The sequence below is a fragment of the Tauraco erythrolophus genome, chromosome 6, assembly GCF_009769465.1.
Source record: "Tauraco erythrolophus isolate bTauEry1 chromosome 6, bTauEry1.pri, whole genome shotgun sequence".
NCBI lineage: Eukaryota > Metazoa > Chordata > Aves > Musophagiformes > Musophagidae > Tauraco > Tauraco erythrolophus.
In genome coordinates this window covers 61,079,027-61,367,384 of record NC_141470.1, presented here as the reverse complement: position 1 = coordinate 61,367,384, position 288,358 = coordinate 61,079,027, and the positions used below count along the sequence as shown (strand labels likewise).

Here is a 288,358-nt window from a genome sequence, read left to right as displayed (position 1 = left end):
CATGAACTATCATGAGAGCAGCCCATTGCTTCTGAAGGAAGGGCAGCACGGCTGGGAGCTGCCACCCTCCCCAAAGACAAACAGGGCTCCCCACGTCCCAAGGCTGGGCCAAGCCCCTAAAACGTGGCTCAGCCCTGAAACACGGGCATCTTCCTAAAGCTCGGGAGAGGCTGAAGCAGCCCCTTTTCCCAGCAGCGTTTTCAGGGTAAATCCCTACCAGCCTTTGTGAGGCAAAGCCATGGGAGAAGCTTCAAGGGTAGCCACAAAATGGGAGGCATCGCCAACTGCTGTGAAAACTGCTCACCCTCCCAAGGGGGTGATTTTCCTTGGCAATCTGACTCCAAATCCAGCAAAACAGGATCAGTACAACACCTGGTATGTTCATTGCAATAACTCTGAGGGCTTTGGCACAGCAGGTCAGGCTGACTTCAAGACAGCTGTTCTGCTGCACCAGCACAAGCCAGACTCTTGCCAGGATTTGGTGGAAAACCAGCCCATGAGAAAATTGAGCTTTCAAGCTACTCTCCCACCTAAAAATAGTTAAAGTGAAAAGAAACATGACTATTTTTGCCTTACAGGTCAGAACAGACCAGCCTCACCCTGTGCACCCACCCCAAGATGGCACCAGCCACACCAGGACCTTGGGGCTGTGTTGGGTCAGGGCATTGTCCCACTTAGCCTTGGAGAGGTGGTCCCAAACGAAGTACTTCAGGCCTTTTGCAGGCCTCCTCCTTGGTGCCATTCCACAACTTCTGTTTAAAGTTTCTGTTGCTTTGTGATTTGTGGGGCTGGACGGCTGCCACCGCATGACTGCACCACAGAGTCATCCAGTGGGAGAATTTGCTGAGGAGAAGCTCCTCTGGCTCAGATGCTGACCAGAGCCTTCCAGGGCCGGCATCCATCCATCCGCTCACTCCCCATAAGGACATCCCCCACACTTTCTGGGGTGACTCTGGGCATCACCAGCCACTAGGGGAGGGCAGGTTTGTGGGTTGAAGCACACAGATCCTAATGTCTCCTGGCCAGCGGCACCTGGTCAGGATGCAGGGCAGATTGCTGCTTTCCAGTAGGACAAGGAGGCAGGGACCCACATGCAAAGGGCAGCAAAAGTCTTCCCTCTGTCTTGATCCACCTCAACCAGGAAGGCTCACACTCCTCCCAGTTTGCCAACATCCCTCCATGCAAGAGTTCCAGGGACTCCTATGCCACCAACACAGCAGGATTAGGCACATGGTGACCATAGCTGCTTCTTGGGTTCAGTTTCTCCTTCTGTGCTCCTTTCAACCATGGCTCAGCTGTGACGGCCCTGCAGGAGAGGTCCTCTCACCAGAGGTGTATCCAGCTCTTACAGGACATGCCCAGAGCAGCACCAACACCATCCAAGATGGAGCAGGAAAGGAAGGAAAAGGAGGTCAGTGCACAGGAGGTTACTGTGCTCCTTCCTCCAGGCTTGGGTCAGTGGATAACAGCCCAGCTGTCCCTGCTGAGAGAAGAGCTGCGGAGGCAAACAGCACTCTTTCCCCAATATTTCTGCTTGTGTTGCTCTGACAACATTCAACATTTCTGTAATTTCTCCTGAGTACATGTGCACACTCACCTGGTTCACAAGGCTAAACAAGCTTTGCTCAGCCAACACATGGATGCAGGAATGTATTATAAATAAGACATCTATAGCATGTCTTGTTGACCTAATCCATCTTTTTATCTCAAAGGGGAGTAAATATTGAGCAGGACACTGAAGTGCACAATCCTGCTAGGGAGCAGGGTGCTTTGGTGAGGATATACTGTTGGGCTCTCCAGCACATCTTACGTGCTCCTCAGACACAGGCCCATTAGACAGATCCTTCTCTTTCCCACTTTTCCCAGTTTTACTCCTCTCCTTTTCTCACACGTCCACCCAGGTCCTCCTAGTCATCAGCCAACAAACACCCACCAGGCAATGGCTCACTTCAAGCATCTCCTTGCCTCCAACAGTTCTTTTGCTGCATTGGAAACTGAACGCCAGTCCTTTGGCTGGTCCAGGACAGCTCTTCCTTTTTGGGAACGGCATCGCATCCCATTGCCAAGATTGCTAAGGACCCAAGGAAAAGCAGCAGTGTTTGACCCTCTAACCCTTCACTCACTATTGCTCCTTGACAGACACTGTGCCCCTCTGGGGACAGCCACATGCATTGCAGGTCTACTGCAGGCACCCAATGGTCCAGACTGCTGGACCAGCCCATCCACTCCCACTGACTGAGGAGGGGAGGCAGAGCCCCTTCTCCTCCCCTGGGAAGTCCATCCATGGGAAGAACAGCATCCCCCTCCTCTCTTCTAGCCCATTGCTCCCCAACTCCTTCACCCACCCCAGCTCAAAGCTGCTCCACATGCTCCTCTGCTGCTTGGAGCAGATTGCACTGGGAAATTAGTACATTTTCCAACACATGCTAATAACAAACAATATATTATCCCCAATCTGCTCAGCCATTCTCCTAGTGCTGAATAGGACAGCATTTACCTTCAAGTGTCCTGAGACACAGCATCCCAAGGGCAGATTTATAAGAGGTCCTGAACAGACAGAGAAGGAATTCAGCAGACTTATGCTATTTGGGACACTAAATCTAAATTTGGAATCAAGCAGTCGCCTTCCTGTTAGCCCTGAGCCATCCGCTTTCCCAGAAGTAGCTGCCTGTGTTTCCAAGACATTTGGCAACTTTTCTCTCGCTCACATCGTGACAACTTCCATTGGCTTCCGTAAAGGTCTTCAAACAAAAGGAAAACACTATAGTAGTGTCCCCACTTGAAAACAGGTTACAGAGGGCACAATCATCTTTCACCAATCTCACTGATCGAAAGTGGGTTTAGTTACAAGTATTTTTGACTAAAAAAATGCACATTCAATGGAAAAGTTTCAAACAATTTTTTCATTACTAATGACAAATTCCACACGTGTTCAACTAGTGCCAAGTCAGGTCTTCCAAACCATTGCTAGAGCCTTATTTAATCTGATCATTAGTTACAAAATTAGTTCTTTGGGAATACCATCTCCTTGGAGAATCAGGCAAGTTGAGAAAGTTTCCCTCTAGGGAATCACTGGTTTAATATTCAGATTCAATTCTCTTCTAAATTCCGGATCTGACTTTCTGGTACACTTTGAATACACTGGTGAAGACATTTAGTAGAATATACTTTATTGTCAAGCTGAAATTTATATTTCGTCTGGGAACTTGAAGGCTGAGCTGCTAGAGGTAAAAACATATTTTCCTTCCCACCTTGCTCTGAGCCTGTTCCCCCCTGTCCAGGGCATATCACGCATGGCACTGTTACACGTAAGGCTAAATTTGCAATGCACAGGTGCTTTGTAGCACCGCTCCCCACGTGAGCACAGCTGCTCAGATGCAAAGGTCTGCGTTCCAGAGCCCTGTACTACAAGTGCCCTCACGTACAGCCTGTTTCCCAGCTAGGATGAAGCAACTCAGTGATGGCCATCCAGCTCAAAGGGCGGAAACCCACGTCAGAGGAGTGCCTGATGCAACCAGCACCAGGAGTAGGAACACAACAAAATACCTTTTTACACCTAAAAGCAGGCTGAACATTGGAGTGAGGTGTACAACACTGGTAGCTACTGGAGGAGGGGAAACCTCACCCACCGGTGCCAGGGAGCTTGCTGGTGCCCCTGCAAGAGGGAGGATTCTGGTCCCTAGGGCTCTTAATCAGGCATTTAAAATAATCAATCTTATTACACTAAGCATATTACTGTTAAGCCTTCAGCTGTTAATGTTCTGGCTGTTGGAAGGGCCAGACTCAGCCACAAATCCACCTAAAAGTGACACATCCGAAGCAGCAAGACGATACCTCTGAGAGAAATAATTACTTTGGCAAGGGAGACTCAGAGCCAGCATGGCAAACATAGCTCCTGCGTGCATCACCAACACCCCGGGAGCACTGACTAGTTACTGAGGAGAACCTTTAGGAGATGTCCCCTGAGACCAGCTACCTGCAGACATGCCTTCCTCCAGCCTCGTGCTGCAAAATGCTCCCCTAGGGCCCACCTGCTCTTCGGGTTTCAGCTCTGAATAACTTAGGTTTTCCCATACCAGAGAGCAGCCCACACTCAACTTGCCATCATTAAGGTATACAGAGCTCCCCAACCCTCAAACATTGCACAGGCTCCACTTCTCCATCCTCCAAAACACACACAAGCCTCATTAGCCCCCAGCCCAGCTCTTATACCCTCCAGGGAGGCAGAAGCCTATCTTCATCTTCCAGGAGAGCAGAAGGCTCCCTGTAGGCACTGCTTGGCTCCCCAGTACAAAACAAACTTCCCTCCAGCCCAAATCCCAGGACTGCCACATCTCTGCTGAACATACCAGCAAAGAGAAATGCCCCAAGGCAGCACCTTCTCTCTGAGATTTCCAAACCAGACTCCCTGTCTTCCAGGTGCCTTCTATAGCCAGCATTAAATAGCTAACAGCAACCACCTGAAGGCGAATCTGCAGGAGCTATAGGTTGTTAAGGGTTTTTTTTCCAGCTAAATGAAAGCTTTAAACACCCACCTGGCAAGGGGTTTAGCAATCCAGGTGGTTTCTGTGGGTATCTGGGCATTGGTGATGTACAAGGGGTCGGAGGAGTGCAAGCTGCCCTGGGTGTGGCTCTGCATCCACTCAGCATCCTGTGGGACCAGGCAGAAACCGTGTTGAGTTGCCCTCACACCACCTATTTGCTCTGCGTCAAGGGGTTTTTTCAAGAGGTTTTAATATTGATCAGGTCCTTACAAGGTATTTGTTTAAAAGGGACGTTAACTTGAATACCCTATTTTGATGTTATCAGCTGTGATTCCAGCACTTAAAGATAACACCAGGCTCAAATTATCTAATGTAAAAATCATAAATGATCTCAACAATAACACATTTGGGAGTGTCTTTTAATTTCTTCATTTTCCTAAGCCCTTCTAAGGCAAAAATTTAGAAGTTAGAAGTTGAGAGCTGGAACAGAATTTAAAATAAAATAAAAACTAAGGTTTGACTCTAATACCAGGAACAAGGACCTGGGGCTCTAAAAGGATCCTCGAGTAATTGAAACCAGAACAATATTACACGAACGAGCTGTGCTAAAATTATTCATCTCACTCTTTTCACACACGAGGTGGAAATCTATATTTGCAAAGCATCACGTGTGATTTGAGCACCTGACGGGAACTGAACAAGAAAAATTGAACCCTGAAGGTTTGGTTTATTGAACATAAATAATTGACAACAGAGCGTCTGCTGGTTCATTCGGTTTGTAACAGACTCTGTCATCGTTGTCACTTCCTTGATCTCCTTCTCTGTTCATACCTCTCGGTTTCACAAGGAACAGGGAAGACAGCGTGCATGGGGGGGTTCTTGGAAGCTGTTAGTCATCAGTGAGCTCAGATCTGTAACTGAAAGCCGTGGAAACACCGCTGACTTCAAGTAAGGGCTCAACATAAGGCACGGCTGGCTCCTTGAGCTGCTGGTGAGTAAGGAACGGGCAGGTAAAATGGGATTGGTGACACAGAAAAAAAAAAAAAAAGATCCAATTTCACACCCCTGCACGGGGGATGCCTCCATCCAACTGGTCCTAACAAACAAGCTGGGAAGCCCTCATTTGCTACCAAGGCTATCCTGCACTCGCTAGCAGAAACCAGGGGGATTTCCCCAATGACAAAAGATTCCCAGAAAAGTTCTTCCAATGCACGCGTGCTTTTCTCCCACCTCAGGGAAAGGATGCCTCCTGGACCGAGTCATGCAGAGGCACGCAAGGGTTCACATGGCCCCTGAGCCTGCTGCCCTCCCCCAAAAGAGGATCCCTCCAGCCCTGCGGCAGCAGAGGAGGTTGTGCATGGACTGCCCGCCATAGGATCTCTCCTGACGAGCCTTTCCCAGGCCATTTGGGTCAGCAACATTAACAAAAACAGTTGAAGACCCAATAAGTATGAGCCACACATCCTGTGACAGCTTTTGCACATGGGGACTTAACGTTAGGAAACACCATCTCCCACTCTTCCCCATGTACCAGTAGCCTCCAACCCAGTGCCATCCAGTTCAGCACAGTGCACATTCTGCCCTGCAACTTCCACTCATTCTTTAATGGAGTTTCTCAGCTTCAAAAACAGAGCCCAACCATGCAGTAATCTCACCGACAGCTTGTTTTGTACAGCCTCAGTCCTGCTGGGGAAAGCCAGTGCTAGAGTAGGAAGCCTGATGTTCGATGGCCACAGGGCTTGCAGCTCGGGTTTGAGATACCCCCTCTCATTTCTGAGATGCTCTCTGAAACCTTATCCATGGTTTGTTAACATGGCCTGCTCTGCGCAGCCTGCAGAGCATAGAGCTATTTTATTGGAAAGTCCTTGGCTATTCAAGACAAACTAGGAAATCAAAAGGGATGAAATATAACAACTCCAATAAATGTAGCGCTCCACCGTGATATCCCATTTGGAAAGGCTGAACTAAATCCAGCAGTAAGAAAAATCTTGATTTCACTCCTGATTTAGCATTTTCAAGACTAACATGGGATTACACTACACAAATATACTGTTACCAAATTAGCTGACCTCAGGCCCTCCCCAGCTCGATAAGCAGTTGAATCGCTACAGCCACATTTTGCTCTTCACTGAAGCAGGGTTTTGGATGACTTCACGCAAGGCCAGGTGGCTGCTGCACTTTGCAGCAGGAAAGCATAATTTCACCCTCCTGTTTCTGCCAAACATTTTTGGGGCCAAAACTGCTCTTTTCTCCCCTTCTGTGCTCAGGCACGGAGATCTACACAAGGACATTTCACCACCATTCGTGAAGACCATCTCCAGACGGGAGACTGGTTCTAACAGGTCACAGGAGATGAGATCTTTGCGTTCCAGTTTCCTTCTCCACCTTCTTTACATTGTTTCTCTTCAAAGAATCATAGGATCATAGAAAGGTTTGGGTTGGAAGGGACCTTAAAGATCATCTAGTTCCAACCCCACTGCCACCGGCACAGACACCTTCCACTACAGCAGGTTACCCAAAGCCTCATCCAACCTGGCCTTCAACACTTCCAGAGATGGGGCATCCACAACTCCTCTGGGCAACCTGTTCCAGTGTTTCACCACCCTCATTGTAAAAAATTTCTTCCTTAGATCTAATCTAAATCTACCCTCTTTCTGTTTAAAGCCATTGCCCCTTGTCTTATCACTACACGCCCTTGTCAAAAGTCCCTCTCCAGCTCTCTCGTAGGCCCCCTTTAGGTACTGGGAGGCTGCTATAAGGTCACCCCGGAGCCTTCTCTTCTCCAGGCTGAACAACCCCAACTCTCTCAGCCTGTCTTCATAGCAGAGGTGTTCCAGCCCTCGGATTATTTTTGTGGCCCTCCTCTGGTCCCGCTCCAGCAGCTCCATGTCCTTCATGTGTTGGGACTCCAGAGCTGATCACAGTACTGCAGGTGGGGTCTCAGGAGAGCAGAGTAGAGGGGCAGAATCCCCTCCCTCGACCTGCTGGCCACACTTCTTTTGATGCAGCCCAGGATACAGTTGGCTTTCTGGGCTGCAAGCTCACCTTGCCGGCTTAGGTTGAGCTTCTTATCCACCAGCACTCCCAAGTCCTTCTCCTCAGGGCTGCTCTCAATCCATTCTCCACTCAGCCTGTATTTGTGCTTGGAATTGCCCCAACCCATGTGCAGGAACTTACATTCACCATTCCTTTCTCCAGAAAGTCCCCCCAACAACAAGTCCAAATTAGTACTCGCATGTCCACAGAAGGGAGACAAAGCCAGTGAAGGGTCTGGAGCTCAAGTCTTATGAGGAGCAGCTGAGGGAACTGGGGTTGTTTAGCCTGAAGAAAAAGGAGGCTCAGGGGAGACCTTATCGCTCTCTACAGCTCCCTGAAAGGAAGTTGTAGCAAGGTCAGTGACAGTCTCTTCTCCCAGATAGCTAGTGACAGGACAATAGGAAATGGCCTGAAGTTGTGCCAGGGGAGGTTTAGATTAGATATTAGGAAAAAATTCTTTACAGAGTGGTAGAGTCACCATGCCTAGAAGTGTTCAAAAAATGTGTAGATGTAGCACTTCTGGACATGGTTTAACGGTTCAATGTCCAAGTGGAGGCCTGTGACGAGTGGTGTTCCTCAGGGGTCAGTACTGGGACCAGTGCTATTAAACATCTTTGTTGGAGACATGGACAGTGGGATCGAGTGCACCCTCAGCAAGTTTGCAGATAACACCAAGTTGCATGGTTGTGGACACGCTGAAGGGAAGGGATGCCATCCTGAGGGACCTTGACAGGCTGGAGAGGTGGGCCTGTGAGAACCTCATGAAGTTCAACAAGGCCAAGTGCAAGGTCCTCCACCTGGGTCGGGGCAATCCCAAGCACAAGTACAGCCTGGGTGGAGAATGGATTGAGAGCAGCCCTGAGGAAAAGGACTTGGGAGTGCTGGTGGATGAGAAGCTCATCATGAGCCGGCAATGTGCGCTGGCAGCCCAGAAAGCCAACCGTATCCTGGGCTGGATCAAAAGAAGTGTGGCCAGCAGGTCGAGGGAAGTGATTCTGCCCCTCTACTCTGCTCTCCTGAGACCCCACCTGGAATACTGCATTCAGCTCTGGAGCCCCCAACATAAGAAGGACATGGAACTGCTGGAGCGAGTCCAGAGGAGGGCCATGAAGATGATCCGAGGGCTGGAGCACCTCTTCTACGAAGACAGGCAGAGAGAGTTGGAGCTGTTCAGCCTGGAGAAGAGAAGGCTCTGGGAAGACCTAGCAGCCTTCCAGTACCTAAAGGCCTACAGAAAAGCTGGAGAGGGACTTTTTACAAGGGTGTGTAGTGATAGAACAAGGGGCAATGGATTTAAACTGAAAGAGGGGAGATTTAGATTAGATATAAGGAAGAAATTTTTTACATTGAGGGTGGTGAGGCACTGGAACAGATTGCCCAGAGAAGTTGTGGCTGCCCCATTCCTGGAAGTGTTCAAGGCCAGGTTGGATGAGGCTTTGAGCAACCTGGTGTAGTGGAGGATTTCTCTGCCCATGGCAGGGGTTTGGAACTAGATGATCTTTAAGGTCCCTTCCAACCCAAACCATTCTATGATTCTATGGTTTAGTGGGCATGGTGGTATTGGGTTGATGGTAGGACTTGATGATCTTAGAGGTCCTTTCCAATCTTAATGATTTTATGATTCTATGAAAGAGTCTTGCACCAGCCTGCAAATGCCGCTGCTCTTTTTCATGAAATAATAATTCTCATGTGAGTGACTAGAATACGGACTCCCTAAATTGTGATTTGTTTTACTTTAGACCAAATGTGAGACAAAGTTATTAAGACTTTAAAAAGTGGCCAGAGAGTTACCAGAAGTGCCATTTGCTTCTGGAGCTAAGTGTGACCTGTGCAGGGCAGGGCCGTGGCCCCTGTTGTTCCTGGGGGTGGCTGTCCTGCCCCTGAGCACGGGGTGGGGGGATGGAGTGAAAGCTCTGATAAGTCTTTTTTGATGCCATTGCTCTCTTTGATGCCAGGAAGAGCTGCATTTGTAAAAGATAACAGCTCAGGGTGATATTTGCAGCTGACAGATCCGTGCTGAGCTGACAGGGAGGCGGCAGCTTGCACTGGGTGATTTTTGTATTTCCAGAAGATAAAGAGGCAGTGCTGGACACAGGGACATGGTCCCGTCAGCTGCAGAGGGACCAGGGCGGTTCTTGTCTCAGCAGATCTAATTTCGCACCTGCAACTATCTTCTTAGAGACATTACACTGTATTTGGTCTTACACACACACACGCACGTGTGTTCCCATCAGTGGGGTCGCTGATGTCCCTCCTAGGCTGAACACTTTAATTTAGTTACCCAACAGCTAAAAGACACAAAGTGACCCTTGGGGGAAGTGGCAATGCCGATCTCCAGTCTGGGGAGGGGCCTCTATGAACATACCCATGTGCCCCAAAACCAGCAGCTCACAGAGTCCAAAGCCCAAAGAGACTTTTGGGGTCAGAGACAGGAGTACATGACAAAGCCCATATCCCCAGTCACCAAGAAACTGGCAACAGCAACCAGATCAGATCCAACATTGGTACTGAGCAGCTCGGCAGGCCTGTGTACAGCATGTCAAAATCTCAACATCCAAAGTACTAAATCTGGGGGAAGTTTAAATCCAGAAACAAAACACTTATACTAGAATTGGACAGTACTTACAGAGTGTGTGTGCCTGGGTGGGAGTTTATGTGCCCACATCCCATACACACACATCTGTATGCACACATTAACATCTTTCATTTTTAACAAAAGTTAAAATCTAAGTTAGATCACAAGAAAAAAGAATCGCTCCTATTGTTCCAATTTTTCATAGGCAAAATCACAGCTCAGGCTGGCACCGTGATTTGCTTTTGCTCAGCTCTTTTCCCACGAACAGCATTTTGGGGCATCGACTACTCAGTTTAGTGAAGCTGCGGGAGAGCCAGCCCATGCCAGGGGCAAATTCCAGGCCTGGCCTAAATGGGTGTAATTCACATTCAAATCAATTGAAGTTATGACAGCCAGCTCCAGGACTGGCCCTGCTCCTGCAGCTTTTCTCCTGAGTTTGTTCCCAGCCTGTCACTGTACTGAGCACACACACACACACGGCTTTGGCACACCAGTGAGCCGAGGACAGCCCCGGCCACGCCGCTCCATCACAAAGCTTTACGTCAGGCAGACTTGAAATCAGCCACCAATTTACTGACTCCCAGCCTGATGAGGCCTGTGAGAATCAGGAGCATTTGGGAATACATATTTATGTTCCCAGAAACGAAAGCATGGGGAGTTATTAATAGACAAATCTAAAAGCATCCCCGAGACTGCGTGAGGTCTCATCATCCGGCAACGCTTTGCTATACCCACTGCTGGGAGCGCAATCACGTACGTCGGTGCCATGCACCCACCGTTGCCATCAGCAGCACGAGCTCAGCCCCACTTTGGGTCAGCTCAGGCTCCACAAAAGGGGCAGCAACATTTTAACCCCCTCCCCAGGGGCTTGCAGAGGGAATGGGTGCCAGAGCGGGGGCACAGCTGGACAGGGCTGGACTTTCCTCTTACCAGCTCAGCTGTTTCCACCTTGTCTTGGCTCCCTTTTCCTCTCTTCCCAGACAGACTGAGGGAAAGCCTGGATGCCACCCTCTGGTTTAATGGCAAAGGTACACTCAGAAGCAGGAGGGCACCAGTGAAGGATGCTCCTGTCCTGGGGGCAATGATGAAGCAGGATCCAGAACTTGCTATTCTTACCTTGGAATAGGACCTGGCTGGACCAGTCTCAACTTCATGCCTAGACCTTGCCAGCATACAAACCGGGAGGCTGGAAGTACTTCTTACCACCCATATCCAGCAGGGCTGGCGGATCAGGCAGGACTCAGCTGCACAGGCCAGGTTTTCAACACACTGTGCGTCACTGTTCACCACAAGGAACAGAAATGCAATGCCCTCATCCGCTTGTTTTTATGTCCGCTCCTCTGTTCCTCCTCTCCAAAAGTTTCCCTTGAAACTGCAGACACAAAAGATTTTGCTTTCCAGCTCCCAGATAGCTGTTATGCAAACAGACGAGGCACTACAAGACGATACTGCCCTTTTGCAATAACCTCTCTCACGTCTCTGCCGTTGCTCTGTAAAGTGGAGGTGTTGGCAGAGAGCAGGCTGGGGCACCCGCTGCTAGAAGACAAAAGGCTGGAGAGGAAGATGATGTAGCCAGCTGATTTCTGGTTTGAGTGCTCAGTCCCTGGGTACGGCAAGGTGCTGAACATCTAGGGGAAAAATAATATGTAAAGCCAAATACATGAAAAAAATGAACAATTTTACCTAATTTCGTTTTTCTAGAAACCCATGAGTTTTCTAGGCAAAACATTTCTGAACATGTTAAATACAGATATCTCACATCGGCTCTGTTCTCATCCCTTAGTGCAGTCATCTGGCACCCCATTATAAAGCTCTATTTCTAGAAGGTCATTCTACTATAAGGCTGCTTAAAATTACCTACAGATTTATAATCAATCACATATTTATATAAGGTGAGGGATATATATATATTTAATACACGTTTAATAAGACACTCAGAATATGAACTGGCTATGTTTTGGGATTCAGTCCATTTTTATGGTGTTTCTACCCATTTATTTTATGGACTCTGGGGAGTGGAGGCTGAAATCAAGAGCTCATAAGAGATTATAAAAGAAAAGAATGGTCATATTTTTCATGGCAGTTTGAATAGCCAGGTCGAAGAAAAAAAAAGAGCAATGCTTCTTATTCACATCTTAGTCAACAGTTTTCAGCCAAAATTGGAAGTAAAAAGACACAGACACAAAGCCCCTAGACTGAGCACTACTTGCTCAGCCTGAGCTCAGCATTATTTTTTCTTAGTGTTGAACTCAGACATGGAGACCTGTATTTTTTTTCTTGTGGACTTTTCACTGAAGCACCTCAGAGAAAAGTCCATGAGAGCTTTTCTCCAGCTCCACCAGTGTGAGAGCATCTGCTTTAGCTGCATCCCAAGGAGCAGAGGGCTGTCACTGTCCTCACTTCATGAACTGGGGCATGCCAAGGAGAGGCTGTGAACAGCCATTAACTGCAGGGACCCAAGCAGAAAGCCCCAAGACCTGAATTGTCAGGGTACATGGCACCATCAAACTGTCTATATGTTTGAAGCATTGCTCCTACTAACATCTGCCAAAGCTGTGGGCACCTGGCGCTTCTGTAAGTCAGATTTTCAGGTCTTCAGCAGGCATCCAGAGAGCAAAGAAAAACACTTTTATGGGTCACCCGTGGTCAAACACCACAAAGGTCCAGACACAGATTTGCACAAACCAGTTCCCCATGCCCAGGATGGACTGAGCAGCCAGAGAGCCAAAAGCTCAAGCTCCTTGTGTGTGGTTGATTGCACATCTCACATGTACCACTTCTGGCCCCCGGTTTTACAGCAAACGTCTTGAAAGGAGAGGAAACAGCTGGTGAATAATCCATTGTGCACCCTCTGCGTTGTGCTGCCGCCTCTCCAGGCAGGGTTATCTGTACCATCACGAGCCATTCCCCCAACACTGCCAGAAACAAAGGCTCCCTTTTTGTGCCTGTTTATCCAAAGGACATAGAGAGGGATGCAGGAGGAGGTTGGGAAATAGCAGTGGTCAGAGATCCCACCCAACAAGGTCCCTCCTCAAGGACCAGAGATACCTCCAAGCAAGGAGGGCTTAGGACTCGTAGCCACATTCAGGTTTATCTGCTGGCTCTGTTCCCCTCACCACCAAGCCTTCTCCCAGCTTACTAAGAATAACGACTCATCCTCTCATATCAGAAAGACTACTTCTCAACTTGGTAATGAAATGGAAGCTGTGAAAAATTAAAGAATTAAGCAAATTAACAAGCACCATTGGGGAAGAAGGCTTCAGGAACATTTTGGAGGGTGAAGAGCAGGGCTGGACACTGAAGGACTTAGCACGACAAGGACACACTGCAAGCAGGAGCTGGGGCCGTGCTGAAAAGTTGAGCAGAAGCATGGTGCCCCTTTGAAATGTCGTACCACCTGGATATGTACTGGCACCCTTAATCTGGAGTTTGATGGCACAAAGCAGCCCTGGCAGATGTAGCAACAGTGGCAGTAGCTCCAGGGAATCCTTTCTGGGGAAACACTCCAAGCGGTGACAAGCCATTCCCCAAGACAGGGCTGCCAGCTGGGATAAGCATGCCACTTGTCTTGTGCTGAGGACCTCAGCCATCGCCTCGCTTCCAGCTCATCCTGGACCGGTGGAAAGTTATTATACTTGCTGCACCTCCCAGCCCATAACTCGCACATCTAGTAGTCACCACAACACACTCTACTGTATTTTTTTGCCATCACTTGCGGTGTTTTAGATGTTGCCACAGTCCAGCTCAGGGAATATTTCTCCAACATAGTTTTAAATGTAATTGAAAAAAGGACGCTGATCAGCTGGCCATCTCAATGAGCCTGCAGCACAGAGCCTGAAGGAGGTTTTGCAAGTGTTTTTTACAGGATTGCAGTAAAAAGCTCTTTCCTCTGACATCCAAGACGTTTCCTGCAGGAGCGAACTGGCTGCAGCCACGATGCCTCATGGAGGGTCGCAGGCTCCATCTTCACACATGGCTGCTCCGGGCAGCAGGTAAGGGGAGGTGGCACACAGCCTTGCAGCGCTGGCCCCAGCCTGAGCCTGTGCCCCAGGAAAGGCGGAGGGAACAGCCCAGTTCCAGGACCCCACCGCGGGCCAATGCCACTCTTTGTGAGCTGCACAGATGCAGCGAGAGGGAGAATATTGGTCAAATCCTGACAGACCTTATGCTAATTCACCAAAGAGCATTTTAGACCATACACAGACACTTAATCGAGTGGGAGAGACAGCAGCAAACACAACATTTAATTATGGGAAAGAAAAACGAAGTCTTTTACCCTGCATTTGGCGTTCTCCCAACACGCAGTTAATTGTTAGGAGAGTATATTAGAAGGCAATGAAGGAGAAGATTGAAAACCCTGATTACGCCAAGGTCCTGAAAATGCTGAATTTATTGAATTTCACATAAGAAAACACAGGCTGTGCCACGCTGAGGGCTGTGCCAGTAGCCAGCTAAGAGCTCAGGGGGTCTGTATGTGCATGTTAGAGGGGGACAAAGCACTGCAGTCCCTTTGTGAGTCCCCACCAACTGCTGGCCAAGCCCCGCTGCATCCCTAAAATAGGGCAGGTCAACGTACTGGGGTAGATGCCCCTGAAGGACAGGCAGACCTCAGTGTAGGCGATGCACAAGGCGGGCACGTTCTTCGGGAGCTCAATTTTCCTTTGGAAAAGGATCTAAGCAGGTAAAGCTGGAAAGGACATTTCAGCTGTGACCTCTGTGTAATAATAGTGTAATAATACATTCAGCTACAGTTGGCAGGAATCTGCAGCAACAGCAAGCCTGAACCATGTCGGGAAGTGCTGGCACAGATGCCACGAGAGCATGAGAAGCATGGGGCTGGAGGAGGGGGCACTACAAGAACAGATAAAGCACAGAAAGCTTCCCCAAAAAACCCCTCACTGCCTTCAACAGTTTGACACTTGCACGCACCCTTGGGCTGCGATGTAGCTTTAGCGTCCTTCAGCATGTTTCCCCATGAACTTTCCCAGTTCTCCCTCAAACCTCATAAATTTTTAGCCCCTTTTTATTCATGTCTGGTCACAGGTGAGGGGCAAAACTGCGGCTGGAGCTGACCTATGGATTTAGTCGTTATAGCACCATCCTTGGCCTAACACATCTCCCTGGGAAACTCTCCCAGGAACAAGGAAAGTCCCAATTCCTTCATGTCCTTAACAACCCCATCTGCGTTTGCTGAAGTCGGTGGAATTGACTCGGGATTTTAGTGGAGCAAGCTACTTTTTTCCACTTTTTTTAAAAAGAAAACCGCACATGAAAATCTTATGCTGATAAATGAAAACCAGCTCATGTTATACCTGCAGTAGCCCTAGACGTACTGCAGGGGGTAACCTTTGGCTGCTGATACACTCGCTGCTACAGCAAGGCCAGTTGGAACAGGCACAACTAGTCCAGAAAGGAAAGTCCGGAGGCAAGAGCCCTGGGGATTTGTACCATGGCCCCAGTTTAATTACAGCAAGCTTCTAGTTTTCTTAGTTTAAATAGCTTAGTAAAATGAGCGTTAAAAATAAATAATTCTTCTTAATGGAAAAAGAGAAAGAAGGCATTTAGGATAATGTAAATTATTGTTTTGCTTCTCTCAAATTGTAGGATTTTTATGCCTGACTAATGTCACTGGAGATACCCAAACTGAACACCCAAATCTGCCTTTCTGTCACAGGGCCAGTCTGTCGCTACAGAGGGGAAAGTCCAGCAGAAAATGTTATTTTCTAGCTCCCAACAAAATACAGTAAACCAGAGGGAACCTAAAAGGCTCATATAACAGAGCACCACTCTCTTCACACCGGAGGTCAAGGAGGTGCCCCAGTTCAGAGAGCACTTGGCTCATGCTGAGCTTTGAGGCAAACTCCAGCAGCTTCAATGTGAGTTAAGCTAATTCCCAATTTAAGCCAGGTCCCAAGACACCGCTCTGGGTGGCCATTGGAGGCTACGCACCCCCCAGGACACCCAAGGATGCTGCATGCAGCTCCCGGCACAGGGAGCTAAGGCAGAACAGTGCGACACCAAGCATCTGTTCACTGATGGAGATCTCAGGGTGAAACTCTGCTGAGCTGAGAAAAAAGAAAAAAAATACACAAAACAAACAACAGACAACTGACAGCAGATCTGTCCCCAGCAGCCAAACACACTTTGGTTTTGGCTTCGGTTTATCTGGAGCCTGACCCAGCTAGCACCCAGCAGCAGCACTACCCAGGCTGTGTTTACAAGGCTGGTGGCAGGCAGGAGCTCGGTCGCCCACCTCGGGCTCCCGGGCCAGCGGCCACATGCTCTGCCAAGAGGTGAGACCCAGGAGCTCCAGCTCAGCCCTGAAATTCTCAGCTCTGCCTGCCTCATGCTTGCAGCCTCCACCTCTCACCATACGGCATTTATGTAAGTAATTAAGTTGAACTCTTTTTTTTTTTTAATGAGTCAAGAATAAATCTCTTAACTAAAACATCTAATATGCTGTTAAAAAAATGATTTAAACACTTCCCACTGTTTTTATAATACTTGGCCCTCTCTGTGGGATATTTTTTCCATGAAGCAATTTTCCCCTTTAAGCCCCACCAACATCTTCCGAGGAGCTTTTGGAGGAAGGGGCTGGCTGATCACTTGCGAGAGTGTTGATGCCTGGGGCCATTTCCAGCGCTGCTCGGTAATGCTTGAGGAGACCTGGCAATAATTCACCCCCAAGCTGTGCATGCCTTCAGTCACATCAGATTTTCAAGAAACGTGTCAGCATGGAACAGCGTGCCAGGTGCCCGGTGCCCTGCCTGGGTTAGCAGGAGGAACGCGTGAGCCCACACCTACGGGCAGGTCACACAAGTGGAAATGAAGGTTAGAAAAGTTCCAAAGCCAGACAGCAGTTACGCACGGGTGAGCAGATTCCTCCTTTGCAAGGACTGATTTGAATGGTTTGCCTTTAGTCTGCAGCAACAACCACGCCTCAGATCCCTGTTGTCCTACCAAAGCAAGTGTCCTCTGAGAAACCTGGGGAGACCTCTGGATGTACAGGATAAGAAAGGTCTCAAGACAGCATGGACTCACCAGCAGAAAAGCAGTGAGAGAGACCCAGGTCTCACTGCAAAAGAGGAAATACAAAGAAAAAAAATAAAGAAAAATTAAAATATTTTAAAAAATAATAATAAAAAAATCTCAGAACAAAGTCACCTCATCTACAATACTTTTTAAATGGAAGTCAAACTGAAAATTAAAAGATCCGCCTGTGCAAGAAGCACATTTTCCTGTCTCCTGTACAACAAGCAGAGGGTGGTTTCAAATCATCAGCAGCTGAGCTGCTGCATAACACAACTCGCTGATGAATGAGCTACTTTAAAAGCAACAGAGCTTTGTCCTCTCGGTGGCTCAGCTTCTCCAGTGTCTCTAAAATGTTTGTTTGTAAGTGGGAAATGACTAACCTCTCCCTACACCACCATCCTTACACTCCTGCTAAAAAGACCCAGCACTGAGACACACTTAGTCTTTGAGAGCACAAACCAAGCATCAGGGAGCCAGTCCAATCTTCCCCAGATGACAAAAAGCTGGAAGCAGCAGCACCAAGAAGAATTCCCTTTCCTTTACATCTCCACAGGCTTGTCAACTCTGAAATCTAATGATGGTGCTAAAACAGCAGCAGCCATCCTTGGCTTGCTTCCAGGAACCACTGCAGTGGACTATCAGCTGCAGTGCACTTGTGCCACAATCCTATACTCCTTCCATAAAGTTCCAGCCCTTGGGAAGGAGCATCCAGCTTATCCCACGTTTGCCATGGCATAGCCACTGCAGCATGCCAGAGACTGGAAGCTCACCTCTGCCGTAGGATAAACTACAATGCACACAGCACAACCTTCGTACTCATCAAGAACAGTCTGAACACCGGGAACAACAGACCAGCACCCTCAGGGAGCCCATGGATGCTAGCAGCAACTTAACAAAAGCTGCTTCTATTCCATATAAGCAAGCAAAGACCTTGAACTCTTATCAGGCACTTATCACCACTCACAGACAAAGGTGCTTGAACCCTCACCAAAATGTTTTTCTTTCTACTCTACTTTAAAAAAAAAAAAAAAGAAAAAAATTAAACCCACAGAATTGCAAGAGCAACCTGTCTCCATGGAGTACTTGTGCCACAGAAACAGCCACAAGATTTCCTGGATAAACTGATATGAAATCTTATGTTTCCTATGGTCTAACCAAATCACAGGTGTAAGGGATCTCAAATGCTGACACCATTTTAAAAACCCCAACCCAGTCCAGCCCAGCCCAAGGACATTACCTCTCCTAAGCACAGGCTTTACTCCAAACCCTCCTCCCTTCACACACTACACTGATATAGTAGCCCAGACCCACTCTCCTCAGTAGTTTAAGTTGAAACACCTGGCTGCAAACTGGGACACAGGCACTTCTCATTCTATCATTTCTGGTTTGGGGACAGAAGAGTGGGACTAAAGGCTGGCAGCAACAAAGCAGAGAAGTGAATAGAGGATTTGAGTATTTTGTCTGTCTCCTGCAATGCTTCTTAGCATGAGCTGTAAAACTCTGGAAAGTTTTGTTATTCATACACATTTCCAGTCCCTGGAGCTGTATGTAACTCACCATGCACAGACCTTCCTGCTTGTGTTACCTGCCTTCCTTCTGGATTTCGTAAAAACTCCCATTTCATGGAAGTGAAATTCCCACCCGTGTTGTTGGGCGCTTCAGGAGATGCTGCCATACCCAGCTTCGAGTGAGCTGCCAAACAGCAGCACTCCCAAGAGCCCACCAAACAACCCCTGTCTCCGATGGACCATGCTGGCGTGCGCGGGCTACACTCAGGCTGTGTGGCCAGCATGGGCACTGATCCTGCCCAGCCCCCACGGCATGCCATGCTCCGCAGCCCCAGCAGCACCGGGCTCTGTGAAAACATCCGAAGGAGCCCAAGACCTTGCCCAAGTGCACTCTGCACCTTTCTGCAATAAAAAACTCACATGTGCTCCAAACACACTGTTTGTGTCAACGGCGGCTGCTGCTCCAGCCCCACCGCAGACAGCCCCGCTGCTGAGATGGAAGGCGATGGTGAGGCCGGTGAGCCCATCCTGGTCCTGGTGTTCGAGCAGGGCTGCAGGAGAGGTCCAGGGAGCAGAGCCAAGGTGGAGCAGCCTACCGGGGGGCCCCCACGCTCGCCCCGTGCGGCTCAGGCGGCAGCAGGGAGCAAGCCGACCTTTCTGCCATGCGTAGCAGCTGGGCTCGAGTGTTTGTCAGCCTCACTATTTATATCAGCCTCGCTCTTTATGCCTGGCTTGTTTTTGTCACACATCTCACCTCCCCGTTACCTTACCTCGTCATTTTAGCCCTTTCTTATTCCTCTTTTCTGGGTGGAGGCATCACGAAATGCCAGCAACACCTTGGAAACATCAGCCCTCCCATTTCCCTAAATTGCATGTGCAGGAGCAGAGAGAAATCCTGGCAAGGGGAGCTGCACACTAATCCCCTAGCCACTTACTAAGCCATGAGAAGGCATACTAATGGAGGAATCTGCTCAGGCAGTTGCAATAATTTCAGTGGCAAAAGCAACGCTTCCAAATGGAGAATCACATGAAATGATGCTAGTGCCAAGTCCTGCAGGTAAAAGGCATCGCCACTCTGATTTTCGGCGCCTTTACATGCACAAAACAACCTTACTGCCTCCACATAGAGGATAGCTACTGATTTAGAAAAAGAAAAAGCAAACTGAAAAACCCTGCTGTGAACTTGCTATGGTCTAACCTCCTGATTATAATTGGATTTGAAAATTTCATTAGAAAATAATTACAGAGAAACCGGAAATATTACGGAGGCCTCATCACCAGACCCGAGAGGTTTTCAGGCAGCACTAGAAGGCTTCTAACTATTTTTTTTACAAAACAAAAGGGAAAGAAAGACTCTTTCTAAACACCACTTTGCAGCAAAAAGGCTTTTGACTGATAATCCAATCCTTTTCAGGAAAGAAACAGGTTTCCTATTGGGATGTAGGTGACAGATGAACATCTGCCTACTGCAGCAGCAGTTGCTGTTAGAGTTAACCGCTGTAACGCAGCCGCTTCCCACCGAAGGAAGCTCATGACAGAGCTGCCCTCTTTCCTCATCCCTGTTTGTTATTTCAACAGACCCAGCGGCAGCCAAGAGCGGAGAGAATGAACAAATGGGAATAAAATAAGTCCTCAAAGACATGCAAAGCATTAGCCAACTTTTTTTTTATCTTTCTGCTTGGCCTTCTATCTATCGTGGTTTCCGATTCAAATGGCAGAGGGATTTATATAGCAAAACCAGATCAAATACAACCCTTGGGTAAGCGTTATGCTATATGTACCTGCTTCTAAAGAAAAGTGAGGTGGCTGCTTTGCTTCTTCTTAGATAGAAGGAGTTCACCCTGCAATGAGCTACGAGGTCAGAACAGTTCCACTCTGAACAGTGGGGTCCGAACAGCCACACAGGCCACCAAAATTAAATACACACTAATCACAGGTGAACCCAAATCATTTAAGCCCAATGAGTGATAGGTAATTTCTGAGTCACAGAGCCCTGCTCACATCCCAGCTATAAATGCCTCAGGGGGAAAAAAACATGGTTAGGGTAATGCTCCTGTGGCAACAGGAGCACCTCCATGGGGATGTTGCTGCAACGCGATTTGTCTCTGCCTCGCTCCAAAGAGCTTCCCTCCCCCCAAAACTCATCTAGAGACGGGCATCTACACAGCCCTGACAAGTACAGCCTGCTCCAGAAACCCGGAGCCTGTGAACATGCAGCTCACAGTATATACCTGCGCATCCCTTGGCTTTTTGCAGAGCCATCTCAGTGTCCCCAGCAGCGTCCCTTGGAACTAGGGTGCTGCTGCACCAGCAGTCCTGGGACCCTAAAGCTCAGAGAACTGCAGGTTTCATTCAAGTCAGTTATAGTGCATTATAAATAGAGGATCCTGCTTGTTTTGGAATCCGCAAATAGCGAGCGGCAGGTTCTGCTTCTGCAAATAGCCCAGGGAGCTGCTAAGGCCAGGCTCATGTCAGCTGGCCCAAGAAGTGCTGGGATTAAAGTGACCCCGCCGGCACAGAGGTGCCCCCCATGCCAGCCACAAACCAGGGTGGACAAGCCTGGGCACCGATCATCAGCGGAGTCAGGCTCTGCTTTAGCAAAGCCTTTATCCTACTTATCTGCAGGAAAATTGAGCTTTCATCCTACACCTTCCTCGAGTCTTTTAAACCAGCAAACTTTAATAATCACAGAGAGACTTTCATAGACAAATAGATGCTCTTGTGATGATTTTAGGCATGTTCATGACACACAATGCAAAAAGCAGACGCCTCATTGGTTTATTACTTATTCTTAGGGAACCAGAGGGCAAAAAATTCACACTGAATTTAATCAGACACCTGCTCAGAACAATCCTCAATGGGGAAGGCATCTCATTCTCTAATTGTAAAACACCGCATCATTTTTGTAACCTTTGAATATTATTGATTTTTTTTTTTCCAGGTGTGGAGAGAGAAATGCCAAGCATGATGTCAGCAGGCAGTGGTACATGGCACAATTGCTCTTTCCAAAAGCGGAGCACTGAATGCCAACCCAAGCACTACTGGATATTGCATGGTATTGCATGATAATGGAGACAAGCTACGCTGTGCACATTTGGGGGCAAGGGAGGCAAAGGTTTCACCCCTCGAGCCCTTGGGGTTTGCTCTGCCAAGGCCAGGTTGCTGTATCATTATGATAAGAGTAATCCTGTTAGGCAAACACATCAAACAAAGAGTCATTCCCGATTGCAGACCTTGTCTAGGCAAATCTAACCCCGGGTTAAAAATGTGCTGAGTGCACAGTCCTGTGGCACAGCAGGCTATGGGCTGAGTGAGGGATACGTGGGGTCTTCTGTGCCCCAGGATCCCTGTGCAGGCGCTCTCTGAGGCTCAGGCTAATGCCTGGTAGCATCTAAAAATTGCAACAGAGTTCCCTCTCTTTCCCCTTCGCTTCTTGTGTAGAAGAGGACAGATGACTCTTATATCAGGCTGTTTTGCTTCTATATTTATGCCCTGCCTTAGGCTCACAATGTTCAGCTCAGATGCAATCCAGTCTGGTCGTATTAATACATCTGGGATAATATTTTTAACAACCAACATCAAGCTGAAGGCCACAGTCTTCCACAGGCACCAGGAGCTCTCTGCCCCTTCTCATCTGCCTGCTTACGTAACAGAAAGGCTCCCCAAAAGGTTCCTCTTCATCTTTTAAGGGACAAGGACACTTTTCAGCTTCCCCCGTAACATATTGGATCAAATTTAATCTCTGCTGCAGCTCTGGGAGTTTCCCTAGGTTTCCAAAAGCATGAATGCAGCTCATTTATTACAGATGCCAAAATCAAGGCTTAGTGAGGGGTGGCATGCAAACCTAGCCAAAATAAAGAGAACACTGATGACAGCCTGTGACCAGCCCCCAGGGCTTGCGAGATACTTCCAGCTGAAGGACCGTATCACCTTGCTGCCCACCTTGTTTCTGGCAGACCACTTTTCTCCGTCATGGAACCAGAATAAAAAATAAGTTTCAAAGCCTTAAAAATTGGGTTATCCTGCCAGTGGACACTGACAACCTCAACAGATTCATGACACCATTAAGCCATTTATTCAGCCTCCCAACAGCCGGCACTGACATTTGGCAGTGGTCAACCCCCACATTATGTACTTCCTCAAGAGCCAGTGGAGACATTTTCTTTCTAAAGCAAAGTGTTTCAGAGCTTCACTCCGGCTCCCAAGCATCATTTGGGACACAGAGTTTTGGAAGGGTGTCACATTCGCTCAGCAGCAGCCAGGAAACAAGAGTAACAAGAGAAGGCTTGTACGCTTTACTGTTTCCAAAGCAGATTTCCTTTCATGCTGTGGATCAGGATGGAGCTGACCCTCTAAGGCAGCAGAGAAAGCAAAGCAGCCAGGGTTACAGGCAGCTCAGGCTCGATGTAAAATGATGACTCATATGAAGTCAGGCAAGCAGAAAGTGACTGTAATACAAAAGAAGACTGAGGAGAAAGAAGAGGTGGGTGCTGAGCGAGACAGTGTGGGGTGATGCTGTCTGATGGTTTCAGCAAGGGAGCCACGAGCAACGCCCCAACCCACATCATTGCTGACATTCTGCAGCACCTTCACTGGTCTTGTTTCTCAAACCAAAATATTTTCCCACTTCCCCGGAGAACTTCGGAGGCTTTTTTCCAAAGTGATTTGAGTTTCTGAAATGAAAGGACAGAGTGATTTGTAACAGCCGCTTGCCAATATGGTCCCCTGAAAACTGGAGATAGGCAAAACAGGCACACAAAAGGCACATACATGACAGATGTTGCAGACTCAGAGGTGGGTACAGTATGCGGGTGCTTTCCTCTCCGTATCTGATGTGCAACATGCATCCATGGTGAGTTGCCCTCACCACCACACACGGAGGAGATGTGTCCTCCTCCTTTCTGGAGAGGGAAAGGACAGTCCCCAGGCAGCCTTCCTTGGCTGCTCTCCCATCCCTGGTCCCACAAGCAGCCAAGGGCTCTGCTGCCTGCTTTCCAACTGGGTGCTCTGGAGATGATAGAAATAGGGATAAGCTCCTCAGGTGGGAAGCCAGCAGCCGTGCAGGAAATGAAACAGAAAGGTTTCTGGAGAAAATGTTTATCTAAGGCTTCCACGAGGTGTCAGCAACAGCTATTATTCATCACAGCTAAACAGAAGTGCCTGAGGCTGCCATCCACCTCTTTGCCTGGCATGTCTTCACAAAGGGAGGACATGTCCCATCTAGCGACTGCCAGCAGCTCTGCTTTCTTGTCTCCCTGCAGGCCAGTACCAGATGACCAATCTACGTCCCCTGCCTAAGGACAGTAGAGCAGAGGGATCCCCGCACAGGGCCAGGACCCCAAGGACCAAACTGATACACCTGCATATTATGCCTGACCTAAAAAGGTCAATGGCTAAAACAGGATGGTCGAAGTGGCATTACTGCACCCCTTCTGCAGACGGGATGCTGGGGGCACGATGAGGTTAAACTGGAGGTCAATGACATACCCACAGCAAAAGGGGGACGTATAGTGTATATATTCCAGCCCAGCGCCTCCGCTGTAAACCCCTGACTCCCCTCACTCGTTCTCTCTGAACATGTTTAATTTTAGCTAAATGGGACATTAGGCGTTTCGATCCAACCTGTTTACAAAGACCCCAGAGCTGGAGGCTTGAACCAAAGCAGCAGCTCTGCTGCTCCAGCCCACCATGGGTCTGGGGCTGTTGTCCAAACTTTGCTGACCTTTGGTCCTGAGCTTGCTTTCAAGAAAGGAGACCAGTAAATTTTCAGAGTCAAACCCGCTCACAAAATCCCTGCAAAGACAGGAGTAAAACCCGTAACTTTCAGCCCTGTTTGAAAAATGAGGGATGCTCTATTTGCCCATCTTTTATCTCATGCTCACAAACCAGCGCTAAACATTAACTATGTTCAACGTGCTCACTGATACTGCCTATTTTCACATTGCTTTTAATTACATCCACAATCATGTCCACTAGCTCAACATGATCCTGCCCTCAAGTCAGTGAAAACCTCAGGAAACAGATGACATCTGCTACAAGAAATGGCAGAGCTTTTTCCCTTTGTCCCATTATGTGGCTGAGTTTCAGTAACATTAAGCTGGTTTTAGTTGGTCACTGCCTGGAGAAACCAAAGGATCGATGTCCTGGAGGAGGGTGAAGAAAAAGATAGCTCAGAGAGGACACATCACGTTACTTGGATATGGTCGCATCAATGGAGTAATCTCCATCATGTGCCAAGGAACCTGTGATAAGCCCTCTCATAGCCGGATCAGTAATAAGATCAGTTACTTAATTCAACGCAATTAAAGCCAGGCTGGGCTGCAAACAAACAAGTCATGTCTGTGGGTCTGCGCATAAAACATATATCATCGCAAAAATAAAACCCTTCTGGGATGTTGTGTTTTGTCACTAGTGCTGGGCACACTACAAACAATTCCGGGGGCAAGTGCAATACTTTTTCTCCAGTACAGCCCACAAACAGGCTGCCCTTCCTACAGTGACTGTATGTGACAAGCACATTTTCAACCAGGGGTCAGCCTGGGGGTTACCCACGGGCTCCAAGGCCACGAAGACTCGGCATGCACCGCTCTATTTTATAGTTGCTGCTGGGGTCCAAAGCACCCAACACCCAGGTTGTAGCTGGTTTCCCACCATCCATAGGGGAGCCTGACCCGAGTCAAGCAGCCCTGCTTTCACGCCAAAAACATTAATTCCTACGCAAAAGCCAATTTGGCTTTTTGACTATGCTAATCCCCTGCCTTCAGGCTCCACCATCACTTAGCTTACCCAGGCATGTGCAGAAGATGAGTAGAAAGTTTTGGGCAACCTGGCTTATCACCATGCTGGACATCTGAATCGATGGCAACATCCTGGTGATGACAGGGAAAGGATTTAGGACTCGTGATGGGGCAGGGCCATTTCCTAGAGCCAGCAGAGATGCAGTGGGTACTGCTGCCATCAGCAGTGGCCATCAAGGCAAGGGCAGGTGAGGCTGCACCAGACACAAAGGCAGGGCTATAGAATTCATTGGTTTTAAACCATTTCTTTTGATCCTGCGCTTTGGTACAAATTACCCCGTGCCTGCAGTAATAGGATGCGACTGACAGGAGAGCGCCCTGGCGATAGCAGGGAGTGGTGGAAGTGGCTGCCTGTAATGAGTTTTCATCTGGAATCAGACATGAGCGATGAAAGAGGATTTTCCATGCCGCAGCTGACATCCAAGACCGGAGCTGTGGTGGATCTGCGGGGATCCTCAGATGACAAACCGCACTGACAAATGCTGGACGTAATTCTCTCCGGCCAAGCAGCTCAGCACACATTACCTGATTTCTCTTCCCTCAGATGTGGTCAGCGAGAGTCTCTGAGCGTGACAGTGGCACGCAGCGTCCTGCCTGGCATGCGCAGCGTCCTGCCCGGCTCGCCCACCTGCCTGCATTGCCTCGCATGGACCCCTGGGTTTTGGCATGAGCATCACGTGGCAGGAAAGAAGTTACAAAGGAAAGCAAGCACAGTTTAGGCATTGTTTCCCCAGCTGAATGGCAGTTCAGAAGAGGCATGACAAAGGCAGCGGTTGTTCCTCTCCAGCTTCATTCTCATTGGGGTCAAGGGGAGGGTGGGCAGCGTGCCACGGGCTGCCTCCCTGCTGCCCTGAGCAGTTTCGCAGAGAGACTTCAGGGAAGCGGGGCATTTCAGCAGACACCTGGCGATCCCCCCAAGTGTGCAGGCACACACGACGTGCTGGGACAGTGGAAAGCATCACCCGTTCCAGCAGTGTTCAGCAGAAGCTGTGCTCCCGCACTGGTGCTGGGACAGCTGGGGAACCCCAAGGACAGAGAAACCAGAGCTGTCAGCCATGAACACGACAGTGACCAGCATCGCCCACCTGCGGAGCATCTGATCACACCTTCCTGACCGAGAGGGTGATGGCTGCAAGCAGGGGAGACGCTTGGGGTCAAACACACAGCGCAAAAGAGGAAAATCCTCTGAACGTGCTTTTCGGGGGGATAGAGAAGATCCCTGGACTTGCTGTCAGTAAGAAGGCCTATGAGAGAGCAGATCTCAGTAACAACAGCACTTGCTTCACCAGCGCGCGGCTGTTACCACACACATTTTAGGGCCAAGGGACTGGTGGTGCTCAAGGGAGGGAGTCCGTGGTGCAGGGCTGCTGGGCTCACCCCACGCCACGACCATCGCCTCGCTCTTCCATAGCCAAAGCCTGACGGGTGCCTGTCAGTGGGAAGGGCTGCAGGCAAATGTCACTGCCTGGGAGACAAGCGAGGGCCACGAGTTTCGCAGTGAGCACGTGTGCGCGCACACGTGCGAGCCCACAGCCAGCACGGGCTGAAGGGCTGTGTCAGCCTCTGGCCAGAGCCACCCACGGGGGGTGGGCAGGGGGTGAGCTGAGAACTGGCGTGGGCCAGGCTGGGCCCTGCCAGGGTGGAGAGGGGATGTGACAACGCCTGCTCAGCACCCTGTGTGCCTGGGGCACTGCATGTCTGCAGCCCCCTGTGCCCAGAAGCCTGGGTGTCCCAAAGCCCCTGTGCACAAGTCTCCCTGCACTCAGACCCCAAACGCCCGGGACCCCATGTGTCCAGGCCCTTGTGTGGCCCCGAACCCCAATAAACTCAGGACCCCATGCTCCTGAGACCTTATGCTCTCTGCACCCCATATCCCCTGGACCCCATATCCCCATGCCCCCACATGCCCCTGACCCCGTGTGCTCTGGAACCCATACCCCATGCCCCCTGGACACCATGACCCTGGGATCCTACACCCCCTGGATCCCATGCCCCCTGGACCCCATGCCCCTGGGACCGCATATCCCCTAGATCCCATGCCCCTAGGGCCCCACATCCGCTGGATCCCAGGACCCCATGCCCCCATGCCCCCACACCCCCTGGATCCCAGGACCCCATGCCCCCAGGACCCCACTCCCTCTGGATCCCAGGACCCCGTGCCCCTGTACCGTCGGGACCCCCCCCGCCGCGGCAGTCCCCGCCCCGCCCCCGCCGGGACTCCGAGCCGCAGCTAAGTTTCTTGGAACTTCGCCTCCCGTGACGCACACAATGGTGCAGGGCCCCGTCCTCTCGGCGCAGCCAATGGGCGCCCGGGGGAGCCGGGGCAGCCGCCAATCGGCGGCGGCTGGACAGTTCCCCGGTCCTGACCGACCTTCACCGCCCGGGGCCGAGGGGTGGGGATAAAAGGGCCCCGCGGCGGCGCGCCGCGCTCCCGGCTCCCGCCTCCCGACTGCGGCTGCGGGCAGCGGCACCGCGGGGCCGGCGGAGAGGTGAGCGCCGGGCGCTCGGCGGGAAGGAGCCGGGCGGCCGTGCACTGCGGGGGGACGGAGGGATGGAGGGAAGTCCCGTGCGCCGGGAGCGGCGGGTTGCCGTGCAGCGAGGGGGGAGGGGTTCCCATGCACGGGGATATGGGCGTCCTGTACGCCGAGAGGAGGCCGTGCCCGTGTACCGGGTTCCCTTGCGCCGGGGATATGGGCGTCCCGTGCACCGAGGGGAGGCGGTTCCCGTGCGCCGGGGAGAGGGAGCTCCCGTGCGCCGGGCTCCCTCGCACCGGCGGTATGTGCGTCCCGCGCACCGGGGAAAGGCAGATGGCGGTGAACCGGGGGATGGGTGTCCCCGCACCGGGGGGTGTTGTCCGGTGCGGCGGGGCCGCCGCCGCTCGCCGGCCCCCCTGCGGCAGCGGGAGAGGCGGGGAGGCGAGCGCAGCCGGGGAGCCCCAGCTGCACGGTACTGACCGCCCTTCTGCTCCCGCAGGTCCGGGCCCGATGCGGCCTCTGCGCGCCGGGGTGAGAGGCAGCCCCCGGCGGAGCCCGGCTGCCCGCCATGCCCTGGAGCGTCCGGTGGGTCGGCGGCCGCGGTGCCCAGTCCCAGAAGCAGTGCAAGAAATCCTCCTTTGCCTTCTACCAGGCGGTGAGGGACCTGCTGCCTGTCTGGTTCCTGGAGGACATGCGGACCATGGAGGTCTTCCACTGGGAGGATGGGGGCAAGGTGAGCGTGTACTCGCCCTCGGAGGCCCTGCTCTACGCGCTGGTGCACGACCACCAGCCCTACGCCCGGCACCTGCTGACTAAGTTCCCCCAGAGCGCCCTGGCTGTGCCCAGCCAAAGCTTCAGCTGCTGCCAGTCCTCAGCCCCACACCTGGCCATGGCTGTCCGCTACAACCGGGTCCGTGTCCTCTTCCGAATCCTCAAGGCCATCCAAGCCTACCCGCCGAGTGACAGAGCTGGTCACCTGGACCGCCAGGGCTGTAGCCGTGTGGAGGGCGGCAAGACGGCCCTGCACGTGGCCTGTGAACTGGTGCGACCCGAGTGCTTGCTCCTGCTGCTTGGGCATGGCGCGTCGCCCTGCTTGCAGGACTGTGCTGGGAATACCCCCCTCGACACCTTGCTGCAGCAGATTTCCCACATGCCAGCAGCGAACATGCGTGCCAAGCTCCTCTGCCTCGACTGCCTCTTCCTCTTCGTGCCTCAGGACCTCCAGTTCACAATGAAACAGCAGCTGTTGGACAACCCGCAGCGGTGGCAGGACCTCCTGGGGGAGAACAGGTTCCAGTGCCTGCTGGGCTTGGCTCCCCCATCACTGTTTGTCGGAGCCATGCGTGTCTTGATCAGGACCATTTCACCTGAGCATTTCCCAGAGGCTCTGGACGATCTGCCTCTGCCTCATTTTCTAAAGCCTTTGGACTTGAAACTGGAGAGCTAGAGGGATGGTAAGAGAGCCTCCCGCTCACCTGACAGAAATAGACTGTTGTGCTAAAAATGTATTGGTATATCAAGCTGCTAACACAGTGGCCAAGTATCTGTTTTAATTAGAACTGTATTTTTTACAGGAATTGTATCTGGCACTTTACAATATATTTTATTTAAAGATCCTGTGGTGAGGTGAGGTCTGCACTGCATTTTATAAAAACATTCTATGGCATGTACAAATGAGGTTATGTGGGAGAATATATTTGTAAATACATCTAAATAAAAGCAGTGGCAGATGTGATCCAAATACAAACTGAGCGACTGAAAACCCTGAAGTGGCATGTGCCTTGGAAAAGCGTGCGTGGGGTGAGGGAGTATCTTTTCGCTAGGATTTCCCTGTTACATAAGCCTCGTGGTCCTGGAACAGGATGACTCCTTTTTTACAGCTCTCCTAATACATCTTGGCAGGGATGCGGGTTTTTTTTAAAGGCACAGATGAAAACTTCCTCATCTTGTACACAAGACCAAAGAGAAACCAGATACCATTAAAACTTCCCTAAACAAGGCTGGCAGGGATGTGCAGCTGAACAAAATGCATTTGAAAATATGCATGAATAATAGCTGGTTTCCTCGCAAAGTTCTCCCTGTTGCTCTTGGTGAGCCAAGGTGGTTCTTGTCAGGTAGAGGAAGGCAGGAGCACAAGTAGACACATTGCTCTGGCCCAAAACGTTCCTGCCCTGGGAGGAATGGACCCTCCAGCACCTCTGTGTGATTGCAGTGAGGTGAGTAGGATAGCACAGAGCAGGAGGGCCAGCCTGCTTGTGCCTGCCCTCTGCTATGCCCAGAGGGACTTATGTAGGTATGGCAATGGCCCAGGACCCTAAAGCAGCTTTTTTTTGGTGAGATTCTGCCCCCTCTACTGCCAGTCCTCAGGAGGATGTGATGGCTTTGGTCCAGCTGAGAGCTGTGCCAGTCTCGGTGACCACTCTGGGTACCAGAGGAGTAGCTTCAATACATAGCCTTCCCCCAGCTATCCCTTCTGAGATGCTCCAAGGTACACAAAACGTCTTCACAGCTGCTCCAGATGAAAAAGTCCTTTAGGGGTAACGTCCCGCCTCCAACACTTGTGTTTAGACACATCAGAGTTCTGCGTAAAGGGCACAGCTTCAGTTCTTTGCTTTGCAACCTTTACTCTACAGCAGTCTGGGCAGTCATGCTGCTCACTTCCCTGTAAAACTGGCACTGCCCCTGCCTGCTCTGCAGGGAGTGAGCTGTGCGAGCTCTGCCAGCTCCACCAGCATTGCAATGACAGAAATCTCCTAGGCCACAGCGCTGTAGCTTTGCCTCTCTTGTTGGAAGTTGTCAGTGAAACTGCAGGGTTTTGTTTCAGTGTTTAAATCTGTAGCCGGGGAGTTGTTTGCCACTTGGAACTCTTTCTGCAGTGTTGTTCCCTTTGGGGTCATCAAGGAGCCGATGTGCTCAGAGAGGAGAGGCCATGTTCAAGGCACAAATTTCTTTATTTGTGAATTAATTTTGGTTAGGAAAAATAAAACCACCACAGAATGAGGCAGTATAAGCTGTTCACGCTTCAGCAGAACATAGTGGTATTTCATCTAAAATAATCTCCATACTGCATGCACAATAAAAGATAAGCCATACTTCTGAAATTTGAGATGCAACAGAAAGAAGATTGCTATTCTTAGACTGATGGCACTGAAAATGTTTCCTAGAAGAGCAAATGTTCCTTTTTTTCCCCAAGAAACGAAGCTGATACACGCTCAAATTAATTACCATGGGAAATTTAGGTCCCTTGCTAGAAAGCATGGAACAACTATAATTGTTCTCTTCAGCTACCTTGTCAATAATAAAAAACTACAGAAATCCAAAGAACTAATCCCTCACTTAGCTGCTCAATTAAAAAAAATACAAACATCTATGTTGCTAAATTCTTTATTTGTGTACATGTTCCCCAGTGCTTCCATAATAATGGTGTGGAAGCATCTTTCAAAACAGATGAGAAGTAAAACAGTCAGGTCTAGCTTGTGTATGGAAAAGTGTCTTGAGGTGGGGGAAGAGACAGAGCTGGGGGTGGGAGGAAAGGTTTATCAGCTTTGTTGACAAAGACATAATGAGGTTCAGCAGTGGGGAGTTGGTCAGTTGAACTGAACGCTGGAAGATGCTCCAGCTCCCAAGCTGTGAGGGTAATTACACATTGGAACAGCATTACAGGCTGGGCAGGACATCCTACACCTTAAAATGAGCCCATTAACTAAACAAGAATTCAAGGCCAAAGCTGCCCTGGAGATTCCCGACAGCCCTCCCACCAGCTCTTGGGTAATTCACTTTAACATCCAGAAAGGCTCCCCTCGATACGTTGTGCTGTGTCCAAAGTCAGCTAACTGCTGCACCCCTCCTGTTATTCTAGGACAGAAGTCAAGCTTATTGCCGAGCCCATGCTGGGATTGCTCTGCTGAAGGTCACCAACAGACCTGGCTACATGTAGCTCATCGATGTGTCTGGGATGCTTAATCCAGAGAGGCTGAGAGGAACTGTGGGCAAACTACACCGGTGACTACACAGATCACTCACCCAACCGGGTCCAGGCTTGTTTTTCAAACAGAGTCGCAGCTTGGAAAAAAGCTGAGGTTTCTTGGCTTTGGAAACAGAAGTCCTTTGTTTATAGACCAAGCAATAGTGGCATCAGCTTTCCTCAGACTGACTTGCCAGCATGTCTCTGTTCTCTGCCACCCCTGGAGCACAGTGGAGTGCAGGCTCCGCAGCCTGTTCCCTTCTCCGTCTCTTGGCAAAGGCTGCCAGCAAAAACGCCAATAAGTGCCAGTTGCAACACCATTGACAAGCTTAATAAAGCCAACATGGATGGTGATTGTGTCTGCAGAAGAGGACTGCCAGTGCTGGAGTCCAAGAGCTGGCCACAAGGTGTGGGAAAGAGGATTAACCAAGCCCTAACACCATGAGAGCACAGGGGTAAGGAAGCATTCTTAAAAGCTTCTGCCTTACCTGCACAGGTTAATCTAGTCACACCTGGCAAATCACTCATCTGTACGAAATGCTTTCAAAAGGCAGTATACAGAGCCAGCATTCCTGAAAAGCTTAGTTACAGTCAGTTCCTCTAAAAGGCCACTTTCTATCACAAAACAGTGATGAAGTATAATAAATATTTCCCATGTGTTGCTCAAGCACTTTCAAAACAAAATATTCATACACTACCCATCTTTTAGTACAAAGTGGTTTTATTTGCTGTGAGAGGTAAAAAAGGCCTGAAACATTTTCATTCAGAAAGCAAGGGGAGAGAATAAGTAAGTACTGGGCTAGTTCTGGTTTTGACTCTTTGCATTTGCCTCCTCTCTGCAGCTCCCTTAAATATTGCAGGAGTAACAAAGTTTAGCCTGTCTAGAGTCTGCTGAAGGAGCCGAAGTCTATCATAATTTTGAGTAACTCATTTAAAAGATGGATTTGGGATCTTTTAACAGTTGCCTTTTACTCAAAATATTGAGTAGTTAAAGAATTTAAATTGACATGAACACAAAACCAGGTGGTTCAAATAGTCTTAAAACTCCTTTACTATGACATTTGACTCATTCTTGCTCTCTGATGCACTGTCCTGCCATAAAAGCTGCATCTTTGTTCTTGCCATGGTCACGGCCTGCCAGAGGTGGGCACCTTAAATTTAGCAGAAGATGCAGGTATTAAGTACACCTGAAAATTACTCCCTTTGTGAAGATGTATAGATATGGAATATCAAGCCTCACATCAGCTTAACACTCTGCACCGCACAAAGAGTATCTGCTGCAAATAGGTAAATGTTTCATGCAGGAGAGAAAGACAGCTGCTAATGAGAAGGCTCCTCAGTGTGGACAAGTCTTGCAAACTAAACCAAAGTAAGGCAGGCATTAAGTAAAGGAGAAAAAGAAGGCTGAGAGAGTTGGGGTTGTTCAGCCTGGAGAAGAGAAGGCTCCGAGGAGACCTTCTAGCAGCCTTCCAGTACCTAAAGGGGACCTACAGGAAAGCTGGAGAGGGACTTCTGACAGGGCTGTGTAGTGATAGGACAAGGGGCGGTGGCTTTAAGCTGAAAGAGGGGAGATTTCAACTAGACGTAAGGAAGAAGTTCTTCACTGTGAGGGTGGTGAGGCACTGGAACAGGTTGCCCAGAGAAGTTGTGGATGCCCCATCCCTGGAAGTGTTCAAGGACAGGTTGGATAAGACTTTGAGCGACCAGATCTTGTGGAAGGTGTCCCTGCCCACGGCAAGGGGATTTGAACTAGATGATCTTTAAGATCCCTTCCCACCCAAACCATTCTACGATTCTATGAAGCAGGAAACCACCAAGAGCAAGACCTGCAGGGAGAGGAGGCTTTGGCTATAGGTAGGGCTGCAATTACAGGCCATTTTGAAAACAAAAATAGCAAGGACAGAGATCCAGCACAGAGGTATGGAAAGACAGAGACTAGAAATACACCAAGGTGCCAGGTTTGTTTCCTAATCTCTATTTGTCCTATGTCTGGTGTTCAAGTCGTATGGGTTTTTGACTTGCAATACAACAAATCTACTGACATCAGCAAATCATTGTGCACTGCATCACCCCATCTTCAGATCAACGCTCCCAACTAGGCAAACAAAAGCACCCATGCCATGTGCTTAATATTTAAACAGCACCGTAAATCCTTGCAAACCAACTTTCGTAACACCTATGTTAATAACAGTACTTCCATCACTGGTTGGTGTCAGTAGCTGTCTGAGGTTAATCACCACTGATTCCCAGCTTGGCTTTGGTGGTCTCTCCTCCACCTACATGCGAAAAAGAAACTCTGCCTATTACTTGCTCAGACCACATCAAACTGTCCTCTGTAGTCATGCACAAAAATTGCATCTATGGTGTTGCAAGGCTGCTGCCTGCACGGACTGACTTCTGCTTTTTTCACCAAGAAGGTACACATGCACGTGTAGCACAAGAACGGAAGGAGCAGAGCTCTCTTGCAAAATGTATCTCAATCAGTCATAGCAGAAAACAGAAATACAGTTTGCAAAAACATCAGAGATCCCTCGCTGCTGCTAAAAGAAATGGAACCAAGTTCAGCTGGGATAAAAAGGTTCCCCCTACTTGCCCTGATGACCTCTGAAAGGACTGATATCTCTTTGCCCAGTGGTTCAGTTGATAAATGGAAAGACCGCGTAAATCAACAAAACAAATCTTCAGAAGCCTCAAATGATGGGAAACTTATCATATTTAGGAATTATTGCTAAATTCAGAGGAGTCCAGTCATCTAGTTTAAATTGCTGACACAGGCCAGCAATTCCCATGTTGGACCTATCACATCTGATGGATTCGCAGCATCTGCTTGAAGTCCAACCTTATTTTATAGACCTTTAAACAGTGGAGCATCCAAGACTCTCTGAGGAACTTGTCCTCCTTCTGCAGGTAAAATTAATCACTTCCTAAGGCAAACGCAAGAACTGACCAGAATGGATCTGAGTCAGCAAGGAGGGAGGCAGAGACCCACTTCAGAGAGGCAGGAAAGGCAGAAGGGAGCTTTGATCTGTTCCATGCTTGGGCTTTGGCTCTGCAAGCAAGGGTTCAGCAAGGGTCTGAGCCAGTAAGTCAGGGCCCTGGGCGAGCTCCAGTCACACCAGCCATTGTAAGGTTATGTTCCTGGTACTACAAGTCCAATGGGAAACACAGTGCAAATCAGCCCCTCTCCTTCAGGAAAGCCTATAAGGTCCAAAAAGTTCAATTCCCAAACTGGGACCTGACACAACCCATTCTGAGCCACAGTGAGACACCTGCATGCCTGGGATGCGAGGGGAGACCACGGGCCACTCTTCCCTTCCCTGCACTCCCCACCTAAGGCAAACATGAGGGCAGGAAGCTCCATGGATCTCAACAGGGAGATGAGCAAGGCAGCAGGGCCAGCCAAGCTCTTGCCTTTGGCTCCTCTGTGGAAAGCAAGGGAAGGAGGCCAAGTGAAGAGAGAGAGGCTTCCAGGATGAAAGCACTTGGCTGCACGCCTCAGCCAGGACAGGGAGCAGCTTCCAGCTCCGAGGAGGACAGCATCCTCCCTGCCACTTGGATCCCTGGTTCCTGCACCGTTCACCACCGATGCCACGACTCCTCTCCCAGTCTCGGGGCTCTGTGGGCAAATTGCCTGTCCTCCCAGCTCCTGCTCACACGCCAGTGATCAGGCAGTGTCCACAGACCCTGACTCTGTTTGGAAGTCTGGGCAGCCCCATTTTCTCCCCTGCCCAGTATCATCCCTCCACTCCTTTGTTCCAGCCCCAGCAGTAATTACTGTTTTGATGTAAGGGTGTTTTTTTGGCATCACACTCTTAATATTCAGGCTTTATTTTATTAATCATTAGGGTTCTTCTTTTTAATGGTGCAAGTAAATTGTAGTAAACACATTATACTACATCACATTCATATTTTTAATGCGGTGTTATTTCCCCGACAATGTTTGAGGCAGCATTTTAGAGCAAAGCCTAAAAGGATAAGTAATTTCTAACTCACAGTAAGAGAGAGAATGAAGTCCCTGGAGGAGCTGAGTTTTGAACATCCTTTCCTCCAAAACCATCTGCTAGTGCTCTCTCACTCTGTCCCACTCCTCCAATAAGGAAAGCTACTGATGGTTTAGCGACTCAAAGCGACAAGACAGAAGGATGCAGACTCTCACGCTGATTTCAGTCCTGTGTTAACGACGTGCACAGACAGGGCTATGGCCAGGGCAGGCTGGACAGAAGTCTTGAACTCGTAATGGAGGTGACCTGAGTGACTGCTTGTCCACTGCTTCTGCAAGGAGAGGGGCACATTGCATCTTTCATTTGTAACACATTGGCAGGCTTGCCCAGCAAGAGGAATGCTGGGACCTTAGGAAAACTACTGAGAGTGCCGTAGGGCCATGGCCATCTGACAAGGAGCCACTGCAGGGCTCTCAGCGCTAGCAAGGGAAACACTCACATGCCAGCAGGGAGAAGGCGGCACTCCCTCAGGCTGGCCTCCTCCGTCAGATGCCCAAGGTTTCACTCAGCTTTGCTGCCACCTCATCTTGCCTGCCAGCAGCAGCACCAGGGCTGTGGTTAGGCAGAGAACACCCTGGCAGAAAAACACATTCTGAGACAGCCCTGAGGTAGGAGGTGCCGGGAGGACAGACCAGGTGAGTCACCCACTGAGTCACTCCTTGGGTAGACTATTTTGAAGGATAAAACCAGATCATTTCCTTCAAAGTGAAATGCCAGCTGCACAGCTAAGGTAGTGCACGTATCACCCAGGTTGCCTTCACTACGGAGAACACTGGCTGTGGTGTTGGAGCTTTGTACAGCATGCTGGACAGAGATGACCAGTTCACATCCAGCAACATTGTCCCAACCTTCATGATAGGTCAGCAAGCTGTCATCCCATAAGCCAGGGCCATGGTATCAAGCTCTAAGTGAAAGACTCAAGGTGTATCTCCTCATAACCCTTTACTCCAGCCAGTCTGATCTCTCAGGAGACTATGGCTTCTCCTCAAGGTCATCACCCCAGACTAGGTGTGAAGTGGGAGACACTCCACTCTCCATTCCTTCTCTCAGGAAGAAAGACCTCTACCCCAGCACAGCCTGCCCTGAGACTCTTCTCTGCCACCAGCATCTTCCAGCACTGCTGACACCCCTGCTCTTAGGGTGCAGGGAGAGCACTACCAGCATGGTGATGGGCAAAGAGCATGGCCAGCATCCAAGCTATCCTTCACTTTTGAAGAGACTTGGTAAGTTTCGTCTCCCAGTGAGATCAGACCCTTGGGGAAGCACAGAATAGGAGGCACTTGAGCGCTGCGGAGGACAGCATGGCCAGGCAGACAGTGAGTCCCAGCATGACAACACTTGTATCATGAATGCTGGGAGAATGTGAGGTCCTAATTCTTTGGCACCACATGGTATCAGCTATACTCACATACGTGCTTAGATGCGCATAGCAATGATATGCCTGTGATACTGATGCATAGCCCACACGATGAACAACCACCTCCTCCCCATACCAGTTTAGAGAGACATAGAGCAGTTACAATCCCAGATTGTGAGCTGGAACTTTTTCTCAAGTGATATCCCCAAACATTCTTACCAACAGAGGTCTCTGGATCAATATTGCCCTGCAGTGGCCACAGCAGTGGCCCCTTAACTCTTCCAGGTCTCACAGGTACTCACTCAACACAAGCCAGCTAGCAGCTTGTGCTGCAATATTGTCCTGCAATAGTCCACACTGTACCTCCAAACCGCATTTTTGCTTGTACAAGCCAGGGAGTTACCAGGTAAATGTTTCTCTCTACTGTGCAGCTAAGCCTGCTGAGGACAAAAAGAGAACCACAATCCTCTACACTGTTCAAAGAGCAGGACTCTGCTGTGTTCCCATCCTCCTTCCACTTTTGCTCAATGATGGGAGGAGAAAAAAAAAGGGGAAGCAGATTGCCTTGCTGCCCCTGCTAGTGAGGAAGCAACTTTCCAAGCTAGAATCAGGCAGAAGAGGGGAGGAGTAACACAGAGCTTGATTCTCCCCACCTCCAACTCAAAAGGAAAAGCTCTGCTTAGCAAACGCTGTGCTCTTCAGAGGGTGCTAAGCAGCACTGAGCACTCACTTTGGGAGACAACAAGTCCCAGCTGGTAGCCTGGATCTGCATCTATTCACCTTTTCAGCATTTGAAGTTCGTGCGCGGAGAACTGGCACTGTACTGTACCAAACCGAGGATACCGAGCTGGGAGGGTATTCGGAAGTCTTTTGTTTCAGAATCAAAAGAAGCCTTTCCTGCCTCCTGCTTGGGATTTGATGCTTTAGAAACTGGTTGCTCAGATACCAAACAAATCTTGTGCAGAGTCCCTGTTAAAACAAAAGGATAGAAATTTATGCAACCAAATCCCTGCTTTGGACTGTGACCTTACCAGGCCCTGTTCATTAATTAGGCTGCACTGAAGCTTCACTCAGATCCAGATGTGACACTGATGCAGCTGACTCTGCAGGAGACACCCTTCCTGATGGGATACATACCAAACATGCTGGTTTAATGTAATGTTGACCACAAGTGGCCTTGATGACCTAGGCATTAAATAGAGTGTTGCAGAAAAATATGTGTCCCACCTCTCTCTATTAGCTGGCGTCTGCGAAGAAAAAAGCCAGTCTGGCTATCTGAGCCGATGGCTTTCAGCTCAGCTGGCTAAAGGGCTGCAAGCACTGTGATAGCAAGCCTTGAGCTCAGAGCCTATGGAGAACCTGTGCTCTTTGTGGTATCAAGACACGAAACTCTTGCACAACGATCATGGCATTTTTGCCCGCCTTCCTAGTTCCTCAGCCTTTGCAATGGGAAAATCTAATTCCTTATTGGTTTGTTGCTCACTTTTCTATTACTGCAGGGTGTACTTGCCCTGACTATCAAGCTACTCTCAAGCCCACACCCCCATTGTAAAGTCCAAGCTTGACACCCTGCTGAAGTTCTGGTTAGGGAGGGTCACCCCACCCCCCTCACCACTCAGGTTTACTCCTTTCTAAGCAGCATTTAGAAACTGCTCCTGAGCACAGTTAAGTCTGTCAGCAGCAAACCTTCAACTCCTGTTTCTTCTTTGCCTGCCCTCCTTCTTCATCTGCCTACAGGTAAAGACAAGTTTAGTGCTGCTACCACAAGGAAACATGGAGAGATGCATGAGAGGGCTTGCTTTGGTGAAAAATTACACAGTAAAAAAAAAAAAGGGTTACACCACACAGCTCAGACACGTTGCAGACAAAGGCTGATACTAAATGTCAGTATCCACTTGTGGAGAGATTGCCTCTGGGGAGAAAGATTATTGAAACCAGCATCTACAGCTTGACAAAACCAGTTTTACCAGGTAAGTCTAACTATTTTCCTTTTATAAATCTGCCATATCATGATGATGTCAAATCATCAGTGGTCAAATGATTCCCTCTCATCTTATGCTCATGACATACTGATTCTGAAAATAAAACCAAGCAAACAAAACCCCACTTACGTTACAGCAGTTACAGGTGATGGTGCATTACTAACTCCCTGGTTGCTTTCGTGCCTCCTCTACAATAAAAAGCACTGTTTTCACAACAGCCGTCAATAAGCCCTGAATGTTCTCATGTATAAACCAAAAAAGCTAGACGACTGATTTGCAGAAATTCTGTGTCCACAGCACCAAATGGAAGAAGTACATGCTCTGTACCTTCAAAAGCCCTGACTTTCTGCTAATGCCATTCAGATCTACCAAACAGAAGAATGCTTAAAGAAGTGAAAGTTAGGCGACACCACTTATGTAAGAGAATCAAGCAAAGCAACAAACCATTAAATGGCTCTAGTAGATGTTCTCATCCCTTTATATCATTACAAGCATTGTTCCCTTTGTCCAGTCTTAAACGCTTCGTAGAATGGGACTGTCACCATTTCCTGACAACAGTACAACCTAATAAGCCTTATTGTGAGGAAACGCTTCCTACCATTAAGCCTGATTCTCCTTTCCTTCTTCCATAGGTCAGAATTATTCTCTTCAGCATTCCCTGAAGCCTTCATCTTACCTCTAGTCACCCTAGCAACCATGGATTAAGGCAGGTATTCTTCAAAGGTTCTTTGACTTTTATTCCTGCCCCCCTCCCCACGTCACTGTCTCTGCTCAGTTCATTATTAGTATTGGTTTTCTCAGAACTTATTTTCTGAAATTTGTGTGCTTCTAGCTGTTTGTAGTAACCTGGATGTGAACACATCAGTATCAGAGGGAAACAAAACTACTTTAGCACTACGCAATGCAAAAGAACTTCACCCTGAACCAGGACCAAAACTGCAAACAGTATACAAAACCTACTACACAAGTGCCCCTGTGACTTGACTATCTTTTGAAAAGACATGCTCCTGTTTCCCAAGGGCTTCCAAAGATACACCTTATTTAGCCAGACTACAGCAGAGACACTGGGATAAAGAGAGGGGGAAAAAAAAAAAGGTGCCTTCCATAAGTGTCATCCATGTAAAAATTTTATGGGTCACTGCCAAGGAAGACAGACACTCAGTACGTGTCTATCACTTAGAATCATAGAATCGTCTGGTTAAAAGAGACCTTCAAGATCATCGAGTCCAACCATTCACCCTGCACAGTTAGGGTGCCTAAACCATGTTGCTCAACACCAAATCCACACGGTTTTTTAAACACCTCCAGGGATGGGGACTCCACCATCTCCCTGGGCAGCCTGTTCCAATACTTCACAACCCTCTCTGTAAAGAAATTCTTCCTGATATCTAACCTAAATTTCCTCTGGTGTAACTTGAGGCCATTCTGTCTTGTCCTGTCATTCATAACGTGGGAGAAGAGACCGACACCCATTTCCCTACGGCTTCCTTTCAGGTAATTGTAGACAGCGATAAGGTCCCCCCTGAGCCTCCTCTTCTCCAGACTGAACAGTCCCAGCTCCCTCAGCCGCTCCTCACAGGACAAGTTCTCTAAACCCTTCACTAGTTTTGTTGCCCTTCTCTGAACCCGCTCCAGCACCTCAATGTCCTTCTTGAAGTGAGGGGCCCAAAACTGGACACAGTACTCAAGGTGTGACCTCACCAGTGCTGAGTATAGGGAGACAATCACTTCCCTGCTCCTGCTGGCCACGCTGTTTTTGATACATGCCAGGATTCCGTTGGCTTTCTTGGCTGCTTGGGCACACTGCTGGCTCATGTTCAATCGGCTGTCGACCAGCACCCCCAGGTCCTTCTCTGCTGTGCAGCTTTCCAGCCACACTTCCCCAAGCCTGTAACGCTGCAGGGGGTTGTTGTGGCCCAAGTGCAGGACCCGGCACTTGGTCTTGTTGAATTTCATACAGTTGGCCTTGGCCCATTGATCCAGTCTGTCCAGGTCCCTCTGTAGAGCCTCCCGACCCTCAGGCAGATCATACAAAGTAGATGCATTTATTTTGCAAAATCACTTGCCTGGGATGGCTTCCAAAAACATCCCTTCCTTGGCTGAACAGCAGAAGAGTTGCCTCTAGAGATGTCATATGGTGAAGCCTTAGAGCTTACTAATAATATTTCTGAAGCCATGTCTAGATCCATTATAGTGAAAGCTTTGCCATGGATTTACATAGGACTAAATATGAAAGACAAGTGTTCCAATATTCCCTACTTGCCAGGCTGTGTTTTCACAAAATATTTTTTCAAAATAATAAAAAGATATTTTTTTTTCCTAGTCACCACGGAATGGTTATAACTGTTACCAGTATTTCTTGAGCTTAACATGACTTCTGAATTCAGATATTGTAAATCTGCTGTTGGGAAAACAGCTAAATATAAGCCAAGAGATCAACGGTACCAATGTTGATAACCAAAAATAAACTTTTGTTAATAACCAAAAATAAATTTTCAATAGTTGTTAGATTATTTGTTTTTTGGGGGAAAGCAAGAATATGTACACATCTCCACTGCAGCAGTGTTTCTGGAGCAGTGACTCTCAAATGATGGTCCATCAGGCACTGACGAGTGAACCATGTTGGTTTACAGAAGTGTACAACTTCTGCAGTGCTTTTTATTAAAACCTTGATGGAAGAAGCACAGGAAGATCCACAAGGAAGTGTTAGTGGTGACTCAGGTCAATCCACTCAAGAGGTAAATCACTATTTTAAATTTACTACTCTGTACAAGTTGGTACTTGTAAAACTAACAGATCATAATAACAGATGAGAATCTCAAATGCAGAAAGCAAGTAAGATGACATGCAAATCATCTGGGTACACAGAGAAAGGTCTAATTGTTGGGTCCATTAGATACTGGATTTCAAAAATACCCAGCTCAAGCTGAAAGCCACTGTGACCCATTAAGGTCCTCAATTGCAGATAGTAGATAGAACAAGAGCTGTGCTCCTCCCTACAACGGTTTTTAAATGAAAAACTGCATGAAATTTGGGAAAATTCAGCACAAAGAGAGTATGAAGGAAGTTTCATTTGTAACAATTGATTGAGGATGTGATTTATGTGTGTGTTATAGAATCAAAGAATCATAGAATGGTTTGGGTTGGAAGGGACCTCAAAGATCATCTAGTTCCAACCCCCCTGACATGGGCGGGGACACCCTCCACTACACCAGGTTGCTCAAAGCCTCATCCAACCCGGCCTTGAACACTTCCAGGGATGGGGCATCCACAACTTCTCTGGGCAACCTGTTCCAGTGCCTCACCACCCTCAGAGTGAAAAATTTCTTCCTTATATCTAATCGAAATCTCCCCTCTTTCAGTTTAAAGCCATTGCCCCTTGTCTTATCACTATATGCACTATACACATGTTATGCTGACATGTTCCACACTGGCTGACTTCAGGAACTGTAGGACGGAACCCTAGACCTAAAGCAAGAATCCTTAGAGACAGACCTAAGAAACCACATGTCTGCCAAGATCTGCAAAAGACTCATATTATCCACTACGGAAGCTGGCAGAACTCATAAGGCAGAGAATCATACGTAGGCTATGAGCCTATCTGTGCTGACCAGACCAAATGTGCTATGGAAGACACTGAAGTCTAGCTCTTAGCAGTACAGTTCTGCAGAGACGATATTCTTCTTTAGGTCTCTGAACCTGGCAGAAAGACAGATGCCAACCTGCTCCTGTCATGGTTTGATGTGGAGGGGGGGGTGGTTCTGGTGGCAGGAGAGGGGTTTTGGTCCCTGTGACCTCCCCGGTCTTGGAACTGGGTTAGGCTTAGTTCTGGCCACCAGATCAGACTGCCATCCCCCTCGGGGTTGAGCCAATAGGGCGCCTCTGCGAATTGCCCTATTTAAGTCAGGACAAGGGAACCGGAAAAGGTGCTTCGCCCAGGATCGAGCAGAGAAGGGAGGAGGGCACTGCCCCCGCTCCCTGGCTCCCGGCCGGGCGGCTGCCTGCGTCGGGCCGGAGCCGCCCACGGAGAATGGCGGCGGCGGAGCCGGCTGGGGAACTCGGGGGCACCCCACTCCCGGGGTGCCCACTGGGCTGAGTTCACCTGGAGAGGACTGAGATCTGAGGGAAACAGCCGCATCGACAGCAGGTCAGTGAGGATGGAGCGGGAGGAGGTGTGCCGGAGCCGAGTTTCCCCTGCGGCTGATGGTGAGATAGCAGGCTGCCCCCGTGCAACCAGGACGGCCTTGGTGGAGCAGAGACCCACTCGCAGCCCGTGGGGAGAAGATGCCTGAGCCTGAGGATGGTCATGTTGGGGTGCACGACAAGGCGGAGAGGCATCTGGAGTCTGCGTGATGACCCACGCCGGAGCGAGTGGCTACAGCTCCCTAAGTACCCGAGACTGTGGTAAAGCCCACACCGGAGCAATCTGTGGGGAAGGATTGTTTCCAGTGGGCTGGACTCACGTTGGAGAAGTTTGTGGATTTTTCCTCGTGGGTAGGGGATCCATTGGAGCAGGGGAAAAGGGTGTAAGGACTCCTTCTCCTTTAAGAAAGAAGCAGCAGTAACAGCACGGAATGAACTGACCTGCACTCCCCCAGTCCCTGCCCCCTGTGCTGCTGGGGGGAGGAGGTAGAGCCGGGAGGAAAAGGAAGGGGGGGGGGGAAGGTGTCGGTTTTAAGATCTGGTTTTGTTTCTTTCTGTCCTCTCAAGTAATCGGTTTTTGTTTCCCTTTGTCCTTCTAAGTAATCATTAATAAACTGTTTTGCTTTGAGAAAAGCTCTGCCTGTTTTGCCCAGGACCATGGTTGGTGGGTGCTCCCTCTGTTCTTGTCTCAACCCTCAGTCCCTTTGGTTTTTTTTTTTCTTCTCCTCTCTACTTTACTGGAGAAGGAGAGACTGTGTGAGTTTTAGTTGCTGGATCAGCCTAAAACCACGACAGCTCCTAAAACTGGCTTTGAGAAATCACTGCACGTATGATTGCGAAACTTAGGGATTGAATGAAGCACGGCCTTTTAAGTGAAAGCTGAGCTCACCTTGCTCAGTAGGCTTTGAAAACTCATCTGGCAAGATATGACGTTTCTCGCCCATCAAAAAAAAAAACCAACAACCAACCATCTGTCACCTTCCATCTTGAAAGTCTTCTATTAAAATCAGGTTTAAGAAGCTACATGCTGCAAAGGACTACGGACAAGATTAAAGGTAATACAAAAACCTTCTGGCTTTAATTTTGGTTTTAATAAAATACCAAGACTTAAGTAGAAGGAGCTGCTTCGCTAACTCCCTGGACCTCAACTCCTGTCCTAGAGCAATCAGAAGTGGCAAGATGGGGAGGAAGGAAAGAAGGTGACATACAAACCACTCAGAATTGCCTCTACCCAGTCCTGTGTTTTCCTTTCAGGAATGCTCTATATGGGCACCATGTGATCACATAGTTGTGCCTTGAAGAACAGGAGAAAGATCTCTTCACTAAGCAAAGAAGAGAATGAAAAGAAGTCAGCAGGCCTTAAAAGCAACAGTATTCAGCTCTCCAACGTATCCATTCCTACTACAGATAAACATCAGATTTTTTTGTTGTTGTTTTAAACACACACCCCATGCTGACAGTATTTTAGGTAACCAGCTAATTAGACCTGAAGCCCAACAGAGCTCCTACGCTATGGCATCAATGTTAATATTTAATGAGATCAGCATTATTATTACAGTAATTACAAAATGAATTATCAGTGCTAAAACTGTTATTTTAAAGTGTTACACTAATCATTTGCCATGTTCTTCTTAACTTAAAAGGACCGACTTTCACCACAGCACCATGAAATGAAGTGCAGATCCACCACTTCATGTTTTGTTATTCCCAGTTTGGAGTGCTGGGTGCGGCTCACAGAGGGAACAGACCATCTGTTGAGGCAGAGAATGGATTTAGCAAGACAAGCATGGGAGCTGAGCAAGTAAAATCTCAGTCATTCTAGCAATCACTCTACTTACTTTGCACTTCCCATGATCAGCTGGCTGGTCTGGCCCTCGTAACAACTAGGGATTGTGGGGTTTCTTGCTGGCAGTTGCATTTTTTCCCCCTGCAGCTCAAGCAAATTCATTCTTTTTTGTACATCTCCCTGCTGCGTAGCCAGACGTGTGCCAGGCAGTCTGCTGGGGGCTTCCCTGGAACTTTCCTCCCAGTCTTTTTTTCTGGGAGAGGTCCAATTAACTTGATCTTTCACCCAACCCAGGGGAGCTTTGCTAAATTCAAGCCTGTGGTTACACAAAATACAGCAGTGTAACAACTTCAGCAAGGAGTCATCTATTGAGTACTCTTGTTTCATGCATTAACAGATGTGACATCTATGCCCCTTCTCCATTTTACATACAAGAAGCCTATCCTCACTCTCAGCAACGGAGAGCTCCCAACAAAGGCTCACTCCACTGATTACACCACAGGTGCACTGAATACAGATAAAGCACACCGTCAACTTGTGCGAACTCAAGATGGTAAGCACAGGACATCACTACAATTCTGTACGCATCTTTAGGTATGTTTTCTCTGGATATGAGAATCAAAACACAAGCGTTGTAAACCGAGGTCTCCTTCCTTTATCTGCCATAAGCGAATCTCAGCTGAGGTTATGAGAAAGGTATATTGAAAAGGCAAAATAAGCCACTGGTTTCTTCTGTGTTGGACAGAAATGGTGAATAATGTTTGAACAATTAATTCCTAATTACAGCTTCACCCAGTGCTATTCAGTTGTGCACTACTTGGTGCCTCTACCAGAGAATCACAGGCTATAAAAATCAATATATTTTAGTCATTTCTGAGGGCCAAGATAAAAAGGGCATTTTTCAGTTTGGAGGATTTAGTATTTTTTGGTATTTTATTATCATTGTATTACCTTTTAGAGAACAGAAATCAAAGCTTTTATTTTTTTTTGTGTGTGTGTGTGTGTATATACACACACATACATATATATATAAAAGTCCACATTCCATAAGAACATGAAGTTTCTCAAACAGATCTTTACTTTTTCTATAGCCCTTTTTTTCCCTACTAGCATCAAGGAGGATTTTAACTTTATGGCTAATATAACAACTTTGATAGACCTATTCAAATAGATTTTGAGTCAGGTAAACTCAAAAGACCAAAGGAATCATAATGGTACTTTCACCTAGCTTCCAGTGCGATACCAGCCACAGTATTATGATTCTATTATCTACAACATTTCCTCCTGTGAACTCAAAACTCACTTCCTATCTTGATTTCAAGTGATGAGAAATCCACAGCTATTTATATGATAAACCTAGATGTTGCCATTCAGCAGTCTAAGATCCTTTCAATGATCCAGATATTTTAATCTTTATCAGTGGAGCTCTGGCTGTAATAATTCACAAAAGATAATGACTACAACTCAGCTTTCACCTTCCAGTAATTAAAATCTAGTCCTCTATATTAGAAGTTCTCTTCTGTTCTGCTGATGTGAGAGTGGTTATTTTTAACTACAGTAACTCATTATCAAACAATCAGGGTGATCTACTTTGGCAGGGAATACATCAACTTTCTTTGCTGGCTACTTGCCACCATACTACTATTTCCAATATGCAACTTTCACTTTCAGGAAGGCAGTTAAGAGGAACACAGCCTCTCACATCTTACAGCTAGAAAACCTTAATCCAGATCTTAACTCTCTACTCCTGATAGTAGGCAGGGATGTGATGTGGACAGGGCTGGCTAATGTAAAAACTGAAGACCAGAGATTTTTCTCCAAAGTAATGAGGAGCTCTCCATATCTTCATATATGATTTATGCTTTTCTTATTGCTAACGAGGCAAAGCCATAGGCATACAGGCACCTGAATTTGAAGCCTTGACACTCAGAACAGCATTTAGTCAGAACTTTTTACAAGGACATGTAGTGATAGGACAAGGAGCAATGGCCTTAAACTGAAAGAGGGCAGATTTAGATTAGATATAAGGAAGAAATTTTTCACTCTGAGGGTGGTGAGGCACTGGAACAGGTTGCCCAGAGAACTAGTGACTGCCCCATCCCTGGAGGTGTTCAAGGTCAGGCTGGATGAGGCTTTGGGCAACCTAGTGTAGTGGAAGGTGTCCCTGCCCATGGTAGGGGGGTTTGAACTACATGATCTTTGAGGTCCCTTCCAACCCAAACCATTCTATGATTCCATGATTCTAAGTTGTTTCAAGGTTGTTCCTTGAAATCTGTCCAGAACTCTAGCAGAAAAAACTAGCAACAGCTCATTAACAGGAGTTTTATGAGAGAAGCAAAAAGATAAGCCAGAATGCCACGCTAGTCTGAAATAACCCACAAGGGCTTTCAAGATACTTGACAGGACTCATCTATTGAGAAATAATGTAGAGGAGTTATGGAGTTCAGACCTTCTGATGTCGATGTGTGTGTGGTGGGAAGAAGGGGGGGTTCTTGTCCACTGCATCAAAGACACTCTTTGTACACGTATGAAGAGTTTGGAATAAACATGACTCTTTGTACCTGTATAAATAAAGCTATGTTTAGAGAATGACACAAGTCCATAATTCAGTGTTCCTCATTACAATTTTTTTAGTCATAACAGTGCTTCCTAACAACAGTTCTACTATCTTACTTTAGCAATTAGTGTATATTCTTTGACACTCGTTAGTGAAAGACTTTCTTTGTACCATTTAACATGATCTTATTTATTTTCATTGCTGCAAGACAAAGAAAAAAAGGAGTTACTTAGATATCTAAGATGGCTGTTAGACCAACTCATCATAGTCACCCAAACTTCCTTAAGCTCTGACATAAGGATTACTCCTGCATAACAGCAACAGGCTGGTGCTGTAAGGAGACTATTTCCCTGCAGAAGCCAGCAGAAGCAGCTGAACCAGTCTGTCAAGATAAAAAGCTATGATCATTAGCAAGGACATTGCCATCTGAATCTGAACAGGATTCCTGTGGTTGGAAGTGGGTTTAAGCATCAGAAATGTCATTAATCACTGCTGTGCTTTCTTGCATGAAGTCATCCAGGTCGCCACTTTGTCAGAAAACAGTTCTCTCTTCTAGGAAGCGAAGCCAAGGTGCTCACTTGAAGCCCCAGCTGCAGTTAGTCGAAGGCCAGAAACACAGCAAGTCTTCAGATGAGATGTTTTAAAATGCAAGGAAGGGTGCAGTTACAGCACACGGTACGATCACCTATTTTCTGCTTGAACATTTTCTAGCTGCAACTGCACATGCATATTCTTCACTGAAAGCTGAAATATTTGACATGCAAGTGCAATTTTTGTTTAGCATGTAAGGAAAGAAACTTGTTTACTTCTATTACAGGAAGACTATCTTAATATGGAACTAATAAGCTTAATATTAAAATATGAGAAGTGTTTGTCTTTGCTTGGAAGATGACCATTTTGCCGGTTTGACACACCTGTCACAATCGAAAAAAAACCACAAACACATAAACTTTACCATATCCAGATCCTTACACTATCATTACCATATTATCTGGGGTAATAGCAGGGGAGTGATTTCATAAGCATGTCTGTCTTCCACATCAAGACAATCTCCAGATAGAGAGAACTCCCTTGTGAATCATAAAACAGATGAGTCTTAGAACAGTATTTATTTCTTAAAAATCTAGTTTATTGCACTTGTCTCAAAGCACAAACAAACCCCAAAACCTAAATACAGAAATAAAAGTAAAAAAACCCATCCTAATTTCATTAAAACTACCCTAAAAAGTAGTCGGAGAAGAGCTCTTGACACCAATTTAATATTAACGACCATAGCAAGGTACAGTATTATACAGTAAACAAACAACTAGCAAGCTTCAGCCATTACTAAGATGACTTGGAAAAATGTAATACAAAAGTGTCACTATTAAATAATGCCATTGTACTTGAGCATCTGGTGCTTGGCAGGGCGCAGAGAAATACTCATGTCCCTTCTCCAAAGTGATTGACTCAGGAGCTGCCACAAGATACTTTTAAGCTGAATTTCAGCTTCTTTGGGGTCCTCAAGATACCAAGCTATGCTCGCATAAAACAGACTAGGTTACTCCACAAGCTGCTTCCATTATGATCCACTGCCAGACAGGCTGAAAAAACCCTCTTGGGTAATCTCCATATACGGATGAGATAGCAATGAAGCAAACATATCATCTGTAAAAGGGAAACAAATCTGTCCTCCCTCTAAGACTGAAAGATCAGACCGAGAACTGACAGCCAATATCGCAAGTGCTACTAAAAAAAAGTGACATAACTTGGGTCTCTCTCCACCGATTCACATTCTCACCTTGCACCATGTTTGTTCCGAGTTTAGTGCAGTACACGCACGAATTAGTCTGAAAGAGAACAGAGGTTAGAAAGAAAACACATCCTTTTCCATATGTATGAAGTTCTCAAAACAGAAACATTCCCACTTTTCAACTCTGGGCCTTTTCTGAAGCTGGCTCTTTTACAGTATTGGTTAACAGCTGCTTAAAACACTCCGATGATTTATAAGCTTAGAATGAACACAAAATAACTCCTCCTACCTAACCTCCTCTACTGAACTCAAGTTCTCTCATCTATAGGCTCTATTGCTTAAAAAAATGAGGTATCTTTCAAAGAAGATTTAGAGTTTAAAGAAAAATAAACTGCAATTATTAACTTAGATTACTTCTCGGTTCATCACGTACCTCTGCTGCAACATCTGTTAAGACACTTCAAAATTTAGCTAACATAGCTAAAAATCAGAATATTGTTAAGTATTTTCTCACAATATCACAATTTTAATGGGATATATAGGTAATTCTATCAATTACCATTTTTCCTTTTAATATATCTAAGTTTGGTACTCAAAACAATTTGAGTCCCAATGTTAAAGCACTGGCTGGAGGCACAAATAAAGCACAACAGGAATTATGAAAACTGCCTTGTATATTCCTGCTTTGTACTACAAACCCAACATGCAACTTCTTCCTATTCCAAAGTGGGACTTCCCCCCTACAATCTGTCAGCTTCCTGATGGCTGTGTGAAATGGGCAAAATTCCCCCCGATATTAGGTGCAATCCAAACTTCTCCCTTGTGAATGAAGCCAAATTATGAACCTAATTTCTAGAAATGGAAGGTTAGTATAGCCTTGCAGATATTTATATGCAAATGGATCAAACTAAGTTCATTTCAACACCAACGCTGCATAATCATGATGTTCTGAGATCTTCCTAAGAAATACTTTGCCATATTTTCTTCCATGCTGCAAGGGAAAATAATTCTAAATGTATGTACAATAGTCAGAGAGCATCCCCATCAGTTTGGAGTTCCAAGTACAAGAAGAAATTGAGAAATGTTTAATGCTTCTGCTGTAGAGAAATATTTAATGCAATAGAATTCCTTCTCAAAATAAGAACACATGTATTAGTGTGCATGCTGTTGTGAAAGTCACTTTCGTTGCTAGTAAGATTAACTTAAGAGTTATACTTCCAAAGGAGCTTCTACAGTAGTACGGTATAACAATTGCAGTATGCCACACCTAAAGAGTCTCCCAAGAGCTAACGAGACAAACATCAGAACTCACAGCTTGGGGGCTATTTAACAGGTCAGTTTTTCAATACAAAAGTGCTAATATCACAGGTCCAATATGAGTGGCTTTCAGATCCAACGTTCTGTACATACATTACAGAAATTCTGCGTGTCCTTCTGTTTTTTTCACTGCTTCACAAGCTTGAAAGGCTTCATATCACTTCCCATTCATCTTCAAAATCATCAGGGTGAAGCAGAACTGAAGCATCATTTTTCTGCAAACTATGGGAATGGCTAAAGGTCTTAGTGAGGCGCTGGAGAAGGGATCCTGAAGCACTGATGGCCCACAGTTCATCCAGAGGGGTCACTGCAAAGCATAAATTATCCATCTTTTAATTAAGGTAGCAGGTTCCAATTATAAACATTAAATAAATAAGATTTGGATCTATTTTCCTAATTATACCCAGAGACAGTTTTTACCAATATGATGAAAGCACCCTTGGTGAAACACTCACAGCCAACACAGCATTCCCAGCATGCAGCTCTCCCTGCGTATGGTCAGTTCGAGCACCACCGGGCAGAAGTCAAAGCAGGCATCGCAGCATTTCGGGCTGCCACGCAGAACCAACTTGCCTGTTAAACGCAAGACGTTTCCAGGAATCTTCTTCCAGTAGTCTCCTGCTGGATTCTTGTCAGTAATGCCGTATCGACGAGCTACATCCCCGTTTGGACAGCGTGCCCAAACGGTCCTTGTACTTATAGCCAGCTGACAAGCCTGCAAACCTGAAGATAATTGGACATGAAGAGGGAATAATCACAGGCTTTCTTATATATTAAATACACTTGCAGAAAAGTTCATTAAGAGAAGATGGCAAGACTATAACAGTTTTTTATATATTCTTGTATTAATACTAGAGAAGAACTCTCCATTGTAAAGGGCACAAAGAAATGCGTAGTTTTCCAGGAGGCTTTCCAAGAAAGGATTGGCAAGATGCCAATTTGGGACTACTTATTTCCTTACGCTGACTTCAGGGAAGTTGACCAGAGCAGATGATATTTGAATCTGAGCTTTTGGCCCTCTGTAAGCAAAACATGAGAAAGCAGGCACCTTGCAGCACATGAAGCACTGATGAACAAGAAAGATTTTTAATTGAAGACTCTGTACTCACCACATCTATTGACCATAAGGATAGCACATTGTGGATACATTTTGTTATGTGGCCACAGCCACAAGCAACAACCAACTGGAGGATCTTTGTAAACATACTTTTGGAGCCTCTGCTGCATTTTATTACCACATGGGGAATAATCCAACAGTTACAACTTTAGTTTGTCTAAAAATGGTTAACATTATAGCCATTGCGGACTTTTTTCTTCCACTTCACAAGAAAGCAAGTACTCCACAAGCAAGTGCCATGCATTTAAACAGTGAAAAGACCTTTAAAAAGCAGACAGCATCAATACAGTTATTTAGAAAGAAACAACTAAAATTTAGTTTTATTTACAGGCAAGGCAAAAATGTAATTACCTATTACGGAATGCATCCAGCATGCAGGATTAACAGGAAGATGGGCAAAATAGCATTAGGTTTTTGTTAGCCACATCTAGATAAGAACCTCATGTTGAATCACATTTAAATACTAAACTTCCCACAGCATAGTAGTCTCCTATTGCTTAGGAATACTGCTTTAGTTCTAACTAAAGGGAACTGTACCATTTGTTAATTTCCTGGCAGCAGCCTGAAATAATACACAATGGAAATTCATCCAAAAAATCAGATTTCTCTTCAGTTAACTAATTAGTGTTGTAAAGTAAAAACCAAGTTCCTCTTTAAAAGATAATCCGAATCAAATACTTTAGTATGTTCCTATAAATAAGCACACTTGATTGCTGAGAAAAATATTTCATTTAAGCATTGCTATCCAATTCAAAAAGCAACAGGAAAAACAAACAAAACAACACTGAAAAAATGGCAGAAATAACAAGGAACTGACGCACTAATTTTTACCTGGTACATGTTCCCAGTCAGTGCCTACAGGCATTTCATCTGTAATTCCAACTCGTATGTGAACATTCCATTTGCTGTCAATTGCCCACAACATCTGATCATTTGGACTTGAATGAATGCTGACCAAGTTGATTCCTACTGGCTATAAAAATTAAGCACAGTATTTAATCTTTGTACTACTTAATCTTTGTACTATTGTATCACTTGTTCTTCACAGAAGGATGCAAGAGAATATTTACCATACACTAAAGATAGGAAGAAATTTAACTGACATTTTATTTGTAATTGTACAGAATTAGCAATTTTTCAAAAAGTCAATCCCTTCTTAAATAGAAAAGGAACATGAATGGATGTCGCCCAAAGATACTGAATAAAGACATTCATATTTAATGTTTGGCATCCGAGTCTAATAATATTAGCATTTGCTTAACCACTGCTATTCCAACCAAGCACAGTTCCAGTCACAAGTTGAAGAGGGAACTCTTCCGCAGAAACGAACACAGCGCAATATTTTCCTCTTGCCTTCCTGAAAGTTTTACTAACAACTAAATCTGCACTTAAATTCTAAACATACACAAGTAGCACATTTTTACAGTCTGAATGTCTCATCTTCGCAATGAAACAGCGACCTGCCTTCTTCCCTGTACTGCATTACACCGGAATACAACCGTGGAACTCATTGCAGACCACTGCAGTACTGGAGCAGCCACATCCGCGGGAGAGTATCCGCAACACTGTATGTTGGCAAACCCAACTGAAACACACTTCCCATTCTGCTCCCAGGCAAGTCCTCATTCTGTCTGCTTCTATGGAGATTTGCCTTAACTACTGTTCAAAGCCAGTGTTACTGACCACAACATTTTATGGACATCATAAAGATGGTGATTTTGTAGCAAAATGTATCAGCCTGCAGCTTTAGTGAACACTAATATCCTGCAAAACCTGTACTTTAAGTAAAACGCAGATAAGAACAAGAAAAAAAGTTTTTCTCCGCATCAGTCTAATAAGGTCACTGAAGAAGACAGTAAGATGCCCTGAAACACATCATCACCTCACAAAGCAGCACTGCATTTCTTGCTTTAGCCTCACAGGCACGAGCTGAATTTCAGTGTGATAAATACAAGAGCGAGCAGCTCTTGGCAGGTGTAAGCCGAGGAACACAGAAGCACAACCTGCGTGTGCGTACACGCACACAACCCAGTCCCAGCCGGGCCTTCTGCGTACACAGCAGTTACCTGCTTTGGTTCTGCTTTTAAAGTTCTTGTGCTAACATGTGTCTGACCCAGCTATAACCAAGTTTGGCTCGCATCACCAAACCAATCCTGCCTATTCAGGCTGCAAGGTCTTTGGCAGACTGTTTTCTCGTGTTTGTGCTCTCGTTAGGTACACTTGCCCTTTGCTGGAAGCTTGAGGCTGCAGAGGCTTGATGAAGGGTTCACTGCTGGTCACAGTAAATTCACAATGGCTGCAGTTTGAACATCTACAGCAAGACACTAGTTTTCTTGAAGAGTGTTGACTACATAGAATATATAACTGTCGAGCTACTTTCAAACTGGTATTCTGCCATATTACAAATAAACTAAACTATTGTATTGCAAAAAAAACCCCAACAAATAAGCACAAAACCAAAACCACCAAAACCAACCAAACAATAAAACCTAAACCACAGCAAAAACACAACACCCCAAAACTCCACACGACTCTTCCCTCTGGTCTCGCTGCCTCTTCACTGGAAGTTTTCCTCACTCCTGGCCCTGTTCCTGTTTCTCCACTCCATTTTTATTTGCTTCTTTCTATGGCAACTTTGGCTCTGAGTCTTCCTCCTTCACCCTGCTCACCTCCCCACACCACTGTCATGGGATGTGCCTCACTACTGTGCTGCTTCCAGTTTCATCACAACCCTCTCTTATTTCTGCTCTTGTAGTCCTGTGTTTTCAAGTAAGGGAGCTGTGCAATTAATAGCTTGTGCAGACTGAATTACTGCACATAACAGGAGATCTTTGCCTTTTTCCTTTCTTGCAGTTTTGTTTGTTTGTTTTTAAATCCACTTATCTTCTCCCCACAATGTTCTTCTACCACAGTCACCTCTTCCTCAGATTTAGGACTTCTGCCACTCTTCCCCCATCTCCTTCACACCATGAATCGCCAGTGTGTCTGTTTATGCTCCACCCATGCAATACACTTCATGTCCCAACTACATTCTTTCACAGACTGTGCCAAACAGCTTGGTGTGACCCTTGTCATTGAATGGGTGGGATTTGTGCACCTTGTTCTCTACTATTCCCTGTCAGGATCCTATTCCGGTCTTCCTCTGTCATTTGTCTAGAAAAGAATTCCCTTAGAAAGAACCAGAAGAGTATTTCCACCCAGAAAGACTTAGCAAGTGCTTCCACCTAGTACCTAAGCCTCTGCATTACTACAGATTTAAAGGTAGCAGAAGCTAAGAGAAGCAGATAAAACACCCCAAACGGGCAGCATGAAAGGAGTTCCGTGATGCTCAGCTAGACTGCTTCTGATACCACTGCAGGTTCAAGTGTAACCAGAGCAATTATCTCTACCCCATTCTACAGCACCAACATACCTAAGAAATAAATGGAAATTATCAATTTCAAAGGAACAGCTCTACAAGCTTGGCCAAAAATTCTTCTCATTCTTTGCTTTTTTTAAGTGAGCTCCTGTTTCCTCCCTAAGCTTCCCTACCTCTCTGGGTATTTCACTTTCAGCTCCTCTTCCTTTTTGAGGCTACTTAGCTCTTTCTGAAAAAATCCCATCAATAAAACAATCCTCCTACTCCCTCTTCTTATAAAAGACCCAGGCAATACACTGACAGCAGCATCCAATGTTCTTAACAGAACCCACCTCCTCCACTGCAGTGTTCTGCTGTGAAACAGACAGTAAAGGACGCAACTGACAGGACGGCTAGTGATATGGAGTATACAGCAAGTTTTGGCATAAAACAGCAACAAGACATTGGGAAACAAGTACAGGCAATTCTTAGAGCCTGTTGCAGAGGTTTTACCTCTGGTTTTGGTTGGCTCGTTGTTTTGTTGGTTTTTTTTTTTTTTACCCAGAAAGCAGCCATTCACAACAAAAAAAGTGTTCTCACGGCTACCACAGTAGGGTGGATAAAATTAATTCACAATTTTCTTGACATAATGTACCAGTTTTTGGAACAATCATACTGACAACATCTCAGATATTCCTCCTTCTCACTAAGTTTAGTGAAAGTGCTTATTGCCACAAGCATGCTTTATGTATTTTATAATCTATATAACAAGAAACAGATCTCTACAGCTGCAACTAAAGATTAAACAGAGTTCTCTCATAGCAGTAGAGAGGTATCTGCAAATTTATAAATCTGCTGATAACATTTCAGAGACTGATAACCATGAAAATTAATGAATTATTTCAGTGTAGCCCTTTCTCAGTTGGTTTAACTTCCAATAGCATTCTTGAGCTTTATATACCTTGACTGTGAAATTTGTCATATTTGTAATTTACTGAAGAGTTTGGAATTTTAAAGAGTCTCTCACCAGTCTCTCAGCCTTTGTCCTCAGACACTGACACACCAAACACTTCATAGGTTTATCCACAATTCTTATCATTGTGAGAGATTGACTTGTCATGGAGCATTAATGGATCCAGTGTTATCTGATAAAAAATGGTGGAACATTGTTTTTCTTTTACTTGTGGTGCCAAAAATTTCTGAACTCAAAAAAATCTCAGAAGACTGACTGTTTTAGCCAAGAACGGAACACAGATCCTCCTGCCCTCTGGGCTTGTACCTCTGCTACAAAAAACACCAGTTGCTCTCTGCTTTTTGATATTGAGGACTTCCCATTGCAACCATGGCCTGCGACACAAGCCAACTATGTGCTTTTCAACATTTAAAACTGCATACTAAGAGCTGTGAATATCTTCACTGTCTGCTACAAATAAAAACAATGAAAAATAGTTTGATAGCACCCACGTGTCTGATGAGAAAACAATGCTGATAAAATGAAGTAAGCTTGGAAGCACTTAACCAACAAACTGTTAAATGATATCACAAAATAATGTCTATGCTAAACATATTTAAGTTATTAAGTTGCCCATTAGCTTTATAATTCTATGCAAGTAATTTCCTTTCTTTCTGCAAACCATGGAAAAATAAGCTTCAGAGTAAGAGCTTCATTTAAACAACAGTATCAAACAAAATCCAAAGGAGAAACTAACGCTGTCCCTCTCCTGTTCCCTGGCCTTCCACTCAAAAGTTTTGTCTTACTGTAACTGCTTCAGTCACTGCTGAACCCAAACCACAGTGGTTCAACTTCCATGTCAAGGAGGAAAGGACAAACACACACGCACCCAAAAAAGGCATCGGAACATTTTCCACGTCCCTTTTCAGGAGCACAGAATCCATGTATCGGCAGACTTCCACTCTGTTCTGCTGCAGATACCCAGGATGAGGAAGACTAAGCATAACATTCTCAGTCTGTCCAAGCCCAATCCTTTTTGTAACAGCTTTGTGGCTACAAGCAGCACAAATGTTCTCCTTACCTTCAAAAGACAAATCAGAAACACCTTCAGCTGGTCCAGGCCAGGCTGTAAGAAGGTCAGATCAGAGATACTTCTCACACTGTTGAGCGTTACCTGTATATCAGGCTAATCTATTTTCACAGCTAACAGCCTTCCAGACCCTATTAACTAGTATAACAAAGAAAGAATGCAACTTAAGAGAGACCCTCCCCTAATATAAGCCTTACTTGTGTATTATTTTCTGAGATCCATTTGAATGAAGGCTGTAAAGCACTTTCAGCATTACAGATTATCAAGAAAGCACAAGCAACGTAAGAGCAGTATTGACCAGAATGTTTTGCATTCGGACTTCAGAGGAGAACAGCTTGCTAAATTAAGCTCCCCTTTTTTCTCCACAGAGAAGTTCAAGGCAATATACAAGAGCAGGAAAGATGAATCTATGTTTAGTCTTCCTGGAAGCCACATGTTCTGCAGTAATTCTGCCATTGAATTGTCAGAAAAAGATTATTACTTATTCACTGGCAAACTGGAGCACTATGTTCCTCAGAAGCCTTGGAACAACTCGACCCTTCCCCTCACTTTCTGGCTTTAGTGGATAAACAGACAAGGCCTTAGGTGGTTATCTTGTCTATGGCTAGCACAATCGGGAAGAAAAGGCAAAGCCAAGGAGTCAATGCCGTGACCTGTCCTTTGTCGACTCTAAATTTTTTATTCCAAGGGTTTTTCTTGCAGAAACACGGGCATCAAAATCTAGAAAAGGTCATACCAAACCCATGTGACTATTCAACGTGATGAAGTTCAACCGAACTGTAAAATACTTTCAAAATATTTAGTACAACTGTTCCTTCCAAGCAACTATGAAGAGTAATTAAAATTTAATGCAATAACTTTAAAGACCATACAAACTAAGGGCTACTCAGGTTTGCCCAAAGGTCTTCTGGTCACACTGTCTTACACCTAACATTATCAACTATAGTGTAGGAGATAAGCTGCCTGTCTGTAATCACAGCCAGGTACACTCTGTCTGTAATCACTACAGTTATTTTTAATAATATACTGCAAAATTGAACTATTAGGACAAGAACAACTAAGCTTTTACAGAAACATATGTTAAGTAGATGCTACGTGCAACAATTCCCCATGAAACAGAACATAATTTAGCTAGCACGAGGTAATAAAAACCTTGTAATAAGCAAAGCTCTGAGTAACCAAGGTGGTTTTTTGTTTTGTTTTGTTTTTTACAAACATACCTTTAACGAGCACCAGTAAAACACCTTCTCCTGCAGGCTACGCCAGTAAAGTGCACCTCTCTAGTTTTTGAAACTTAAATACCTTACCAAGGAAGGCAAAACATTTTTGTAAGGTAAATACACCCATGCATTTTTAATTTCAGCCTCAGCTCTGCTTTGCTATGACAATTTTAAATAGTTATTAAAATGTTGTTTTTTCTGCCATTTTGCTTTTTAATGTTTGTCCATGATGTTTAACACGTTTGTGATGAAAATGCCACACACCTTTGATAGTAACAGAAACTCCCATTTCCTTACTGCACTGCTTTATGAACAAATGCATATAACCTTTATTTGTTACAATTCATTTACATAAACAGAAGGGAGGGGGAATCCAAAATACCTATGAAAGAAAACCCCTTGAACTCAGGGAAGGGATAGAAAAGAAAAATAATTAAAAAAAATAAATGTTGACCAATTCTGAAAAGTTACAATCTGTCAGGATGCAAAATACATCCTGTAAGCCACAGGAACACTGGAAACGCACTCAGATTGTAACACTTACTACTCATCTAGTAGCATTCATCCAGTGCTAAAGCTTGGGATTAAGTACTGTCCCAGGTAAAGTGTGAACCCCAAATAGAAGGCTATGCGATGTGTTACATTACTGCATAAAAATAATAGTACTCCAGGGGTCAGGGATCAGAAATGAAGTCACTGCCTCCCAGACAGATGATCCATTTACTAGGCTATATATAGCAGACAGGGTCTTCCTACAGACCAGAATATTTGGCAGTTCTGTAGGAAGGGCCATCCAAGCAGAAGAGAAGCCCTCCAGTTTCCTGGGAAGGCAACTGACTGCTAGGCTGGTCTGCAAAGAGAGGTCCTCAGCATCTCGTCTGATTACAACACAATCATAAAATAGGGATAGTAACATACCATGGGAAAGGGCCTCCAAGCTCCTAATTCAAGGTCCAAGAGTCTGATAGGCCCACCAGTTATCCCAGGGTGCCTCCTCACTCTGTGCAGACTTGTTGGCTCACTGAAGCTCTCTGCACTGACCATACACTCTGAGTTCAGCACCCACCTTCGCTGTCCCAATTTATTTCACAAAAAGCTAAGCCCGTCAACCGGATCCAGCCCCCCACAGCTTTTAAAATTAAGCAAACTGAAATTCAGTCACACAAAAAACAACAATAAAACCTGCTCTAACCAGAATTCAAAAATCCAGATGTAGCTTTAATGAAAATGAAACAAAACAAAACAAAAAATCCTTAAACCTCTTAGTTTATACTAGCACAAATAATTTTTTATGACTGTCTCTCAAAATCACTTCTCAAGGACTCCTATTTATTAAATACTTCAGGCATTTCACTACCTGCAAGCACATGAACAGTTCCACTGAAACGAAGACATATGCTTGCTAAATCACGATGCATATCCTTTACACATTAATTTTTACGTCATTAAATTTTATTTTAAAATAGAATAATTCTGAAAAAGCTCTCAAATCTCAACAATGATAACTGTAGTTACTTTATTTACCCAACTGAATGTTAAGTATATTTCTTAATCTCTGAAAAATAATGAAATATATCATTCCGTGTTAGCTAACCAAAATACGCACACATTGGAAGAGCGCAGACGTGAAGATGCTTCTAGTACTGAACAAATGAAGGTATGAAAACAGAAGGTTCTCCTTCCCACGGTTTTTGTTTTCAGTGTAAGCTAGTCTTGTCAAAAAGCAAACATACCACCTTAAGATCATATTTCAAAAGGATACGGAAGGATCGTCTACTCAGTTTTCTGGGTGTTGCTCATTTTGTGCACTTTTTGTGATCTGAAACTCCTGGTGCTGATAATAATTGCTATCTAATGCGACAGGCCACACGCGCACTTTTCTGAACACGGCGATAGCAATGCCTTAAAACAAATATCAGAAGGCTAAAACTCCCAAGCAGAAAAATACAGTGAAATATAGTGACAGCAGTTTTCTTAACTAGCAACAAAAAGGAAGATAAGCACTGAACTGAGCAATGGAATCAACATGAGGCAACTTCAGTAAAAACGCAGGAATTACATTTTTCAGTATCTAAAGCGCCTTTTATGTAACTTGTGATTTCTTAAGAAAGGCTTGCCTGTGAAAAATAGTACACATTTAAATTTAAACATTATGGCATTCTGAATCGGCTAAACAAAATACACTGCAGCAGGAGCTTTGATCTCCTATGCTTATTTGCAATCCACCTCAATACAGCTACTCTGATTACTACCAAAGCTTTTCTCTACATCATCTTGAAAAGTGCAGTCCTCCAGGAAAATCCTCTCCCTAGTAATGTCTTCAGGAGGCCCCACACGAGTAAAGATACATGGAACAATAGACTCCCTAGTCTTGGTCTATAGATAATCAAAATGCTTAATGAGTGTATGACCTTCCCAACCTAAGCAGAACTGATCTAATAAAAGATACTTCCTCTGCGTCTTGTCTTAGTACTCCAAAGTAGAACTCACAGCAACTCAGAAAGATACCTGTGCAACAGCTGGGTAATGCAAGCTGGTCTGTGCTAGCGAAAACAATCAGACTTGAAAAGAACAGTCATGTGGATTACACACTAGAAAGAACAGTTTTCCATGGCAAGTACTTTCAAATGTGGCATGGATGATTCTGAAGTAAAAGTTATGAAGCATTTTCAAGAGAAAAATCCCCCTCCCCCCCCTCCAAATATCCAATCCTTGAAGATTATTTCAAACAAACCCTTCCTACATTTCAGCTTTGATTTTGGCACCTATGAAAAAATATCTAATGGCAAAATCTGATTTTGAAGAGTGCTTACCACTTCCTCCTATAAGTACCACTTAACACAAAACTGGCCTTAATAACAACAAAAGACTCAGTGAAAAATGCAAAGGCAAGGCAGACGGCAGAGGAAGAAAGATTTGCATGAAGAGTTCTGTAAGATAAGCAGATTTTATTCGAAGAGAGGAAAGGAAACAAAGATCATGACAACTATTTCTAACAAGTCACCACTTGGCACTTGGAGCTAACCTCCTTACACTGAAAGTGGATTAAGAGAAAGGAAGGTATTGAAAAGAAATTAAATCTAGCGTGTTTTGATTTTGCAGAATCACAGAGAAATTTGCTAAATTTCGAATTATACTTTTAACTACCATTTGCTTGGTACTTTTAACAATTTTTGAATGACAATGAAAGTGTGAACAGCCTTAAATTTTTGTGTTTTTAAGAAAAAAAAAAAAGCTCCTCCTAGATCAGTAAGAATTTCTCTTATTTATTATATCAAGCTTAAAACATAAAGAGACAATTACTAGGTTGTTTATGGGAAGAGTAGCAAATCAGAAGTTTCTCTAACCTGAAATGCACATACTGCAAGATATCGTTTTATAGAAACATGGAGTCATAGAATGGTTAGGGTTGGAAGGGACCTCAAAGATCATCTAGTTCCAATCCCCCTGCCACGGGCAGGGACACCCTCTGCTACACCAGGTTGCCCAAAGCCTCATCCAACCTGGCCTTGAACACTTCCAGGGATGGGGCAGCCACAACTTCCCTGGGCAACCTGTTCCAGTGCCTCACCACCCTCAGAGTGAAAAATTTCTTCCTTGAATCTAATCTAAATCTGCCCTCTTTCAATGTAAATCCATTCCCCCTTGTCTTATCACTACACGCCCTTGTAAAAAGTCCCTCTCCAGCTTTCCTGTAGGCCCCCTTTAAGTACTGGAAGACTGCAATAAGATCACCCCGGAGCCTTCTCTTCTCCAGGCTGAACAACCCCAACTCTCTCAGCCTGTCTTCATAGGAGAGGTGCTCCAGCCCTTGGATCATCTTTGTGGCCCTCCTCTGGACTCACTCAGATGCTAGGAAGTGATCAAAGGATCAACAAAAGCTTTATGCAGTAGCCAAATAGCAAACACCTCCTTTAACAAAGCCTTTACTCCAGCTTAGGACAAGCTATGTAGATATTTAAACAAACCTCTCAATTTAATAAAATGGCTTTTTCAAGCCTATTCTCTATGAAATTTGGTTATGAAAGAGCGAAGAGTAGCAATTAAGCAAATGGCAATTAGTAAAACGTTTAATCTATTTTTAGAATAAGACTGATTGTTTACAAGCAATAGATGGTATGTCACTCATTCCAAATTCTTGTCCTCATCTTTGTTTCCCTTAATCCTCTTAAATAAAGTTCTGCTTATCTGATAGATCCCTTAATGTAAACCTGAGAAGGTGGTTTTTAAGGCCAGTTTTTAAGTAGTGCTTGTAGGAAGTGAGCGTTTCTCAAGATCAAATATGGTCTCTGCATCTTCCTCAGAAGGTGCCAAAAATCAAAGCTGAAATGTTGAAAGAATTCTTTTCAAACAACTATTCAACTTCTGGGGACCTTTTAAAGCAGTTCGATAATTTTTAACTTTTGATCAACTTCTACTCCATAATCACCCAAGTAGTCTTACTGACTATATTAATTTCATATTTGATTTTTAATTATCATTTATTTAGGCCAGAATTCTGCAAAGCATTAAATCTTCACAAATACACATGCACACACATGTAGAAACATACTCTATAGTATCTACAGAAATAATACTTAAACCTCCTGTTCTTTATTTTTCAAATTAAATTTAATGTATATTGAGACATGCTACAGCAGATAATAGTTTTATCCTGTATATTAACAGTAGAATGAAAAATATTTCCTATTTCCTGGACTAAAATAATTTCATCAAAGAATTTTGATCAGCTTTGTCAATGTCCTTAAAGCAGCTTCCAAAAAGCTGCTTAACTACATGATTATTTTGACTTTTAAGCCTGCAGAACAGAATGGATGAAGCACAGAAAACATCTACACATAAAAACTACTACTGCTCAAGAATGAGTAGGTTATCAACCACTTCTGAAGAGTTAGATAAAATCAAGAAGAGGGAGGACAGAGAACATAAACCGTTATTTTTCATCTCAAGAGGTGCCGCACTTGGGTGTTTCAAAGGGAAGAGTAACAAATGAGAATTGTTTTAGTCTAGATTTTAAAAAAATGCAGCATCACAGAGCAAAGACTGAAGGACTGAAAGGGGGACAAGGGTCTTTGCTCCTGAGCTAGCAGGGCTCACTGACAGGGCTTTAAACTAGACTGAAGGGAGAGGAGGAGAATATCAGCTTTGCCCATGAGAAGCTGAGAGCACCTGAAGAGCAGCACCAAGGAATTCCAGCCACTCCACCCAGTGAGTCACCTTCAACAGGGCCCAGCTTAAATGCCTCTACACAAACAGGCAGCATGGGGAATAAACAAGAGGAGTTAGAGACATGCGCATGCCTGCAGGGCTGTGATCTTATTGGCATCATGGGGTCCTGGTGGGATGAAACCTGTGTCTGGAGTGTTGGAAAGGAAGGATACAGGCTGTTTAGGAAGGACAGGCAGGGGAGACAAGGAGGAGGTGTCACCCTCTATATCAATGACCAGCTGGAGTGCATGGAGCTCTGCCTGGGGATGGATGAGGAGCTGACCAAGAGCTTATGTAGCAGGATTAAAGGGAGGGCAGCCACAGGTGATGTTATAGTGAAGGTCTGATACAGGCCACCTGACCAGGAAGACCAAGTGGATGAGGCCCTTGATAGACAAATCATAGAATTACAGAATGGTTTGGGTTGGAAGGGACCTCAAAGATCATCTAGTTCCAAACCCCCCTCCATGGGCAGGGACACACTCCACTACACCAGGTTGCCCAAAGCCTCATCCAACTTGGCCTTGAACATTTCCAGGGTTGGGGCATCTACAACTTCTCTGGGCAATCTGTTCCAGTGCCTCACCACCCTCAGAGTGAAAATTTTTTTTCTTATATCCAAGAGGAGCAGCCTCACATTCACAAGCCTTGGTCCTCAAGGGGGGACTTCAACCACCCTGATATCTGTTGGAGGGACAACAGAGCAGGGAAGAAGCAATCCAGGAGGTTCCTGAAATGTGTTGATAACTTCTTTCTCCAAGTGGCAGAGGAGCCAATGAGGAGAGGTGCTTGTTCTCACCAACAAGTAGGAGCTGGTGGGGAATGCAAAGATCAAGGGCAGCCTTGGCTGTACTGACCACAAAATGGTGGAGTTCAAGATCCTGAGGGCAGCGAGGACAGCACATAGGAAGCTCACTACCCTGGCATTCAGGAGAACAGACTTTGGCCTCTTCAGGCATCTGCTTGGTAGAGGATGATGGGATAAAGCCCTGGAGAAAAGAGGGGCCTAAGAAAGCTGGTCAATATTCAAGGATCACCTTCTCCAAGCTCAAGACTGATGCATGTCAACAAAGAGAATGTCAGGCAGAAACACCAGGAGGCCTGCATGGATGAACAAGAAGCTCCTGGACAAACTCAAACACAAAAAAGAAGCCCACAGCGGGTGGAAGCAAGGACAAGTAGCCTGGGAGGAATACAGAGACATTGTCTGAGCAACCAGGGATCAGGTTAGGAAAGCTAAAGCCCTAACAGTTAAATCTGGCCAGAGACATCAAGGGCAACAAGAAAAACTTCTATAGATATGTCAGTGATAAAAGGAAGACTTAAGGAAAATGTGGGCCCTCTCCAGAAAGATACGGGAGACCTGGTTACTCGCAATATGGAGAAGGCTGAGGTACTCAATGACTTTTTTGCTTCAGTCTTCACTGGCAAGTGCTCCAGCTACACAGCCCAAGTTGCACAAGACAAAGGCAAGGACTGGGAAAATGAAGAACTGCCCACTATAGGAGAAGATCAGGTTTGAGACCATCTAAAGAACCTGAAGGTGCACAAGTCCATGGGACCTGATAAGACGCATCTGCGGGTCCACAGGGAACTGGTGGATGAAGTTGCTAAGCCACTATCCATCATATTTGAGAAGTCATGGCAGTCCAGTCAAGTTCCCACCGACTGGAAAAGGGGAAACATAGTCTCCAGTTTTAAAAAGGGAAAAAAAGAAAAACCAAGAGAACTACAGGCCAGTCAGTCTCACCTCTGTGCCTGGCAAGATCATGGAACAGATCATCCTGGAAATTGTGTGAAGGCAAGCATGTGATTGGTGACAGTCAACACGGCTTCACTAAGGGCAAATCCTGTCTGACAAATCTGGTGGCCTTCTATGATGAGGTTACAGCGTTGGTGGATAAAGGAAGAACAACTGACAAGGGAAGAGAAACTGACATTATCTACCTAAACTTGTCCAAAGCATTTAGCACTGTCCCGCATGACACTTTTGTCTCTAAATTAGAGAGACATGGATTTGATGGATGAACCGCTCGGTGGATAAGGAATTGGGATTGTCACACTCAAAGAGTTGTGGTCAACAGTTCAATGTCCACGTGGAGGCCAGTGACGAGTGGTGTTCCTCAGGGGTCAGTACTGGGGCCAGTGCTATTTAACATCTTTGTCAGTAACACGGACACTGGGATTGAGTGCACCCTCAGCAAGTTTGCTCCTAACACCAAGCTGTGTGGTGTGGATGACACGCTGGAGGGAAGGGATGCCATCCAGAGGGACCTCGACAGGCTGGAGAGGTGGGCCTGTGAGAACCTCAGAAAGTTCAACAAGGCCAACTGCAAGGTCTTGCACTTGGGTTGAGGCAGTCTGAAGCACAAATACAGGCTGGGCGGAGAATGGGTTGAGAGCAGCCCTGAGGAAAAGGACTTGGGAATGCTGGTTGGTGAGAAGCTCAACATGAGCTGGCAATGTGCACTGGCAGCCCAGAAAGCCAACTGTGTCCTGGGCTGCATCCAAAGAAGTGTGGCCAGTGGATCGAGGGAGGTGATTCTGCCCCTCTACTCTGCTCTTGTGAGACCCCACCTGGAATACTGTGTTCAGCTCTGGAGTCCCCAGCAGAAGAAGGACATGGACCTGTTGGAGCGGGTCCAGGGGAGGGCCACAAAGATGATCTGAGGGCTGGAGCACCTCTCCTATGAAGACAGGCTGAGAGAGTTGGGGTTGTTCAGCCTGAAGAAGAGAGGACTCGACTCCAGGGAGGCCTTCTAGCAGCCTTCCAGTACCTAAATGGGACATACAAGAAAGCTGAAGAGGGGCTTTTTACAAGGGCGTGTAGTGATAAGACAAGGGGTAATGGCTTTAAACTGAAAGAGGGGAGATTTTGATTAGATTCAAGGAAGAAATTTTTCACTGTGAGAGTGGTGAAGCACTGGAACAGGTTGCCCCGTGAAGTTGTAGATGCCCCAACCCTGGAAGTGTTCAAGGCCAGGTTGGATGAGGCTTTGAGCAACTTGGTATAGTGGAGGGTGTCCCTGCACATGGCAGGTGGGTTGGAAGTAGATGATTTTTGAGGTCCCTTCCAACCCAAACCATTCTATGACTTCATGATTCTATGAACTTAAGTTACATTCACTGATTTTTACATCAGTAAAATATAATCAAAGCTATTGTCTCTAAATACCTTTGTGACGTCATGCAAAAATGGATGCCATGCAATAGCAGCATTCCTTTAACAAGAAGTGACATCATAAAAGCAGAGTCTGTAGCTGGTCACGAGCTGCTCATGAGTCATAAGATCTGGGATATGACAAGCCTTATAGGATATGACAAGCCTTATTGGCTCTGACATTTACTATGGAATTAAATATCCATAGTTGGTTTTAAATTATGGTATTTGAGAATGCTTCTGTACTTACCGCAAGTGAAAGGCAATTTTGATTTCCTTCTTCAAACAGAAAATGACTAAATCATTCACAAATACTTCTTACATTATTTCTGTTGTTCTGAAGATAAAGTGATGCGGCATGAAGTGTGTCAATTCAATTAAGGGACAGATAACAACAAGGTGCTGCTAATAAGCAAATACTGTTCACAGAATACTCCACTTTTCAGCCATCATCTATTTATTATCCAAACACTAAGCTAGCATTTGGAAATCATTTTAAAGTTCACATATTTTCTTATTTTGCATTAAGCCTTTGTAAAAGAATGAATGACTGCTCCTTCAGTACTTTAATGACTTGTTTTAACATGCTGGAATTGTCTAAAAACGAACACATAACCCATGAATTTTCATCGTCTCTACAAGCAAGGTTTGGATTTTTGCCCTTTTATATTGAGTCATTAAATTTGCAATGTCAGGTGTTCAACAGTTTAATCTACTTCAATGGAGGAGTAGAGAATGCACTTGGTACAGACAGAACAGTATCGATGTAGAGAAATAGGTTTTTGGGCTATTTTCCTGGATATGTAAATCTTTGATAAGAAGATACTACATAAGTTTAATTCGCTGTCTCTTGGCAAACTCAGTTAAAGTGGAACACATCCTGGAATGCGATTTCCCCCTTTTTTAAGAATACTAGCCTTATGGAAGGCATCATCACTGATATCTTCAGTCTCCTCTTCCTGCTGCCCTACCTTGTTAGCAGCAAAAAAAAATTGTCTCTTACAGATTACATTGGAAAGACCCAGTCGCAGTACACCAAGAACAAGCAGTATAATCCAGTCCTTGTTGCAAGTGATACTGGTACTTATTTATCAGTCTGTTCTGCTACTCTGCAAAACAAGGTGCCATTTCTCCAGGTCTGACTGACCACATCCCCAGCACAGAACAACAAGTCTAACTAGTGCTGTGCTAACTGATGGGATGCAAATATGCAGTTTCGTCTCCCTGATTCCCTGCCCTTCTTTGCTGTTACACCTGGATATTCACAAGAGCTATTAACTGGCTGATGAGAGAAGCAGAACTAAAAGCGAATGATGTAAGAAACAAATAAACTATTGCAACTCCACTGCCAGAGATTTACTTTTATTTCTTAATACGTCCTTTCAAAAGCACCACGCATTTCAAAATCTTCAAGAGAAATTCCGTAACATTATAAAATGTAAATCAAATACACAAACACATCCAGTGCTACTATGCTTGATCAGCAAACACTTCAAGTGATTTGGTGCCAAAGAGCAAAGAATGAAATCAGTAGTCAGAGGTCAGCTCCATTACAGCAGTCCCAACCCACGAGACAGAAATTACACCCATTTCACAGTTTAACTTGCAAAGTACTAGAGCAGCAATGAAGGGAAGCACTAATGTTTAAAGAGAGATTAAAAAAGAAACCAGACACTAGAGAAACATATTTTGTCCATTCTCTATATTCAGAAAATATGCTCTCAGGGTACTTTAGGAGGCTTCTTTCCACTCTGATCCTCCCAGTGGGCAGGCAGAAAGGATATAAAGTTTGCCCGTTCCAGGAACAAGCAATACGAGCTGCAATTGTATTGCGCGCTTACTAGCCACTGAATGATAAGGAAGATCCCTAAATCCAGGCACAGCACCCTGGCAAGCATCTCAGACTCGTAAGGGTGAGGATAAAGGAAGAGGAAGGCAGGCACTGAAGCAGAGCCTACCCGCACCCTCTGCTTTGTGCTGTTTAGCAGCCCAGCCTCTTGGCCAGCATATAGCAGATATTCACTGTAAGGTTCAAGGCTGCGTTCTACTACGTGCCTACAAAGCTGCTGTGTTATGAGAAGAGTGAACTTTCATTAAGGATAGAAAAGAAAACTAAACCTTCCACTTTTGGGGAAAAAAAAAGTTATTTGTAACAATTAGATGAATTTGGGATGACTTATGGCAATACGGCAGAATATTTAGAGCACATTATACAGACTCTGAGGGTTTGGTTTTTTTTTTTTTTTTGAGAGAGAAATCCTGTAGAATTCAAACATGTGAGACCAAGTTTTAAGCTACACATTTAAAATCTGGCTCTTATTGTTTTCCAGGAGTGTTAAAATTATTCTTTTCAAGTGCATAGAGCTAAACTACTGGGTTACAAATAAATGTAATCAACATTCTACCTGTATAGGTGGCTCAATCATTATCCACGCAGGAAGCATCAAACTTGGGTTAAGGGGCTGAGTTCCTACACGGAAATAAACGCCACCACTGGTGTCACAGGCCCAAACATGCTGATTTCCACAGGTCAAGCTGATCAGCTTTACAGCACCTAACAACAAAGAGACTATTAGCAACCTGGCATTTTCCTTTCAAATCCAGCTAATAATGAGAACTCTCATTTAGACTTGCTTGTAATAAACTAGCTTTAAACACAGTCACATAAAAATGATTAAAATTTAATACAACTTATGAGAGAAAAAAAAATCACTGGATACAATGAATAAAACCAACGGATACAATGAATAAAACGAACAGGTAGTGAGTGTGAGGTATTTCTTTTAAATCTAAAAATAAAGGTTTTAGTCATAGGATACTGCAATTTCTAAAGCACACTAAAATATGCTATTAAAATAATCCAACTCAAGCAAGGAAACATTTTGTGACAAATGTTATCAGTGCCCAGACAAACTTTCACATGACCTAATGTGAACTTTTCTCTGCAGCTGGCTGCGCTTGTAGACTTCTAAAGGTGTTGATCTGTTAATACATTCAGCAATGAACATTCCTAATGCTACCGGCACTTTGAAAATATGAGAGCGTACAGATTATGTGTTTCAGGGCTAACATACCAGTGTCACTTCTGCAAACAGAGGGGCTGATTTTCAAATGGATTTAATAGTCAACAGCGTACATATTTGTTACATCTCAAAAGTGCAGCAGTGTTTTAACCTTGTGTAAGTCAGCATAATGAAAACAAAGCTGTCAAATAAGCATGTTTTGGATATTTTTTTCGGGGGGGGGGGCGGGGAGTTGCATATCCAATTGCATCCATCAATTGAGGTATTAGAAGTTTGCAAATGTAGTAGAGAAGCATATCGGGTATTTTAGACTAAAACGAACTGCTAGTTTACTGTCAACTACTACCCTCTCACATTCATTTTAAAATAGCCATGTGATATAAAATACATAATATTTGATTTATGTTTTTTTCCTCCCAGCGTTGGGACAGCACAATGCTAAGTAATGGAAACCATGTTCTACAGAAAGAGGGACCCAATCAGTACGGATATACTACAGAAGGAATGCTCTGGTCAGACTCCAAACTAAAGACTCTAAAAATAGGCCTTGCTGGTGGATTGAACATGCCAGCACTGCTTGGGATATCCCATTCTTGGTAACAGTTCTCCCTTCAGCGATGTGAAATCTGGCAACAAATCCTTGTGAAGTGCATCATACACAGCGTTCCTTAGAGTGGTGCAATTTTATCCCGCAGAGTGCAAGTTTAAAGCACTTATTTCTGCAGCAGGCAATATACCTGACGTTAAGGCTTGCTGGGGGGAAAGAACAGGGAATAATAGGACTACACAGCTTTATCTTTTAGTTACCTGTAATAGTAAACAGATCATCTCATTAAACGAGACTATATAACTTTCTGAATCATAGGAGTTAGAATTAGTTCATCTCACCTCAAAACTTCCTTTAATCATGCAGCTTTGTATTAAAAACAAATGACAAAACTATACACAAAACTTGTACAGCTCAGGATAAGAACACCTAGAAAAACTTTCTTTTGCAGGCAGGGGCTTGACACTCAGCTACAAAGTCAAAATCTTAGTTAAACATCATTATTGCTTCTAACAAAGTATGGCTCAAAGTAGTGGCTTTGTCATATGATGTCTCAGCTGTTGAAATGTTCTGATCCAAACAAGCATCAGAGCATTCAAACATGGAGTCACATATCACCCACTCAGCATAGCTGGTATTACTTACGTCTACAGTACAATTTGATATTAAAAAATGCAGCCCTTATGTAAACGTTTTGGGGGTTCTCCCTCCTCCTGCTTACTGTTTTTATCTTAGGAGTAGGTCACGCTAACCACATTCATCTGCTGTTTAGAGAAAGTAGCATGATTCAGAGGCATTGTTTATTGTTAAAATCTAAAGGTCATTCTACTGTGTTTAGAAACCCTGATACTGATAGCGGAACCCTAATCAAAATAGTTTACTAGATACTACTCCCAGAACATAGTGTAAAGGCAAGAGGAAGATACTACCAACATAATATGAATATTTCAACATTAATGCTGGTAACCCCATCACTTCCATACAGAATTCCAAATTGCATTTTACAGCAACTTGCTTTCCTCTTCCTCACACCACTCCCTCCCTCCCACCAAATTACAATCCTAATGTTTCAGGAGTAAACTTGAACATACACTTGAACAGTAACAATAGTTCTATTTCTTCAGCCCCATTAGAGCAAATAAAGGCTCTCAGATTATAACCATGGATATGCACTATCTTGCCAGCAGCGATCTATGACATGCATTTAATTGAAGGAAAAACATCTAAAACATTTTCGCACTTAAGTACTAACCCACTGTGACAGGTAAAGTGGAGTGTTTGAATTATTTCTTGACCCTGGATTTCTGCAATATCACCCCTGAGTACCATGAAGCTAACAGCTGTAAGGGCTGAACTTCTAAACTGTGAAAGTTCACAAGCCAGATATTACAGTCAGCTAGCACCAATTACACTGATTTCTTTTATGAAGGCTTTCAGATTTTCAGACAATAGCAAGAAGTTACTTATTATTTCAGTTAAACAGTTATTATCTAAACTGCTGGAAAGCAACAGTATCTCGAGACAAGTTCCAAACTCTACTAAGCAACATGAGAAGAGCGTGGACAAACCTATCCTGTAGGTCAGTGAAGGTAAAGGGCATCAAGCAGTGCTTAAACTATGGAATGATTAGTGATTTGGAATCAATTCATGAGGTGTTGAAAGCCTAGTGTATAACTGTCAAACAAATTCTTTTTAAAAGATGCATTTTAAAAAGTTTTCCACGAAGTACTACAAATTGTATACTAAAATTGTACGTGAGGCTTCAAGTCTGCCAGCTGTGTCTGCCTCTCCTTAACCCTGTAGTTAAAACTGTCTGTTCTCAGATCAGTCATGCACATTGCCATTAAAAATGGAAAAATTGCAAAACAGTTGAATTATTTTTTAAATGGTGCAAAAATGGTGCATAGTCTCAATTTCTTTTATCTTCTCTTGAAACAGGAATGCAGGTTAGCATGAAGATAAGAATGTTCTAACAGTCAGACTATCAAAGAAATAAATCTAATTAGAATATTACTGATGAAGCTGACAAGTGGCCTGATTACCCCTGAGCCAAACTGGGAGGGTATTTTAATGATCACGACATGGTCAACAACCTTGGTCTTAAGCCTAACCAAATAAAAAAGCAGTTAATCAGCAGCACGTTCTTAACTTTATGCTGAATCCTTAGATTAGGGCAAACCTGAACATAAGAGCGTTATCAGCTGCGTTACTTATGGATGATGCAACTCCTGGAGCTTAATTTTTCCTTGACAGGATCTTAATGAAGCTTCTACCAGTCTGTTAACATGTTTAACCACAAAATTCAGGGCCTTGTGTATGGAACTGCCCAGGACCACACGATTATGGTGGTCTTGTACTGTAGTGCAAGCACTAGACTAGTTAAAGTTACATCTGCACAGCACTGTGTCAGGCCGAGCTGTCGTCTCAGACTCACAAACTGTAAGAAGGTATAAAGGATCTTGCAAACAGTAAACATGCTGTCTCCAGCAAAAGGCCAAATGAAACATTCTTTGAAAGCCATAGTTGCTCCTGTACAGACCTCTACAGTGAGGTCCATCATTGTAAGGTACTATTTAAACCAGTACATGTAATATTCCATATCAGTAAACCAAAAGATACTTCTGAAGGAAAATATTGACCGCCTGCTAAGAGACAGTCTAGTCAATAAAAATGTCATACCTAGTTGGGAGAGATCCAGTTTTGTCCAATGCATGCCTGTTGGACAGCTGGATGAAAGTGTCCTGATAAATATCTGTCCAAGACTATCCAAGCCCCAAATGGCATCCTGGCAGGCAGAGTAGTGCACCATTTCAGCCTCCGGTGGCAGCTGCACCGTAGAAGGACGAAAGTGAGGATTCTGATCACTGACACAAAACAGATCCTTGTTGCTCTGGCACAACCACAGAAAGCTTCCTATGGAAAGGACGTTTCTGTTATTAAAATCATTCCTAATCCACTCTGATAAAGTTTACGCATCTGCTTCTTCTGAAAAAAACGATCACTACGTTTGAAGACAAAACTAAAACTTCTTGGCTATGTTCACAAGGTAAGGTTTTGAAGTACAAATACGCATCCCAAGCCTTTTTTTAGGCACCTAAATACTCTCGCTCTCAAATCAACTAAGTAGTAAGTGATCTCATTTGAAGAATCATCTCGTTTAGAGAAACTAATGGAGAGAAAACATACACAAAAGTGCCCTTCCCTTTATTCTTTTACTCTTCTATAGCCCTGACAATTGCCTTTGAAAAACAGCTTTTTTTTTCAGCTCTAAATCACACATTTTTGCCAATAAAGCTAGTGTACCTAGATAATGCCAACTATTGTAACTAGCAGTTTAATTCCTTAGCATGGTCCCACTTCTATCACTAAAATGTGCAATTTTACAGACATAACTGCACTGACAGGAAATGCACTTGGTTAGTACAGACATTCCAGCAAAGCATACTCCCAAATTTCATATTACAAATTCTGGTAATTCATGATGCAGCACTTTAGGAAGTTACTGCTCCTGAAGGACTACCCATTTCTGTTGGATGCCAGTCACACCAAAGATAGCAGAGTAAATTATACGCATTATTTTTTTAATCTCCAGTAGTTTTACAGACACACTTCCACCTTACTTCAAATACTTTAGGTCCCTACATGCAGAAAAGGTACCCAAAATCTGAAGTAATTCAGGATACTTAATCACTTACACCATCAATTACACTCTATTTAAAAATCAGGTATTATATGCCTGTGTTGTTGACTCACTAACCTTCTTTAGATGAAGCTGTGGAAGCCAACACAAAAATCCATTTTGTGGCAGAAGCAGTACCACGAGGCACAATATTATTCCAGTAAGTGCCTAGAAAGAAATAATGGAGTGGTATTAGTATCAAACTTAATTTTCTATTAAATTTGTTATTATTTAAAATGTTATAATTCTAAAGAAATTCTATTGCAATTCATTAATAAATATCATCGAGACAAGATTTTCTATGTAAATCTTTCAAGAAACTACTAGAGGGGAAGAAAACCTCCTACTGACACATATGTACACGTATGCACTGACACATGCAGAAAAGTGGGAATGCAGAAAAGAGGAAGGGAGAAGATGAATGGTTTTCAATACGAGACCAATTTGGTGCTAAGGTTAAACAGACTATGTTCTACGTCTATTCTTAGTGTTTACCTGATCAAAGAAGTGTACTAAATCAAAATTCTATTTTGAGAAACACAGCAAGAAAAATAAATAAAGCAATTCCTCTGCTATCACTGTAAAACCATAACATTACTGTTTTGCCTAGTCACACCAATCATGAACCAGACTCCGTTGTGCTACAGCAGGTACGATAGCTTAAGATTGCCTTCGTACCCCAGAGAAGAGACAAGCGTATGTACTAAAAGGAGTAACGTGCGCAGTTTACTTGTGGCCAATGAATTTTCCATGAAAAATATTTCCCTTTAAATGGGAAAGTATTTAAGACCAAACACTAAGGAATCGTTTCATTTAATTTTTAAACATGGCATTGTTTGTTAAAGCTGCCCTGACTCAGCACAATAATTTTTGTGGTGACAGAACTGTAGTTAGCTACTTCCTCCTACTTGTCTTTCTTAACTTAAAAATATGAGATGTATAAGCACACCAACCTATTAAATTCCCCTTTGCCACATGGAATTCATTTTTGCCTGAAGAGATCCAGACTCCACTGCCGTTAACTCCAAGGAGGCTGGGTTGACACTGAAGCTGCTGTGACCAAAATGCCATTCGAAGCTTATCGGCCACCTTCTCCACAGGTGCCTGAGCTGCTGTTGCCACTGTATGAGTTGCCTGGATTATTGTCTGGAACAGGCTGCACTGGTCAAACACTACATAATCAGTGATGCTTACCTGGAACAAAAAGCAGGTTCCTGATAATTAGTTAAGCTTTTGGGTGACCTGCAGAATGTTTCATCAGAAGCACCTTTTTGTGTGTGTGCTTTATGTACAGGAAATCTACCAAGAGTTTAGAAACCTTCAAAGTGCAGGAAGAGAAAAATAAAAATGGCACATTTTGAGTAAGTGTCTTGATAATAAACCAGAATCAATATTAAACATTAGCTTACAACTCCTTCCTACCCAACAATCCACTTTGAATTCTGCACTTCAAGAAAGCCCTTTGTTTTGGAACGACTCTTCTCTCCCCCTAAAAACATGCTGAACTCCGCAAGCTAAGAAGTGAATTTTCAGTTTCCCAAAGGAAGAGAGAAACTTACATAGTGTAGCGATTTAAATCGCATCACAAAACTTGTATGTAATACTCCTTTACACCAACCTCATGAGTATTTGAATTCATAAGGCAGGAGGAGGTCTAAATAAGCAATTGCCCAAGTTCTGTCATGGACAACTAGGTTGGCAACACTCTGGGATACTCCTAGAAAGGCAGGAAACACTTAAAAGCACAAAAAGAAAAGCAGTTTGCCAATAACCTCAAAGCCAAGCTATTCATAACGCCCATATGCAAGAAGAGAATATATATGCACATAAACTGAAATTCTTTTAACACAGACATGTCGACATTTTCTGTGTAACTGCTTTTGTACCCCCTTCTCCCCTGCATCTATCTCTGCAAAAAATAAGAAAAGCTGGGGAAAACAAAGAGTCGGGAATTCTAAATCAATACCAGGGAGTAGTTGCAGCACCTTTGTTTTTACCCACGTGATCTGTGACTGAAGCAAGTAGCCCCACATGGTTCAAAGAAAAATCAACTAAATGGAAAAACATGTAATAATAAGCAACCTTGCAAAAATGCTTTTATTTATTACATCTAGCTAAGGAAAAGGAAGGGTACTGGAAAACAAGAGAAGAGACTGCATTCAGCAGCCAAACTTGGACGCTGTGCCTAAACAGCATGTCCTATTGCAACTGTTAAGATGCCAAGCTACATGCACCACCGATACGAACCGGTAAAGCGTTTCTTATGTTCTTGAAAACTGCTGTGATGCTGCTCTGGATGACCATGGGATATTTTTTTTTCCCCTTTTTTATAGCAGACATGAAAAGGGATTTCAGCCATAGCCACACTGCTGTCTTAATATACTGAATGAAGAGTGCTATAATATATCGAACAATTAATCAAATTTTATCTTAGAATCTCGTGGGAAAACAATGCAAATAATAAACTGAAGATAAAAAGCTAAACTGAAAGCAAAATAAAAAAATGCCTACTTGCCACCAATGGTTATCATCTCCTTGTGGTTTCTTTGAAACTATACCAGTTCTGAACCACAGATTTCCATGGATATCCAAAGCCCATAATGTCTGTTGATCTCCAAGGGTTATGCACACTGGTTCCAAAGCTTGCATTTCACTGGAAATGCAAACAAGGAAAAAAAAAAAATTAAAAAACTTACTTCAAGTTTACGCTTATGGTATTTTAAGGAAGCTGTTACAATGCTAACAGCAGTTGAAAATGATCAAACTCAGTGTGGCCAAGCTCAAAACCACATTTGATTTTAAATTTTCACAGTTATTAGTTATTCAGTAATTCAAATTTTATTAGTTTGCATAAGCAGAAACATTCAACAACAAAAAAATGACTCCTTCAAAGATCACTCGAGATTTGAAACTTGGATACATAACAATAAAACTAAACAAAAAGCTAATTTGTTCACTAAATAAAGAAATAAAGACCTGTGTTCTTTTAAGTTTTCGATAAAGCAGCTTCATAAATGTATCTCCTCCAACTTCTTTGACCTATTGAGAACAATACTAGCAGTTCAGGGGCCATAAATAGAAAACTTCAACCTACCTATACGGTAAAGATAAATGTTGAGATTAGGACTACAAGTTCCCTGTATAAGTGAACAATTTTCAAGCTCAGAAAGTCAACAGGATCAGGTAATCATATCAGACATTTAAAAGATAGTCAACAATGCTATTTCTTTCAGAGAACCTTTCTCAATAATTTAAGAACAAATATGGATTGCTTTCTGCAATTTTAATACAAAGCCCAAAAACATTAAGCATACCTAAGGCATAGGTCAAGCAGACATTTTCATTAAATAAACTAAGTGAAGTACATGCAAATTTCAGATTTGAACAAGACACTGAGTATTTCCTCAGACTTTTCCAAGAGCCAGACACCAGGTTGAGAGCTAACACGAGTTAAAGCTTCACAACAGGGTATTCAGTAGAAGATAAAATCATATGATGACAAGAACTGGAATTTCTGCCTGTACTTGCTTCATGTTGATGTCACAAGAGAGACTATATTCTGGATTCTCAAAGCCAGCAGTAAACACTCAGTGCTTTTAACTTTATCACAAACTCATAAGATCAACTACAAAGCTAAATACCAATTACCCAGAATATTTATAAAAATCTGTGACTGGGAAGCGGAAAAGTATTATCCAGGTGTGTGGATAACCAAGAAAATGCTGAGATTTAATCTCAGAAAAAAATCACTCAAATATCTGGAGAGCTTATTAAAGCCATTATGCCAAAGATTAAAGAAATAGTATTTAATCAAAAGTGTCATACTGACAGACATTATAAAGATCTTTTTAAAATTGTTCTCACTTTCTTAAGCTCGTTTTAACCGCGTTACCACTTCCGTCTATGGCAATTTCTTTCATTACACAGCAGTCATTCAACAGACAGAAAAACAGCAGTTACTCTGAATATGGCTGAACAAAGACTCAAGGACATATGTGTGTATATACATACGCACATGCGAGCTCAGGTTACACTTTTTCAAATATCAAGGAGTTCCAGCACTGAAAACAATTATTTGTGTCATTCTGGTTAGGAATGGTTATGAATTGTCCCACCAGTGTCGTTACCTGACAATATCACTCTTCCATTGTTCTCCTTCAGGACAAAAGCTGTGTACCCCCTCCCGGTATAGCAGGGCCCGTTGCTCACTCAATGCCCACACAACATTATTTCTGGATGTAACCTGCGACAGTGGACAAGGGCAGTCAACCCTTACTGCTCGGGCACAAGGACGATCCACACTCAGGCCTAGAAATCAAAAAAGGAGGATTGCTTTATAAACTTCGGGGTTTTTTCTAACTAAAAAAAAAAGAGACAAAGCTACCCAACAAAAGAAAATAAGGAAGGGAATGTGCCTGACATGCTAACACTTTCCATTTGATCACTATTTCCTTGATTGACTATTTTTTCTATAAATTATTAATCATTTCCTCTAATATAGCTGAATTTATATTTTAAGAAATAAAACACTGTGTATCCTTCAACATCCTGCAGAGTGCACAAGTCCTGTCCTGTCATTTCTGTTCCTTTTCTCCCTCTAGTGTCAGTATCAGGAATCTCCACTTGTAAAACCTGTATTAAGACTTCGCAGAAGCATCAAAGAAAGAGCCCGAAGAACTTCTGCCCAAAGCATGCCAGGGAGACAGGCAACCCGATCTGAACTGCGGCAGCAGAGCACTTAAGAAGAGCATGCCACAGCGTGTAGTACTGAATGCAGGACAGAAGTAGTTTGCACACTTTTATACCTATAATCCAGAGGAACTTGTCTTCTTCATAATTACACTGAAGCTTGATTTACACAGCTGCACGTGAAACACTTCAAGAGACACACGTTTTGCTTAATCTTAACCATGCTGCCAAAGCAAGCAGGAACAGACTCATCTGTATGATATTCTAAAATAACAAGAAGAATGCTCATCTCCAAACCTCTGAGCGCACACTTTTGTTACAAAGTTAGACAGGACAGTGGAGGGAATTAAAAGATCTTGGAGAAACAACTAGCACTGGTCACCTCACATTAACAAGACAGATACATTGAGAATTTCTTTCTGGTATTGAAGAAATTTAGAAGCCTCAGAACGGCAGAATGTAAGCTGATGCAATCAAACCAATCTCTTACAGGGAAAAAAAATATTGATTCAAACCTCCACAGAGCCCTGTGTGATTGGCATCAGAAGTTCACTCTTTATCACCACTATCCATGTCTGTTGGCAATACACATGTGACCTTGGGCAGGCCACTTGATTTCTCTGTAACTACTACATTTAAAGAAAATAGTTTAAGAGTAGAGTACCTTTGAAACAATGCTGTGTATTTAAACAGTTTTCTTAATAATGAAGAATTTCTATATTGTGCTACAGCAATTCAATCTACAAAAGAAATTACAAGAGTACCAGAATTTAATGGAAGATAAACAAGAATTTTGATAGCCACTCAGCAAGACACACTGAAGCAAGACAACGCTTCAGTTTTTCCCTTACCCACTCCTCCTCATACTTCTGTAGTAATTCCTTCATCAGGTCATTTGTAACTTTTCCTTACCAACTCAGCTCTCTGTGCAAAGGCCACATGTCCAAGAGTCCTTGATACTCTTTTCCCTTAATTCTAAAACTTAGAGCTCCATCCTTCATCCTAGCTCCTTGTATTTAGCCTGAATACTGTTTGCATAACACCTTCCAAACGCATCCTCTTCTGTTCACCGAAGCAGATAAAACTACGGCCACGACTTCAGAGTTGCCACTGCACTATCCCTTTTTCTGGTTCTTGCCTCGTTCGCATCCAGTGAGAAGGCAGCTGTAAAGACTGCTGCTCCACAGCCCATTTCTTTCCTTGACTGGCTTTGCTTTCTGTATCACACAAAAAACATACCATTTGTCTATAATTTCAAAGCACTTTATCATCTTCTGTCTCAGAATACCTTCCTTTCATTTCCAAGTGGTAACTCTTACCTCCAACAGATCTGTGCTTTTCAAAACACACAGCTTCTACCTTCCCCTACTCTGCCCTCCATACCTGAAATTCTTCTGAACAGCCACACACCACCTCATCATCTTTCAAAGTCCTTAAAACTTTGTTAAAATCCTTAAAGCAAGAAAAGAAAACCCTCTTAAGGCTCAGTTGTTTCAGTGCACCATACCCTTTTCAAGGCAAGGATATTATTTCAGTATTTTCTGCAATCCTTTTCCATTTATCTGCATCCACCCCATATCCTTCTAATGTCATAAATTCTCTATACTGTATGTGCTCCATTTGGCACACAAAAAAATAAGCAGCCATGAACTGGCTTTTCCAGTCTCATAATTACACAGAATCTCACAACTGTTTCCAACCATTTCTCAAGATAGATGGGCTTCCCTATGTCAGGGCTGTGGATAAAAGTTTAAAATAAATTGCAATCATTCCAGAGATTGAACTCTAATAATCTAGCCCGCAAAAATTCAAAGAGCTTGCAATTAATTCAGGTACCTGTTTGCAGATACAGATCTCCGTTTGTTCTGATAATCCAGGCGGTGTCATCACTTAAAGCTACAAATACAGCCTGAGGTAAAGCCTCATACCAGTGGCGTTTTCCTTTTATAGTTACTTTTCCGCAAGCAAATGCTTTGTTAGTCTTCTGTTCAATCTTCCAGAGAAGAGCCCCTGTACAAGGAGTTAGAAGAGAACATAATATCACTTAGCAATTACTTTAACAGAGACAGCTGACTTGTCCTACCTACACCTGAACTAATCAAACAAGTTTCTGGAAGTACTGTATCAAAAGAAATTAAATTCCCTATGTGGAAATTACATATGAACTGAACTGTATCTGTAATCTCAGAAAGACACCAAGTTTCACCTAATTAAATAATAGCCATTACTAAAAAATAAGAAAGCAAAGAAAATGCCCAAGTCTGTGCAAGTTTTATATTTAGGAGGCTACAGTGAAGCAGAAGCCAACCAACCTGAGGGGGAAACTGCCACCTGCTGAACACCATCTTCAAACTTCTGCCACCGCAGCCCCGCTGCGGGAAGGGCGCTGCAGTACAGGCTGCCTCTGTAGTCCAGGCACCAAATATACTTTTCTGAGACAACCAGGCTCAGGATGCCGTAGCCAGGGCCAGAGTACCCCATCCAGCTCTCTGCAAACTAAAAACTGCAGAGTCAGGACAGTGTCAGGTGCCTTCACACTGCACAAGACAATGGCTATATAAGCATAATCAGTTCCCATATTTTGATCTAAAAAAGCTAAAAACTTAAGATTCTTAACTACTTTAATCAATGAATAAATTGGCCTTGTGTAAATAAATATCTGTCAGTGTTCTCTAAGATAAAATGTACTGTGAAATAAGACTGCTAGAACAAAAGTTTTGGCAAAAAAAAAAACCAAACAAACCCTCCACACTGTCATCTACCTCCAAAAAATGAAAAATCTCTTATTAATTAAAGAACACACACTTACAGGAAATGGCAGATGCAAAAAGGAATACATAAAAATGTACAATCTGTCTGTAGTCCAGAAAATTATTTATTGTTTATGAAGTGATGAGCAAAGGCAACAAAATAGCTGGAGTTCAGAGGCAGCTAAATATCCAGCTGCAATACTCCCTGTATGGTACAGGAGCCATGTATTGCAGAAATTTGGTTTACAGATTGCTATCATGTTCAATTTTGGTAGCTTGCATGGGCTGAAGCCGAGCACTGCACACATGACACGCAATGTAGGCATCTGTGGAGCTTTTCTAAACATTCCAGGGTCTAAGAATATCATGACCTGAAACTAAAAGTCTTCTACACTTTGGGCTGCAGATGTTACTAGATAGGACACCATCGACTTGTAAGTCAACCTTTATCAACAAATATTTGGCTGATCTCAATACAAGGCTGTTACAGATTCAAAAAGGAACAAAACTCCCAACCTAGAAGAACTTTATTTCCTTTTTAAGACTTTTGCTAAAACTCCCAGTGATTTTGGTAATTTTTCAGACTTTGTAATTAATTTTAGTACTTCTTTTCTATAGTTTATGTGAGAGTTACTATTTCTGGAGGTGTTTACCCACAAAATAACAATTAAGGAAAGAGGGATAACAGTAAATGGAAAAACATCAACATTTTATTTAGTACTAACTGCTCTCTAGGGCACAAAGAAAGACTAATGCTTATTCTAAGTATTTACAGGTAAAATGATCCTTAACCAGGGGCCAGCCATGTGAGATAATCAGTATTAATTGCTCATGAAGTCAGCTGAAGTTGGGAACAGCACTGTGCAGAGTTTGGGCTACTGGAGACTCAAACAAGGAGCAGTCTTTGAGCATGACTTGGTTTTACTGTTCATTCTTTAATGGATGCGTTAGTGACAGTATTTTTGTTGAGCCGGGAATGATACAGCCAGTGCAGCTTCTTCATATTGTAAGCACACATCAACCATTCTGAGGTCAGACACATCACATCTCGTAAGAGATACAACACATAGTGATGCTTGGCTCTATGCTTTACTTGATTCAAGCAAACAAGAAGAAAACTGCCTTCCTAAAGAAGTAAAGGACAGTAATTACATTAATGTTTCTTTTGAAATGCTGCAATTAAGTATTTTAACTAAACTGAAAACATATACCTGATCAGATTTTAACAGCACCATTTCATCTAGGCTTATCTTGGCCACATCCTGGGAATCAGGCCCAGCACCAACTTCAGGCATGCTAGTCTCTGAGGATGAATATGGTAAACCATGTCCATAAATATCCTCTTCATCACTCGAGGCAGATTTCTCAGTCTTACTTTCATGAGTGTCTGTTACCCACTCAGCAGTGCTAGTACTAGATTTAGCTTTGATTGCACTTTCAAAATTCCATCCAGAAATGGAAGCGTCATCTGAATAAACATCATTGGAAATGTCAAAGTGGAGCACAGAAGGATCTGACAGAGCACTGCGTATTAGAGAGAGCTGCTCTTGGTCTTCCCTACCAGCTTCATCGCTTTCCTTTAGCGTCAGTGATGTCTGAACACCAAGTACACTGTCACATTCCAGAAACATTTGGTCTGTAAGGTCTGGCTCTTCAAAAGATTTTTCAGTCTCCTGCAGCTTCATTTTATCTAAATTTTCATCTATTTTACACAACGCAGGAAAATCCTGCTCCTCGTCCTGGCTCGGCTTTCCAAGACAGCATTCATTGCTTGCAGCAACCACACTACCATTATCTTCACCATCAACACTGTTTGTCAAGTCTTCTGTGAGGATCAGAGGAGAGACAGATGTCAAAGTATCTGTAACGGTTGAAGTACCCATGCCACTGTCACTGTTTGGAAGTTTCTGTAAATCAACCATATCTCCACTTTCTTCATTAATTAGTGCGGTCGCAGACTCAGGAGACTGTAGAACACTGAAAGTTTCTGAACCATTATCTTCTTGCAAGATTGTATGGGACTCCACACTGAACATGCTTTCCTGATCCGGAGATCCAGTACTCAAATGATCAATGCTGCCACTCATTAGGCTGGAAGTCATGGAAAAGGAGTCTGCGTTCAATGACTGCGGACTATCACCAGAAAGCTGACGCTCATAAATTGGTGTACCTTCCAGAGAGCTGTGGTTTTTCTTGGTCCCACTTTCTGTTCTCAAAAAAAAGAGCGGAGAGGGAAATAGTATTAATAAAATCTATTATATTTTGATGCAAGGAAAGAAATTAAAATGTTTTTATCAGGGGAGGAAGGACAGAGTTAAATCTAAATTTTGACATACTGATTTTTTTTTCAACTTCAACACTAAATGATACATATAAAGCCAAAAAGTCTTAATAGCCAAACATTTAAAAGTTATAATACCAATACAGTAAACAATTAGAGTAATCAAGCACTCATGATCCCCAAACTAAAAAGCATGGCTAAGAAAGACACTGTTAAATATTCTAAATAGCATGAAGAGATATTACACAATTCCAACATAAAACTGGAAGAAGAGTCTGTTGTATGTTGTCATTAAACCCTACATTAGAACCTTAAGCATCTTTACATAAAGCAAAACAAAGCTGAAAGAATAAGACACATAGATCTAAAGACACTTAATTTATCACTTTCAAAACAGGCTTTCATCTTAAACAGAAATGGCTCACCACAGCCACTCAAATATCTCAAGAGCACGTCAATACAATATAAACAAAGCACGTCAAACACACACACTCTCTTGTGTGGAACATCAAAAGTGACATGTTCTAATAACAAGCAGTGGCAAAGAAAGTTCTGCTAGACTTACCTTGTTTCTTCTTTTTTTTCTTTTTCACTTTAATTGGCTTTACAATGAGTTCTTGATCAAAATCTTCAGAGCTGATTGTGCTGAACCGTTGTGAAGAAAGTTGACCTTCTCTCTGAGCTTCTGAAAGTTGGTCTGCACATACCATGAAGCTAGAGCCACTGTCCACAGAATTTACTGAACTGCTCCTGCTTCTTGACTCACTCACTACAGAGCAGCCCCTTCTTCTTGTTTCATTGCTCAAGTCTCCCACTCTATCAAAACTTTTCTCTGCTACTGTTGGAGTTTCCAGATCATCCTTCACTAAAGAACAAGAGTCATTTTTATCACCAGTAACTGAAGGGGACACAACCATTTTCTTATGTGTTTCCACTGAAGGGCTAGATGATACAGATGCAATTGCTGACACCGGGGTCAGCAATTTAGGACTTGTATCTGTTAAAGGATTCGGCAATTTTGAATTCACATCTGAAACCAAACAAAAGAAAAATACAAGTCTAAATACTAGTGTGACAAGTGAGTTGGAGCATAGTTCTAAACTATGACAAGTGAGTTGGAGCATAGAACTGAAAGAAAATAAGCTTTATGCAATGGAAAAAATATTCTAAGTTTGCAACATTTCAAATTATATATAGGCACACACACAATGCAAACTTTAAGTAAGTAAATCTACACGAAATCATTTTAGTAAAATCAATTCCCCAAAGCCTGTATCAACCTTCTATTACCAAAATTCTGAATTTATGTTTATGTATGAATAATGGTACAGGTCTTTAGCTTGGAAGATCCAAACGTATCTGAGTGCACTGAAGTGCCACTCATTCAAATATTACCTTGAAAAAAATAAAAGAAGATTTACCAGATAAATGACTGTGGTAATTAGAAGAAAATATACTTCAAGAAGGCTCCTTTCAAACTATATTTGGAAGTTAAGATTAAAATAATAAAAAAACCCCTACAAGCTTGTGAGTAAAGAGCTGCTTAAATTACTAAAGCTATTGCTAATATGCAGTGATAAGAAAGTTAAGTTCTCTAGCATCCAGTGAGACTTCATAGCGTATTTACTAGCATTCTGCTAATACAACGCTAGGATAGAGTATTTCAATTGTGTAAGTAGTTCTTCTGCGAGTGTAATACGCTGGATAATGGTGTTTACAACCTTAATGATTGAGAAATCAGCCAGCACTATCATTAAGGAGTTGTAGTAACATAGATGTTGAACTCAAATGGTAACCAATAAGAAAATAAACTCTTTTTACAAGGGCGTGTAGTGATAGGACAAGGGGCAATGGCTTTAAACTGAAAGAGGGCAGATTTCGATTAGATATAAGGAAGAAATTTTTCACTCTGAGGGTGGTGAGGCACTGGAACAGGTTGCCCAGAGAAGCTGGGGATGTCCCATCCCTGGAAGTGTTCAAGGCCAGGCTGGATGAGGCTTTGGGCAACCTGGTGTAGCGGAGGGTGTCCCTGCCCATGGCAGGAGGGTTGGAACTAGATGATCTTTGAGGTCCCTTCCAACCCTAACCATTCTATGATTCTATGAAATTATTTTCAAAATTTTAGTGAGTATTCTTTAGGTTTTTTGCCAGGTCTTTCTTTTTCATTGCTAGGAAGGCTGATATTTCCTCTGGAATGTGGATGGTGACAGGTGGCACAGAATCAACATATTCAGGTGTCTGCAACCCAGATAATTGAGATTGAACATCAAAGAGATGACCGTGATCAGGAATGCAGATTGCTTCAACACCACGGTTTAGAAGAAGGTCTCAAATGCACAGATTAGAGATGCCTGGCTAGGATAATGCTGATCCACTCTCAAAAAAAGGGAACCATAATTAATTTCTTAATGCTCCCATTCTCACTACAGCCAAAACAGAAGCTCACATGAGCAGACAAATAAGATCTCTAATATAATCTGTAAAAACAGATAACTCTACAGAACTTGGTAGGTTTTTGCAATAACCTGTAGGTTTTTGTGTGGTGTTTGGTTTATTTTGGGTTGTTTGGGTTTTTTTTTAATATTAAAAAAGTATGACAGGCACCATGTTCCATGAGGTACATACTAGAGTTCACTAATTTATACAAACCTATTGATGACAATCCTTCAGGTCTACTTGAAATTCTTATTATGTCTCTATCTCCCTTTAAGAGAAAAATCTCATTGTTGGTACAGGACACAGACACAATATCACCACATCCTTCCAAGCCACCAATCAAAGCCTATAAAGAGTGAACACAAAGAAATAATTGGCATCAGATTAACACACTGTTTGGACAAGATGGTGCTCTTAACAAAAGTGTTCGCTGGAATTCTATATAGTTACAGAATAAAGATTTTATCTTATCAAAACGAAACAGGAAAGCACCCTTTAATCATGATGTAGCTCATTTTTATACTAATTTTAATTCCATAGATCTATTCATTTTCTCTGTTCAAACTAGCAGCAGCAACATAGCTTAAGCAATATACAATTTGGTGGCAGAAAAGAGCCACAGTACAAATGTTTAATACCATTTAGATGACAAAATACCTAACAGTTCACTCTAGACCAAATAAAATGTAATACTTGGTTTTTTGCAGACACCAACAGTAGTAAAAGGGAAAGAATAAATAGTTCCAGGCACATTTTATAGGCCTATAACTTCTTTTTGCTTTAATTACTAGATTTTAGATTTATATATGTTTTGCTAAGTATCAGAATTGATTATGATGTTAACATCTGAACCAAAAACTTTAAATATATTTAATTTTTATATATAATATACTGAGCTAGTTTGTTAGTATATCATTGCAATGACAACTTGAAGAGGGAGAGAATGAGTTTAACTACGGATTTAAATCATAGAAGTGTAACGGATAACGTGCTGTGAGACAAAGAGAGTCTCACAGCATAGCATAAGCAAAAACAAGTAAGAAAGAAAATATGCACCCACAAGATTTATCTACCTGGTTCACAGTGTCTAGTAAGTAGATGCTGTATTCGTTCCAGGTCAGCACCCATCCTTCTCGGAAAAAACATGAGACAAGCCCAAGGTGCTTCTCTGGGGAGCTGTAACTTCCTCTGTCAGGTGGTTCCAAACGAGGATACAGTTCAAAAGTTTTTATTCCTCCAGCAAATGCATCTTTCAATATGAATGTGGCCTGAACAGTTCCGTAAACATCAGACTTCCAGAGACGAAGCCCAGGTCTGGCAGCAAATAGCGTCAGGTCACTCTGTTTACACAGGCCAGGTATAAAACAAGCTCCAAATTTGCCAGTACTAAAATGCAAAAGAAGAATTTATTTTAAAAGCTATACACTCAACTTAGAAACAATTTTTTAAACTAATGACACAAATTTAAAACTGCAAATTAACAAGAGTAAAAATTTTGTTCTTCGATTAAAGCATTCAGTCAAATGTCTAAAGTACAAATTTGGTTACAGTAAGACAAAAACAGCACTTCCAAATAACAAGTTTTAGATTACTTCCTTTTAGACTCAGCTTTAGATGTCAGATACTATGTCTATTAGGAAAAATTAAATGACTCCTCCTAATAAGCTTCACAGCTCCTTGTCCATCTCAGGAAGATCCTACTATGCAGTCATCTTTCTCCCAGAATTAATAAAAAACAAGCAAAACACTACAAACTAAAATAAGAAACTGACAACTTCGGCTTGCAAAGAAGCAAGGAACGACCTCGGCTATTAAAATCTTCATCTCTCATGCCTACAAACACCATTACTATCACCCAAGAAAACTCCTCACACATAAGATGGCCCTTGACATTCCTCTTACTATTCATGTCTATGAAAGATAGATTACAAACCTTCTTTAAAGAGTCAATTTCCTCTACTTCCAGATATAGTCAGTCAGGCTGTTCTAAGACTTGGTTCCCACCTCGTTCATACCCGAGAGAGATTACACAGCAGAAGATGCCAGAAGGTCACACAAGAAGTTCCTAGCCTTCAAGTCAACTTTAAGTGCTTGCTATTCATTTTGCCTTTTAATTCACTTCAGTGTATAAGAAAAAATGGGATGCTGACTTGCTTTTTGCATCAGATATTACATCATCCATTAGATGGACCTGATTACAATGCTTGCTCGCACCAAGTCACAGTAAAGCAAAGGGGACTGCAGAGGAAGTTTGGCAGTGATTTCACTTTAAACAACGAGAAAACATCTTAAATGTTTTTGCATAATAGTGCCCTGAAAATATGACTGTAACCACATACTTTCTAAGTAGGTAGAATTGTCGTTTCACATTTGAGCACACATAGCTACTGTAACTAACTTTTTATGAGCGGACTGCTGTGTTGTATTAATTTCACTGCTTAGATCACTCCTTCTGTAATCCACTCTGAAAAGCTAGAATTAGTAGATGTGCCTGCATCAAGATTTTATGAGGGTTACTTTTTTCTGGGCTGTGTTCCAACTTGCTTGACAGATTTCTCTTCTGTGTAAAAAAGTAGAGTCCGTTGTAAAGTAGAGACAAGCAGCACTTTCTGGTTGTAATCCAACTGGACAATCGAAGATGGCTCCTCCAATACAAGGCTGGAGTTGCAAATACCCTTTTAAAGATACATGCAATTAACACAAGTCAACCTTTCTAAAAATATAAGGTAATAACTAACACTTCAAAGAAATTAATAAGACCAAGAAAGAGAAAACAAATAAACAAAAGATTTTCAACTACTGTTGCATGAAATTCACTTAATGAACGTGGAATTCCTCTAAGCAGACAAGAGGGGCATTAGATTGTGTGTATCACAGTGGCACGCTACGAAATTCAGTTTCTCTTGAAACATCAGGCAAAGCATTTTATCTGAAATCAACGGATACTTGAGGACACATTTTCTTCATTATTCTCCACTGCCACGTCATACAATGCCAAGATAATTGTTACACTTGGAGATGTTAAACCTTTCTGTCCAATCAAATGAGGGACAGTCATAGGTAAATCAGGATGGCTGCTGTTTAAACTGTTCTCCCATACAGAAATTCAAGTTAGTACTTATTTTGTTGACGTCCCAGGTCTGTACTAACAAGACATTAGAAAAATACCATTTACTGGTAACACGCTAGTCACCCAGAAGAATCCAAGTTTCATTCTACACTCCAAACTGAGACACTGAACAATTCTGAAAAAAGTACTTCATTAACATAATGATTCAGCAACGTCACATCATTCAAAAGTATGCTTTCCAAACAAAAGAGAAAGTACTGGCTGAAAGCTGAAGGAAGATACGATAGTTATTTCAGACAGAAATGTGATAAAATGAGAAGGGTCACCACTTTATCTTTTACTTTACTTTTTTTTAAAAGCTAAGGCAGTTGTGAAGGATATCCAGTGGTCGTCTCGCTGGGTGCGTGCACACTCGGCCAAGTGTACGCGTACCAATAAAGCTGTCCAGCCGAACACATGACCCTAAGCAATTAACTAACTGCTAAATACTTAAACACACAAACATTCTTTCAGAAAATTGTAAACGGGAATTACGGTCTCTATAACAAACGCTCACCTGGTCTAGGTCTAGGGCAGAGTAGACAATCTTCCCTTTGTCATCTCCAGAGAATAATTTCATTCCATTGGGACTCCAAGCTAAAGCAGTAATGCTACTTTTGTGGATGCCAGCAACATCAAATCTCCGAAGCTGTGCAACAATACCGAAGCAATACCAGAATAAGGGGAAGAGAAAACAGAGACACAAAGTCTATTCAGTGACTCTGACTGATAAATTGGAGACCAAGTACAAAAGTGCAGGTCATTCTAATTTTTATTTAGCAGAAAAAAAAAAAAAAATAAAAAAAACCCACCACCAAATAGCTCAGCCAGTTATTACAAATGAGGATTTTCTCAAAAGCATTTTTGATTAAATGTATCTTTTGTAACGAAAAGTATGCTTTAAGATTATTGCTTTTATAAGCTTAACATATGAAGCCTACAACATATTCACAGATATTTCATCAGGCAAAATTCTCTGGTTTTCACTATTATAAAGAATCCCAGTAACACTCTACTAGCATTCACCATACTAAACCTCACAGAAGTTTAGCCAAATGCAAAGATTTACCTGTTTGTTTCTTCCAGGTAACGAAGACACAAGCTGAAAAACTGCAACTCGACCTGAGGCTGTACCAACAGCAACCAGATCATCAAAACAACTCAACAGCTTTACAAAAGTAATAGATTCACACTTCCCCTGTTGAAACAAACCATATATAAAACTCACAAAGTTAATGACAGGCAAACAGCAGCTCAATTCTGAACAACTCAGCTTCATCAGAAGAGACAAGAGTAAAACTTAGTATTTACCTCAAAATTGTATTTTTTCATCTGGTTCAAATGCCTGCAGTAGAGATAAAGCATTCCAATGCTGCTCCCCACAGCAATGTAGTCTCCATTGGTATCAAGGGCTGTGAGGTACACCACAATAGAGCGAAAGCCTTTTTGAACCTTGGTAGGAATGGCATTGACAAGATAATACAAGGGACAAAACTCCTTAAATATAACTGGTGAAGCCACAGATGCCATAGCAAGCATTGGCATCAGCAATTTTAAGGCTGAAATACACACATCTACTTGACCACATCAGGAAATCTGAAAGACAAAAGCAAAAGACATCATTAACTTCTTTGGAAAGAGTAAATGGTTAACAGAAAGACACCATCTAGCCACCATACCAGAAATTCTCAGGTTTTGTTTTGCATAAACAAAAAGTAAGTTAAACTTCTAGTGAATGTAAGCTATTCTTAGAAGAACCTTTTTAAGAATAAGCTTATTTCTTAGGTTCAGCCAGTATCTAAGGATGTATGGTAACCACTAAATACAGGATAACCACTTTTTCTTGCAGCTGTGAGCTTGCAAAGTTGAGTTAAAACGCAGTACTTCTTTTCATCTGGCTAGTGAAAGAATCATAAGGGCTCTGATGCTGAACAATCCATGCTGTGCATTTCTTCATCTATCTGCAAACCCTACCCTCAATCTTCCCAGCACTGGGAGCATGGGATATCCACTGCGTCAGAGAGTGCCACAAGCTCAAAGTGTCTAACTAGTATTTATGCTCAACTCCATAACGCCCTGCATCTCAAGAAAAACACAACTGAGAAACAATTCAGTTAGAGCTACATCTGCTATATGATCAAGTAGCAACTGAAAAATAAGAATAGTTGGGAAGAAAGGAGCAATGCAAAAATGAAAGAAATCCCAGTTTGAGAGACAGAGGAAAAAAATCCACATAGCAACTGAATTTAGAAAGATAAAGAGCAAACAGAAAAAAGTACCATATGCCCCTGTTTCCGTTTATGGTTAAGCAAATTATTTCATGCTGATGAGCAACACTGTAAATATAGTTAGGGGACAATTCTGGTATCTTTCTAAGAATATTGGAAATAAAGATTCTGTTTTCCTTCTTCAAGGAAAAAACATAGTCAGAGCTTGCCTTAACAATAACAGAAAAAGCTGATATGACCATGACGTACATAAATATGTTTTAAAAATTTAACTAAACCTAGTAATTTTTCTCATCATGGGGTGACAGCCTTGACAACATTTCCCAGCAGTAGCTATTCTCATGGATGACTTTGGAACACGGAAAAAGGAAAGAAACCTTCACTTCTTGAATTTTATTTTGCCACGAGCAAGTCCAATTAACAGAATGGTTTAGAATCTGTCGAAAATATTTGCAGTTTTCCAAGATAAGATTTCAGATTTCTGTAAAGACAAAAGTTTTCTATGGTTGTTTAAGCCCATAACATTGAAGATTTTCTTAAGCTTCAGCAGACTTATAACTTCCTTAGAGAAATGAAAAATGGAAATACACCCATCAAAGTTAGAAACACTTCTAAGTGCTCAAAATTATTCCGTAAAGTATTCCGACTGCAATTCGTGTGGTATGTCCTATTACGCCTAGTTTTTATTTCTCTAAGGATGGAAAATGGTATTTGTTTGGCAGCTTCTCACATTGCTTCCTGCGTATATCAACTAAATTAGGAAAAACATAGCTGCTCGAGTTCAATGTCTCCATTACTGTGAAAAGCTCTGATGTCTCAACTTTCAAACTATTTCAGTTGTTGCGCAGGAGGATTCAGCACACTGGCTTTGGACTCTGTAACACTTGCTGTCGACATACAATTCCACCAAATCCAAAGGGATTACTTGCATGACATTACCCATTCAAGCCCATGTCAGACAAGACCACAGGAATAAAGATTGGTTACTCAACTCATATTTTATCTGTGTTACAAAAACTGTCAGTAAATAAGCTAGCAGTAGTTATTAGATTTTCTTAATCGTGATAAATTTCACCGCTTGCTAGAGCTTAGGAATTAATTCCACTCTCCTCCATTGTTTACTACCCATCGTGACATCTATTTCATAAAACATCACAAGGATTAGCTGATTAATATGTCCAAACTATTTTTGAATCAAGAGTTCTTTTCAGAGTTGTTTACTAAGTTAACAGATAACCTTAGCGCATCACCACTCCTTTACAATATTTTCACACACCATACATTTCCTATCCTATATTTTAGGTCTCCTGCCCTTTCCTCACGCATTTACTACCTTCTATCTATGGTCAACTAAATAAAAAGAGAACTCACTGCTAAAGTCTCTTGTTTGCTCTTCTGAACACGCTGCTTTGCCAGTTTAGTAATATTAGCTCCGGTCTTTTTTCTTTCTTTCTTTCTTTTTTTCTAATAAAATAAAATCCAGCCTTTGTCCTGAGTTTCACATGTACAAATCTTCCTCTGTCTAATCTCAACTTCTACTACTCCCCAGCTACTGCCTCATGAATTTCACATATTGTTTTTTAAGTCCCCTTTGTCACTCCTACAATTCACATCTGTCACCATCCGAAGCTGTTCTTGTAGCTGGAACCATCACACTCCCCAGTTGCCAAATGACCTTGCAAGTCCTCAAAATTCATTCTCTCCCTTATTTTCCATCACTTATCCTTCCAGCTCAACTAAACTGTTAAAATCATAGTAATTCATTACAAACTATGGAATTGTGGAAATTCGTATTGTCTAGAAAAAGACTTAATCTTTACAGCAATTCTACCTGCAACCCGACACAATTTTAAGTTTACCCTTAACTTTAAAAGAGGAAAAAAAAAAGGGGAGAGTTTGATAGGGTTTCCACCCCCTCCCCCGTAGAAAACACTAGGAAGAATTATTTCTTGTCATATATTAAGTTAAATTAAAAAAAAAAAACTGCTGTCAGGTTAAAAACCTGACTTTAAAACAAGTCTTGGAAAGTTCAGTTTCCTTTTCAGGTATCACTCACTCTTAAATAAAACTTATACGCAATCTTATTTCAATCTTCTCTGACGGCAAAGTTGTAAAAAACTGAAAATATTTTCTTCTCTATAACCCAGTCACTCTAAACCATAAAAAAATGTTTTAGCAAACTATAATTTCTTGCCACCATACACAAATCAGCTTCATCTTGAGTCGTTTACAAACAAAACACTTGCACTGCTTGTGTGAAAACATGTAACTGAAATCTCAAATCATCACTTTACTAAAAATATTGCTAATTAAGTGATTTTATCTATACAAAAAACGTTTAAAGGATTAAGGAATCGCCATGTGGCCTATATATTAAAAAACTCTGAGCAAACACCACAATTCTCTGCTTTTGAGCCTAAAGTCTTCAACATCCCCCTCATCACAGTTGTGTATCACATGTAGTCTCTTTCTCTTTATTAACAGCTTTAGGATTACCGAAGTAGGAAAAATAGATAACAAAAGGCAAACTGGATATAATCTATTTTCTCAGACAGATTTTCGAACTGGACACATATGTTCACTCTGTGTCAGCCACAGTTACCCTGAAGTACATCACAGCTGTACAGGGCAAATCAGCTTGTGCTAAGCAGCTATCCTGCCGCAAAGTAGAAAAAAATACCTTATGTTGCACACCAAAACAATCACCAGACAAACAGAGTCCTTCCTTCTCACCTCAAAAGTCCAAAATAAGGTTTTAAATATCACATTCAAGGCCATGTTTTGAAAAGCAAACTTTTTAATCTCGTCTCAGAAACAGGAATAAGGCTCAAGGCTGCCTAACGGAGGCAACTAAAGCGAGAGATAATCCCACGGCCAAACAGATAGGCAGTGGCTAAAGGTTCAGTGCCAGAGTATGCCACAGACTGACTGCCGGAGGCTAAAGCTGTCATTCCATTTCTCTGACCCCAAGCTTCCTGCCAAGAGGGACAACAGCCCTATTTTTTTTTTTTAATTCTTTGGCATAAAAACTTAAATTCAAGCTCTGCAGAGTATGGACAAACTCATATATATGACCACAGCTAAACACAACAGTTTCTGTCTCAACTAGACCCTGCCAAGTACAAAGAAAGGCGGTTTTATTTTGTAATACTCTCCCACTTTTGGCCTAAGGAGCAGGCTAACAGGCTGCCACATCTCCAGAGTTTTTTCACGGCAGACAGCTGCCAAGCAGAGGGGAGAAGACAAACTCAGCCCACTGAAACAAGGAGCTCTGCTTTCATGCCTCCCGCTTGCAAGCAGAGGACCAGCTGGCACACAGGCTGCGATTACCTGGTTAACACACCTGTCGCTCTACACGAGTCGTGAAACGTTGCATCTTTGGCTCAAAAGAGTTTCTTTTGAAAGAAAAACATACAAACAAACAAACAGACAGAAAAAGGAGCACCGGGGCTCACTGTGCACGCAGGCATGCCAAGGTGGGCAGCGAAAACCAGGCTTTATCCACTCTGAAGGTCTTGGGACGCCAGTTTCCCACTGAAACCTTCCTTAAATGTATTTCTGTGTTCCGGAAGGCATTTCAAACCGTTCTTTCCTAATCCGCGGCTTTCTTGCACTTGAGGCGTCGCGGCTCCTGACAGGGGCGGACGAACGCAGCCGCGGGCTCCCGGACAGCCAGCTCGCCTCGCCGCCTCGCTTCCCGCCGGCTGTACCTCAGCTTATGCCGGACTCACCACCCTGACCCCGAAGCCCCGCCGGGCCGCGGCGGCGGCGAAGCCTCTCCAGCCGCCCTGCGGGTGCGCACCGGCCGCCTGCCCCCGCACCGAGCGCGCCGCCCTCCCTGCACGCCAGAGCCCACCCTCACGCCGGCGCTCCCCGCAGCCGAGCCTCCAGCGACGGGTGAGGGTCGGCCCGCTGCCCCTCGCCGCGCCGAGCTCGCCCCAGTCGCAACAGGCGGCCGCAGCAGGCCCCGCTTGCGGCGACCGGCGACGGGAGCGGGAGCCGGGGCAGACCCTCCGGCGGTTTCCGCTGATTTCCGCGGAGATGCGGCTCCGCTCACCTCCTCAGGAGCGCGGGGCGGCCATCGCCGCCGACTGCAGAGCGGAGGGAGAAGCGCAGCGTCGCCCGAGGCCCCGAAGCGGCGGCGGCCCCGGCTGCCTGCGCCGCTCGGCGGGGCCGGGCCTGGGCGGGGCCGGACGTGAGCGCACTTCCGCGAAGCGGCGGGGCGCCGCCATGGCGGGTGAGTGCGGGCGGCCGGCGAGGGGCAGCTCCGGTCGCCCCGCCGAGCGGGGCCACCGGCCGGGTGCGGGGCGACTGGCTGCCCCGGGGTGGGAGCAAGGGGCGGTGAGGGGCCAGAGGCCGCATCCTGGCGCTTCCTAAACGAATCGATAAGGGGTCCGTGTCTGCCGTGCCCCGCCAGCCCGCCCGCCCGCGGGTCACTCTCACGCGTGCGTGGGGGTGCGCGGGAGGAAGGTGCGCAGCACCTCGCTTGTGCCCCCGGGAGAAGCCAGTGACACCCGTGTCTTTGCTGCGTGCGTGGACTCCGCGCTTGTGACGCCTTTTTAGGCGTCTCCGTGAACAAAAGTTAAAGACGGCGGGCGGAGCGGCGGGCGGTGTTCCTGAGCTCCGGGCCGGGCTCGCAGCCCGGGACGGGACCCGCGAGACGGCCGGCGCTCCTCGGGCCGTGCCCGCGAGTGAGCAGCGATGTCAAGAGCGATGTGTGGCAGGTGCCTGCTGCCGCCTGGTCCTCGGGAGGCGCGGGCTGTGCCGTCGGTGATGGAGCACTCGCTGTCCGCAGTAGGACCCAGCTGTCTCCCGGACACTTGGGCCTCAGGCGTAGACATGAATTAATGCAGGCGTTCGTGGCAGGGGCGCTGCACGCCAACAGTCACAGAATCATAGAATGGTTTGGGTTGGAAGTGACCTTAAAGATCATCTAGTTCCAGCCCCCCTGCCATGGGCAGAGAAATCCTCCACAGTCGTACCCTCTGTTAGTGTTTGGCTGTCTGGGCAGGAGGCTGCTGGATTGGTCAGTGCCGCAAAGCCACCGCTGCCCAGGTCACGATAGCACATCTCAGGACACGCTTGAGGTTTTCTAATAACGTGATTTTCTTGTTACAAGGCTGATAGATGAGGAATTCCATTTCATGGCTGAAGAGAGTTAATGTAAATTCCGTTTTACTTTAATCAATATTGCCCAGAGAAGTTGCAGATGCCCCATCCCTGGAAGTGTTCAAGGCCAGGTTGGATGAGGCTTTGGGCAACTTGGTGTAGTGGAGGGTTTCCCTGGCCATGGCAGAGGGGTTGGAACTAGATGATCTTTGAGGTCCCTTCCAACCCTAACCATTCTATGATTCAGCGGTAAAGCAGGGAAATCATTCACACAAACAGCTGCCAGGCAGCACACTGATCTGTTTCTATGTGCTTTAAATGGCTTGAATTTCTTTACTTTCTCATACAGCAAAAAGTCCTGCTGATGGTACTCCAAGAAGACCTCTTTTATCTGTCAGTGCAAGAAAAATTAAAGATAATGCAGCAGACTGGCATAATTTAATGATGAAATGGGAGAGACTGAATGATAATGGATTTACTACAGCAAACAAAATAGTCAACATGAAGATCAGTGAGCAGTAAGTACGCTAATAACACATACAAGTAAAGACAGCATAAAGATTGCCTTAATTGAGAGATTAATCTGTTTTCTTCACTAGAAAGTTCTTTTTGGGGATGGGGGAAAGGACGCGTCAGAGGGGATAAACTAACTCTTAGATCAAATTCAGCAGTTGCACTATTTGGTTACATAAAGTATTTACATTCAAGTAATGACGTTTGCAAGAAATGCAAAATGTTTATTATTATGCATAGATAAGCATGGCAGATATTTTAAATATTTACATAATATACAAAGTTAGAATCTAATCCTATAGATCTCAGCCCATGTGAGTTACCTTACTCTCTTGCATATTTACTGAGGCCAGTATCACCAAATTTCACTAAAATAAAATTTCGGCAGATTTTAAGAAAGAATCAGTTATTTATGTAGACGAAAAAATTGTAACAGTAACGATTTTAAAAAATCTCACCCCAAACCTATAAAACAGTTAGATAGAGCTATTATCTTCTTGCTGTAAGGAAAAACCTGTAACTAACAGGGTTTTGAGAAGAAACTTCTCCAGAGTCCTGACAGCTGAACAGAGTGTATCTGACAGAGTTCTGATAGGTACAAGCTCAGGAATATTTTGCTGTAACAGTGTCAGATGTTGCTTTTGCTCTCTAGAAACTCCCTCTCCCCTGTCAAAGTTTTCAGCTTCTGTGGGAAAGTCATCAAGACAGGATGGATGTCTGCACATTAGCTCTGGGTTCACAGTTAAGTGTCTTAGCTTAAATCGTGCATGAAGGTGAGTTTGTGGTGAGGCAGCAGATTGTCAGCTGGAGCAGCTGAAGCCTGGGCATACCTTGTCCATTATGAGAGATTAACCTCCAACACAGGAGCAAGGTAAAGTGCGAAAAAGTGTTATCTTAACGCCTGCAACTGTTTTTTCAAGCATGTGCTCTAAGGTAGAGTAATTCTGTGTTCCTCTGAAAATTATGGTACCAGCCCCAATTGCTCACATGGCTAGCTATATCTCTCAATATTTTTGTGTAGGAATTCTTGTGAATAGTTTGTGAGAGAGATTTTGTAGGATCAAACCACATGGATTTTAAATCTGTACAGCTCAAGTAAACCTATATACAGTTGTTTACTCTGCCTTGTGTTTCTATTTTAGATTTCAAGACGACAAACTGGAGATAGCGTGTGATAACAATGCCACAGAATCTGAAAAGCCAACTCCAAAATACAATGAAGAACTGGACAATTGCTGTGGAGAATTACTTGAGACTTTAAAGCTTATGGTAGTGCTCATAGTCAATATAAATCAATTCCAAGCGTGTTCAAGTATGACATAAGGAAGTGTCCTCAAGTATTTGTTGTAAACAGAAAATTGGGATTTTTATTCGTCATTCTTTAGCTTCAAACCTAAATTACAATAAATCTAGTATGCACCATTTATATGTTTAATTGATAAATTTAAAAGTTAGTTTCACATCTGCCTTCTGCTTATAATTCTGCTCTTCCCTTTATAAAGTGATCTTTTGAAAATGCCTGGTACAAAAAATGCGTTCTAGAACGGCACCGGTTTTCTGTTTTCTTACCCTGAGTATTCCCTCTGTTTAGAACAAAACAAACAACAGAGCATAAAGCAGTGCTTTACCTGCCATCGTATCCTTGCAGCTATCTTTGATCAGACATAATGCAGTTATACTTTTAGTCTGCCTACCTGCATTTTCTGTGCAGAACTCTTGCTCTAGAGAGGAGAGTAAAATAATTATTATGTAAGCCATCTTTTTTCTGGATACATCACTGGGAGTTAATGTCCCCTGTCACTTTGACAGGAAGCAAAGAGTATTTTTTTTGCCTGATGCTGTAACTTAAAATTCATATTAAAAATAATTTTTACAGCCTTCTGCCAAAGTGGAGGCCCATTAAAAAGATACAGATCTATTTTTTTATACAGATAGGATACCAGTCCAGTGTTTAGAATAAGCAGGAAAGCAGCTAGTTCTTCCTCAAATTGTGTTCTATGGGAAAAAGTAACAGTAATTTGGGTTTTTTTCTTTTTTTTTTTTCGTTAAGGTCCTTTTGTATTCAGACTACTAAGTGTGTTGATGCAATTTTTTATTACTCCTGAGTAACAGGAACAGCCAGTGTTACACTGGATACTAGACATAGCTACTACAGATATATTTTATTTTTCATTCCTTAGGAGTTTGTACCAGCTTATAAGTTCATAGAAATATCTGTATTTTAGCTTCTTGACTTAAAGATACTGCCTGCAAGCTCCATTTTGTTGTAAATATTAGTCCCCATCAGTAATGCACCTAGTCAGGTGAACATGAAGTGGATGGAATGACCTGTTTTTCAAAGCAAGCTGTTAAATCAGCCTAGATATATTGTCAGTAGTAGTGTGAGCTGCTTTTCTTACCTGCTGCTGATCTTTTGAAATCAAATTTAAGTCATCTTGACATGATAATGCAAGAAGGCGTGTGTTTGTAGAACTTATGCCACACTTGTTCATAAACAGTCTGATGTTTTTCCCCAGTACTAAATTGCTATAGGAAAAACCCAGAGACACATGAAAAAATGAGAGAGGGCTTTAATATATTTCTACAGGGGGGAAATAGAAGAACTGCAAAATCAGAGTCAGTAAGTCGTAGCTGCAGTGTTCAAAATTTTAGGGTATGTCATATTAAATCTTTATATAAATTCCAGTTTTGTTTCCTGTCTGGAGTTAAAAAAAAAAGTGAGTTAGAAATGTGAGGACTAAATAATCTTCAGAAATAGTGTATTTTTAAAAAAAGTTTCAGATTATAGTGGCCTAACGTTCCTGAGATGTTCATTAACATTAGATGTTCATCATTTTCAGACAAAAATACAGCTGAAAATGGAAAAGCTTACTTCGACTACTAAAGCAATCTGTGACTTGGAAAGATTCCACTATGGAGCTGGGAATTGCACAGCACCCTTCTTTCATACATGGCCCACACCATACTTCTGTAAGTAAAATATTGATTATCTTAGCTAATTGCATTGTGTCATTGATGTCATCTAATTTAGGACTGAAAAATAAACCCTTTTATCTGGATGTCTTGCCTTAGGGAGAGTGAGTGTGTATCTGTCTCCTTTGTAATTGACTAATCAATAAACACATGAATGCACCGCTTGGCTTAGGGTTACTGCTGATGACTGCTTGTATGAATTGCTAAGCGTTGGCTGACGTGCAACAATTGCAGCACAAAACTAAGCTTGTCAGCAGCTTACAGTGGCCGAGCTGCAACAGCCACATCCTTTGTAGGGAGAGACGTGTTTGCAACTTGGTAGCGTTAAGCTGTAGGCTTAACTGACCTGGCTTGTTACTTGGCACTGAAATGAAATCCTTGCATGCAAAGGGCACGCTATACCTCAGTTAATTCTCAGGCAGCCAGAGAAAAATACCTCTGACCTCAGTGTCAGGCAAGACAAGTACAGAAAGGTTCAGTTGCTGTCTACTGTTAATATTGATCCTTTCAGCGTTCACTTGATGGCAAAAGCTGCTGCCTCCCCACTGGTGGTACCACAGTTTTAAAACTGAGTTCAAGAGAAGCCTGGTTGCATGCAAACCACCTGCCTTGTTTGTGAAGTGAAATTCATACCTTTGTGAAGCCCTGCTTCTTGCTTCACTGTCACAAGATAGCAGGAATCTTATATATTAATTTCTGCCAGCTTAAAAGGGTAAGAATGACAAGGACAACTGCTGTCAAACCGCTCGTCGTGACTGAATCATTTAATAGTGCTCTCTACTCCAGCAAAGACTAAATCCTCCTGAAGGTAGTGAGAGTTCAGGCTAAGTTAGAAACACAATCAGTCACAAATCAGTCTCTCTTTAAAAATAATTTGTGTGGTTATTTTTTAGAAAGTCACACAATTAAAGATTATTACACAGATACATTTTAACCCCTCAACCAGTATTACTAACATACATAGTAACAGTATTAGTTTTTTCATTACACGCTTCAGTTTTGGTCTGTTGTTTTGTTTTACCATTATTTTTCACTGCTGGTATCACTCGTTGGTGATCATGCATTACTGAAGTGCCTGACAGCATGTGAGGGCATCCTTTAGATTAGCTAAAATCAACAGTGACTCTAAAATGTGAAGCTTGTATTTCAGGATAGTGTTACCAAATTTTATTTGAAAGCATAGCTGTAACTGATAATTTTACAGTGGGACCTGAGAATCAATACCACTGCTTATTCTAGAATTAAAAGGAGACATGTCAAAATCATAAGTGTGTAAAATGTATCCAAAAGCTGAGGAAATTGTTTAGCATTTTATATTTGAATATACAAATATTATTAATGCTGTAAAAACCGAGATATCTAAATATAAGGAATAGCTTATGTAAGGTAGGGGGATTTTATTGATCAGCATATTACAAGTGTAATTTAACTTTTAGAGAATTGCTGAAATGGTCTGGTCAATGTGCTTTGTTTTTCAATTCACTTCAGATGAGGTTTCTCTGAAGCTCTCTGAAATGTACAAGAAGGAGATACAGCTCAAGCAAACAATTGTACAAGAAATTGCTCATTCTGCTGACCGCGATCTGATGATGGTCTATTTATCATCATGGTTATACCAGCCTTACATTGAGAACAGCAGCAAACTACTGCTTGAAGCCATGCTGCTGGAAACAGGACATAGGCAGTGCTAGAATTCCAAATGTTACATGACTTGCTCCTAATGATGCTTACATGAAACTGAAATGGCAAATGCAAGGCTTACCAAGTAGGTTAAATTTTTGTAAAACCTATTAAAAATATTTTTCTCTATTTGTATTTATTCTTTTGTCTCAGCTGATACTCCTTTTTCTGCATGGGACAATCTGGTTTTGGTTGCTTTATCTGTTTTAAGTGCAGTAGAGAGGCTACAGGTAGGAGGCTGTCCCCCCTATAATCAGAAAGAGGTAAGCACTACTTGGTGGTCTGGAGGGGATTCGGTGCACATAGACACCTACAGCAAAGAATCTAACTACATTCCAAGTCATGACAGTCTAAACCACCTGCATTGTCCCTTTCACCATAGATATTCAGCACTTCTTGATCTTTCGTGGAGGTTGGTTTTTTTTTTTTTTTGCATGACTTAACAGGGCTAGTGCTTTTGTACTTGCTTTATAAATGGGGAAAAGGAAAGGAAAGCACAGAAGTCAAGATCCCATAGGGGGTCTGAAATGATCCACGCAGTTTGGTATGTGGTTCTGAAATGCTGTCGCAGACACCAGTGTAAATTCTGGTTTGGTTTTGATTATAGTGTGGTTAGGTGCATCACCCTTGAAGAGTGATCCAAACCTGAGCTAGCACACTGGGAAGGTTTAGTACAACTCACCATTCCACAGTCGGTATATGGAAAGGTAAGGTCTCTGAATTCGTTGTGACGTTTTTCTTTTAAAGATGTTTCATGAAGGCATCTGTTGAATAAAAACAGGACCTGTTTCAGACATGTCGTTATCCTGTGTTGTTGGCTCCCTGTCATAGGGCTCAGTGAGTTTTTCCTTGGATTACTGTTTCTGATTACAAGTGGGTTTGCTTTAAAGGTGTGCCCCCTCTGTATTTTTGGTTACCTGTTTACATGACAAGAATAGGTGGCTCGAATTCTTGCTTTTCTTTTTCATGCTGCTTGCTTGGAAAAGAGAGTAGAGAATGTGTTCAGGAGAAAAATTTAATGCAAAAGCTAAATGCTGAAGTGGAATTCAATACCCTTATGTGCTTTCACTCCTAAAGACATCATCATCACAGTAGCATACCGTTATGTCAGGGTAGCCCGGAGCAGCTGCTGCACTCACACAGCCTTTAGTAACTGTTAGTGGCAAATTTCGGAAAAGTGTATTACAATGTGGAAACTATGCAGCTGTGTCATCCAAGTTTTAGCTAAATCTCTAATGTGTAGAGAATTTAGGCCACCTGCTTACTTCACTATGATTAATAATCTAAATTTCTCCCACTTGCTAATTGCTTGTGTGACCTGCTCCTATATAAACTGTTGATTTATGTCTATTTCACACAATTACGTAGTGTTTCTAAGTGCTATTGACTCCTTGTTGTGCCCTGACAGATTCACCCTTGATTCTTCTTGAAACAACTATTTGAACTAAAAGAGTGTGACACAAAACGCACACTGCTATGAAATGACCGTAACGGCTGTGGCTTAGAAAAATCTAATTAAAACAGTGAGACATTCTGGAAGAGATTTCTGATAGGAAAAGTAGGGACACTTGACTAGTTCCAAGCTGAAATCTCATAAGCTTGATAAGGAAAATACATGAGTTTCCTGTAATAACAGAACAGACAGACATAAATTGGCAAAGTTTTCTCAACATGTTGCTCTGTTCAAGAGTGAGGTTGTTTCTGAGAGCTTAATAGCGTTCTATTCTTACCCCAAATTTCTAGTGTCTAAAAAGGTCTGCTGTAGCTCAAGGAGAATTCAATCAGTTATGAATAGCTTTGTTGGGGTTTATTATTCTTCTGTAAAAGTGTTCCACCTAGTTTAACAGCCACTTTAATTTATCTGAGTAGGGTCACACCCTTGTCACTATGGAAACACCTTCATACTTGAAATCCAAGGAGAAAAGGTTGGTTCACTTATGGAATTGTTCTTTTAAGATGAGCGTAGGTGTATTGTGTTTCCCAGCATGTGCAAATCAATAGGGAAGGCAGAATTGAAGCTGGTTTTCGCTTTCTGCACAGGTGGAAATTGTGGTTTTTTGTTTCTTAGGGGAAATAAGCTCTTCAGGAAGGAGTCTTCATGTTCACAGACCGCTTTGCTCACTGACTGCTATCAGACACAGGAGGATTACAGCAAAATCACTGCAGAGGTGTTTTGCCATTATAGCTCTAAGCAGTTGATTGTTGTATTTGAAGCCCTCAGATGTAGTTATTAGACAGTGAGTACAAAAGAATGTAATAAAGAATTGCTTACTGCAATCAAAGACTTTGAAAGACTAGCAGAACCGTGCCTTGTATGGTGTCTATTCATAAGGGAGGCCTCTATCCTCTGACCATTACCACGTCCTAAAAAAAGAGGAGGGAAAAAATAAAACTAAAACTACACTGTTAACCTAACCACCAGACAGGAGCTCACTAACATATGATGACATCTTTCACATCCACACATAAAATGCAGTGTTTTGACTAATCAAATTAATCTTCTACTTAGGCAACCAAGGGAAAAAAAAAACAGCAAAAAATAAACAAACAAGACCAAAACCATGTTAAAGAGAGATCATAGAGCAGATTGATTTTTCATGGTCTTGTTACTGAGGAAAAGCTTACACTAAAATTGAATCTAAACAAGAGAGAGGACAATTTAGAGATGAAACAATGTTCATACTTAAGAACAGTTCTCTTGGATATTACAGGTCATTTTAGCTGATTCATCCAGTTATCCGAGTAGCCTCATGCATTTAGCAATGAGTTGACACATTTTCAAGGAACTTTTACCAGTTTTCAGTAATGTCTACAATAGCTCATGAAGAAAACAAAGATACTGGTCATTGAAGGTTGTTCTTTTTCACCTGGTAAGCTTCTTGAAAGAACAGACAGTGCCTCGGAAAAGAAGCTGCTAGGAAGTCTCCTAGCAAAAATATTATCATCCAAGCAAGATAGTGAAGTATGACAAAAATACAAGATAGCAGTAGGTGAGTAATGTGGTAAAGTTTTCTGTCTGCATAGAGAAACAGGGATTATAGTCAAGGATACCTTTTTATTATGATTAAATAGTACAAGGCAGCATGGAGTTACGAGGAAGGTCAAAGCTTAGAACTGATAAAGGGTGCATCATCTGAAAGAAAAAAGTACAAGTCTAACAAAAATAGACCATCATAGACCAAATTAAAAAAAGAATTTGGCATCTCATTAAAGAAAATCAGATCACTACTTACACACCTTCTCATTTCTGTCTAAGTAACAGCAATTTTTAAAGGTGTGGCTGAACATTAGACAAACATAAAATACATTTCCAACAGTTCAGTACAAATCAGATCTTGTTTGAGGCTATTTTTGTCTCTAACTCAGTGGGTGCTTATTTAAGTAAGGATCAGCTAGGCTGTCACATTGTTCCTGGAATGCACAAGTGTGGATTATACTTAAAACTGCCCATTTTTCCAGGCAGATTTACGTGCATTGAGCCTAGCTGCTAATGAATATTCAAGCTAGCTTTAAGAAAGTACAATAACCATTTTGTAATCTCAATGGCACAGAAAAAACACATTTTTAATACAGTTTTTATTTAACCCATATACAGCTTGCCAGTACACAGCACATCACTGCTGAACAGCAGTACAGCTTACTGCGTTTTCAGATGGCTAGAGAGAAAAGGAATTACGTAACAAAAGGGAATAGTGCAACAGTTTTAGGGTTGACAGATTTCCACTTTCCACCCACCCCCAACATATAAAGCAAATAGAATGATGTTAATTCTAGAATTTTTGGTTGCGGTGCTGCTAGATTTATATAAACTTAAGTTATAAAAAGTACAGGGCATAGAAACAGTTTACAAATAAGTTAAATCTGAATTATTTCAGTATTCACATTAGAAAAATATACATTTTATAGACTCAATCTTTTCCAGAAGAAAGCATATACCGTTTCTATTTTATGGCTCCAATTCACTTTGCGAGAGCAAAATATCTTCACTTTGGCCATCTGCTTCCATTGCCAGTAGTGCTTCCACGGTTTCCAGAGGTATCCCCTCAGGTGTGCGAATGTGCATTGTAGTACCATTGGAATCGGTTACAATAACGATGCCTTCTGCCTGAGACAAAACAGCAGCATCTGGATGAGACAGGATAAGCCCATCTGAAGTCTGAATAAAAATCTGTTCATGTCCCTGAGACAAAAAATCATGGCTCTCATCAGTAATCTCAAAGGCGACAGTTTCATCTACAGTAACTGTATTCTCCAGCTCATGTTGTTCCTCTGTCCCACAAGAAAATTCAGTCATGTTTTTGAAAGAGTTTTCGTGGTTCATGGGAGCAGACAGGGAGGCCTCTTGGACAGGGTTCTGATGCGACTCAGTCTGAGCACTGTGGTAGTTTATTGGCACAATGTTTGCTGAAAAAACTTCTTCAAGTTCCTGCATCTCATCAGTCATATCAGCATTATGAAGTTGTTCAGAATGTTCTTTAATTTCAAAGTTATGGTTTTCTTCTTGCAGTTCCTGATATTTTTGATTGTGACTATTTTCTTCACTCGTTGGTAAATTAGTGCTCTGACTGCCCACTGCGTTCTCCGACACGGACTTGCAAAGTTCAGGAGGTGACAGTCCACCTGCTGCATTCTCACTCACAAAGTGTGCTTGAACTAATTCAGGGGAGCCGTGTGCTTCAACAGGCAATACAACTTCAGTGTGTAGCAGAGATGCCTCACCTGCCATCTCTGGTCCCTGTATGTTCACCGGTTGGGAATACTCTATCCTCATTTTCACAGTCTGGGAGAAGGTAGTGGAATTTTCAGCATCGATTGTCACTCCTGAATCAGCAAGTGAATTATGTAGCTCTGCTGTTGGTAATGTACTTCCAGTTGTGCAGCACGTGATATGCCTGTCTTCTGAAAGCAGAATTTCTCCATTTAATGGATTAAAACCTGAAAAGGTGAAAGAAATATCATTTCGTTGGGCAATGTAATATTGCGTGTCCAAAATACTGCTTTTCAGCAATAATTTTGGAGGAAAAGCTAGACTACTTCCTTGCTTTCTTTCCTCAAATTAGCAAACCTGAAGCACCTTACAAGAGTTTCACAGCACTTGAGAAAGTGAGAAAGCTAGTATAAAAATACTTCAGGAATTTCTGGATAGTGAAATATTATTGAATGCTTCCATACCAAGGGACCTTAGCATTTTTTCGTTAATCCTGAAAGCAACCTGGGCTGAAAGTCAAACTCAAATTTTTTCCATCTGGTATACAGCTGGTAACATTAAAAGCCAAAAGAATATACCAGGCACCAAGTTGTCAGCTGCTAATCTCCATTACCATTAGTAAATTGACAGGAGCATTTAAACTTGATAAAGTTTCTGTTGATAATCAAGCTCATCCTGGACTCAGACATGTCATCAAGTTACTACGTATCTGATTAGCTGTGCTAACAGCCCCAGGAGCACTTTCATCATGTCACAGAAAAGGTGAAAAACACTAGAAATTTAGTGCGTTTTACCAGTTATTTGACCTGGACCAAGAGCCAGGCCACAAACCCAGTAGGTAGTTGAACAATAACTACTAAGCTGCAGTAGCACAAGCTGTCAGTTTTTATTATCGAAGATCAAAAGGAACAAGTAGGTTGTTGGGTGTTTTTTGTTATGAAAGATACCACTGCACAACAAAGGAGGCCTAACACTGCAGAAGGGACCATTTTCAACATTTTGTCCTGTAGACTAGCGAAAGCCCTACTAGCAGGTGCAAGTGAAACAAAATTTAAAAACTCACAGCCCAGGAGAAAATCATAATACAACCAGAAATAAGCATGGTCATGAGGAGAGCCTCTCAGAGAAAGAAAAATAAACTAAGAGGGAAAACAAAACCACAGCCATTGACAGAAAGATGTGCAAGGGGCAAAAGCAAAGCAGCTTACAGCAACACCAAAAAAAGGCATTTACAAAGCAAGAGGACGGTACTGATACACACATCTTACTAGAGGTGAGTAAGAGCTGGAATCTTTCACAACAGTGACCATAACGCCTCTGAATTACTGCAACACTTTCACATAAAAGACTAGTGGAATTTTGAGACATTCCAGGTGGTGATCCATCTCACTTTCTAATCCACTGTTACCCTGCCAATCTGAGAGCCAGGGGGAATAAAGACAAAGAAAGGATAAACAGAAAGGCAACCACCCAAAGACTGTGGTGCAAAATGGTGCCTCAACTCCAGTCTTCAGGTCCCGCATCTCCCCTGGGGTACAGGACAGCCTGCACCGGCTCTCCCCCCGCCCCAGCATCCACAAAGCCTGACAACTCTGCTGCTGCAGCCTGCTGGGGCAAAGAGGAAGGACACACACACTGCTTCCTCTTCCTCTGCGGATACAAAGGTCGTGCACCGTTTCTGCTGTGAGGGACAGGGCAGACAGGAAGCATTCCGGAAGCACACAGCAGAGGACAGTACTATTCTCATAGTACTGCAATAGTATCAATATTGGGATTATCATGCATTCAGAATTGAGCTACTGCTGTGATCTGCATCATCCATAACTTTTTCCCCACCATGAGGCCTTTCCAGTTAAACGGCTGCTTTTGAAGGACCTGGGAAGCAAGTTAAGAAGTGAAACCTTAAGACAAAAACCACAGTAGCTTGAAGAACAAAGATTTGTTCAGCTCCTCCACAAACAGAACAGAAATGGAAAATGTGAAGAGGTTACCATCTTTTTCAAACAGTGTACACAAATTCCCACTCTTTTCTTTCACTTCATCTTGACTGGCATAAGCATTATTCACATTCTCCATTACATCTTCTAACTTGGTCCTTTTGGCTGATGGCAACAGTTCCTCCCCTGAGCTCTGTCAATACAAGAGATAATTAACTGGCTGCCACCGTTAACAGCTGACAGTACTGGAAAAGATCACAAACTAACTGTGGGCACTTCACGGCAGTGAACTGATACTCCCCTTGAAAATGGGATTTTACACTAAAGTCTTCCTAAGAGGTAAGGATTTAAACACAGCCCTCACACTTTGCCAAAATGCCACCAATTACTTTTGGTATTTGGTTGAAAAAAAATCTGCCCTTGCTTCAACATTAAAGCATCTCTCTAAGCCTTTGTGATTAGCTGTATGGCATGAAACCTGCTATAAGCTTTCTCCAACTGCAATAAAGAGCTATGCATAGCCTGCCCAGCATTGTCTGGCTAATGAAGAAAGCCTGATCAGCTCTTAAATAACCACGGGCAGAAAATGAAAAAAGCACTAGTCTTACTTATCCACCACCAGAAACAACTCTGGATTAAATAAAAAAGTAGAACAGTTAAGGGAATGGACCACAGAGATGAGACTTTCAAGAAGAGGAAACATGGTTCCCTGCTACAGCTGCAAACAGACTAAATCTAGTCAACTGACTTGTTAGAAAGAAAGGAATGGTTTTCATGCACCTCCACCTACCACCAGTTAGCAGAGCAACCAGTTCTCCAATGTCTGAGCCTGCTGTAGGTTAGCCCACTCACTCCAACACAAGTTATTAGAATCTGAGTGAGGATCCTTCTCACTGTGGAGCCCCATATACTAGCACCTCAACAAAATTCTTTCTTCCCTGTATGAGATTACCTGTAAGCCTTTGAGATTCTGTTCTGAATGCTACCAAGTGTTTTCCCAAAGTACAACCTTAGTCTTCTAGCTCATACACTCTGCTATGATACCACAGTAGAAAGTACTTCAAGTATTCCCAAACTCCCAACACCATGAAAGTCTTACTTTAACATGAGTCAGATAATACTAGTATGATTTTGTAAGGAATAATTATCTGTTTTAACAAGTTTTAATTTGTCTTAGTTTCATTTTTAATTTTCACAAAGGCATTCCATACCTCAGCTAACCGTTTTTGTCCCAGTGTCTCCACAGGCACTTGCTCACTAACCATTTTAATTATACATTGTGAACAAGAGTCTACACCTTGCGTCTTTCGTTCTCCAGTGAGTATTTCTGTAATTCCTAGTGATTCAGCAACCTTTAAAACAGTTACAGGAAAAAAAGTTAGCCTCTCCAGTCTGAATACATAAATGTTGAAATTCTGATTGATTTTCTTAAAACTGAAATTGAACTACACAGGGTCTAGTCTAATCATCGTCACATCTCAATGAAGTATTTAGACTCCCATGTTTTCCTTCTAGTAGCCTCCATATTAATAGATTGTGACCTTCATTTGAAGGTGAATATTGACAGGCAAACTCAAAAGAATTAAGAGTACAATGGTTATATATAGAATCCAGAGACAGTTACTAAGAGCAGAATTTAATAAGGAATATTGTCTAGGCTCTCCATTATTTAAACATTTAAGTCTCCCTGTTTAAGAGCATCTTTTAGTAGTTAAGGACTGTCCTCTGCCTCCACTCCATTCCTGTGCTTCATCATTATGTAGGTGGGTTCTTCTCCAGGCCGGGTTGGGGTTTTTTGTTTGTTTGTTTTGGGGTTTTTTGGTGGACTTTTTTTGGGGGGTGGGGTAGTGGTGGGTTGAAAGAGCGTAATTCTATATTGAGAAGGCACGTTAACAATGAAGAGAAGCAAGAAAGAGGTTTCATTTTGGGACTGCCAATATCAACAGCATCCCTTTACTTGGTCCAACTTCATTTCTCCAACTTCATTTCTCCTCTTTTTTCTCAGAAAACCAAACCTACACTGTCTTTCTAGATACAGCTGCACAAACAATGAATCTGAAGTGTCACTGAAGTAACAGTTTGCAGGTTTATTAATGTATTCACTGCCTTTCATATTTGTTAGTACGACTGTGAACTGCAGAGATGCATTCAGTTTGTCCTCATTTTGCAGTGAAACCACTTATCCCTCTAAATCAAGGCCACTCATTTTAAACACAGACCCCTCCTTCCTAATCAAACATTAGATGTACTTTTATTAGCAGTTAATGCTATACGCACCTTGCAGTAACGTGCAGCTTCATACTACCCCAGATAAGCAAGACACATCAGCACTGCTAGAGTATTTATTTTTTTAAATATTTCTAGTTGTATCTACTGCCATAAACTAGAATTGTAGTTTTATTACGGATTTCTTTTTCTCTTTGGTTAGTTGTTGGACTTTTTACAATAATGTCTATTTTTGCTCATCAAAAAACATGTTTTCTTCAAATAACTTTAGCAGGATTTCAAAGCTTATCAGAGCAAAATAAAAACGCAAAGCATCTAAAATAAAACAAAACAAACAACAAGAACAAAAATCACAGTTCCAGACAGAGTGCTTTATTACCTTGGCATCTTTTATTTCAACAGGCTGCTGGCAGCTCCGCAAATCAGAATTACTGAGGTGATCATAAGCCATTTTCTTTACCATATTATGCAAATCTTCGAATTCCCTATACACATCTGGGAAGTAAGCTTTGGCTGGATACCCTTTTTCAACCTAGAAGAGGGAAAAAAAGGTTTGTTTCCCTCTCCCTGTATTTAAAAAAAGATGAAATTTGTCTGTTTTGTTCCACATTTTAAAAGAGAAACATTCAAGTCAAAAGATTATGGAATATTCAAAAATGCCACTGAACCAGGCAGCAAAAAGCAAGGCTTTCAATCAAGAGACCTACCGCAGTTCTGCCTGTGTGAGACCGAAGTGATGTGTAGAACATCTACATTCTGCACAATTCTAACTTAGAAAATTCAGATACTTCTCTAAAGGAATCTTTTCATGTACACTGATGAAACTCTCCCTAAAATAATTTAACATTTTTACATAAAAAAAACTCACCTTCATCAACAGAAATTCATATACTGTAACCAGCTTTGTAAGACGCGGAAGAGCCAGCTCCATCAAGTCTTCATTATCGCACTGTTGTATCAGCTGTCGAAAGCCAGAATAAACGTATCAGAGCAGAGTCGCCTACAGAGGCTACATGCATCCTACGTTCAGAAAATAAAGTATCACTACTTTTTTGGAAGGTATGCTATATGTCTAAGCAGCTTTGAGAATAGATGCAAAGCTAACACCAAAAGAGGAGACAGATTAGCAAACCTCAAAACAGTCACTACCCATATACAGACAAAACTCAGTCCCACAAATGTTGCCAACTCATAGAAAGAAGAGCAACATCAGTAGATTTAGCCATAAAGGATCTTCCACAACATACAGGAAACAAAAAATTCTGTCAGTCAGATGGATTTTAATCCCCATTCTATCCTCCTCCAAGAGCTTCTTTATGGTTTTTTTTTATTATTATATTTTATGTTACCCAACTTCAGTTGAGTTTCTTTCTTTTTACTGTGTTGAAGGAGATACACAATAGTAGCTAGTAACTTTCCTTCTCCAGAAAAAGGATAGCAAGAATATATCTACATGTCAAAAGTCCCTTTCCAGACTGAGTTCTCATTCTCTCTTTGTCCAGTGTTCTGCTAGCAGTATTTTTTCCTTAAAAGACAACTTAATGTTTTCTTCAGAAGATGTCTTAGGCTTTCATTTTGCGAGTACACAAGGATGTAAAAAATAAAAAACCAGATCAATATTTTTGAAAATGATTCCTTGAAAATAAGTGATAAAAAAAAAAAAAAAAAGGCGAGGGGAAGATACTTGTGAAGTAATTGCAGAAGAGAACCATACCTCTTTTAACCTAGCTTTTCTTCTGAATACATTGTGTTCTGCTGACACACTACTAAGTGACTTTGAAGGGGACTGACCAGGTCTGCTAAGCCTTCCAGAACACCTAGATCTTCCACCCATCCTTGGCCGACCACGTCGCTTTGGTCGTCGGGGTCTTCCAGGTCCTTTTGGTGTTAAGTGTCCCCGGTGTCCTGAACTGGTTTCATTTTGTTGTTCTGCCAACAAGTGTCTGCTTTCTACTGACTCACAAGTCTTGATGAAGAGAAAGAGAAAAGTATTTATTCACCATTTTAAGGAAGGCAATAATTATAATTAAGTTCCTCATCTATGCAAACAATAAAGAGCATATTAAATAAACGCAAAGCTGGATATAAGCATAATTGCAAAGAAAGTTGTGGAATAAATCCAACATATTAGTAAGACTACTACTGCTGCAAAACATATATGCCATTATTTGCAAAGTTAGCATTTTTGATCCACAAAACATCATACAAAATACAGAGATTAAGGAAATAAAATGAAAGAGCTGGTTTATGTCAGTTAAAACAACAAATCCAAATACAAGGCCCAGTTTCCACATTTCAAAGTCCTTAGTCTTCCATAGAACACAGCTAAAAAGTAGCTTCTGCTATAAGATCACCCAGCAAACTCAAAGTACATTTTCTATTTTTAAGTTATCATTGTGTTTTCAGTGCAAAATTTTTTTACTGATCAAAGCGGTGATTTCTTACTGAACATGTCTTGTCTTCCCTTCCAAGCCAGAATTTCTTAAAATGTCCCAGTATTTTTTAAGAAAGTTTACAAAAGTACAGAGGTATATCAGGCTTTTTTTCATAATCTGTGTATTTTCATCCCAACATTCAGTGGCTCCCTACTAGTCTAGTGATTAGGGAAGCTCTAAAACAGGCAAATTTATGTCAGTTCTATCCAGGGATTAAATTACTAAATTAGTTCTAAATATGACATAAGACTAGGTTGAGCGTGGGGATCTTGATTGCCTTCCTGTCCGAATCAATGTGGCAGCTTCAATAATGCTGCTGTTCTTTCTAGAAAGTATCTACCTGGCCAAAAGCTGGAACAAATCTATGTGAGTTAAAGTGCAGATTTGCAGAAATCCGTATTTGCTAGTTAAAAGTAGCAGGTGCAATAGCAATCTAGCAGTCACTAGTAGTATTACATATGAGATTGTCTGAAATTTTCTAAATTCCCATCATCCTGGGTAAAATAAGTGCTGCACAGGGAAGTAACAACTATGTAATAATACAAAGAGAAGACTTCAGTATTCTGCAGTTCTCTTTTTCCAAAGATGACAGAAGAGTGTAGAGGATGAGGGAGGTTTGTTTGCTGCATTGGTATCTAAAGCTGTAACTTTTGACATTTCTGAGGACAATTTCACATTTACAAATAAAAGTAATAAATGTGACACTGCTACATCAGAAAGAGCAGTTTTTCCTAGACAGCAGCTGTATTGACTCTTGCTGCAAGATGGTAGAGTCATTTTAATATTAAAAGAAAAATTTTACTTTGAAGTGACCAGCTTAAAACATCACAGGAAAAAAAAAAAACTGCAGGAAAAGTAGCTTCCAACCCAGAGGATCAAGTTTCACCAAAGTGTTTGGTTTGCAGGGGTTGCTAAGCCACACTTTCAAAACCTGCTCTAGGAAAAACTGTGGTCCACTGTTGGATTCCAAGTGTCATCACAGAAAAATCTCTATTTCAGTAACAGAAACTCACACAGCAGATGATGTCTTGCTATCTGTCATGGTAAGGCTGCAACTGAACAACACAGTATTCTTATCTGCATGCAGAGAAGAACGCTATTTACACAGACAAGGTTTTTTCAAGCTGAAAACTCTTAAGCCAGAAAACCAGTAACAAATGCATACTCAGTGAACATTTTGGTTTATGTGCCTATCCAAGAACACTATTTCTATACTGCAAGAGACAATAATTTCATTTTTAAAGCACTTCAATGGGGAATGTGTTTATTTAGTACATCGGTGGCTATTCCTGAGCAGCACAAGACAATGCAGCTACAAAACTGCTATTCTGCTTTCCACAAAACTGACAGCTTTTCCAAGAAACACACTTTACCTGTTCTCCAGCCTTCGCATCAACAGCTTCTCCCAGATTGGCAGCTAGTGCATTTTCATTATTTAAAGTGACAGCAATTGAATCCAAACGTGCTGGAGTCATCGTTTCCTCTCTTATTCCACCGGCATTGTCCACAATATACTTCCGTTAGGCTTATTTAAAGGTATTTTTTGAGGTGAAGACTCCAGCTGTCCATGGCCTGGGTTAAGTTTATAATGTCTTGCTAGTCCTCCTTTTCCTATATATGACTTTTCACAAGTCTGACATTTAAACATTTTGGGTTTCAGATTATAATTTGAAGAACTGAATAATGCATCCTTTCCCTTCACCTTTCCTTCTTCATCATCTTCTATACTCAGCTCAGAGTAGTCATCAGAATCAGACTGATGACCATCAGCCAAATCCTCCATTTTAATGAATTTATAATCTTTAGCTTGTATTTTGGGGGGCGTGAAATCCGTCCAGAACGAGTCTTCACTTTCAAGGATTTTTTTAACTTGTCATCTTTTTGGTTTTTTTCAAGGCATGGTATCAGAGTATTTCCTGAACTGGCTGCAATCATGGTAATATTTGGAGACCTCGTAGCTGATACTGTGGCACACGTAGCTTTCTGTCCATTTAGCATCTTGGGTATGGGAATCTTGTTCACAGACACTGATCCATGGGCTGGTAAAGGTCTCTGCATAAGCAATTGAATTTGAGACTCAGAAGAACTGTGCAGGAATAGCTGCTGCTGCTGCTCAGTTCCTGTAACAGGCTGTATCCTAATTATCTGGGGATTAATAATGCCAAGTCCTGGTACGCTAGAATTTCTACCAACTGACTGACTCAGCATTATAGTTTTGGACTGGATTGGTGCCAACGCTGGCACTGGCCTTTCAGTTTCCTTCATCTGTCCTGGCTGAACTTGGACACAAATGGCTTCCAACTGCTTTTGTGGAAAAAAAGGAAGAGTTGAGATTACATAAATACAGTATTTGTAAATGAAAACAATACTTATCAAGATGATTCACATATGCCCTTAAAGCAAAGCACAAAGAAACCAATGCAGGCATTAGTTTTCCATTTTAATACATCAAAGGCCAGATTCCCTTCCTTCAAGCTATAAGTTTTCCTGCACATTTACTGATGTGACTGCTGTTCAACCAAAGCATGTGGAGTCTGCTCTTAGGCCATGCCACAGCTTTGTTTCTTGCTAGCAGGCTGTTCTGAATAGCAGTCAAAGCCATCAGCTAGGCAGATTCATAACCTTCAGCAAACCAAACGCAGGAGAACTGCAGTCTGCAGAATGACACAGGGCAAACACCAGGTCCAGGACATGCTGTAGTAAGTGCTCAATTCAAGAAAACTTTGATGCTAACCAAGAGGAGGTATGCATCACTGTTCACCTTCCTCAGTCTCTCCTCATACAGATTTCTGCCTCAGCTGGAAGCAATCACTTGACAACCCCTGCAGCCCAAAACGTGGGCTGCAAGCCCAACCACTGTCACCTTCTGAAAGAGGGTGCACAGGGTTATCTACCTGTGCACCACCACTTAACCACTATGAAACAGCTCTCCTAAGCTGTTTCGGCTGCACGTGTAGTCAGACCGAAACACTGACCACAGCAGCCAGCACCTACATTCAAACGCAGATTTTTCTAAACCGCGTTGGAAGTTCTGCCTTTCAGCTGCGAGCCTCCAGCCTACACCCAAGGGCAGATGTGACGGAGGAGAAAGGCAAACAAATTTTTTTCAAGAATTAAAAAACCCCAAGACCTGCCCTCGGTGGTGGATTTCATCACCAAACGGGCGCCGCAGGCTCCTTCCTCCCCTCCCCAGCCCCCGCCTCGGTTACCTTCTGCGGGAGGAGCCGGGCGGCCGCATGGGTTTGCCCTGCTGCAGGGCGACCTGCTGGGCCACGCTCTGCAGCTGCTGGGCGGCGTTGTGCATGATGCTGGCGAGCGGCGGGGCGGCCCCGCAGGCCTGCGGCGGCGCCGGGACAGCGTCCCGGGGTGCCGGGCACCCCCCGCCGCGGCAGGGCGGCGGCCCCGGGCACGGCTCCAGCGGGGGCGGCTGCCGGCGGCGGCTTCTGCTGCTCCTGGGCCTTGCTCACTTGCTGGATGACCTGCTGGAGCTCCGCGGGGGCCAGCGGCGTGGCGGCGCGCCGAGGCGGCGGGGGCGGAGGCTCGGCCGGGCCCAGCCCCGGGCTCCCAGCGGCGCCCAGCAGCTGCTCCAGCAGCCGCCGCTGCTCCTCGGCGCCCAGCCCCCGCGCCCTCCACCAGGCTGCCGTTCCGCCTGCAGGTAGAGCACGGTGCCGGCCGCCGCGCCGGCTCCCAGGGCAGCCAGGCTCTGCGCCAACTCCCCCGTCACCGCCCAGCCAGCGCCGGGCCCCCCTCTGCGGGGGGCGGCGGGCTGGCGAGCCCCCACCACGCCCCCCCCGCCCTCAGCCTCCTCCGCCGCCGGCCGGGCGGCCCTGCCCCGCCGCCACGCGAGAGGAGCCCCGCAGCCGGCGGTCTCCCCCAGGGGGTTCGTCTTCGGCAGCAGGAGGGGGCGGCGGCGCCTCAGTGCCCCCTCCTCAGGGGCCGCCATCTTGGCAGGCGATAGCTGGCGGGTAGCCGCATCGGCCCCCCCCGGGAGATCTCGGCGGCGCGGGGCGAAGCGAGGGGCACCGGCGGCACGCGGGCAATGGCGCCACCGGCAGCCGCCCCGCCGCGCCCCTGGGCGGGCCGCCCGGTACCGACGGCGCCCCTCGCGGGGGCAAAAAAACCTTCGGAGGCGTGGCGCGGCATGGCCTTGCCCGGGTGGGGCTGGGGTGGGACCACGGGCGACACATAAACCGGCTGGGGGCGACGTTAACGCGAGTGCGGTTTCCCTCTCTCGAGAGGCAGCGTGCGCTCCGCAACCCGTCCCTCTCTCAGAGGGGGTTCGCACACCCGCGGGGAGTAAATCCAACGAGGGAGGCGGCAAGCGAACGTGTCGCCAACGCGTGAAGTGGAACCCTCACGGAAGGAAACGCTCCTAAAGGGGTGACCCGGGCACGCTGCAGTCCGGCCGGCGTAGCAGAAATGGGAACTCGCACTGTGCCGGAGTCGCCCGGGCTCCTACAGCCGCCGGAGCGCGATGGAGCACGGCCGGCGCTGCAGCCGCGCTGGGTGAGCCCGCCCCGCGACTGGGTCGTTGTGTAGAGAGAACGTGCGTGGCTCAGCAGAAACGGAATAGAAGGCAGCTAGTGGGACAGGGTCCAGAGAAGGCGGGGAAAAAAAAAAAAAAACCCAAACCTCAAAAATGAGATTTCTGCGTGGCCCGTACGGGGATCGAACCCGCGACCTTGGCGTTATTAGCACCACGCTCTAACCAACTGAGCTAACCGGCCCACTGACTACAGTCGCTTCCTCTGGGCCTTGATAACCACAGACAGGTCCTGCCCCCATCCCCGTCCAGGCGGGGGACCTCCACGCCCCTTCGGGAGTGCCGGACTCGGGTCCGCACCGGCGGGCACACCGGCTGATCAGTGATCAGCTCCACCGGAAAGCATCGCTCCCCGCCTATAGAGATGGAGCGCCTGGCAGGCAAAAATCACCAGGAGACACGTTCATGGGGTGACTTCACCTCCGGCTCGATAGGCTAATACTTCCCTAGGTTTTCTAGGATAATGATTCGTTTCATTTAATTAAACAAAATAAATATTTTCGGCATTTATTTTAAAGCAGTTACTCTTCTGGCTGTTTAACGCAGTTAGGATCCTAGTTTGCACGGACAAATGATTCACCTTTTCCTCGTATGGGGCTTTTTACTGCATATGCAGGGCTTAAGAAAAGCTGTGTTACCAGCTTTGAAGCCCACGTTAAAACACATTATGTCCCTTTACCAAAAGGCAAACACCGTGACAGGGAGGCGAGGACATTGTTTTGGAGACCGGGTCACTACAGCTCGGCGAGAACAGGGTTAATACGGAGCGGGGCCGTCGTCCCGATCCCCGTGTCTCCCGTCCACTTCTCCTGCGAGCCGGGAACTGGAGACAGGCACTGCACTCACCTAGCCCAGCCGGGAATAAAGCCCGCCTAACCCAAACCTGCAGCGGCACACGGGAACCGCTAGGGATCAGGAGATCACCGAGGATAAACTTCAGCTCGTCGGAGCGCTGCCGGGACCAAGCGCCCGCACCGGCCGCGTGCGTACCAGTGACCGCCGCAAGCCACGGCCACTGATGCCGCCGCTGGCTTCACGGAGCACTCACCGGCGCGCACCGAGGCCCGCGGGCGTTAACCCCTTACAGTGCAAAACAACAGGGCCGCGGAGCTCCGCACGAAGGAAGACGCACGCAGCGGCGAGGCGAACGCGCCAGGCCGCCACGCGCTCCGGGGTTCAAAGCGACACCGGCAGCGCCGCGCGGCGGCCCCACCGGCTAACGGCCGCGCACCGCCCCCGGCCCGGCCACGCGCCACCCCGCGCGCAGAGCATGCGCAGTACTCGCGAGCAGAGGCGGAGCGAGCAAGGCGGCTGCCCCCGCCTCGTGCCCACTGCGCGTGCGCCACCTCCCTCCCCGCCGGCCGGGCGGCTGCACTGCGCCTGCGTGGCGTGGCGCGCGGTCAAGGGGCGTGACGTATGGCCGCGGGAGCCTGCGCGGTTGCCAGGGTGACGGAAACACAACATGGCGGCTGAGGGCTCGGCCGGGAAGTGCGCAGCGGTCGGAACGGGGCCCGACCGCTCTCTCGCCCACCCCGAGACCCGCAGGCGAGCGCAGGATGAACAGTAAGGGGGTGCGGGGGAAGGCGGCGGGCCCTGCTCGATGTGGGTGGCCGCGGCCACAGGGCGCTTCCTCAGGGGAGGGGTGGGCCCGGGTGTCTCTGAGGAGGCGGGCGATCACCGGTGACCCTGGCCCGAGGGGACCGGGGTCCCGGGCCGCGCGAGGAGCACCCGGGCTGAGGTGGCCGTAGGTGGTTTTGTAGTTCCTGGAAACCGCCGTCCCTGCAGCCCGCTGCCACCTCCTGGATCTCCCTGCCCATGTAACCTCTGGTCTCTCTCTGCATGCCAGTCCTCCTCTTCAGCAGGGTGCTAACAAATCTTTCTGCCACCCGTGTGAAGCAGTAGCCTGTCTGTCTTCTGGTCTCCCTAAGTGCTTTCTCAAAAATTGCTAAGTTCTCTCATTCTTTGTTCTGCACGTCTTTTCTTCCATTGCTTAGCATCCTTCTTCAAATCATCCCATGTCACACCCTACATGTTTGGCAGGCTTCTGAATGCAACAATTATGTACTGTGGCTTTGTGACTGTGGCTTAAACTGAACTCCTTGTTGCTTTTTTGTTGTTTTTGTTATTTCTCTCTTCCCACATGCATTGATGTCATATTTAAATGTCATGGCTTTTTCTTCCTTAGCATTTTGGCATCTTCGTGACAAAATATCTGCTTTAGGGTTTCATAATATCCTGTTTTGACTATTGTAGTGCTGTCTTTTCTGTCATTTTGCATTGGATTCTTTAATTCCAAATCATGATTGATTTTCTTTGCTCTCTAGTTACAGTAATCCAGGTGTAGTCTTTGAATTCCATCACTTGCCCGTAATTTTAATTTACATTGTCCTTGATTTCCTGGGTCCTGTAGCCTCTTGCACATTAAACTGTTCTTCTACTGAATGGTTACCTCTCTGCCATTCTCACGGGCACTTTTTTGGTGTTAGACTAGTTCAGATTTCTACATCTTATTCTTACAAATAACTTCTGCCATATCTTTTGTATTTATTTTGTTGATTTGTGTGGAATTTAATTCCATTTCCCTAACCTTTATTTGCCTTTCCACTAACAATTCTAAGCCTGAACATCTGTGTGTGCTGAAACAGGGAAGGGAAGGAAGATATTAGATAATGTCTGGCTTGTTATAGGTGCCATGGAAGTATTGTTAACTGGTGATTAGGTCATCTTTTTTCTTTAATGTTATATGCCAGTGTAATTAAAACACTGTTTATTTAATTTTATACTAAAAGCTTTCAGTCTTAAAATGCTGATAAAAATCTTAACATTTCTGTCATTCTTCATCTTGTAGTATCACAAATTCGGGTAAACTAACTGGTAATTAGTTTTGTTTTGTAGCTGTAGTAAGTTTCATAGCTTAAAATTGGCACGCTTTGACCTGACTATTCCCTTTCAGTGTGTGTTTGAAGTCTGTTGGTTTGAGTTTTTCTTCTTGCCACCTGGGCACTTTCAAAGGATCAGTTATGTGATGCTGAAGTGGATTTTTAAGAATCTCCAGAAATCTTGGCTTGTGGGCGCAAATTCAAAATTTGTGTTAAATTATTAATACATTTGAAGTCTGAATTTTATTTCTTCTTATTCCATATAAACTGTTATGTTATTATTCTTACGATGTCTGAGTTCCTTTCAGCTTCTCATTAAATGATAACTTGTCACGTGATCGTCTTGTTTTCTCCCTAGAAGAAAAACTCTCTCCTCTTTAGTGATCTGTTTTGTTGAGAGTCTATACAATGATTTTACGCATCAAAAGACATTTCAAATAATGCAATTTTCATTCTTGATTCTGCACTTTATTCAATCAGTTGAAATTATTCAGGTTCTCTGCTGAGATTCTTTTCACTGGATGGCTCTCTCAAGTGCCAGGTTAAAGCCTCAGTTGTTTGTTATGTGTGAATTTTTAATTTTGTATGTGTAGCATTCTATTGTAAAAAAATAATATAGCAAACCTTATATGCTTAAATGAAAAAATCTTCAGTGCTCCAAGAATGTTTTAAAGTGTGTAAAGAATTAACTCTTCTTACACTATTAGAACTCTTCAGTTTAAAATTTTTTAAAAAATCAAATTATTTTGAGCCCTCTACTGTCATTTGGACTTAGAATCGTAGAATGGTTAGGGCTGGAAGGGACCTTCAAAGGTCATCTAGTCCAACCCCCCTGCAAGGAATAGGGATATCTCCAACTAGATCAGGTTGCTCAGAGCCTCGTCCAACCTGGCCTTGAACGTCTCCAGGGATGGAGCATCCACCACCCCTCTGGGCAACCTGTTCCAGTGTTCTACAACTCTCACGGTAAAAAATTTTTCCTAATATCCAATCTGAATCTACCTCCCTCTATTTTAAAACCATTACCCCTTGTCCTATCACAACAGGCCCTCCTGAACAGCCTCTCCCCATCTTTCTTGTAGGCCCCCTTGAGGTACTGGAAGACCGCTATAAGGTCACCCCGGAGCCTCCTCTTCTCTAGGCTGAACAGCCCCAACTCTTTCAGCCTGTCCTCATAGGAAAGGTGCTCCAGCCCTCTTGTCATCTTCGTGGCCCTCCTCTGGACCCTCTCCAACTGGTCCATGTCCTTCTTATGTTGGGGGCTCCAGAACTGGACGCAGTACTCCAGGTGAGGTCTCACGAGGGCAGAGTAGAGGGGGAGAATCACCTCTCTCGACCTGCTGGCCACGCTCCTCTTGATGCAGCCCAGGATGTGGTTGGCCTTCTGGGCTGCAAGAGCACATTGCTGGCTCATATTGAGCTTCTCGTCCACCAGTACTCCCAAGTCCTCCTCCTCTGTATTTGTGCCTGGGATTGCCACGACCCAGATGTAGGATCTTGCATTTGGCTTGGTTGAACTTCATGAGGTTGGCACGGGCCCACCTCTCCAGCCTGTCGAGGTCCCTCTGGATGGCATCCCTCCCTTCCAGCGTGTCGACGGCACCACACAGCTTGGTGTCATCGGCGAACTTGCTGAGGGTGCACTCCATGCCACTGTCCACGTCACCGACAAAGATGTTGAAGAGGGCTGGGCCCAACACAGACCCCTGAGGGACGCCACTCGTGACCGGTCTTCACTTGGACATCGAGCCGTTGACCACCACTCTCTGAGTGCGGCCATTGAGCCAATTCCTTATCCGCCGAGTGGTCCATCCATCAAACCCATGCCTCTCTAGTTTAGAGAGAAGAATGTCGTGCGGGACAGTGTCAAAAGCTTTGCGCAAGTCCAGGTAGATGACATCCATTGGTCGACCCTTGTCCACCGATGCTGTCACCCCATCATAAAAGGCCACCAAGTCTCTTGGACTTCTCTTGGAGGAGAAAAATACACGTATAGAAGAAAATATAAACAAAACCAAATTATATAAACATACACTGTCTTAATCTAAAAATATTTTCAATAAATTTGTACAAGAATGCTTTCCCTGTGTTTCTCTGCCTAAGTACTTTGACTCATTAACACCTGTGGCTGGTATACCGTAGATATTCATATCTTATTTTCAGATCATATGATTTGATTATTTATTTTTTTATGCCAGAGGATCAATTACTTGCATTTTAAGAAAAGCAAAATATGAGGTTGACATTTATCAGAATCAAAAAGTAAGTCAATAAATTGCTAATTTTTTTTATGTGTGTCTGCCATGGGCATTTCTTGCCACAGGGACTGGCTCTGACATTATATGAACATATAACATAGCCAGTATGTATCTGACTGACTGGAGAGTATCAGTTGCTCCAAAAGAACTCTGTTGACACTTTGTCTTTGGAATTCTGTAAGAGTCAGATTTCAGTATTCTGAATTTACAACCTCCATCTTATAATTTAGCTATTTAGATAGGAAATTAAAAGATAGAGAGCATGGTGTAAAGTGTGATTTTTGCTCACAAAGCATGTTCTTTGCTCAGTCACATTGCTTAGTGAACGCCTAAGGCTACGGATCACCTTGCTTAAAGCACTAATTGACCAGCCATCAAGTGACAGCCACATGAATTAAACAGTCTCATGGTCTCTTCCCTATTTTGGAGTCTCTGTTAGGGATTGCCTCCTTTACCCATAATGATTTTTAAATTCTGATTTTGGTTTTAAAATAGTTCTATATATAAATTGTCTGTACAAGGTGCATTAGATGGTGTCACTGATTTTGAATTACTCAGCTGTTTGCTATTTTTCGAAGTTAGATGGCCTAATTATGTAGTTTATGATCCAGCATGATGGATAATGATCAGCAAACCTAAGCAGCAGATGATAGAAATGAGAAGAGCAACTGACAATTCTCACAGAAGTGTTGCTACTATATTGGAGAAAGAGGGACTTGCAAGGGGAAAGTTTGTAATAATTAAAATATAAGCATTTGGATCACAAGAAAAGGAGTAATTTTGTTAACAGAAGTAAGTGTGAAAGTTGGGGACGAGAAAAGAGGCGAAGACAACACAAATCAATTGCTAGTTGGAAGACAGCATTAGAATGTCCTTGCCTAAGTAACTTTTCTCTCCACAAAATTTCCTGGCAGGCTTTCTCCACTCTGAGGCTGTATTTATACTTGTAAATTAAACATATCTGGAAATCTTCTTGGACACAAGGAGCAACTGGCATGAAACGGCCCACATCTACGCTAGTAATTCTCTTATCTTCCAAAACAAGGCAGTAAGACAGAAACTGCTTGAGGAATGACCTTAGAAGGAGTCCTCACATCAGGCTGGGAAGGTGCCTGGGAGACCGGGGGTTGTCAAATCCCTGCCAGGGCCTGTTGTCACAGTAACAAATACAGACGACTGTGCTTCATTGAATTCGGTGCTATCGAGGCAGCTTAAAGACTCCTACGGTTCTTCTGACTCCCATAAAGGGTTGAACATGATAAAAGAAGTTTCCTGCTCTGCCTCCCTCAAAATGACTGGGTTTGGATCTTTCTTAAATAAGATGACTGTTTAAGTCAAAAGCAACAGCAGCATAAAGCTAACCAGAATTGGGTTTTGCTCAGATGAAATTACTGGAAGAATAATCAAGGATAGAATCTGTAGGTGCTAAAAATAAAGGGAAACAGGAGGACAAAGTGGGTGAAGGGAACAAGGCAGTGGGATTGGTAAGGAACAGTTAATCACAAAGCTGATGGAGAATAAAGGAGGAAAGAAAATAAATGTCAGTTTTGAAGGACATTAGGAAAAGACTCAGAAATTAATATGAATAAAGCTTTCTTCTTAGCCTTTACGTTATCTACTTCACTTCTTAAAATTCTGCAGGACTAGACTTGACTGATTTTCACATCCTTTTGTTTGATGCACTTCATTATTAAAGCCAAGTGTTATTTTTGGCCTAATGCAAAACTACTATCTGAATTTAATATGGGAATAAAGCTTTAAAATCAGCAACTGCTTTGCTTAAAAAAAAGCAAACCCAAAACCAAACAAAAATCACCCAATCCAAAACAAACAAACAAACAAAAAAAACCACCCCAAAACACAAAAGACCACGAAAACAAAAAAACACAAACATGTTGGAACAGTGACAAGATGCTTTTCAAGGTAATTTTATGCTTTCAGTACAATGTAAATAAAAGGGTTTCTTAAGTTCAGGTATGAGTTGCTGATGTGCTGCAGCAGAAAAAAGGTATGAAGTGGAGTGGAGTATTAAGGGAGTGGAGCATCTCCCTTATGAGGAAAGGCTGAGGGAGCTGGGTCTCTTTAGCTTGGAGGAGACTGAGGGGGGACCTCATTAATGTTTATCAATATGTAAAGGGTGACTGTCATGAGGATGGAGCCAGGCTCTTCTCACTGGCATCCAATGATAGGACAAGGGGAAATGGATATATGCTGGAACATAGGAGGTTCCACTTAAACATGAGGAAGAGCTTCTTCCCAGTAAGGGTAACAGAACACTGGAACAGGCTGCCCAGAGAGGTTGTGGAGTCTCCTTCTCTGGAGATGTTCAAAACCCGCCTGGACGTGTTCTTGTGTGATCTGATCTAGGTGGTCCTGCTCCGGCAGGGGGATTGGACTAGATGATCCTTTGAGGTCCCTTCCAATCCCTAACATTCTGTGATTCTGTGATCCTGTGATTCTATGAAGTGGTGTGTGCAGAAGCATCATGTCTCTGAGCCCTTAAGGAGGTAGTAGTATATTGTTTAAGATATATACGATTATCTTATGTGTTAACAAAAACCTTTTTATTTAATAATTTTCCATTAGTCAGAATTTAACAAATCAAGTATGGCTTGATATGCAGTCTTCATAACAATTTCTATTTTAAACATACTGAAACAGTGTATTTTTGGGTTTGGAATATAAACCAGTTGGTGAGATAGGAGAGGGAGCATTTGCTGATGTTCTGAAGACACTGAGTCTTAGGAATGGAAAGTATTATGCATGTAAACACATGAAGCAACGTTTTGAAAGGTATGCATAATTAATCATAGTACTACAGGAAATCTTATTTAAATCGGTGGGGAAACGTGTAATTAAGACTACATGCAGTTTTTTGAATAGACATGCTGATCATGCAGGGCCTTCCCATTTGGCACTGAGGTTATTTCCTTGAGTACTCTGATTGATGTCATCCACTATACTAAATTCTGCCTGGCCACTCAGTCAGGGTGAAACGAGAAGGCTGAGCACTAAATAGTTGATTTCTGCCTTTCCAAATGCACTGACTATATTTGTGCTGTTTTTCTTTTCACTGTAAATAATAATAGGAGGAGGAAACATGTCAGTCCTCCCCCTGGACAATACTTTTCTCAGTCGTACTTTAAATACTGTTTTAATGCAAGTTAAAACCACTGTATTTATTCTTAGTCCATGTACAGCGTTCGTTCTACTTCATATTTGCATTTATATTTAATTACATCCACCAGCAAGACACTCTCTGTGGTCACAAAATAAGTACTTTTTATCAGTTAGGAAAATAGCAGAGAGGGATGTGTGGAAGTAAACAGAGTTGACATTCTCCTCCGACTATATGTGTCAAATAATGTCTTTTGGGTCACTGACTTTGAATTCTCCGTAAAATATATTAAGTTGCTAGTGAAATCAGTGGGAGTGACACATTTGTACATACGAAGTAAAATGAGACATTTTGCTCTTAGGGGAGGTTTCACAATGTAACTCAGAGTTTCAAAGACTGTAAGTTTTAAAACAAAAAAAGAGAACTCAAATATCAACTAATGTGGCTTCTGATTCTCTGTTGTGTTATTAGAGAACTGTTGATCAATTTATACCTTACCTACAACCGACCAAATCATCCAATTTATGATCAAAAGAGTATTTAAAATAACTGCTTAACTATCTCAAGCAGATGGTATACAATTCAGTGGTAGGGCGTAACAAGCAGACTCTTTTTTTCATGTAGCATGTTTAAGATCTCTTTTAGGCCTTTAACCCTTTGATAAATTGACTGACAAATTCTTTTGATGAAATGAACTCTTTTAGTAACAGATAACAGTGTTTTAAACAGAAGCTGTAAGGCATTTCTCCTAGTTTCAAATTAGGAAATAATTGTTTTGGTGTTGAGCTTTAAGTCCGACTGTGAAAAGGCGTATGTGCCCTGTTCTGATCCATTAAATAGAGTACAAAGCTCTTTGTTTCCTGCTTCCTCCCCAGAGTTTCTGTAGCATGTAGTTTTCTTGTTTATTAAAGTCTAGGAGGGCAACGTAATAATTAAATAGTAAGAGGTTACCATCAAAACTTAATTTAAAATGTTAAATTTGGCAAGGCTAGATTGTCACTTATCAGCATCCTGCTGAGCAGTAGTGGGAATGTATGCTACACCAGTACAGAAAAAACAGCAATCATCCATGCTATTATGCAACACAGAATTCCTCCCAGCTAGCTCCTTGGCATGGTAACTGATGTCTGGAACACATCACGTTACTGCTTATCTTGTTTGGGCAAGTCCAGCTACTCCAGACTGCCAGAAGGAATAAAGCCATTCTCCTGATTTGCTCTATACAGAAACAAAGCAGGCAAACAATTATCAGGTCTTGCATTTGAAAGTTCAGTTACATACTAAAGTGGAGCAGATTCTGACAGTCTCATGCCAGGGAAGAAAAACAACTATAATCCAGTCTCTGATTGCAAGTCCTTCTTCCTCTTTTCTTTTTAATTCAACTTTAGTGTGGAACAAGTGAATAATCTGAAAGAGATACAAGTGCTAAGGAGGCTGAGTCCACATCATAATATCCTTATGTTACATGAAGTTTTTTTGTAAGTATGGTGCATTCATTTCTTTCTTCTTTATTGCTTTATTTGAATGATATTCAGTGACTTTTGGGTCTAGCGGCAACCTGTAGGCGCTTAACCAGCTTTTTATTCCAGCAGGAAGGAAGAGAACCCAACACATTTGTCAAATTCTGAAGTCTTCATGCTTTTTTTGTTAAGAAAATCTGATGTAGCTTGCACTTTCTCTGGCTTTTTTGCAGCAGACCAAAATTATTTCAACATCAGTATTAAAATTACAGACTAGATTTATTTTAAGCATAGGTAAACTTCATACCGTAGTATATAATACTTGCTGGTGATTTCAGCCCATGTCCTGTATCCAGTGAGTGCTTTAACTGCGCAACATCGTATCTACTGGAAACAGTATTTTGGTTAAACACACGGGGAGCTTATCTGCTGTGCAATAGGCTCTGGTATTTCAAGGATCTTGGTTTGACTTGTCAGTTTGAACCAGGGATCCAAGCAAACTATTTGGCAGTATCATTTCATAGGCAACTTTGCAGACACCCCTTTGCAAATAGTCGTTTAGACCTCTGAATTAGGCAGCAGCTGGGCTATGAGTCGGGAACGAGATCTATCAGAGATGAAAGTTGGGTTCCTCAGCCTCATTAGGCACTTCAGTGTCTTTTGGGGACATGCTCTGTCTCACAAAGAGATCAGGTTTTATGACAGCATTTACTCCATTACCGTGCATTAACTTCATCATTATGCAACAGCAGACATATACTTCATTATTCAAATACTTGACACAAAACTTGTTGACTGGTCTAAAATATTTTTTTCTTGCTCTTCAGTCTGTCTTTTTCTCTGCTCAAGGCTCTGGTACTATATTGTTATTGACAGGCCTGTTTTCTACAGATATATGGAAAGCTGGTAATCGTGTCAGCAGCTTAGCTTTCTGGAACTCTCAGCTTCAGCTGCCGTGTTGTTCACAAAGTGTAATCCAGATGGCCAGCCAGTTCGCCCAGCTCTTTCACAGCCTGTCTGCCAGCGGAACTGCAGATTGTACCTCAGCCTTGTGCTGTCTGGGTTAATGGAACATTGCAGAGGGGACGCACTTTAATGCAATTATCTTGTAAGAAAAACTGGAGACCAAAAGATGTCTGTGTCTGCAGGGCAGTGAAATGGAAAATAAAGTGTCAGATGTATTATCATATCGTGACAATACTTAAAACTTCTGTTGTCAGCAAAACACAGATTCCAGTCATACCCATTTCCATGCACTAGAACACTCCTGGTGACTTGACTAGAAAGTATTTTCAGACCTAGCGTAATGGCTTTCCTGTCTTTCATTGTAAGATTGTATCAGTCGATTTACTGGAAATTTCTTGGTGCTGAACAGTGTGATATGCCCAGAAAGCTTTCCTTCAAATAACTTCATAGAGTAAAGCAGTTAACTTTTGCAACAGACCGTTTGGTTAGTATAAACTAAAACTATGATACCTCAGAGCCCAAGTGGGAAAACTCCTATGAGAAACTATCAATTAAAAATGGAAACGCTCATTTTGATACTCATTAAACTAAGTACTTACTACACTATGTACAAATCAACATTTCTAGCTTAAAATCTCCTTATTTGTTTCTTCAGTGATAAAAAACCTGGCTCCCTTTCACTCATTTGTGAACCTATGGACATGAATATTTGAAAGCTGGTAAGAGATATGTAGCATATGCTTAAGAAACATACAAACCTTTCTTGTATAGATCACAAGGTGGAATTATTTTTCACTTGTTTTTTCACCGTTAGATGTTACAAAATTTATAGGGAAGTTTTGTGCCGTACTGCTTTGCTCTTTATTTCTTTCCAGTGCAATATACCCCCTTGCTTAAGGCATGGATGCCTGCAGAAGGTTCCTAATGAGTCAGATCAATGGCCATCTGTTTCTACAGTCAAACTTTACATGAAAACAGGGGAATAACCTTGACTGCAAAACACAAAATAATTGCTTTATGTGACAAAAAGTACAACTTAAATAGGTTCTTTGTTAGGTCAGGACTGTAATGATATAACAAGAAAATTATTCCTGTTTGTTTCAAAAACTACTGAATCAATGAATAATGGTTTTCAGGTTTTATACCTAGTAAAAATGCCTTTTACCAAATTTTCTTTATCAAATAACATTGTTCCCTGAAACGTCCTATATTTGAAAATTCTGGAGTTGTTTGTCGAAGCACATGGGAGACCATAAAGCTCAAGGAGGAGTTCCTACAAAAGAGTTCGAAGTTTTCTAACAAAAGCTGGTTTGAAACCTAATCTCATATAGACACCAAAGGAGTTGGATACAGCAAATGAAGGGACACTTACTTATAATTTGCTATTAAAAGAGCATTCTTTTTCTGAATAATTAAAAATTTGTAATGCCTTAACAGTTGGGAGATTCATTTAAATAACTGACCGTGCAACTGTCATTCAGTGTAACAGAATACATAAAGACTTGCTCCCAAACATTAGTCTCGTGACACTGAGTATTCAGATCTCTAACAAAAGGAGTAACCCTGTTTCTGACCTAGATAAAAATTTGAGGTTAAATTACAATTGTTTGCTGATTGCTGAAGCAGACATTAATATTTGCTGGTTTTAATACGACATTTTATTTTTCCAGGATAAATTTGTTAAGTTGTAAAGTCAGAGTAATAGCATATAGGAAGGAGTCCTCATTGGATAGTAAGTTAGTCCAGTGCATTAAAACAATCCTGCATCTTTTCCTTCCATGAAAGATACTAAACTTCAGTTATGAAAAATCAGAATGTTTAGGTTTGTTCTTTAACTGCCTTTTTTTTACCTCAGAGTATTTGCTTTAATTTGGCTACATTTCTCAGTCTTTCTCTCATTCTTTTCATGTGAAAAAGCCTGCTATATTAAGTATTGCATACAGATGGAAATTAGTCTAATAGTTTCAGTGTGTTCTGCTATGTTTTTTTATTTCAAAATTCAGGTTTTATCAAACTCAGGTTTTCCATAAAAAGATAGTTTTCATGCCATTTAGTTTTAAAAACGTCCTTTTTTATGGCATGGTGAATCAGTTCAAAATGAAATCTATGTTCAATTCTAATCTGAAATGCTGCAGTTGGGGGTTATCTAAACCTTAATCTGGGTCTACCTGAAATACTATAGATCGCTGGTTCTTTATGGTCTGGATTTTGTTTCTGGACTGTGTTTCCCATGATACAATGTCTTTTTTTCACCGTGTACAAGGTGGTGGCACATGGGGTGGAGCTTGTCAAATCATAGAATAAAATAGGAAAACAAACAACAGATTCTTCTGGATATTATAAGAAATTTTTTAAAATCTTTTGATATTTTGCAGTATTAAAGTATTTAATTTGTGCCAAGTGTTTTGCATTTTTAAGAAATCTATTTTGTATTTTCAAAGTAGACGTGTCAACACCACAATTTCCCGTGGGGCAGAAATAGTTTTTTATTTGTTTTCTCCCTCAAACAACTCTACTTGTGGCTTATTGAGAAGTCAAGAAGTGTAACGTGTGGCAGTCATTTCAAACAATAAAAATGGCAAAAATTCCAAGTACCTAATTAAATCGGAAAATTAGTCTTAGTTCTCAGCCAGAACACTTACAGACAGAGGATATCTAGATAACAATGGCAAACAGAAGTAGCTCCTTGTGAATTTTCAGTGTTGTGATTTGAAGGAGTGCATTACTAATTTGTAGAACCATTAAATTGCGTTCATTACTGATGCTCTGTCACAAAACAATTTCAGAGTGTACAAAAGCAGTTACATTTCAGATGATTTGTAGTCTGTTGTAAATTTGTACAGTGTATAGTAGTGAAATGCTTGTCATTTTCTAAGTGCTCTAAATCTTGCAAAATTAAGCTTAATGTAGGTGCAGAACAACTTAAAGTTAGAAATCAAATTTAGAGGCAAGCATGGTTGTATGAAATTGTTGTATGAAGAAATCTTGAAGCAGTGGTTGACTGAAAATGAAATTTCTAATTTAACAAGATGCATGGAGACACTTCTGCAATTAGGGAAACGGTTCACTGTAATGTACTAATGTGGAAAGTTGATCCTTTTGATTTTTTTCCTTAATAGACTGGACAGATTCGTGTTATTTCAATCAAGACAAGGCTGTTTGCCTTTCCATAAAATCACAATACTCCTGCTATTAATTTACAGTGGTATCCCAAGTAATTTAATAACTGAAAAACAGGTCTTGCCTTCTGTTTAATCAAGAACAGTTTGGTCATTTAAAGTGGTGGGAAAATTTGCCTCAAGCAAAACGATCATAACCTTATGAATTCACTTCATCATTACCTTCAACTAAGGTTTCTCTAATGCAATCTGGAAGCAGACGAGCTTCTGCTCCAGATACTAGTGACCTGTAATGAAAAAACAATTGAGCATGACTTCTTTTCACGAAGGCCTGATTTTAAACTACTGATAATAATCCAAGTGAGTTTGAATAGCTGCGGTTTATAAAATCTTGTCTACTATAAATGCCCAAAACCTGATGTTGAAAACGCAATTACCTCTAATAAATACTACAATTCCCGACACAATGTACTCTTGTTTCGGGTGCTTTGTTATCTAATCCTGCTCAGTGGATTCTGTGGCTGGCTGGAGGAGTACTGCGATCCGTAGGAACACAAGTCCCGCCGGCTGCTCGGACTTGCAAGCCTCAATGAGTTAGTGTCCTGGTCATCTCCCTCCTCCTCCCCAGCCATTACTCATACTCCTGTCCATCAGGCAGATCAGTACCTGCTTTGTTTTTCAAAAATGTGATCGTTTCTGCCTCCCTTTAGGACATTGCAGTGTTACATAAAGGCATTCCAGCAAGATTAAAAGGCCTTTGGAGCCTGTAAAAGGAAAAAGCTGAGTCGTTACTGAATGGCTCTGAAAATAGATAAATTTTTATAGCTGCCGTTATTGTGCAAGGACAATAGCAAGCTGAGCTGCATAGGTTAACCTTTAATTTGCAACTCAAATGTGAATCACAAGCCTTTTAAGCGTTTAAGTAATTTGAGGTGATTGATATCAATCTTGAACTTTAAGGACAGTTACTTTGTTTAGAGAGGAAATTAGATGTTTAGAAGTGAAATACTTCTCCTAGAGTTCTGCTAGAACTTGGGGAACACAGATACTGCAAGAAAAAATGCAGTAAAAGGCAGATTACAGACTTGAATTGACAGTTGTTAGCTGCGCTTTTTCTGGTGCATACTGATGTCTAGAGTTGAGTGGAAAATGGATTACAAAGCTAGCTATAAGTGACAGGAATAGTATAATTGAAAAAGGTAGTATCAATGCACTGTTGGAAGCTGAAGAGTAATTTTTTTTTGTATTCTGTTGTTTGCTAAAAAGGACCTGTAAAACTTGAAATATAATTCTAGGAAGGAGAAAGCCCTTACCCAAAAAAAAACCCCAAACCCTTAAGAACACATGTACCAGTTATGCAAATCTCTTGATTACATACACAGGTAAGAGACTTGGCTCAGCAGCAGCTTACAGTGAATGTCTCATACGTTTATTTCAGAGTCATCTTTAAGTAGAGACATTCAATTGTCTGGGGCAGCGGACTGCTGCAGGGGAGGAGAAAAAAGGCATCTTTGCCTCCAGCGGAGCCCTGGAAGGCAGCGAGCAGGTAGCCCGTGCTACTGCCAGCACACAAGGGAAGCTCTGGTACCTGCCTGCAGGAAGCCCTGCCCATCCTTTGGTGACCCCCGTGAGAGCAAAACCAGAGCCTGGCCTCCGCTTCCTGCGGTCGCCCTTTCCCCATTCCCATACCTGTAGCTGTGTCTCACCATGGTGGCAAAATTCAGGTTTTTACTATGCTGTTGATAAATTTGAAAAAAGTGTTAGTTTCTTTAAGTATTTTTTTACAAATACTGGAAGCACTGATAATGTTTATCTTTTACTGAACTCTTCTGTCTGATGGTACAGAAATAGGATATTTAAGAGAGATGTGAAACCAGAAAACATATTAATAAAGGTAATTGATTTTATGAGAGGATATTTAACTGAAAGTGAAGTATATCAGTATTTTTCTCTTTAGTCTGAAAGGTAATGCTCTTCATGAAAAGAGGACAGTTTTTAAAAAATATATAGACAGTTACTTCTAATACTGTGTTCCTGATCTAGAAGAATGAACAAGCAAGTTTGTTATTGGCTAAACCTGAAATGAATCAGACGCATTACAGCCTGCATGTGCTCCAATCTAGAAACCTGTTCTTTATCCTCTGTTAATTTATGTTTTCCTTTCTGTGTTAGCCTTGAAACAAGCGATAGGGTTCAATTCTGCAGCCCTTTTTGTCTACATTCAATTCCTACATTTAGTGGAAGTTATTCATACTAAAGAGAGCAGAAGGTATTAGCTTTCAGAAGATTTCTTCATTGAAATCTATTCTCCTGACACTTTCAGAATGTTATTTTGCTAACGTCTGAAAAGCAAGGATTTCAAAATTCAGTTTATGAAATTTTATTTTCTGGTGATAAATTTTTTTTTAAGTCTTAGAAGTGTACAGGAGAAGCCATTACAAACAGAAGCCAAAGCTGCCTGTTGTATCACTGTTAAACACACGAACTCTAAGAAAATAACTTAATCCAGATGTCCTACTTAGCAGTCTTCCCTTCCGTAATAGTCCATATGCTTTTCCATTAACTCTTAGCTCTTTCTTTTAATGATGCGTAGAATGGTATTTGCACATATTATAGGGCACAGATATCTTCAAGCCTGGAGCTACTTACTATTTAAATGCAGTTCTGCTGCTATAATACTTCCCCTGGAATTGCTGAAATTTTATTCTTAAAGTAATCTGTGATTTCTTTTATGATGACTACTTCACACATTTAAGGAAAATCTTTGCTGGAATATTTCAGTCTTTCTAATTTGTCAAAATACTGTATTTATTTTTGCAGTAGAATACCCTGAAGTTAGCAGATTTGGATCTTGTAGGAGTATCTATGCTAAGCATCTCATACAGAATATATCTCTACACGTTGGTACTGAATGCTTACTTACAGATGGCGACTATAGTTGCAAAATTGATATGTGGAGCGCTGGCTGTGTTTTCTATGAAATCACAAGGTGCAGCATTCAGTGGAGGGTCTTGCTTATTATTAATCAAGAAAATCAAGGGTGAATAACTCAAATAAGGAGCACGTGGTATGGGTAATACGATCTTTGTTTTCAAGGTTTTGTGGAAGCTGCTTCCGTGATTAGTCTGCAGGGCAGTAATCCTGTCTTGTCTGGCACTCTTTTCACCCTGTGGCAGGTCAGTAATAAAGCAGTGGGACTTCCAGAGAACATAGTACCCACAAATATTGTTTATAAGTAAAATAACGTTTTTGAACAGTTGGTGGTTTTGGTTTTGTTTTTTTCTTTTTTTTTTTTTTTTTCTTTCTGCGTTGGCTTCACATTTGAGTTTGGTAAAAATGTGTTTTCTCTGCCTTATCTCTGAATAGAGTATGCTCGTTTCCTATCATGAGCATTGCTAACTGTCCTCAATCTTGTTGATGCGCTTGATGGTAAAATTTTTTCCTCTTTTTTTGACTTACTATTCTGAAAAAACAGAGGAGGTTAGAGAAGACACTCTCTCTGATTTACTGCTTTGCTTCATAACGTAGTGTGTTTAAGACCTTTTTGTGCCTGGGCCTTATGTACTGGAATATTTTGAAGTTGGATTCTGATGAAGGAAAAGTTCGGGAAAACCCAGATTAAAGTCCTTTAAGATTTTCAATGATGATGAAACTATAACTCAAAAATTTGTCACTGATCTTCAAGAAAAAAGGAAAAGTAACCACCATGAGTATTTCTCCAATATCTTTGTGCCCTAGCAACAGCAGCAGTTCTTCGTTATTCTCCTCCCACACTGCTGTCTCAGTCCTGCTGCCAGGACTGATAGCATTTGCTTTGCTTCTTTCCTCCTCCTCCACATGGCAAGTGCAGCTGCTGCCATCACCATCACACTACATGACAACCCTCATGCTTTGCCTGTTAACTTGTAGAAACAGTTCTCCTTCGGTCAGAAAACTGTTAACAGAAAAATCCCAATGTGGCAGTTCTCTTGCAAAGCAAATCAGGACCAAAAGCTTTAAAAATGCTGTGGTTTTCCATTTCAGTTTGAATCAGGTGGGCTTTGAAGTTGGCAAGAAAATTACACGCTGCAAAATTAAGTTTTCTTAGGGCAAAAAACCTTAAATGTTTCCTCATAATTTTAGCTTAATGTAACAAATTTCATTCCTTGCAACCACTGCACATTTTCAGAGACCCGATAGATACATTCCGAGAGAAATGAGAGATAATCGTTGGAAATTACCAAATTAAAAAAGATACGGCCTTGCCAAGCTACAGGAAGTTACAGACAGGCTCCTTTCTTTTTAAGTGCGTCTTGCAGTTTTTGCTGTCAAACATTCGTGTAAGCCTTTATGCTTGACACCACAATGCGTTAAGAATTTTTCGTCTTTTACTCAGCCATGCTTATCTTTCACATTTTGCTCTCCTTCTTTCTGTTCCTTATAAATCATGGTTCCTGGATTACATTTTTTTTTTTTTTTGTGGATTGCACAGTTGTTCTTCTCCAAGTTACAGCTTTACATTTAGAGATAGCACGTTTTTGTAGTTCACACAAAAGCCACTCCCAGCAGCTTTTCTTGCTGTAGCTGCACATGAATCAGATCTCTTTTCTCTTCTTCCTCTACTCAAAGCTTTGTAAAGACATTCAGAGAAGTGTGCAGCCAGCTGTTTGACTGAATTTGTGAACAGTTAAAAGATGTTTCCTCCCTCTACAGAAAGGGCTGAATGTATTGCCTTCAGAAATAACGTGGTGCTACTGAAGTGTTTCTGAAATTACAAGCCCAAGAAAACGCTCTGCTAAGATGGAAAAGGCAACATGCAAGAAACAAACGTTAGTGAACGTAACTTGTTAAGTCAGATTGCTCTATTGACAACGATGTTCTCAAGGATTCTATGCAAGTTTTATATTAAATGAGGATCAAGCTCAGGAATGCAGTTCAAATTACCATCTTTCCTGTATTATTGCTTGCAAGCAACCTGTGTGTTAGGAAGGGAATGTTTCTTATATATTTCTATATGCACACACAACAAGAGGGACTGTTTGACTCTGCTGTCTTAAAATGAGGAAAGCACGTTGTCTCTGGGATCTGCCGCTTCACTAGAGGAAAACACAATCCCATATCCATTGCCTTTCACCAGGAGGGATGTTCTTTTCCCACGTTTTACACTTCACCTGTGAGGAGAGGGCAACTACAGGTTTCTGTTTAATAACCCAAACTACTCTTTCCATCCTACCATGCAGTTGTATTAATCTGCTCCTCACATGTTAACCTTCAGTTGTTGGTTGGTATTAAACTGTCCACAAATTAATAATTCTAAAATGTATCTTCCTCGTAAATTAAGTTTTTTTAACTGAAGTGACAGCTGTGTCACTTAAACTAGTCATGGTGTCTTCTCTAGTGCTAATACCATCTCTTACCTTGCAATTTTCAGCCTGTCTTTCCTGGATCTAATGAGCTGGACCAAATTTCAAAAATCCATGATGTTATGGGCACTCCTGCTAACAAAACTCTCAACAGGTTCAAGCAGTAAGTATGCACTTCCATAGTTATTATTCTAACTGTTTAAATAGCCACAGTAGAACTGTACAACTGTGTGCAATTTCTGCTCAGGGAACCACCACAAAAATCTAATACTGTTGTGACAGCTGCTGACCAAAGAGCGGTGTCTTCTATCCCTACCCAGAGTTAGTCATGCATTTGTGATCTCTGTAGGCAGAGCAGAGGAAATCTGAGCCTGTATCAATCTTATCTGGCCTTCTGTTTCCACAGTGTCTTTAAGGCCAATGACATAACTTGTTAGGAAAGAAAATGTTTTTTCTCAAGTATTACTTACTCATCCCTAATAAATGATTACCTAAATCAGATGAGAATTATTCTTTTTTCAGTAAATTGTAATTCTCTCTGAATATGCATGAATAACTGTTCTCCACTTGCTTTAACACAGGTCAAGAATTGTGAGTTTTGATTTCCCCTTTAAAAAAGGAAAAGGAATACCTCCTCTTGTGCACAGTTGGTCTCCCAAAGCCTTCTCTCTCCTGTACGCAATGATAAAATATGATCCCGATGAGAGAATTGCTGCCCATCAAGCATTACAGCACCCTTATTTTCAAGAACTCTGGCAAGTGACTTCCAATCACTTCAGTCTTGAAGACTAAATTAAAAAGTGGGGGGAGTGCTGTGTATTTATTATTTAAAGTGGACTGAAACAAAGTTTGCTTGCAGTGCTAGTGCTTAGTTTGCAATACGACGAACACCATTCAGTCAATGTAATTCTTCGCATTGAGGCCAAACTTCACCTAAAGCACAACTGATGGTTTTATCTTTTTTTTTTTCTTTTTTCCCCAAACTTTATAGGACAGCTGATACACAAGCTTTGGCTATGTACAAAAAATTAAGATTACTAGGAAATACCACAGGGCAAGTACCTCTGTGGCAAATTTCAAAGGAAAGTCAAAGACAGGTAATATTTAAGTGGAAGAATTGTCAGCCCATTTAGGGAAAGTAATTTGTGACACTGAGCTTGTTAGCTATAAACGTTTTACTTAAGCTGATTACTTGGTTTCATTCAGTCTGCCTAAACACGGATCTTTATTGGGTCTGATGCAGTTCCACCCCCCTCGCAAGCCCTGAAAACCATGAGTTAGAATTCAGAAGCTGTGATACCATATAATCCCTTCAGTAGACAGTTGTCATAGTTGCTGTTACTTAAAGGGTCAGTTCCATGTTTTTTAAAATATCTTCCTCCTCTTCTTTTGCTGTCTGGCTTTGAGTTAAAAAGTTGTACAGATGAAGTTGTAGCAGAGGCAGAAAGTGTGCTTTTGCCTTGGCAGGACTTCAGTCTACATTTAGATGGGAAAATCCTAAACTTATATTTATATGACACTGGAAGTCAAAAATTAAAACCTGATTTAAAATTCTGGCAAACTAAAACCTTGTTTATATTCAAGCTATGTGAAAACTGCTCAACATCCTCACTCTTAAGGGTTCGCGATATCTGCAAGGTGAGATAGAAGTTAGTACTATGTGAAAAACTCTCAAATACAGGTTTTTCTCAAAAAAAGATTACAGTAGTAAAAAAATATAATTTTCTGCTATGCGTTGAACCTTGAAAGCATGAACTCTCCTTCCATTGGAGCAACCACTTTTTCTGCCAGTTTAGTTCTGGGGTTCATCAATGTAGGCTTTGTAAGAAGTTCCTTCAGGAAAAATTGCAAGAAACATCAAGTGAGGTAATTTAAAAAAAATAATTAGCTGCAGTAGTATTTGGCTGTTATTTTTTTCTGATAATTTAATTTTATATTAATTTTATATGTTCTTGGAAAGAAACTGAATCTTTTGTATTAAAGCATTCCCTTAGGACAGTCCAGGAAAAAAACAAAACCACAACATAGACACTCTTATGGAGAATTACCAAAATTAAATATTTCTGGAGTAGCCAAATTAATTTCCTGTCCTACTCCTGCATTGCATTCAGTGTTCTGAGCTCCTAAGGAAAGTGGTGAAACCCCTGTGATACAGTATGCTAGATTTATTGGATCAAATATTGAGGTATGGACTCTGACTTGCTCGTTAAAGTTTAATAGCAAAGTGTTTTACAGAGCGTATTTCAAACTTCTGTTGTTTCCTCAACAGTCTGAGAAACAGAAGGCACTTAAGTCTTCCCCGAAAACGTTGCCACTTACCTGCTATAGAAAGAAGAGGAGGGTGTTACTGACCACCTTGTAAAGTCTTTGGAGCGTGAGGAAAAGCACGGCTGTGCAGTGAGAGAGATCCCATCGTGCTTTCATTGTTAGAGATCTAACAAGAACAGCAGTGCCTTCTTTTGTGTTTTTCTGACAATTTGTAGGAAAACCCCACAAGGTTATGAGGGCTGCTTACCTGCCGTTTTGGCATTCTGCTCCCTAAAGCATTGTCCTGGCAGAGCTTAGAGAGCGCTCTGGGTTGAACTTCCTAAGTGTTTTTTTCCTTTAGAACCTGATGGAGGATGAGGTTGATTAAAAATAACATGAAAGGATTCTTTGAGCTTCATCTACAAAATAGGTTTTCATATTATGTTATACATGACAGCTAACTGTTGTATATTTTTTAGATGTAAAAAAATCTTCATTTTCAGTCAACTCTGGAAAGTACGCACCTCCTGTATTTAATAACTTCAAGTTTTATTGAGAATCCGCAGATTACGCAATCATATGAGGTATTTGATGCAGTTTCTGTAACTGCTGAATATTTTTATGTAACTATAGCTAAAAGCTAGAGCAACTTTTTTATCTGATTCAAAACCAAATAAAATTTAGTCATAGTTTTCTTCAAGCCACTGATCTTAATACTAATCAAAAGTTTTAACAGTGACTGATGTTGCAGCTAGTTGCTTAAAAGAGCAGTAAAGGCGTATATCTTAGCATGTTTCAGAAATTTTGCAGTCAGGTCATCAGTAACAATTTAATATGATGTTATGTTTGCTAGGGCTATAAAAGGCAAGAGTTGAAAGGCAGAATTTTTATCTTACTTGGAAAGAGCAGTTATTGCAATTTGATACCATTGATATTAAAACTCCCGCGGTCTCCTAAAATTTGCAATAATTAATTTGCAAGTACTTAAATTTGGTGATGTGTTACAAACCAGTTTTGTCGTTTAAAAAAAACAAATTCATTTGTGCAAGCCATACTTAGCTGGGGGTTTAAAAATCTTCTGCCTATGAAGCATGCATGCAGGACAGGTTTTGCATATACCTTTTGTTTTGTTTTTTAATAGTTCTAAAAGTTACTCTGCTCATAATTGGGAAGCGATCAGTTTTTTTTTCCAGTAACCAAACACCTCTGGAACTGCTGCTGTTCAAAATTTTTTGTGCAACAAAAAGTGAAAACCAAGCAATGGCTGATAAGTGAAGGCAGGCAAGGGCATGTTGTATTAGAAGTCATTGCTGCACATGAAGCACAATGAAAAAATGCAATGGGTCGCAGATCACGTTCAAGTTACTCAACCAACCCTTAAGCATCAATTTCAGACTGATGCTCTAAATCCAGACCAAAATATTTAATCAGTTAAGATGCAGCTCAAACACTGCAGTAAAATACATGTTAACATAAGGGTTTTATAAAAATACTACTCATCTAGAATAAAAGTTATGCCCATTACGTGCTCAGCTCTCCGGAGATTTTATTAGGCTATGCATGTGTGAAAATAACAATTTTCTCACTCAGGTAGAGGTGTTCCAGTAGGTGGCTTTTTTGTTGCCTTTTATTTTGGTTGGTTGTTTTTTTAAGAATCCATGTCTTGACACCTGTAGGATTCTGTGGTAACTGCATTAGATACTATTCCTTGTTCTGCCACTCAGCTTCTGGATAACTTCAGGCATACCCAGACTCCACATTGTAGTTTTTCAGTGTGGAGAAGCTCCTGAGACTCAAGATCTTTATCAATCCTTTTGAGATCTACTGCTTAAAAGCACCTGTTGGTCTACTGTGACCTCTTCATGTTCTGAAGAAGTTATTCTTTTCGCATACTGTACTGAGGATCAACATGACATTTACTAGCAGATTTTTTAAAATATGCAAATAGCAGGCTAAATGTTTGTGGTGCATGCTGTGGGAAGTCTCTTTTGGTATTGATTTGGACTACCCAAGTTGAGTATCTTGCACCTGCATCACGGCCCTACTGCACCTTTGCTCATTTTATTCCATTTCTTCATAGCAAACTTTCAGAATGTCAACAGCAAGAATGGAAAAACATCCCAGCCTTGGCAAGAATTCTTGTACAATAAGGCTACAGCACATGAACAAGGCTCTGCAGGGAAACCTGTACTGCTGCTGCTCCTCCTTGGTACGCCAGAGGAACAGCAGATTTCTCTTACTGGAACTGAATAAACACATAAGCACAGTTTTAGTGGAGGAAGTGTTCTACACCAGTGGAGTGAGAACATCATAATGAGAGAATTGAACAGCCCAACATGATGGTGTAGCTAACTGCCCTTTCTCATTTCATTGAAACTCGTACTGGATGGATGCTGGCTTTCCTTCAGTTCTAAGCAGAAGAGATGCTCCTGACCATGGTATCCCGAAGTGCAGTGGGGGATACATGAAGACAGAGTGACTGGCTGAGTTTTACTGCTCTATTACAGTTAATCCATCTCCCCACTTCGTCATGCTTTCATGTTGGCAGTTCATACGGACAGAACAGATAAAGAACTTGACCAATACGGCAATCCAATATTTGTCTGAATAGCTAGTATGGGGGGGTTTTATATGTATATATATATATATATATAAAAGGCAGCTGTGATGCTAAGCTTAGGAAATGGAATTAAGGATTGCAGCTCTACAGGCAACACAGTTTAACAGTAACCTCTGACTCACTCCTTACCTTTGGAACTCCAAGCAAAAAGGTGCCATGAGCTTATCCAGGGTTTTTTCCAAAGAGGAAGATGGTAAGTTCTTGGTGTTAATATACTTGGAGTTGAGCATGGTGTGCAGTAGTAAAAACGATGGTCTAAAATAGGTAATGTATTGTATCTCAGGGATCTCGCTCTCCGCAGTTATCAATTTCTTACAAGATTAAAAAAAATAATTAAAAAGACCTACTACCATTTTACTGATCCTTCATACTCAGAGCTCCCTCACCTACCATTATTCAGTAGGCCAGTGCTCATAATATCAGGGTGTATTCCTGATGGAGATGCGTTAATTGTATTGGTAGCTTTCCATCATTTTTCTGGAAACCTCTAACCACAGATGCTGAAGTTAAGTATTTCAACTAAAAAAAAATATTCCCTCATATCCTGTGTGCACAAGATACTTCACTGTTTTCAAAAGTGTTATTGCAACTGTTTGCTTCTATGATTAACGTATCAGGTAGGTAATTACTTTATTCATACACCAGGAAGGTGGTTGTATGAAAGTGGTTGTTTTTTTTAAAAAAGATTAAGTGAGAATTTTTGCTAAGTTTCAACTTGGATAGAAGAGGCTATCCGAGTAATACCTTGTATGTTACCAGCAGTTCTCTCTCACGTACTCTGCATCTGGGGCTGTCAGGCTGTTATAATGAAAAAGGCAATTTCACATTCAGCAGACCGTTTTTGCTATGAATATGGGGGATTTCAAGTGAAGAACCACATTGGAATGTTTTCTTCATTTGTTTTACACTTCCAGGTGGATCTTAACACAGTTTGGCACATATGGTGGTTCATGGGTAATTATTTCCTAACAAGTTCTTCACTGTTATACCTCTGGAGACAACTTACACTTCTTTGGCTGTTGGCATTAGTAGGCAAACTTGAGTTTTCCCACCTGCTTTATAGTTAAAATACACTCAACTTTAAACTACAAACTGGCAAGTATTGTTCCTACGCTCGTTCTTCCAGCTAAAATTCCATATTGAGATGATCTATGTTCCACTCTCTTAATTTTTTTTTAACATAGGAGAAAAAAGTTATTTATTAAGAGCTGTATCTATAGTAGGAAGCTCTAAGTTCTTTCCAGGTAAGTTGTTAGTATTCCTTTTTCTTCCTAAAATATTTTGTTTCCATATGGAGTAAAGGGTGGGATAGGCAGTTCAAGCTTCTAGGTGATTGCCTAATAGTAAAGAAGGGGCTGAAAAAAGAAAAAAACACATTCACTCCTTGTATGCTGTTTAACCGTGATTTGTAGCAGGGACGCATATGCAAGTAGCTGTTATTATTACCCCAATGTTGGATACGACAGTCTTTCCGTACTGGTTTTGTACTTTTCCCGCTGAAGGAAAAAAGTATTTTAAAAGTTATTACATATTTTATCAACTGTTTCATTTTGACTCAAACCCTGTGAAGCACTTATATAAAAGAAGTCTACAGGGAGACAACTACCCTAGTTTTCAGTGATGAGGTTTATCTGTATTTTACCAGTTAAACCCACTATGTTAATAAAACAAAACTATGAACAATAATCTCGCTCAGTTTCAGTATTTTCCCCATTCCTCTTATTTTAGAAGAACATAAGTAGGTAAGAATTGTAAAGTACAGCTCCCTCTTTAATAAAGCAGCCAGTCTAAATGCCAGTTACAAATATACCTGGCAGTTTTCTACATGCCAGCTGCACTACAAGAATAAGACCTAGTTACAAGTAGCTACTGTAGTAGAAGTAGCTACTGCAGTTGTTTCTCCCCAAACGTTCACTCATTCCTGAAAAAAAGTAACTTCTCATGCCTGAAAACATCTAAAGTTTACTTGCAATTCAAAAATTCTACCCAGCTTTATGTTGGAGACCAGGAAGGGAACTGATGTGTGCCCACAGACACAGCGCGTGCATCCTCGGGCAACTTCCACATTCCCGGACTAGCGGCCTCCATTCCACTCTGCCTGCCTGATGCCCGGGTGCAAGATTCCGCAAAAGCCCAATTGTGAATAGTGCTACATAGGATAAAGGGCAAGATTTGGTGGATGCTTCTATCTTCTGTCATTCTGGGGCTTGACATGGAGCAACATCTCTTGGGTTTTTTTTTAATCTTTGCAAGGACTGCTGAAAACAATTGTTCTGTTGCTGACTGATTAAAAGTCACGTGTTCAGACAAGCAGCATTAACGATACAAACACACGGATATGTCTATCTCTGTAACAACATTGAATTATGAACGAGATGCCTCATTTAAGACAAACAAGTTGTCTCCAGAAACGCATCTACTCCCGTACGTTGACCTAATTCCAGATGGCCAAGTCAGAAGTGTGTATGTCTACTACTGCTGCACCTCTCACCTCACAACTCCCAAGGCAAACATACGGGACTATGTGATTACAAAATACTTGCCCCACAAAGTTGTCTGTCTGCAAGATTTCTGCTGTAGGATGTGTTTAGAGATAAACCAGAGAATGAGAACAGAACAACGTTATTTCACTTTCCTAACTGAAATGCAACTATATTAAATATGAAGCAATGTTCTCTATGAAATATTTTTGAAAGGAATTTGTTCTACAAAGTTTAGATGGTATTTCTGTACCAAACATTTAATTCAACAAAGGATTGATTACATCAAAAGTGATCGGATTTGAACAGAAAGTAAAACAAAAATGCATATTCAAGATAGTTTAATATGTATTTTTCTGAATTAGAAATATCACTTTCTAAATGAATGAAAATTTCTAGTGTAATGATCCATTACTCCCCTCCCCCACCACTGAATTACATTATTTATACATATAATACAGAGCTGATTGCAGTTGGAAACAACAATATTAAAATAAATGTTTAATAGATACAAAGGATCTTTTCTCCACAACATAGTTTTTCTGGTGTCTGGACACCAATTTTAAAGTAATTCTCTATTAGCATTAAACTATTTAAGTGCAAAACAACTTTGTTTTAAAAATCTATGATTGCAGCATCCATCTTCCTGAATAACATTTGAAGCCAGAAAGTAATGACTTTCATTGTCCATGAGTGCATTCCAGGCTGTCTTCTAGCCATGTCTGGTTAAAAAATCAGTGCAAAATAAACAATGGTGAAGTACTAGTTTAACCATTGAACTTACTTGAATTTAAGAAACATACTTTATTTTACACTATATATATATATATCTATTTATATATTTATATAGAGAGATTAACTTACACTGGACTTGAAAAGTATAAAGAAACCCAAAAACGTTACTATTTTTTCCTGCGGCACCAAAGGAAGCTTTTTTTTTTTTTTAAATGAAAACTCTTCCTTGGGTGAGCAGCCTAGCAGTATTAGCTGTAATAAGAACTCATGACATTATTCCTTTGCAAATTACTATGTGATTCACATAATTCCATGTTTACGCTCTGCCACATTATAATTTGTGATGCTCTTTGCCTGAAGAACAGCTCCTGGTTCCACTGTCATTACTTCTTGTCCTGTGTTCAGAGATTTGCTAGCAGTAGTGTGATGGCTATACTACAGTTCCACTTGGAGAATTGGCCTGGTTTTGGGATGACAATAACCCTGCAAACAAAGCAGTTTACATTAATCCAGCATGAGAACCTGACATTGATTTTATAAAGTTCTTAGCCTGAAGTGAAAACAAGTACAATTTATTTTTACCACCACTTTACTTTAGACATCAGCACCTTCTTTCCTACTGCAGAACCGAAGCCGCTATTGTGCCAGTCAGGCAGCACACAGAAGAGCTTTCAGTAAGTAAGAAAGCACATGCTGGTTATCTCACATTAGGAATCTGATCCCAGCATCTGATTTAATCTGCCTTGCATTTTGAGTCATTGCGAACTGTGAAACTTTAAGAATCATACACCAAAAAGTGATCAGCGTTTTATTAGGGTAGCAACAAACAAACCTATTCCAGTATCAACAAGTTTGACACCTGACCTGATACAGGGAAACGCTCAATCTCTTATATGCTTTGAATATTACAAGCTTTGAATAGAAAAATAGATTGTCTAACCAAGTATTTATTTTGGTAATTTTAAAAGAGACTGAAACACTGAGCAAGAGTTCAGTAAAGATTTCCCATTACAGTTTAAGCTTGCATTCAGGAAAGCTTTTTTTACCAGCTCCTTCAACTACATCACCATTCAAATAAAACGAGACTGACTTTGTTTTCAGACACAATCCCCAACGGTGCGGCACCCCTGGCTAGACAGGGGTTACTGTTCCAGATTAAGGCAACCACACCTTACAGATAGGGATCAATGGATAGATTCCATTTCAGATCTACGCGTAGCAGCCCCTTTTTAATCATTCATATAAAAGTACCTGTATATCAGACAAATACTATTTAGGAAAAGCTTAACATCAAAATACAATTTAGTCCTCTCGTAAGGTCATTATCTAGTTGTAACAAGTGCCAGCAGGCTGAGGAGCGCAATGCAGCGGAGCTGAAAGCACACCAGTACTGCTGAGCAACTCCTTACTGCGTAGGATGATAAATGCACTTTAGCAATTCCTCTAAAAGCTTAGGTTCTTACCTCAAAATTAAGATCCTGTGACTCAGATCCATCAAACTAGACTAGCTCCGGCAGCAATTAGCGCACCACGTAGAATTAGGTCACATCTTCAGAATCTACAGGAGCTCTTTCTTGCTTGGATCCAAGAAACTGAAAGGTCCTGACTGGCGAAGAAAACCCTGACCATAGACAGAAGAGGTGGAAGGAGGGCTGGACTGGCTGGATTCAAGTCATCAAGCTTCTACTAAACCCATAGCCCACCCTTTTGAAAACATCTAATCTACCAGTTCAAACACAATAAAATCTAGATATATTTGTAGGATTTTTAGCAGACAGTGTGCGTATACAGACACACCACATTTTATATACATTTATACGTAATAATGTACGTGGCACTTAATTTGGTGCCCTCCACAGATCACACCTGCGGGAACCTGAACACTTATCTTCACTTGTTGATGCAGCAGATATCCGCTTCAAACACTATTGAGGTAGACGGAAGTGGATTGTTCCTAACTTGTTTGACATTCAGGATGTGCAAAGATACTGCATACTTCTTGAGAAGAGAACACTAGCTTCCTAGTTACTAGTTAAGGAATAGATGGTGAAAAAAGGCAGAATTTTAGAGCAAACAAGCTACTGAAGCACTTCTGAAAATTTTTACCAGGAAAGTTTTGTTTGAAAGTGAAGATGAATCAGAACTCTATAGTCCATTACCAAAGCATTCTTCAGAATTCTGTTAAATCCAGCAGCAACTGGAAGGCCTTTCCTGACAGATTACAGCCACTAAGCACTTTCAAGTACCCTGGAAAAGACACCCAAAAGTATTATTTTCAGTCGTTAATAAATCAGTGATCCAAGCTGTTCATATGCAATATGTGCTTTATAAGCACATGGAAAGTACTAGCGATGGCACAATATGAAGTCTTTTTCAACGGGCTCATAACCATGCTATCCAGACAGAGAGAAATGAGCAATATTCCAAAATCACATTTACACTGTAATGTGACTAGTTGTTGTTGGGGCCCTGGGGGGCGCGAGGAAAACGAATCATTCCTTTTCCTACAACTCCTCCAGAAATAGGCAGCAAATACTGAAATTCAGCATGGTGCCTTGTTCCCCGTGCTACCAGACACTCTCGAGTTCAAGTTCCAGGACTAGGAACAAGGAGTCACGCAGTCCCGGTTTCATCTCCCCGGCTGTGAATACTCCCTGCTTTAAAGAGCAGAAGCGCAGTGCAGGTGGCTCCGAGCGAGTGAATAGTAGGAAGTCCTTATATTTCAATCCTTGCTCTAAGAACTCTGCAACTCTGAGCAGGCCAGCCAGAGGAACACCAAAGTGGAAAGTATCTCAAGACCAATATCCTGGTGCTACTGCAGACAGACATCTCAAAAACTTTGCAAGTACTGCCTTAAAACTGGCCATTCCAGAACTTGTGACAGAGATCAGAAATCTTGTGAGTTATTCCAAGTACTTAATTTCAGAAGACATCTTAGACCTTAGATGTTCATACAAGAAAAGCAAGAATAAGAATTTGTTTTTTCACACAGAAGTTGTCCCCAAAGTGGTGAGTGTTCTCAGTGGGTCCTGAGTAACAAAAAAGATTCTGTAGAATTTTTCCATTATATCAGAGCCTTTCAAGCAAGGCCACTTAAGAAGTTACGTTACATGTAACATAAGAAACTTTAGAAAGCCACATTAGAAAAATCAAGTGAGGGCTCAAAAAATTTACAGTTTTGATACAGAGGTTGTTACCCTGTAAGAGTCTGGTCTGTAATACAAATGGTGTGGGACTGGAATATTTGTAATTGCATTCTCTGGGAATAATACAATGGAGAAGGTTATGGAAGAAAACCCAGAAAGCTCCTGCCTGCAAAGAAAGAATAAAGAAATTAAGATCTCAGTGCTTTCTGTGATAAAACCATCCAGTCTAGTCAACCGGGTGGTAAAAGATGGAACAAAAGCTGCAGCAACTTCCTAGGGTAACAGCGAAGCTGCACAGTTCAACAGCCGTGACAGAAAACACAAAAGAACTGCGATGCGACACCTGCAGATCTGCTGTGCGGTACAGCGCATCAACTTCGAGTTTAAGAACAAACAGATCATACTGAGCAAGGAGCGGAAAACAAAAGACTGGTCAAAAAACTTTTGAAAAGAAATACAGTCTTTTATTAGTAGTATTATTTTGTCAGCATATGGACTAGCAGTGGGTGGGAAACAGAACGGTTCTGAGGGATTTGACAGAACAATCTTCATCACAACCTCAGAAAAGGTCCTCCAAATAGGTGCCACATCACCTGTCCTATGAACAGAACACTCTACAGCTGAAATGGGCTTCTTTTGTAGAGAAGTGTCAGTTTTCTTACGTCAGTTAGCAATGTGAGAGTATCGAACACAAAGTGTTCCAGCACTAGTTGCCAGGGATAGTCCATGTTTATCTATGCATTCTCTGACATCCAACACACGCAGGACTTTGCATATTTGGTAAAAATAGGCTTGCATGGGTAGGAATGAAAAGCCATAATAAATATGACCAGTAAGATCATTTCCACCCAAGGTTCACGGCACTCATAGGCGTGGTTTGTTCGGAAAGACCTGCAGCAGTGTTAAGACTAACCCTCCTCACAATTAATGAGATTTAAAAATTATAATTTTTTTTTATATAATGCTCCAGCCAAAAGTTTGGGTTTTTCTAAAGATATGAAACGCAAAGTTTCACAGCACAAACTAATTCTATGAAAGATCAGCACATAATTGCTGTATTAAAAAAAAAAAAAAATCGTGAAGATACTACCAAGTAGAAAAAAAGCCATCAGTAACTACTGAGTTAGTATTTTCTTCATGTAAATTAGGACAGGATTAATTTGAGCCACAGATGCAATCGCATGTAGTTTCACTCACGTAGACAATAAACTGCAAGTTTGGACACATGAGCAGAACACAGAAACACGAAGCAGCTCAGCTGACTCCCAGTGACTTGCTGGATGTCAGAACTCCACACGTCTCCTCCCACTTTCTGGTTTGAAACTGAAAGGTGGAAAAAAACAAAGCAAAGGGTCCAATGCAACAAACAACTGGTCTAAAAAAACCCCAAATCTTCTGGGTATATATACTTTAAAGGGTCTCATAGTACACTTCACTAATGCAATTAAATCAATTAAAAAAGCAGGCAGAATTAACGAATGTCCATACAAAACTGGCATTAATTGGTTAAACCATTTCTGCTATTGCCAGTATATGAAATAATCGGAATTTATTATTTGAAGAATATTCCATGGGTTGCTGCTTCTTGTCCAGAACTGTGATATTCTTGGAGTAATTTGAAAAAGTAATCCGATCGAGTCCTTTGCTTGAGAAAAGAGCCCATGGTTCTATACAGTATTTGAGCAATAATAATATCCCAAAACAGAATGAGATTTTCCACATTTGTTTAAAATTCGGTAGTCAAATCAGCTGAATTAGTTTTACGATTTGCATGAACAAAATCTCCGACAGCTTCTTACCCAAATGAATCAGCGTTTATTAGCGCAAGTCTCTGAACTGCACATACTCACTAAAATCAGATTATTAATCTTTAATGGACTCACAAAATTAATTAACTGAGAACGTTCAAGGAAGCGCCTGCTGAACATTTACATAACCAACTACAGAGAAATATTTTGTATTTGATTTAGGAGGATACAGCAAAGCTGATACCTATCTTTACATAGCCTACATGTTCACTAAACAGAGTTTTTAATATATTGTCTTCTGTTTGCCTTTTTTTTTCCCCTCTTTGTTGTAGTAGTGTTACAGGAAAGTGTAAATGCTTAAACCATTTGACACCAGATCTTGTAATACCATGTAGTAGCACCAAGGAGGTTTCACTTGCAACTTCTCTTCTGTGTACATAAAGGAGTTTTTCTCCTGAGGTATATCACCGTTTTACTCATCGTCAACAAAATGAGAAGTCAAGGCTGCTGGAAATCAGCAGACTAAGACTAACTAAAAATCTGTCTAGTGGTATTATGCAAGATTACTTCAAGACTAGTATATGGTTTGCAATTGGAAGATATGCATGTTCGAAAGAAAAAGAAATAAAAAAAATTAAGATGCAGTTACTTGCGTGCTGGGACAAGCACAAAAGGCTTTTGCCAGCAGAAGCCCCATTTGGCTCAAGCAATAGGACCTTAATCTTCATTTAGGCATTAAGGCTCATATGCTTAGGAGCAGTTGTTTCTCTAGCCTCCTCGAGCTACAAAAGTCTGTAAGGTTTAAAATTATCAGATTAGAAAATAATGAAATTGAGATAAACCAGGGAAAACCTCAGGGAAAAGCATATGATTTAAGGCAACCCCATTTGGGTTAGCAGGAGAAGAAACGAGCAAAATTAATTTGGTAAGATTGATCAGAACCTACCTAAAAACCAACTTCAAAAACAGAAAATGATGTGATTGTACAAGTTATTTCCTTCAGAAGTTTGTGCGATGTTATTAAGGACAAGCAAGACAACACTTTCACGTTCCAAGACATCTTTTGCCAAAGTATCTTGTATGACCACAGACCTTGTAGAAGTTAGTTTTGTTTCATGCTCACACTGACTGTTGAGAAACTGGTTTGTCCAACCACTTCTTGCATCATTTGATATAACTGGATGTTTCCAGAAGGTTTCAGAATGGATTTAATTTTGTTCCTCCATTGACATCTGTTCTTAAATATATGTTATATACATATAGACCACCATAGCGGTCCATCAATACCTTCTGAAGTACCAGAAAGTTCTCAAGTTCACGTAAGAAAGATGATTTCCTCAGCTTTAGTCTACAGAGTATTTTCGCCTAAGAGATAGAGAGTCCTACCTCAGTTAGACTGGGCCCACAGTAACTAACTTCTTCAATGAAATTTCTCAAAAGTGCCTTGAAACACTTTATAATTTATTTGTCATCGGTTAACACTGCTGCAAGGGTAACAGAGCCCCTAGTCCACTCAGACAGAAGAGCAATGTCTTAACTCTTCATCTAAACTGGTTCCAAGAAATTCTGCAGTCCAAGTTTCAGACTAGTTTAGTTCTGGTTCAGACAAGTTTAGCTCTAGACTAGCCACAGTTTCTCTAGACAGAGAACGCGTGAATCGTGAGTGAGCCATATCCTCAGGGCTGTAAATTCAGCACTCATTAGGTAAACGTCAAGATCTAAAGCCAGAATAAAGAACATACCCTGCACAAGAGTCCATGGGGGAAAGAGCTCCTGTAGAATCCTAGAAGGAATGACAACACTGTCCCAGCTCCTGTTTGACAGGCAGGCAGCACGAATCTAGATAGAGCCATGTCTGTGTTTTACTGAATCTGAGTTTAAACGAGTTTGGTAAGTGGTTTGGTAAGTGTTCTATTTCATATTACTCTATTTTTTTAAAAAAAATAAATATCATGAGACATGACCTTATCAGCAAGATTTAAACATGAAAACGTATGCATCGTCTTCAGATGAAGTGAACCATTTACTCAGAGCAGGTTACAGGATGCAATCGAGTTCGTTCTTTAAAACATGGCAAGTTAACAGTTTTCATTGTGGCCATTTGTTCAGCACAGTATGACAGCAATAAGGCCACCTAAGGACTGCAAGATAAATTAAAACTCAGATGTGGAAAGGACTATTGAAAGTTATCTACATTTACAGTTCAATCACACATTTTTATTTAACATCAGTATACAGAGGACAACCCCAGCAAGTTATTTTGTAATGTCAAGTATTTAGTAAAGTTCTTCAGCTGTAACAGTGACAATAGAACAGCTAAAAATAAGCAGTATGAAACAAACATGATCTTCTTAAAATTATAAATATACCAACAATACTTCTTAAAGCTTAATTATTGCAACAGTTAAATTAACAATAGTTCATGTTAGAAAGGCTCTATGAAATTTATTCAAGTTGTCAAGAAATTAGATGGAAGTGTAAAAAGGAAATACATATGAATTTTACTTTTGATTTTCACTAAAGGTAGTCAATACAATTTTGTACAGTATCACCTAACATGTCAATCTTTAACAAACTCCAGTATACAGAATTCATAAAATGCAGAAGAAAATATTGTTTAATTTTTACATGTGAATTGACAGTAAATTAACTGACACAATTTTTATTATTGTAACATAAGCAGGCCAGCATTTTAATTTAGTAGCTTTATGTTGTTAAAGGGGCAGACATATACAGTCATTCATTCCAAGTACACAACCAAATTTTAAGAGGTGGTAATTCAGAGCGTGGGTTTGCTAAAAAGTGTTTAGTAAAAGTCATGTTATTTCCTAATCCAGACATCCTCGTCATAAAGCCTTTAGAGGGATACGATCTCTCCCGGCTTCACTGGAGCCACTAGTCACACCTTCTCACACGGGCGCACGCGCAAACACACACACACCTCGCTGTAAATATCTCGCCAGTGTACGAGGTTCAAACCCACCCTGACCACCCACGTGGGGATGCCATGGGCAACTCTGCCATGACGCACGTTACAGAAAGCTTGGATTTCAGCATGGTGACCTGAAGTCATACAGCTGTGTTTCAGTTTTACTGCAGTCGTCCCTGAAGTTTATACAGATACCATATCACGTGGAAAGAAATTTATTTGATAGGAGTTAAATACCAGCAATTGAACTTCAATTGTAATGACGAAATGCTCCTTTCCATTGAGGAAGAATTAGAATGTATAGCTGCTCCTCTCACTCAAATACAGTCCACGGATGTTTAAGCACTTTCACTAAAACAGAAGTCATACTCAAACATGATACTGTACCACAATTGTAGTTAACTAGGAAATTCAAGGATGTTATCATTTAAGTCTAAGTCTTCCTGTACAATAAGTCAAATAAATAAATTCATGTGCGTTTGTTTCACAAAATGGTAGCGTGTTTATCTTGCTAGGTTATACACTGCTATTTCACCTTTTCGTGCTTCTGGCCAATCTTACCTTGAGCTTTCTCACAAAGGAAATGGCTGATCAGCAATTTTCATTTGGATAAAACGGAATCACTGTGTGACATGGTGAATAGTTAATTCCGAAGTCAAACGCAGAAATCGCATCGATAGTTCCTCTGTCCACTAAGTTCAGAGAAAACTTGTTTTGCATATCCAGGAACCACTTTGGGTTTTCGGGGGTTTTGTGGATTGGTTTTGGTTTGTTTGGGTTTTTTGTTTGTTTGTTTTGTGTTGGGTGTTTGGGCTTTTTTTTTTTTTTGCAATTGCTTCTGCAGGTCCTGTAATTCAGTTTGAAGTAGCTATAAAGACAAAACTAGAAGTTTCCTTAGGTTCCTTTGAAATAATTTTTCTATGTTTTCAGATTGATACAACATTAATCCCATTCAGGTTTCCCACCAGGGCCTAGGAAAGACAAGGGGGAGAGGCGACAGCTAATTGTCACCATGTTGAGAAGAAAGTTCATGCTCTTGTTGAGGTGATCTATTTTCCTCACCACTCTGAACCTTCTTGCGCAGAAACACCTAACAGAAAGTGAGCGTAAAAAACTGAAACTAATGAACCCTGAGCCTCAGCCAACTTGTTTCTAATTTAATTTTGCCATTCTCTTCACCTCACTCTGATGGGGAGTTTGCACAACAGCTCTGGAAGCGCAATGCAAGAATGGCATATTCCAGTGAGGAAGCTCAAGGTATGATTACATACACACTGAAGCAGTAATTTGGAAAGTTTATCAACAAACTGTCAGGACACTGTGTAAGCACTGTGCAGGCTATAAACTATCATAAGGATTGTGGCTGAAAAGACACTTCTGGATTTTTTTTTTTTCCCCCACTAAGGGCAGCAGCAGTCCAACCAGAAAAATGAAGAGAACATGTCATGCGCTGTCCAATTATCCAGCGTGTCTCTGGATGGCTATTGAAAATGAGAGGGAAAGGTAGCTCTGACTCAATGGAAATGACACTAGACACTGCAAGCCTGCTTCGGTTTTCCATGCGATTCTTTCTTTAGGCTGGCAGTGGCATGAATTTAATAAAGGCCTTTTGAGGCAATGATGGAGGAAGCAGCAAGACTCAGAGGCTTTCACTCTAGGAGCTGGCAGACAAAAACGTGACAGTGTTTTAAAATCACTTGGGGACCCATATTTTAAAAGGAAGACTAGAAATAGCAGCTTTAAGCCCCAGAGTAATGGGATAGCCTAGGATAAAACAGCTGGTGAAACAGAAACGGATGGTATATAACCCAGTAAGAAAGACATTACCATGAGTGTTTTATACTTTGACAGTTTTCATTAAATAAAATTATTAAGTGCTTTCCTATAAACACAAGGGATGCTCATAACGTCCTTCTGGCACAAATATTTTCCTATCAAAGCCCTGTAAACATGCCACCAAAATTTAATTTTTACCAGCAGAGTGAGCTCACTAGAAATGCAAGTGAAATCAGAAAAACAAATTCATTTGAAAATTTCTAAGTAAATACTTCCTAAATAATATGGCATTTACATCAGTGTGCAATATATTAATTTTGAAAGTGATAACTTCAGCATGAAAATTACTTACCTGTAATTAAAGTTTTCCATATTGGCCAATACATAAATCCTGATTTTGGTACTGCATACTTTATCTCTGAAATATTTGAAATGTCATGTTCCAAATCAAAGTCAATACACAAAATACTTAAGTTACACCACTCTAACAAATCCCACCTCAGCCACTGAAAATAAATTCAACAGTGTAGTGTTTAGTAGTATGCAAAGGAGTTTTAGAACAAAAAGAAAATATGGGTCACGATAGAAATCTGAGGCACTGCTGTACATGTATAAAGTCAATTCATAAGACATGTGAATTGCACTGAGTCACAGACGTGATAACTGCTTTAGTATTTTCATTTAAGACAAACATTTTAAGTAGTTTAGTGGTTTAGGAGGGTGCTCCTTTTTTTAATATATTTAAATTAACGCTGGATGTGTAGTTTTTAGGCAAAAAAATACTTTCAGGTAACACCCTCCTCCCTTCTCCCCAGAAAAGGGTTTAAAGTTTTTAGTTTTAGATTCGACCTTTGAATATGCATTAAGATGCAGAGCAGACACAGCTCTCTATGCATACCTATGTTGTGACAGATTTGGGAACATCTCAAAAAAAACTTACATTATACAAACAGTTTTAAGAAAAATTATTGAGTTTTACATAAATGCTTATAGCAATGAAAGTGTAGTATAAAAATATATATAGTACCTCCACTTCAAAAGTCTGATTTGTGAACCAAACGGTTAAAACCTAATGAACACAGATTTTCATTTAGGCTGCCCAAAATGGCAATATTCAGGTATTACCAGATCTTTTGTTTTTCTTCAGGCGATAACCTACATCCCCTTTCAGAATTTTTCACAAAAATAACGGTCCTTTTGCTAGAACAACTCTGCTAATGTTTTCATAGCTGTATGCCTTTAAAATGTTGATGGCAAACAAAGCTATTGTTGCACAAAGTACTTTTTAATAAAATAATCACTGCGCTTAGCTTCATTCAAAATTTAGCTTGCTACACATTGGACAGAAGGAAAATAAAGTTTTATCTGTGTTCAAGTGCATTAACGACAAGAGCTAAACTAGTAATATATTTAATGAAGGTTCAACTGATAAAAAACAGGTGCCATTGAAAAGCACGAGCTTGTCGATGATCAAATTGCCTGACAAAACTGACAGTAACATAACACTGGAACTACTTCGAGAAAGCCTGAATGATTTTCCCTAACTTAACAGATACATAAATCAAAAATTAGAGTTCCTTGGTAATACTGATTCACGATTTCAAGAGCGTAAGCTACAGTCAGTCAAGAGCTCACAGATCTGTGCACAAAACGGCTGACGTTTTAATAAGAAGTGGGTTTACATTAATGGCAGGCCACCACGGAAGAGCATGAAGGAACAAAACGCTTTGGTTTTAGTTTTTTCAGAGGCTCACATTTCTCGTTAGACTTAAAACCAGCAGCTTTTCATAAGCCACTCTCCTTGGGAGTGCTGTATTTTGTAGAAAACATTAGAAGGATTATAATTGTTCAGTGATTGACAGGTTTTACTTCAGTTTTTACACCAATAGCTTTCACCATATTGTGGTTATGCTTAAGTAGAAGAACACTGATCAATAGTTCAGATGCACAGTATTTATTTCTTCTGCTGGAAGGCAACTATACTTAATAATTGTATCCAAGACACTTCAAATCATTCAGAAATATGGCATGCAGTATCCAAAAGTATGGCTCTGAGGATTTTTTTTTTTTTACATTAAGCATAAAGAAATTTTATATTCAACATTCATTTATATTTCAAGAAAACTACCTATTCAGAGTTCTAGTTCTTTGATGCAGCATTAAGGATTAAAACTTACCACTTTACCAGGCCTTGCCCATGTGCAAATAAATCCCTCCTGACAAGCAGTGACTATACAGTCTTCAAGAAAAATTAACACAGTCAGTCTTTCATGTGCTATCTTTTTACAGATAAGAGGCTCTAACAAGGGAACATCTTCCATTCGGGGACAGAGAGGTGTTCCCAAAGTTTTAGCTGGGTCCGTTTTGGTTTTAGTAACTAGGTTCAGTTTGTCACTGCTCTTGCTAGATATATGTCCCATGCTATGGTTTCTCTTGTGGTCTTTTTCATGGTGTCTTTCCTTCCGATCATGTAGCGATAAGGTTGCAAATTTACTAACGCCAGAAGCAATGGCACCATCCATGACACTGCTTTTACTGCCAGTATTTGAGACTGCAGAGTGCGGAAGGCTGTTTGACCGTGGAAGAGGAGGGGGTACAGAGTTTCCAGGTGTTGTGATACTGTTTCCATTACTTCCTGGGTTAGTTCCACCACTTCCAGCAGGTGGACTTGTGGCGTTCATGACATTTGTATGTGTCCTTGCTCTTGAGAGAGGCTGGTGGGGGAAGAGGATATCTTCTGTAAGATCCCACAAACACAGCTGCGTGTCCTGGCCTACTGAACCAAATCTATATGTAACACTTACTGGACGACTGTCTGTAGAGTTCCTTTTCGATAGCCTAGATTGCGTACTATTTGCTCGATCTCTGCCAAAATGAAGGTCTTGGAAATCCTCATCACTTCCGCTAAATTCCATCGGGTCACTCTCTTCTACACTAGTGGTATACGGATCAAACGCAACAACACTGACCCAGGATTTATGTCCGTGGCCTCTCGCTATTACTCGACAGTCCACGAAAGACCAGACTGTTACCAAGTCATCCTCTCCACCTGTCACTATGTATTTCCCATCAGGACTCCAACATACACACAGCAGTCCTCCAAAGTAGCTTTTCATTGTACCATGCAATTCCACCGAATCAAAGTTAAAAACACGAAGAAAACCATCCTGGCTCACACATGCCAAGAACTTCCCATCTGGGGAAAAGGCAAATTCATTCAGGGCACCCTCACCTACTGTCCATTTAAGCAGAGGGTTTCTCGTGGATTTACTCTTGCAAGTGTGAACTGCAAAACTTTCTCCTTGTTTAAGTAGCTGGTAGTGCGGGGCTGTGGTACCACAAGTGTGCTCCACGTTATACAAGTACATATTGCCACTGGAATGAGCTACTAGGAAAAGGCTTTCCGAACCTGGTACCCATTTTACACAGGTTACTCTGGACTTGTCTATTAGTCTCTGTGAAAAACAAAGAAGATACACATCAGAAAGTCTGAAAATGAAAGTTTTAATGATTAACTGTAAATCTGAGCTTTCGGGGGAGATAGGGAACAATACTTAACCGAAGTCAACTCAGCTTTCTAGAAAGGAGCTATGTTACTGTACTGGCAAAAACTTATAATCTTATCAGACAGTAAAGAGGAAAAGTGCTACCAAAGGTTATTATTACAGTCCAGCCACATTCCACAAAGAACATGTTTCAATCAAGCCAATCTGTTGTTGTGGATCTACAGGTAGAGTTGTTAGGTTTATTTTTCGATATGTAGGTTGAAGAGGAGCATGAAAAGGAAACAATCAAGAAAACGCAGAATGAGCTATAGGGCAAAAAGGCAGTTACTGATCTGTACCTATACAGCAAATAAGTTACAAATCAACAACAGTAAATTTACTCTGGTTTTATCTGAAATCACAAATAAAATCCATCCTCTACACAAAGGAAAAAAGAGGCTTTATGAGCCTTTACCAGCTTTTACTGATTCAGGTAGCAAAAGCTACCTACACAGTGACCCTGTTATGTGGCTGGAAAGCCAGTAGTTCAATGCACATGGTTCAGTGAATTCAGAAGGCACCACATACTCTTCACCTTGCAATCCCCACCCTCCAATTAGTCTTCACTCCTTAGCCAAGGTCCTGTCAATACTCTCAGTTACCACCTGATTAAGAAGTTTCCTTTAAAGAAAAGCATTTTAATAGAGTCCATCATTGCAAAAGGAGGAACACACACATTAATCAAACATTCCCTATCATCATGTCTTCAATGCTGCAAGAACCAAGAGGTAAAGTTTGACTCCTTGAGTTTGCTAGTGTAGTTCTCATGGACTTCTAAAACTTACCAAGTCAGCCATGGCATTGCTCAACTGCAACTTGGAGACAAGTGATTCTTTACACGTGCATTCAAGATTTGTGTTGGATATAGACTGATTATAGGCTGAAAGAAGAGCTGAGCTACACAAAAGGCGAGAATGCAAATAACAAAGAGCCTAAGGAAATACCAGAATGAGTTACGAAAGCATTAAAAAACAAAGCAGCAAGAAAATCCCCCAAAGACCTTGCTATGCTGTTTATCACAACCAAAAAACCCACACTAACTAATAGTACATTGACAGTTACGGACCCAGAACAGATAACAATCATTGGAAAGCAGCACCCGGTCATTTTAGATTATACTTTTGCTGCTGTCAGCTTCAGTGTAAGACCAGGACACCTCCCTTCTGTAATTTCTCATTGGTTAAATTAACCATTTTGTACTTGAGAGCGGAGAGATGTAACTTCATCTGGGAACTTTTCTTCAAATGCAGTGGCTTTAAAATAACATATTCTTAGCTTCTGTTGTGATATTTTAAATAGTTTGTCCTGTGTTCATTGATATACATCATTCATGTCTAAGTAATGATAGTATCAGAAATATTAGACAGAAAGTTACCTGGTACACACCAAGAAATACAGAAAGGGAACATCAGCCCAGCTGGCTTGCTATGGGCAACAGTCTTCTCATGACTAAACGATCACTAATACGGCAACGAAGCGAAATTTCTCGCTCTCCTTGACTAGAGCAGCTCAGTCTGACATACAACCTCTACGCATAAGAGCAGCTGCTCAACTTTTATACTAGAAATGGCATTTTAAGTCCATAATCATGTCAGGCTACACAATCTTAAATACTGTACAGAAATCCTGCAATCCTGATCTTTACCTCTTTACCTAGGAATAAACAGAAGATTGCAATCTGCACTGAGACCAGATTAGCTCAAAGAGACAAGACACAGAGAGACTTAAAGCTGATGTGCAGCAAGTGACTATAACTCATCCCCTTCTCAATCAGCAGAGCTTTAAATTCAGCAGGAAGATAAAAACTCTGAAGTTAGGACTTTCTGAAGTTTTAAAAGCTTTCAGCTGGGCTCACACACTTCTGCAGCACAACAAAACAAGACCTGAAGTCAGTATGACTGGTAGATGCATTACAAGAACAGACTGAACACTCTATCGAGCAAATCAGTGGAGTAGCTGGGGTAAGGAGCTTATGTTCAGTTTGGTGAAAGAATAAGTGAAGGAACTTCAGTCACCAGCCAGGAAGACAAGCCAAGAAAGATTATCTTAGTAGCCATGTTTTGAACAAGCTTGAACAGAAAAAATTATAGACATAGGCCACAAAGGCGTGAAAAAACTGAGGCAATCAAGGACTAAGCATTTTAAAAAACTTAAGATGAAAGAAGCACAATTCAATTCACTAGCTTGAGAATAACCAACTATCACCTGGAAACAACCGAATCTGAGATATTCTTGTTTAGTTTTAGGAATAAGAAAATATCACTAATTTAATTCTGACACAGCTAGAAGGAACACCGCTGTTGATACAGATTGATTTAGGTAGGCAGCCACAAGCTGCAGAGTATCACTCACCTCAGCCTTTCAAGTCCCTATTGTCTTCTACATCAATAGAATTTAAAAAGAAAGAAAGGAAGATAAGTTAGATGTTAGACTGCATTAAGGCTATTGCATTTTAATACAACCTTGAATATTGAACCTATATATAGGTTCAATGTAACCTTCTGTGTCATAACAGGTTAAGTTATTTCACATATCACATACAATTAAGTGCTACCCTGATTGCTTTATCAGAGATGATGGCCAAAACAGAGCTTTAGGCTACCTGAATCACTGAATTACTAACAGGGCAGGTGGTGAATTCTATTACCTCTATTATTCTAGCACTACTGCTAAATCTGTCAAAAGATGTAAACACTCATTTAGACCACCTTCTGCCTATGATGGCATATTTATTCTCAAACACTATCTAAGCTCTAAATATATTCAAAAACCCACAAGCACCTTCATCTCAAAGCAAACGACCTGGCTCAAACATCAATGCTCACTAATGCCTCTCTGAAGTGGCTTTCAGATACAAGCCAGCACTTCCAAACACCCCCAGGGCAAACTTCAATCCTATAATTGACGGATTAACAATATATAAAAGTTTTAGAATTGGTTGTAACTGCAGATAAGATCAGTGTAGGAAACACGAATTTGTCATTTAACTCCAGCCTACTGCGCGGGTAGTTTCAGTACCACTGAACAAATCCTTACATTAGCTTTGCAGAAAACAGATAATCTCATTTAATTTCCAACAAACTGTCAAAGGATGTATTCCCACCACAATGAAGTAATGCTGGTTACAGCACAGACAGGACAATGCTGTCTAATGGAAAGAGGCTTAAGTGCTTCCATCATTTGTGGACTACCACAAGAATTATTCAGCCTGCAATGCAGCTTTCACTGTAGACACCAGCCAGCGCACATCAAGGCATGTAAACATGCCTCGGACCTTTAGGTAAGCATTTCAGCAGAAGTGTTTCTCAAAGCAACTGTAACTCAGCTACAAGAGTGAGAACTGCTCTGTGATATAAACCCCCAGCTGTTTATGGTATTTCTACTGCCGTCTGTCATGCTTACACTATTATCACATGAGATTAAACCAGAGCTGCACTTACACAAGCAACTTGTTCACATCCAGACTAGGACTCCCAGTGATAAAATTGTACCAATGACAAACTTTATTTTTTTTTTGGTTTGGGGCTGGCTGTTTTTTTCTGGGGAGCCAGTAGTGCAGGCAGACAATGCCAAAATGAACATTTCAACTACTTACACAGAGGTTTCTACCAGAGTACTCCGTGCAACAATGAGAGATTCACCAGCGCTGTTTCCCGCTCAACACAAGCAGATAGAGCAGGTGGGAAAAGGCTAGGTAAGAAGAAAAATGCCCCTCTTCTGATCTAGAGGTAGCTACTTTTAGAAAGCTGAGGAGGAATGAGACAGTTCTAATTATAAAACATCCTCATTGAGAACAATACTTCAACCTTCTTTGCACAAAGACAGAGCAAGGCAACACATCTCTGATGTGGGAAAGATACACTTGCTCAGTTTGAGAGCTGAGCAAGGCTTAACTTCATCTGCAAAGCTCTTATCTGGATTTTAAATTTCTAAAACAAAGAGACACCCACAAAGGTCTTTGACACTACCCCCAACAATTCACCTGCACTTGGATTAAACACAAAAAAAAACCCACCCCCTAAAAAACAACCATCCCCCTCAAACCACCAAAATTCCCATAATTCCCATAGCTCATCCTCCACAGAAAACGTTGTCAAAAGTTGTACCAGTTACCAGATTTCTCTCCTTGTTAGCATTCAGACACTTAGTCTTTTAAGAATGCCAATACTACCAGACAATCAGAGGCAGTAGTCTTTTAACTTGGCATTAGTCTCCCCTGTAGTACACTATTCTATCTCTCCTTTTTGCACAGCAGCAGAAAAAGCAGATGGAGAGTTTCTTTCAGGAACATCACATGGCCAAGACCTCATAAGCCTTCAGCTTTTTCTATGCAGCATTCAGTTTGGTAACCTAGTCTTTCCCGAGCAAGCCTTTAGGAATCCTTAATGCAGACAGCTTCTGCTGTAACATCCTGACCATAAAAACTGGTATTTTTAAGTTATTTAATATTTTGACCATAATACATTAGTTAAATAGAGCTTAAATGTTTTCTTCTTCACTCAGGACCAGAAGCCTCAGAAACAACTGACGGCAGAGCACATGCAGCAACATTTGGATCTGCAGACCTTTTCTCCACCAGTTAACTGTCATGAACTCTAGTTACAGAACTACCCGAACTAAAAATTTTTAATCTTAAACCCCAAAAGATTCTTTCATGAATAACATTTTTGTGCAGGTATTCCAAGCCAATGAAACAGCTGAAAAACAAAGGCAGTGACTGAATAATACTCTGTATAGGCAAACGAAGCCATCTGCAGAACTTTAAGACTCTAGGATCTTTAATACAACAAACACATGGCATGCAACAACGTTAAGATTTCTACTTACTTCCTCATTAAATAACTTGCTAGTTTCTTTTTTAATAGGGTCTATAAGTTGGACCTGGCCTGCAGAGAAGCCCACTAGAAGGGAGACACTTTCTGCTGTGGCTGTAACGTGATGAAGTCATGGCATGTAGGTTGTGTTCCTTTGTATATCCTTTTGTCTATGGTTCTCACTCAAGTCCGCACGCCTGCAAAGAGAGCAAACAGAATTAAGATAGTTTATCAAATGTGTGCATATAACCGGTTCTATTTGCAAATACACGAGTTATACTAAGCAACAATTTATGCAGTAACGAAATCCTACCTTTAAAAAAGCAAGCTTTGAATTATCAGGACATCTACAATGTCATCAAAAGTTTATCTTTTCATACAATGTAATACTTGTGGTTTTCAATTTTCCTAAACCCTATATGTACTTGGCCTTTGCAGCTACATCCACGTGACAAACCAATGACAACTACTCAGTACACAAAGGCTCCAGTGAGGACCTCAAGATCAACCTATCTCCCAGAAGGCTTCTCCTGCCAGAAGAGGCATTCCATCACACAGAGACAAGATATCTTCTAATTCCTAGTAGCAGCTTTCTCGGTTATTGAGTACAACCAATGTTGGATTAAAGATAGCATATTCTCAATCACCCTGATTCTTGTACTGTAAGTCACTTCCTTTAATAACCAGGCAAACAGACACTATGGTCTCAATACTTAAAAAAAAAACTTATCGATAGATTCCTAGGACAGCCTTTCTAAGAACACTGACTCAAGATGCTGATACTGTGATTATAAAATACATTTTAAACCATAAAGCTACACAGTAATTGTGCTTCTCCCACTGACCACAGAATTCATATATAGTAAAGACAAACTAAGTGCTAACAAAACTGAGGACACAACTGAGATTCTGGCACCGAAGTGGTCAGAAGACTCAAAAGGAACAGAAAAGCAATTTAAAATTCTCTCTGTTGTGTAACCCGTGTTTATCCCCATATCATTTTCTGAAAAAACAACCTAATCTTTCATCACCCAGAGATTTAAAACCCACCCACATTTAATATGCAAAATCATAAATCAGGTTCAACCTTTTTTTTTTTTTTAAATACCACTCTCTGTTTACTAGCTTCAGAGTCTGTAATTAGAAAGCTACGGATACTCAACAATATTACAGACTGAGACATAGCTGTGATTTGAGACTTGGATTCTAATTTGACATATACTTTTTCAGTATTTTCGGTCAGAGGAAATCAGGCCAGCAATATAATAAATAAAACTTCTTTGAGGAGGAGGACAACCTTGACATAAAAGAAATTGCTCCAATGAATTAAACCTTCGAGGATAAGGTCTAAAGCAGCAGCAAATCCTTAGTCTTCACGGAGCTATGCAGACAGAAACTAGACCTGTCAGTAGGGAAAAACTGTAACTGGCTGCACAGTGAATCACGTCAGGTGAGCCATCCAAGGCAAATTTAACTATAGGTTACGCATGATAAGCGACAGTAATAAAGTTGCACTTATGTTTTGCAGCATATATTATAAACCAATTTAATCAGTGTATGGCCTCCTGGTTGAAAACTCAAAAATGAGATGATGTATTCCAACTTCTAAAGTCAGCAGATTAAAAAGTTATTCTCCAGAGCCCAGAGATCCATTATAAGCTGAAAAAGAATATTAGCAATATCTCTTCAAGGAGAACTTAAATAGAATACTAGCTCTACTGGGAGATCGTAGGATAAGGCGCATGCCTGCCAAGGAAACATTCACAGACACGTGTAAATTTGTAATTTGAAGTTGAAAGATCAAATCCTAGAGGCCTTGCAGTTATTTTTTATCTTGTGCAAGCTTCCCTTGTCCTGTAGTACTACAAAATAAGTGATATCAAAGGATAATTGCCAATAATTGAGGTAGCATTTCTATTGGAAGACCATTCTACAGAAACATACAGATGCATCTCTCCATACCTCAAAAAAATGCAAGAGTTAACAAGTTACCACATCTCTCTCCTTTCACCTATGAGACTTGAGGTTGTGTCCTCTGGACATAAGTTCCAGCAGAACTCAATGCCTAAGAACAAAGATCCCTTTAAAAGTAAACAGAACTCATCCTGAATCATGTTGAATGATCAGAGAACCACAGGCTCTCCCAGCCCGCAGAAAACACAGGTATTCTCATGTTCTTCTGCTGAATCCTCACTATTGTTTTAAGCAGCAAAGAACGAAGAGGCAGTTACTTTCAGATTGGAACTATACTTTGCTCTTTTGTCTGGTTGAGGTTTTATATTACTAGCTTTTGTTTTGTTGTCCGGGAAATTTGGTGTGACTGAGTTCCCTGTCTTCTGAAACTGTGTGATAACAGATCTAGCAAGACATGAAAATCTGATGAATTAAATCTAAGCACAGACTTCACTGTGCTTGTTCTAGCTGTTCTCTGGGAACCAGATGGCAGTGACAATCTGTCTGAACTTAAATGGAGTATAAATAAACTAATTCAACCCAGAATTACCAGGCTTCTACTGACAGGGATGCCCTGCCTTTTATTTACATGCAGCTAGTGTTTTCAGTCATAACATTATTGCCACATGGAGATAAGTTAAATCTACAGGCACAAAAGTACCCCTTTTGGTCTTGATCTCTCTTAACTGAAAGACAGGGTAGAATCAATTGAGCATAAGAACTAGGAGACGTTTTCTTTATTTCTGCTCAGTCGAAGGTTGCTATTGGATTTTGCTAAGAACACGAAAAAAACTTACTCATAAAACTCAATTTTGCCTGGGACTCAGCATTTCATTAGCTCACCACTAAGTCCTTTTGCTATAGCTATTTGAGGAAGATTTGATTCTCAGGAAAGAGTTTTTACATGAGATCCGAGTCTACAACTGCCAAATCCTAGGATATGACACTATCAGCTCACTTTGCTGAGCAAGGTGATGTGAACTGACCCCCTCTCAGAAGAACCGAGATGTACTTTGAAAGCAGACAGAAAGATCTTGGGATTAAGCATTGCTAAACATGCAGGCTAAAAGTACAGGATCAGGCACCCTCACCTCTGCTTGAGCTAGTAGCAAGATATTTGCATGCTTCCTGTCCCAGTTCCTTTAACATTTTCTTCTGAAAAAAGCTCTCAGCACTATTCCAGCCTGTCCACTTTGAGAAACTTACTCCACTGTGGATGATTCATGATGAGAGCAACACTTTGTAATTAGAACTTGAGTCTAAACAGGATTGAAAGAAGGCTGAGGCATCTAATGCAAGGCTAAGAATCAATGCCAACCTTTCTTTGAATAAAATCTGTGCAAGCCGTTGAAGTACATCTTCACTAGCCAAGGCTCTGGTATTAGCAAACTGATACCTGCATTAGAAGTCAGTTCCTTCAAACATACAGTGGTATTTCATGTACCCCTTGGGCAAAGGAACAAGGGATAATCGTTATCAGGCAACAAGAACAAGATAAATCTCACACACCACCTGTCTGAAGTCAGTGATGCAGCTGAACAAACCAGGTGTACCTTGGTACCAATTTGCCATTTTGTTCTTTGTGATGCATTTGTACTCTAGAATAAAACATGAACCATGTAACTATTTTGGGGACTTCCTAGTCCCATTTAGTTAACTCTCACAGCACGCTATTTTAGCAAAATTACCCCTACTCTGCTGGAGTAGGGAGAAAAAAAACATACAAACAAAAATCTGACAGTCTAGCAGTAGCCCATTCACCCTGAACCATGGCAATCAAGTGGAACATCTTAACCACCGCTCTAGGTATCTAAAGACTAGAAGAAAAAAGGAGGAAAAAAAAAAAATCCGTTACCTCAGTTTGAAGCAAATATTTAAGTTTTCAGATTCATATGTTTGAAAAGTCTGATTAGGATGGGCAGCAATAACTTTGGTTCTGTAGCTGTATGTAATTCTAAGGTCAAAGCCAGATTAATATCTGTCCAAGATTCATGCTTTTTATGTACTATTGATCTGAGACTTAGAGCTTTCATACTAAGATCTTCCAAACAGTGAATCACATTATTTCAAGTCAGCATTTAGTCATGTTCCTTAACAGATGTGATTTCTTCCTGTATCTTTTCTCTTCCTAACTTACATCTGCAGCTTTCTGCAAATTTTAGTTGAATGAAAAGTATCATAGATGTTACATTTCTTTCCAAGCTAAAAAACACCTCCAAGATCAGAAAGGAAAGGAGTTATTTATTAATTCCTCTCAGACAATTTCAACTGTAGTAATTAAAATGCTTCCTTTAGATACTTAAGAGTATTTAATATCACATTTGCCAGGAGACTGGTTTTCAATGGTTCATAGCTGTAAGTGAGATCAAGACAAAATATTAGGACTTTAAGCCTGAAAGCGAGGGCAAACATTTAATAAAATTTTTACTTGCAAAATCCTCTTAAGAAAATCTCTCTTGTTCAGAGAATAAATAGATCTTGAACAGCAGATTATAGATTGGCTATGTATGTAGAGTTCCAGTGCAAAATAATAGAGAACACAAAAAGAACCAAGATATTACACTTTTGAAAACAATTTCTTCAGCATTTCTGGAGCTTGGAATTCACAACTTATTACCTGTAGCTTGACATCTCTTCAATACCTTGCTGTCCAGGGATTTAATGGTCCCTTGTCTATAAACAGAACAATTGGAGAAAGCTGTGCTTGTTATAATGCTATATAGGTAACACGAGAAATCAACTCTTAGAATTATTACTAAGCGAACTTTATTGAACTTCACAGATGCTCTTTAAACTCTAGCTGAAAGAGAGACGTAAAGTAACCCTTGCTGCAGCACTTTGCCTTACAGTAGTCACTAGTCAACATGGCAGGGTCTTCAAGGACAGACTTGCCAACTGTATTAGCAAAGACAAGGAAAACTCAACCAGGAAACCTCTTACAGCTTGTTTATTCTTCCTCCGCATCTGTGCTGGTCTCCCCCTCCTTCCTGCAGAGCTGGCTGAAGGATAGAGAAAGCTGAGGAACACAGCAAGAAAGCTTGAGTTATCCTAGGCACTTTTGTAGAATTTTCTGGTCAACTCTGTTGATTGTTTCTGTACACAAGTGTACCTGTCAGAAATACTAGCTTCAATACTTCACACTGGAAACCCCTCTAATTACTTTATTATCAAGAGGAGTAGATTTCCAGATTTTTTTTGTAGAGCCCAAATACAAGTCACTTAATACCAACAACAGAATCATTTGTAGTTACTTCACTGTTGCTTCAAGCTGGTCTCATCTCATAGCTGATCCTGCTTTGGGCAGGAGTCTCAGAGGTCCCTTACAACCCAAATGACCCCAAGATCCTAAGCTTAGGATCAATCAAAGCAGCAGCAACACAGCCACTCCCAGCTTAACAGGTCTGGTTTGTCTTAAAGGAACTTCATGCAGGAAGAAAACTACAGGAGCAAGTTAGTTGTCTTTCCCTATATAGAACACTGACGTAGAGAAAAGTTCTGCTGAATTTGTATGAGATACACAACAGAAAGCCCAGGCAACACTTCCTGCAACTATAAAGCCCTAATAAAACACACTGCAGTCCATCTGACAGTGCCACAGCCAATCTGCGATGAACTGGATTCTACAAACACAACTGCATGCAAGGTGACAGACTGCTGCCTCATGGCCTTAGCCTTCTCGGAAGAAAGTCTGGCAAGAACTCACACCAGTCCTGGGATCTCTTCATATTCAACAGCACAAAACTTTCAGGGAGTGTTTAAGTGAACACACATTTGGGGCCACTTCAGAAGCACCCAGAAAACTTCTAAACTAGTTTGAAAGCTTCTGGGAGCACTTACAAACTAAAAAAAAAAAGAGTACAAATTCTCTTAGGATTCTATAAAAAAGCCAGCAGACAACCACCATTTGTAAAGTTGCCCTATTTATACATAGCTACTATAGGTTTGTTAAACGTAAGGACAGTTTCTTAAATAAGAGCTGCCTTTTCCGTACCCAAGTAATGTGCTTAGCTTTAAGGGTTGCATAACAGGTGTTTTGTGCGTACACACAGACTGGTTTTCAGTGTCTCCTAAGCCTTGCAAAGCCATTAATGCTCAGGAAATTTCACGTCTTTATTTTGCAACATTGCATTCAACGCACCTGCTTTACATTAAAGTCACACTTGTAAGCCTCAAGAATATGATTGTTTCATTTTTTGTTTTGCTTTTAAAATTTGGCTGAACTTTCAACTCTATGAATTGAAGCACCAATAGCTTAACACTCTCAATAGCACAACCAATGCTGGATTTGCTGCCAAGTAATAGAAGGGCAAGTACAAACTAACACTGAAAATAAGTACATGCATTCACTTTCCCTTATTCCTCTCTTATCGAAGGCAAGAGAATCTATGAGAAAGGGATGAAAGTTGCACTGGACAACATTAAATTTGAAAATTAAAAACTAAAAAATTGGGACAAAAACAACTAGCAGGCAGGAAAAAGAATCTGCTACTTTTAACATACTGCCTCAAAGACTTTTCATTAAGACACTTCTCTATAGTTTCCTTTCTCCATAAAGTCTCCAGAAAGCATAGCTGCCAATTCGTGCCAGTTTTACTTCTAAGATTCTTATCTTCAAGACACAATCATTACTAATTTGGCTTCAGTAGCATCTCTTCTGATGTACTTTTTCTAATACATAAATATTTTGAATGATCTCACTTTGTTTAAAATAATTTGTTTTTATACCCGCTCCCAACAAAAGCATTTCAAGGTTTATTTCCACTCAACAGAACCTTTACTCTCCTGAACAACACTGGTCCTCATAAATGGGTTCCCGTATCTTTTTTATAACTTACAAAGCACTTCATTAAACGCTGAACAGGAACATTTAAGGCATGTGACAGAGTTTCTAGGATACTATATAAGAACAGCTCTGTTAGTAAAACAGGGACACCAAGTAATTTTATTTAACCTAGTTTTTTCAAGTGTTCCACACAATTCATCCATAACGAAGTCTTAGACATCAATTTTGTACCAAAGCTACTTGCAAATTTGGGAAGCTACTTAGTATTCTTCTGCCTTCTACATTTAAGCTTCCACTTGGGGCCATACAAGACATACACGACTTTTGAAGGGAGAAAACCATTACTTAAGATTTCAGCATTTATTCATACAGCAGACAACAATGACCACATTCATTAAGATAAAAGCTCTAGTCCAGACAACAGGACATAAATCCACATTTAGGCAAAGATCAGTTTAGTTTTCTGAATCATCCAATAAAATAATCATATTCTGTTTCCAGAGAATTATTCTAAGCACTCAGACCAAAGAACACACATTGGTTGGTTTGAAATAAATCTAAGTGATATTAACTAAACCAATGGTTATATAATTGGCAAGATCAAGAAAGCAGATGTGAACACCATAAAGAACATGGAAAAAGGACCGTGATTTACAATTTACCATAACAGTCTTAACTCCCTTTTAGTAAGGCTATGAACCAAAATATTTATCTGGTTACAGTATAGATAAGCCACACTCTATTGAAAGTTATCGACCAATAACTCTAGAAAAAGTAGATATTTTTCTTTTAAAAGAGTTCAAAAACACAGAACAGTAGACTCCTCATAATAGAAAAATCCTTTTTTTTTGTTTGCAAATCCCCATTCACTTCACAGGTGCCTACAGAATCAACTTACTCTGTTTCTCTGTAAGACTGGGCAAATGCCACTAAAGTAGGACAGGAACGTGAACACATTTGAACTACCGTAGGCCAGGGAGGTTGAGGGAAACTGAAACAAGGTTTTGAACTCCTCCACACAAAGAACACCTTCTCTGTCTTCTGAGCAGAGAACACTGCTGTTGCCTCCGTCGCAACCCAACAGGTCTCAAGTCACTGAAATTGTTCCTTTGGAAACTTAAACCATTTTCAATTCAACGCGTTACTCTTTCATACAATTTACACCCATGCTGACACTGCTCTGTGAGTGGAAGACTACAACGTACAACTTGTGACACTGCTGTTCAAAGAGTCGGGTCAAACCTGAGGTATTCTAGCGAACTGACCACGACCCTCAGCACAGCTCTCCAGAGCACGTCCTGGTCAGTCCTGAAAAGGCCTGTGAGCAGTGCTTAGCATCTCAGAGAAACTGAACAGTCTGCTCACTCCGGGAAGTAGACTGGAAGCTCTCCAAGCAACTCCAGCAATCTTCAGCTGCACTATAATCAAATCACTAAAACTTCAGGGAAATGACATGACATTGCAACTTAACTTTTCAGAAGATGTCTGTTTCTACATATTTAGCGAAGTTAATTTTTATTACACCTGCAAAAGAAAGCCTGTCCCTTTCCTCCCTCGAAGCTCTCCAATCCTTTACACCACACTTTGCACAATACTGCTTTACTATGATCCAGAAAGAGCACAAGAGCTTTAACTGCTTTTCGAGCATCCAAACAAACACTCAGAAATCCACACTGAAGATCAGCTAACAAAAGCAGTACTTCACAGTTCCTTTGGCAAAGTCCACCTTATTGTGGGTGTCTGTTAATGATATGATCAATTCAGACAAAAATTGAGATTTTTGACTTCAATGTCCCGTGCTTGGCCACACTTAATCCGTAAACAGGCTGGTTAAACTCAAACAACTCTGAATATAGTCACTGTATCACACACTCCCAACAGACATGAACTGAATTAGATGTTCTATTTTGGTTTAAGCAATTAGTTGCCTTTTTTTTTTAATAGGAAGAAGAGAAAAGAAGGTGTAATATCAGTATTATTGTCTCTTCCCAGTGGCTGGTCTATGGAATTTTGGCTCAAATGTAGCTCAGTCTGCTGGACAGAAACCTCTCAAATGGACACCTAATTCAGAATCACGTATGTTCTGCACGTGATGCAGATGCCTTCCTCCTCGTCTCCCCCTATTCAGCTCTTTTTAAGGAGATATGCAAGAAAGATCTCGTGCAGTTTTAAGTTCAAAACAATGCTCTCTCAGGGCTATTAATAAACAATGGGTGACAGGTCACATTTTTATACTGGTCTCTCCCTCACTGCCTTAAAAATGAAGACACAGATTTAACAAGTCATGGCACATACATACTGGCACAATCCAAGACTTTTTACTCCGATACCATTTCCTCAATAGTGAGCAGATACATGTTCCAGAAGTTACGCTGAAGTTGGCTGCATTAATGGATTACTGTCCATCTTAGATTTCTTTCAGGAAGCCATTTAAATTGCAAACATGGAAGTTTAATAAACCTTTACAGGAATTTTTTTTTTTTGCATTAACTACTGCATGGAATTGCGAATATTTTAACACCCACTTTCTGTTCATTATTTGCTTAGATAACTGAAGCAAGAGATCCTGATAAAGTTAAATATGTGGAAAAAAGTACCAGTTCTGAATTTTGTTCCCCTCTGATTTCACCGAACACCTTCTTGTTCCCAGGAAGAGACAATGATATCTAACATTCCTTATATACGCACAGCACTTACACTGCTTACTAGAATAAGCAGTCCATCCTTTTCAGTGTTTCCACAGAAGTTTTCAACTATCGCAATTTTCACCATTTCTCTGAATCTCTTTGTAATAATCTTTTTTTTTTTACTTATATGAACACTTACAGATGGATCTACCGATTTATACAATGCAATATGATTTACTCCATTTTTGTTTCTAATATTCTTCCATTTCTAACAATAAAGAAAAATTAGGACAAGTATTGATCAATGAAGGCAGTCATCTATAGGAATCCCCTCTTCTTTTTACATAGTGGTTCCAAACTGACTCAAGTTTTTTTTCTTCCAGCGTGTGCCACCAACAGATCAGTGGGAACAAACACTCCTGCTCATTCACCTCGCATAATTGCATCTCCGAAGTTTCTTACAATTAACTCTTGCCTTGACAGTTAGGTAGTCAAATTAGTCCACCTTCAATTTCTGCTGCTTTTCTATTTCTTTTCCTGAAGTTACTGGTCTACCACAGAACTATAAATTACCATATGTTAAACCCAGTAGGATGAAAGCTATCCAAAGTTTTATTTACTGTGGCTAATCAATGGCACAGTTCATCACTTCCTGTGGCCTTTAAGTGCTTACTTTCCTTTGAGTTAAACCCTAGTATAATCTAGATGTTTTCACATTCTACTTTTGCTTTAATTATGAAGTGATCAGTAAGTCCTTTTTAATGAGGTCAGTAACAAGTACAGGCTAACCTGTAATTCAATATTAACAGTAACTATTTGTAACAAGTCTGCAGCTCAACCTCTTTACACTCAAAACTGAGGAGAACTGAACATCATTTCAGCCTAATACTAAACTGCTTGTTCCATCATGTCCAATGCTTCATGTTCCAGTTACACCACTTTCTAGTTATCACGAAATCAAGCCTTCCTTCCCAAGACACCATGTGCTATAAAGGCAGAGGTGAATTAATTGTAGTTTCTCAGTAATAAACCTAAACTGCTTTCCCTTAGCCTCCAACTATCCAACATAATCCCCAATCCAGATTACACAATGCACAAAGCAATGAGGTTGAGTCACATGTCAGGGTAGCTGCACACAATCTCAATGTCCAACTATGACTCTAGCCTCCATCTTCTGCAAGTTTTTAGAAGTAGTGTCTCTCTCAAGCTAAAGATTGACCTTATAAAACAGCTTCCCCTGTGGAGGATGAGATTTTGGAAAAGATACGTGTAAATACACATACACTAATTTACATCCACAAAGATAGCTGCATGATTTGCATGTGACCACACCTATGGAAAACTGTACTGCATATCACATGCAATAATAGCAGATTTTGCCACAATATACTGCCAGGACTGCAGTATGAAATACAGTGTTCGCAGACAGTTCACAGAGTTGATTAAACAGGGAAACCATCAAACTGAGAACCACCCATTAATACACCAACATATAGATCCTTCTTACAGTTCGCAAGCCTTAAGACAAACAACTGTGGGAAAGTGAATTAAATACTTCAAGATCTTAACATACACAAATCATTAAACACATACAGATCACATATATATGATCTAACATACATATAATTATTAATACAGACAAATCATTATACACACACACTATACTGGTCACATCTGCTAAACAAGACATGGCACACTGAAAACATGTCAACCTTGATTACAGCACTTAAGTAATTTATCTGTCTCCAAGCGGCTCCTCTATTCACTCAATGTCCTTACGGATGGAGGGCAAACCAACAAAGCATGTCACTCTTCCCTGCTTGTGAATATTGCCAGCTTTGTGCAGATCTCTCAACTGGCAATTAAGATTTGCTTGATAAAACAGGATTTTAACACAATATTCTTTGGAAAAGGGACTCTTAATAAATTATAAACAACTATATTTGTTTTCCAAAGTAATTATCTCAGTTTACAAGTTTTCTTTTGTGTATCTTAGTTTCCAAACTTTGGAATGAATTTCCTACTGTGTTTGCCATGGTAACAAAGCAGCCCTGAGCCTCTACTTGAAATTCTGTTTAACTGTTTAGTGCTGCATATTGATGAAGATACATGAGGATGTTAATGCATTCTAAAAAGTGAAGCAACCAATTCTCACAGTGGAGGAATCACCTTAACTTCAGGATTTCTGCTGTTGTTTAAGACGAGAGGGTAATGGGGAAACTTCATTGCCAGAGATGTGCATAAATAGCTACCAAATAAAGAGAATGCATTCAGATATGAGGAACAAGGTATTTTTGCTATACTAGAACAGCACTAGAACAGCAAAGAGTTGCTATTTGACACTATCTTCTCTCCTGAATCAAGACTTCGCATTCACAGCAGAAAGGAAAATTTGTTCCAAGAGTGCTTTTAAATGAGAAAGACAGCTTCCATACATTAAAGCTCATACCCTGGTGGAAAATCTTCTGTTCTGGTGCAAGAGGGGCCAGGCAACTGGCTAACTCAGTTGAAGTTCCAGGATTAACATTAGCAAGGCAAAGCCAAATCACAGTCGCTAGCTTTTCTTAGCTTCCATTTTTGAGAAAGATCTTTCTTCAAACATTCAGCTCAAATACAGGATCGTGAATAAAAAAACATCTGTTTTAAGTACATGGAATCTTTCCTAATTCCCAGAAAACATATCAAATACCATAGCATACTGAAATTTATATAAAGGTAAATAAAGAACACATTAAGAAAACTTGAAACAAAAAAGGTTTACTGCTTAGGTTTTTTTCAGTCACACTATCTCAAGTGGTTAAAAAAAAAAAGGTTGGCTGGTCACCTCTTTTTGTAATAAATTACTGCACCCACTATTACCTGATGTTGTTATTCAAACAAATCTCATCCTTTATTCTGCTCATGATTAAAGACAGGACGAAATAGTTCCAATCTTCAATGACTGCTGTATAAATGCAGACTTACAATAGAGAACCACCTCCAAGAAAATCTAAAAACCAAAGTAAAACCCCGTGAAGCTTCCTTACAAAACTACTGGGATAGTGTTACCATAAAACATTGTAATATCATGGAAAGAGCACGCTCAGGCAGCTGTACTTCCATTCTTTCACTGCACTTCAGTGTCTCCAGCTCCTCAGTATCTTTCACTTCATTTCCTCTTCTGGATCTAAAAGTCAGTAAGGTAGCCTCTCTGGGTGCCACTCAGACAGCTGGATTTGTATCACTACAAACACATTTTCTTCATTCTGTTCACCTGGTTCTGCTCTAAGAAGTTTCTGGATGAAACATTCTGGCTCTTCTTAAAATCTGCTCTGTACTTTCCATGCGGTCTGTAGTCTATGACACCACAATATTTTTATTATGCAGCTCACCTATCAGCAGTAGCTCACAGCACGGCTAGTCAAAAGACATGATCCTTCTAATCGGTCACGAATTTTGCATGATTTGGATTCATGGGAGATCTACTAATGCCTCTCATACATCTATGCAATGTTTTGTTTATTTATTTTCTCCCTTCTTTTTTCTTTTCTTCCTTTTAGAGCTTTAAGAAATAGTGATTGCTTTGATCTGCTAATTAAAATCACACTCTTTTTTCACCAGTTTTACATTAGACACCATCTTCTAGTAGCAGGAATTGAAAATCATCTTCATCAACACAAGCAACTAGAATTTCATACAATATTAAAGCCATCTTTTCAATGCCTTGTACAATGGCACTAAAGACACTTTATTTCTATTGGCAAACCTCATTTGATACGTCTTTGAATTGCATTTATGTCCTCCTGCCTTCAACAGCTGTACCACAAGCTGGTTCAGACTGTAATCAGCATTACACCCTGGTTATCATATTTTCAGTTTTATGGCTTAAGTAAAATTTCCCTCTGTATTTTTTCCAATAAAGTTTCACTGGAGTTACTGTTCTGATATCAGCTTGTTTCTCCATATAAAATACCCTGTTTATGAACAGTGATGCCTCCCAACTTTGTTACAAGAATTTTGCCATCATGTACACACTTAGTTCTTTGTCGCATTGCCAATATTGTCAATGAAAACATTAACTGTTTCTAAAATCACTCCTAAAAACCACAACTTGACGCTCTCTTCTGAATAATTGTCACAGTCCCTGTAATCAGTAAAATATATGAAAAGATATCAAGAACTAAGCATTTTCTCTTCTCATTTCAGAAGAGAACGAGTTTAAGGTTCTAGAACTCCCTCGGTTAAAATATCTACTATACCAATCTAAAATTGATAGTCCATATAAGAACATGAATTTAAGTTATAACTCTCCTTTACTGCGAGAGCATTACACTAGAAAGGCTGAGCATCTGAACCCCAAATAAAGCTGTTTATATAACACGTTATTCATTAACACTTTCCTTCAGCCTACAGCGCAGGGAGACAATGTTTTACTTCAAGCAAAACAAACGAACACACAAGTCGGCTACCTCAGAATTTCAAAACCTAAAGCTGAAAGTAACTTGAAGCAGCTGAGAGTTCTTCACAGATTTTTTCGGGTTCTTTTGTTGTGGTGGTGAGGTGTTTTGTTGTTGGTTTGGTGGGTTTTGTGTGGGTTTTTTTTTTTTCTTTCCGAGGGTGGGGTGGGGTGTGGGGGTGGCCAAGAGTAGTGCTCTTGAATGTTTTTCTCTACATACATACAGTCAAGAGTAAGCCCTAAGAAAATACCTGCCTGTCACTGGAGTCGCAGGCAGCTAAAGGGATTTTAGCAGAAGTTTTCACTGTTAGGAATATGGTGAAGTAAAAAGCAACTGATTTCAGAATAGTAGAAAACATACCAAACGTTCACAGGCATTAAATAAAGTTCATGCTGCAATACTCCTTACAGACTGTCACATCTTGCATAAAGAATATACCATCTTCTGTAAAGCTTGGAATGCACAGAAGCACGTATTTTAGTCTTAATTTTCTCAGTTCCTCAAAAGTGAAGTGTACTGTAACAATTATCTCTTTCCTTAACTACATTCCATAATTAAGTTCTGCAAAGTTCACTTAAGATTTATGCTTAGTTAATTGTAGCTCCTTTCTCAACAGTTACAGTCTAGTAAGTTATAACAGATTCATAGCTTTAAAGTAAAAAAGTAATAGTTATCTTTCTGATTTTCTCTTGTTCCTTATCCTCCAGTGGATCCTTTCATTTCCTTCTGCTCCTACAGTCTAGTCCCACTGTTGCCTACATTTATTATCAGTCCTTTCTCACCTGTTTTTAATGCTGAATGAGACATGATTCAGATGAGCTGAACAAAGATAAAATACATATACTAGATGCAAGAAACAAATTAAAATAAGAAAAATAGGGATGTAAATATAAAATGGATTCCAAGTAAAACCACACATTCTGGCACAATTCAGCAACTGTTTTCATTCAGTTCACAGGCTCAGTTGGGATACTTACTAAACTCTTAGTAAGTTACTTTCACTGGGAAATGGTTTAAATTGGCTCAGCTCTAAGTAAACCTGGTTAGAAAATCATACCTGTTAAAGGTGACACTCATTTAAATGAGAGCGGGCAGGCTGCTTTTAGATGTCCTGCAAAACACGGAGCAATGTGGAAACATTGCATGACTTCATGACAGCATCATCTCCCCATCCACACACAAAAGTTACCTGACTTGTTGGACTAGTGTTCTAGTCAGTCACATCTTCAAAGCAATTACTTTCACTTAGCTTTGAACCTTATTTTTTTTCTTCTCTAAAACATTGGTAAGGTTTTGTTATGGTATCAGAAAAATGCACATCTATCAATAGCATCCTTTGAGGTTGACTATGTACAGTTTGCCAGAGACAGAACTGCTGCTTTTGTTTTTTTTCTTTCAAGTGATCAGACATCCAAAGCATCCTTAAAATACATCACACGAAATTAAGTTCCCTGTTGAAAGATCAAGGCTGCTGTAGCTTCATCAATGAAGTTGTTCAAATTTCTTTTCTTCTAACTTTAAAAAGACCAAAATACGGTAACACTCAAAAGTTGGCTTTAGAATTATGTTTCATGGAAAAAAAAGACACACCACCTTCAGGCCCTTGACAGAACCCTAATCTTTTCCAATTTTAAACAGTGAAGCTTAAAGTAGAACACTCCTCTCTAAAGGTATTCAGAAGTACTGAAACAAACAAAATATACAGAGACTTTAAACATACAAAGAACAAATAACCAAAAGCCTGACTGATTCAAGGAATCAACATTAGGACTAAATTGATTTACTTGCAAGCTACTATATGATCATTATTATTAAATAAGAGCCAGTTTAGTTTCATGTAGACTTATCAATAGGTAGAATTGAAGTATAAATTCATACCGCGTAACAACACATCCAGTATAGCTCCATTACACTAAATAACACACAGGCAAACAGTAGTGGGCTGAGTTTCTACCAGTCTACCAGCCTGGTGCTTATCTTCGAAAGCTTTCCCCATCCTCTTTTCAGCACATAAGAGGAAAAGTTACTTCTCTGGGGGGGAGGCGGGGAAAGGCAGCAGCAAAACAGCTCGGGATTATCCATTGCTGTAACAAAACAATCTTTTAGTCCAACAGTGTAAAGTCACTGCTTGTAAGAAAAAATTATGTTACAGAAAAGCAGTCTGAGTAATTGTACCCTGCATTGCCCTGTTGCTATAGAAACTTATTTCACTACAGCGGATAATTGTTAATCAATTTATATTTTTTCATTACAAAACTCAATAAGAGTCAAATACAACACTGTAATAATGTCTGTCCAGCGAGTTAGAATTACGTCTTTTCTGGCTGCCATTGAATTTTGCAAGCCCTACAGGAATGCCAGACATTTTTGATACAGTGTTTTTATTAAGGCCATAACTCCATCGTGTTGCAGCATGTTAACAAAATATTACTAGAACAAAGCTCTAATTACATTTGTACTAAAAATAAGATGTAACTGGCTGTTATTCTAAGAGCCCCAGAACAGTTCTACGGAAGTTATGTGAATAAGTTATTGACTACATATATAACCTACGCTCCAAAACCAGAACAAGGCCTGTTGGTTTAAGCTTTTTGTGGTCATATCTAGTTACAGACAGATGAAATAGCATTATTTGCCTTAACTCTTGTCCTGAAGTTGTTAATTTGCAATGCATCTTCCTTCTGGGGCTGAAGACATTTCATAAAACCCAACAAGGCAAAAAGTGTTACAGAACAAGAACAGGAGCACAGACTACTAGAAAACAAATATCAAGGACAAAATCCCTAACACAGATACACTGCAGTGAACTCAAGACTTCCCACAATCCCATACGTATAAGGTCTAGGATATCACCTTGTCTGCAAAACAGAATCCTGCTTCAGTTTTACGGCAAAAGGCAGCACGTTCCCAACCTCAGCACTATCTTTCCCAATAGCCTTATTTTAAAGTAAGCGAAGTATTAAGGTACTTTAAGTAATAGTAAGTATTGACAGTTTCACTGGTACAGATACTATGTGGAAAAAAAAACCCACACTTTTTCTCTACTATTAATCACTTTCTTTAAAAATTACCATTAAAGGGCTAAAAGTGTTTGATATATGAAACGGTCACACAACATTGTCTCTTTCCTGAGGATGACTTTTGTCTCAGGAGTAGGAGGGAGCGATCAGACTCTATTGTCACCTACTGATCTTGCAGACAGTACTGCTGGCTACTGAGTAACAGCCCACATCTCAGGTGTTTTGCTAAGGGTCCTAACAGAAGTCTATATGAGGGTACACACCTGAACACACACAGGACAGCTATTATCTCATCCCTCCGATTGATACCGGGCATACTAATACTGTGCATGCTGGGGATTTCTGCTGTCAAAAATAATCATACCTTTAACCAGCACCAGTATCAGCAGGCTGTCCAAATATAAATTTTCCTTAATATCAGCTTGCACTGGAAGTGCCACAGCTGCAAGACATCTACTAATCAGAGGTGATATAAATGAAGAAAGGGTTCCCAAATGACTGAAGAGAAAGCACAGCAAAAGCATCTTCTAGCATCGTAAGACGGGACTTCTCTGAGCACTGATCTTACCAGCATTCCCCTTTGTCTGGCTCTTACACAAAAGGAAAACCTCTATCTATATAAGACTAACAAAAACCAATACACAGATCAACGCTGGCCCAATACTTTTTTGCAAAAGGGGTTACCTAGTGCTCAGAGGGAGCAGAGGCATGCATGCAGCTACAGTGCAACACAGAGCAGCTAAGCGAGACTGCTGCAGTAACTTAACTGACAATGAGCACTTTGTTACTCTAACAATGAAGAAAAGTATGAATCATCTTGAGCATCACTAAAGGTAGCTTCAGCTGGACATCTGAGTTGGTCAGAAGTGCTAACGTACCCACGCTTAACCATCCCAGTGCAGTCTAGTGCGTTTACACAGACAGAGGCTGCTTTTTGGCTAAAACAGAACTACACTTGAACAGTCACTTCATTGGGACAGAATCTATTCTGCCATCATTGTTAGAAGGGGGGAAACTTCATCTATAACAGCATCTTAAAACTTTGCAGGTTTTAGTGCTAACGGTACATGACACAGAGACAGAAGCTACTCTGTACAGGGGCCCACAGTCTCACTGCTGAAGGCAAGAAAGGCAGGCCAACCCCATATCAAACTGACGTGCACATGACCAGACACTTTCCTTTAGAGGGGACAGAGCATAAGATCTCATTCTGAAGTAACCGCTAGATTTTGCCAGAAGTCACCTGTTGAGATATATAGCTAATGCTATTAAACAGCAATAATTCCCTAGTCAACCCAAGCATCTTTCTTTTACAAGCACAATCCTGTATTTCTGAAAGTCATCTTTGGGATAAAAACTCCTCCTGGATCAATAGGTCACACTGAATAGGCATACTACTTTTTTTTTTTTAAATACCTTTGGTTATTTATAAGAAATAGAGTAGTAATTTGAACTGACACATACTGCCACATGCAAGATAGGCTATACCTGTAAGACAGGCAAGAAGTACTGCATTCTGCAGTATACATAGCATCAAAATGCAAAAGTGATATTGTCTAACCATGCAACTATTCCTGCCCTCAAATTATTTTTTAAAGATAGACCCTCTTGACACACTCAGTGCAAACAGGTAGCTACAGAAGGTCCCTGGTCCACTCTCCTATTAAAAAGGCTAAGAATAAAAAAGCTCTAGAAATACTTTTATTTAAGAAAGTCTGAAAAATAAATTCAACTGTGTGCTATATAGATGCTAGTAGGAAAGAAAGGTAGAAATTTGAAGGAAAATGCAGACTAAGTCTATCTACAGCTTCACAACACCATATTAAAGTTGATTTCTACAGATAGCATTTGCCATTCAGACACTAAATTATGCAAGTTCAAACATCTAAACTATAATTTAAATCTTATGAACATGATGCAAAAAACCAAAACCCACACCATTGTATAACTATTTTTCTATAAAACTGAGCACAGTACCTAATAGAAAACCGGAAAAATCAAGACAACAACAAAAATACAGCTTCTGCCAAAACTCCATTTCAACAATAGCTTCAAACTTGTATCAGGGTCATGCTCCAATATTCACCTCAAATCTAAAGAAAACCTGCACAACTTTTGTAGAAGTCTTAGTTACAAGAACTGTGACAAAAAAAAAAAAATCCTTAGAAATAAATTGCTACAGTTAAAATCTGATGAGACTACGACTTGTAGGATTACATATTTGTTATGGTTACATCTGTAAGTAAGGAAGCAAAGACATTTATGTCAGTCAGATTTACTGAGTTATCCTTGTAACTGTGCAGGCTAAAGTTTCCTTAAAGCATCATTCCAGTAGTTTATTTCACCAGATTTCTGGATTTTGAAAAGATAATTTCAATATATATTGGCATTCATTCAGTCTCCTGTTGTGCTTGCTCCCCCTTCCTTTAATTGACACGGAACATTAAAGTCATAAACCAGAGTCCTCTCAAAGTGTTATGACAAACAATGTTTCCTGACAAAATGTATGTAAGCTTCCTGTAAGACAGCAGGAATTACTTTTTTTTATTTCTAGAAAACTGGGGATAGTGACATTTGCTCATAACATCCAATGTTTTCTCCCTACTCCAGGGCATTTTCAAGTTAAAGTTCCTGCTTAGACTAGCATTTAGTCTAATATAGCAGTTCATATTCTCTAGGTGTACAAAAATTAGGCATTATTAACCCAAGAAATGCATTGTACAGCCACCTTCCAATCCCAAAGTTATAAATGAAAAAAAAAATTATAAGTAGTACTTCGACCCTTACAGTCACGTGAGAACCTGGCGATTAACTCATGAAATTAAAGACCAATTAGAGTTGGTAAACCAAAATTGAAATCAATTTGTAGAAAGTATCTATTAGAGATCTATCATTCCATTACGAACTGCTTTACTGAATAATGCAAGAGAAAAATCCTAATGCAAGTTATGACACTGCCACTGGAGAGATTTCAATTGTAGAGCTAGTGGTCCTGCCCACAAAGACTACAGGGCTACGCGTAGTCTACCAACAGTCTGCTAAGCAGAAGCCAGAACAAGCAAAAGCAGTTGACAATAAATGGCACCATTTTACAAGTAGTAATTTGCTCAAGTGTGTCAACTCGGTCATGACAACTGCACAGCAAGCGGCCTTTGGATACATATGCTTCAAAAAGTATTTCGGATGGTTCCTTTTAGGCAGAGAACTACAGTAATACTTCAAACTAGGGCATTAAATCTGATTCTAGAATGTCAAATGACAATTATGGCTTGCAATTCTCTCAGAGATGGATCTAAGCAACGTTTAATTAGAGTTTGCAGCATCTTTGACGTACATTTTAACTATTAACAGTTAACTACTTAACTGTTTTGCAGACTGTCAGATGTCAAAGCATAACAAACTCCTTGTAATTTAAACACACAGCACAACCCTTTTGTAAATATTCTGACAAAGCTGGCCCACAAAACTCACTACAAACACAGAAGCGTTTGTTACAAATGACTATTATTTGCATCTGTGAAGCATTATGACTAGAATTTTGTCACTCTGCAAAGAATAAGTGCCACAACTAATGGTTTTACACTAATTTAAATTCCCCCAACGGAAGTTATGTAAGTGCAATAATACTACAAATACATATCAATACAAAAAAAAATTATACCTGCAGTGGCAAAAAAAACCCCAACCAACCACACACACAAAAATAATTCAATACCCGTAAAATCCTGGATGCCAATTTGGAGGTTTGGCCAGCCCAGCCGAGCATCCACTCTCAAACACGCCAGCCAAACAGGCAGCCATAGCCAAACGAACTGCTACCTCGGAGAGCAATCCTTCAGAGGATAAACTGCAATAGCTTACTGAAGTCAAACAGCTGTGACATAGGCGTGAAGCATAGACTAGGAGATGTAAAAGCACTACAGACTAATGCCACTATCTACAACTCAGCAGTAGCCCCCAGATAATAATAATCTTGCAAGCTCTGTCACGTGCAGATATTTTGTTCTCTTCCACAGAAAGAAACATTTAACAGAGCAAGTGTAAATTTAAAGGAACTTTTTAGTCTTTCCTCTTAGTCTACCCAGTCCCAGTTGTTCTAATGAGTTAAAACGCTTAAATATACCTATACTCCTGTAATCTACACTAACTCTTCATTATTTCCTTCAGAAGTGTCATTGAAAGAATGGGGTTACCAAAAAAAAAAACCCACCCATCAGAAACTCTACAGGAACATTTTGTTACATGTCTTGGCAGTCCTTAGTACAGGACTAGAATTAAGAAAGAAAACATCTATCTACATCATAAAACTCGAGCTGGTCAGTATATTCATCCACTAAACACTTGAAACAAGTTTCCAAAAGAGTTCCAAATACCTTCACAAGCACAGATACACGGGTAAAGTACTACTGATCTAGCCACAATACCTCCACAGGACTGGCGAATCCAGTCCCAACATATAACAACTATTACCTACAAGATAGAGAAGAAAAAACTCTGAATGAAAGGATTTCTTGAAAAAAAGAAATCTACAGCACCTTTCTGAAGGGAGACAAAATAAATTAGTGTGTTACATCCAGCACATCTGAAAAAACGTGGACTACACAAGTTCCTCCAGCAGAGAAAAAGAATATCTTCCCAGTTGCAGATACCTTTGAGAAAAGTTCTCCTGTCTTTACTGTGGTACCTCCATTAGCCACCTTTGGCTGTCATCTCTTTGACAATAACAGTGATGCTTAATTTTGCTATAAATAAATATTTTAATGCAGAACACTTTGTAGTAGAAATTGACAGTCATAGTAGTAAACCTTTCTTCGGTACCAAAACCACAGAAACACAACAGACTGCAAGCACCTACCTAGACAAAAAGGGGGAAAAAAGCACACAAGGCAAACTGGTCAAAAGCAAGCACCAAAGTAATTGTCTTACTAGACAATTGTCTCTGGGACTAGAGAAAAAGATCTGCAGCAAATGCAATACACAGTTTTTAAGTTCTATGAGATACTTTTGTTAGTGTATGAGAGTACACATCAAGTTTGTGAATAACATCCAGATCAGAAGGATTCTTTGCAGTATGCAGCACAGAACTGGAAATAAAAACACTCTCTAATAAACTTAATGGAACAAAAGTCAATGAAAATGCTACACAGCATTTATAAACAACTACAAAACAATAAAAGCATGGCTAAAACCAGAGAGAAGCAGCAATATGATAAACAATCCAAGTGAGTCAACATTACGAGCAGGACTCAAAAACATCAACATTATTAGTTAGTGACAACTTCAGGAGACAGACACAGCAGGCAGTAATTCTCCCTTACTCTGCTCTGAAGGAATGGTGGAAGTGCTGTATCTACTTTGGGTACCACAAATGCAAGTTAACAGAAGCCAATATACAGGAGAGCAAACACCTAGAACGCATGATCTGAGAAGAAAGGTTAAAACAACTACATTTATTTACCTTGGGAAAAATGAGAGGACAAACTAACAAGTTTTCAAACACATAAAAGCCAAAGGCAGTACTCAACTGCTCTCTATATCCACAGTAAATAACAACATTCGGTCTGCTTTTTTTTCCTTGAATAAGAAGTTTAGTTAGGTATTTGGGGGAGGGGGAGGAGTGGAGAAAGAAAACTAAGTGCCAAAACAAGTTATTTAGGGAGGCCGTGGAATTCTTGTTACTGCAAGTTTAAGAACTGGTCACAAAGATGTAGGTGTGCTACACTCAGCTTTACACCAAGTGTATACAAGCCTCAGCATTTTCATAGCTCATATATGCTATTAAAATGTACACCTTTTTTGGAGGCCTGACACAGCTTAGCGATCTCTAAATATACAGTAATATAAACTCACCTTCCCACCACATCTCAAGGAAATGTTCTGGCTTTCTCCACAAATTCCAGCTTCCAACCCAGAATGATCTCCTACTACTCTCCCCAGAGCAATACATTAAGTACAGTCACAAATGCCACACAGTATCATTCTGTCATTGAAACAAGGTCCTAGATGAACGGTCTACAGAATGGAAGTCACTACCAAGGATAACACTTCTTGACTGGACAACAAAGACTCCAGTATCAAGACAGACATAAAAAAGGTAATTTAGAGAACCGAAAAGGAAGGAATCCTACACATCGTCAGTATTTCTACTGATAACCAGGAACTGCCAAGATGCTAACTCTTAATAAAAGATGTTGAGACAGGAGATTACTTTCATCTTGGTATAAATATAATTACTTCTAAGCTACTTGCTTAACCTAAGGTTAAAAAGACAGTTCACAGATTTTGCCCTCTATGCCTCCACCAACCTTAGCTTATCACCTACACGTAGAATCATACAATGGTTTGGGTTAGAAGAGACCTTAAAGATCATCTAGTTCCAACACCCCGGCCACAGGCAGGGACACTGTCCACTAGATCAGGTTGCCCAAAGCCTCATCCAACCTGGCCTGGAACATCTCCAGGGATGGAGCATCCACAACTTCTTTGGGCAACTTGTTCCAGTGCCTTGCTATCCTCATTGCAAAAAAATTTCCTCCTTAGATCTATCTAATCTAAATCTCCCCTCTTTCAGTTTAAAGCCATTGCCCCTTGTCCTATCACTACATGCCCTTGGAAAAAGCCCCTCTCCAGCTTTCCTGTAGGCCCCCTTCAGGTACTGGAAGGCTGCAATAAGCTCTTCCCAGAGCTTTCTCTTCTCCAGGCTGAACAATCCCAACTCTCTCAGCCATAGGAGAGGTGCTCCAGCCCTCAGATCATCTTCATGGTCCTCCTCTGGACCTGCTCCAACAGCTCCATGTCATTCTTATCTTGGGGACCCCAGAGTTGAACTCAGTACTCCAGGTGGGGGTCATACGTCTCTACTCCAATACCATTACAACATACTATAATATTCTATAGTTATTGACAGACTGCTGCTTTAGGTAGCTACAGAAAAAAAGTAGAAATTAAGATAAAGCCTCTTCTTGTGAGAAAGATTCAAAAAAAATTGACCAGTGTTAGGAAAGTCTGCCAGATATTAACAAAGAGAGTAGGTAGCCAAAATTTAAACACAATGCAAAAAGTTCAACATAGTCTAATAAGCTGAGCTGCACATTCAAATTTTGTAACTTTCCAATGTTACGTAAACACTAATACTGTGCACGCACACACTATTGCTGATATGTACCTGTGTATGACTGTATCACAGGGACAGCTGCAGACTAACCTGCCCAGAAACCTTTACAATATACAGAGAATAACAGATTAATAATTGTACACGATTTCTTAAAGGAAAATGCTTTAGCTTCCTAGGAGAAAGGGAAACAGGTTTGATAGTTAAAGTCAGCAGTACTCTACAAAGCCTTGTTTTGTCAGTCATTCCTAAGGCAAGGAAGATGAGACAGCAGTCTCCTCTTCCAGCCTAATGAATCAACTAATAAATCATTTTGCAAAGCTAATCACAAACCATATTAAAGTACCCCAATACTGCCTCATAAGCAAGAATCAAGAAACAGCCCTCACTCCTGATTTGGGGCTGCAGGAGAAGGCAACCCATCCAAAGCATCGATGCATCATAGTTTGAGCAATAATTTTTGAATTATTACCTTATAATCCTACTCCATGAAGAAGCAAATGCCTAAAATAGCAGAAAAAGCTTCCTTTAACACCTATAATTCTCTTAATCACAATTAAGTCAAAAATCACCCAAGAACAGATCATTCTGAATCTGATTTCAGGCTGAAGTAAAGGCTTTATTCAGGTGAGACCTCATAAGGCAGTGGATCCAATCTGACAGCCCAGACCACTGAAGGGGGTAGCCTTGTTCCTTCCCCCAAACCCCTCAACTCTTTCTTTGCTGTCACTGTGCCTTCTAATATCTGACCCTGAAATGAGACAGCTCAACTCACCAAATCAAGAGGAAATCTGCCCAGAAAAACAGCAAGTATTTTGCCACTGGTTTAGCCAGCTGAACTAGCTCAACCAGAGGTTGAGCACTGCTAAAGACAGCACGGAGACAGGAGCGCACTGCCAAGAGGCTACTACGCTGCTAGACCACCATTTTCAGCTGTCGCTAGATCAGTTCAGTTCATAAAAACCTTCCCCTTCTGCTTAAACACATCCAACCTTAAAGCCAAAGTTAAGGAGGACTGAAAGGGAAATCCCATTGACACTCAGTGCAGTTGAGAATAACGATATACTTACACAAGTAAAGCAACCACATCTCACTCCATCACAGTTTAATTTCTCCGTACTAAACTATAAGTTCATTTATTTTTTCATGGATCCAAATCAGAAAGCAGCAGTTTTCTGGAAGCCTGCATTGCCTTATTAACACAAAGAGAGCTGCATAAGTTTCATTATAAAAACAACAATGCACTGGCTTATAACTGATATGCTTTCTACGACATGGAAAGCATGCAAACATGGCAACGGTAAAGTTTAGTGGAAGCATGAAACAGTAAAAACACAGCTTCCTTTTTAAAGGGGCAAAGAACAAAATTGGGAGAAAATACCTTTTTGCTTCAAAAAATTCTCTAAACACAGCTTGAGATGCTGTCCAAAACTCTCCCTTGTCTCTCCACCAAACTATCATCATTGTCTCTCAGTACTCCAATCTCCACACCACTGGCCTGGACACTAGACATAACTTTTCAACCAAGTTTCTTGGAAAAAGGATCAAGGTTAAAGAAACATCCCTGGAAACATTTTTTTCTTTATACAGGTTAAATACCCTAAACAGAACACGCACACTAGCAGTCTACTTAAAAAGATGACTTACAAACTAGATGTAGCAGATGCGACGTATTTATGATTCAAGGGAAACTTAAAGAAGAAAGCTTAGCATCATTGACTTCAAGAAATACCATTTCAAGTGGTATATCTGACTCAATAATACCTTACTTATTCTTAAGTGTAATTCATGGCTTAAGTGTGACTCTTACTTGATATGTACTGATCTGCAATGGATTACTGATGCAAGAATTACCTCAGTATCTAACAGACACAGTTACTTAAAATAAAAGTCCTGGTGGTTCTTTAACTAATTTTAGTAAAAATATAGCATTTTCTTAACAAGAAAAGCAGCAGACCTTAAAAAACAAAAGATAAAAAAAGACAAAATCATAGCTACCCGATATATACACAGCACAGCTTCATTAAATTCAACTTATACTCTAATATTCTATTATAACTTAGCCAAAAAGAAAATGATAGTCTTAAAGTAATTAGGGAAATTTTATAAAGGGATACTTAGATAATTATGAACTAACAGTTAAAACTGAAGTTATTAGCATCTGTATTATGCAGAAGATCACAAATAGGTTGGTCTTCAGCAGATAAAATCCCTCTCCCCTTCCCGCCCCCAGGAACAGGAAAGTGTGCAGAGTTTGATAGTTTGTCAAGTTTAAGGCAGAACCACATACTGTCAATTTAGGTAACAATAGCTCTCCTCCTTTTACGATACCCACAAGATATAACTTTTGATTCTGAAGAGCTCAAATAATCAGTTGAAAGACCGTCAGCCTGTTCTCATGTCAACTTTGTACACAGACAAAACAGTGACTTCCAACTGAACAGTTTCAAAATAAATTCCAAAGAACTAAGCATTACGAGTTTAAGAGAGACCATCTTCCCCATTCTCATTTACAGCATTTTCCTTAAGTGTGTTTCAAACTATTTCAGTTCTTTCTCTAGATTCACTTTACTGAAGTTAATGTATTACACATATAGAATATACAGTGTACGTTAAATTGTTAACGCTGTGAAAGGTCATTGACGTGAACTCTGTTCTAACAACGCTTGTTTTGCACTACTCAGAGGAAAAAAAAAAAAGTATTTAACACCATAACAAGCACACCTCAAAGCTCACAAGTTAACAATTTGACAAACCAAAATTTTCTCAGTTACTGTGTCACGCCAGCAGTTTGTAGCATCTAAACCAAAATTAAAATACTAAATTCAACACGATTTTTATAATTTGAAAAAAGTTATTCAGTTCCCTATTTTCCAGAAATCGCAAGCTTTAGATTTTTGCTTTTCAGAAGCGTGGCAAGAAATGACTAAGACAACTTGCAGAATCACATGTACCACTACTAAACTACATAAAGGCCTGCTCTGTAATCCAAGTGAGAGAACTCTGCAGTTACTTCGACCAGAGAAACGAACTTCAGATATCAGAATCCAAACATGATCATCATTTAAGATACAGATTTTCAGAGATACTACCACCCACAATACCTTGTAAATCGCAAAGATAGTAACTGCTAATAAATAGCAAATACTGTTTGATACAAAATACTCACTGCATGCTCAAAGAAACTATTGTCCAAGTATTATTTGAAACATAATGAGATTATTAAGATTCATTAAGGGGTGGAACTAAAATCCATACGCACACTTCTCCATATAATTATACAGGACATATCAGATCTATCAAGTCACAGTCAACAAATAACGACATGTTTTATGCTCCAGTTGGTGCTTACATTTTATACTGAGGAGGAGGGATATGGGCTCTACCTTAAGACACAGTAGATTCAGGTATAATTCCTTGCTCATCTACAAGCCTCCTGCACAGCCTTGCGTATGTCACTAGTTCTCTGTGCCTTCATCCCATGTTGAACAGTGTGCTAAGAGTAGGAAGATTTCAAGGTACTCACATTATGGCAGCTGAGTCCCAAGCACGTAAGATAATGAACACCCACTTTTCGAAACACAAAATAGAAAGCTGATAATCATTACATCTGTGTTTACATGTATTAGGAGTGACATATGTTCACTTGGCATGACAAATTCTGAATCCTTCTCTAAATTCCGTAAAATCAAGGACTTTAGGAACAAGAAGTAGAAAGGGTTTGTTCGTAAACATGGTGACCTGAGAGAGCAAATGCACTGTTAGTCCTACATCAAATAATGACAAGTAAAGAGTCTCTCTCAAGTGCATCAATGATTCTTTCCTGTAAAAGCAACTCTGTGTTAATTATTTGACATCTAAAACTCAGCTTATTGCACTGCTCCCATTTAGAAACAACCCTAAAATCAGTTCACACTTCAAAGCCAAAATAGAGGCCTAAAATCACAGTGAATACTGTAGTCATGCAGTCAAAGCTAGAAAAATCCTGGAAGCAGGGATGTGACACGACCGTAATCACACCAGGCATTAGCGTCCAGCAGACTCAGGCCTGAAGCAGCAGGTGAAGGAGGCCTAGGGTTGTCTTGCCAATGGAAAGCCATCTCTCATTCCTGTATGCCGAGGGCCCAAGCGATCAGCCGCATCCCTCCAAAGGGCCCATACACATCTCCCTGCCGTTGCTGACACCGTATCTGACGCAGCCCACGAGCACCGAGCCAGCGCCGGTCGCCCCACGCAGCCCTCCAGCCCCGGCCCGCGCTCCCCCTCCCCGAACGGCCACCCGACAGAGCCACGGAGCCCCAGGCCCAACCGGGCCCCGACTGAGAAGCCGCCAGCTCCAACGCCGCCGGGCAGGGGGCGAAGGAGAGGCGGCCCGGCGGGGCGGCCTCTGCCCCCCGCCCACGGAGCAGCCCCCCGCAGCGGGGCTCCCACATCCCGCCGGCAGCCGGCGAACCCACGGCGGGCGGGCGGCCGGCGCGGAGCCCCCGCCACTCCCCCGCAGCCCGGCGGCTGAGCCCCGGTACCTTGCGGACCCCCTTGTAGATGTAGAAGTAGAGCTCCCGGCCCACATTGAAACAGAGCCGGTCCCCGTTGCCGCTCTGGTCGTTGACGTTGACGAAGGAAACACGGACCGGGTTGGAGCCCTGCGAGTTGAAGGGCACCCGGTTAGGCCGGCTGTACTCCGAGTGGCTCAGCAGCTTGTACAGCCCCTCCCGGGTGGTGAACTGGGTCTTAATCTCGTTCATCTCCTTCCCTCCTCCCTCCGCCGCCATCTTGGAAAGGAGTATTCATCCTGCCCCAGTGCCCGGATGTTGCCACTGCGCAACCGCCGCCGCCGCCGCCGGCGCTCGCACTGCCCTGCGCGGAGGCGGCCACGCAAACGGCGTAAGGGGGAGGAGCGGCGGCGCCTGTTTACTGCGCTTCTGCGCACGCGCCGGGCTGCCTGCCCTTGAGTGGGCCCTGGCGGGGAAGGGGCGGGGCCTGGGGGGCGGGGCGGGGCCTGAGGGGCCGGGCGGGGCCTGCGGGGCCGGGCGGGGGCCGCCCGGGGGTGGGGTCGCGCCACATGGAGCGGGAGGGCAGGGGTTAACGGTGCAGGGCCAGTGCTGTGGGGGACGGGGAGAGAAGGGGGTCGGGCTCCGGCTGGTGGATGTGAGGAGGGGCTTGGCAGTGTGCGGGGTGAGGTGGTGACGGCCACCGCCTGCGGTGCCGAGTGGAGTCGGAGGGGTGTCAGCCGTTTCGTTGGGGTGATGGCTCCTGGGTGAGAGCCTCCACCGCGGGGCAGCCAAAATAGGGTGCCACCACCCTGGCTACGTTCATAGGCTCGTTTTCCTTGGCCGTGGCCAGCTTTGTCCACAGGTCACTGCCGGCACACCTGCCGGCTCCTGAAAGCCTTGTCAGATGGGGTGGCTAAACCCCGCTGGGACAGTCCCGTGGGTGGGCCAGTTAAGAAGAGACAGCAAATACAAGTGTGCAGCGGTACTTCGATGCTTCGTGTCAAGGCCATGCTGCCCCTGAAGGAGATGGTACCACCATCCCTCCACCTTTGCGCCAGCCTCTCATCTGCCAGCTGCACACGGAGCCAGGCTGGGGAGTTGACCTGAAATGTTAACCTGAAAAACTGGTTGCCGGATAACTCACTTCATTGTTCTGATTATCGTGCAACTATACAACCAGCTGTGTTGCACAGTAAACCAGATCGATGCCAGAAGGAAGTGACACAGGGTTGGAAAGGATTGTTTTCACTGCGCAGGGAGGCAGGACTGTTTCTTTTGGCAGCAGTTTCACCTTAAAGAGTTTGTCTAACTACAGCCTCGTGATTGACTCAAGCTAGTCTAAGACTGATCTCCAACTGTAAAAAAGGGCTTTGACCTCTCCTCTGTCTTCAGGTACGTATTTCCATTACCTCCCTTGCATCAGTTCTAGTAATCATGCAACCAAAGGGTGAGTCAGATCCACTCGGAAACTAACACACACAAAGGAATGACGAGTTCTCAAGTAAGGAAACTGTTGATCAGCAACCAGGCTGATCCAACTCATCACAGAATTGCTAGAGCCAAAATAAGGAAGGAGTTGGGAATATGCAACTAGGGGAAGATAAGCAGCACAGAGTTAGATCTTTTTATTGTTAATAACAACAAAAAACACTTTTAAGGTATAGTTTCATGCTGTAGCTGTTGTTTCCCTAGTGTGGCTGCTACCAAAGGGGTTGTCCTGTTCTCCTTGTTCTTGACAGTGACTATCTGCTGATGAAGTCTGCTGATGCTACTTCCTTCATCAGCACAGTGCTCATCTGACCTCAGGAGGAGCCATTTCTGAAAAAATAAATGAATGGAGAATTAAACTGCCTGCAAACATGAAATGAATGGGTAAAACGAAAAACACTGACTGTATAAGGGAGTGGATAAGAATGCATACCAGAGCTAGAGGGAAGCAGGTCATCCTTTTCATTCCATTAGGTCAGCTCAACCACAGAAGTCCACTCAGACTCCAGGGGGTTAAAGGGATTTCATTTCAGAGAGATTTCGTTTGCAGCTAAATACTATCTTGCTGCTGACCATCAAAATATTAGTACAAGGTAGCTGAGACACATGAAACAGCCAGAGATTTCCAGGGTAACTCATGCGGAATAGAGTATGTATCTGAGTGAATATCTGAACAAGTACAGATAATCAAACTTCCAAAAGGCCAGGTATTGAAGCCTTGCTTGAAATTCTTAAGATAAAGCACATCAATAATGACCAATAGATCTTGTCAGCGTATCAGCCAGCCCTGCCAGATGGTGTTGATGACCTCCTGAAAGCATATGAAGTAGGTGAGCAGACCTCTTGTTTGAAGAAATTGTTCTAAGAATTATTGTCTCCAGAGTGGTTCTTTCATGCAGAAATTTCATGAATGGATTTACAGAGAGAAGGTCAGAATGTTTTCAGTCACCAAAAATAAATGTTGCTCCAAGCAGGCACACTCAGTATGTCTTATTCATTACACACTGACAACATTGGATAGATCACTTGAGCAACAAAGCAGGCAACTTTGGTAGAAGGACCTTGTGGAATGCAAATCACACTGAAACCGCAGCAGGCCATATGTCACTGATGGAATGAGTGTGATCCAAAGACTAAACAAAGTTTAAAAGTACCTGGTTATCAGCAGTACATGGTGGTGCAGAAAGTCAAAGAATTGATGTAGTGTTTAACATTTACCAAGAAACATCAATAAAAGCTGCTGAGAGATTCCACAGAGAATCCAAGACAAATATTCATTTGAAAAACACAGCTGCAAGTCACAAGAACACTATTGTATGGCCCCATCAACAATACTCATCAAATACTTGGTTAAAGAATGGGAAAAAAGAGGTTACAGAGATAAGCCTTATGAAAATATCCTCTGTACCATTTGTAAATTCTTCTGTTTCAAGCTGACCAGATGATAGCTCTGAAATGATCCCATGAGAACATCTCTAGATGTGTTGTTTTGTATGCACCACACACCCAGTGAAGAGATATCAGTCAAAATCACTGCTGTATCATGCCATCTCACAAATGTTTTGGCAAATTGAAAAACAGACATGAGCAAAATTCCCCAACACTAATAAAATGGTGTAGTCCTTTGAAGCTGATTTATGCAGGGTATAAATTGTTCCTGTAGCTTTTTAAGATGTAGTATTAATAGTGCTTTTGCTGGCTATCAGGAAACTGCAGCCTTAAAATTTATGCAATAGAAGTACAGTTATCAACAAAACTTTTCTATGCTTGAATTTGAATGCCATCTGTTACTTCCCGAAAAGTGCAACAACTGGTATTAGAGATGCTTTTACCAGCTCTTCTGAGCCAGAAAAAAAAAAAAAAGAGGATGGTGACTGCACCCATGTTCCATGATACAAACAGTATCTGTTCTAGCATGAACTGCCTGCAGATTATGAGGCAGGAACCAGGAGACCATCTCTGCAGTCTGTAGAGTAGGTAGGTATCTCAAGTCTTGCCTGGACTTCTGATGCCAAAACCAATTTAGGCATTTAGTGTGTGACTGCCTTAAGAGTCAAAAGCTCTGCGCTGTGTTGAATTCTAACAAATTGTGAATGTGTGTGAATTACTAACGGACAGAGGCATATAGAGATATGTAAGCGACACATCTGAACTAGTGAAAAAGTTGATGCTGGTGAGGAGAATGGCATGCAAGTTCTGTTTACTATGGAGAGAAGAAAAAGAATTACAGTGTTGGAAATATGCTTCCAATGACTTATATGGACTTTAAAGTACATCTAACTTGCTTTCATCATGAGAAAATATTGTTTATGGCATAGTTTCATAGCTCCTTATTTACATTAAGAATCTCTTCTTAACCACTACATACATGTAACACTAAATACATGAGATAATGCATTACTATATGTGTTACAAAGGAAATGAGTGTTACCAAGTAAGTTTCTGCTATGCTAGAATACGTCGCATGTTGTTTGTACTCTCATCCCTCCTTGACAGCAAGAGCATGTGAAACAGCTTGTTTTCATAGCTGGGAGGTTTTATTACTTAAAATAAATGGATATTTTTAAAACCAAACATTTAGATTGAGGAAGGCGAGATAAAAGAAATCTGCTTTGCAGTTGGGATTGGATGACAGTGAACTCTGTTGGCTCTTTGGAAGACTTCATTTTGCTGTTTGCAATCAGCTCTCTGTAAGTTACCTCCTGAACAGACTACCTTACTTCCATAGTGAAGAGCGCTGTTCTTGTCAACAACAGTTCTTATCTTGAAGCTGTAGCTGTCCTGGAAATTATGTTCTCTGAAGATAACACTGAGATAATGAATTTAATTTAAATTCTATGAACAGCCAGAGAGATTGGTTTGATATGCCTACAAATAGCTTGTGTTTCTAAGATCTGCTACAGCATTATGTACTTGTCAAAACTCCTAAATATGGAAGACATCTTATCCATACATATAGTGTTGCTGTAATCCAGCTGAGGAATGACAAACCTGTGAATAAGTAAGGTCTGATTGTTGGCCAGCAGCAATGACTGAGTTTTTTACAAAACTGGAACTTCTAGACAGTGATGCTTACCAGTGCTGCAGTGTGAGAATATAGTGCCATGAAGCAGGCCAAGAACATGCATAAACTGCAGTCTGCAATACTCTTGTGTGTTTGTAACTTAAGCAACAAAAGACTTAGTACATAAATGCTTCAAAATTATTTTATCTTCCATCAGAATCAGCTCTTTCAGTCATCTGATTTTCATTGGGAAGCTTGTGGTTATCGTCTTACGATAATACATGGTAATGGATAGGTGTTGCAGACCAGTCGAGCAACCTGTAGTTGGTGTGAGCAACAGTTAGTTAACAGTCATCCATGCAAGAAAAATGGATGCCATTGTGTGATTTAAGACTCCCTCAGCAGAACAGGAAATAAGGAAAGCTGAGAAAGGTGCCCTTGGAAAGAATGGACTGTAACAGCCAAGAAAAGGGATGCATTACCAGCCTGAAACAAACAAGTGAGTAAGTTCTAAAAGATGACCAGAATCAAGAGCCTCTGAACATTTTACACTTGAGAGGTATGTGCATGGGTGTCTTAAATTTATCCTAGGTACCGGGTCATCTACCTAAATGATGGTGAGACCTTTCTCTGCTGCTTTGGTGTATTCGTCAAAGAGGGACTGAAAACCTGTTAGCACGTTCTACATTCCCTTATCGCCTTTCTCACATGAGGCGATATTATCTCAAACACGTTGCAGAGAGCTTCAGAAGTTGGGGCTCTTCAGCCTGGAGAAGAGGAGGCTCCAGGGTGACCTTATAGCGGTCTTCCAGTACCTCAAGGGGGCCTACAGGAAAGATGGGGAGAGGCTGTTCAGGAGGGCCTGTTGTGATAGGACAAGGGGTAATGGTTTTAAAATAGAGGGAGGTAGATTCAGGTTGGATATTAGGAAAAAATTTTTTACCATGAGAGTTGTAGAACACTGGAACAGGTTGCCCAGAGAGGTGGTGGATGCTCCATCCCTGGAGACATTCAAGGCCAGGTTGGATGAGGCCCTGAGCAACCTGATCTAGTTGGAGATATCCCTGTTCCTTGCAGGGGGGTTGGACTAGATGACCTTTGAAGGTCCCTTCCAGCCCTAACCATTCTATAATTCTATGATTCTATGATTCAGAAGAAGAATGGCTATCTGCTTTCTGTCCAGTCATAGGAGGAGATTCTTCGTCAGTGTCACAAGTGTAATTTCAGTTCCATGGTCTGAATGACTGTCTCAAAATTGTTTTAGATGAAGCATTGACATTTTAGATAGATGATCTTCTAATGGGACTTTTTATGAATTTTTCTATGAGCTCACTGACGCACAGGAGCTTTCAATACTGCATAGCACAGGCTGTTCGTTCAGTGCCAGTTGAATCATTGCACATTTAAAGAAAGGAGAGCTTATTTATCTGAATTATGTGCTGGCTTCGTTATGGTCATTATCATGGTCATGCTCGTGACTTTCGTTTGCAAGTCAAGAAGGGCGTAAGGTAAATTCACAAGTCTTCTGGAGTCCAGAACTTACTCGTATCTGGGAATTGGAAGACTGGCGAGTGGAAATGTGTAACTGTTTAGACAAAACTTTCCCATACAATTTTTCCGTCAAAGTGGGATAATTTTTTTAGGATAGGGATTTTGTCATCTACAAGACAAAGAAAGGTTGACTGAGGAGAATGAGGATTTATTACTATTTTGCATGTACTCTTATGTCATTATCCTATGTACCTTATAATTTCATCACACAAAAAAAATAATCATAAAAAATTATCAGCACTCAGGCTTTCAGCAGTCTAAGTGCCTGTCTAACTGGAAGTCTGACTTCCTCCATGCCTAATGAAACTTGTTCAGTTCCTCTATTTCCCTTGCTGCATATATAAAGTAAGTGATGTGATTACTAAAGAAAAGTGTGATTTGAAGATTACCTATGTAGAGTAGGCTCTTGGGTCCCTGCTTTTCTGGTTTACCTGAAACTATCATCCTTATCCAGCTCACACAATATTATATTCTTAATTAACATATACTTACCAGTACACATTTAATCAGGTGTGCACATTAGTGCATCAGTTGCCTCCATCTTTCTATGACCAAGTGCTGAGTATAACATGATTTATGTCGTTTCCCAATAGCTGTTCAGTCGGTTGAGTTAAATGCCAGCTGATGTCTATTTGTTCACTGTTATTTTCATATGTAGGTGTCGTGCTAAAATCAAATATAGGATAGATATATACTAATTCTTAATGTATTTTTGTCCCCTTTAACAGTAATAATGATAGAATTGCTTATTAAAGACATGGTAGAGAGCATCAGTCTGACATCTTTCACAGGCTATTACTTTCAATTTTCAAATGCTAACTTCTCAATTCAGCAATTTGACACAGGTGAGGATATCTGGTAGATGTGCTGGCATGCAGGGATTTTTTTAAATCAGCTAACGAAAACTTTACTGTGATGTCTAAATATGTTCAGAGTCTCAACATGAAACTAAATCTGGGAGATGGACTTAGGAGACAGGATCAGTCTCTATATCAGAGTATCACATGATAGGGAAAGCCATACACATTTAGAAGCTTTATATACTAAGTTTTACAACTATTATTTATATTTTTATTTAATGATAGGAAAAGCATAATATCTAGGAATTAAAGACAATATATACCCTTCCATTTTCCTATATGTGTTTTTATAGTTGTTTAGAGATTTAAAAAAAAAATAAAATAAGCAAGCCTGATCTAACCTACAGATTTCCTGAGACGGCTGTTGGTTTGTGGGGTGGTGATGAATGGCTGAATAATTGAACATATAATTCATAGAAAATCATTGAAACAAAGTATCTATTATAAATAATAGACTCATCGAGTGGGTTAACTTAAAAAACAACAACTTTTAAAAGAGCCTTCCAGTACTTAAAGGAGGCCTACAGGAAAGCTGGAGAGGGACTTTTTACAAGGGCAGGTAGTGATAGGACAAGGGGCAATGGCTTTAAATTGAAAGAGGGGAGATTTCGATTAGATATAAGGAAGAAATTTTTCACTCAGAGGGTGGTGAGGCACTGGAACAGGTTGCCCAGAGAAGTTGTAGATGCCCCATCCCTGGAAGTGTTGAAGGCCAGGTTGAATGAGGCTTTGGGCAACCTGGTGTAGAGGAGGGTTTCCCTGCCCATGGCAGGGGGGTTGGAACTAGATGATCTTTAAGGTCTCTTCCAACCCTAACCATTCTATGATTCTATGATTCTATGATTAAAACTTTTATGCCATATATATAAATATATATTGCTCCGTCTACCTATCTATGTATATTTGTTCAGTATGACTTCGATAGAGAATATTTATATTTGCTGTATTAGCCCCATCTGGTGAATTCTAACAGCATTGCAAACTAGACAGGCTCCATGCTGAACTCTCATGTCCCACCTCTTAGATGAGTAGCAGGGCTATGTAAATATGTATGTAAGTAGGTATGTAAGAATAATGCACTCTCAGCCCCTCTCTTGGCTTTCTCCACGCCTAAGGAGTCTTGTTCAGTTTCTCTCTACTCTGCTTCTCCTGCTGCATGTCTAAACCAACTGATGGTCTGATTTTTTTAAGAAGTGTGATTTGAAGTTTACTGACATGCTGTAAATTCTGCAGAAAGATGAGTGATGACAGCGATTCTTTTGCTGCCAGACTTGGCTGATGATGATTAGTTGCTCTGCTAAAGTAAGTTGAAATGTGGCTACAGTATGTTTCTTTCCATCCCATCCCTTTGGAAAATTCAAACATAATCTTGTCATAATTCTTCTACTCAGTCTAAATTACAATTTATTCTGTTTCTTGTCTTCTTTCCTTCCCACAGCTGTGACAGGAGAGAACTGTGGGCAAAATAAAACCAGGTAGTAGCAACACACAAGGCTCTTATGGTCTTTATTCAGAACAGGTGAATAAAGGGGCTGTTTAAGCATAACTTAAATAGGAACATTAAATAGGAGCACATCTTAAATAGGAACTCTGCATCTTTAGGTGGTTTCAGACTTGGTTACCATTAAATGAGCAACAGAAGGGACTTTATACTATAACATGTCCCTTCAATAATATGTGTTTCGTTGGACTGTTATTCTGACTTGAATGGATTATGATCAAGTCCATATTAGTCTCATCATTATACCAACTACGCCAATATCTCTCATTCTGCCAGAGAAATGTCAAGCTAATTCTTAAAATTAAGTAATTATCTCAGAGTGTTCCTATGCAGCTAGTGTTTCAGTTAAAGGAGAGTGAGAATCTCCATCTTTGTTATTTTGTGATAACTGTAAAATTTAAACTCTGGGATGTCCCAGAATGTAAATGGGAAATTAATTAGTAATAATAAATCAAAGCTTGTGGCGACTTTTCTTGCTTTATAATACAATCTAACATGACTACATTAAAAAGCCTACTAAATTCCTCTTGATTAAACAGTTATTCATCCTATTCTATCTTCGTCTTAAGTATGAAATTAGAAATCAGAGAGAAGTGAAAATCTAAAATATGCACTGGAGTATTAATAATACATCTGAAACAATAATTATATTTCACTGTCCTTCATTGTCAAGACATATATCCTAAATTACTTGTATTTTTTCACTCAGTTTAAAAAGCCATATGCCACAGTCAAGTATACGTGTGTGTATAAAATATACACGCAGTAAGGTTTCAGCTCTGTTTATCCTTATTAACACTGAATCTGTGCAAACTAAAGATCAGTCCATGGATGAAGAGGAGAAGACTCTTGCCTTCCAGGACAAAATAGTTGCTTATCAACACTTTCTGTTCCAGCAAGAAAACCTTTCCGAGGGAGCCAGTTTGCAATTCATTGGTTGCAAAAATTGAGCTGTTAATGTGACTCAGTTAATGTGACTCATACTGCCTAAGTTCATAAGTATATCCTGAGAATGCTCGAGCCTTCTGTTGTGGTCTGTGGACAAAATCAGACTCAGGGCCTTCACCGATCCAAACAAGCTGGATCCTGGGAATGACTGACCCGACAAGCACAGTTGCGCTCTGACCATGATGGATTCAGGCACAGGATGGCCAAAGCTGAGCTCATTACTACCGTGAGGTCCAGCAGCAGAGCTCTAATAGAAACATTGCTCGTGCTGGTGTCTCCAGGACTGGTCACTTCAAGGTCAGCTGCTTCTCTGCCTACCTGATTGCAAATGTGACTGTGCTCAAAAGCAAAAAGACAGGCAGTATATACGTCGCCTTCAATTCAAGGCTCTCTTGGTGTCGTTGATAATGATAAATGTTTGTGGACGGAATTTTTCTGTTCTGTCTCTTGTAGCTGGCTCATGTGAAATGAACATGTCGCAAAAGCAGCACTGGTACACAATCTGACACGACAGTATCTCTAACTTTAGCAGCAAATTTGCCCTGATTGGGTAATAACCATTGACTAAACTTTGTATAGCAAGAAAATGAAGATGGTATCACACAATACAGTACCACTGCTGCATTTCATTTTTAGTATGTATAACATTTAAAGAAAAAGGTCAAATTTAATGAACTTCTGCATTATAAACTCCCTCTTGCAGTTCATGTGTTGCTGTGTACTGCTGTGCCTCATCAGGGTTTTGAAAGCTGGAGGAAATATATGTTGAAATTGTATAATTGCTGTAGTTGTTGCATTTTTTGGAGTACAAAATAGGTGTAAAGCACCAGTTCATGATTATCAGGTAGTCAATGATGATTAAGAACTTATTACAATTGTATTAACTCTTAATTTCAGAAAAAGCTTTCTATTTGGCCATTTGTGCTGCCACCAAAACTCTGAGATTTCATTCAAGGGGAACATCCATGGCTGTAGAACAAAGATTATCCTAAATCCAAAGGAAGACCAAAGAGAATATTTGGAAGAAAGGCAAATCAAAGAAATTGTGCAGAAGCATTCTCAATTCATCAGCTGTCCAATTACACTCTTTATAAGTGCCTTGTTGGAGATGCTAATAGCACATGCTTTGAAACGCTAGTTGCATACCTAATGTTCTTGCACCAATCCCAGATGCTACCAGCACAGCATTAACTAAGCTGTCATTGTACTGTTAGCATTAACCTTTACAAGAAGGACTACATTACGATGTGTGATAATTTCTTGGTTTATTTTCCTAATGATCTCTTAAAGAGTACTGCCTATGTAGGATAAAGTTATATCATGTATCAGTCAAATCTAGATGCTGAGCTTCTCATTCACCAAACCAGAGGATGACTTATAAAGCTAACATTTATGTTAGTGAATATAGTAAGACACAGTTCATGCTTTTGTTAAAATCTGGGCTACTTGACCATGAAAATATGTTTTTGTAGCTGAAGGTATGAGTTAAGCAGGTGAAGCAATAAACTCTGAATGTGTATTTTATATTGATATATCCTAAAGTTGTACATTGGGAACAAAGAAATCTCCTGACATATTTAGATATGCTTCTGAAAGAGGTCTGGTTGGCACTAACTAATTAGTAATTCTGGCTTTTAAGAGCTAGGTATTACGGCTCTAGTTCCAAACCTGAGAATAGACAAGCAGAAGACAATTTGGAAAGGTACTTCCAATGCTGGGTGTATCAGTATTATTTCATTAATTTTTTACAGTTGGACTCAGTGATCTTTCAGGTCTTTTCTGACCTAAATGATTCTGTGATTCTATGAATTAATTCTACAAAACTACAAAGCAGAGTTGGAAATACTTCTCATAGGACCTGTAATGAAGGAAGCCAAGTCATCATGGTTATATTTGGTATAAGTTCAGAACTGTATTTCTGTCAGATGAAACAAACCTGGAATAGTTCTACAAAACTACAGGTAAGAAAGATATTTCATTTCAAACAAATGGTCTGAGGAAATACAACTTTAGATAAATTATTAGAAAAAGCAGCTATGCCCTGAGGAAGAAAAGCTTACTATCCCAATCCTTTACTGCCCCTTCCGGCAACTTAGCTTTGTAGATCTACTGTGAAGGATAGCAAGAACAAGGCTAAGAAGATGCATTCTGTCATTAGTTTTTTGTAGTTTTATTTTATAATAAAGAACTTTTCTAGTTAGAGTGAGCTTGCTGCTTTTATTTTAAAGGCTAAATATTTTAAAAGTAACTTGAATTTGACAAAATAAAGGTACTTGCACTATTCCAGACATATCTAATCCAAATAAAGTGGAGATGCAGATATCCTGGGCTGTCAGTATCTGAAACAGTTTTAAGTTTGTCAGTCATGGAAGCCGGTGCAGCTCCCACCCAGCTGAAAGAGCCATTCTGGAAGGCTTTTCCTCTCTCTTTTGTTTTGCCAATGATGAAAGAAAAAAGGCAGAAATATCTCCTGGCAAGTATCAACCAGCACCACTCTGATTAAGAAATAACCCGGTGACTTCTAGCAACTCTAGTCTGTCCTACTTTTACAATGTGAAGTGCTGTATAACAGCTGCATTATACTGACATGCATATTAGCTGGCTAAGAATACCCTCAGCTCAGCTGACTGCAAAGCAGGATTTCAGTATAAGCAGCCAAGTGACTCCAGGAGATTTGCCTCTGTATGGCAGGATGCATCTCTTTGAAAGAGATGAAAAACGACTTTCCCTCTAATTTACTCTGCCCGGTTACTGTAGCCTACAGATAGATTTGTATATGATTAATCAAGTACTTATATAGCTCTTGACAAAATTTCTCAAAGTATCTACTCACAGTCAGCTTTAATCAGGATTATTTTACTGCTACTACTCTTTTATCCAGCATTCTTTTGTGGAGAGAAAGCTGAGATTCAAAGCTCTCCTAGTTTTTCACAAGAAATGAATCTTAGGATCTGTCTGACACTGCAGGAAAATAACATTAAACTGTGCCTAACCAGAGTGTTCATCATGGATAGCTGTGAAGCCTTAATCTGTGATTATCTGAAAGTACTCCTCCGTAATTTTAGTACCTTATTTTTTCCCTAACAGTATCTCTCTAATAAAATGAAAGTACTGTCTGAAATATGAAAAAAAAAATAATAATCTATTAACCATGAACTAAAGAGTCTACCCAGAACATATGGACAGATTTAAACTAATTCCCTGCCTTTTCTTACAAGTATAGAGTGCCAAAGTAAAGACTATATCCTATGTTTGAAATACTAGAAATAATCAACTTCTTGGACTTCTATTTTAAATGCTAATAATCTCCCTTCCTGAAAAACATGAAACCTGAACTTGGCATAATTTTTAAATTCCTACAACTTCTCAAACCGTTGTTGAAACATGCCTCATGGTGAAATTTGAAACTTACAGGCGTGTAGCGCACTCATGGTATAGTCCAGTGTCTATTGAATTCTCAATAGCTGACTTTATATATTTCTTCACAGATACTGCAGCAGAGCAGAATTATGAAGGTAACAAGAAAAAGTGCAATAATGAAATTCTTCAGAGTTTTCCTTGACCATCAGAAGGAAAGAAGACTTCTAAAAAGTTTTGTAAGCAATTTTACAGAATATGACATGTTTGTTCTACCTGGACACCACTTTCAAGGAGGGGCTGGACTGTCAGGATGTAGAAGAGCAGGTTGCTCCACAAGGAATGATGAGCCAGGAGCCAAGGATGAAAACAAGGCAGACAGGGGCAGTGAGCATCCCAACAAGGGGCATAATCCCACAGTACCCGAACAAGAAGAGGAGAATTGGTCTTTTAGCCAACAGCTCAATGATTGCCACACAAATCTGTAATAAAGGTAGGTCCAAGGACAAGCCAAGAAGTCAGGTCAGCAAGGCAAGGCTGGGATCAGCAAAGTATAAGGCACAGCTACAGCATAGTTTAGGCAAGGATCAAAGCCAAGGGCCTAGGCTCAAATGCAGCTCCTAAGCTATGATGAGACACCCTCGGTCAAACCTTCTTATAGCTCTTTCTCACATTGCTCCTTTCATAGTGGTCAGATCCTACGTAACTTGGCTGCATGATATCAGAGCTAGTTTTGACCCATAATTCAAAGTTAATAATCAACTAAAAGTCCTCGCTGTAAATTCTTTCTAGAACCAGGTTTATCAGATTCTTTTCTGCACCAATTTAAGCAGAAGTTTTGCAAGACTCAATTCTTCCCATTTATGTGCCCTCTTAAAAGTGAAATGGTTGAGGTTATTGTATGCTCAATATCCTCAATACGAGTGTGTAATTTTTTTTAACCTAGTTTACCCTGCTTCCAGCCATTACTGCTTAGTAAACCTACTTTCTCAAATCCTTAAACAACTAAAATTCCATTCGCAACTAAATGTGAAAGTGTAAGTGATCTCCACATCAGATTGCTCTCACTCTTTCCTTGAATCCTCTGATTTCTAAGGTAAACCTTTCTTTGAAGGTTTTTCCTTTGTCTCTAGGAACTGTGCTGTCCTGGTTTTGGCTGGGACAGAGTTAGTTTTTCTTTTTAGCAGCTAGAAGAGCTCTGTGTTTTGGATTTAGTATGGGATTTGGTATGAGAAGAATGTTGATATCACACTGATGTTTATAGTTGGTGCTGAGACATCAAGGACTTTTTAGCTTCCCATGTTTTGCCAGTGTGCAGGAGCACAACAGGCTGGGGGGGAGCATAGTGGGACAGAGGGCCCACAACTCTTATGATTTGGACTTAGGCTTAGGACTGAGGGCCAAATTGGCTAATGGAATATTCTATATCATGCAATGTCATGCGTGGTATATATATATAGGAGTTGATTGGGAAGTTGGAATCTCTCTTTGGGGGAATTCTCTCAGTCTCTTCTCAGACTCTCGGTCCCTTGGATCTCTCTCTCTCTCTCTCTCTCTGGGCCTCTCACTCATCTGAGATTGCAGGACAGGGTGGGATTTTGTCATCAGGTGGTGAGCGATTACACTGTGCTTCACTTTATTATATTATCATTTATATATATTATGATCATTATAGCATTATTATATCCATGTTATTTTATTATTATTTTATTGTTGTTTTTAATTTTGTATTACTATTATTATTAAATTGTTCTTATCTCAACCCATAAGTCTCCTTCCCTTTTCCCCTTTAATTCTCTTCCCCATTCCCCAGGGGGTGGGAGAGAGTGAGCAAGCAGCTGTGTGGCCTTTAGTTGCCAGTGGGGTTAAACTGTGACATGTGCTTATTAAGAAGTAGATGCTTCAGGAGTGTCCCTGAAGTACAAAGGCCTTTCCAACAATTTTTCTTCTTGCTTTTGCTGAAGGCACTAGAAGAACTGCATCCCAAATATGTTTTCTTTATATAAAATAATATCTTCTTTGTATTAAATCTTCTTTGTTAAAAAATATGTGATCTTTCCAGTATAGGTGATTCATGAACTAATTCCCTCAGCATTTGGTTACCTGCTTAAAATCCAGGACTAGGACTTATCTTCCATGTGTCTATTTAAAACGAATTCAAAATTTATTTCCTACTCTTAACTTTTCTGCCATGTCCTAATTATCTAACTCAAGTCGAAATTGGCATGTGTTCAGTAAGTTGAAAAATAAATACTATTGCATCAAGAATAAGTTACTGAAGTACAGAATACACACTTTGTGACATGATTTCCAATACTACATAGCTTCCTAGTTTTAATTAATTAAGATTTAATTTAAGATTTTAGAGTCTTCAGTTCTACTGTTTTGAAGATGACTTGAAGGATACTTTTGTCACCAAATCTACCACGCACACAACACAAGGTATGTAAGTGCTCCATACAGATCCATACCTGCTAGTAAATATGCAACAGCATTTAGCTGATACATGTAGTAAACCCACAGCTTTTACTGTTATACTGAATCCAATTCTTAGAACTTGAATATATATAGGGAAAAAAAATCAGGTTTATTTCCACTCTTCTTGCTGGGGAGGCTCTATTAAGTTATTTCTCTAGTGATGTAACTTTACCATCACTATAATTTTTTAATATCGTTGTGGGAAGTCTAGGATTTTGTTTATCTAGGGGCTTTTTTAGTCAAACCTCCTGTTCTCTGGAAGAGCTTTTTCTCCAAGTTTATTCTCCTTCTGAATTAGGATCTATTGAAACTTATGCCTATGAATGGAAAAAAGCTCAGCTATAGATAATACAAGATACAGCTGCCACAATACCTATTGTTCTTCCTCCAAAGCTAACATTTCTATGTAGCTATTCCTGATTTAAGGGGGTTCTGATGGTCATGACATTCTACTGTCATTCTCCAAACCAAATAACTGTATGTACTGTTTTATTGGTCCCATGCTAGACAAAGACAGCACCCATTTCAGCCAACAGGTACTGCAGTCATCTTCCAATGCTCTAAAAGCAAAGAGCAGAACCAGATACTGGCAAGAAACAATTTGAACTCTTTGGAAGACTAAGTGTCCTGTGTCGCTGAGTTTGTATAGGTATAATTCTTGTTTTGCGCATATAATTTCAGCTGAGTAGTGCATAATTATGCATTTATTCTGGGAAAGCATAAATCATGATATAAGGTATAAAACTATAGAGACAGTATCCCTTGTTCCAGTCACAAGGGAAGGTTAAGATGAGGATCAATTTAAAATACCAAATTATAGTGGTTATAAACTTAACCTAATCTATTAATTTTGTTGCAAACAGAACGTAAAGTAATTTATGGTAAGATTAAACAATTATTCTGGGTCCTTTATAACATTCCATGAATCCAGACCTTTCCATGCACATTCTCTCAGCCTTTCTATGCAGCTGAGCTTTTATTATAACTTATACTTGACATTTGTTAGTAGTGGAATTGTTGACTTTTGCTGTAACAAATATATTCTTGTTCAACAGTTTAAGTCCCTTCAGAATTCCTTCTGAGAGCAATGACTCTGACAGTAATCACACTCCCTAACACATAGTTCAAGAACCATAGAGTCTTAGAAAAAAAGATGGGTACATATTGCCCTTGTTCCATACAATTATTGCTGCCACCTACAGTTCAAAAGTACAGCTACACTTTATGAGATGGATTTTGCTCTTTGCCTCTTACATATGTTTTCGCTGCAAAAATATTTCTTCTAATTGACTACCGATCCTATTTCTAGTATAAATCACTTTTTATGTGACCTAAAGATCTTATGATCACTTCATCTTCCAGAAAGACACAAGAAAGCAGGAAACAAGACAGCCTAAGGAACAGTTTTAAGAAATTCCGTGGGAACAGAGTTGATAAGACACTTTGTTTTAGTTTGTAGCCAGCCGTGGTATGTACCTATCTGTAGCGTTGAAGGACGTTTCAACTTGTTTTTTGCTAAGGACTCAGATGTCCAAGACACTGGGGGGAGCATGGCCAGGGAGACTGACACCTAAATTGGCAAATAGGGATTCCATACTATGTACCATCATGCTCACTCTGAACTGGAAAGTTTGTTGGGGTCAAGGCCCTTCTTGTCTCTCTCTTTCTCCTTCTCAGTGGTCTCTGTCCCTGGAGGTTCTCGCTTATCATTCAGCTCTCACGGCCTACTCTCTCTCTTCTAGGATTGAAGTTCCAGAACTTCCCTGCTCTGGGATCGCTGGCCAGGAACGTGCTGGACATTGGCCAAGGGGTGGTGAGCAATTACACTGTATATCACTTGTCTGTTTTTTGTTATTATTATCATTATTATTATTATTTTCATTTTTATTTTATTTTGTTTAAATTATTGAATAGTTCTTATCTCAACCCATAAGTACCTCTTCACTCAGAGGGTGGTGAGGTACTGGAACAGGTTGCCCAGAGAAGTTGTAGATGCCTCATCCCTGGAAGTGTTCAAGGCCAGGTTGGATGAGGCTTTGAGCAACCTAGTGTAGTGGAGGGTTTCCCTGCCCATGGCAGGGGGGCTGGAACTAGATGATCTTTGAGGTCCCTTCCAACCCTAACCATTCTATGATTCTATAATCTTCTTTCCTTTTCCCAATTCCCCTTCTCGAGCGGGGAGGGGTTGTTGGGTAATAGAACAGCTGCCTATTATTTAGCCCTGATACAGGCTAAACATAGACAGTCAGTCTTCTGAAATCTACTGTTTAAGTAATTTCGGTTGATGCTGTTTTGTTTTCCTTCAGTAAACCATGAAGCACTGAGATGAAGCTCAACACGAGCTGGCAATGTGCACTGGCAGCCCAGAAAGCCAACCCTATCCTGGGCTGCATCCAAAGAAGCGTGGCCAGCGGGTCGAGGGAGGTGATTCTGCCCCTCTACTCTGCTCTCGCGAGACCCCACCTGGAATACTGCATTCAGCTCTGGAGTCCCCAACACAATAACGACATGGAGCTGCTGGAGCGAGTCCAGAGGAGGGCCACGAAGATGATCTGAGGGCTGGAGCACCTCTCCTGTGAGTTGGGGCTGTTCAGCCTGGGGAAGAGAAGGCTCTGGGGTGATCTTATTGCAGCCTTCCAGTACTTAAAGGGGGCCTACAGGAAAGCTGGAGAGGGACTTTTTACAAGGGCGTGTAGTGATAGGACAAGGGGTAATGGCTTTAAACTGAAAGAGGGCAGATTTAGATTAGATCTAAGGAAGAAATTCTTCACTCTGAGGGGGGTGAGGCACTGGAACAGGTTGCCCAGAGAAGCTGTAAATGCCCCATCCCTGGAGGCGTTCAAGGCCAGGTTGAATGAGGCTTTGAGCAACCTGGTGTAGTAGAGGGTTTCCCTGCCCACGGCAGGGGGGTTGGAACTAGATGATTTTTGAGGTCCTTCCAACCCAAACCATTCTATGATTCTATGAGATAACAACATGACAAATCTGTGTCAGAACTCAAACAGAATTAATATTAAAGCAATGTTATAAAAGCATTAAAGCTACAACACCAAGCTCTCAAAAGTTATTTAAATGCTGGAATTAGAATTCTCTATGCAAATGTAATTTAATTTCTTTGTGGCTTATAAAAATAAACAAATCTTGTTCAGCAACACAGAAGAAGCCTTTGATAGAATCAAGAATAAAATCCAGTTTTCCTGGGTGTTATTTCAATACGCTGAACATTAAATAGCTTTCTTCCAGCCATCTTTTACTTTGTTCTTTTTTAATTTCATAACTTTCATATAGCAAGGATTTCTATGAAATTGTGTAATTAAAGACTTCGTTATGATGCAAATGTATATGGGGAACAAGTATGGGACTAATCCTTAAGAAACCAGCAAACGCAAGATTGCGGCTCATGCAGTTAGTGCAGCAGTGCATCTGAATTTTCCAAAAGCAAAAGTTGCTCGATTCTGACAACAAAATGGCAAATCACTACATGCCTGGGCCTTGAATTTTGAATTAGAATTGAATATTGTGATTGTTGGGGGTTTTTACCTTTGCATTTACAGTAATGTTTGAAGTAGTAAATCCTACTGAATAAATGGTAGTTTCCCCATGTTATTTATTTAAATACTGTATAATCGGAAAAAAAATGAAATCCTATGTAACCGTTCCTCAGACACTGGCTACAACAGTTGTTAAAAAAAAAAACCAAACAGAACAATGTTTTTAGCCCTGTTTCCTAAGGAAATGAAACACGTGCAATAACGTGGTTGTTGTCCATCAGTCCCTCCCTAATAATTTTGACCTATTTAACCAATTCAATCAAAGTTAACAAAGGAATAGAGTTCACAGAGATATTAAGGTCTGCAAAAATCACTAGGTGGGCAGCAGAGACGTGTGCTCTTGTTGCCTCTTTTGAAGGAAGGAGCAGGGAGAATTCAGCTTTATCCTCCCTGTTTGGCTGGCCTAACGGCTAGGAGGTAATGGTGAGCTCTTCACTGAGCACATCTGTGTGCACCAGCCGTAGCACGTACCGCTTCTTGCCCAGGCAGAAAATTAAAGGAAGGCAGATGAAGGATAGATGGGTTTGGGATGATGAGGAGAGGGGTCAGGATGACTAGGGGATATGGGAGGGAACAAGTGTGTGTGAATGTAGGACTTCAAAATACCAGGCTTCAGCATTTACGGTTAATAGAACTATTTCTTAAAATATGAAAGTATATTAATCTCTTGGCTGAAAAAAAATGAACTATTTTGCTCAGATTTTCCCTCAAAATTAACTCTGACAGAAACCAAGTCTGGAAGCAGTCTTTTTAGTCTAAAGCTGAAGGAATACAAAACTGGGATCTGTTAAAACAGAGTAGCCACAGGAAAAAAGTGCCTATCTTCACTAGCGCTCACTGCGTAACAGAACAAAAAGAATATAGATTATTCACAAGTCATGAAGAAAATATTTGTTTTACACAGGCAGACAGGAACTTGGTTTAAGCAGAACTGGGAAAACTTAGGCGGTTTGGTATGAGATTACTTTCTCCTAGCGCACTTGTCAAACTTGGCAGAAGAAATCATTCTGCTTTTGAAGACTGCTTTGGAAAGCTGGGTAACACCATCACGAGAGAGAAACAGAATGATGTGACGGCTGCATTAGACAGTATAAAGGCGCGTGATCCCGCAGACATATGCAAAACCTTCCATAGGTCTTCACATGCTTCAAACTACGTATATCCCTAAGTCTGAATGACTGAATCGACATTAATCAAGAGATCAGAAAGGAAAAGATTTTCTTAAGAAAACATCTTGAATATTTTGATAAAAGTGGCACTCTTAAAATTTTAGACATCTCAAAAGCAGAGCACACAAACCATTTTAGTAGGATATCACTGGGAAAAAAAAAGCTAGGATAGATTTCCACAAATTGTAATAGCTTAGCAGGTCTCCAAAACACAGAAGTTATTTTGACCCAAATAAATGTTAGAAAACATTTCAGTTAATGGAATCTGAATGTAAGTGTGTTTCAGTCTAAAAGGCGTGTCCTATAGAATTTATACTATGCCAGGACTATTTTTAATCTGAGAAAAACAGGAAAATTACATCGTTACGCTTAACTGCCACACTTTATTAGGATAGTGGTAAAAAGCCATTAAGCTGCTTTACAGAACCAGACAACCAAAGCAGCTGTTCGACCATTGAAATCATAGTCACTGTGCAAAGAAAGGAACACGTCATACTCAAGAAAGGATTTTGGTGATTATTACTTTGTAGAAAGGTGCGTGTTTGAGAGAAAGAAAAAGAAGTTCATTGAGAAGCACCACAACATCAGACTCAAAGAAGGTACAGAAAACCACCAGCCAGAGAAAGCACCAACAAAGTGACCCAGACAGAACTGCAGAACTTTCTGGGCTGAGTGTTGGCTGAAATCCAGCTTTTTCAGTGGCTTAGAACTGTGAGCAAATAACGTCACTCTTAAATGGTTTGATTTCTTCTGTGCGCAGCAGCTCATCTATATACCCTCTTATGTTATTCTTGACACCACAATTAATTTTCCTTCTAATTAAAATAACCTGCAGGACCCTGTATTTTGGCCAACTGCTTGGGTCAGAGCTGTAACACCACTAATTTAGAAGGGCAGAGTCCTGTAAGTCATTGCACCAATGCAGATACTGATCCAGATACTGCAAAATGCAATTCAACGAGCTGTACTTTTAATTCCTTGACAGGTCCTACGTGATGTCTTACACGCATACTTAATGTATCTTCTTGTCAGATGCTGAGAAGTACTGAAAACTCCCTGAAAGACATAATGCTGCAACCAAATCAAGTCTGTAGGCCCCAATTCAATCAGATTTGCTTGTCTAGGTCAAGCTGCAGGATAAAAGATGTTAAGAATGTTAAACTCAGCATAGGGATCTTCAGTTAAATGCATTAGTTGATCTTTGTAATAGCTGATTCATAGGGCATGCTACTCAGTGTAATTTAGGATGCTTAACTGGGAGAAGGGCAAGTTAGGCATATAAAAATTAGATTCCCAAAAGTCAGTCAGATGTTGAAATAGCTAGCTATCTGGGATACATCTAAGAGGCAACATTTTCTGTTGAAGAAGGAAAGAAATTTCAAGAAAGCCAAGAAGTTGCACCTGGAATGAATTTTTGCTACAGAAACAACACCCTTTTCATTCCTCAAATAAAAAAAATAGCTATTCTTTAGAGCAGGGAGATTGTCTAGATTCATGCTTACATCAGTGTACAGTTCAAACATGTAGCTTCACTTGGTATTTATATCTCAAAAAGTGGATTAGCTCCAAGAAGAAAGTTTTAGAAGCCTGCTCTGGAACACATGTGATGCAGATCATTCTCCGGAGACATGGAAGACCCGCATTTAACTCCCTGCTCCCAATCAGGTCGTTCAGGATATAAAAATAACCTCCCTGCTAAATGCGGTAATCACAGAGCTACTGGGTGTAATGAGACATGTCCTCATCAAACCCTTTATGCAAGATGTATAAATGTATGCATAAAGACGTCTGTAGCTGTGCCCTTTGAACAGCAACTGAGACTTCCCACAGATCAGACGGCAAAGGCCACGTCCAGGCTGAGGATCCCAGCGGGTTTCAGGCTTTGGGCTGTTACCAAACGGAACAGCATTGGGATCCTTCTCTTGTCTGCTATCAGCACTTAAATCCTTAAGCAGTTGCATAGCTATGTATGTAGGTCTTCTGAGTTTCTTGGATATCTCCCGACTCTTGACCGAATACACAGGCATGGCTTTGTTCCACTTGCAGACTAAACTCGCTGTGTGAGAAGCGATTCCGTTTTCCCTGATTAGGCAAAACGCTTCACCGCAGCATCCCTGAGATGTGATTCATCCAGCTACGCCTGGCAGAGCAGACGGGTCCTGCCAGCCGAGCAGGCCAGGGACGCGGTGCCCGGCCCTCCCGCAGCCCCGGGAAAGCTGGGAAAGCTCCGGGAAAGCCCCGGGACTGCAAAGCTGCAGCCACCTGCAAAACGGGCCTGCGGGGAGCCGCCCGGCGGTACTAACCCCCCCGGGGCCGGGTGGGCACAGCCCTGCCGCTGGGACTGCGCGGTAGACGGGGGGCTGAGAGGAAACAGGGCGGCCACCGCCCCGCGCCGCCATTCTGGGCCCGTCGCCCGGCGGGAGAGGGCGCGGAGGCGAACTCGGCGCGTTCCAGGCCCTTCTCAGCAGCGCAGCTGGACGCGGCGGGAGAGGCGGGGAGAAAGAGGGGGGAGCGGGCGCGGCCCCGCCCGCTTCTAGGACGTTCTGAGGGGCGCGGAGTGGCGAATGACATCACCCGCTGCTTGCGCAATGCCCCCGGACCCCTCCCCCTCGGCGCCGCGGGCGGCCACCGCGCATGCGCCCGCCTGTCCCCGCCCCGGCCTCCCCGGCCGAGCCGACGGTTGGGCAAACGGGGAGCGCGCGCCCGCCCATGCACAGAATCCACCCCCGCCCGGGCAACGGAGGCAACGGAACGCGCCTGCGCGAGACTCGCGCTCTGACGAGCGCTGTTCGCGGAGGGCTGCTATTGGCTGCGAGCGGCTCGAGCCCGCCCCTCGGGGCGTGGCCAGGAGTCTCCGCCCCCGTCCCCCCGTCGGCCCCCACCGCTGCACCGCCCCCTCCCCCGTGCCTGTCAGTGAAGGTTCCCGATGGTTCTGGAAAGAGGCGGCGCCGGGTGTATATAAGCCAAGCGGGAGGCGGGGGGCGCGCACTAGTGGAGGCACAACTGTGCGTGTGGGGAGCGCTCGCAGCTTTGGTGACGAGACCGGCAGTTCTACCCCCCTGCAAAGGTGAGTGCCGGGGGTGTCTGTCGCGGGAGCCGGCGCTACACAAGGGGTGTTTCCGAGGGAGCGTTTTCCTCTCAAACCCCGGCTGATAATGCATGCCTCCGGGTGGTGCTGGGGGTGCGCGGTGGGGGGGCGATCCAGGGAACCGCGTGGTGCAGGACGTGTCTTTTCCTCTGTCCTCTTCGTTCCCCGTTAAAGGTGAAGTAGGTTTGGAGGGTTGCTGGGTCGCAAGGTGTGGGTACGGCTGAAAGGGAACGAGGTGCCGCTGTCTTCAAAGTCCGCGTGGGTTTTTTTATATTTTTTTATTTCTGAAGTAAGGTGGTGGAGAAGGGTGAAAACTGGCGGGTAGCTCCCGGGACGCGGGAGGGGGAATGTTCTTCCGCGAGTAGAGCTGGGGGAGGGGGGCGGAGGGGGCGGGTAGAAAAGGCCGTTTCTTGCCGAGGGGCGCCCATGCGGGACTGGCTCCCCCTTCACAGGGCTGCGGGGGGTGCCCCGACCCCGCCTCGCTCGGGGAGGCGGCGGCGAGAGAGATTTTCTCTCAATGAATGGGCGCTCCGCCGTGAGCGCAAGATGGAGGGCCCGTGGCGGGCGGTGCGGACAGGGAGGGCGCGGGGGAAGTGGGGAGCTCGGCGGGGGGGGGAGGGGGCGGAGGGTGGCGCGCGCGCTGCGCGGGGCTCGTGCCGGCGAGGGGGAGGGGTGGCGCGCGCGCTGGCAGGTTCTAGAACCTTTCGTGGTTCCGGCGGCCGCCTGCAGGGGGCGCCGTGCGGCGGCGCGCGCGGGGAGGCCGCTCGCTCGCGCCCGGCGGCGCTTCCTGCGGATCGCTGAGCGGGCGCCGGCCGGAGCGGCCTCGGGAGCCGCGGCTGGCGGATTTTATTCCCTTATTTCTGACTGGGCTGGCCGCGGAGTTGGGGCTTGCCCTGTCGCGTCTGGTCTCCGTCCGTTCCGTAGCGGTTATAGCGGGGTCGTGGTTGGAGGGGGGGGTTGGGTTTTGAGTTGAACTTGCGGTTTCCTGAGCATCCTGCAGAGCACATCCCAGGCAGCGGGTGGCCGGTCAGGTTTAAGTATTCAGTAGGACAAAGTAACGAGTTCGGCTGGGCCGTGTTGGTGTATAAGTTACAGATGTGGATGGTGTCCGCATGTGAGGATAATAGTTGTATATGAGGTGAACGTGAGAAAAAAAAAAAAAAAAGCACTCCAAATGGAGACTTACCTGTGAGAGTGGACTACGGAGAAATGCAATTTATCTCTCAAATGCCGGGCTAAGTTCTTAGCTGCGTTTTTTCTTTTTTGTAATGTGCGCTTGGCCTAAGGAAAGGAAGCAAGAGTCGTAAGCTGACTTGTAAATTCACGGATAGAGGAAAAGTTAGGTGTTATCCTGAGTGGTGCAAGCCAAAGTGAACGTAAAGCCTGTAGTTAAAATCTTGTAGTTACCTAGTTTTTGCATTCCTTAAAATTGCTGAGTTACTGGTAGGGAATAAGATGTGGGATTTTTTTTTTTTATGTGTTCCTGAGATGCTGTTTGAAACCACGTAGTTAATTACCTTTATTTCAGAATGCCATTGTCACTGCCTTGAAAAGGATATGTACACCAAGCTGTTTGGGATCGAATTTCAACTCTCTTTCTCTACTTACAGATGCCGGAAGCTGTGCAAACTCAAGACCAACCAATGGAGGAGGAGGTGGAGACCTTTGCCTTCCAGGCTGAGATTGCTCAGTTGATGTCTCTAATCATCAACACTTTCTACTCCAATAAGGAAATCTTTCTGAGGGAGCTGATTTCCAATTCATCAGATGTAAGTACCTTAACTCCTAGCCTGGCTCATGTCAATATTGCTACGGAAATTTTTAGGAGTAGTCAGGGAATGTTAAAGCTTATTTTGTCTCTTACAGGCTCTGGACAAGATAAGATACGAAAGCTTGACTGACCCAAGCAAGCTGGATTCTGGAAAAGACCTGAAAATTAACCTGATTCCAAACAAGCATGATCGTACTCTGACCATTGTGGATACAGGCATAGGGATGACCAAAGCTGACCTGGTCAACAACCTTGGTACTATTGCCAAGTCTGGTACCAAGGCTTTCATGGAAGCACTGCAGGCTGGGGCTGATATATCCATGATTGGTCAGTTTGGTGTTGGCTTCTACTCTGCCTACCTGGTTGCAGAAAAAGTGACAGTGATCACCAAGCACAATGATGATGAGCAGTATGCTTGGGAGTCATCAGCTGGTGGATCTTTCACTGTCAGACTTGATAATGGTGAGTATTAAATGTTTCTGCTCAACAAAAACAACAGATGAAATTGAGTAGTATGAGTTATGTGTCAGATCAAGCACAGGCACGGTTGTTCCATTACTGTTCCAGTTCAAGTAGCTGTCGATACATCAGGGAATGCCTAAGTGGTGCAATATAATGAAGACTAAGCTTCCAAAGGTTATACATGGAAATATTTCTGTAGACTTTTCAACTGCTCTATACACAGAAACTTGAAAGATAACAAATGAACAAACTAATGAGTGAAAGTCTTAAGCTTACTTGAAATACGTGCTGGGTACAGTAAGCTTGAGGAAGTGTCTGTAAGGCTGTTTCCGTATGCAGAAGCTTACGTTTTCCCAGTGGTGAGGAGGTGTCTGATACAGCAGTTGCAGAATTCGTCAAAGTCTAGTCTGCTGCACAAGTAAAACCTGTAAACTCCAATTCTAGGTGAACCTTTGGGCCGTGGAACAAAAGTCATCCTGCATCTTAAAGAAGATCAAACCGAGTACCTGGAAGAACGGCGAATCAAGGAAATTGTGAAGAAGCATTCCCAGTTCATCGGCTATCCTATTACACTCTTTGTATGTACTGTTAAAAACTATGTTTTACCACACTAGTAGTATCCAAGTCTCCAAACAATTAAGAAAATATAATTATATCTAAATTTCTTATTAGTGGCCATTCAGCAGCCACTAATGGCATGAACTGCCACGTAAGTACATGGAAACAAAATGACACTTAGTCCCCAAAATGCAAGTTCTTAGTTGAGTCTGAGAGGAAAACTCCATGCAATGTTCATGCAGTTTATAGCTTTGTGAGACAACAAGGATACCTTAGGGCTGTTACTGATAAAGCTTAACGGGTTTCTCAATTCAACTAACAATCTGTTTCGTAGGTGGAGAAGGAACGCGATAAGGAGGTCAGTGATGATGAGGCTGAGGAAAAGGAAGAGGAAAAAGAAGAGAAAGAGGAAAAGACAGAAGATAAACCAGAGATTGAAGATGTTGGTTCTGATGAAGAAGAAGAAAAGAAGGATGGAGATAAGAAGAAGAAGAAGAAGATCAAGGAGAAGTACATTGATCAGGAAGAGCTCAACAAGACCAAGCCCATTTGGACCAGGAATCCAGATGACATAACCAATGAGGAATACGGGGAGTTCTACAAGAGTCTAACTAATGACTGGGAAGACCACTTGGCTGTCAAAGTAAGTTCTTGCATTTCTTCAGGCACAATTACACTTGCCCCTAAAGCTGGAACCTTGCTAAATAAGCTACGAACTCTGATCGATTGTCCCAGATCTTAGTCTGATAAGTTGATTAGTATTTGGAGTGATACAGTTTCAAACACTTCCACCTTGTGAGGGTGACACTTCATCCTACAATTTTTCTGGCTACTCTTGAGGCCCGAGTTTATAATTAATCAAATCTGCAGTAAATAAAAGTAAGTGTGGATACATTCCCAGTTTGTAGCTTAGTTGTTGTCAAGTCTAAGTAATAAATTTAAAAGTAGATTTCAGACAAACGTAAGTTGAGTTATTTGGGTTTGTAATTCAGTTTTGAAAAGGCCTACAGCTAAAGGGGATGGGTGAGTGAGATGTAATTTGTCCATTTTGTGTGTCTATAGTGGGAAGTGCTATAAATACACGTGCTTCCTGGAGCTCAGTATATAACGTAGGGAACTTGAGTATGTCTCTTGAATTGTTCTACTTGCCTGGTAACGACTGAAGAGAACTTGGGATATTCCGTGTGGAGAAAGTGCTTGTTCCTGACCAAGGTGTTGACTACTGTATTTTCTGAAATCTCAGATGATTACTTTTGCCTTCTGCATTGGAAGAGCTGTTAAAGGGTAACTGAAGTGAGAGCCGTGTAAATTGACTAAAATTATCATCTTGCTTTCGCACAGCACTTCTCTGTGGAAGGGCAGTTGGAATTCCGAGCTCTCCTGTTCGTCCCACGGCGTGCACCCTTCGATCTGTTTGAAAACAGGAAGAAGAAGAATAACATCAAGCTGTATGTGCGCAGAGTTTTCATCATGGATAACTGTGAGGAGCTGATCCCTGAATATCTGAGTGAGTATATTTTTGAGAAAAAAAAAAAGATGTCATTTAAAAGGGTGAAGCTACTTCAGGTGGTGGCTGGTAATAATCTTTCCTTTGAGACCTGCAAAGCTAATTCTCCCTGTCCTCTTCCAGATTTCATGAGGGGTGTGGTGGACTCTGAGGATTTACCTCTGAATATTTCTCGTGAAATGCTGCAGCAAAGCAAGATCCTGAAAGTGATCCGGAAGAACTTGGTGAAGAAGTGCTTGGAACTTTTCACTGAGTTGGCTGAAGACAAGGAGAATTACAAAAAGTTCTATGAGCAGTTCTCCAAGAATATCAAGGTTTGTGGTCTTTCTGCTTAATACTACTAACATTAAAGCTATGGATTTTTGTTACGCCTGAAATAAAAAACTACCACAGTTTAGGATTTATATGAAAGAATCACTTAATCATTTTATTTTTATTTCTACTTTTGTAGCTTGGTATACATGAAGACTCTCAGAACCGCAAGAAGCTCTCAGAGTTGCTGAGGTACTACACATCTGCATCTGGTGATGAAATGGTTTCTCTCAAGGATTACTGCACTCGGATGAAGGAAAACCAGAAACACGTCTACTACATTACTGGTGAGTTTGGGACAGAAGTGTTTGTAAATGCAGATACATGTTTAGGGGTTATCTCTGAGGTTAGAAAATGGAAAATAACAGCGCAGGTTCTCTCAGTGCTCAGAAAGAGGGAACCATGTGGTGCAGGATGTGCCTGTTAGACTTGTTAACGGTAGTTAACGGTTCCTTAATGTGGTACTACGTCCACGAGGACAGCAGGACTAGCTACAGATAACAAAGTGCCCCTTGCACAGCTAGCAGCTTACTGTTTTTTTTTCCCCTGTAAGCCCAGAAAGTACACTTTAAAGTCTTTGAGGTGTCCTGAACGTAGCTTTGTGTTCAGGCTTTAGCTAATAAATTTGGCCAGGAGTATCTGATTTTTTTTTTTTTAAGATCTAGTGCTCAAACAATTTAATTCATTGTTTGGGCATCAGGTAAAGGCTTCGTGGGGCTTCTCAGTTTTCTTCCTTGCCAGGAATGGGAAACGTAGCTGGTGTTCCAGGAAATGCAAACTTAACTTCAACCAGAGAAGTATTAAAAGCTGTGATGTAGTTTGAAAGGCTTCAATCTCTTGAGGCCAGCCTGATGTTTACAGTTGCTTGTTGTACCTGTTTTGTACCCCTTTATTTTCTTGTTAATGGACACCAGTCAGAGTGTCACTGTAAACATTGCATAGCGCTTTTCCAGAAAATAAGCAATCTGCCACACTACAGCCAAAACTGTGACATTCTTGCTTCTTGCAGGTGAAACAAAAGATCAGGTGGCCAACTCGGCTTTCGTGGAGCGTCTTCGCAAACATGGTCTGGAAGTGATCTACATGATTGAGCCTATTGATGAATACTGTGTGCAGCAGCTGAAGGAGTTCGAAGGCAAGACCCTGGTTTCTGTAACAAAAGAGGGTTTGGAGCTTCCAGAAGATGAGGAAGAGAAAAAGAAGCAAGAGGAGAAAAAAGCCAAATTTGAAAACCTTTGCAAAATAATGAAAGATATCCTTGAAAAGAAAGTAGAAAAGGTAATTAGTATTACTGTTGGTATGTATGTAACAAGTTCAATGATCTGAAATGAAGTTGCTGCAGAGGAAGCTCAGATAATGTCTGTTGCAATTTCCTCTTCTGAAAGAGATGGCAGTTTCTCTGCAAGGTACAGCTTTACAGGTACAAGGTGTCCTTGTTGTCTTTTAGTGAAGCTAAGTGGTTCTGTTGAGCTGGTATTCCATATTTCCTTGACTCTCAGGAGTCTTGGGTCTTCGACAACCTGCAGCAGCATTTAAAAGTTGAACCCATGGTTAGATCAGTGGGGACAGCAGATCAAGTGTGCATGCTGAAATACTAAATTACAAACTTTGCTTTGTATTGACTTTCCTAGGTGGTTGTGTCCAATCGTTTAGTCACTTCTCCATGCTGTATTGTAACAAGTACCTATGGCTGGACCGCCAACATGGAGAGGATCATGAAAGCACAGGCATTGAGAGACAACTCCACAATGGGATACATGGCAGCAAAGAAACATCTGGAGATTAATCCTGATCATTCCATCATTGAAACACTGAGGCAGAAAGCAGAGGCTGATAAGAATGACAAGTCTGTGAAGGATCTTGTCATTCTGCTGTATGAGACAGCACTCCTGTCCTCTGGCTTCAGTTTAGAAGATCCTCAGACACATGCCAACCGCATTTATAGAATGATCAAACTTGGCCTGGGTAAGTTAGTTAGAAATCTGTCCTGTCTCCAAATGTGGTGTGGTTACATGCCCTTGCAGGGTCTTGAGTGTCCAGAGGTCACCTTGGTGGTGTTTCTTCCTGGTGAAGAGACAACTCTCAGATCAGTCAAAGTGCTAAGGAAAATAAAGGGATTAGTTCTGACGTCAGCACTAATGGTATGTGTTTCCTGCACAGGCATTGATGAAGACGATACTGCTGCAGAAGAAGCTAGTCCAGCAGTTACTGAGGAGATGCCACCTCTTGAAGGAGATGATGACACATCGCGCATGGAGGAGGTGGATTAAAACAGTTTACAGGAACTCATGAATGTTTCCTTGGCTAATACGAATAAGTTATATTTTGTATATTATGAATGTTACCTGCCAAAAAAAAAAAAATCTTTGACACTTTGTCTGCATTCCCTCTTTATATTTATTTTCAAAGATGTTATACCTTTATTTTTGTTACATTGCTTTTTCAGCTGATGTGAGATACAAATGCCATTGAGGGAATATTTTGTTTAACACTGTACAACCCTAAACAGGCAAGTAAGAAGTAGTTATTTTTGTCTGTATTAGCTGGTTGCAGGTGGCAGGGTTTTTGACTTATTCTTAATTGCCAGAAATGTGGGAAAGAAGTAACAAAGATGGTATGACATCAGGATGTTCAAGTTTGTTCAGCGTTCTACAGCTCTTCAACTCTAAATATGTCTAACGTACAGTACCTAGTAACTAGGTATCTAGGAGAGCTGAAATACTTGGGGAAGCTTTAACCCTTTTGCTCCTAACAAGGTCTTGATGTTTAAAGTTGTTTTTTATACTGTTCAAGGATTCTGGATTGCACTCTACCATAGAATAGAATCCACTGTAAATCTCTATTGTGACTTATGCAACTCTGCATGTGCAGTTCAAACCTAGAACTGTAAGAATAAAAGTGTTAAGAATGAGCTGTGTTGCCGACTAGTCTGTCCACACTGGGAACAAAACCTGCTGTTGTTGGCATCAGTTGCTGCTTTGGATCTTGAGCACTACCTGCTGTCTCATTCAGTCTGTAACACAGCACACTGCAGCGCCACCTCAAACCAGTGCCACGTGAAAGCAGAATAGTTCTCTAAGGTCTTGAGACAGTTGCGATCTCTGAAAAAGTCACTGTCTCAGTTTAACTGCTGTTGATAGTCCAGCAGTTTAAGACTGTGAACAGAGTGAGGCTCCGCACACCTGATCCTTCATGCTTGCACTGAAGTGGTTTTTGTGTGTGAAGTTGGGTCATGAAGCACTGCATCATACAGGTTTTCAGACTGCCAGGTTGTGCCGCGTTCTTCATTCCTTGGGCCTTTTCTTGGAAAGAGAGTGGTAAAAGGAAATATGAGTCCCTAGCCAATTCCTGCAGCTTCCTCTGCCTGCCAGGCACTTGCTGCAGACCAGGTGCCCTTCATGGACTTTGGACAGGGACCATTTGGTGTTTGCAACAAACTTGAGTTAATGAACTGGGCAGGGAGGGTAGGGGAAAGTTCTGAGCATCCTGCTCTGTTGTCTGACAAGTCAAAATTCAGTTTCAGATTTTCATCTATTGTCTGCTTAATAATCAGTACTTGAGCTCTGATTCACAGAGTCACAGAATGATAGGGATTGGAAGGGACCTCAAAGGATCATCTAGTCCAATCCCCCTGCTGGAGCAGGACCACCTAGATTAGATCACACAAGAACACGTCCAGGTGGGTTTTGAACATCTCCAGAGAAGAAGGCTCAACCTCTCTGGGCAGCCTGTTCCAGTGTTCTGTTACCCTTACTGGGAAGTTCTTCCTCATGTTTAAGTGGAACCTCCTATGTTCCAGCTTATGTCCGTTTCCCCTTGTCCTGTCATTGGATGCCACTGATAAGAGCTGGGCTCCATCCTCATGACAATCATCATTTACATATTGATAAACATTAATGAGGTTCCCCCCTCAGTCTCCTCCAAGCTAAAGAGACCCAGCTCCCTCAGCCTTTCCTCATAAGGAAGATGCTCCACTCCCTTAATCATCTTTGTGGCCCTGTGCTGGACTCTCTCAAGCAGTTTCTTGTCCTTCTTGAACTGAGAGGCCCAGAACTGGACACGATATTCCAGATGTGGCCCTACCAGGGCAGAACAGAGGGGGAGGAGAACCTCTCTCGACCTACTAACCACACCCCTTCTAATACACCCCAGTGTATTCTAATACATTCCCAATGTAAAATAATTTAGTACAGGTGTATTTTGCATTTTTTGTTACGGGGAGAAAAGATAATTGGTTTTTAGGTTGAGGCAGTATCTCACAGGTATTTAAAACAATTGGCTTCCTGCAATGTAATTAAAAGTAGTGGTTTGTTGCCCGAGTTGTTCTGGATTCCTAAGGATGCTGCACACTTAGGTCAAAGCAGCACTGGTGTGGGGATGGGGAGAGTCCAATTACTGCTGGTGGGTACGACACTACGGTGGTTCTGCCAGCCAAGCAGTTAAGTCACTGACAATCACTTCAAACTGACGCTTTTGGTTTACTAAACTGATGTGCTCACGTTTTTGCAAATCCTTCTGAATTCTTTCTCCAAAATGAAACTAAATTGAGGGATTGGATATGAAAACAAAAAACTGCTGTAGTGCTGCTTACGCAATTGCTGAAGGCCTAACGTGATTGAAGGCTTCTGTTTTCTCTACACCCCAACTGCTCCACCGAAACTTTCCCGTATTCTTTAGACCACACTTGTATTACATCATGTTACTCTACGTCAGTAAGGAGATAAGTAGTAACCGAGAAGAAAGACACCGCGTCCCTTCTGTGGTTCAGAATGAAAGTTCATGAAAGGAATTGTGTCATTCAAAAATGCTGTACTCCTGCGGTTCCCAGTGCTTTACACGCACTGTCTCTTGTCCAAAGTTTTGTCAAAGCTTGTTCCAGCTCTTGGTGACTAGAGGAATTGTCTCATGGCACCTGTGAAATAGCTTGAAGTCGTGTGAGGTGTTTGTCTTCCACACCTGTCATGTCCAAAATCACTTCAAACTATGGGTGTCTCAAAAAGACAGAAGCTGGTCCTTAACCATGTTAAAGTTGGAAGGAAGGTGAAGGTAAGCGATGTCAAAACATGGAAGTAGCTTCCTTGGGCAGTGAGGCTGGAGATCTGGTTCCCGCCCCTCCCAGCCCAGCCTGGGGGCCAGGTGAGCTCTGCTCATTCTGCTTTAAGTACCTTGACTGGGATGGGATCTCGCAGGGGTTCCATTACCCTTTTGTGCTGTAGTAACACTTGCTGTAGTAATGACATCAGAACCGATGCAGTCTCCGGGCTCATGAGGGGAGTTGCACAGTTAAAGCTGTCTGGACATCGGTGCTCACTGAGGTTGGTGCGTGGGTGATCGAAACAGCCATCAGAAAGTAAACACTTCCACCGGGGTGATGCTCAAATGTGGAAAGCTATCGGGGTGACAGATTCCGGTCTGCTTTAGGTAATTTCTCCAAGGCCTCACGGGCAAAAAACTCCCTTTTGGTAGTATCGTACCAAAACTAGACTTAAAAGCAGGTGGGTTTTAAGAAACATGTGTCTTGTCACTAAAATCTATTTTACAAGATCTTTTATAATGCATGAAAAAATGGTGAAAATATTTTCTAATTGGTCTGTTGAGATCTGAAATTTACAGTGACAAAAGATGGTAAAGACAGACTTTTCCATTTGGTCAGTGAGGTGGTGGCTCAAGTCTTGACGTCCCTTGAAATCTAATTTATCTGTTAGAGAAGGTTTCAGCTGAAACTTGTAGGTAATCGCCAGTATGCCCTTCATCCACGGAGATCAAGCCTTCACTATCAGTGGGATTTCTGGAGACCAGAGTGGGACAGTGACATGTGTGAACAAAGAGCAAACATTTCCAATTCTAGAATTGGTGAAAAATAAAGGAAAAAAATAATCTTCATGTGCCCTAAAGCAGATATGGCTATAATAATGTCCACAATCCTTGGTCCTGTCATTAATGTACTGTGAAATTTGTGATGTTATCCTAAGGTTCCTTTGTGCAGTGGTTGAAGTTGTGTAGTAGAGTTAAAGCTTCAAAATCATTGTTAATACGGATAGGGCTGGGTCCTACTTATTAATTCATGAAATCCTGTGGTAGATCCATGCTGAATCTATACAGCTACCCAACTACAGCTAAGGGCCTTGAAAAGCTTAGATGATCAAGGAGGACAAAGTCCATCTCCCTGTCCCAATTATGGCTGTCTCTTTTGGGATCTTCAAAGAAGCGCTGGTTGATGGGGTTGGGGAGGCAAGGCTTCTGGGAAGAGCCATCCTCTCCTTCAGGCTTCCTGTGTGTTTTTTTTTTTTTTCCAGGGAAAAAGGAGGACAAGTTCAGCAAGATATGGAAATGCTTCTCTTTTTTTTTTTTTCTTAATTAAGAGTAATGCAGTGGATGAAGTGCTGATGTATGACTGGGATACTCTTGTTGCCTACTCTCCCAGGTTGCTACTGAGGCATTTGAGAGCGAGGCTGTACCTTTATAGTGTGCTGGCTACTGCTCATTTTCTTCAGGTTCTTCAGTGGATCAGCTGGAGAGTTTGCCTTGATAATCCCTTCTGGAGTTAATAGCTTAAATGCATTTGCAATGTTTTATCATTTTGGAACAATACCCATTTTAGTAATTTTCTATCAGGATGGATACTTTTTTGTCAGAGCTTATGTATCATAGAATCATAGAATCATAGAGTCATTAGGGCTGGAAGGGACCTTCAAAGGTCATCTAGTTCAACCCCCCTGCAAGGAACAGGGATATCTCCAACTAGATCAGGTTGCTCAGGGCCTCATCCAACCTGGCCTTGAACGTCTCCAGGGATGGAGCATCCACCACCTCTCTGGGCAACCTGTTCCGGTGTTCTACAACTCTCATAGTAAAAAATTTTTTCCTAATATCCAATCTGAATCTACCTCCCTCTATTTTAAAACCATTACCCCTTGTCCTATCACAACTGGCCCTCCTGAACAGCCTCTCCCCATCTTTCTTGCAGGCCCCCTTGAGGTACTGGAAGACCGCTATAAGGTCACCCCGGAGCCTCCTCTTCACCAGGCTGAACAGCCCCAACTCTTTCAGCCTGTCCTCATAGGAAAGGTGCTCCAGCCCTCTTATCATCCTCGTGGCCCTCCTCTGGACCCTCTCCAACTGGTCCATGTCCTTCTTATGTTGGGGACTCCAGAACTGGACGCAATACTCCATGTGAGGTCTCACGAGGGCAGAGTAGAGGGGAAGAATCACCTCTCTCGACCTGCTGGCCAGGCTCTTCTTGATGCAGCCCAGGACGCGGTTGGCCTTCTGGGCCGCAAGAGCACATTGCCGGCTCATATTGAGCTTCTCGTCCACCAGTACTCCCAAGTCCTTCTCCTCAGGGCTGCTCTTGATCCATTCTCCACCCAGTCTGTATTTGTGCCTGGGATTGCCACGACCCAGATGTAGGACCTTGCACTTGGCCTGGTTAAACTTCATGAGGTTGGTACGGGCCCACCTCTCCAGCCTGTCGAGGTCCCTCTGGATGGCATCCCTCCCTTCCAGCGTGTCGACGGCACCACACAGCTTGGTGTCATCGGTGAACTTGCTGAGGGTGCACTCCATGCCACTGTCCACGTCACCGACAAAGATGTTGAAGAGGGCTGGGCCCAACACGGACCCCTGAGGGACGCCACTCGTGACCGGTCTCCACTTGGACATCAAGCCGTTAAAACATGTTGAAACAGATCTGAAAATGAAGCCTTAAGGAATTAGGAAATACACCTCTTGGTCCTGTGGTATTCTGTCTGTGTAGTCATAAAAGGTATCTGGTATTTGACAGTGCTCTGAGAGGAGGAGAGACGTTTTTTATTTTTCTACTGTAAGTTGTGCAGATACGTATGTCTGCAGCATTGTCTACATTTAGCTGGTATCAGGGCTAAACAATAGCCAGCTGTTCTATTACCCAATGACCCCTCCCTGCTTGAGAAGGGGAATCGGGAAAAGGAAAGAAGACCCATGGGTTGAGATAAGAACTATTTAATAATTGAAATAAAAATAAAATAAAAATGAAAACAGTAATGATAACAGTAATAATATATACGAGTAAGTGATGTATGGTGCAACGGCTCACTTGGCCAGTGTCCAGCCTGTTCGCTGCCAGTGATCCCAGAGCAGGAAAGTCCCGAAACTTCAATCCCAGAAAAGAGAGAGAGAGTAGGCCTCGGGAGCACAATGACGACCAAGACCCTCCAGTGACAGAGACCATTCAGAAACAGAAAGTGAGAGAGACCAGAGGGGGCCCATCCCCAACAAACTTTCCAATTTGGAGTGAGCATGTCCTTACACGGTCTGGAACACCCATTTGTCAGTTTAAGTGTCAATCTCCCTGGCCACACAGCCCAGGTCAAAACAAGTTGAAAAGTCCTTGAGCACTACAGACAGGTGCATACCACGGCTGGCCACAGACTAAAACAGTGTCTTATCAACCCTATTTCCACCGAATCGGGTGCTGCTGTCTTTTTAAAAGTGCAGCTTACTTTAGAAATGTAGCTTTTCTGAACAGAAAATTGATTCTATGATTCTCTCCCAGCAAAACCAGGACACGCATCTTTGTTCCCAAGAGCTCCCAGCTGACATATGAACTCCTATTTCCAGCACTCCAGCTGAAGATGCCAGGCTCCGTTCCTGAAGCAACGCTGTGCAAAGTGAAAAGGGAGCAGGTTCAAATGCAGTGGGGCCGGTCCCTGCAACACCTGCTGTGAAGCCGTGTCAGTTCTGCCCTGCTTGAGAGGACAGCACGAGATACAGTTCCTGACAGTAGGACCAAGCAGGGTTTCAGCAGCTTCAGGACCAGGACATTGTGAAAACACTCTGGGGAGCTAAGCCAAATGTTAAGGCTATTGCAGAAGGCAAATCCCTAAGGGAGGGTCACGTTAGCTCAGCAAAGACATTCCTTGCAGACGCTGATTCAGACTCAACACTGTCAGCACGTACTGTAACACTAGTGACCAGGTGCACCATTTCAGTCTGAAATGAGATCCACAGCAGCAAACGATCCAAACGGTAACATTCATTGAATGGCGGCATGAGAATTACGAGTTCCTTCCTGCTCAGTTCTCCGTTAGTCTCCTGTGGTTTTCCTCCATCTGCTTTCCAGGGAGCAGTAAGAACGCAAGACAAACCCTATAAACGCCCATGATACGAATTGGAGTCTAAAGGATTTCCTATGCTGCTCACAGGCAGAAATGCGCGATGTGAGGTGAGTCCTTGCAGTTTCTGCGGCATCTTGTTTCTAGCTTGCCACAGCACTCTCAGGCTTGACTGAGATGTTGTTGATTAGCGTTCGGTGGTGAATTGACCAAAAGTCAAGGTTTTAAAGCTGCAGACCTTCAGTCTCTGATCTGCACTTGCTTCATCTGAGGAACTAGATTTGTGTCAAGTGTCTTGTTTCAGCTGTTCCTTATTGCAAATGAAGCAAAACTCTTAACTACAATACAGTCTCATCTTGCATTTTAAAAAATGTTTCGTGCATGACAGACATGATTCCTCATGTCTAAGTAGTGCAAGCAGTGCTGGTATTGGGCTTCACTGCCATACAGCAATTCCAACAGTACTTGAGGATTAAACTTTAGAGACAGGCGTTGCCCTCTGAAGACGACTCATAGTAAGACAGGCGTGTGCTTCTGCCAAGCCCTCTGCCAAATTCAATAGAAAAATCTCTGCTCGTTCTGATCCTGCCTGGAGGTTGGATCAAGAATAATCTGTCTTGTCTTTGACTGGCAGCTGGGGAGGCATTACCAGCAGGAGCAGGTGAGCACCTACAGCCACAGAGCCACCAGGGAGAGGCGGTGGCTGTCAGGAGGCAGGGTGACACTGGTCTAAGCGTAAAGGGAGAAAAAAGCCCTAGAGAGTGTAGCCTGGGCTCTTCAGTCAGGGTGGAAACCTGTTTTTATGGAAGGGCTGTGTCTTTAAGAAAAAGGCTGATCTTGCTTCATCTTGGCCTTCAGAGATGGGGAGCTGATTTTTTTTTTATTTTAATTTTTTCCTAAGAGTTCGCCTTCTCCTGTCCTCATGCAGAAAAAGTATTATTTGCTCGATTGCTTCGTTTTCAGCCCCCAAGCCCCGAAGCACAGCTGGAGCACCCAGATGGCTGCATGTAGAGAGTTGAAAGCCCCAGTTCATCCTGTAATTTTTTGCATTTCTTATGGCGGGAGATTTGGCTGGAAGAAGATATTCGTGAGTCAAACATGGTTCAATCTGAATCCATTCCCTGTTCACAGCTTGCAGACACAATCTGCAGCTAAACGAGAATCACTTCCACTGACTAACAGGAGGTATTCAAGATTATTAATAATTCAAGATTAACCTAAAAGGTCTCCTAAATGTGCTCCCAAAGGCAGTGGAGAAGTGGGACAGGGCCATTCCCTGACGGACGTGCGACCTCGGGCAGCCCCTGCTCCAGCTGCAGTGTTTGCTCTGCCAGAGCTGCGCTTCGCTGGCCTCAGCCCCAGAGCTTTAAGGAGTTTTTTTCATCTTGAACAAATACGTTTTCCACAGTTTTTTCCTCCAACACATTTCACAGCAGACAATCTAGTATCTTTTGTCTCTGTATGTAGAAGTCAATTATCTTTCGCATGGAGGGAGATTAATTTTTTTAAAGAACGACAGAGATGCATGTGCGATTTATTAGATGGAAAATTATAACGTAGAGGCTGAACTGATGTGCCAAGGGAGGCTTTGGCAGCGCTGGCCTCCTGGGGCCAACTGGTAAAGCAGTGAGGCAGCAGGCACCCGTGGGTAAGAGGGGAAGGAGTGATGACGCCTTTAAAAACCAGAGAAGAAGTGTAACCCTATGTTCTCAGCTGGCCACAAAGCCTGGACTCGGGGGAAATTAGAGCTACCTGGGGCTGGCACAAGGTCTATGCAGGGACAAGGGCTTTTTCCAAGAGGGACAAGGAGAGCCGAGACACTGAGCGGCAGTACGGTAACTGATTGCAATAGATGGCTCAAGTGGGCATTTCTGTGCCTCTGTAACCCTCTGGCCGCCCTCCTTGTTCACACTGCACCAACCGGGCATGGCTGAAAGCTGTCCTGGCTTGGCAACAGCGTTGCGTGTGCACTTTGGGAAGCAGAAGCCCAAAATCTCCCTCAGTGATTGGTCATCTGACTGTACCTCCGCTGCCTGGCACTGGCAGCAGGTTCGTTGGGCAAGCCTTGGGCTGGTCTCAACCTTATCATCACCATGTCATCTGCAATCCCTTGCAGACCAACAATCCTCTTGAGCCCCAGACACCGGGGCTTTGTTACTAACATCTGTTGCCTGTAAAGCATCAGTAGGTAATTTTGGGCAGGCTTTTGTGGGAGAAACGACTTGAAGCCATGTGTTTGGATTAAGGATGATGGTTGTAGGCACTCATTTGATTCAGCTGGCACTGTAGGCACTAACACAATGCTGCTTAGCTCCCACCTCAGTGGTGGGAGGTGCTGGTGGATGTTCTATGGCATTTTTGGCTGCTCTGTTTTGTTTTGAAAGTGGTTGGAGAATCCAAAGAGAAGGAATAACCATCAGGTGGTCCTGGCCTGGGTAGAGAAGGTAAGGAGGTGGAAAAGGAGGTGTCAGGGAAGAAAAAAGGTATATGTGATAATGTGTAGCTCAGCTGGTAGCAGAAGTGAGGTGGAAGGCTTGTGGAGTTTGTGAGCTGCTCCCAGTGCAGCTGCTCTCACTGCCACCTCCCCAGAGGCTTGGTTCTGGAGCCTTTTCAGAGCAGCAACCTGCTGCTGGCTCCAGAGTGAGATGCTTGTTTTACTGAGGCTTTTATACTCTTTTAAAAATTAATCTAAACCAATAGTACCTTCTGCATTGTGCAAGAAGTTGTAAGAAAGCCAGATAGGAAGGAAATCATGGGAAGAACAGAAATTTGATTTGAAAAAGTAAAAAGAATTAGTTCCTCATTTCCCTGTAAAAAGGAGGACAAGAGGAGGAATAGAGATGTGGCCTTTAAAGGGTCAAATACGTCTGCTTTGTGAAAAACAGGAGTGAGCCACAGTTCTCTGGTAAATCTGAAAAAATACTATTCCTTGTATTTAAAAATAGCAAAGTTGTTGTTCCTTTTCTCACCAAGTGATGACAAGTAAGGGTGATGGTATCTAAGTCCTCCAAATCACGTGTGATGGATTGTGAGTGATTAAGAGGAACGCTTGGAGACCATTGCGTGTCTGACCACACCTGTCCATCCAACAGATGGGAGATCATCTGCAGCAGCACACGGCAGGAGGAAACGTCTTTGAATATCCTGGTGGCCGCTGGAGGGGGTAGGTGGCGTTCACTTTGACTACTGACCATCTTCCGTCAGCCTGAAGGTTGCGTGAACGAAGCGGGGCTGCAGAAAATCGACGGGCGAGAGCGGCGGGGGAGCGTCGCGTCTCTGGTCACCGCACCTCGCCAGCTCGGCTGCAGATGGGGCGCACGTCTGTGAATACACGCGGGTCTGTGTATACACGCGGGTTTTGTACACACACACACACACACACACGCAGAGGAATCAATCTCCGTGCCACTTTGTGCCTACCTCTGCTGCAGACCCCCGCCCGCTCGGGGGGGTCTGCGAAGAGCAGACGGGCGGCTGCAGCGGTGGCACAAAGTGCTTTCGCGGGAGGGATTTACTCCCTTTTTCCTCGCTTCGCGCTCATCTTTTCCAAAGGAGCGAAGTCTCCAGGCTGAGGGAGCTGAGCGGGGCGGGGGCGGCGGCGGGGCAGCCCGGCCGGGGGCTGTAAAGCCGGAGGAGGGCGGAGGTGCTGGGAGCAGGATGGCATCTGCTGAGAAGAGGCAGCGGCGGAGGAAGAGGCGCGGGGCTGGGCAGCCCATGGAGGGTACGGGGAGATGGGAGCACCCTCTAACAGAGCCGGGGCTGCGGGGGGTGTACGGGGACTGAAGGTCAGGGTGGGAGGGTGGGATAAAGGGCTGACTCTCGGTATGGCTTTGTGTTGGTCCCTCTCTAGTCTGGTTTGATGTCTTGAGTACAAATATCTCTTAGTGAGTTCGGAAAGCTCAAAGTGCCCTTAATTAAAAATAAGAAAAAAAAAAAGTCTACCTTACAGAGTGTAAGCTTATTTTTTAAAAAAAAAAAAAACCCAAAACACGCTTTTTTCATGCTGCATGAAGGGCCAATGAATCAAGTAATTGTTTTGGTAGAAGACAGTGTCCTCCTCTTGTTTGTTTTTAAACAGAAGCTGCCTTTGATTGAGAACTTAACACAGACTTTGTGAAAGATTGACTAGTCTTTCTAGAATAAAGGGAGTTACCCTGTCTGGGCAATTTATCTATGAGAAGATTTTCTCTAATGTGCTTTCCTACCCTCTACCCATTTTAGTAGATGCTCAGGAAATGAAGGATTCCATTAAAAACCCAGACTGCATAGAAAGACTGCTACATAAATACATGGTAACTTTTTTTTTCTGATTGCTGCTTCTCTATGTCTCTATTAAAATATAATTTAGAAAGTGTTAGTTGCTTTGTCATGAGCTGTTCTGGCAAAGAGTGCATAAAGAACAGGTGGAATGAATTAATTCAAGTGGTGTCACCTGCAAAGAAACAGAAAGGGAGGGAGCTATTCCACTTCTGTGCTACCACCTGGGGAATAAGGGGGCTATGAGTTTGTGAGGTCTTTGTAGCAAAAGCCTCAGCAAAAAATGAGGATGTAGTTTTAGTCATTTATCTGCAGTTATGTTTCTAATATATAGGCTCTTATTTAAAACAAACAAACAAACAAAAAAAAAACCCCAAACCCAAACAACACACAAAAAAAACCCACCAAAAGCAAAGAAACAAAAAAGACCTCAGTACAAATAAAAAAACATTTTGTAAAGCTATTTACAGACCTGGAATAACTGTTCCTAGCAAATGCAAGGCATGTTCCGTATTGCTTCACATTGCTTTTTATTTTGGGGGGGGGGTGGGGTGGGGGGAGGATAATTCTATATTTCCCTTGTGTCTCACTCGCACAGCCCAATCAGCACAAATGTGAGATATTTGAAAGACAAATTGGCTTCAGATGGGAAAGCTTTGGAGAGTCACAGCACCCACAGTTTGCACTAGAACTTCAGCTTCAACCCAAAGCTGCATTAACTTGGGCTTTGAGTAGCATTTCTTTCCCTTCCTCCTCTGCAGCAGAAGTGTGTAGTAGAGTCAAGTACGGAGTCCGAGTCTGAATCCAGCGTGGAGGTATGTGTGATTCTCTCAAGCATCTTGATGGTGATAGGATTTGCCAATGGGTACCCAACTCTTCCCTTCCTTCAGTCTTGGTAGAGAGTCTGAGGCATGGTTGCTGGCGTTGTTGGTTTTGTGGCTGTAAAAGGAAAGGGGGTGGGGAGCGGGAAACAACCAACAAACCCAACACTATCCTATCCATCAGGCTCTTCCTTACAACTGTTATTAATTTTAGCAAAATTAGTTCTTGGGGGATGAGGTGGGGAAGTGCCAGTGACTTGGGTAGGCAAATGTAGCACCAGCACTTTTCTGCTAGGAAGTGCTGAAGGCTGTCTCTGATGGTTAACTTTCAGCAGCTGTGGTCCAGTGAGATTTCTACAGCTCTGGGTGGAGAACATCTACCTTCTGAATGTCCAGTTTAGATAAGATTAAGAGAGCAGCTCTGTTGCTGTGGTAGTTACTTATGAATATTGGTAACTTCCTGAATGAACATTGTTCTGTCAAACCAGTGTTTAATGTTGATGAAAAAAGCTGATTCTGGAATGAAGAACTAAATACATAATTTCTGGGTGAAAGTCTTCGGAACCGATGCTTGCTATTAGCCCATGTCAGTTGCTGTGCTCTGTGGCTTAGAGAAGACTCTGATGCCTCTGGGCTGGGTGGCAGAGGGGCTTGTAAAGGTGCCAGCCTGGAGAAGGAGGTGGATGCTCTCACTGAGGGTTCTGAAGCATTTGCCAGGGCTGGGGGGTGTCTGGGCTCTTTGGAGAAGCAGAATCTTCTTTTCTTCATTGCCCAGCACTACCCACTGGCTTTGTGGGGATGTCTCTGTGTCCTTGAAATAGCACGAGAACGCACAGTCACAAATGGCCCTGGGCTTCAGCTCCAACGCTAACGCCTTCGGGTTCCTGTTGTGGGGAGTCCAGATCTGCCAAGCGCTGCTCTGCATTGGCTGTGCCCAGGCTCTCCTCCTTCCCCACCGAACGCGGGCACAGCAACAACTGACAGCTTGCTCTCCAAGCACTTGTGGTGGATCCTTCTGAAGGAACACTTTCCTTGCAGAAGAATTTTTTTTCTTTTTGTGTGACTACTTTGTACCTGTGCTTTGCTTTTAAAGGGAGTCTTCCTATGTGGCACTTTTTTTTTTTTTAAATATAAGAGTATAAGCACCATTTTAGAATGATGTGGTTCTCAAGCATAAATCCATGAAGAAAGTTCTCAGTCCAGGTCTGGACAAGTCCATGTTTAACTACGTGGGGAAAAGCAGCCTGAAACCTCAGTGTTACAGCAGCGATACTGAGACTGACTGAAAGGACCCAGTTTGACCGAGTTAGCTACAGAACTCCCCGAAGGACAGCAAATTCATAATACAGCTGATAAGGAAGAAATGTCAGATCATCTCTGTGTAAAAGAACAAAAAGGGACCTGAGTGGGAGGGAAGCTTTCTAAACTCTAAATTATATCTTGTTTACTATTAGTTAAATGATGATTTGGTTTACTTTCCTGGTGGAAAGCTACACAATTACTCATCGTTCTCTTTACAGCAATGTTTTAAGTGCAGGAAGACTTAAAACTGAGCTCTCCTCAGTCCCTCTATTTCAGGTGAGCTTTACCAGGCCTGTTAAAGTTGGACTGAGATACACTTTTTTACTGCCTTTTAGCAAGGGGACAATCTGGCTTCCTCTTCTCTAGGATTTTTACCTACTCTGGTTTTAATTTGATCAATAATTCACATGAAGTTTAACCTATATTAACTTTTGTCAAATAGGTCATGCCTAGCCCACTTGCTAGAAGACTCAGGAAAGCAAAGGACTCCAGGGGACTACAAGTAAGCAGCCTTGTTCTCAATGTAGCACCCAAAAAATTAACATATAGAGTGGGAATGTGTGGATAACCAGAAAAACTTTCATAGGAAGTATGTAACTTATGTTGTAAGTGGTTTTAAAGCCCATTCTGTTGCCTTTTGTATTTTTTTTATAGACAAATAAGCATCCACCATATTTAGGGACCTTTATTTTAGTTTTTAGATCCTTATGATGGTGATTCAGAAGATGCATCTGTTCACTCTGACTGTAGCTTGAATTCTTTAAGTAGTATAAAAGCTGCACCATGGATGAACAGTGTCCCAAAAGCAGTGGGTTTGGAGGATGCCGATGCTTCGGAAGAGGGAGAGTCCTTTCCTAAACCTCCAGGCTGGCTCTGCCCAGAAACAGAAGTCAGTGAAATTCAGACAGTAAATGAGTGTAAAGCACCTCTGGAACTTCCTAGCCCAGAGAAGGATTTCCCAAGCAGCCTGTTGCAATCACCTGAACTGACTAGAGCCTCCACGTGGTCGACAGCTGACCATTCCTTACTGATGAGTATTAACCCTTCAGCTTCTGCAGATCTCCTTGCAAAACCAGGTGATAGCCCTCCACAACCCATATTAGCAGCTGATGGCGATGGCACAAGGGCCAAACAGCCCTTAACTAAAAGAAAACAAGGGATTTCCAATCCAGAGGGTGCTAATGAAAAACTAAAAAGAAAGAAATTCTGTGCAACTTAATCTGAAGCGTGAATAACCATTGGACAAACAGTTTGTTCTGAAGAATGAACCTGGTAGAGATTTCTTTTGCAGATGGAACCTGAACTGAGCAAGTTTTCAACAAACTAGCTCAGGCCTGTTACAAATGCAGCTGCATTGCGTACTGCAGGCTTTGAGATCCGCCTGAAAAGACAGAGTCAACCAACCAAGCTTGTGCTGCAACTGAAGTGCAAGCTGGGTAAAGTACATCCTCCATGTAAGGTACACCCACAGAATCACAGCTAAGCTTTATGCTCGGGTGCTGCTTCGGTTCTCAGGCCCCTTGAAGCACCAGCTGAACTTCTGTATCTGGTGCTTGGAAACACCTGCTCTGTTTCAGTGTAACTTCAAAAATGTACTACAAAGGTTTGTTGAGGAGGGAATGAGGAATGACTGCATCACTGCAATTAGTTTTCAACAGCTACAGCTTACCCCATACTGGCTTTGTGTCAGTGTTTGGCTTTTCCTACATGTGAGCTCCTGTAGGAGGGATGGGAAGCGGCTATATTGTGAATGATCTACAAACAACCGAATTGCATTAAGTTGAACCGAGTGCAAAAAAAGGGAAACTAGCTTTTGGTTTTTTCTTCAAACAGGGAGAAGTTGACTTGTGCTATTAACATATCTGTTCGTAGCTGTTTTGAACAATGTTTTAGGAATCGTGTCTCAGTACACCTCCAAGTTTAGAATTTACAAGGTGAAGTTGAACACAGTTGCTGAAAGGACTCTTCTTCCTTAGAACAATCGGTTCTGAAGTGGTGCATGCAGATGGGAGGCCAGTTAGTCAGTGAAAACCGTATCTCTGATCTCCCTCTCACGTTATGGTAATTTCTTTTACCACCTTTAGAGTCTGTGTAGTTCATTTACGTGGAAGGGGAACTGCTACCTATAAAAGTACAATGAGGGCTTGAAATATATTGGTACCAACTACTTGTGAAAGCGTTCATTCTGTATGGCTGGCAGAGATTTTTAATTTACAGTTTCCTTCATAAGGTGCAAAGCCACTTGAAAGACTTATTTAACTTCCAGCGTTGCACCTTTCCTTTAACAGCTGTGTATTTATTTCATTACAGCAACTTTGCTTTCACCCTCATCCCTAGTCTGGAGATAGAGAGATGATTTTTAATCAGCTTGGAAACAAATGGGTTAGAACAGTAGGATTCCGCCTTTGCCCCAAGACACAAGCTGCTGTGCTTGCCCTCTGACTTGCCCCAGGGGCAAAGAACACTACAGTGAACACTGTGAAGTTAATTGCAAAAAAAAAAAAACCCAAAACTCAAAAGCCCTTGCAGCTATACATTTCTGTGTATTGCAGCTAGGGTGCACATCTCTCTAGAACTGAGACTCATGAAAAGCTTCAAAAATACAACGTTGTCACAAAGCCAAGCCCTTCAGCCCCATGTCAGGGAAGTCTTAAAAGGGTATAAGTCCTGTCTGTCTGCTGAATGGTTTTCAACCTCCTCCTCTGAGGCAAAGTAACACTGAACTACTGACCTTCAAACTGCAGCCAAGAACCCTAAACTCATCTAGCAAGGATTTCACTTAAACTGGCTGTTTAACAGCACACTGAAATAAATAATCCACCAGGAAAAAACAATTACAGGAACAATCAGGAGAGAAGTAAGTTGAGAGGTAAGCCACATGGGACAGGATATACTCAGGTATTCAAAGGTTGCTCACTCCGTGTAAGAATCCAACTTTGGGTTAACTTCTGAACTGAAAGTGCACCTTTTGTTAATTCAGGCCTAATGCAGAAGCTAGTTAGCAGCATATAAAGAGCTAAAGAGTTTGGGAAGCTCTAGCTACTTCAAACATTCTTCCTCTCATCATTAGTACTTGCTAATAGGTGGAACTGGTTTAACTGAAGACTTTTACAGTAGCTGTGAGCTGGCACCACAGCCCAGGTGCTGAGCTATGTGCAGAAAATAGCTGCTGAAAGAAAGGTGCACGTTTCCGCTGAGCTGCTAATAGCTACAGCTTGTGCATATTTAAACTAATGCTTCACACTGCAACTAGTACCCAGAGCACACTGCTAGCAGGAGGTGGTCTGCTTCCTTACTGTACAATGTATTTCAAATGATCCTGGAGCAAGCGACAGTATGAATTCCAGATACTAACATTGTGGTGACGGAAAGACAAGCAACTCATAGAAGCTGAAACAGAACACGTTACCATTAAAACTGATCTCAGATGATGCATATAGTTTCCATCTCTGTTCCTCACAATTGGATATCAGAACTACAAGCAGCAGAGAAAGATTACATAATGCACTGGTCTGGGATTCATTCTTCGTAAGGTAATAAGGCCAGCCAGGACAGTTCAACCTACAGAGATGAGCTATACAAAACAGTTTGGAGAGGGTAGACAGCAAGAACTCTCTATTTCAGTAACTAGTAGGCATCAGCTGAAACAAGTATGTGAGGCAGACTGAGATAATGATTTTTCCTCCCCACATAGGCCTGTGCTGTAGAACCACTTATCATAGAAAAAAAGTTGATGCAGGTTCAGAAAGTCACTGCTTTCACAGGACAAATCACTGGAAGGAAGGAGCTCCTGAGATTCCTGTTTTGAGATTGAAAAACTATGCACCTGTATTCTTTGTATGCATCTTCAAACACTTGGTATTAGCAACTGTTAAGAGAGGACAGTTATTCTGATAGGATGGTCAGAAAGGTAGAAATACTCACCATAGAATGGTTTGGGTTGAAAAGGACTTTAAAGATCATATAGTTCCAACCCCTCTGCCATGGGCAGGGACAATTTAGGATCAGAAAAAGCAAGTGAATATCCAAACCATTACAGCAACCCAAGCAATTAACAGAAACTCTCAGCTCCCCTAATTCCTAACAGTTGGTCACAACTGAGTCTCTGCAATAATACTGTAACTCCTTGTTTAAGCATTTAATACTATCCTCCTGTGCTTAATGAGACATGAAACTGGAGGCATATTTCACCATAAAAGTAGCTTAAGAAAGAGGAAACCCTGTGGCCAGAAGGACAAGAAAGTCTTGTTTAGGATACTCTAGCTTCTGAATGCATCTCAGCAGCTGTGTCAATGCAGGTTACTTCAAGCAAGAGCCAGTTCACTGCAAATAACGCATGCAATGGCATCAGATGTTGGAACAGATAATATCGGGCTTTGTGCCTTACTGCACTGAAGACTTACATTTCAAGGTTCTTGTTACTGGAGGTTAGCTGAACCAGTTGCTGAGCAAGCTGTGTGAAGGTCAACGATACTCCTGAATACCTGACTTGTTAGTCTCTGAAAAGATGACAGGTATGGATTTTCCAGACCAGAAAAAACCCAACAAAAAATAATCATTCTAAGAATTATATTTCTAGAAATAGAGAGTCAAAAGTTTTGCTAGATATTTTATTTCATATAATATGATCCATCAAATACAACATCCGCCAATAACTGTCTAAAAATCTCATCCAATTTTCCTTCAAAGAAATCTCACCTATCGGCCTTCCCATGCAGCGCTCCTTCTCTTTCTAGTCAACTTAACACAAATCCAAATGACAACCTAACCTAACTGTTAACGAAAGTACAGGTGAATACTACATAATAGACTTGACAACTACTACAGCATTAACCAGTCAGAGCAAATCTTTTCACTCAGTGCAGAGAACTGCAACACCACGTTCGTAGAAGCTACGAGGATCTTCCTTGGTAGCTATTTCAAAGTCAACCGTGAAAATCAGATCAGCACGAGTGAAGTTCAGATAAACTGGTAAAGTAACCTGGGGAAAAACATGAATATAGAAGAGGTATTAAGGTAGCTGAAGAGTGTAAGAAGTTTCTATAATACTATATGGTTATTTGAAAGATGGGACTTAGCCTTGGATAACTCAATACTAAAAAGATGAGAAAAAACCCAGGCCTAGTAAATTCACCCAAAGCACAGCCTTCTTTATAGGTATGAATTCAAGTCTGGGCCTGAACAGCATCAGTATTTTTGGATGCTTCTCCTTCTTAACTAACTACAAAGGGAAGACCTAGTCAACACTAGGTCTGTTTGCTGCTAGCCTGGAATTTAGGTACCAATTGACACTGAGAATATTAGAAAAGAACAATTTGATTGATGGTGCCAGATCCGTATCCATAAAGCTTCTGGAAAAAAAACTGCTAGGTGCATCTGAGAGTTCTTTTAAAAATTATTTTTACCAACACTTACCACATTTGCTTTTTTATCAGCATTTGTCTGCTTGATCCAGCGAAGCTGCGTAATGGGCAGTACAGTTGAAATAGCGTTTGAAAGCGACAGCTTGTTGTTACTGCAGGTAGCTCCCTGGAGCTTCAGGCCTATGAATTGAAATACACGTTAGAGTTCCAAGAGCTCTCACACATCCAGACAAAGACTGTCTCCCTGTGTATCACTTAAGGGCTAAGCCCACTAAATGAGGGGTACTTCATACTGCAAAATAAAGAGGTTGTAGCAGATGCACTATCCCATACCACTTAAATATATACTGACATGAGTCTTGAGATTTATTAGCATTGTTAAGTACTTCCCTACTAACGAATTCATCAAACTAATCTTTAAATAACTTCAGAAAGCATGTATTAACTTCTGTGATGATATGATCTTTTTCATTTGATACAGCTCATTTAATACCAGAAGCTTCTGAAAAATATTAGAGCAAGAACCCTTTCTTTCTCGTAAGTTTACCTGTGACTCCAAAACTGCATGCATCCAGTACTGCATTCTGTGTAGTTGTAACATTGACCTCAAGACAGAGTTCTTCAAGGGACCAACTGTTTGCTTGGGCAACATATTGTCTTGTAGCAGTAATATATGCCTCTGGTACAAACAAGCCACCAAGGCACACGTGGATGTTCTATTTGAGGGGCAAAAAAATTTAAAAAAAGAGTATCAGCTGCAGTATTAACCAATCATTATCAGAAATATTACTTTAACAATCTATTTACATTTAAAATCTTCCTGCTGCTACTGGAACACTGTGCAACTACTAAACTGCTTTTTGCTTTAAGGTTAGGTCTTATGTCATTCTAAAACACAAAGTTTCCCTCTAATCTGTATGAAGAAGTGGCTTGCTACGCCTCACCATTTTGAGATCAGGAGATACTCAACAGTGCTTACAAGCCCATTTCAGAGAACACTGACTGCAGTTGTTTTGCCTGAGGAACTATTTAGAAGACTCAATGTGAAGCCTCCATGAAGTAGTTATACAGCTCCACCAATAGGTTATTGCTATTGCTACTAGAAGTAGTCAGCACAAGATACCTTTAGTTCTTTCGCTCCACCAGAAGCAGCTGCCTGGGAAATATTCTGCAGCTGTTTAATGCGCTCACTGAAGTCGGACACCCACTGAATAACAGTCATACCAGCTGGCACTGTGTAATGAGACCAGCTACGAGGCAAAATACCTGTGAAAATATGTGATTAGAATCAGGTTTTGTTTGCATAGAAGTTGGAATTACACACTATTTTGACACTTCACTTTTTCTCCCAATAGTCATTTAAGACTCGGACCAAGGTATCAGACTCTACATAAAAGGCTCTCAATAAGTGAAAGCACTTTCAAAGATTACAAAGCAAATGGCCTCCAGGTCTACAATTTATTTAAAATGCAGACTTAAATTACAGAAACCCTTTAACAGCAACTTCAGTTATGCACAACTATATACTGCAGTAACTGATGTTCAAGATTTTGTGAAGGTTCAACTTTAGAAAAAATTGAAGAGGTCAAGTATCTGTTTCAGGAAACCCTTTTGTTCAAAGCAGACAGCACATATTCATGTATTACTAGAAATAGGATGTCTCTGAAAATTCCACATCTTAGTACAATCTTGAAACAGAAGTTCGGAGAACTTCAATAATTTTCTAGGAGATTTTTACAGGAGCAAGATTATTCACTTTGTGGTATAAGTAACTTTGTTCTGTCACAATTCAGAGACCGAAAGAATTAAGGAAGATCTCAGCTTAGACATTAACCTACTGACATAAATCGTACAAAAAAGCCTAGTATATTAGCTACCTCAACTTGAAATCCCAAACCAATTGGCATTTTATGCTCGACACAAAAACATTGCTTGTGTCAAACAGTCAAGTCCACCCCAATTTTCTTTTCAAGCTGCTGAGCGTTAATAGCCTCTAACTTGCAGAGTGCAAGAGGCCAAGAGAGCACTGGGAGATGCCAATTTGAATTACTGTACCTTTCACCAGTTCGTTTATAAGCGTACGCAAATAGTTGGTTTGCTTCTTCTTTCCTTCACACACTTGAACCACATCGGCGAGGTCCTGACGAACATCCTGAAGCAGCTTAGCTCCCATTTTCACCTCTCTCTCAAAGAATCGGAACAAAGGATCCTGATTGTCAAAACATTGAAAGTAAGTTGCAGATCAAAGTTCTTGCTGGAAAACTGCTACAAAAAGCAATCTCAAAATCCTGGATGGACTGACCACTGACACTGTGACTACAAGCACTAAACATGAAGATGCAGTCAATGGTGCAGAAAGCGATTGCAGAGACTGTTTTACTATCAATAATCTCCTCTCTCTTGGAGAGGCAAGAAAGCAGAATTCTTAGTTGAACAATTAATACAGACTGCCTGCTGCACCTCCTTCCAATCAACTCCACACTTCTTTCAACCAGCACCAAAAGGTTCTCACCTACTGTCCCAGAATAAGTCTTTAGAAGCAGTCAGGCAATTGTGGCCGTATTCAACCAGGGAGCTTATTCATGAGCTAGAGCTTAGGGTACTAGCGTCCAGATCTCAGAAGTTTCCTCCAGCCCCTGCAATTTCTGTTCCCAGTTAGCAGAAGCTGCTGCCCTTTCTCTCCTGTCACTGACCACCACTAAGTTTTAGCTGTAATTAATGTGCGCTGGCTGTAAAGGCAATATCATAAGCAGCAGTCAGTGTGCTACAGGTACAACAGGAAACACTTGTTTCTTGTTACCTGATCACAGAGAAGCTTCAGAAGTGGCACCCTTGATAGACAATTTGCCACTGTATTTCTTCAAATAACCCCCAGAAGACATAAACCAACTTTTAAGAGCGTTTCAAGAAGCCCCATGGGATATTACATAGCTATGGCAGTCAGAATCAGCACTGATGCAGGTTCCGTTCTCCCCTGCAACTTGTAGATCACAATGCTCTTGTTCCAACGCACCTCCTATGTCCACGTTAGATAAAACTCAGTTCTTACCTTGATGTTTTCCACAGTCCGCTTCAGATGGTTTAGAGTTTGTGGGATAAGGTGAAGCCAGTTAGAGGCTGTGGTATGCAGTGTTCTCATCCAGGCTGGGCGACCATCTGATGTAGAATCGGTTCTTGTCTTCTTCTCAGTTTCTGCATAAGCTAGATCATCCTCATCCTCTAGCATCTGCATTTTCAGCATCTTACTGATCATATCTATGCCTAGAACAGAAGATACATCGTTAGGCAGAGAAACAGTGACATTCAAGATGAAAACATCCTACCACATGCAAGAACTAGGACTTTTCTTCTTCCCTAGTCTAGACCTAAGATTCAGAACTGCCTAGCTGTAGGTGGCTCCAGAGGTGACAATAAAGCTTTCTAGAATCAAGATGGGAGTTTGACATGTGGAAGGCTGAAATGTACTTTCAATTCACAAGCTTCTAGTCAGTTTTTAGACTACTCGAGTGTCTTACCTTGCAGAAGGTAAACCAACCATGTTGAGGGAAGAGGGGAAAGCTATCAACTCTTCAGCAGGATTTACATTTCGCTTCTGCTTTTTAGTTAGAACAGTGGCCTGGTAATCTATGCAAGACACAGTTACATTGTTAAAGTTCTGGTTTTACCTTGTGTAGTGAGAAGAACTTTCTCTGCATTATTTGGTAGGCCCAGCCACGACGGAGTTTGTGTATCTGGCAGCATCTCAACCCACTGGACGAATTCTTCGCGCCTGCAAGTCAGAGTTTTAATATTCATCAGAAGGCTTCCTCTATTAGAATGGCAAGGTAATTCTGTCCTGAGACAAATGTTTACTCAGCTAAATTCCAGCACGGAGATAGAGCTTAGGGGTTTTGTTTGTTTGTTATTTTAAAACAAGAGAAGCTGTACACAGAGATCAGGATAAGGAAAAAAATGATACCTGATTCCATCTGGCATCTGAATATCTTTGTGTCCGTCAACTTTGCAAGCCAGTTTGAATTCACTATCAAAACTTAAAGTAGTGAACAGACGTTCCAAGAAAGTGTTTAACAAACGTTGATCAAATTCATTATCGATACGACCTCCATAGATAGACTGTGCCATCAGTGTCTTTAATGCAGACCAGGGGATTTTATCAGGTGAAATGTTTTGGCGACCCTGCAAGTGAAATGCAATACAATTAGCAGGAAACAATCCTCTTCATATCTCCTCTGATCGAGGAATCAAATTCAAGAACTAAGTTGAACTGCCATCAGGTTATTGTGCCTATTCATTTAACTTACTAAATGTATCCAGAACAGACTGTTTTGCTGAAGATTCCAAGTAATCCAAGTATTACCTGTACCTAAGTACACAATACTACTTGCCTTTGCTGTATCATCCAACCATGTATCTACTGTGTCACAGGCAGATCTCAGATCAGATTCTCCAAATTCATACTTCTTGGACCAACCCAACGGAGCATAGCGCAAGCGCTCTTGGATAATGGCATGGAACCAGGCAAGGAGGAAATATAAACGAGCACGCTCATTTGGAGACTAGGAAGTAGAGAGAAAAAAATTATCAATACAACTGTTACTCAAGCAAACTGATAAAAATCAAAGCCTGCTAAGAGGCTAGAAAATATCAGATTTAATGCAAGATTGCTACCAAAACCAAATAAATTCTATGAGAAAAGAAGTGACTACTACTTTACTACTGTGAAAAAAAAACATTCTATGTACATCTTGGATAAAACCTCAGCTACTCAGGTAAGATTTTAATGAACATGTTCTCCCATTTTCTTCCATCTACACAAACCACAGCCTTACCTTGCACATTCTAGAAACCGGAATGCTACTGAAAGTCCTCAGCATGTTTGCCTTTACACCAGGAGGAGGTTCAAACACAAAGATTCGTCCAGCACGTAACAAATTTACTGGCACCTAGAAAAGATTAATAAACTCAAACCCAGCTCCTTTAGCCTTTGATAAATTAAATCCCTCTAACAGCGGTTTGCACTAGCTTCAAAACCTCATTGCGAGCACATGCAGTAAACTCCTGCCTTTCTTTTGGAGGGTAGAGGAAGCAAAAAAAAAAAAAAAAAAGGAATGATACGAAGTTTTCAGCTACAATTAAGTTATCAGAAACCAAGGCTACTAACTACCCAGGCAGCCATGTATTCTCCTCTTTCTTTACTGCAGAAAGGCAGTCATGAGAAAATCTTCCCTGAGTGGCACTCTTGGCTCTGCAAAACACTTATTCTATTGCAAAATCAAATTTCAAACCAATGTTACCTTTGGATTAATCTCCATGGTAAGGAAGAGTCTGAAGCAAGCATGGGGTTGTAGGGAATGTAGCTTCTTTTCTAGTTGCATGAGCCAGCCAGGAGCCAGGTGAACGTTCTTCAGCATTACCCATCTGTGAAGTTTTGAAACAGAACAAGTGCTTTTTAGTGTACAGCTTATCATGACCACAAAGAGTAACAGAATATGATATAAATGCTACAGATTTTCCCCCCTCTTTTAAACCTGTCTTCTACACAGAATCAGATACTGTGTACTGTAAACTGGCTAACTTTCCTGTTTTGCAGATACAACCTACTTCTCTTGAAAATGTTTATACCAAATAAGCATAGCTGTTCACAACTTCTAAGTTATTACAAATTTCAGTTCAGAAGATAGATAAAACTGATGAAAAAAAATACTATTTAGCCAATAGATTACTTCTCCCCTGTTTACCTTTCTACTAAGCAGTGTTCTAGCTAAAAAGGAGATAGAGCTTACCTTCCAGATTTCACTGCTGTGTTTATTGCTTTATCTGCTTGGTTAAACCCTTCAGCAGAACCTAAAAGACAGAAAGGTTGCTCAAGGTTTTACTGCTAACAGTTTCATTTATACTTAGATGATGAAATAAGGTATGTTCATACCAATAGCAATAGAAGTAATCTGTGTATTCTGCTCAGCTGCAAGGTCTTCAACATGACCACTGGCATCGTAACCAGGCACTGAACACATCAGCACAGGGGTATTAGGTTTCACCTGTTGTCCGAGAAGTTTAAAAGGATACCAAACAGTCACTACATGAATACGAGAAGGTAGTAAGCTCAGTCTTTCTTCCCTCTGGCCAGCTGAAGACATTATGCTACTCTAGCTTACATTAACAAATAGGAAAATAATCCACTCTTCATATCATGAGGAGAAGGGTAAGTGGAAGAAATGTTCCAGTGGATAGGTTTACTCCCTATGGAACTCATGCAAGGTGGCCTTAAGCATTACCTCAGGATTTTAGCCTTTTGAAAATAAGTAAGTTACCTCTGTATCTACGATGTGTGTCAGATCTAAAGGCTGCTCCATAATGGACATGAAAGACTCTCCAAGATTTGTTGAAACAAAGGTATGTGCCATTGCCAACAAACGATCTGGACGGAAGGCCTGGATCAGAAGCAAGCGATGAATGGCCTGTCCAATAGGAGCTGAAAAGAGGAGACAGGATTAGATGGACAGGTAAGAAAACCATCCTCAACATCTTCCTCTCCAATTCTCCATTCAATTTTTCCCATCTTGTTCTGGAGACTAGATATTTAGAAAGTTAATCACGCCTTTAAGAGATCTGTTGCAATATTTGAATGGAATGCTTATATTCCGTCTTCAGTTTGACAGTCAAAAGAAGCTTACTATCTTCAGTTGGTTTGTCTTCTGTGACATTTTAATTACCTGCTCAATTGTTCATGTTGTGAGCCCTTTAAAAGTCTACCTCAACAAGATGCTTTTGGATTCTACTGAAATGCTACTTACTGGTTTACAAAATGTACAGTCTAGAAGTATTGCCATGAAGTGATTTTAACGTCCAAGGACAACAGATCTCTTCACGTTTTCTCACTCATTCAATAATCTGCCATTCTGCTAGACTTTGAAGTACTATATACTTGTCTAGCATGGATAGAATAGATGACCATTAACTGAAGCAACTCTAGGTTAAGAAGATTTACAGTAGATAGTAAATACAAGCTTGGAATCCTTAATTTAGAAAGTCACCTACAGGAATGAGCCCTGAACGATCAGAGATGGCAAACACTTCCTTATGTTACCTTTCAGACAGAGGAGGAGCTGAAGGGTAATAGTTACCCTTAAGCTCTAACAAATTTGCGCTAACAACTAATGCAGCAAGAATTAAGACTTCATGCTTAGATATGACTGCAGGAATATTCTAGTGGACCAGCTCTGTCCTCATAAAATCTGTGTCTTGAAGCTTCTTAAAATATTGAGCTGCCTCCAGATTTGCAACGACTAAGGTTAATCCAAACGAGACTGTAGAAGTATGTTTCATCCTCAGGGGAAGATCAGATCACAGGTTAAGGTGCAAGAATCAAGTGTAGTAACTATTGCTTACAAAAGCATGTGTGTGTTTGTTTTTTAAAAAAAACACAAAACCAAAACCAACCACCAGACTTGAGGTTTTTCCACCATCCCAACTTTGATTTTCACAGGCATTAAAGTCCAAATCAAAGTTCTAATTCAGATTTTTTTTAAAAACTGTGTCATTCTACTTAGATTAGTACAGTAGGATTAGCTTGCACAATAGTGCAACTTGACTTACTTGCAGGTTTTTCTTCAGTCCAAAGGTATGGTACAGTCTGCTCTGGTGAACTGCTATCCAGCCAGATACAGAATTGCTATATTGAAAGAAAATGCAAAAAACTTGAAATGGAGCTTCATGGCATCAAAAATCTGCTGCAAAGTGCAGGTCCTGTTCGTGGTACTGAGAGGTTCAATCTCAGCATTAAAACCTATAATTTCATGTACTACAGAAGTGTTCAGCTACATACCAACTTTCAGTAGGAAACAAAGATTCCTAGGGTAGGATTGAACTTGGCACAGTCTGAGCTCTACTAGCCTCAGATTTGCAAACAGATCTTTAAAAATTTTAGTAAGTAGCTAAATGTTTAAACAATGAAATACATAAGTAAGACTTTTCCCATTTAATCTTCATATCTTATCACCTATCTTTAGACTAAAAATTTAGATTGAATACCAGATGAAGCATTTGAGCTTCCATCGACGAGTAGGTCTTGAGAAATTAGACAGGTCTAACACTATTAAACAGAAGCACTACTATATTAATGAAATGAAGCCAAACATTAAACCTAGCCCCAAATATCGTGCAACACTCAACATAGTTTAGTATTTTCCAAGGCTTCTAGATATGTGTTTTTTGAGTGTTTCATATATAAATGGTTTCAATGTTTTCCTGAGCAAGACTGCAATTTGACCAGCACATTTAGTTAAGTTCTTGACTCATTTTTCTTCAATGAATTTCTCCAAGTTCTGTTGTTTGTTTTATTTATAAACAAAAACCCACATGTAAAACTCAAGTTATGTGTGTCCTGGTTCCAGATAGGACAGTTAGTTTTTCTTTTTAGCAGCTAGAAGAGCTCTGTGTTTTGGATTTAGTATGGGATTTGTTATGAGAAAAACATTTATAGCGCAGTGATGTTTATATCAAGGACTTTTCAGCTTCCCATGTTTTGCCAGTGTGCAGGAGCACAACAGGCTGGGAGGGGGCGTAGCTGAGACAAAAGGCCCACAACTCCTGTTACGATTTGAACTTCAACTTACAATTCAGGGCTAAATTGTCCAATGGAATATTCCATATCATGCAACGTCATGCCCAGTATATAGGTAAGTGTTGACTGGGAAGTTAGAATTGTATCTTTCTCTTCTGAGGGCTCTCTTGGACTCTCAGAGTTCCATCTCTCCCTTGCTCTCTTTTTGGGTCTCTTGCTCATCTGGGATTGCAGTGTTGGGACTTAACCTGTTTCAGGATTGCTTGCCGGGATGGGACAAGTGTTTGTCACCAGATTGGTCAGCAATTACACTCTGCATCACTTCTTTGTATATATCATCATTTTATATATATATATATATATATATATTTCCATATGTTATTTTATTATTACTTTTAATTTTATATTACTATTATTATTAAATTGTTCTTTTCTCAACCTATGAGTCACCTTCCCTCTTCTCCTTTAATTCTCTTCCCCATTTCCCAGGGGGTTGGGAGGGTGAGCAAGCAGCTGCGTGATGTTTAGTTGCCGGCCAGGTGAAACCATGGCTTTGTCTATTATGCTTTCTTTAGATGTGCCCAATCGTTTAACTGATACCCCCTAATGCTACATTACACTCAGCACCCCTGATGCTACAGATCTCTACAAAGTTCCAGCCCAAGCTGTATGTTATTTTACCCCTGGGTTTAAGAGTTTGAGGAAAACTAAACATAGCAAAGAAAATTCAACTTTCAGTATAAAAACTAGGCACAGCAACCAAACAGATAAGATACGGACATACTTTGGAACACAGAGTTTTGCAGTCAGGACACTGATGTATGCTTAGAACACTTAGGTCACGAGAAGGAGCAAAGTGTTCAGTAGCTGAGCACTATCCAAATTTCTTCAAAATCATAACGTCTAAGAGGCTACCATAACGATGTTATGTATGGCTAGGGCTGCTCCCCTCTACTGCATAATTATCACACAATAGCGATACAGTAAAAGACATGCAGTTATCACATTTTCTGCTACTGCAGGAACCAAAGCTGGCCATAAAGCTAGATGAATGGTGAAGGTGCTTCCAAGGCTGAGTGATGAACAATGCTGGTATTTACGACTTAACTTTCATAGCTGGATTACAAATGAAATAAAAGCATTCATTTCTGTAACAACTACAACTAGTTCATCTGTAAGGCTTCCCTTCTCATACTAGGAGAGCTTACTTGTAAGCATGAAGCTTTTAAAGCAGACACATAAAAGCTTCACCACCACATAGTTTAGTGTAGAAACAATACTTACCTCATCAGCTTGAACTTTTGAAACAAGGTCCTTAAATGCAGGAAGGCAGCTCAACCTCATCATTGCTTCTGTTTGCTCTACAGTCAAACCATTGATTTTTGGGAGAGATGCAGTGTTTAATACAATCTCCTTCCCTCTCAAGAAGTGCTGGAATTCTGCATCATATGTAGGTTCCCTATTGTTAAGGGAAAAGAAGACTTTAGCTAGATGCCTTCAAGACGTCCCTCCCTTTTTCAACTTGAGTGAAGTCAGAAAACAAATGTTTACCCAATAGTGCCTTTCAGTTTAATCCGGGCCAACAACATAGCAAATGTTATATGATCTTGATGCAGCATCCCACGTGCCACTCTATTGAAAGCCACCTACCAACCAAACAGGGAAGTTAGTGTAAAAGGCCTTAAAACTCTGACCCTTCAAAAATGACTAAAGAATTACATTTACTAATTAAGAAGTTGAACCTGAAAGAGATCCTTTGTGATGATCGAGAGACGCCGAGTATGGTCTGTAATTGCCTTCAGATTTGGGTTCTCATACAAGACATTGTGATAGATGTCCAAGAAAAACTGGAGAGAGTACTGGTACAGGAAATGTATCTGAAAGACAAGAGAGTTTCGTTTTTCATTCTAGAGTCCTGCTGTTTGACAATTGATGGCTTATGCCTACCAAACTGCAATAGGCACCCAGGGCTAGAATTAGTCAGTGCCTGTTTGGCTTTGAACAGTAAACACGGGAAGGTTCTGGCAGGAAGAACAACTCATCCTACCTGTTTCAGTGACTCCATTGTAAAGTAGATACTGCTGCATGCTGTAGAAAGAGGCAAGTACTGCTGAGAAACAGTCTCCACTTCTTGCATGACAATATCAGTCTCTTCTACTTTTCTGGTGACCTCTGCTGCTTCTTTCTTCAGGTTCTCAAGAGTAGTAATGATGGTGTCATCATCCAGGATACGTCCCTTCACTTCATTAAGTGCTTGTAGTAGGGATTTTTCTAACTGACGCAAGCGCAGCTGAAATTCACCTTAATTAGAAGAAAAACTACGTTACATACTGCATAGAAGTGTTAGTTTTTAAGCAGTATATGAATTGTGTATACTTTGCCATTGGTTACATCCCGAAAAAGCAAGAGGATGAGCTATTAAGATATTTCACTGTGTATTTTCTACACCCTCAGTAAAACCACTGTATTCTTTTAGAACAGGAGAAAGTTACTTTAATTTTGGTAAGCATACCCTGAAGCTTGAGGAGATCAGAGCGTTTTTCATCAACATCTGGTCTTTCAGCTTTCAGGACTTCATTCAGACACTGGCTCTGTAAGCTGCTGCGAGTTACCGTGAAGTTCACAAATGTCACACGAGAGCAGAGGTCCGGTGGGAATTCAACCTATCACAGGAAACATGAACAACTCTCATCTCTCTGACTTACCATTTCTACAAACAAGACAGCCTTTTGCTTTACTTACTGTTGGATCTCTGGTGGAAAGGAAGATAACAAAGGATGGTGACAAATCAATATCTTGGTCTCCCAGAGTAATCAGAACTCTGCCTCCAGTTCTCCGGACTTCACGATTCAGAACAGGATTCAGAACTGGATCATAGCTCTCCACATCCTAGAAGCAGAGATGTGTTAAAAGAGATTCTGTTGCTTGCCAAGTGTCTCAAGCTAAAAATCCTGATCCAACTGAGGCTTAAAGCTCTGATAAGCCATCAATTTGCCGTTGGTTTGGAATATGGATCACATTCTAACGGTATTTCCACACAAGCACAGAGTTTAGGCTATTACCATACAAAATCTCAGAAAGGGAGTATTAAAGACGGTCATAATTGTGTCAGTTCTAATACATAGTAAGTCCTATTTTAAGCAGCACAAGCAACAGTTACTGATATTATCTATCAGCTAATCCTTTTTGCTTTCCCAATTCCTACTAAAAACTGAAAAATATATCCATCTCAAGTGAAAGTCAACTATTCCTACAAGTTGCCTGTTTCTTCGTATTACTGAAACTTCTTCCTGCTACTCAAGAGTAGATTGAATTCTATAACTAGCCATATTACGTGCTATTATCTAGGGCTAGAGACAGGACATAGAAACAAAGGAAGAGACAGACAGGTTGGACAGACAGATCAACCAAAACAGTCATTTTACAGAGGGGAAGGAAAGATCATTTAAAAATTAAAGCATTTGATCTTGAAATGGTGGAAAAAGGAAATACCTTCTTTTGTTTGTGTATCTCACCAATATTTTTCTCAAGACTAACACCTCATGTATCACTCAGTACTAGTTTACTTGTTAAATTATTATAAAGTTGTCTGCATCTCACAAACAGAACAGTTGCAAACTTTTCTAGTACACAGGGCAGAATTCAAGAATTTTAAATAGTTTCTACGTTACCATGCAACTAACCTGGACTAGAAGTGGGTTACCAAACCTCAAGGCACTTTCCAAGTTCTTCCTGAAAGCATCATCCAAGAAACTAGTACGGGTTATCTTACGGTCCTTATATTCATTCATGATAAACTCTGTAGCTTGCCCAGAGGGATCGATGATCAATGGATACCTAAGTTAGAAATAAAACACTTTCATTATTTGGGTTGACTGCAGACAGCCTCTAAGCGTTTTCATGAATTTAGGTTGCATTATCAGTCTCAATTCTAACAGCTTGTGTATTGAAGGAGTAAGTTGGCCAAGTACAATGACTTATTTCAGTTCAGAGTTTTGAAAGGTAAGTCTGTATTTGGGCAACAAAATAGCTTCAGTTCAAGCCAACTTATTTTAACGGCTAAACATAACAAAAAAGGCAAGCAGAGATGAAAGTTTTTATGTTTGCACACTGTTGAGAAGCTTTTACAAACAGTGGACGCTCTCACAACAGTGAAACAGTGCTTTGAAAGAGTTACTGTGATTCTTTGATAGGTGCAAAACCCTGCCTGCTGTGAGAACGTTGCTTTAGAATGAAATACCTATTAAACCGCTTGAGCATGATGGCATTCTCAGTGCACAAGTCATCTGCAGGCAGGGAACTTGCTTGCCAGCGAAGTCGCTCATCTGCGTTGGAAAGGTACTCTGTCCTTGCAATGTCTGTACGGAACTGCAAGAAGTACCTACAGTTAATATTTGACTAGAGATTCTGTAACTACCTGATGAAGACATTTTGATTAAATGCAGCTCTACAAGGTATTCTTTTTCAACAGCTCCATTCTTTACTTAATCTTAAAGCTTCTTTAACTATTGCAGTAAACTGATTTACGGTTAACTTATCATGACTGTGTTCTTACCTGGATATTTGCTTGCTGCAAATGGTGAGACCACGTAGTGAACAGATTCTGACGCATCTGCTGATCAAAGTAGCCAGCATAGGCAATAAAAGCTCCTGAAAGTAAGCAGTCTCCTGCAATAGTGGACATCTGGTTCTTGAAAGTTTCGCTTGTCTTTTCCCATCTTTCGCGTTCAGCAGAGAGACTCTTCAGAAGAGCTGTGCTACGGTTTACCTAGAAATAAGTGGTGAAATAGACTCTTTTGATAATGAATAGTTACAGTATTACAAGTCTCTCAGAAGACTTAAACACTGACTCATGGCCCAAGTTAAATTGAAAAGCTCGGAATGATATTAAATTTGTTTCTTGACTTTAGCGTTAATTTATTATGTTGTTCTTAACTGTTATCTTGATGAACTTGATGAAGTGCTAAGTACCAGCACAGTAGTGACATGCTAACGATTAGATCAAGTACATATTCTTCCCCCCTTGCCCTCCCCCAGAAGTCCAGTTAAGACAGTACAATCACACTACATCCATGCCTGCTTCCAAAGGCTTTCTACTTATTTTCAGCCTTATGTGAACTGTCTTGTTCATCAACTAGCAATATGAGTTGCTATTTCTAGTTCCAGCTTAACAAGCTTCATGACATCCAGAGATGAAACAGACGGCTCAAATGCACTGCCAAGGGAAGCAACCAAGTCCACTCGCAAGTCTGAAGAACAGTTCAATTTCCAACTGTTGAAGATTAACAAATGGAAAATTACTGACATGTCACTTACTTTTGCTTCTACAGCAGCCAAGTCTGCCTTAATGGCTTGAGCCTCTGAAATCAGCACTGCATACTCCTCTTTGTAACGGGCAATACTGGCCTCAAGATCACGAATCATCTGCTCCACTTCGTTTGCTTTCTGTTGGTTGTCTTTGGCATCATCCTCCAGCTTCTGCAGTTCATTGCGCAGAGGTTCCACTCTTTTCAACATATCAGCATAGTTCAGCTGTAAACAGCAAACAGGCCCTTTATACTTTCTAAAATGACACGTGTTAACAAGATCCACAGCATTCAGGTACACACTATCAGCTGCACCTTTTCAAGCTTAGGTACTTATGACCTGTATGAGAATTAATAGCTACTTAACAGAAACTTAGGATCGTTTACAAATCCCTAAGATTCTAGTTTTTAAACCAAGCACAGACACGTATGTAATAGCTTTTTGCAAGATCCTTTTAAGGCTCTGTAGATTTACAGAACGTCATCTGAAAGGTTGAGACCACATTAAGTAGTGTACAGCACTGTTTTACATAAATACTAGACTGGACATCCATGCAAGTACTGTACTCATCTGCTTTCTTAGCAAAGGACTGAGCACAGCTAAGCCACAGAACAATTCGCACAGGGCTTACTGGCAAGATTCAAGCTAAACGGAATCTCTCCACATCATGCCATTCATAGCAGGCACAGTTTTAACAAGGCCAGCATTCTGCTGTATTGTTCGCCAACAGGTAAGTAAAACCATTCTTGGATATCTCAGCCTGGAGACGTCTTCCCTAAAGCCTATTCTTTTAGGAAATTACAGGTATTTAAAAGTATTAAATATTTAAAAAGTCGGGTATTTAGAAGTCTGCCTAAAAGACCTTGACAGAGCTGACTGTGAGCGTGCCCTGCTGAAGCAAGACAAAACTTCTGCAGTCTCTATTAAGAAGCCTGCATTCATTTTCCAGTTGAGAACTGCATTGTCCTGGAGAATGACACTACGTTCAGAAAGGATCTGCTATTGTTTACTGTAAACCTAAAGTTTCTGGGTGTAAAAGCTGTATCACAACTGCCCGTTAGTTCTCTGGCACAGTACTAGAGAGCCCATCAGCATTCATCTGAACCATCGACTACTTTCTCTGAAGCAAAACATGTTACATATTTAGTTGAACAGAGGCAAATCTGGAGCCTTTAGACATTGTTACATGCCTTCAGGCTTACTCTTTTCACCTTTTGTTTTCTTCCTCACAGTACTGCCTTTACCTGTGCAATTGCCCATTTCACCATAGGTCCGCAGGCCAGTGATGCTCTGTTTACAATTTCGTAGTTGTAACTTGGATTTGACAGGTAGTTTTTCTTCATCTTCTCCCGGATGGCATCACTGCAAGGGAAAAGTTTTTTGAGACAGCATGAGTACACTGTATGTCAGCACACGGGTGTTCAGTATTCCTTTATCTGGCCTGCCTTCCACAGTTGACATGAACGTTTCCTGGCGGTTTTGCTGACTGGTAGATGGGATGTTTTAATTAGTTCAAGATGTCATTTCAGAGATTACAGCTTATGGGTGATAAAAAGCATTTAACAATATTTTAAGATTAGCCACTCGCAAATTGCTTAACTCTGCTCAGAAAAAAATGGAGTTGGAAGAGAATCCAGGTGTCTCTAGTCGGACATTCTGCTCAGATTCAGAGCCAGCCAGGAGGTCGGACTGGATAAAGCCCTCAGCAACCTGGTCTGTTATTGCCGCAGAACTACTTTCAACTAATAATGTTGCTTTGGACAGCAACACACTGCTTTGCAACCATGCCTTGAAGTTACTTGACAGCAGCTCTTTTGTCCCAGTTTGCATGAGACACAGTTGCATCAGTATTCTGTTTCCTGTACCACCTACACATCTACTACATACATGAATAAATCAGTCTTAAAAGAAGTGCTACCAAAGCAATTACACAGAGAACAGTTCTGCTAAGACCTTCCATATCTTTGTAAATAATTTATTCACATAACTCACACTTGCACTTTACCTGATTTCCTCAGCAGAGAAGTTCACAATGGTTGGAATGAAGTTCTCTCTCATGATGATGGAACGTATTTGTTTCCAGTCAGTTGTACTTTCACCTAATAGTAGGCAGATGGACTCCAGCGCTAGCTTAACTGCTGCAGGTGGATTAGCCATAGAACGGACCTCTACCAGGTGCTGTTTCTTTATTGACTTCACAGCTAATCAGTGGCAGAAAGATGATGAACATTGATTGGTAAGAAAACAAACAGTTAGCAAAGTCCATTAAAGTACATTGGATTTGTAAAAACACTTCAAGATTCTCAAAAGGAATTTGAGATTATCAGAGAAGTAGATACTACTGTATCACAAGATAAACTTCTGTGAATGTCAACTGGCCAATTGGCAACAGACAACTTATTCTGCTGCCTAAAAAGGTTTCACTTAAAGCAGCGATTCCTCTATCCAGTTTAACGAATGGACAGCTTGACTGTATGCTGTCTGTGCAGCAACAAGGCATCAGATTATGAGCTTTCTTTATGAATACATAGACTGAATAAATAATTAGAGCTGGTCTGTCAGAAAGCCACAACCCATAAAAACAGTATCAAGTGTCAGATCAGAACTACAAACAGCACAATATCACAGCTCAAAAACTAAGAATTTCTTCAACACTGTTCAGCTCCATACTAAGAGCCTACACTTTTGTACAAACAGGACCAACTCACACTATTTGAAAACACATCCCCATAGACTTCAGCGTTAGATCCAAGCCCATAGTGTCATCTCCTCAGGTGCTACACATACCATTCTGAGCTTCAATGACAGCAGGCTCCACCTTGTCAAGATCTTCTTTCACACTCATCTGCTTGTCTGCAATGACCTCTTGCTGCTTGTGCAGCTGTTCCTGAATCTCCTGGCTCATAACCTAGAAAGACATTTCACACACAAAATACTGCTTTTTAGAAGTTGAACTTCTTCCATACTTGCTCTGCCAGTTCTGTTTTGTAAATTAAAATATTTACAATGCGCAGATATTTAACAAAGATTTTACCTTTTTCTTCTCAGCTTCCTGCTGATCTTTCACCATCTTCTTCAACTTGTCATTGGCTGCTGCATTCTTTACTTCCAGTTCCTGACTCTTTATTCTTAGGTCACGCCGCAATTCTTCCACCTGAGATAGATTACAAGACAGGAGAGAGAATTCATGTTAAGCATGGAAATCTGTTTATTCACTCTAGCCTTATAGAGGGCAAAGCTTTAAACATACATACCTGATCAACTGTTTCCTTGATTTTTCTAAGACCAACATTCAAATGCATTTGCTGTTCCTCCAGTTCACTTCGTTTCTCATTGAACAAGTTGGCATAATGGTTGATGAAGTCTAAGTAGTGACGTGGTGTGATTGCCATGGTTCTGCCTCCTCGTTTTGCCAGACGAGCATTAGCCTTTAGGGAAGAAAAACTTGTTTTCACATCTATTTGGATGCCAAAGATCATACTTTTTAGCAAACTAGTGCATGATTCTGTGGCCTAGAGATCACAATAAGTTAAGCAGTGTAATAACATACCTGATGAAGAGTCTGATGAACAAACACACAACTATTAACAATAGCTTCCCTGTGCGATGGTGGTTGTGGCAGTTTATCATACACAACTGGCATGTAATCAGGCACAATATAGTTTGGTTTCTCAAGATCCATTTTGCTTGTGAACTCTTTGCCAACTTGGTACAGTGCCTCAGTTGACCAGTCTCCGAACCAGTTCAACACACACCTGAAAAACAAAGCATTTGTGAAGACTTCCCAAAAAGTATTGTTTTACCAATATTTTTAATACATGGTGGAATATACAGCAATTACCTGTTGAACAGTGCAGGAGAGGTAGCTGCCCTGTCCTTCAGGCCCTCAGAAGACGGATTCATAGTGAAGACAACATGGAGATTGCGAATAACTTGGCTGGTGAACCATTTGTAGAGTTCCTCATGTGAATCTAACATTAAACCTTCTTTCTGTGCTCCTTCTTTACACTGAGTCATGAGGGTAGCATATTCGTCTCCTTCAAAGAGACCAGGAACCTAATTCAAAAGATAGTGGGTTTTTTTTGTAGCTTATAGTTATAAAAAGGTGCTTAAAAGTATTTACGTAAAATCTTCTTACCTCTCCATTGGCTAGGAGAGTGTTCATTCTCTCCAGGAACCCAGAATCCAATACGTTTGATTCATCCATTATAAAAGCTATTTTTTCATTTTTACAGCCAGAACGTCTCAATACTGTCCTAAGGTCTTCATCAAAATCTTCACCCGTATATTTTCTGTGAACCTGGTAAGATTTAACATCACACTGTTTATTAACATTTCGGTTTAGCTTATAACGGCATTTTTTAGGGGTCGATATTTAAGAAGTGTGAATTTTGACTAACAAGTTTTTGGGTTTTTTTTAAGTTAAACTAGTACACCTACCTTAATTTGGTAGACACTCAAACCGTTCATCCAAGCAACGAATCTTGAGAGGGTTGTTTTTCCTGCTCCACTGACTCCAATAAGCAGCAAGTGGCCCTGTGGCTGACGGAAGATTCTGAAAAGAAACATAACCAAGTAAGTTTGATAAGTGTTAGCAACTTACTCAAGCTTTTCCTGTAACACCTAAACTTCCAAGTTAGTACCAAAACTGATAGACCTTTCTAGATAGGATCCCACCATCTGGAGGCCAGCAGTGTATCGTCTATGGACAACAATGGGATCACACTCCATTCTTACTTAATCTGTACTCAGGCTACTCGGTTTTAGAAAAAGTCTCTAAATATTACTTATATGAGCAGTGACTTACCGGTCAATTCTTAACACATGATCCAAGACTTCATTGAACAGAACAAGTGGTACATCAAGTTCTTCTTCATAAAAGACTTTAAGCCTGGCTTTCACATAGTCTCTTAATTCTTCTTGATCCACCGGAATATAATCCTAAAAGAAAGAGGCAATACAGTATATAATTTAAGATTAAGGGAATTTTGCTTAGGGATCAATTTATGAGCAGATGAAAGCAGAACTATTGGAATACTTAAAGTAGCAATCCTCTTCGAAACTTTAAGAATGCTGTACTTAAACGTTTAACTTGCACAGGAACATGTCCACAGCCTAGAGTGCCATAGGATTTAAACACTGTATCTACTGAACCTACCATAGGTTGAGTCTGTGCTGCCAGTCACTACAGAGACTGGGAAGTAGCATGACAGACTTATTCCCCTCACCCACTCCCCCAATTTATTTTAAACAGCCTTCCTGGCCACTTACTACTGGTCACAGAGACAGGTAGCAGGCTACATGGACTTTTGCCTTGACCCAGCAGGATTGCTACAGATTGCCCAGCTGGATCACTTTAGATTACAAGAAACGGTCCACCATAAAATTTATATTATCAGTATTGTTCAAGGGTGATTGCCTTATACAAGAGATTCCATAAGCAGTAACTGTCAGCAACTTTCTGGAAATGTCATACTGTTCTTGAGACGTATTATTTAATACTGCCTTTACGTACTGTGGCGGATCTTACAATAACATCCCTGGCATAACAATTAACTCTGTGACAGAGTTCACTTCAGATAATCATAGTAAGACCTTCTCGGAGATCAGTTTAACAAAATGATACGCACTGATTATCATGCTAATATAGTCATAAGAGTTGCATAACTTAGGTGCTCCCAAACTGTTGTGTGGGGTTTTTTTTAATTATTATTCTTTTAAAATTTTTACTCACCTTCGAAAGCCAGTTGCTGTATAAGATAGGTCTGCTCATAGCTTTTTCTTTGTCAATATTGGGGAAGTGTTTCAGAGCAACCATATCAATGTTCTCATCGGTCCAGCGTCTCTCCTCATCTTCTACAAGTCTAGATAAAGGAACAAGTCAGTGACTACAAATCCTCTGTAATGGGAGGATATAATGACATCACATGGCAGTGCTACAAGCATGTTTCTGCTTTGCACACACACTACTCCCAAGAGTGTCAAATCAGAGTGATGGGAAACATTTTCGTTTGTATTTAACATGAAGCACACTTCTGTTTCGCCTTCTAATGAAAGTTGGCAAGGAGTGCAGAAAATTAATTTTGAACCCTTTTTTTTCTTCTGGCCTGCCCATATCACATTTATTTTACCTGTCCTGGAAGAGACGTAAGGCTTCATGGGCCCAAATCCTGATAAGGCCTTCAACTGGTAAGGTTTCTAGTGGTCTTAATGCTTCGAATATACCTCTCACCCATCGAGTCATTTCACGAGGTGAATAAATGTAGTGTGGCTGTGTGTCTTGAGTGAATCTCTCCTAAAAAAATAAAACTCAGTTACTTCATCCCAAAGTTGCACCATATTTTTCACAAGACTTGGCATTGCAAGATATTACTCTGCTAGCATCATTCAGTGGCTTCTGTCAGAACTCAATTAGTTGACTTCTTGTACATGTATCATACATATGAAAGGCAAACAGTGCATGTTAAATGATTCAGCATAAAAGGAAGACTTCTCATTAGAGTTTGGGGTTGTATTTAACAAGTTACCTGAGACATTGTGTAGAATTCTACCATAGCAGCAGTGAGAGGTTCTGCATACGTGCGAAGTGATGGGATCAGCCTTAGCATTGCACGATTGAATGTTCCATATATCTGAGTAAGTGAAGCTGGTCCAGGATAGTCCACATAAACCACAGGAACATGTCGTAAAAATCTGAAAGATTAGCATATTACACAGTTCAAAAAGTCAAATTACAATCTGTACTATTTTCATTATCTTTTGCCAAAATTAAGTAACTGCTCGATTCAAAATTATCAGCAGTAACTGCAGCTGGCTTGATTGCTCCTTAATGACTCAGATGAAAAAGTATTCTGAATTATCCATAACATTTCACACAGATTATTCAAGAAGTGTAACAGTGAGTCCACTGGCTGGCTGTCAGGATAAGAACCAACTAACAGTTAGTTCAAAAGCAAGGAACAATTTCAGCACAGCTAGTGTTAAACAAATGTATGAAGAACAGATTACATAGTCAATGCTTCAATTTTCATCTTCATTCTGTTTCTATATAGTTTATTAGACACATTACCTATGAGAGAGAGGTTTTCGTCCAGGATCAGTAGGTGGATTACAGGCACCAACAAACTGAATTCTTTCCAATTTCACCCATGTCTGGTCTGATGTACGATAGAATCCTCCATGTTCCACCATCTGGGGAAAAAAAATTAAAAAAAAAAAAAAAAAAAAAAAATCAGTGGAACATTGTATTTCCCTGAAAATAACTGTTATGTTGTACATTTTATAGTTGATTACAAAGAAAAATGAACCTGTCTAATGAAGGATATGACTCTCTGTGTGCCGTACTTATCCATATCTGGCAAGTTGATTTCATCACAGAACAGCACCAACCACTTTCCTAACTGCACCGGAGCCAGCACCACTCCATTAGGTGTACGCCTGTACTCACAGTAGTGATCAAAAGTTTTCAAGAGCAGCTCTGGAGTGGTAGCACTTGAAAAGTTGAGTCCAACCACCTTAAAAAGAGAAGAGTGAAAAGAAATAGTTAAAATACACTACGGCTTGAAAGAGAGCATATCGAGAGTCCTGAAAACAGGTATGTTTGGCTTTCCACAGTAGAAGTACCTACGCATACCCTGACTGTACAGTACATATTCTGACTGTATATTGTTTGCTTCCCACTGCAGGTTCTTCATTTACCGTGCAGCAACACCTCCTGTCCAACCTTGTACTTAGAACATCACAGCTTCATACAACTGTTACTCCACCTAAATATACTGAAGGACAAGAGCCACTCTTAAACATTACCACAGACTTTTAAGTACTAAATGGAGGAATGCTCATGTATTATTGAAGTGGCAAATGAAGGAAGCTTTTAGGTTAAGGGATCTTGAGACATAAATTTAGATTCTGCTCAACATAATTTTTAGTTTTTGTTAGGTATACACATGACTGATAGAGGTGGAGGTATCACTGAATTCTAGCTAGCAAATAATTCCCATGCTAAACCAAGACTACTTTAATCTTTAAGAACATTAGAGACTTGTTACTATTCCATAATCCACACAAGCGCGCACACACACACTCTCTTGTGTACCTCCATGTCAGGCAGAGCTCTTAGAGCACTGAAGAGGGTCATGGTCTTTCCAGAACCTGGTGGGCCACACAGCACTAGAGGTTTGTGTTCTGCCAGCCAAGTATACAGCAATGCTTCATGGCGAACCGTATCTAGAGTTGGTACTACAACATCGGGAGCTGCAACTTTGTGTGTTTCAACTTCAATTTGAGGAACCTTGGATTGCCATGGCACCCATTCACCTGTAATGGACACCTAGGAGCGCAAAAACATGATGAGACAATTCAGACTAGGAATATAGCTCAATCTTAGTTATTTTTTTTTTTAAACCACAAAATACTTTGTGGCATCAAATTTGATGTGTTTATTTAAACAGGCAGCTTGTTTGCTGAACAGTGAAATTGTATTTAAGACAGTCTAGTGTTTTATTTTCCAGTTTCATCTCCAAAATCTCAAGCGAGTTTCTAAGAACACAAGAGCAACACTTCAGGCATAAGAAAGTTTTACCTCATAGTCAATTATAGGTATGTTGGGTGCAGTCGGCAGCGGCACAGTGGTGATTCTCCTAATGTATTCTCCCAGCTCTGCTCTCATTTTCAAACGACTGTCTCCAGAAAGAGACCAGAGTATTGCATAGACCAGGTACCTCTGCAAGAAGTAGCAAAAGCAGGTATTGGTTTTAGAGTAATGAAAGGAGACTTAATGAACATTAAGTGAAATCCGTCTGGTTTATTGACACATCAAACACAGCGGTCACTCAGCAGCATACTGTATTTACCTGGATGTATCGCTCTAGCTGATCTATCTGCATTGGAAAGTCCGGATGATTGGCATTGTACTGGGCCACATTGCGGCAAGCTTGATGCAACATGGAGAACAGAGAACCAAGACAGCGCAAGCGGGTGAGATCCATAATATGCTCCAACTTGAAAGCATGTTCAAGTGCTTTAGTTACCAGGCCGTTAGATGTGAAATATGGCTGCATTATTGTTGCAGCATCTCTCTGAATCTGTTGGGGGAGACAAACACTGCTCAAAGCACTTGCTTCTCATTTAATTACCAGGTAGTAGGAAATAATTTTGTTTAAGGTTTGAAATGCTTCATATTTTTATAGTCTTTTAAAAAAAAAAGAAAAAAGATGTAAAGAAGTAGTTAGCTTTTCTGTGATAGGCTGTCACAAATTCTAAGTACACTTGTGATACAAGGATTCTTACTACATTATCCCATAACGTAATCTAAGTTATACCTGCAACATGGGGGATGCTGCTTCTTCTCCTTCATCTTCTTTGCCCTTTCGCCTTCGCTGAGCTTCCTCCTCACCTTCATCCAGAGGAATGCTTTTCAGTCTGGCCAGGAAGTTATTGAATATCATGTCTGTACTGAGAACATCCTCACTGAACCAGACCATGCCACACCTCGACACAGTAGCCAAAGTGGCATATTTCAGGTCCTGCACCTCAAACATGATACGCACCTGAAGAATAGAAATTTAAAACAAGAGTTTGAGATAAAAACAACCAATCAACATTAACCCCCCTAAGAAACACAGACCTCTTAAAATAAATTAATTTGTATTTAGCCTCTGAATAATCAACAGCAGCATTAAACTATCCTACGTTAGTTCAGCATTATAGTTACCTTAGACTTTTACATAAATCCACAAAGTTTGTCTTAAAGGGTCAGAGTAAGTATAATGTTAAACATTTGTTTCCACAAAAGCTCCCAACTCCAGCAAACCACTACCTGAGATCAGTATTACTCTGCTTGTGATGAGAAAGAGGGACAGCTCTAGCACAGATTAAGGTAGAAGCAACAAGTTTATAGCACAGCATGCAAACATCATGTAAAAAAAAGTAACGTTACATTTGGTGGAAGGCTGAGACGTTCTCCATTTGGCAGAGTCAGTAGTTTGTTGTCATCCAAAACAGAGTTCAAGTTCTCAACCCATTCAGGGTCTACATCACCATCAAAGATAATCCACTGACGTTTTTGTAGTTCACCTCTCACATTGTCTATGATTCTAAATTAAAGGAAATATTTATTGCAGATTATCCATGGCACAAACATACTGGCCATTTTTCGTTTGCGCTACTAAAGACTCACTTTCTCAGGACATGTGTAAACAAGCCATCTGTCCATTCTCTGGTGTTTGGATCCAAAGTACCATACAGATGATCCTTGCTGATTGCTTTTGGATCTATGATGTGAGCAACACCTTCCACACCCTCCAGCCGTTCAAGAGCTTTCAGAAGTACTCTCCAAGCCATGCTCTTTCCACTTCCAGACGGACCAACCATCATCAATCCGTGATTTATCTGTGTAATCTGATACAGCTGAAGAACCTGTGACAGACGAAATGATGAACCAATTAAGTTTTAACTTCAGTAGTCAATCTAAGCTTCTATGCATTGCTTGCTTAAGACAAGAAAAAGGAAAAAGCTTTCCACTTTTCACAGTAAAAAAGGAAGTTTAGTCTTATACATAAACTTCAATTCCACATTTTCAGTTTCGTATTTTACCTTTTCAACCCACATGCCACCAACTTCTTCTCCATCACCATACGTAAGGTACATTTCCTGACACACTTTCTTAAGCTCCTCTCGCAAGGCTGTCATCTCCCCACGATGATACTGTACTCCAGGGAATACATCAGAAAGAAGACTGAACAGCAATGGAATGTCTTCTGCAACCAGTTTTGGTACCATAGTTTCACACACACTTTGGATCAGGATCTGCAGAGAGAGTTATGTTTTGGTTAAGATTTTTTGTTAAGTTCCCTTCACCAAATGTGTTTGACAAGGAATACTTCACTAAATATTTTACTGAAAAAGCACCAGACTAGGGTGGTCTTTGTAAAGACAATCATTGATGGGGTTTCAGCTTTGAAACTACACAAAGAATTCCTAGTGATTTTTAGTTTATACAACTGTAGTTCCTTATGCCTCTCTTCACTATGCTTTTGGTATTAACTGCTAAGGAACTGAGCAGCAATAAGCGTTATGAAGTGCACCACCTCGTAAGAACTAGTCTTTCACTATGATTCAGGGACTCCAAAGACATGGTTAACTTGGTGCTTCTAAGCTATAAAATTACCACTTTCTGTAACTAACATTACTTTGCTTGCATGGCTTAACACTAAATGGTAAACACTGCAGGGTTATTTGCGTAGGTTAGTGTGCATCCTGTACTTTATCACAGAAGTAAAAAGTTCACATGCACATTACCTCTTGTTCTGGCAAGTTCTCAGCGATTTCTCCCTCATCGACAACTTCACCACGCTCTTCCTTCTCCCGCTTTATCTTCTGAATCCTCTCCCTCTTCACATTACCTGCACTAACCAGCACACTCTTCAGTGCTCTCAAGCCAAAATCGTAGTGACTTTGGGAGGACAGCTGTTCATCACAAAGCCTAAGAAGCAAGAGAGACAAAATACAACTTGACTTTCCATAGGGACCACACTCAGTAGATGTCACTGTTCACTTGAAATGATTGCTGCACAACGTGCTCTGTGAGTTGCAAAGAACATTACAGCTTTGAACAACAAGCTTTATTTTTACTGATTGGAGTCAAACTTATTACTCACTTGAAGAAGGGTACTATCTTATTGGCAAGCACTTCAGCTGTACGGAAGCCTTGGGAGTACAACATGACCTGGGCAATCAACTGACGGTCTGGTTTTGTCATTGCCAAGCTACGGAACAACTTCTTCAAATTATCAGGCAGATTTGATCTGCCTGCATAGCCAGGGTTCATGGTGATGAAGATAGCCATGTCAGGGCTCACTTTGACTTGTTTGTTCAACAGCTCACAAGTAATAGGTGTTGCAGCTGAAAAGAGAGTGCGTTTAGTTACATCTCAGTCAGTGATCAATCACCCTGAGAACAGAAGTCATACTTTACTCATTTTAGTTTCCTACAGTAACAAACAGCAGGTCCTCTAGTACTGCAACTCAAATACAGATTTCTACCAGCTGAAAGTTACTTCAAGTTTTTAAGTTTCAACAGAAAGTGGCTTCATCCTTGGATTGTTTGGGAGAAACGTAACTGAGCAACAAACCAGCATGAAGGACATTAGAGATGCTGTACAATGCTATTAGGAATAAACAATTACATACTCTTGTCATAGCTGGGGTTGGAATGCTCTCGCAAGGCTTCCTGGATGCACTGAACTTGCTGGGAAACGGCAGACAGCATACGCTCTTCCAGTCTGTTGAACTCATCAAAGCAGCCCCACGCACCCACTTGGCAAAGTCCCACAAAGATGCGTCCCATTGCCTGCATGTAGAGGGGAAAATTCACTGAAGTTGCATGATCATTCTTGCCTATGCATAGGCAAAGAGAGCAGAGAAGAGGACTTTATACGATGTATTCAAGGGAGGAAGGAGCTGTATTTATATGTAGGTTACCATCACTGCAGTACTGTAAGAGCTATAAAGTGGTTCTAACTTTCAGATGTTCACTGCTTCACAGACTCACAGATGATGATCACAGCTTCCTATTACTACAAAATGTACTGCAGTGTATTCACAAAACAGTCAAGGTAAGTCCACTGCATGTTGTTTGCTGATACCATTGATACCAGGTGCGGTTCTAGACCTCTACTGCAAGGAGGATACTACAGTTACAAAATATTTCAGAAGAGCAGACTGCACAGTCAGAGCATGATAAAGGCTTTCACCTGAAGAACAACCTTTAAGGTTGAATTCCACAAAAGGCAACATAAGGGAATATGTTAGAGGTCTAAAAGCCACTGGTTTAGGATGAATAGGATTCAGCTCTTCACAGTCTTTTCCACTACAAGAACTAAGAAATCATTAAAAAAAGACAAAAGAAAGTGCTTCTTCATAAAATGTATAGTAATGCAGTGGAACTCTTCAGTAAAGAATGCTGCAGAATTAAGTGTGCATGTGGATTTAAGGGGAAAAACGAGTACCTGAAGAAAGATTCACTGGAGCATAAACAAACCAACCCATTTCAGCTTGGTTACTGCTGATCCTCATAACTCTCAGAGGCAGGAAGGGGACTAGGGGGCAAGGAAGGAGTATCACGCACTAGCTGTCATCTTACTACTCCCTAGGTATTTTCTCACAGTCACCAGTACAGATCAAATGCTGACTAAATGGATCCCTGCTCTAATCGAAGTGCAGCTGTGCAGATAAAAAAACAGATGGGGAACCTGGCAGAGTTCATGAAGCACTGTTATTCCTTGTCCACGTTTTACATTCTTTTTTATACACACATCTGATCAAGGTTTTATATTTTGAAACATTTGCTACGTTACAGTTTACAGAGGCACTTCATCTGGTTCTCAGTTTGAAGATGTCATTAATTTTGAAGTATCTGGGTAAGTTTTCTTAGTTTTGAAGAACCTGTCACATGCTGAGGCAAACTCCACAGTTATGTCGCAAAGGATCATTTGGTAATCGTACAGCTACTTTGGTAGTCTCACAATCTCATCTGTTCTCCATTAAACCGGTACTATTAATGCAAACTAAACAATTTAAGTTACTTTCCTAAAGCCAGTCTTAAGCCCCTGCCTTGTACTTCCTCTTCCTTTCCCTCTATTTGCTGCTATAGAACTACCTGTTCCAAAAAAGCTAGAACCCTTCCCCCAGTAATGTTCTGCCCCATTCTTGCTTTAAGAATTTTTTGTTACAGAGCATCTATACGACCCACAGATACTGGCTCAGTTAAGACTTACAGATAATCACCTTGAAAATAAACACTGCTGGCTGTTTGGCTTTTGAAGAGGTTCTTATGGTCTGTTAGCAAAGACTACTTTTTTTTTTTTTTAATCAAACAGCTTACCTGGAAGTCAAATGTTTCATCGCAGTTGAAAACCAACACAAAGCGGCCAAGCTGGTGTCCAAGAGCCTTAACAGATTCTGTTTTACCAGTACCCGCAGGACCTATTTTTGAAGGGAGACAGACATGTTTTAGTGTTTATCATCCGAGGTACCACTGCCTACTCGTAATCTGCTAGCATACTGACTCTGACGGTCCCTGACGAGAGGGTTCAGTGAAGCCTAAAACTGTTAAAACTTCCCCCAAAGACTATTTTGTTCTTCGGTATCTTAGTTACAAGTGTCCTGCATGTTTAGATTAAAGCTCTGTATTACAGAGGATAATATGCTTGTCTCCAGTTTTTCTTGTACTTCAGTACCACACTTACCAAACGGTGATCCTCCAAGTCTTGCCTCCAGGGCTTGTGTCATTGTCAGGTAACAGCGGTCAGTAAGAGGAGTCTGCACCAGCTTATCCTGAACACCAAGGTACTCAAAACCATAGTTGAATTTGGCATTTGCCATCTGAATGGAGAGCTGTTGCAACACATCTGTCTGTTTTGGGTCAAAGTAGAACCGCATTTGGCTGAGCCACTCAAAGGATTTTGAGTTGTCAATCTTGCTTTTCATCAGTGATCTTGTAACATCTCTCTGGTGCACCAACTCAGTGATCTGAGGAATGAAGTAACTCCTTAGACTACAGCAACACAAGCCATTGCTAATAAAGACAGGAATCCCACAGCTTCCCAGATTAGCATAGTAAATTGCCATCACTTAGAAATCACAACCTACCAACAGTCTCTGCCTTAAAACATGTTGCTACAAAGACGAAACCAACAATGTTCACCATTCTTGTTAAGGACTTCCCCAGCTTTCAGCAAAGCGCTCCAGTCTAGTTAGTTTGTTAATCCATTACACTACTGAACTAGACATTTTACTTGCCAGAAACTACGAAGACAAGAACTCCTAAACCAGACCAGGTATTTCCCTCTAAAAATCTATAGAAATAACTCGGGATGATTTTAACTTTCCCCTTCTCTCAATCCTTATCTACAAAGGCATATAATAAATACAGTACTAAGCAGCTTAAAGAGATATTTTACATTTCAATTAAGAAATCAGTAACTTCCATATTTGGAAGAGCTAGTTGGAAGATCAATTCAGTGAGCTAGTCTATAATACGCTATCATGCATTAAGCTGACTAGAGTGGAAAAAACTACCACCACCTACAAGACCAGGGCTTGATATAGTTGTTTAAATTCATCAAAGGTTTTCCTAGGGGAAAAATAAGTCTTAATCTTTTCGTTAAACTTTTAAAAATCCTCACCCGTGAACCCAGAAGAGGAAAGGAGGTTTTTACTTACCAAGTGCTCCAGTTTCCTTCTGCGAAGAGGCGGCTGCTCCATCAGCACAGAGTCTGCCAGGACATTGAGTGTGACCTCAACATTAGCTAGCACAGACTGGAGCGGACTGTTGTCTCCACTCATACCACAGAGGGCTGACTCGACATTCTCAGACCACGCAATCTGGGCTGACAGGACTACAAGCTGAGCCTATGTAACAAAAATTGTCATCAGACAGTTTTCCTCACTGAAGTAACCAAGCTGCAGTACGCTTAAGTGTTCCATATTGATACCTGGTATTTGTCAATCCAAGAGATGTAGACTGCTGGATCAATTGAAGTTGCTTTTCCAAAGATTTCTACTTCAGTAACAGATTCTGCAAGCAATTTAGCAAGCGTCACTCTCATTTCTTTTTCAACAAGAGTGAGCCACTCATTGATCTTGGGATGTTCTGTGATGGAGACAGGTGTTTTGAAGAGCACCTGCAAGAATTAGGTTAAAGTCAGGCCATGTTCACTTATTTTCAGAATTTTATTTAAAAACAAACACTGCAGCTGTACCTCCTCTCCTTCACGTGAAGATATCCCAAGAACCACAGAATTATCTTCATTAAGAATAATGCTAGAAACGCCAGCAAACATCTTCTTGAAGTGTTTCTGCAGCTTAGCAACATTTTTGCTGTTTCCAATGATTTCAAGCAAGTCTTCATCACCAACAAAATAAAACCTAATAATCACATAACATTAGATCTGTATCAGAACTCCAACTATTACTCTTTATTTACTTATGTTTCATAGATGGCCACTATACAGGAGTAATTGAGTCTCACTTCCCAAACACTGCAAGACTGCGCAAGCCAGAAATCGGTTCTAAGATTAAGTCTCAGTTCACGTGGTCTGTACCAGACAAAAGTATATACACGCTCCATAACGTGGATTGATCTCTCTCCCTATCCATCCCTGAAATACCCACAGTAGAGCTCGGGATTGAATGAAGTCTATTAGGCAGGGAGAGCTCCCACTAAGCACCTCCTTCATCCTCACTCTCCCATGCTAAGTGACAAACTGGTTGAGGACTACAATAAGTCAGAACCAATGACTTAAATACTGGATTGTGACAGTTTAGACACTGTCCTTCAATCAAATATCAGAATTAAGCAGTTCAAAATAGAATCTGTAAGTTTACAGAAATCAGCTGCAATGGTTCCTCAAGCAATATCTGAATCCTACAACCAGCCACAGATGAGCAAGTACGGGAAATTTTAGTCCCACTACCTGAGAAGCAGCTATAACTGAATTATGTATTTAGACAACACAGAATTAAATGGTAGAAACATCTTATATATACACAATACATAAAAACTGGTAGAGGCTTTACAGAACAGTACACCAATTTCTGCACAGAAACATTAAATTAATTGACTCTTGAAATAAAGTAAAGTCAACTTCTTACCGAGGGAAAGAGGACCTCTCCCTTTCCAAGTATTCTCCCAATGCCTTCTGTATCTTCCCAAGCAAGTCTGCCAGTCTTTCCAATGACCTCTGCACACCTTGAATGTTAAGAACGTCCATGACAAGTGGAGATTTGGACACCTTTTTCATGAGTGCCAAAAATTCAGTGCTGATGCTGTAAGTAAAATAATACAGTACATTAGCGCAAGCTCAGTAACCAAGGGCATGCAGCACACCAAAGTTACTTGTCTCTAAATAACTGCTGCCTCTCCAATTGTTGCAGCTGCCCTAGGAAACACAAGGCTAAATTCCCAAAATAGCTTTTCATCTACCTCAAGTTCACAACAAAATCTAACTTCATTGCAGTGTTCAAGCTATCAATTCCACTGCTAAAGGTCTGTTTGTCTTCATTTCCTGAAGAGATGCATGCATCTGATTCTTTGATCTGACTGAAAGTGTGTGGAATGAATAAGGATGACCAGAACAACTTAAAGCAGAGGAAGAAAACGATTTTTGAAGGGTGAGACTAAAGGCTGTGGCAACAGAAATCAGACTGCTTGTTGCAGCCACAATGCCAGAAAAATCCTTGAGGTAGCTGACTGGAACTCACAAGAAAAACCTCCTGAATCCGAATAATCTTCTAAAAATTGTACATCAGCCAGTTTATAATAAATCTTTTTCTGTCATAGCTGTCTACATGCACATCCTGCCTTATTTGTTTGCTTGATGAACTTACATCTACAGCAGGGCTGTAATCCAGCTGGACCAGGTAAGAATACAGTTAGTATTTCAACTTAGTGCTACACTGAAGTCATGAAGTTGCAGGCCTGTCGATATGGTGCCCCAAGGGAGGTGAGAAAAGAACAAAGCAATTAAAAGAGTCACCTCTGGAACCGCTGGGTCTCCACAGGCAGCAAGTGCTTGATGTCTGCACTACCAGTAAAGATACCCTCCAAGTAGACCCATCGCCTTTGGACATCTATCCAGACATCAAAGAGTGCCATGATACGGTTCAGCTTATCTTCCCAGCTAAGGGCGTCTTCCTCAAACACCTGAAGTTTAAATGTTGTATTAATATTCATTTTAATAGTATCAGGAGTTTGACTGCTAATAATTATTAGTGGAAACAGTTGTCTAAGAGTTACAAAGTATGCATAGACAGTTAATTGTCTGTCAACTAGTCCCTGCTGACAAATATATAAACTAAACAAGAGGGGAAGGCAGAATTAAATGAAGAACCTTTAGCTCTGTTCTCCATTTTACCTTGTAGTACGGTGAGAGCTTCATAGCAGACACGCTGTTAATGTGCTCTTTTACTTTGTTGAAAAGGTCATCCCATCCACGAATCAAACGGCATTTGTTCTGGTAATTGACCAAGTCCAGTTCGTAAGTGTTCCACACTTCTCTTATCTGAAGAAAAAAATGTTTAATATACAACATCAATCATTTCTGCTCCAACACAGTTAAAGTAGAAACGTATACAGTAATCAGATTTTACTTTTTTTTTTTTACCCAAGGATTCTGAGTTTATGCTCAAGCTTTGTTAAAAATATTGAAAACATGATGCAGTTAAGTAAAAACTTAAGCAAGGTGGGAGTTTTTGCAGTCATTATCAAGGACTGCTTTTCCCAAATCATGCAAATTTCATCAGAGGAAACTTAGGCAGCTTTAAGCTGTTCCCTAAAACAGTGTTCCATGGAGTCTTGGCAATTGTATCAACAGCTTAGATTGACAAGCTTACTACGCAAGTGTCAGCCACCCGGCAGCAAGTCTCTGATTTACTACTATATGCATACATACAAGAGCTGATACTAGCCTGTTTCAAGAACTCTTCCAAAGCCATCTCTCCCTGAGCCACGAGCAGTACATCTTTGACGATTGCTTCGTTCCTCTGTAAATCCACATCCCAGATCTGACCTAGGGTCAATTCTGAGACAACCCAGTTAACATGAAGCCTTTTCATCAGCTGTTTCCAGTGACGATCTTTAAGTGCCTCGGATTTCAGTTCAATAACTAACATGTTTATCTACAGGAGAAAAGAAAGCAAGTTACATCCTTGAACTTGAACTATAAAATACACACGTTTTAGAAATAAGTATAACTTACCTTCATGTAACCCTTCAGAAGCCTCTGAACATATTCATAGGAGGCATACTGTCGCAAGCGAGCAGGGAAGTTTTTCAGTTGGTTCAGCAGAGCATCTAAGTTTTGTCGAAGCTGTCAGTAACATAAAAGCAATGAAATCTTTCTCTGCAAGTGCTGTGCACATAGTTGTACAAGTTTAAAGTTGTCTATATCTTTTTACAGAAACCTTGCGCTAATGAAATATTATAAACAGTACAGCTCTTTCAGTGTTACATGTATTTGTGTAATATGTGGTTACCCTATAGCTGGAAATGTAATTTTATTGGTCCGACTAAGATTTACGACATAGTATTGTCACAGGCAGTTTATGGCTTAATGTTCCTACTGCTCTCTACCTCCTCAGCATTGAGCTAAAACTGATGCTGTTCGTTCAACCATATAATGAAGTTTCCCTAACGAGGTCCAACAGCCTATTTAAAAACAGTGCAGTTTCTTCTCTATAGACGCAGCCCAATCTCTATTTCAAAACACTGGTATTGTATAAATCCCCTGAAAAATTACTGAAGTTGTGACAAACCATGTGAGTTTTTTTAGCTTAGCATGAAAAAACATGCTCACAAGATAAATGAAAACAGGTACCTAAAACACTGAAAACAATCTGGAACTTGACAACTGAGCATGTTTTCCTCAAGAGGTCTTCTAATTCCTAAGTTGCATATACTTGTGGTAGTTACATTTTTCACGTATACAGAAGTGAAGTACCTTGCGAGGCTGTACTGAAACCCAGGGCTGTTCCTTCATTTGATCAATCTGCTCCCACACCTTAGAGAGTTCAGACCAGACGCCTTTAAGATCCTGCAACTCTTCAAGGGCCACCTGTAGTAAAGAATGTATAAAACGTCAGCAGTTACTCCTAGTTTCTTCAAAGTCATTAGCATGAGGGAGTTAAAAGCAATACTTTTAACGTGGCAAGCTATCTGAAGGTTTTCGACAATTCATCAGAACTGCAATACCAAGTGACCCAGATAAGATTTTTGCATCTCAGGTCACATAATAGCTTCATGAGAATAAGACAGTGAAGGAAGAGATGACAGACAATTTCTTAAGACTAGAACTGAACAAGCATGGAGATTGTATCTTGACACTAGTACACAGCAGACTACAAGTCACTCTGGTAAGGGAGACAGAGATGGAACTGAAACATTTTTATCTGAAACTGACAAGGAGTTGTGTGAGCAGGCTGTACCTGGACACGCTCTTCAGAGCCACTGAGCAGTCCTGTATCTGTTAGTTCCAGAGCTTCTTTGGCCTTCGCACACTTCTCACGATCATCCTTCAGCCTACCGAATTTTCCCTCATAAATGGTTAGAGCTTGAAGAGCCTCTTCTGGACGCAGGTTTCCCTAAAGTTTGCATGGGATACGTTAACCCAAAAATCCTACAATCAAGTTGAAGCCAAGGTAAAAAGCAAGGACTAAAAAGTGAATGTTGGTTTGTTTCATCGTCTTTCCATTTCCAGATTGCTGACAATAAGGCTACATACTAATCCAGAATAAGTCTCATCCCACTTCTATATGCAGTTTTTGGCTTTACTAAATATCACTTTAGGGGGAAAAGAAAAAAAAAAGGCAAAAAAGCAGCTTGCTTCTGAATCCGCCTACAGGCATGCCTCTGACATATTCCTTGTTTCAGCCAAAGCTTTCTTAGTAACCGAAGTTGTCTTGCTTTTTGCACCTGACAGACACCTACATTTTAAGGGTAAATTTCTCTCTGCCACCCTCCCCTCGCAAAAATTAACACATTGGCAAGTTATTATAGAACCCTCAGAAAGACTTTTATCACCATCTAAAACGAACAACTACAAAAAGCATAAAAATAAACTGCCTACTTCTTAGTAAATGCAGAGAATCTACCTCATTATCTGAATGAGTATCAATCATCGCTACTTACTGTTACAGGCTTTGTCTTCTCCCAGTCTGTTAGCAAGTCTGTTGTTCGGCTCTCCACTGCACGATCCTCCTGAACTATCTTCATCTGCAAATTTGCTACTTGTTGCTGAATGGCAGAATCCTTTCGGCGCATGATGTCATTAAAGGCACCCCATTCTCCTTCAATGTTGTCAATGTACAGCCAAGAGGATGGAAACTGGAACCTTTGTTTCTCAAGCAAGCGCTGACCATTGCGATAAAGCTGCAAGAGATAGCAGTTCTAAGTTAAAAAGACAAAACTAACCTAAATCGTAAGGCTTAGCAGTCAACATATTTTAACAAGTGCTCACTATGGAGTTCACAGAATTTCTCAGGAGATGAAGTTCAAGTCTGTTCTCAAGAGAACTTGGAATATCATGAAGCTGCATCTTAAGAGCTAAGCCTGACATTTCCAGAAGTAAGAATTGTTAGCAAGACAACATACCTCAACTTGCTTTTCAAACTGCTTGATTTTACGTTTCAAGGACTGCACGTACGTGATGAACGTCACTGCATCTGATGTGCTGGCAGTGTCCACTGAATGCTGCTCCAGTTCTTGACGGGACTGTTTGGGGCACAAATCAGTGTTTTAGAAGTCTAGAACAGTTGATCTGAAAGTGAAAAACTGGAATTCAGACTTTTCTTACCTTAGAAATTTGTGAATGAAACTCTGTCATATTCTGACCAAGCATTTGGCCAAATTTGCTGAGCACTTCCTTGTGCCAGGAGTCATACTTCAAGTTCACTTTTGATTGTACCTACAATTGAATAAAGTTACAGAATAGTAACTTGTTGGCCTTGCCATTTTCTGTTATACACCCATTCTGAAATTTAATGCATTTATCACAAACAATAATTACAATTTCTTACCTTGCCATAGTCTATGACAACAGGTCCAAATTCCTTTCTGGTTTCTGCATTGTCAAATGTTCCTCTTGCCTTTCTTATCTGAACTAAAAGGGCTTGCCATTTATTCAAGTCTTCTCCAAGACGGTTGTATATGTTTTCAGGTTGCATATCCCACAAACACTGGTACTGCAGCCAAACCTAATTAGGGTATTTCATAAACAATATTCAGAACTTCTCCAGTATATTCCAAAATAAGTGTTCCCCCTCAACTCCCAGGAAAACAGAGAAAAGTCCATGTTCACTTTAGCTAGAGCATTATGTGGTGTCAGCTTCCTACCTTGACATACAGCTCCACTTCAGTCACAATTCCCACAATAGCAGAGTACGAATCCTCCAGAGCTGCAGGGCCATCAGGCATCCTCGTCAATGCATTACGATAGAACTTCTCTTCCTCAGACAGCTCATAATGCACTCCGACCTAAGAACCGCAGTTATACAGGTGATATACATGAATTTCTAGGGCACTCAGGTTCAGTCCCAGAGCAACACACTAAGATATCAAGCAAAATTAATTGCAAAGTGAAAATAAGTGCTCAGACTTAGATACAGCTTCGTTACACTTACCTGGTATCTCTGACTTTGAATTCTTGGTAGAGACAGGACTACCATCTTCCAAGAAAACATTTCTTGATAAAGTTTGTATCTACACTCTTCAATTGGTGGATTCAAGTATATCACCTGGTTGGTTATTCTTAGCTCATGTACAATGTTCTGCAGAAACAGTAAACAGTTTTACTGGCACATACTACTACACATAGACAAGAATTTTGGACTTCAAGAAGTAGCACATGCTTTGAAAAAAATTAACTTGCACTTAACTGGGAGGAGGCAAGCATTCCTCCAAAAACAGATGCAGAAGTAATATTTATCTCCCGTACAAGCCTCACATATAATTACTGAATTAAGTAATTGAATATAAGGAAATAAAAACAAACAACAAAAAACCCACACCAAAACTTACTTTGACCTTAGGTTCACCACCAGGCTTATGGCTCACTTGAGGAGCATCTGTATCCATGTCAACTTCTGCTTTGTCATCTGCTTGTCCAAGAAGAACTTGGGTCCAGGCCCTCAGTCCAGCTTGCAAACGAACACCCAGGATTCTTTCAATCTAAAGAAAATAAGCCACATTGAAGAAAAAGCTGTACATTCACTGCAGAAAGATCCCCACTATCGATACGATCTGACACCAGGCACACTACGGTGCCTCAAAGAACCAAGTGCTCCTTTACTAAGTCATTATATAGGTTTAAGTTTTGGCAAATTTTCACTGAATATAAATTCAAAGCTTCTCCTGCCCTTACAGACTTTAATGGAATTAAACAATTTCAACTGTTTTAAAGTTGGCCTAACCTGAAGCTTAACAGGCAGAACCAAACAATACGAAGGCAATGAGTCTGCTACTGGTATAGCAAGTTTTCCACCACCCTTTATCTACCTCATTCCCCAGTAACTTCTAGGCAGTCAATCTGTATCAAACTTTTTTCTTCAAAAGGCAAAACTCCTTGAATTAATTGATCTCAAAACTCAACAGCTAAAAAACAACAGGGCCTGCATCTTCTGCATACTGAATACACACTGAAATTTTTGGAAAACTAGGACACAATTTTCCCTGGATGACCATGAAGAGTCTAATCAAAAAACATTCTGCACCTGATTAAAATGTTTCCTTTAAATATATACTACTCCTTGATCACAAACCTACCTCCATATCCAACTTATTGACCCAGATTGGCAAATTTGAATATGAATGAAGATTTAAGTCATCCACAGCTTTCTGAACCCTGTTCAAGATTTCGGAGAAAGTCTTGTGATCATACATGCATGTTTCCAACGATCTCACTTCCAGGTCTATTTTCTCTTCAATAATGAGCAGATCATCCACCTAAAATGGTTTAGGAAAAACGGGAAGCTTAGTTATTGCAAGTTAGATAGAGACAACAATAATTACACAGTAATGGTTAGACACTTCTCTTTATTTGGATGCAGCAAGTCTATGCATCTTAGCAATACTAAAAGATCCATTCAGCAGGCCAATTTGTGCCAACTCAATCAGCTACTTAACCAAAGAGCTACAGGACAGGTCATCAGCTATCCAATTCCACTTTTGGTCAACCACACATTACTGTTCAAACACAAAAATTTTGCAGAATTTGAAAGGTAAAACAAACCTTTTCCTGGAAGCTGAAGACGGTCTCGGCTAAGCGCTGTACATACGGATCGAGTTTGTATGACTCCCACACGAGTGCGATTCCTTCTGCAATCAAAGCCTGCACCTCTTTCTTCAAGCCAGCAACCAGAAGTGAGATAGTGTTACGCTCTTCTACTTTCTCACATGTTCGTTCGTACGTACGGACACTTTCAATGAGAGAAATCGCAAACGGATAGAGCTGGTTTGCTTGGTGAGCTTTGTTGACAATTGCTAGTGGGACACGGAAACCAAGCCACTTCAGGTTTCGGACTTCTTTTGAAAGTGTAATTATTTCTGGGAGGAAGTTGACTTTCAGTTTTAGGACATTTCCAGTTCGACCTCTAACACGAGTGCTTTCAATGGTGAAAATACGACCAGACACACCAAGATTGCGTTGCTGAACTTTTCTTGCCCAGTCATCAAAGATCTCCTGAGTGTTGAGCTTCATGCGAAAGCTATCTCCATCCTGCTTCAGCTTCTGACCTTCTACGTGGTTCTCCCAGCCTTTGCCAAGGACATCCTCAACACGCTTCATGTAAGCGGTGAGCTGTCTGTCAATCTGTTTTGCCCAAATTATAGACCCCGACACAGGAGGCAAGTCACGAACATGACTCATTTTACAAGCCTGACTCTGCGGGTACTGTACTTTAAATTTGTCATGAAGAGACTCGATATCGTCTTTTACCCGCTGGATTAGTTGTGTTTGATACTCACGAATGGCACCGCGAATGTGAGGTCTGACAAACAAGGCATTAAACCGAGAGAAGATTCTGAACATTTCATTGGCGTTCTTCGCCGTACCAAGCTGGTCTCTCAAACGGGCAGTTATTCTTGTTTCAACTCTATCAATTCTTTCATCATACCGCTTCATTGCTGCCTCCCAGGCTTCTGTACCTTCTTTGGAAACGTCTAACCCATCCACTTCCTTAACATTCTCATAAGCAAGATTGACTTCTTCAATTGCGTTAGCATCTGCAGCATCAAAGAGGACTTCAGCTACTTTCATATCCTGTGGTTCAGGTACCTCTCCTTGGTTTTGCTGGGCAACAGCAGTTACCTACGTTAGAATCACAGTTTAGTGAGCTGGATGCTTCAAAATTTACTTACAAATAGCTAAAGAGCCTGCTCTTAACAAACAGTGCAAAAAACCTACACATTAGTACCAAACCCTTAAAAACTTCCAGTCACGTCTCAGATTTAAGTTCCACTAGAAATGGGGCAACACAGTTACTTTACCAACTTTCACTACTGTGCTGCGTCATCTCATTCCCCACTGTAGTTTGTCCAAGCTCAGTTATTTACACACTTACTCATCTCCTCTATGTTATGTCTGGACTTGCTGTGTCTATTAATGAGCATGGTCATGTAGTATGTGGTGTACTTCAGAATTAAAGCTAAGCCTATTAGCAAGGGTTCAAAACTAGACGGTTTTTGGAAGCAGACAGAGAAACTGAATGTTACTTTAGTTTTGTGTTGGTAACTTTTTAAAGCAACAGTGAACACTCTTGAAGGCACGCAGATTTTGTCTAGTAAAGAACAAGAATATTACCTGAGGTCGCAAGACTCTCACAATAACGGCCCGCAGCTGCTCATGTTGACGTCTGAATTTCCTCATTTGATCAAGACGACCTTGGAGCTTCCTATGAGCAGGACTGATACGCCACACCATCTTCAGGTTCTCTTCCCTTTTTCTTTTCACGATATCTCTCAGCAGAACTTGTAGCTTCTCATATTCATCATCCCAGGTTTGGAATACTTCAAAGCATGCAACCATTACCTGAAGAGCGTTTTAGAATAGGAATTTTAGCTCCCAAATGAAATGCTTCCCAAAAGTCACTATTCAATGCAAAAATACAGCCACCAGTGCCACAATGCAAAAGCACAGCCACCAGTACCACAAAACAACAAACACACCTTTTCAAATTCTTCATAGGCAACATGCATCAGTTTTCTGGTTCCCAACACTTTAAGTAGCTGAGAGCTCAGATCTCTTGAAATAGCTTCCACTAAACGCAATGCCCTTTGGATTGGGTATTTTGTGTTTCTGATTTTTCTCAAATGGGTAAATATTGCAACAAGGGCCTGCCTTATTTTGTCCAGCTCAGTAGCAGACAGCAAGTCATTCAGTGGAAAGTCCTTCATCAGTGGATTATAGTCATTCACGGTTTCCAGAGCCTGTTTTAGACCTAAATGTAATAGAAATCATTTTGAATGCAGTTTTTCATTTCATTAATCAAATCTGCAGCTTTAACTAGACCAAGGTTACTCTAAAAAGCACTGCTCTTTGTACCACAATGTTCAAGTTTCATAACAGCTTAAGTTCCATAGGACGCTTGTGAAAAAGTGTTATTGAACAGAGATTTTACCTGTGTCTGTATCGAAGCTGACAGTTGCATGAAAACGTTTGCCATGTTTTAGAATATCCAGAGTCAGAAGAACTTCTGGACTTTCACGTTTTTCCTGAATGCGATACAGAGCCCGTTCCAAATTTAACCAGAAGCTTATTTCCTGTAATGCGGTGCCTGATGCAGGATCTCGATCTAATTTGGTGACCTTAAAAGTAACACAACAAGAAGGGAGAGAGAAAAGCATTTTATTTAAAGGCCTCAACTGTAAAAACTTGCTCTATTACTAAATATAATTGAAACACATAACATCTACTAGGTTTTAATAATCCAACCTCAGACATTTTTGGTGCTCATTCTGTAAGAAATGTAGGAACTGCAGCACAACAAGAGTCCAAGTTCAATTCCAGTGATCCTAAAGGCTGGTTTTAGGACCTTCACGTAATATCTTCAGTATAGCCTACAAAGATCACCTATCCACCCTCCTGATCAGTGTCTGTATTCTGGTTAATGAAAGATGAGCCAAGCAAGACAACAAACATGCTCTGGAGTAAGAAAAGGCACCACTGTTCCATGAGCAATAAGTGTTTACTGTGCCAATGGAGGAAAAAAAAGCCAGAGTAGTATCCAAGATGCTATTTCTGAGTGACTGCAGAAGAACAGCAGAGTTCTCCTGAAAAGTAACAGGCAGGACCACAAGAGATTACAAGACAGGACTGGAGCAACTGCTCTGAACTGACTGCAGATGCATCTGGGAAAAAAAACAAAAACCAACAAGACCTGTTTCTCTCAATCTGCTGTAAAGATTTGAAGAATAATTACAAAATTCACAAGATTACTGCCAGTTACTTGAGTCTATTACAATAAAGATAAAATAGCCATGCTCTCAGCTACTTGCAGAACAATTTAGACAAGACTAAATGACTAAATTTAAACTAGGCTTAAGTCTAGTCTAGAATAAGACTTAGTCTAATTTAGACTAGCATCTCTGTTGACTCAGAAGACTGGTCTCAGATCTTCAGCGTATCCTGCATGGAGCAGTATTTAACCAGTTAAACTGTGAAGAGGATACACAGTACTATACAGAAGTTCTTTTCACAGTCTAGTAATTTATTTACTATTTTTTTTTTTACCTTTTGTATCTCTCTAATCCAGCGGTTGACTCCAGATTGTAGCTGATTGAGGAATAATGGATCCTCAGCCTTCTCACCAAAATCTGTAACCTTTGGTTTTTCTCCACGTTCATAACACTGCTTGGCAACATTAGTAATGGTCGCATGAATTGGCAGACTAATCTCTGGGATTTCAATATTCTGCTGCAGATGCAGGAGGCCCATTTCCAGCTCTGCAATCTTTTTCTCAACTGAAGGAGCCATCTTATCTCCATCCCTGAAAAAGCACAGAGGTTTCTGTATAAGAAGCCAAACCAAAACCACACACAACATATTTAAGCCATCTGAACTTTCTCAGAGTCAGCAACAGCATCATACGCAACGTTGTGCTTAAAAAACTTCACGTGACCTTAACAGTCACTGCTATTTTCTTCATTGAACACCTACTTTAATTCATCAGCAGAGAAGTGCAGTATTTACACTGAATTACCTGTCTGCTTTGCCAGATTCTCTGATATAGGACTTGAAGAAGGGAGCAACAGCATTGCTAATGAAAGAGTGTAATGTTTCATATGGAGAATCTTCACTGAGCGTGAGCACTCTTAGTTGGGAAGACACTGGTTTGTCGGCATCAATCACTGGTGTACGCTTAATGAACGCGAGGCTGCAGAACAGAGAAGAGTTACCAGCTAAACATTTGAAACTTAAATGGCAGTTAGAACAGCTTTCATCTGACTGCAAGTTCAGGTCACAGGAGTCAAACGCTAACCTGCATCATCATACTTGATGATCTTTCTTCAGAGACTTGAACATAAGTCTTCCAATACATCTTTATACTTCACTCATCAGCCAAATTTAGCTTTCAGTAAGGACTCTACACTATGGGCACACATCTTACAAAGCTTCACAGTCAAATACACATTAAGGTAACTGACAAATATGTAAGAGCCAGACATAATTGAAGATTAATGAACCCAAGTGGTGTATATTACATTTGCAGGTATGGCAAATTAATAAGACTTTGTTTAACCTCAGAACTAGAAGTCCCGAGTCCATTCCTTTCAGCCTCATGACACATCTTTCTTTTATCAGAGCCTCCACCTTGAAAAGCTATTGCCCCACCCAAATAAAAACACTGCATGAAGCACTAGGTAAACTGGAGGTAAATTTGTAGGTAAAGTAGGTAAATCTGCTTGTATAGGTTTTGCATTCGCTCAGTAGAAATGTCAAGATCTATTCTACTAACTCACCTGTTCGATTTTATTCCATAATGAATGTCAGTGCTGATAGTGTAGGAAATGAACTCTTTTTCCTCTTCTCCTTCATCTCCCACATCCTCTGCAAAAAATACGCTATGTAAGAAGATATTTTATTTCTAAGGTATCTGCCACTCTTAAGAATTTTCTGCTATTACTGCACTATTTTCTAACCTTTAATTTCTACATCAACTTAAATGAAGTTAAATTCAGCTTTGCAATGTTGCTCAGATTCAGAGCAGGTTCATTGTTTTTTAACAAACTCTTAACTTTTTTAGGTTGCTATAAAAATGGTAAAACATTACAACAAACAAGTCATTCTTTCATTCTGAGAGAGAAATCTTCTGCAATACAGAATGTGCATTTATTTGTAGAGACATACTGCCAGGATAACTACACTTCAATGAGAACATTAAACATCTGTTTTTTTCTTTAAAAGGTTGCTTTGTATTTTCAGACTTTTTCACTGAAAAGTGATTTGGAAATTAAGTCTCTGACACACAAAAAAACTCCCGACAAAACAAAAACCCAAGCCCTGGGAAGTGTGCAGGCATTACCACAGCCGAGGCATCGCAGATGATGTAATTGCTGGGAATGCAGGCAGTTGTGCTGCAATGCAGTGATTTCGGTGCAGAGGGTTACTCCCTGTTGAGGGACACATTCTGACTGGACACATTACAGAGGACTCTCATCTTGCTCTGATTTCGTTTAGCCCTTCGTAGGAGATACAGCCTTAGGGTGTTACATTTGTGACTCCAAGCACCAGAAGCCTGGTCACTGCTCTAGACACCACAGGAACCCGCATGAATGCTGATGGCAGGCCGTGTAGCTAGTGATAAAACATACCGGTTTCCATTACTCAGAAATACAGCTTCTGTTTTATTGTATTTGTAATCAATAATTTACTTAATACTATCCAGTCCACACACAAGTTTCAATAATAATAGTGTTTTAATAGTGTCAGAGAAAACAAGACCTCCATACCCTGCTGGAGGTTCCAAATCTGTTAAGTTTGAAGACTGGCTGCCCATCAGAAAAATTCACTCTCTGCAAATAATTGCTACAAAACCAGAAGACATCAATGGAAATGCCTTCTGCCCATAGTAAATTAGCATTTAGCTTCTAAAACACATACTAAGTGTCTCAATTCGTTTTCAACCATACACACACAACAATATCTACACGGCAAGCCTGGAGCTAACAGATCACCGCTATCTTTCACTACTTCCAACCTGAACTAAGGCTTATCAACCTCATGAGCCAGGTAAGAGAAATTTGAGATCATCTGCATAGCCATTAGCATCCAATGGATCTTCTTTAAATCTTGTTAAACGCTGTATCATGAATTCATAGAGACTGTTTTTCTGCCCCATCCCTCCCCCCCGAAAATTGTTATCCCTGCTGAAAAAGAAGTCTCAAACTTCAGAAGGGGAAGAAGGAAGACAATCAGCAGAAATAGGCATAAGATAAACAAAGACAGGATATTTTAAGCAACATCTTCAGTTCACAGTGAACAGACAGCGAGGGGAAGAACCTTCTTTGCGTTTCCCTGTGTGCAGCAACTGCAGGACATCTATCCAGTATCTTACACTGCAGCCCTTGACACGCTAAATAATGCAATATGATGTATGACATCGAGATTTGGTATCTATCTACAGGGACTGAACCAACAGCACACTAAGAGCAGAGATCCAGAAGGTTAATATTAAACTTTTGCATGCTCAGACTGGCAGGTATATAGCCATACACAGACTGTAGGTCTTGTTTAATAGTAAAAGTCTGTGTTATTAATGAAGCCTAGTTACACTTCTGTGGCAATAAGTGCTTATTTAGCAACAGATTTTTTGACAATAAAAAGCCATTTTCGAAATAAATAGTAAAAGCAGCGTGTAAGTAACAAAGATGTTTCTCAATTCAGAGTGTCAATTTCGCCGTAGTATCTCAAGCAGCATTTGACGAGGTTTCCGTTTGTGCGCAGCACGGGCACCAGGCTCTGCTAACTAAACAAAGGCACTGCGAGGTTTACGAATTTCGATTTACAAAATTCAGAGTCTTGCTAATTAACCATGGAACAACGATCCTTACAAGCTGACTCAGGTTTGGTGTGTTGTTTTTTTTTTTCCCTTTTATACAGGATTTGGGGTGGTTTTTTTGTTCTGTTTCGGCCGGCTATCTGCCTTGCCGAGGAGGCGGTCACTTCCCCCGCAGGAAGGCAGCCGCAGCCGGCGCACCCACCGCCTGACAAAGCACTTTCCGCGCCTGTCCAGCCAGGACCGGCGACAGCCGCCGCATACGAGGCACCCGCGCCCACATCCAGCCCGCAGCCCCGCCAAGACGGAGAACAAAGAGTACCGGGGGGGGTGAGGCCGGGTCGGGCGGAGGCCGCCAGCGAGGGATCCGCCCGCTGGTGCGGGCCCCTGTGGCCGCGGCCACCGCCCTCACCCGACACCGAGCCCCGCCGCCAGCGCGCCTCTCCGCCCCGGAGAGACGGCGACTCCCCGACCGGGCCGTACGTGAGGCGGGCAGCCCCCGCAGCCCCACGGCAGGCGCGGGAGGGCGGCGGCGGCGGCGCGCCCCTCCCACCCCGCGGCAGGGCGGCGGCTCACGGCGAATGCCGCCGCCATTTTGGCAGCGCGGCGGCGGCCCGGCTCTCGCCTCACCTTTGAGGGTGGAGCGCTCCACCAGCACCGTGTGGACCTGCGGGTCGGAGAGGAACTTGCGCATATGCTCCACGGCGCCCTTCTCCTCCAGCGCCGCCTCCAGCACCGCCGGGGCTTCTCCGCCGTCCTCCAGCAGCAGCGGCACCAGCTTACGCAGGTGTTTCTGCAGCACCGACACGTCGGCCACGTTCTGCACCGCCGAGCCCGACACCTCCATGCCGCCTTCCTCGCCGCCGGGGCCGCCGCCCCCGCCGCCGCCGGAGTCCGACATGCCGAGGCAGGACGCCGGCAGACGCTCCGCCCGCTCCACCGCCGCCCCGACACTGGCGCGGCGGCCGCGGGGCACGCTGGGAAAGGCGGTCCGCCACGCCCCCCGCCGCCGGGCCGAGGGGGCGGCTCCCGCTCCCGCCGCCGATCCGCCCGGGAGGCTCCAGGCGGCGCGGCGGGGATCGGGCCGCGGCCCCGCGGCGCTCAGGGAAGGAGGGCGGTGCCTCCTCGGCAATGCGGCCGCTCAGCAGCCCCGCGTCCCCGGCCCCCCCCCCCCCCTCATTTAACGAGTGTTTCATTCGAGTAGTTTTTTCTGGAAGAAGAGGGCGGGAGCTGAGCTGCGAGGGAGAGGGAAGAGCCGCCCCCGCGGCGCCTTCCGCTCCCTGCCGGCACAGCCCGGCTGGGATGTGTCCTGCAGCTGCTGCCCCGTCGCTGGGAAGATAGAGCAGCCCCGGCGCTAATTTATCCACAGAAGAAAAACGTTTATTTAATGTTAGAAACGAACGCAGAAGCCATAAGAAGGGTGGTACAAATGACGTTTTTCCATGAGGAAAGCAGCAGGCCAGCTTGTCGCCTCCCGGGGCAGGTTATACGCGGCTTCTCGCAGCCATTGACCCTTTCACGCCCGGGGTAGTTCACTCACCCGACTGCTATTTACAGTTTAACGAACCCAGCACCCGAACCGAACCATTATCCGTCTGTTGTGAGACTCTTGCCCAAAAGCACAGGACACAACGCAGCAGGGAGTGAAAGCACTGGAAGAAGACGTATTACCTTGAGAATCTCATTTCCCTTTTAAAAATCGTTAACGCTCTTTTAGAGCTGCCACACGTGCCCGCTATATCCCAGTGTGTATGCCTGACCGACCTAAGGCATTATTAGATGAGTTTAGCTTTCTGGCGCTGGGGTGGACGATCCTGTTCCTCCTTGCCCACACTAGTCCCCTCCCTCACCCTGCTGGTATTTGAACGTGCCTGGGAGAGGGAAGGTGGCAGGGAAGTTCCAGAGCAACTACGCTGACTCCCAAAAAGTACACTAGGGTCACTGGGTGACCCACAAACTGAAAGCTCAATTTTTTTTGTTCATGTGGAGAGGCAGATGTCGCCCAAAAAAAGGAGGACAAGCAAACGAACCATACAAAACTGCCTCTGAACCCCAGATACATTTCCTCAGGTGGATACATAGGCAAATGCAGAGACTCTCACACCCACGATGTATTCAGATTTACTGCATAAGAAATAAGGAAGCTGAGCATCCTGCTTTTGACTGGGACAGAGTTAGTTTTTAGCAGCTAGAAGAGCTCTGTGTTTTGGATTTAGCCTGGGATTTGTTATAAAAAGCTTGCTATCACACTGATGTTTATAGTCGGTGCTGAGACATTAAGAACTTTTCAGCTTCCCGTGTTTTGCCAGTGTGCAGGAGCAAAACAGGCTAGGGGGGGGCACATAGCCAGGACAAAGGGCCCACAACTCCTAATTTTTGATTTGAACTTAAGAGTTAGGATCAAGGGTCAAACTGGCCAATAGAATATTCCATATCATGCAACATCATGCCCAGCATACAGATGAGAGTTGATCGTGAAGAAGAGCTCTTGCTCTGCTGAGGCCTTTCTCTTTGGAGAGCTCTCTGAGAGTTCCATCTCTCTCTTTTCGGGCCTCTCACTCATTCGGGATTGCGGTGTCAGCATTTATCTGTTTCAGAATCATTTGCTGGGACAGGACAGGTGCTGGTCACTGGGTGGTGAGCAATTATACACTATGCATCACTTGTTCGTATATATTATTATCAATATATATTCATATATTATTTTATAATTTTATATTATTATTAAATTTTTCTTATCTCAACCCACAAGTCTCCTTCCCTTTACCTCTTTAATTCTCTTTTTCATTTCCCATGGGTAGGAGCGAGCGGTTGTACGGTGTTTGGTTGCTGGCCAGGTTAAACCACGACAAGAAGCAAAGAGAAGAAAGCAGGACAGAGATAGCAAATAAGAATCCAGCTAATTATTTATATCCTGAAGAATATAAATAATATAAATAATGGGCAGAGAATGGATAGAGAGCAGCCCTGAGGAGAAGGACTTGGGAGTACTGGTGGACGAGAAGCTCAATATGAGCCGGCAATGTGCTCTTGCGGCCCAGAAGGCCAACCGCGTCCTGGGCTGCATCAAGAGGAGCGTGGCCAGCAGGTCGAGGGAGGTGATTCTCCCCCTCTACTCTGCCCTCGTGAGACCTCACATGGAGTATTGCGTCCAGTTCTGGAGTCCCCAACATAAGAAGGACATGGACCAGTTGGAGAGGGTCCAGAGGAGGGCCACGAAGATGATAAGAGGGCTGGAGCACCTTTCCTATGAGGACAGGCTGAAAGAGTTGGGGCTGTTCAGCCTGGAGAAGAGGAGGCTCTGGGGTGACCTTATAGCGGTCTTCCAGTACCTCAAGGGGGCCTACAAGAAAGATGGGGAGAGGCTGTTCAGGAGGGCCAGTTGTGATAGGACAAGGGGTAATGGTTTTAAAATAGAGGGAGGTAGATTCAGGTTGGATATTAGGAAAAAATTTTTTACCATGAGAGTTGTAGAACACTGGAACAGGTTGCCCAGAGGGGTGGTGGATGCTCCATCCCTGGAGACGTTCAAGGCCAGGTTGGATGAGGCCCTGAGCAACCTGATCTAGTTGGAGATATCCCTGTTCCTTACAGGGGGGTTGGACTGGATGACCTTTGAAGGTCCCTTCCAGCCCTAACGATTCTATGATTCTATGAATAGGACTTAGGGGTGTTGGTTGATGAGAAGCTCAACATGAGCTGGCAATGTGCACTTGCAGCCCAGAAAGCCAACCATATCCTGGGATGCATCCAAAGAAGCATGGCCAGCAGGTCCAAGGAGATAGTTCTGCCCTTCTATTCTGCTCTCATGAGACCCTACCTGGAGTACTGCATTCAGCTCTGGAGTCTCCAACATAAGAACATGGACCTGTTGAAATGAGTCCACAAGAGGGCCACAAAGATGATCCGAGGGCTGGAGCACCTCTCCTGTGAAGCCAGGCTGAGAGAGTTGGGGTTGTTCAGCCTGGAGAAGAGAAGGCTCCAAGGAGAACTTCTAGCAGCCTTCCAGTACCTAAAGGGGGTGTACAAGAAAGGCGGAGAGGGACTTTTGACAAGGGCATGCAATGATAGGACAAGGGGCAATGGCTTTAAACTGAAAGAAGATAGATTTAGATTGGATGTAAGGAAGAAATTTTTCACTCAGAGGGTGGTGAGGCACTGGAACAGGTTGCCCAGAGATGTTATGGATGCCCCATCCCTGGA

At 41.9% G+C, this 288,358-nt stretch overlaps 9 protein-coding genes and 1 non-coding gene across 13 annotated transcripts; 5 read left to right on the top strand and 5 right to left on the bottom strand.

The window, feature by feature from the left end:
* Window positions 1–28,474: 28,474 nt before the first annotated feature.
* Window positions 28,475–29,634, top strand: ANKRD9 (ankyrin repeat domain 9). The gene has a single exon (XM_009982608.2). The coding sequence runs from the start codon at window positions 28,475–28,477 to the stop codon at window positions 29,351–29,353; it is 879 nt and encodes a 292-aa protein (XP_009980910.2). The 3' UTR covers window positions 29,354–29,634.
* Window positions 29,635–48,555: 18,921 nt separating this feature from the next.
* Window positions 48,556–95,669, bottom strand: TECPR2 (tectonin beta-propeller repeat containing 2). The gene is made up of 20 exons (XM_086613967.1): window positions 95,629–95,669; window positions 90,655–90,939; window positions 90,413–90,541; window positions 89,861–89,992; window positions 88,752–88,909; window positions 87,308–87,620; window positions 86,448–86,580; window positions 84,364–84,828; window positions 82,729–83,723; window positions 81,080–81,263; window positions 80,604–80,777; window positions 78,206–78,386; window positions 76,590–76,731; window positions 75,032–75,272; window positions 74,157–74,246; window positions 73,079–73,312; window positions 69,235–69,383; window positions 52,694–52,835; window positions 51,319–51,468; window positions 48,556–51,052 (listed from the first exon to the last, which is right to left on the bottom strand). The coding sequence occupies exons 2-20, from the start codon at window positions 90,886–90,888 to the stop codon at window positions 50,898–50,900; spliced, it is 4,401 nt and encodes a 1,466-aa protein (XP_086470093.1). The 5' UTR covers window positions 90,889–90,939; window positions 95,629–95,669; the 3' UTR covers window positions 48,556–50,897.
* Window positions 95,670–95,792: 123 nt separating this feature from the next.
* Window positions 95,793–101,981, top strand: CINP (cyclin dependent kinase 2 interacting protein). Its single transcript, XM_086612979.1, has 5 exons — window positions 95,793–95,808; window positions 97,030–97,198; window positions 98,336–98,462; window positions 100,034–100,163; window positions 101,655–101,981. The coding sequence occupies exons 1-5, from the start codon at window positions 95,802–95,804 to the stop codon at window positions 101,855–101,857; spliced, it is 636 nt and encodes a 211-aa protein (XP_086469105.1). The 5' UTR covers window positions 95,793–95,801; the 3' UTR covers window positions 101,858–101,981.
* A 3,130-nt stretch (window positions 101,982–105,111) lies between these two features.
* ZNF839 (zinc finger protein 839) lies at window positions 105,112–117,095 on the bottom strand. The gene is given in 13 exon segments (XM_086613632.1): window positions 105,112–106,781; window positions 108,546–108,684; window positions 109,703–109,843; window positions 111,097–111,249; window positions 111,586–111,678; window positions 112,432–112,683; window positions 114,526–114,657; window positions 114,660–114,958; window positions 114,961–115,456; window positions 116,362–116,390; window positions 116,393–116,509; window positions 116,592–116,775; window positions 116,778–117,095. Coding segments are annotated over 13 exon segments (3,342 nt in total). The 3' UTR covers window positions 105,112–105,792.
* Window positions 117,096–117,805: 710 nt separating this feature from the next.
* On the bottom strand, window positions 117,806–117,879 carry TRNAI-AAU (transfer RNA isoleucine (anticodon AAU)). The gene has a single exon. It is a non-coding gene; the product is annotated as a tRNA-Ile (tRNA).
* A 1,278-nt stretch (window positions 117,880–119,157) lies between these two features.
* Window positions 119,158–140,000, top strand: MOK (MOK protein kinase). Its single transcript, XM_086613630.1, is given in 13 exon segments — window positions 119,158–119,258; window positions 125,494–125,625; window positions 129,032–129,106; window positions 132,791–132,877; window positions 133,341–133,389; window positions 133,819–133,835; window positions 134,335–134,369; window positions 134,372–134,402; window positions 134,404–134,484; window positions 136,899–137,000; window positions 137,419–137,615; window positions 138,958–139,139; window positions 139,141–140,000. Coding segments are annotated over 13 exon segments (1,137 nt in total). The 3' UTR covers window positions 139,189–140,000.
* Window positions 140,001–155,252: 15,252 nt separating this feature from the next.
* WDR20 (WD repeat domain 20) lies at window positions 155,253–191,608 on the bottom strand. 3 transcript variants are annotated; one of them, XM_086614000.1, is made up of 3 exons: window positions 191,299–191,608; window positions 187,197–187,209; window positions 155,253–157,973 (listed from the first exon to the last, which is right to left on the bottom strand). In XM_086614000.1, exons 1-3 carry the CDS (start codon window positions 191,577–191,579, stop codon window positions 156,678–156,680), a joined length of 1,590 nt encoding a protein of 529 aa, XP_086470126.1. In that variant the 5' UTR covers window positions 191,580–191,608; the 3' UTR covers window positions 155,253–156,677. The 3 variants fall into 3 exon arrangements, with proteins under 3 accessions (XP_086470126.1, XP_086470127.1, XP_086470125.1); XM_086614001.1 differs by lacking the exon at window positions 187,197–187,209 and having other exon boundaries at window positions 191,331–191,608; XM_086613999.1 differs by lacking the exons at window positions 187,197–187,209; window positions 191,299–191,608 and adding an exon at window positions 162,891–163,021.
* Window positions 191,609–214,092: 22,484 nt separating this feature from the next.
* Window positions 214,093–221,816, top strand: HSP90AA1 (heat shock protein 90 alpha family class A member 1). 2 transcript variants are annotated; one of them, XM_086612821.1, is made up of 11 exons: window positions 214,093–214,274; window positions 215,906–216,064; window positions 216,162–216,528; window positions 216,973–217,106; window positions 217,421–217,729; window positions 218,428–218,593; window positions 218,717–218,907; window positions 219,045–219,192; window positions 219,915–220,183; window positions 220,537–220,870; window positions 221,066–221,816. In XM_086612821.1, exons 2-11 carry the CDS (start codon window positions 215,906–215,908, stop codon window positions 221,173–221,175), a joined length of 2,187 nt encoding a protein of 728 aa, XP_086468947.1. In that variant the 5' UTR covers window positions 214,093–214,274; the 3' UTR covers window positions 221,176–221,816. The 2 variants fall into 2 exon arrangements, with proteins under 2 accessions (XP_086468947.1, XP_086468948.1); XM_086612822.1 differs by lacking the exon at window positions 214,093–214,274 and adding an exon at window positions 214,446–214,469.
* Window positions 221,817–231,654: 9,838 nt separating this feature from the next.
* LOC147528632 (uncharacterized) lies at window positions 231,655–235,597 on the top strand. Its single transcript, XM_086613479.1, has 5 exons — window positions 231,655–231,718; window positions 232,219–232,289; window positions 233,016–233,069; window positions 234,820–234,879; window positions 235,072–235,597. Exons 1-5 carry the CDS (start codon window positions 231,655–231,657, stop codon window positions 235,594–235,596), a joined length of 774 nt encoding a protein of 257 aa, XP_086469605.1. The 3' UTR covers window position 235,597.
* Window positions 235,598–238,971: 3,374 nt separating this feature from the next.
* On the bottom strand, window positions 238,972–285,056 carry DYNC1H1 (dynein cytoplasmic 1 heavy chain 1). The gene is made up of 78 exons (XM_086612915.1): window positions 284,786–285,056; window positions 282,120–282,207; window positions 281,360–281,533; window positions 280,891–281,146; window positions 279,779–279,965; window positions 279,327–279,598; window positions 278,962–279,189; window positions 277,393–278,469; window positions 276,927–277,106; window positions 276,183–276,332; window positions 275,786–275,932; window positions 275,499–275,639; window positions 275,183–275,359; window positions 274,960–275,070; window positions 274,758–274,877; window positions 274,296–274,535; window positions 273,593–273,748; window positions 273,109–273,222; window positions 272,368–272,478; window positions 272,078–272,287; window positions 271,525–271,671; window positions 271,147–271,313; window positions 270,263–270,436; window positions 269,371–269,536; window positions 269,104–269,292; window positions 268,832–269,020; window positions 267,856–268,138; window positions 267,492–267,592; window positions 265,799–265,958; window positions 265,268–265,511; window positions 264,909–265,092; window positions 264,204–264,416; window positions 263,788–264,026; window positions 263,548–263,704; window positions 262,931–263,158; window positions 262,463–262,693; window positions 262,192–262,332; window positions 261,706–261,939; window positions 260,918–261,124; window positions 260,680–260,801; window positions 260,138–260,303; window positions 259,742–259,905; window positions 259,345–259,474; window positions 258,418–258,551; window positions 258,051–258,165; window positions 257,749–257,910; window positions 257,452–257,666; window positions 257,161–257,365; window positions 256,865–257,038; window positions 256,645–256,764; window positions 256,398–256,518; window positions 255,616–255,811; window positions 254,855–254,972; window positions 253,620–253,835; window positions 252,859–253,071; window positions 252,544–252,671; window positions 251,987–252,140; window positions 251,046–251,192; window positions 250,816–250,966; window positions 250,351–250,604; window positions 250,046–250,180; window positions 249,855–249,949; window positions 249,588–249,762; window positions 247,337–247,412; window positions 246,052–246,212; window positions 245,667–245,778; window positions 245,524–245,584; window positions 245,035–245,158; window positions 244,570–244,683; window positions 244,126–244,296; window positions 243,699–243,916; window positions 243,406–243,509; window positions 242,790–243,001; window positions 241,796–241,949; window positions 240,864–241,006; window positions 240,288–240,456; window positions 239,793–239,920; window positions 238,972–239,358 (listed from the first exon to the last, which is right to left on the bottom strand). The coding sequence occupies exons 1-78, from the start codon at window positions 285,054–285,056 to the stop codon at window positions 239,230–239,232; spliced, it is 13,950 nt and encodes a 4,649-aa protein (XP_086469041.1). The 3' UTR covers window positions 238,972–239,229.
* Between the last annotated feature and the right edge of the window lie 3,302 nt (window positions 285,057–288,358).

Excerpts from the sequence above, each read along its gene's own strand:
- WDR20 (XM_086614000.1), bottom strand. The coding sequence starts at position 191,579 with ATGGCGGCGGAGGGAGGAGGGAAGGAGATGAACGAGATTAAGACCCAG.
- CINP (XM_086612979.1), top strand. Across the intron at positions 98,463-100,033 it reads TTGAGACTTTAAAGCTTATG|ACAAAAATACAGCTGAAAAT; the intron begins GTAGTGCTCATA and ends CATCATTTTCAG. Across the intron at positions 100,164-101,654 it reads ATGGCCCACACCATACTTCT|ATGAGGTTTCTCTGAAGCTC; the intron begins GTAAGTAAAATA and ends AATTCACTTCAG.
- TECPR2 (XM_086613967.1), bottom strand. The coding sequence starts at position 90,888 with ATGCCAATGCTTGCTATGGCATCTGTGGCTTCACCAGTTATATTTAAG. Across the intron at positions 81,264-82,728 it reads TGCTGTTAAAATCTGATCAG|TTTGCAGAGAGCTGGATGGG; the intron begins GTATATGTTTTC and ends TGCAGTTTTTAG. Across the intron at positions 52,836-69,234 it reads TGATTGAGCCACCTATACAG|CCAGTAGGAATCAACTTGGT; the intron begins GTAGAATGTTGA and ends TAATTTTTATAG.
- DYNC1H1 (XM_086612915.1), bottom strand. The coding sequence starts at position 285,056 with ATGTCGGACTCCGGCGGCGGCGGGGGCGGCGGCCCCGGCGGCGAGGAA. Across the intron at positions 275,071-275,182 it reads TTGTCATAGACTATGGCAAG|GTACAATCAAAAGTGAACTT; the intron begins GTAAGAAATTGT and ends ATTCAATTGTAG. Across the intron at positions 271,672-272,077 it reads TGGAAGAGTTCTTGAAACAG|ATAAGAGAAGTGTGGAACAC; the intron begins GCTAGTATCAGC and ends TTTTTTCTTCAG.
- LOC147528632 (XM_086613479.1), top strand. The coding sequence starts at position 231,655 with ATGGCATCTGCTGAGAAGAGGCAGCGGCGGAGGAAGAGGCGCGGGGCT. Across the intron at positions 232,290-233,015 it reads GACTGCTACATAAATACATG|CAGAAGTGTGTAGTAGAGTC; the intron begins GTAACTTTTTTT and ends CCTCCTCTGCAG. Across the intron at positions 233,070-234,819 it reads AGTCTGAATCCAGCGTGGAG|GTCATGCCTAGCCCACTTGC; the intron begins GTATGTGTGATT and ends TTTGTCAAATAG.
- ANKRD9 (XM_009982608.2), top strand. The coding sequence starts at position 28,475 with ATGCCCTGGAGCGTCCGGTGGGTCGGCGGCCGCGGTGCCCAGTCCCAG.
- HSP90AA1 (XM_086612821.1), top strand. The coding sequence starts at position 215,906 with ATGCCGGAAGCTGTGCAAACTCAAGACCAACCAATGGAGGAGGAGGTG. Across the intron at positions 216,529-216,972 it reads CACTGTCAGACTTGATAATG|GTGAACCTTTGGGCCGTGGA; the intron begins GTGAGTATTAAA and ends CTCCAATTCTAG. Across the intron at positions 217,107-217,420 it reads GCTATCCTATTACACTCTTT|GTGGAGAAGGAACGCGATAA; the intron begins GTATGTACTGTT and ends TCTGTTTCGTAG.